Source organism: Grampus griseus (assembly GCF_964374135.1).
Source record: "Grampus griseus genome assembly, chromosome: 5".
NCBI lineage: Eukaryota > Metazoa > Chordata > Mammalia > Artiodactyla > Delphinidae > Grampus > Grampus griseus.
In genome coordinates this window covers 39,270,238-39,554,556 of record NC_138998.1, presented here as the reverse complement: position 1 = coordinate 39,554,556, position 284,319 = coordinate 39,270,238, and the positions used below count along the sequence as shown (strand labels likewise).

The following is a 284,319-nucleotide window of genomic DNA, read 5'->3' as shown; positions in this document are numbered from 1 at the left end:
TCTGTTCTTTCTTTAGCTGTAGGAGCCTTTTGTGAAAGGAAATCTCACCTGGAACCTGCATTGGTAAAGCGTTCAGAAGTGGAGCTGCTCTGCTAGGGGGTTTCTGGGGGCTGATGAGGGGTCATCGAGGCACCCTGCTGGACCCCTGACCCACTCGTGTCGGGGGCAGCGTGGGAACCAGCTGATAAGATGACTGCTTGGGTCTCTGGGAGCTGTCGTCCAGGAGTTTGTATCTACGATGTCTGCAACAGGAGGTAAACCCCTTTCCAGTTCACCAGTGACGGATGTTTGGGCGGCACCTTGCTCCTGAAGGGATCACGTAATGCCAAACCATAGACATGTAAATTATTTAAGTCAACAGGCTTGTGGAGACCTTCCAGCCTTCCTTTCCCTCTGCAATGATGACAGCAGATGACAGCTGATGCTCCATCAGCCTGTGTTCCAGAAGAGAACCGTGAGAGCAGAGCCCCCAGCTGATAAGCAATGAGCATGTACCTCCAGCAAGAAATAAACCTTTGTTTTAGGCCAAAAAACCAAAAACAATGAATGAATTGTTAATGAATGTTGGGTTTTCCCCCATTCTAAGCATGTATAATGGTTTTGAGCCGAGCAAGCACGTGCATTTTACAATTTTTAACTTTATTTTTGTAATTGGGAATAATTTGATTTTTAAAGACTAAAGGCTTTCTTATGTATTCCTAGATTAGGAAAAGAAATGAGAAACGTGTGGAAACCCATGAAGATTTGCCTTTCTCTACCATCTTTGAGTGCTGGGCCCTGAGTACACAAATACTTGAATAACATGACATCTGTACTTGAAGCTCTCACAGTGTAGTGAGGGAGAGGGGAGAAGCATAAGGAACTATGATGCTGTCTGCATGGTTACGATGAGTTACTGTGTGACCTTAATATGAGAAGCAAAGGATACTGGGGTTGTGTGCATAGGCCAGAGCCAGGCCGCCTGGGCTCAGATCCCAGCATCTGCCACTTACCCTGTAAGTGTCTATGGCCTCTTGGTTTAGTTTCCTCAGCTATAAAAAGGGGAAGGTAATAGCACCTCCTCCTAGGGATTTTGGGAGGATTCTGTGCATTTGTGGTAAACACTTGTAGAAACATGCCTGGCACTTAGGAAGCACGGAGTAAGCGTTTGTTCCTATTGCTTCTGAAAAAGGTTACGTGAGTGTATTGTCTCTGATGTTACATTGATGTCATAATTTATACTCATAATTTTAATATACTCAATGATACATACATGCAACTAAAGTTTTTGACTTGTTCTGACCAAATACATTTCAACCGAAAAGTTGATACAATTCAGTTTTTGGAAAATTGTCATGGGGTTTTTTCTTTTTTTTTTAACATCTTTATTGGAGTAAAATTGCTTTACAATGGTGTGTTAGTTTCTGCTTTATAACAAAGTGAATCAGCTATACGTATACATATATCCCCATATCTCCTACCTCTTGTGTCTCCCCCCATCCCACCCTCCCTATCCCACCCCTCTAGGTGGTCACAAAGCACCGAGCTGATCTCCCTGTGCTATGCGGCTGCTTCCCACTAGCTAGCTATTTTACGTTTGGTAGTGTATATATGTCCATGCCTCTCTCTCACTTTGTCACAGCTTACCCTTCCCCCTCCCCATATCCTCAAGTCCATTCTCTAGTAGGTCTGTGTCTTTATTCCCATCTTGCCCCTTGGTTCTTCAGGACCTTTTTTTTTTTTTTTCTTAGATTCCATATATATGTGTTAGCATACAGTATTTGTTTTTCTCTTTCTGACTTACTTAAAAGTTTTCTCAGCTCAGACTACTACAACAAAAAACTGCAGACTGGGCGGCTTAAACAACAGACGTGTGTTTCTCACAGTTCTTGAAGTTGGGAGGTCCAAGATGAGGGTGCTGGTGGATTTGGTGTCTGGTGAGAGCTATCCCTGGTTTGCAGCAGGCCACCTGTCACTGTGTCGTCACATGGAGGTTGGGGGGAGATCTCTCCAAGTCTCTTATAAGGGCACTAATCCCACTATGAGGGCTCCATGCTTATGACCTAACCTCCTAAAGGCCCTGTCTCCTAATACCATCACACTGGGGATCAGGGCTTCAACATACGAATTTTAAGGGAACACAAATGTTCAGTCCACAGCGATATTGTAGGTGCACTCTGCCTTAAACTAGGAAGCCACAGTTACGCTAGCTAAAACCAAATGTTTTGTCCTTAAACAAGGACAACAACCGCATGGCCCAGGGTGACATGGCCAGTGGGACTCACGGTCTCTGTCTGTGCTGGCTTCAGACAAAGCTGGTTTTCTCCCCTCCCATGTTTTCTTTCCTCCTTAAGGTGTCTAAGGCCCTTGTGCATCTCTTGAGTTTTCCCAAACCCACCTTTGGATGTCTGGCCAGACCACTCCCCAGAACTGACCCCTTTCCCCAAAGCTCTTGGCTCTCAGTAGGGCAGCTGTCAGCTGTTTTTTATGTTAATTCTCTGATTCAGTCATTTTTACGTGTGAGAAACACTTAAACTGTTTATTTTCTTTTTTAAAAAGTAATTTGTTATCAAATGTCTCTAGTAGTCTAGGTCTGGGGCCTGTTTTTAGGGGGGACCTCGGTCTCACCAAGTTACTTTGCTCACACCCTCTGTTCTGGAAAGGCAGGACCCTGCTTTTTTTGCTGTCGTGTCTTGCACCAGATGGCCTCCTCTGCTGAATGCCCCGGATAGCTGAGTGCCCTGGAGGGACAGGGCGTCACTGAGGTCTTCAAGCAAACAGTCTAACAATTTTAAAAAATTGGTGTTCGGCACTGACTAGATGCCAGCACTGTACTGAGTGATTCAGTCCTCACAAGAGCGCTGTGAAATAGGGGCTACAGTTTTCTGAATTTCACAGATAAGAAAATAGTAGCAAAGAGGCTTTAACCAATTTGGCCCGGTCACCAAACCCAGAGGCTAATAAACATTGTCAGCGATGGCTCACGTTTATTGTGTACAGATTATGTGCCAGGTGCAACGCTAGTGCTTTGTAGGAGTTGCTCCATTTAACCCCTGATCAATCAGATCAAGGTTCTAGGAGTATCTTCACTTTTTTTGTTGTTTTTGGCCCGGCCGCGTGGCTTGCGGGATCTTAGTTCCCTGACCAGGGATCGAACCCGTGCCTGCTGCAGTGGTAGTGCAGAGACCTAACCACTGGACTGCCAGGGAAGTCCCTATCTTCACTTAGAAGAGGAAACGGGTAGGGTGAGGGCAAAACAACATGGCCACAGCATACAAGTTATAAACGGCAGACCCAGGCTTAAAACAAAAAAACCCAGAAAACTGACCGTGTAGTGAAGAATGGAATTAGTTGTGAAGTTGTTTCTTGGGCCAGTCATGTTTCTGAAGCATATGTCATGGCAATTTCTAGAACGAAAGTGACCCTTTGTGTGCCACTTTGTCCCTTTGTATAAACCCAGTCTGTAGCACAGTCAACAGGCTTTCCTCTCCTTGTTTCTGGGCACAGACAACCGGCCAGACAACAGACAAGTCGCCATTCAATGGGTGGGCGGGGGGAGGAAGGAGAGGAAAGCAGGTTCGGGGCGGGGATGGCAGCAACTCTACAGTGCCAGCTTCATCAAAGCCATGAGTTCTCGCCACAATCGAAGCTGCGTCCCCAAAACCGATACTTAAAGGCAAGAAGCTCCCACCTGTGAATCACCTGCCCGTCATCCAGGCTTGGGGAGGAATTCCTCAAGAAAAGAAGGTATGTGATGGGATGCAGCTTGATGATTTCTATCTCATTGTACATCAAGTAGGGTGAGACTCTGAAAAACGCGTAAGTTTCCCCACAAGTGAGGACCTGGGGTGGCCATACACATTCCCCTCCCTGTTTACAGGGATAAGAATTGATCTCTGGAGGGGAGGATTCACATGAGGAAAGGTAGGGGGGACAGGACGGACTCTGAATCGTTCCTTTCTTGTGACCTTTTCATATTAAGGAGGAATGTGATTGTCAGAGTTTGAAAATTACATGGTATTCCATCAGGTAAATCTTCTAAAATTCTCATGGTTTAAAGAATTAAAAAGCACATCTCTTAAGCCAGAGGAAGGCAGTTATCCATGTGGTTCAGGCAGAAGTTCTATCTAATTTAAAGCAAAGGGAGAGTTTTTCTAGTTGTAATTTAGAAGCAACTTCCCCCTGAGAGCCCAAGGGTCACAAAAATTAGAATAATTTGACTAGAAGACCTCTTAATGATGCTTTTCCCAGTTGGTGGATATTATTGTGTATTTGTTTAATGCACAGTATGTTATGGGGCTGTGGTTAATAGGGAAAAACATTTTTATGTATTTTATATTTAGATTCAGATGTTGAACAAAAGTAATAAAGTATATTCTCAAAAACTCACTCACTCAATGGCCTCAGTATTAAGTCAGATCTAGCCTTATGAGGTTCCCTTTAAAACGTGAGACTAAAGGAACTAGGAAATGAGTAAGAATATCATGGCATTCTTTCTAAGGTGACTTTGTTCAAATTTCATCAGAGTTTTCAGTTTTCCCATGATGTGTATTTTAACACTCAAATATTCCAATCACGTTAGAAAAATATGAGAATGACTTTAATTCAGTCATTTTATTTTAAAACAACATAAGGTATATCTCAAATTCACTTGACAATAAATATCTTAATAAATATAACATAAATAAATATAAGTTCACATGCTTTCATGAACACAAAATTATATAAATAAATATTTTAAAATAAATTATGCTTGAGTGTTTGTTCCTACAAACTCTTTGGTACTGAAATAGCTTATAAATTCTTGCTCTTCTATTAAAGGGAAAAAAAGAAAAACACGTTCTGGGAGGACATTTCCCCTCATCAATTTGCTCATGAAAACTTAAAAATAACTTATCCCTAGTAAATATGAAATAGACTTGATCAAAGGAATCATGTGGACAGAACAGTCACATCCTGCAAATCTGGAGTAATGACTAATGTAAACAAGCATGAGAATTCCTGTACCAGCTTAAGTAGGAACAGGTCAAGCCACCCCCGCCCCAGTTCTTAACCCATGCCCTATTACAATTTCTTTGGTTCCAATATTTATAAAAATGACTTTAGGAGAGACCTCAGCTTTTTAGGAAGAACTCAGATAGCTCATCATTCTGTCGATGGTCACCACACGAATTCTGAAGGCATGAAGAAGTATGCAGAGCTTGACTTTAGTCTTATAAAAATCCAGTTCTTCCAGGGAGGGTTTCTGTGACACAATCTTGCTGTGGGAATTCAGGGCCTAGGAGAATAAATATTGAGCATGACATAGACAGTATTCCAAAATTAAAACGTTCATCCGTAAAGATGGGTGAAGCCAATACACGTCTCAGAGCCTGCAACCCACTTCCTCACTGCATCTCCTAAACCAAATCAAATCTACTCCCAGCCAGATGGGCAGGCAGAACCTGAGAGAAGAAATGCTCATTATCCAGGCACGTGGATCTTCAGGGAGCTCTGAAAAGACCCTGAGAGCTATTTAGAAAATCATCAGTGGGAGTTGTATTTTAGCAAGGAACAATTCTGTTAAGATGACATCTGCTGTGATATGTAATTAATTTTTATATGTTACATTAAGAAGCGGCATCCTTTTCAGAACGGGGAGGTGATGGGTTGCTATTGATTGGAAACTCTCAGTCAGTATCAGACCTGTTGACTAAAGACACTTATTCGTGTGAGATAAATAAACCTGACAGTTTGAGCCCTTTAATTTGATAACACAATGCAAGACCATATATTTGCACAATGATCAGCAATTTTGCTTGTACTTCCTCACAAAAAGCCTAAAAGAAAGGTAGGGTGGGTAAAGTCATCCCATTTTACAGAAGAAGAAACTGAGGCACAGAGGGACAAAAGGTCTGGGCATAGTTGTCTGATTACTGGTAGAACTGATTCGACTCTTGGTCCTGAAAATGAAATATCATCTACAACTCTCTAGATGGTAACATTCTTTGATACTTGCACGGTGTTCACTGCCTTTCAAACCAGTAATCTGGTACCCCCCCCAAAAAAAAATTAAAAAAGGGTGAATGAAATAAATTTCTTTTCAGACAATCATTTCTGATGCCGTATTTTTATCCCATGCCCTGGCCAACATGGCACTCACCCTGCTCTTTCTTAAGTGGATAATTCTGTGTTTTATGTTAGCATCATGTGCTATGGTGATTCAGAAAGTTACAAAGCATGTTCTTGTCTATGAGTAACTGTGGCTGTCCCCAGGTGATAGGTCATTCTTTTCTTTCATTCACATTTTGGTTCAGCACGCATCATATCCAGGCACCAGCCCCGCTTGTCTTCTCTAGCAGTATTTGCAGATATGCATGCCAGCCCCTTGCATGTACATCCCAGAGGCTTTAGAGATGCATGAGAAGATGAGTGCAGTGGAATCCCTTTGATGGGGGTTTAAATCCTGCCTCTGCCGCTTCCAAGCTGTGTGACCTCAGACCAGTGGCTAACCCTCTAAGCATTGGTCTCCTCATTTGCACAGACCCCAAGTGGTTGCCAAGGGGACAGCATAAGGAAATGTATGCACCTTTGCCCAGAGCCTGGTGCGTACCGCATGGTCCACAAGCAGGAGGCTGCTTTCCTTAATGTGACCTGCTTACGTTGCCCTCTCTCTAGAGGGTGCCCCCAAGGCTGTCTCCCCCAGTATGTAGCTGGCTTCAGAAGGGGGCATTTCAGGCCTCCCCCAACCCAGGAAGGGCTGATGGTATACCCCTTCATCAGGGACCCTGGCTGGCGGTCTCAGCATGAAGAAGGCCTTACCTGCATCAGCTCAGCAATAGCCGCCAGCATGTCCTGATCCACAAAGATCTGCCTCTTAGGATCCATCAGGAGCTTTGCGTTCATGGCCTGGAACTCCATGTGGTACATCTTCAAGTCCTCATAGATACTGCTAAGGCACAGGGTCTGCATAATACGACAAAGAGGGGAAGGGACTACTGAGATGGGCTAAAAACGTACCTCCCCTTCCCCTGCCGTTGCATTTGAGGAAAGAATTTTGTGTCTTACCGTCATAAAAGAGCTCCTTCTGGAAGACAGGCAACTCCCATTCTAGAAGAAAAAATAATCAGGTATCAATGACATGAATTCATAACATGAGCTAAAACCTTCAATTTTCTGACTTACAGTTATTAAAGAGGTCTCTCTGGAAGCCAGGCAACTCTCATTCTAGAGCCAAAAAAAAAAAAAAATACATCAAAGACATTAATTATTAATTCTTAATGTAAATTTTTCTGACTTTTGTTCTCAAACATCTTTTTTTTTTTTTACTGTGGTAAAAAATACATGTAAAATTTACCATTTTAACTATTTTTAAGTGTACGGTTCAGTACTGTTAAGTATATCTCACACTGTTGTGAAAAACCACGTTTTTATAAATTTTTTTTCCAAATTGAACTTCTACAATGGGACCTGTTAAAGTCCCATGGTGATGGACCCCAGAAACATGCACATTTTTGGAAGAAGACGAGGTCTGATGCACAGCTCTTAACTGTATTACAAACTTTGGGAGGAAACCCCTCTATACCGTGGCTAATTCCAGTGGTAAGCAGGCCTCCACTGTGCTGGTTCTATCTTTGGTGATATCTTCATGATCAATCTCTTCAGAAGTGCAGGAGTAAAATTCTAGGGTTTGTCTGGCCTGTAAAACATAAAGAGAAACCCAGTTTACAAGATTAATAAGGCACCCAGCTCCCCATGGCACTGGCACCAAAGCTAGAGCTGGCTGCCCTTGACCTCCACCTCTGATCTGTGGGAATTTTAGGGTCTTCATAAGACAAAAGGAAACAGATCATTTACACTCTCTCTCCATCCCTTCTCCCCTTTTGCTTAGGACACGTTTCTCTGGATGATATGTTTTTCCATTACGTAAACACTATAAATCATTTCAACAGGCTGTGCTAATCAGCCTCTACACCACGCTGTGACACTTGCTTCTGGTGAAAACGTTGTTTTCCTTTTGTCAGCATGGCTGTGTTTTATGAATATCTTTTTCAAGAAGAGCTTCTAAAGGGGGACTGTTAGGTCACTACATGATGAACATAACAAACATGCAACCTTAAAGACAAGCGGAGATTTAATATGTGGTGTACACACACGCATGTGCGCGCACACACACACACACATGTCATCTTACAGGCATGTTAACTATAATTATGATATTGAGAAGTCGATGACTTTTTGATTGAAGAGCGAGATCATTGTTCCATTTAACAAGCCTGATGTGTGCCAGGCACTGTGCTAGGTACAAAGGAAGGTGACAAAGAAGGGGACTATGTTATGTCCCCAGAATTCCAAGTTCAGCTGTGGAGTCAGGCAAGTGCCCAAATGACCAGGAGACATGCTGGCAAGTGAGAAGGGCTGAGAAGGGTCAGAAGGCTCTGGGAAGGGGGTGGAAAGGAAGCAAAGTCTTCCCCAGAGATGGGGCATCTACAGAGGAGGGGGAATTTCAGGCTGAGGGAACAGCGTGAGCCATGAATCAAAGCTTGAGAGTACAGAACATGCTGGGGTACAAGTAGTAAAACTCCTGTCTGTGGTAAGCAGAATAATGCCCCTGCCAAAGATAGCCACCTCCCAATCCCTGGAACCACAGACTAGGTTATGTTACGTAGCAAAGGCGAATTAAGGTCACAGATGAATTTAAGGTTGCGAATCAGCTGACTCTAAAATAGAGAGGTTATCCTGGAGTGTCTGGGTTGGTCCAGTGTAATCACTGGGTCCTTATAAGCAGAAGAGAGAGGCAAGAGAGTCAAGCTCAGAGTGATGCAGCATGATTAAGTCTCATTTGTTGGCTTTGAGGATGGAAGGGGCCCACCAAGGAATGTGGGCTGCTTTTAGAAGCTGGAAAAGGCAAGAAAATTGGATTCTCCCCTAGAGTCTCCAGAAAGGGATACAGCTCTGTTGACACCTTAATTTTACTCCAGTGAGACCCATTTTGGATTTCTGAACTCCAGGGCTGTAAGATAATAAATTTGTGTTGTTTAAAGCCACTAAATTTGTGGTAATCTGTTACAGCAGCAATAGAAAATGAATACACTGTTCCTGGAGGTGGTCAAGCAGATCGAGGCAGCTGCTATCCCGAGCAGGTTCTAGAAGGTTAGATTTGCAATTATACTTCAATGAGAAAAAAAAATCTCCAAATAACACAATAGTTTTATTTCCGTGATAATTGCTTTCCTTTATTCCAAAATGAAAACGGCGACTATCTCTCTATTACTATTGCATGGTTAAAAAAGAGGACCTTCAAGAATCTATAAAATAGTGCCTGGCATACAGTAGGCACTCAATAAGTACTTGTTGAATGAAAAAAATGAATAAATAGAGCCAAAAAAAATTAGACTTGAAAATGTGGGCCCACTGCTATAGTTTTTCAGATCTTTTCAGGAGAAGCTGGAAATTTGGATCCTTATATGGGAGGTCTACTTTTTCAGTGGCATGAAACTCAAAAATCAGAATGAAATAAAAAAGACATGGCTAAACTCTACAGATCTGTGGACTAGATATGGCCTGTGAGTCACATGCATTTGCCACCTCTATTTTCTCTGCAAGTAGCCAGCTGATTTGTTCTGGCAAAACTGATGCAGGAATCATATTAAAAAATCAAATTGAGTTCGGCAATCTTTCACCTTTGGTGCTGCATCTGGGAGTAGAAGAGTCAGCTTTTTCACATAAAGCATCTATTTAAATAGGAGCTCCTAAATTTTACCCACATGGAACCTTTCTTTAGGAATCAAAGCACCTATCTCTGCAGTTTTCACTTGGTGAGCTGCCTTTTTAATTAAGATGGATTGAACTGTAAGGAAAAACTGGCAGCAAGTTATGAAAGATTAGAAGGGGAAAAAAAGAGTTCTTTAAGAAGGACTCGTGGCATTGAGCTTCCTTTAAGATATTCATAAAGCAACAAGCTAGAAATCTTCAAGGAAGATTTACTAGAGAGCAAGAAGGCGAAAGGACATCTTTTAAAACATCAGTCTTAGGCCGTTGCAGCAAAAGCAATAGATGTTGGAGTGCTTTTAAAGGAAGAAAAAAAAAATTTTTTTACATTAAAATATGAAAGCTAAAAAGATGACTGAAGCTGTAAATAAAATTAGATAACTCTCTCCCCAGAAAATGAAGCCTGGATGTGCACTGTCACGAGCTCCCTGAAACGTGATGCTCTAGCAACAAGCCGAGTCACCAGGCTGGAAGCTGGAGAGGAGCATTAGACACAAGGCTAATTCATCTTCGCAAGCCCTGGAGCACACAGGCCGCCCCTAATAGCGGTTTCCTGGATTGATAAGTATGTCAGAGGAACAGTGTGGGCCTGACACAATTCCATCTCTGTTGGCAGGCTACAAGGAACACTGTAAGTATCCACTTTCCTCTGTGTAGACACAGCCCAAACGAATGCCATTATAATTTATTACCCCTCCTGCTTTCTCTGGAGACAGTTTCATTGCAACTCTTTAGCTAATAGTTGGGCCATGTGTAAAGTTCCCTCTTCTTCTCTCTCTTTTTTTTGGGGGGGTACGCGGGCCTCTCACTGTTGGGGCCTCTCCCGTTGCGGAGCACAGGCTCTGGACGCGCAGGCTCAGCGGCCATCGCTCACGGACCCAGCCACTCTGCGGCATGTGGGATCTTCCCGGACCGTGGCACAAACCCGCGTCCCCTGCATCGGCAGGCGGACTCTTAACCACTGCGCCACCAGGGAAGGCCCCTCTTCTTCTCTTGACAGCTCCTGATTAACTTCCACAATTTTCCTGCAGTTCCTTCAGGTGACCAGGGGTTCGGAGATGCCCCTTCACTACAGAGGCTGCTAAGTGGGAACCAGGACATTGAAAAGCTCACCTTCTCAAGGGTGTTGCTGACGGCTCTCAGCAGGTTTTGGGAGTGGTTGAGGCACTGGAACATTCCGGGGCCCGCTGTGGTGGCGGGTAGGCTCCTGGCCAAACTAAAGTGGTCCAGGTGGTGGAGGAGGACCAGGGTGGCCACAAGGAGGAGTCCTGAAAGGGAACGGAGGGGCAGGATGAGCTGGCCTACCTCCATCTTCCATCTCTTCTGGCCATCTCCACCCATCCACTTCTTCTGGGCACCTGCCTCCCTCCACCCGTTTCCAGTCTTCCTTCAACAACTGAAAGATGAATCGGGTTCTTGCAAGACAGCGCTCTGTGCTAGCGTTAGAAACCTACTCGCTGTCACGGCCACCTTGTGAGTTCAGATAGGGGTGTGGACAGAGTTCACCCAGAGAAAGTCTCCATTTCAGGAGGAGGGAAAGTGAGGCCAGGTGGTGAAGCGACCCAGTATTTTGTAAGCAGTGGGGTGACAAAGCCTCGCTTTGAAGCCGGCTGGGATCTGCCCTCTTAGAGCTGTAGCCTAGGACCCTGGGCAAGAAACCATCCCGTGGGGCCTCCGTTTCTCATCAGTGAAGTGGGCATAATACTTAGCTCACAGGGCTCTTTCAAGGTTAAAAGAGACGATATCCTATCGAGCGCAGGGTAAGTCCGCAATGCCTTTCCTCCTTTCGTTCTCCTCTGCCCGAAGTTTGCTGACTGCTTTCCAGGCTCCGCGGAGCCTGTCCCAAGTTTCTGCCTCCTCTTCCCGGCCGCCACCCCTCCCCACCCCAGCGCCGAGCGCTAGTCTCGGGCTGGTTACTTACTGCGAGGCGGGCACATGCTGAGCGGCGCTGCGGGGGCACCGAACCGAGCGGGCAGCTGGACGCAGACGGGTGCACGCGGCAGGTGAGGGTGGTGGCTGGAAGGCCGACCCGGGGGGTCACATTTTTATAATTGCCCGAGGCGCGGCAGGACTTTCCCGGGACTCTGGTCTCTTGCTTTCTTTCTCTCTCTGTCTCCTCTCTACATCAGCTTCTCGGTGACACGTGGAGTCTGGCCCGCGGGGCTTGCGGCGCTTTCGGATTAACTCCCAGTGCGCCCGGCCGCAGTCGTTCCGGGACGGCCCCGCCGCCTCCGGCCTGGCCCAAAACGAAAGAGAAATTCGCGCAGAGTCGCGGCGCGGGGTCCCCGGGCAAGCCCGACCCCTGGCCCTCACCCTCGGACGGCCCCCGCCCCCAGGTACCCACCCCTGGCCCCGCCTCCTGCAGCGCCCCCTCCCGACGGAGCGCCGAGTAGGGCCACCCGCTCTCCATCTATATCCAGGATGAGCCCTGACCTCCGGCCTGGTTCTGGAGGGGGGTGGGCAAATCATTCATTTATCATTCCTTTATTCAGATAGTCCACGGTGTGCCAGGTGCGGGGCACCCAGCAGTGAACAGGTCACTTTGGGGGCACTCCCACACGAAATCTGACTCAACGTGTTTTGTTCCTGGGTACCCTCTTAAACACGGAAAGGGATGAAAATCAGACTGGCTATGCAGTAACTACTCTCCTAGAGAATCCAGTTTTTTTACAGTGTCCAGGAGAGAATCGTTACAATTTAGTGGGATGGATGTGCAAGGTCTTGGCAGGAGAGGCCAGAGAGAGGGCACGTCAGCAGGAGCAACGGGGGTGAGGGGGCAGCAAAAGCTCCCAGAAGCAGGGGGCTGCGACCTGAATGTTGAAGGGTGAGTAGGCATTAGACCGCTTCCAGTGGGATGGGATGCAGGTTCTAGGTTGAGGGAACAGGGATCGGAAGTACAGTCAAGGAAGGTAGAGGGAGGTGGCGATCTAGCGGTCCTATACAGGGTGTGAGGTTGGCGACGGTGATGGGGCTGTGCCGTGAGGGTAGTAGATGCCGTGCTAAGGAGTGTACATTCTGGTGAGGGTGGTGGGGAGCCTTCTAGGGTTTTAGGCAGGAGACATGGTTGGATTTGCATGATGGGAAGATCTTTCAGCGGTAGTATGGAGGATGGATACCAGGGGTCAGGAGTGGGAGGGCGTGGCCAAGGCCCTATTCAGAATGGAGGGTGGGCAAGAGGGATACTTAGGGTGGGGAGGGACCAAGACTTGGTAACTCCTCAGGTGAGAGGGATAGGAAGGTGCTGAGAATGGCTGAATGGAGGTTGTTCCAGTTCCTGCACAGGGGTTACTGTGAGAGGGGAGTGAGTTTGGAGGAGACACTGAGAAGTTCCACTTTGGATGTGTTGGGTTTGAGGTTCCTGTGGGACTTTTCAGTTCACTCATTTGTACCACGAGCATTAGTCACCCTGGGTATGTGTGAAAGGGAGGGGTGTGTTTGGTCACCCACTCAGCATCTCTGATGGATCTGACTGCACTAAAGTCCCAGGACTTCACAATGGAGCTGCCAGTGCCCACCTTTGTGCAGATGCACTAAACTTGGATAGGGATAAGCCTTTTGGAATACAGGAGAGAAGAGAGGGTGCTTCCTCTAGGTCCCTGTTGAAGTCGGGAAGGATGAGGTAAGCCTTGGGATGTTACCATGAACACTCGGCAGGGCCAAACTTTACTGAAGATGGAGTGATGAAGCCAACTAGGAGAAAGGAGAAAACTGTGTTAACCCCTTGTCTGATTCAAACTCTCTCTGTTGTTGGCATCAGTCCCCCTAGCAGATCATCTGCTCAAGGGTGATGAGGTACCCACCATAGGGACTTGTAGATCTGTGTAAAATGGGAGCAATAGTTGATCTCCAAAGCTCCTTCCAATGCTGCAGTCTGTGAATTACCCCTTGGGAATAGAGAGCAATGCATCGTCAGAAACAATTGCATCTAGCAGACTGTGTGAAGCAAATGACAGGTGCTGAGCTGTGTTGTTGCCATAGGAGTTTAGGATCGAGTTAAATGTACTTAAGTCAGATGAAGTCAAGTTTATCACAGCTGAGCTATTTCTCCCTTGGAAGGGCCACCTCCTATGGAAAAGTAATTTCTGCAGCATAAATGAGCATAGGGCCTCTGCTCAGAATGGATTCTTGGCCACCAGACACAGTTTTTGCCTATACTTTTGTGAAAGTTCTCTGATGTGCTGCACATCCTTTAGCCAAGATAGAACAACAGCCTTCTTCTGGGATAACATTACTTTTCTATAAGAGACATTCTTTGCCCATGATTACTACTACATGATATCTAGCATTGTACTGGCAGTCTTGGCCAATGCCATAAGGAAAGAAAAAGAAATGAGAGATTTAAAAACCAGCACATAAAAGACAAAAGTGTCACTATTAACAACAGAAACAACAGATCAAATACTAGAACTAATAAGAGAATTCAGCGTCTTCACTGGATACAAATACCTACTTTCAAAAATCAACCAAATTTCTCTACATCTGCAACAACGAATTAGAAAATATAATAACAAATAATATACCAGATAATAAATAGACAGTAATAAAAAGAAAATACCATTCACAGTAGCAGCCAAACTATAAAGCAACTGCCTGTAGATGGAGAGGCAGTACAGTGGTTAAGAATATGGACTCTAAACTATTTGAATCCAGGTTCTGTTAGTTACTTGCTGTGTGTTCTTGGGCAAGTTACTTATCTCTGTGGGCTCAGTTTCCTCGTCTGGAAAATGATGATAATAAAAGTACCATAGGTTTGTTGTGATTATTACATGGGTTAGTAGAAACATAAAATAGTCTTCGGAGAAAATTTAATCGAGAACATAGAGTGATTTAATTTAAATGGGAAACACATACCCTTGGGTGGAAGATCTTGAGATGTAAATAGCTCAAGTCTCTTCTAGTTAATTCACATATTCAATGCAATTGCAATACAAATTACAAATAACTTTTCTGAAGAACTTAATAATAAGCCTACTCTAAAATATATGAGAATAAAAGCCCATGAATATCTAAGTTAAGCTTGCAAAGGAATAATAAAGATGGGGGAGTAAACCGACCAGATATAAAGACATAGTTCAGAGCAATAATAAGAAAAATAGTGTTTGGCAAAAGGACAGCCAAATGGACCTTTGAAACAAAATAGAAAATTACAGACAGATTCATATATATGCATATTTAGTATAAAGATACAATAGCACCCAGGACGATCAGGGAAGCATGGATTGTTTACTAGAAAATTCTCACTGTAAGGTGAAAAATAAAACTGGACTCCAACCTAAAACAACATACAGAAGTGAAGCCACTTGGAAGTAGGTTAAAGACTAAATGTGAAAAGTAAAGTTATTACAATAGTAGAAGAAAATGTAGGAGGCTATCTTTGTCACTCAAGAGTGGGAAGGATTTCTTAAAAACATCAAAGCCCCAAGCCATAAGTGAAATATTTGTAAATTTGATTATATAAAAATTAAGAATTTCTGTAGTATAATTTCCTGTTAACCATCGACAAAGTTAACAGATAGCTGACAGACTGGGAGAAGATATTTTGCAATGTCTAAAACCAATAGGAGAGTATACAAGGAACTCCTACAAGTCAGCAAGAAAAAGAAACCCCAATGAAAATGGGCAGAACTTAGGAACAGGCAGTATACAAAGAGGAAACCCCAAAGGCTAACCAGCATCATGGGATGCTCAGATATATTATAATCTGAAATATGTCAAAGAAAATAAGAATAAGGTATAAAATGCCAAAGAAAATAAGAATAAGTTATCACTTTGTACTTTTTAGACTGGCAAAAATGAGTACATTGGATATTGACAAATGTTGGTGAAATGTAGGATTCTAGGATCTTTTCTATAATGCAAGTAGATTGATGCAGCTATACTAGAGGGCATTCCGGCGTCTAGCTTTGGTCAGATTAAGTATATGCATACCTGATGACCCAGCATTCTATCTTGGCATGTACATCCCAAAGAGATTCTTATACAGGTCCATAAAGCCTGTATATGAAGGTGTTCTTTAAGTCACTGTTCGTAGTGGTGGGAGTTGAAGGCAATCTAGTTGCCCACCAGTGGGTAAATGAGTAGGTGAAATGTGAGGGATCCACTTCATGGAGTATTCTGCAGCAGTTAGAATTAATGGACTATATGTACATGCATCAATATGGGTAGGTCTTTAAAACATAATACTGGGTAAAAACATAAAGATAAAAACAGGGTAAGATCTGTATATAACACTAGAGGTAGACAATTAAACCTCTTGGAGTCAGATTTGTTTGGGAATACAAAAAAATTTGGATTTTAGAAAGTGAAAAGGTAACATCTCATGATTGAACACAATATTTCTGCAGCAAAATGTAGGAATGGTTACATTAGGTGGATGAAGGCTACAAATAACCTCACATCCCATGAGTCATATTTTGCTGCTAAGTGAGCTTAAGAAAAATAAACCTTTGGTGTCCAAAGCTGGGAGGTTTCAGAATTGTAAGTGATTGTGGACTTCCATATACTTTAATGAGAAGAATGTATTCAAAATTGTACACATTACACAAGGACACCTGCAAACAAAAAGATACATGTTAAACATATTAGGATAGATCCCATTGAGGAGTGATGGGAATGAGAATAAGGAATGGAGATAAATAAAATATATAAATATAAGTATACACACATATAAAAGAAGGGACCTGTGATGTCATGAATTGAAGAATACGATCAACTTAATCCTCTTCATCTGAAGTCCTTATTCTGCCCAAAACGTTGATAAGTAAAGACACCCTTTCTAAGCAGATAACTTGATAGTTGTTTGCAAACTTTAATTGTAGTTTAGTATATTCAGGTAGTTTTTCTATTAGTCATTCCTTTCCCTTTCAGTTTGAGCAGTGGGCCAACCTGAGATCTCACCTAATAGATCCATCACTGGGAATCAAAGATCTTTTCAGGAATTTGGCAGAACGTATTAAGGCTCTGTATCAGAGTTTCTCAACTGGAGGCAATCTTGTTCCCCAGGGGACATTTGGTAATGTCTGGAGAAATTTTTGGTTATCATAATGGGGTAAGGGGGTTGTTACTGGCATCTAGTGGGTAGAGAATTGATGCAACATGTTGCTAAACATCCTACAGTACACAGGATGGCTCCTCGCTTCCCCAAACTAAAAGAAGTTATACCATCCAAATTATCAGTAGTGCTGGATACCTGCAATAGTACTAAATATCAGTAGTAGCTCAGGCTGCCTGCTTTCATCATTATTCTTCTCCATGAGTAGACATGTTCATAGTCATAGGCTCTGAACAATAGACTTGGGACTGTATCTCTGGTGCCATAATTTAGAGTGGCAGCCCATTCTTGGAAGAAGTGAGATTCCAAAGAGACTTGTGATCAGTTGAAACTGTAAATGTGAATCTGTAGGTAGGTATTGTAAACACTAGCGTCCTTCACAATATAGCAAGGACTCTACTGTCAGATTTCCTGCAGTTCTATTCTATAGGGGCTACTGAATTTGAGCATAAATCAGCTGGTGTTCGCAAGCCATCTGACAGTGTGGGGTCCAGTACAGCTCTGCTCTTAAAAGGTGACCTGGGCTTCCCTGGTGGCGCAGTGGTTGAGAGTCCGCCTGCCGATACAGGGGATGGGGGTTCGTGCCCCGGTCCGGGAGGATCCCACATGCCGCGGAGCGGCTGGGCCCGTGAGCCATGGCCGCTGAGCCTGCGCGTCCGGAGCCTGTGCTCCGCAGCGGGAGAGGCCACAACAGTGAGAGGCCCGCGTACCGCAAAAAAAAAAAGGTGACCTGTTGGCTAAGAGGCAGAGCCTTATGTTCCTTGCTGCATATACCAACCTCAAACATGACATGCTGATGAGGCTGGTTCCATGGAGCAATTTCTTCTTTGGTGGTGAGGTGTTTCAGCAGCAGGGAGAAGAGTAGTGAGCTGAGCCAGAGAGGCTACGGTAGAGTCTAAAGTAACTTTGCATCTATGATCAAAAGACTTAGGTTCTAGGCCCCTTCTGCGACTTGGTAACCATGTAAGCTTAGACAAGCCACTGCCTTTCCTAATTTTCATATCTGCAAAATGGAGATGGTAATCCCTGATTGTCTAGCCTTGTCATATGAATCAGATTATATAATGACCAGGTAAGACTTTTGTACAGTGGTAGAGTGTCATCGCTATGAGATATCACTATACAAGGAGAGGTGCAGTTATTATTTTTGGATTAAGGCACACACTCACCAGTTTCTTCCACAATTGACTCTTTGCACTCTTTTAAATGTTAAGTGGCAACTTCCCAATGGGGGGGAAGGAGAGTCCTAAATATTCATAGTACTGTTTCTACAGGCAACATCCATATGTTATCATGCTGTCTTGAAGAACCTCAAAAGTATTAACAGTGGTCTTCAAGAAAAGATTCCAGGAAAGGTGTTGTTATTGCTTACTGATGCTCCAGAATAAAGATTTTTATGGATATTGTTGCAAACTTTTCTGCATCTTGAGACAGTTAAACAAACAAAAATGATACAGCTCCTGGGCATTGCAGCGTCATGCCTTATGCTATCACCTGATGCTTAGACATTAAAAAGAAAAGAAATGATGGATTTGACTATATAAAGAACAAACATCTCTACGAGAAAAAGATACCATAGATAACATTTAAAGACAAATGATAACCTCAAAAATAAAATTTGCAACGGCGTATGACAGATCAAGGGCTGATCTCCTTAGTATATGAATATGAATATTAAAAAGAAAAAAGTGGGCTTCCCTGGTGGCACAGTGGTTGAGAGTCCGCCTGCCGATGCAGGGGACGTGGGTTTGTGCCCCAGTCCGGGAAGATACCACGTGCCGTGGAGCAGCTGGGCCCGTGAGCCATGGCCGCTGAGCCTGCGCGTCTGGAGCCTGTGCTCCGCAATGGGAGAGGCCACACAATGAGAGGCCCACGTACCGCAAAAAAAAAAAAAAAAAAAAAAAAAAAGCCAACAATCCAATAAAAAATGGGCAAAGGTTATGAATAGACAGTTTAAAGAAAGAAAAATACAAATTACTTAGAAACATATGACAAATACTCGGCTGCACTCAAAATTAAAGAAATGCAAATTAAAATTATGAGATATGATTTTTAACCTATAATTTGCAAAACTAGAAAGTTTGATGACTTATGGGTATGTGGAAATAGGTTTCAATATTCTGTTGGAGGGAGTATAATCCAGTGCAATATACTTGGAGGGTTAGTTGGCAATAGCTATTAAAATAAAAAATATATGTATACTTTTGCTCAGCAATTCCACTTCCAAGTATTTATCCTGTAAACTATTTGCACGTATACATAAAGACTGATTTCCATTAAAAGTATTATTTTTAATATCAAAAGACTCGAAACATTCTAAATGCCCATTAATAGAGAATTGTTTCAATAAAGCCTAATTCATCTTTTCAATGAATTTTTCAATGTAGCTATTAAAAAGATTGAATTAGATTTATACGTGTGTTAGAAACAATCTTCATTATGTGAAAAGTCATGTGAAAAATCAAGGTTCACAACAGTGTGTAATATGCTTCCATTTGTGCAAGGAAAAATGTATATATATATATATATATATATACACATACACATAGATATAGGTACAGTATCAACATAGATCTACACTCCTTAGAGCATAGAAAATCAATGACCATTTCCTCTGGAGAAGGAGATTGAATCTTTGAAGTAGTGGGAAAACCTGCTTTTTATTTAATATCCTCTGTACTGTTTGAATTATTTAACATGCAAATATATTGCAGTTTTTTTTTTTTTTTTTTGCTTTGTTTTATTTGTATTCTGAAAGATCACCTAATGGCAGGTGAAGTGAACTGCTAAGAGAGCTGCTGGGCACATTCTGACAGCTTTTTTTTTTTAATTTTTATTGAAAAATAGTTGATTTACAATGTTGTGTTAGTTTCAGGTGTACAGCAAGGTGATTCAGAGACATATATATATATATATATTCTTTTTTAGTTTCTTTTCCAGTATATGTTATTATAAGATACTGGGTATAGTTCCCTGTGCTATACAGTAGGTCCTGTTGGTTATCTATTTTTTTTAATTAATTAATTAATTTACTTTTGGCTGCGTTGGGTCTTCATTGCTGTGCGTGGGCTTTCTCTAGTTGCGGCGAGCGGGGGCTACTCTTCTTTGTGGTGTGCATGCTTCTCATTGCGGTGGCTTCTCTTGTTGCGGAGCACGGGCTCTAAACGCGGGGTCTTCAGTAATTGTGGCTCATGGGCTCAGTAGTTGTGGCTCATGGGCTCTAGAGCGCAGACTCAGTAGTTGTGGTGCACAGGCTTAGTTGCTCTGCGACATGTGGGATCTTCCCGGACCAGGGATCGAACCCATGTCCCCTGCATTGGCAGGAGGATTCTTAACCACTGCGCCACCAGGGAAGTCCCTGGTTATCTATTTTATATATAGTAGTATGTATATTTTAATCCCAAACTCCTAATTGATTCCTGCTCCCCTTTCCCACTTGGTAACCATAAGTTTGTTTTCTATGTCAGTGAGTCGATTTCTGTTTTGTACATAAGTTCATTTGTTTCATTTTTTTTTAGATTCCACATATCAGTGATATCAAATGATATTTGTCTTTCTCTGTTTGACTTACTTCACTTAGTATGATAATCCCTAGGTCCAACCATGTTGCTGCAGCTTTTGAACAGAGAATTTCCTCTAAGTTTCTGCATTTTTGCTTGATTTATTATGTAAACATTGAATCTGTCAGTGGATTAACCATCTACTGCTGAGGCAGGGGCTTTTGTGTCTGACTCCATCCATCCATCCATCCATCCATCCTTCCATCTTCTCACTCTTATTTTGAAGAATATTCTACATGTGTGCTACGCACATTTAGATCTTCTCTTTTAACTATTATGTGCACTCACATTAGTTTACTGCCTGGAGCCTTTCTAGCCTCTGGCCTGGTAGAGTGGAAAGACCATGGGCTTTGTTTGCAGTACTGGGTTAAAATCCAGCCCCCGTCACTTTCTAACTGTGCAATTTGGGGCAATTTCATGAACTTTTCTGAACTTCTATACAATAGGGAGAAAAACACCTACCTGGTGGGGTTGTTGGGGCAACTTATTGGGATAATGTACACACAGTGAGACAATGGGTGGAGCCCTGTAACACAGCAGCATTACCCTTAGCATGTTGCTATTTCCTTTTGTGACATTGGCTTCTAAACAGTGACTAATGCTTTAAATAATCCCTCAAGGGCCCATCACATGCCTTATTCTTCAGTGAGTAGAAGGGTCGGGGTTAGCACGTGATGCTGTAAGGCTCCTAATGTGGAAGGAAATGGAATATTCCTAGTTAAGATGATCCTTTTTCGCTTCTTAAAAAACAATGAACATTTCTGAACATTTCTGAAAAGTAGGTTGGTTACTACTAGCTTTTTACAGTCCCCAAACAGCCATTTTTATAGTTTCATATAGTCATTATTTATTTGTTTAGTTTCTAGCATTTTTCATTCCTCCACATTTGTATGGTCTTCTATCAGAGATAATGTTCCTTCTGCCTGAAGAGCTCTTTTTACACTTCTTTTTTTTAAAAAAGCACAGGTCTGCTGGCAACAAATTCTCTCAACTTTCGTTTGTCTTAAATGTCTTTATTTTGGCTCAATATTTGGAATACATTGTTGTTTGGCAGTTATTTTCTTTCAGCATTTTGAAGATGTTATTGCAGTGTCTTCCGGCTGCCACTGTTTCTGTTTCTAAGTTGCTGTTTAATTGTTGCTTCTTTGAAGGTAATTTGGGCAGATAGTCTGGCTGCTTTTAGGATTTTCCTTTTTGTTTTGTTTCGTTTTCCCAGAAACTTGGTTATGAACATTCCTAGATGTCTGTGTGTGTGTGTATGTGTGTGTGTGTGTTTGTGTGTTTGTATTTATCCTGCTTGAGGTTTGTAGTACTTCTTTTTCTTTTTTTTTTTTTGCAGTACGCAGGCCTCTCACTGTTGTGGCCTCTGCTGTTTAGGAGCACAGGCTCCGGACGCGCAGGCTCAGCGGCCATGGCTCACGGGCCCAGCCGCTCCGCGGCATGTGGGATCTTCCCGGACGGGGCACGAACCCGCGTCCCCTGCATCGGCAGGCGGACTCTCAACCACTGCGCCACCAGGGAAGTCCTGTAATACTTCTTGATTCTATACCTTGATCCCTTTAAATCAGTTTTGAACAATTCTTAGTCATTACCTTTTCAAGTATTGCTCCTATTGCTCTCAACTCAGTTTCACTCTGGAACTCCAATTACATATATGTTCGACCTTTTCACAATGTCTTACACGCTTTTCTTTGCGATTTTCCACCTTTTTTTCTTCTTTTTTGGTTTGGATGCTTCCATCTGGATATTTTCTGCCAACCAATCTTCCAGGTTGCTAATGCATTCTTCATCTGTCTAAACTGTTTTTGAACTCATTTGTTGAATTTTTCAGTTTTAGAATTTATATTTGGCTTTTTTGTAATACATAGATTTCAGTTCTCTGATGAAATTCTCCATCTTGTCATCTATTTTCTTGAACATGTCAATCACGGTTATTTTACATTCTGTGTCTGATAATTCCAATATCTGGATCATCTCTGTGTCTGTTTCTATTGTGTATTTTTTCTCTTGTCCCTGTCTCTTTGTATGCCTGGTAATTTTTGATTGAATGCCAGACATTGCATATGAAAAACTGTAAAGTCTCTCAATGATGTTAACTCCGGCAGACAGATTAAAAGCAGAATACCTTAAACCAATCAGGGAATAAGCTTACTTGAGGCTGGGTTTTAAGCCTTTACAAAGGTTGATCTATATCTATTTACCCTTATTTCTAGGATGTAGTCCCATCAGTTCCAACTGAAAGCAGAAGGTGTTTACCATGGCCAGTCTGCTTTGGTAGGCTCTGAATGCTAATGTTTATTTATCCAGCACTGTGGTACTGTCATTAGCTCTGTTTAGTTTCTCAGTCTCTTAACTGCCACTTTTTGTTCTGCCTCTCTAACTCTTAGCCTGTTCTGCTTACTAACTGGCAAATACATAGAGGCAAAAAACAGATAATTCTATTTACTTATTATTTTTTAATGTTTTTTAAAATTTATTTTTGGCTGCATTGGGTCTTCTTTGCTGTGCACAGGCTTTCTTTAGTTGTGGTGAGCAGGGGCTACTCTTCGTTGCGGTGCATGGGCTTCTCATTGCGGTGGCTTCTCTTGTTGTGGAGCATGGGCTCTAGGCACGTGGGCTCAGTAGTTGTGGCTCGTGGGCTCTAGAGCGCAGGCTCAGTAGTTGTGACGCACAGGCTTAGTTGCTCCACAGCATGTGGGATCTTCCCAGACCAGGGCTCAAACCTGTGTCCCCTGCATTGACAGGCAGATTCTTAACCAGTGTGCCACCAGGGAAGTCCCAAAGCAGATAATTCTATTTAAATCAGTTCTCTGCACTTTCTTTCCCTCCAAAATCTTGGCATCTCAAGTCCTGGTTCCTTTGGTGGCCCTGAGCTCCCATATTTGTCTCTCCAGTGACTCTGCCAAAGCTTCTGTTCAGCTTCTCTGCCCTCTATCCATTGTAAAGATGAGTCAGCAGATGACTCAGTGGGGATTGTAGAATGTCAGGCTTATGTCAGTGAGTTTGCCTTCTTTCAAGCATCTTGACCCTTCAAGCCCGGGCTGCCTTGGTGGCTCTTCAATGTTTGCAGACATTACAATTTTTAAAAAATTTAACTCTTCTAGGTGTTCTCATGGGAGGATTTTCTTTCTACAAGCTGCCTGCCATGGCTAGAAATAGAAACCAAATAACCATTTTAAATACAGGGTCTCCTCTTTGTGCTTTGCGCAGGCGTTCTCTCGGTTCCGGGTGGGTGGGGGTGGGGTGGGGGTGGGCGCCGGGCGAGCCGGAAGGGGCGGGACCAGGTTGGTTGCGCGCGCAGAAAGCGAGTGTACGGGGGAGTTCAAGATGGCGGCCACCATGTTTCGGGCTGTGCAGCGAGGCTGGAGGACCGGTGTCCCGCTGGGCTGCGGGCTGCGCGACTGACCCAGGGGCCTCCTGATTACCCCAGCTTCGTGGAGTCTGTGGATGAATACCGTTTTGTGGAGCGCCTGTTACCCCCCACCAGCATCCCAAAGCCCCCAAAGCATGAACAGTATCCCACTTCTAGTGGCTGGCAGCCCCCCAGAGACCCCCCCACCCAACCTGCCCTACTTTGTGTGACGCTCTCGTTTGCACAACATCCCAGTCTACAAGGACATCACGCATGGAAACCGTCAGATGACTGTGATCCGGAAGGTGGAGGGGGACATTTGGGCCCTGCAGAAGGATGTGGAAGATTTTCTGAGCCCGCTGCTGGGGAAGACACCTATCACCCAGGTCAATGAGGTGACAGGTACCCTTCGGGTCAAGGGCTACTTTGATCAGCAGCTCAAAGCCTGGCTTCTGGAGAAGGGCTTCTGAAGCCCAGCTGAGCAGCCTGCACGACCAGCGTCCCCCTGCGACTGGAGTGCCGGGGATCTCAGGAGGAGGGGAGTGGCTGTTGAGGCAGCTAGGGGAAAGGGGCACAGAAACCAGGGCTGAGGGCCTTGGAGCAGGCCTTGTTTGCATAAAGGAGGAAATGGGACTGTATAGGTGCCAGCACGTGGGGAGGGCTGTCTAATATTGGAGACCCACCAGGAACGGCCAAGCTAGGGGGGAGCATTAATTCCTCCGCCCCCCCACTTTGGCATGTCCTGCTTTCCCTTCATTGGAGCTCCTTGGACTCAGCTATTCAAGCTGTAGAGGTGATTGACTGCCCCTTTGTTGGAAGCAGTAGCCCAGCCCAGTTTACAGGAGGGTAGCACAGGGCAGACCCATTGGGCACATTCCTTCCTTGGCCCGCAGACCCTCACTGCGGCAGAAAAATCCCTGAGCCCTTGCTCTAGGTCATACCTGACTTGGTAGAGGCTACAGAGAACACAACACGACTCAGACGTGGGTCCTGGAGGTCTTCAGTTCCAAGTGTAGTGCACGTCAGCCCCTTGGCTCATTCCTTTTACCCATGGAGAGGCAAAAAGGCCAGTTACCTCTATTCCATTCCATATTAAGAGTTGGGTCTGACTGGGTTTCCAGCTCCAGCAAATTAAGTGATTAGCTTTAGCTGGTCTGCCCACAAGGGGCTCCTTGAGAGCTCCTAGCAGCCCAGCACAGGGCCATCCTTCCCAGGTTGCTGACCTAGTTATCAAGGCTGGACAGGGGGTTTGCAGGCAGGAAGATGCTGACCTTTTGTCCCTGCCATCCCATCCCACCCCAGCCAAGGAACCTTCACACCTGCCCCATCCTTGGGAGTCACAAGGGCCAAAAGCCAGAGTTCCCACCCCATCTCAGCAGCAAGCTGGCTTAAGACAGGGTTCAGAGCCTGGCTCCCCTACTTGCTCTGACCTAAGGCAGGGTACTTAACCTTTCTGGGGTTCGGTTTCTTCATATGTAAAATGGGTATATCTTTCTAATACCTTAATATTCAACATTGTGCCCAAGAACAGTGCTGGCTTGTGTAAGTAAACCCTCACTCCTGGAGATTCCAGGCCACTCTCGAGTCTACGGCCTGAGTTAAGAAAAAGGAGCATGGCACACTGATCCTATCACACCAGTTCCACCAGTCATTAATGCAAGTTTTTATTTGGCTGTATATACAATTTAAGCTATTAAAATTTGTACAATATTTACAAATTAAATAATCATCTGAAAAAAAAAATACAGTGTCTGCTCAGAGTTCCAAAGTTGAAGTTTAAATTCAGAGTGATTATGACAACTGACAGTGTTCTCCTTTTTAAAAATAATATACTGTCCTTGGTACTAGAAGAACTGTGACGGACACAGAATAATAGTAATGACCTATAACATAAGTCATTACTATTATCATCCCCATTTTTATAGATGAGAAAACTGAGGAACGGGGCATCTCAGTCAGTCACTGAAAGTCATATAGCTAGCAAGTAGCAGGGCTGGGATTTGAATCCATGTGGTCTGACTTTTGAGGTCACTCTTAACAGAAGCATAGGACATTAAACAAGTTCTTATTATTGAGAATGTAGTATGATACTCTTCTCTCTCCCTTCCCCCAGATCTATAACAAGCGATAACAAATATACAGAGAGACCTTTATACCATAGCATCCTTCAGGAACTCACTGGATTTTTCTTTTCCATTTGTATCCCCTGCAGGCCTTTCACAGAGCTGGGCCCATGCAGATCCACAATAAAACATTTTGATTTCCAGTGTAAAGCTGAGGTCTGAAGTTATATTTTATCATTTGTCCTGTTGCTTTTCTTGTGTTACCGTTAAGAATTCAGCAAAACATATTGCATTTATGAAAATGAAATTTAGGGATACACAGTACGATTGTGCAGCCCAAAGAGATAGTTTAGGGCAAAATCTATCCTGTGCTTTGCTTGTCGAGCTAAGGGATACCCACTGCAGCAGGGAGGAAAGGGTACCTTTTTCTCATTCAGGTTCTGGACAACTCTAAGTTAGAATTTTTCTCTAATCTGTCTCACAGGAGGAATTACCCATCTTTTCTAGCCAAAGCAGTTGAACAGGAAGATGTCTAAACCCAACTGTTTGTAATCATATACTTCTGTTTATTTGGGACCCACTGCATGGGAAATTTACAGGGTCTGATAACACTGATCTCAGAGTAGGGAGAAGGAAAATAGGACAGGAAAGCATTGGGCATATTTGTACTTCAGAAAGGGAAGAGTTGAATCAGTTTTCTGTTCTCACATGCTATCTTTGGTGTCAGACCAAAGCTTTTTGTTTAGTAAATTTCCAGAGAAGAAACTCCAAGGGAAAGTAGCAGCCAGGGCCTTTTCTGATATCCTACAATTTCATTTCCTGTGTTGTTTTCACAGCATGAAATGCCCCAGTGTTTCTCTCCTAACCAGTGGCATAAGTTTACCCAATGTCAAGGAACTCCAGAGACCTTAGAGCACATTCTGTATATTTATCCGGCTGGTAGTAATATCCTTTTAGACAATGGACACAGAACAGTGTTGAGTGGTTTCTCCAGAAGCTGAGAACTAATGTTCCCACACCCAGTAAATATTTAACTCTATAAAAAGGTTAAGCAAATATATTCTCATAAAGCACGTGAAATTGATCTATTTTGTATTTAAATAGAGCTAAACCAATTTCATGCAACAATTTTAGGGCATCTATCTAATAAACAACTTTCTACAGGTGATTTTATTTATCTTGGGATCATCTCAACCAAAAATTCTGGGAATAGGCAAACAAAAAACTCACTGAATTCTAAGCAAAATTCCACTAGACCTTTCACATTAATTGGAATAACTTTTTCTTTGTTAAGTTGCTCAGGGACTTTTTTTAAAAAAAATGTTGATCTCTTTTGAGAGGCTCTGGCCAAAATGTAGTAGATTGATGCTTATGAGATCTGTTTATGATGATGAATTACAAGGCTGTTTATGTTGATTCCTTCTCTTGCTGGAAAAAAAAATCCAAATTTGAGCCATTGGCCCTTAAATAAATGTTTCCCTTGAAATAATAAAGAAAAGCATACCATTGTTAAAATAATGTATAAAGGGCAGAAAACACCTTTCAGAAGACTGTCTTTGCTTCCTGGTGGAAACCAAATAGGCTAGTATTTTTAGAATGCTGAGGCTTTGTGTATGGATACAATAATTGAGTGACTTCAGCTACTTAAACAGTCTTGTTAAACAGGGAAGCTTGGTACTTTTTCTGACTGTGTTTAGGGGATTTTGTACCCAAATATTACTCTGGAATGATCAGGGGAAGGGTGATTTTACTGGTTACTGGTAATAGTTGCTAACATTGACTACATGATATGTTCTAGGGACCGTACTAAGCAATTTTATATTATTTAATTTATTTATTTATTTATTTATTTTTTATATATATTATTTAATTTAATCCTCACAACAACCCTATGAGCTAGATACTGTTACTATCCCCGATTTACAGGGAAACTGAGCTTTAGTGAGGTTAAATAACTTTCCTAAGACAGTAGAGCTGGAATTTGAACCCAGCATAACTTTGCTACTCTCTTAAAATACAGTGGCATGAGGGGGATGGTTTAGAGTAGTGGGAGGGGAGTGTAAGTTAATATAAACTTTTTGGAAAGCAGTTTTGAAATACTTATCAAAAGCCTTTAAAAAATACCATATAGGGCTTCCCTTGTGGCGCAGTGGTTGAGAGTCCACCTGCCGATGCAGGGGATACGGGTTCGTGCCCCGGTCCGGGAAGATCCCACATGCCGCAGAGCGGCTGGGCCCGTGAGCCATGGCCGTTGAGCCTTTGCGTCCGGAGCCTGTGCTCCGCAGCGGGAGAAGCCCCAACAGTGAGAGGCCCGCGTACCGCAAAAAAAAAGAAAAACAAAACAAAACAAAAAAATCATATATTTTGACCAAATAATTACACTTCTGAGGGTCTAGTTTAGGGCATTGTTCAGAGATTTAGACAATGATTATGTAGAATAATGTTCACTGCAACATTATTTATAAGAGTTTATAATATAGGTTGAAAACTAATGGTCTCTACTAATTATAATAGGCACATAACATAAATTATGACAAAGGCATAGTTGGAACATTGTGCATCTTTTATTAATAACATTAAAAAACGTATTTTGGGGAAAATGTTCAGAATTTGTTGTCAGGTGAAAAAGAGATATAAAACCATAGATGTATAGTATGATCATAATGGTGTTTAAAGTGGAAGGAAATCCAACAGAATGTCAACAATGCCTATCTGCAGATAATGGATTATGAGTAATTTTTATTTTCTCCTTTATGCTTTTTGACATTTTAAATTTTGTCTAGAATGAGTACGAAGTACTTTTATAACCAGAAGAAAACGCTATTATTAATTTTGTTTCAACTGAAGAACAGTAAATTAACCAACATTGCAATTTCCATTGTCAGCAAATCACCTTTTGCTTTTAATTAAAAAAATTTGTTTTGCTCTAACTTAGTCCTTCTTCGCTGTGCAATTTCTAGAATATCACTGTAGAAGAAATCATCATCACAGCAGATATCTTGGAGCACAGTGAAGCCCTGAGTTTACTCAAGGCTTGCCCTAAGCATTGTCTATAAGTGCTCTCCTTAGGCACATTTAAATCCCCTGGACCTTCCCAGCAGATGGTAAGGAGACACTCAAAGGCAGGGCTTAGGGAGCTGTAATCAAAGTGCATCAAAACATGGAGAACATGGTCAGAATGTATCCTCTGAAACTGATGCTAATCAAAGTAGTAGAATAGAGCTCCTACAAAGTAAAGACGCCTTCAGAGAAAAATTGTGAATACATTCTTTTGTTTATCCAGCAAATATTTATAGACCACCTTCCATGTTAAAAATTCTGTGTTAGGAGGGCTTGGGTAAGTTAGTATAAGTCAGCCATGATAAGCCCACGAGGCTGCCTGAGTTTTTGTTAGGGTGACAGAGGGTCTCCAATCAGGGGAGCAGAGAATCTCTCAGCGTAGTTAAGAGGCTGGCAAAAGGAGTTTTCAAATCTGATTGAAGTTGGGAGGTATTGTGAGGTAAGACCTGCATAATGAACATAAGGGAAGCTTAAATCACCTCTCAGGTATGAAGTCCTACCTGGGTTCTCTCCTTGCCGGAACTGTTTATACGTGGGAAAGATGCCGTTTATAAGTGGGAAAGCGGGCTTAGGTGGGCAGTGGTGAGGGAGAAAGAGTGCAGATGTCCACTAAGCAGGGTCTAATGAATAGAAGACTGAGAAGCGGTAAGACACAACTAAAGCAGACCCAGTTCCTTCTTTCTCCTTCTCCTTTTAAAAGTCTCAGACTAGAATCTCAGATTCCTTCGGCCAATATCATAATCAGTTAGAACACCTCTACAAGTGCTCATCCCTAATTCTCTGCTCTGACCTGGCCACCTCTCCACCGGCATCTCCCACAACTCTCCCTCTTGTTCGAGTTGCTCCAGAGACACTGGCTTTTTGGCCATGAAACACGCCAGGCATGTTCCCACGTCAGATGTTTTGCCCTTCCTGTTCCTTCTCTGCACCACTGTCCCCATGGTCATTCACACATTGGATCCCATATCTCTTTCTCATAGTCTCTTCCCTGCCATCTTATGTAAAACACTCTCTTCCCTCCCCCTGCCCCCTGGGACTCTCCAGCCCCCTACTCAGTTTTATTTTGCTTTCCTAGCACTTACCACTATTTGACAATATATTATATGTTTAATTGTTTGTTTATTGCTTATTGTCCTGCATTAGAATGTATACTCCATGAGGGCAGGGACTTTGTCCATTTTATTCACTATTGTATTCCCAGCATATAGAACAATGTTTGGTACATAGTAGGTGCTCAAAAAATAGTTATTGAGTAACTAAATAAATGAATGTACTTTTCTGGAGGGTTTTGTATCCCATATGGTTTGGGAATATGTATCAAAACATAAAATGATACATACCTTTGACCTAGCCAATCCAACTTCTTAGATTTGCATTAGGAGATAATCATACAGTTGAAAAATAATATACATAATAAGGTTAATCACAGGATTGTTTAAGTAACACACAGAGTGAGAATCTAAATATCCATTAGTGGAACATTGTGATATAGGCAAACAAATTGACATTGTTATATGTAAGTCAATATTGATCAACATGGAAAAATGTTTACAACATGTTAGGGGTAAGGAAAATTGATTCAGGAACAGCATATATGGAATGATTGCATCTTAATCAGATTCTTTCGTACTTTGTATGTATCTGTGCATAGAAGAATGTGAGGAAAGGTATTCACTAAAATAATAGCAGTAATCTTGGTGGGTGGGAGTGGGATTTGGGGTACATTTTATTGTTTCTGTATACTTTGTGTATTTTTTAAAATAAATGACCTTGTGTATTTCCGAAAAAAATGTAAACAAAGCTAATAGAGCTGTTTTATAAAAAGTTTTTTTCTACTCTAGAGCTGATTTTAGTCCACCCTGTGTCAAAGCAGCCCACGGTTGACTGACTCACCAGCTGAAATTCCAGGAAGAGGTATTGCGGGTTTACCTCTTGGCTCCCACAGGGGACGTTCGCTGTCCTCGATGTTGTCATTCCTCTTCTCCATTGCCCCGCCACTGCCCTAATTGAGACTCTTTCGTGGTCACGTGGACCAGATAGCGGTTGCCCCCTAACTGGTCTCCCTGCCCTGTGACCCACAGCAGACTCCAAGCTCTCAGCCAGCCATCTCGAGCCTTCCACACACAGCCCCAGTTCTTGCCCTATCAACTTTTTCATTCTGTGCCCTAGAGAATGACCTTCCAGGAAAGCTACAGTACTTAAAACCTGTACTAATCCTTTGCTTCTTAGGAAATTGGTTTCTTTTAATTTAAGTAATGTGTATGTATGACTGGTAAACTCTTTGAAGGCAGGAAGTATTTCTTACGTTTTCTTGCATTATGCACTGAATCTATTTGTTTATTCATTCAGCAGATATTTGTTGAGCACCTGCTGTGTACATGACCCTGTGCTCGGTTCTTTTTTTTTGCGGTACGCGGGCCTCTCACTGTTGTGGCCTCTCCCGCTGCGGAGCACAGGCTCCGGACGCTCAGGCTCAGCGGCCATGGCTCACGCGCCCAGCTGCTCCGCGGCATGTGGGATCCTCCCGGACCAGGGCATGAACCCGTGTCCCCTGCACCGGCAGGCGGACTCTCCACCACTGCGCCACCAGGGAAGCCCTTTTTTTTTTCTTTTTTTTTCGTGTGCTAGGTTCTTGAACAGAGCAATGAACGCTCGGAAGCCACTGTGAAGGGCCTTTACTCATTTGAGATCTCTTGAGTGATAGTCTCCTTCCAAACTGCACACCTACCAGTAATATTTGCTCTGTCCCTTCAACAAGGGAATGATTTGTAAGGAAGAGGGACCAGTAACTAACACTCGATTCGCTCTATTGTCAATAAGGACTAACAAAAGGGCTTTGAAAGGAAATAGTCTCTTCTCTTTGTCCTTCAGGAACCACAAACCCTAGACTCTATAGAAGGAAACCTTCATCAGATTTCTTGATGAACAAAGTCTATTGAACCAGGCAAGCTTCCTGCTGAAGAGACAGGACAGTCATAATGCTGAGAGGTGAGATTCTGAACGTTCCCAGACATTGTGAACTGTCAAATAGATCATTCTAGGATCCAATTTCCATTGTGAACTGCAGCAATTATGTAATATCATACCATATACTTCCCAAGTTTTTCATGGATATTAGAAACCATGAGGTTAAATCTAAGAATGCTAAGAGACTACTTTTTTAAAAAAAATACAAAATATGAAGTTATTGTCATCAATAAGTTTGAAAAGTTCCATAAATATGAATAAGTAATCAAAGCTCTCAGTGGCTAAATTAACGAAATGCACACATTTCAGTACTTACTCTAGGTGTTTTAGGGGGATTCTGGGCCAATAATTCCCCTCGCTTTGCCAGACGATAAATTAAGTAGTTACTTATTTTTATTGAGAAGTGAATGAAAGATTCAGAACTCTGAGAGACAAACATAATTCAAAGGGCTTTTTCAATAGAATCCCTTTTGCTATCTACTCAAGGTAACATTAAATAATAATCAGTAATGTTTTTCTTTTGTCCCAAAAGTCCAAATGCTTATAGTCTAACCCCTTTCTTATAACCAAGATGATTCTCAGTAGACATCCAATTATAACATTTCCTTTCTCATTTAGACACTGAAAGGTCAACTTTATTTTTTAATAGAAATATCCCAAAGTAGCAAGTATCCATAATTTTTCAAGACACAGAGCAAGACATAAAATTTTTGCAAAATGTCTTTTGCTTGCATTAATTCCTTTGTGGTAACATATTATCCTTTGGAAATGAGATATTGTGCACCGACAGCCCATATCATTCTCTTCTGGAGGTAGGTTCCAGATGATAGAAGGATTGTCACATGGTGTATAGCCAAGAGTTTTGGTCTATGAGTAGGATTTTTCAAAGGTACCTTTATCTTTTTTTTTTCTTTCTATTGGGAAAAATGGCCATAAAGATGGCCATGCATTGTATTATTAAGGAGATAAGTATTGGTGTTATTTTAGAGACAAAGTTTAATAAAATAGACATTTCTCTAGATCACTTTCCTAACAATGTGGGTAGAAGCAGCCAGGGTGGGTCTGGTGGCTACGTGGAGTTAGGGATCCGGCTTCTTTGATCTTCTTACTACACTTAACATGCAGCTTCTACTTTGTGGGCCACCGTGACTGTTCTGGCTCCAGCCAGCACATCTGCATTTCAGCTGTTGGGAAGGGGAGAGATGGAAAGGGAGAGCTCACAGCTTTCTCTCAAGGGTATGGTCGCAAAGTTGCAAACCTCATTCTACTTACATCCCACTGGCCAGAACTTAGTCAAATGGCTACACCAAGCCACAAAGGGGGCTAAGAAATGTCAGCTTTACTTAGGTGGCCTTATGACAAGCTAGAGACTCTATTCACGTGTAAGAAGATGAGAATGGAAATGAGGGGACAACTGGCAGCCCCATCCCCATGTACAAACAAGGAGGGAGAATAAAGAATTGGAGAAGTTAAGAAAGAGGGAGAAAGAGAATGGGAGAAGGAAAAGGCAAAGGTTGTCTTGATAAACGTAGACTATATATGGTGTTTTCTTTTTTCTCTTGGTCAGTTGACTCTAGATGTCTGAATTTATTTCTTATCACTGCAGTTTGCAGTGCAATAAACCTCCGTTTATCTCTTCTCAGTAGCCCTTATTTACTCAACTCCATTCAAAGAATAAATACTTGTGGGTGCTTTCTGCAAACCTGAAACTGTGGTAGGTGTCAGACATACAGTGGAGAAAAAGAAAGATTAGTCCCTGCCTTCAAAGAATGATATGAAAGCGTGAGGTGGGGAAACAGATACTAATCAAGTAATTGAAAAATGATGAGTGATATAAAATGAGGGGTACAGGGAGCTATAGTGGCATAGAGGTGAGCACCCAGCTCACCTACATTGGGGAGAGAATAATTTCTATTAAATGCCCTTCTGAATAAAACACCCACAGAAGCTTATTAAAAGGAGAAAATTATTTTTCTAGATTGGTTTGATCCCAAGAAGTTATACCAGAGGCTATAGAGTCAAGTCCATTTAACTGAATCTAATGAAACAACCATGTCTTCAGTATCTACTGTGTCTGAGGTACTGGGCCAGGAACTGCAGAGGCTACAAAAGAGAACGAGAATGGGTCTCACGTCTTAAGTAGCTCATGCTGTAGTGAAGGAGACAACAGTGCAACTCAAGGCATCGCGATCAAGAGCTACAGTAGAAATGTCCACAAGGCCTCGGGGGAAAGGGAGATGAATGCTAACTCTGTGTGGTCTCAGTCTTCATGGTGTCTCAGCTGAGCCTTGAATCCTGTGATTGCGTAGAAGGGTCTTTTAGGAGGACACAGCTGGAACAAAAGGCACAAAATACAGGGTATGTTTAAGGACTGACTTTTAGTCCAGTGTAGCTGGTGGAGTGTTGGGGGGTAGAGGGGTGTCGTGTGACCCTAGGCATAGAAGTTAGGGCAGATGCGGGGAGGCCTTGATCACAGTGCTGAGGACTTTCTTCTGTAGGCCAGGGGGGTTTGATGATCAGTTCCTCTCTGCTTTTAGAAGCTAACCACAGAGAAGGGAAATCTGAAGCAGGAAAGGAGAGCTTTAAAATGTGGCTAGGGGACTTCTCTGGTGGCCCAGCGGTTAAGACTCTGTGCTTCCAGTGCAGGAGGTGTGGGTTTGATCCCTGGTCGGGGAACTAAAATCCCACATGCCACAGGGTACGGCCAAAATTTTTTTTTTAAATTAAAATTAAAATGTGGCTAGACAGGATCAAAGAGAGAGGCCTTGATGAGGAGGCATGTTTAGGCTGAGCATCTGCCTGGATGTTTACAGGATGGGGAGGAGAAGCACAGAGGGGAAGAAAACTCTGAGGTTTTAAGCTTGGGTGATTGGGAGGGTGGTGCTGACATTTAGTGGTTTAGGGAAGAAAAGGAGGAAAGAAGCACTGGCTAAACACTACTGGTTGTCTACCCAACGGCCATGTCTCTGTTCTTCACAGAGCCCAGTTTTGTCAAATGTCAATCATCCTCAGTTCCTTAGGAGTGTCCTAATTGGTGTAAGCCATCAGCTCAAGGAGACGCCCCTGCTGACTGTTACTGGTCCAGGGGTGGACATGGCACTTAATTGACCCTACCATATCGAGTGCATAGTCCATGTCTGGGAATGTACACTCCATGTTGTAGGAAGTGGACAGCAGAATCAGGTAGCTAAACACCCAGACTGAAAAGGGAAGCCCCACGGAACTGAAAAGATAAGATGATCATGGGGAGAGAAGAGTTCAGGAAATCAACCTCATCAAGTTGTTTATGAATCCCTGTGCTCACCCTTGGCCTGTACATGTATAGACATGGCCCTAAATAGATTGCCAAAGACTATGAGAACTGAAGTATGGGACAGGCCACCATGCTGATCCCACACTGGTCACTGGATGGCACATACAGGGCACAGATCCCAATAGCCTGCAAAGACTCGGAAAACCGAACTGTCGTTAGAACTGCAACCCATAGAAGGCGGGTCAGAACTTGTGACCTGAACCCAACCAGATCGATTGCCTGCTAAGACAGAAATATCAAAATTCTCCATAGGATATAAACAAGAACCTGAGTCTCATTACACAACAATCAGAGTATCAAAGGTACAATCCAAAATTACTCATCATACAAAGAACCAGGGAAATGTCAACTCACAGGGGACAAGATAAGTGACAGCAGCCAACAGATTTTGGAATTATCACTTTTAAGTAGCTATTATAGAAATGCTCCAAGAAGTAAAGGTAAGCAGTCTTGAAATGAATGGAAAGATAGAAAGTCTCAGCAAAGAAATAGAAGATATAAAAAGAACCAGATACAATATTGAACTAAAAAGATACAATAACCAAAATAAAAAGTCCCCAGATGGACTGAATAGCAGAATGGATATAACAGAAGAAAAAGTCAGTACATGCGAAGACAAATCAATGAAAATTATCCAATCTGAACAACAGAGAAAATAACAAAAGATTTGGTGACGGTAGGAAGAGCATAGCCCCTCTCTCTCCTGTGGGAGCATACCAAAAGAGCTAACATTCATGCCATTAGAGTCCCAGAAAGAGAGTAGAAAGAGGAAACTTCCGAAAAAATATTTGAAAGAATAATGAGTGAAAATTTCCCTAATTTTTTTTTTTTTTTTTGGCCGCACCACGTGGCTTGTGGGATTTTAGCTCCCCGACCAGGGATTGAAGCCGGGCCCTCGGCAGTGGGAGCTTGGAGTCCGAACCACTGGGCCACCAGGGAATTCCCGAAAATTTCCCTAACTTTGGAAACAAGCCACAGAGATACAGGATAAGATTAAAGAACAAGGCAAACAAAATTTTATAGAAGACAACAAGGGATTGAAAAGATTTTGGACGTATGAATGCCCAATACTACCCCTTACTTACTGTGAGACCTAGGGGAATTTTGCTTATGTTTCTGAGTCTCAGTTTCCTCATCTGTAAAATGGGTAGAGTAAGGCTTATCTAGAGTAAGCCTTATCTAAAATAAGGCTAACGTGAAGATTGAATTCAGTAATCTAAATAAAGCACTTAGCACAATTCCTGAATCACAAGAAATGCTGAATAAATGATAGCTTTTAAAAATGGGGAAAGAGGGTGGTCAGCAAAGAAGCCAAGGATGATGAGGACTGAAAAGAGACCATAGCGTTTTGCACAAAGGAGATGATCATCTGAGATGATTTTGGTAGCATGGCCAGAGCAGGAGCCAGACTATTGTAAACTGAGGAGTAAATGAGGGCAGAGGGAGGAGGAGAAGTCAGCATAAACATTTTTTGACAAAGTTTGGTGATGAACAGAAGGTGAGAGCTAAAATACTTGCTTGAGAATGCAAAGCTGATGGAATATTCCTTCCTTTTTCAGATGGAGAATTTGTCCTATTTTTTAAGCTGAAGGGAAGGTGCCCAGGAGAGGAAGAGATTAATGGTTCAGGAGAAAAATGGGATGCCTGATGGCACAGGAAGTGATTGGATCAAACCCACAGTTGGTTTTTTTGTGTGTTTTTTCTTTTTTTGTGTGGACGTGTTTGTTGTTGCAATGGCTTAAAGCAGAGATAACAAGTCTATTACAAAAGAAAGTGCATGACTATCATGGTTTGCAGATGATATGTTTACCGTTCTAAAACAGAGATTCTCAGCCCTTTTCCACACACGGCCCTTGAAGAAAATGACAGTATCTATAAGGTATATTGGAGTAAGCCATAGGGGATTTGCAGGCAATTATCTGTGGCTTGGTGAAAATATTTTAGTGTGTTTTTATATTATATAATTATGGTAATAAAAATAAAACATAATGTATTCCAAAAGATATTCAATATTGAATTTATATAAAACTTCCATGTAAAATATTCTCAGATTATTTACCTAGATACTTAGGTTTACTTCTCTGGATGTAACTTTAATATAAGATTATATGCCTAAATCTTTAATATGAGATTAATATAAGATTATATAAGGGGTCATCAGCATTTCTTGGTGTTGACTTTTTAATGATCATCTCTTGCTAGTCAACATGAATGAGAAACTTTGTTCATATAAATTGCTAATTTAAAATATTTAATTTAATTTAAAAAATTTATAATAGTTGCCAGGAAAATCTAACAGTTTTTTCATTCTTTTTTCTTTTTTTTAACATCTTTATTGGAGTATAATTGCTTTACAATGGTGTGTTAGTTTCTGCTTTATAGACAGATGTGATATTGCAATTTGTTGTGATGATGCAAATAGATTTTTCAAAACAATATAGCTTTTTCATATCATGTACTTCAAAGTAGTGACGAAGCTCTAATGTGAGGAAAAGACAGGTGTTATTAGAGCAGTCACCTTGCAAGTAGCTTGAATGTCACTAAGAGAATCCATTGGCACAAATACGTGGCAGCATCTCCTGTGTCACGACCAAGATTCCAAGCTGCCACCTGTGAAGTGCCTGCCCTGAGCCCCCTTGGGCTGTGATCTGGGCACCATGGGCACCTGGTACCCAAACCCCTCCAGCAGTTCCATGGTCTTAGGGCCACAAGGCAGAGATGTGCTCTGCAGCTGGCACAGAGGGGGCATCCTGGCTGGAGGGCACCCTTGAGCTTGTTTAACAGGTTGCCGCAAAGCGAGGTGTGCGGGATGTGGCCGGTTCTGCTCATTGCTAATAGTGATCTCACACAATCAGAGCTCCTCTGCTTAGGGCTCTCTCTCGAGCCTCCAAGGAGCTTCTTGCATGTAGGTGATTAGTTACAAGTGGCCGCACCAGACCCTCCCTGACTGCTGGGCAGTCAGTGTCTTATAGAGCACCCGAGTCCCCCTCTCGGCACAGCAGTGGACCCCATGCAGCGTACCAACTGGAAAGCTCCCGTCTGGAAAGCCAAAGGAAGAAAGTATTGACATGAATAAAAGAGTGAGAAGAATGACTTAATATATGAAAGATACATGCATATATGTTAAGATAAATATCTGAAAATTACCGGATTTTCTATTTACTAACTATAATGAGTGAGGAAACATAACAGAAAAAAAGATTGCACTCCCAATAGCAACAAAAGAGATGAAATACCTAGGAATACCTTAACAAGAAATATGAGAGATTTATATGAATAAATGACAAGATTTTACTACAAAGTATAAAAGAAGACTTCAGTAAATAGAACCATACTGTGTTCTTGGATGGGAGAACTGAATATTATAAAGATGTATTAATTTATAGTTATAACTCCAATCAAAATCCCAATAGAGGGCTTCCCTGGTGGCGCAGTGGTTGAGAGTCCACCTGCCGATGCAGGGGACACGGGTTCGTGCCCCGATCTGGGAAGATCCCACATACCGCGGGCCATCTGGGCCCGTGAGCCATGGCCGCTGAGCCTGCGTGTCCAGAGCCTGTGCTCCGCAACAGGAGAGGCCACAATAGTGAGAGGCCTGCATACCGCAAAAAAAAAAAAAAAAAAAAAAAAATCCCAATAGAGTTATTTCTGGAATATGACAAAATCATTCTAAAGTGCAGCTAGAGGACAACCAGCAAAAGTAACTAATACATTTTTAAAAATAAATTTATTTATTTTATTTTTCTATGTTTGGCTGTGTTTGGCTGTGTTGCTGTGTGTGGGCTTTTCTCTAGTTGCAGCGAGCAGGGACTACTCTTCATTGCAATGAGCGTGCTTCTCGTCACGGTGGCTTCTCGTGTTGGGGAGCATGGGCTCTAGGTGCGCGGGCTCAGTAGTTGTGGCACAGGGGCAACTAATACATTTTGAGAAAAAAAAAAATGTGGATGGTGGAGAGGGATTCGTTTTCCCAGAAAGTAAAAGACAACAGAAAGGAACAATAATGTTTTCAGTTTATTTCTACTGCTAGTATAGTTTAGGGAAACAGAATAGATAGGCCAGAAATAGCCCATAGAATATATATGATGATGATAAAGATGGTACACAGCACAGGACGGAAGTGGGGGATTCTCCAATGAATGGTCCTAGATATTTATTGGTGGGGGTAGGAGGAAGGATTGGAGGGAAAGTGTTGCTAAGTGTGTGTTTCTGTGCACGGGTCTTCAACTAGAGTCCCACATCCCACTTCTCTCCCAAGCCGTCACTTTCTATTCCCTAGGGTAGGAGGAGGAAAACACCTCACTGATGAGTTTAGAAGAAATAGAGTGTGAGTGGCTCAGACCCGTCCTCTCTTGGATCTGCTGGGCTGCAGAGAAGCTGAGTGCTGTTCTGCCCTCTGCTCTGTGGCCCCTTATTGAGGAAGTTCCTGTTTCTGCCCTTTGGGGATTCACTGTGGTCTAGCAGGGCCTTGGTTCAGGTGGCCCAGGCAGCTTAATCCAGGGGTGAGGTGTATTAACAGACTATTTTGGCAGTTTAATCTTAAATTACGTATTCTAATCAGCTTTATCCAGAAATTAAGGAGACAACATCAGCCTGCATTGTCTTTATCTCTTAATTGGTTTCTAACTCATGAAGGGGAAAGGCTATTATTTGTTGGTCCAGTTAAAACTCCAAAACTGGACCAAGTGGTTGGCTAGTTGGGGAAAAAATTTATATCATAATGCATGCCAGTATATGAAGAATAACTTTTATAAATGTCAAACTACTAAAAATTAAAACTGGAAGACAATTTCAAATTTCTGGATCAGAGAAGACTCTCCAAGGTTAAAAACAAATGCAAAGACCCCAAAGGCAAAGATACATAGCTCTAACAAGATTTAAAAACAGTGTGTACATATAAAGAAGCAAAAGAGAACAAAAAGAATAAAACGACAATTATCAAGCTGGAAAATTATTTCTAGTAAACATTACACAAAATTACTGCCATAAATTTCTCAAGTAAACAGATAAAATGACCAAGAACATGAATACCTCAACAGATGAATGGGGAAAAATATTTAATAGACAATTCACAAAAAGAAAAGTACATATAGTTAATGAATATGTGAAAAATGTCATATTCACAAATGTCCAAAGAGATGCAGTTAAAATGAAACATTCTGTGTCTATCCAGTTGGAAAAAAAATGATAAAACAAGAATGCTAGTACTGGTGAGGGTATAATGAAATGATCACTGTGACTGGTAGGAACATAAATCAGTACCATTTTTCTGAAAAGAAATTTGGCAACATTTATCATGAGTCTTAAAATGCTTATACCTTTTGACTCCAATAAATCTAGGAATCTACCATAAGGAATTTGCAGAAATGCAAAATAAAGATTTATGTGCCTAGGTTTTTATGATAAAATAAATGGAATAATATGTGTATGTCCAACACTAGTAAAGGCAAGTACATTATCATATATTAGAATATGACATGGCCATCAAAATTAAGCTACAAAAAGCTTTAAAATCATCTAAGAACATTAAAAAAATCAACAACAACAAACTTATAACCCTCTCTGTTAAAACAAAATGACCTAAGGCAGCTTGTGAGTAGATTTAAAGTTCAGCAAGATTGCCTAGGTTAGAAGTAGGTGAGGGAAAGAGGCCAACAAGAATAGAGAAAAAATAAGAGCTGGAAAGAACCTGTTACAAAAATGAAAACAATTGCTCAAGCCTGAACATTGGCTATGGTTGGGCCACAAGTCTGACTCTTTGCAAATTCGAAAAGGAAAGATGTCTTAGAACATCACAGTGTGGAATTTGCTAGGGAAGCAACGTGAGATACATACAAAGATTGTTAGGCACGATTAAAGGCACATACGAGGTTCAGCAATATGATTTTTGTGGTGGATCCACTTGGCAGACATCTGTGATTTTCTCCAGCAGCTCTCAGCAGCCTGAAAATAGCAGAAGCCACAGCATCAGAGGCTGAGAAAATAGGTGTTGGGTAAATTCAAGTTTGGAAATCGACACAATGAAGGTGGGAGAAAACCAGGGTGGTAAAAGTATCTAGGGTGCTGCTTTGAGCAATCACTTATTCTCTCAGCAAGACTTATACTTTTTGACACAGACTGTGTACCAGGCACTGTCCTAGTTATTCTTGGATACATCAGTGAACAATAACTAAGATCCCTAAATGTGAGAGTGGGGTGGGGAGGGGACACAGCATAAGGGATAATCACAATAATGTGTGTAATGAGGAACAAAAGAAATGATTGTGCAGGGTGGAGGGAATTGGGAGTGTGGACCAGGAGTGGGTGAGGATGTGTGGCTGGGCAGTGAGACTTCAAGGAAGTGAGTCAGGAAGATACCTGGACCACCGGGATCTAGAACGGGCAGTGAAGGAGGAGAGGTGACGCAAGGACCTGGGTCTTAGATGGGGAGAGTGAGAGGGTCTGGGCACAGTTCGTGCGGGAAAGAAAGAGCAATCAGGAAGCTGTCCCAAGAGTGGGGAATTCCTGAGCTTGGAAACTTAGAGATTCACAACTTTTATCTTAAACTCACTCCCTTTCCTCACAGAACTATTTTAAGATTTTCCAGTTACACATGTCCCCAGAGGTGCAGCCTTTTCCCTGCCTTGATTTCAGAGCAAGTGCTGTGTGGGCAGAGTGAAAATTAGGATTTTATAGGAGAAAACGCCGTGATAAAAAAATTTTTTAAAGGACTGAGTGACTCACACCTTCCAAAGTGCCTTCTTTAGAGGTTTCAAAATAAAGGTAGGATTGTAGGGCACACAATTGTACAAACAAGCTGATCACAACTTTGTCAGATAACAGCACTGTCCAAAATCATATGCATAGAAAGAAAAGAAAAGGAGGATGGAAGAAAACACCAAAATATCCACTGTGGCTGGCTGTCTTTGGGGTGGGACTACCTAAGCTCTTTTCTTCCTTTGTTTCTTCTTGTTTTACTTTTATAATGGTTGAAGAATCTTTTACTTAAACATAGGCTAGGTTTTTTCCCCTCAGTTTTAAATATAGACCTGCTAGAAAGGAAGAGAATGCAATGGACAAAGGATACAGGAGATAACTAACCTAGGAAATAAAGATAGTAAAGGTAGTATGAAAAGATAGGCTACATCACTAGGAACCACAGAAATGAAAATTGAGCCTTTTAAAATTTATTTTTTTTTGCTCATTACATTGGCAATTAAAAAAAAGATTCATCAGGTGGAACTGGAAAAAAACAGGCAAAGAAATCATCGAGGAAATGGTTCAACAAAATTTCCTAGAACTAAAGGAAATAAAGCTGACTGAGTGACCATCAACATAGATGAAAATAGACTCAAGTCAACACATAGTCTCAAGACATTTCACAGCACAGAGGACACGGGTAAGATCTTACAAGTTTCTACAGGGGAAAGAAAACAGCCTGTGCAAAAGAGAGTCATGAATCAGAATAGTTCTGGATTTTTCAACAGCAAAACTGGGAACTAAAAGAAAGTAGAGAAATGTCCCCCAAAATATCAGAAGCAAAATGATTTCCAGCCTGTAATTTTATACCCACCAAACTATCAATCAAATGAAGATAAGACAGAGACATTGTCAAGATCTCATAAATTTACCTCTGATCCACTCCTTTTTAGGGAGGTGACTGAAGGGTGTGCACCACAAAAACTAAGGAGCAAACCAAGAAAGAAAACTGCTGAAAGAAGAGACAGGGAAAGAGAACATCTAGGTTGATGTTAAAGAAAGATCCCCAAATGGCAGCCAGCCCAGATCAGAACAAGTCAGAAGTTTCCAAAAGAAAATTCCTCAGGAATATGATTTGATAGATAGCCAATGTCTCCAAACATCTTGAGAGGAATTTAGAGGATTAATGGAGAATTTGCAGTCAAATTGCTAGGAAGTACATTGAAAAATAAGCAAATAAAAATAGGTAATTGTTAATTCTAGGGGATACACAAAGTTGTAGAGGAAAGGGAATATAAATCATAGTACAACTTCTGACTCAGTTTGAATAAAGTCCAAATAGTCATCAGAATGTAAACACTGACTATCTCTCTAATCAAAGTTGTGATGTGACTCTGATGGGAGGATGGGGGACTAGGAAGGGGCATTATATGGTGCGGAGAAGAAAGCTAAATCCTTTTCTTTCATAGAAAAAAGTTTAAAAAAGGATGCATAGGGCTTCCCTGGTGGCTCAGTGGTTGGGAGTCCGCCTGCCGATGCAGGGGACGCGGGTTCGTGCCCCAGTCCGGGAGGATCCCGCGTGCCGCGGAGCAGCTGGGCCTGTGGGCCGTGGCCGCTGGGCCTGCGCGTCCGGAGCCTGTGCTCCGCAGCGGGAGGGGCCACAGCCGTGAGAGGCCCGCGTACCGCAAAAAAAAAAAAAAAAAAAAGCGTAAGCCAGACACCTCTTCTCCCTTCGGACACTCTTAGGCCTGCTTGGGAAGTTATGAGAAAGGCAGACAGCCTGAGGATAAAGGTGACACACTGGAAATAGCAGAATGGAAAGATAGAATCTGGGTCCTTGGTGATCTAGCACTGAATTAACCAATCCTGGAATCTACGGAGATCGACTTGGTGTGCAAAGACCTCAGTGATGACGCTGTGAACATCGGTGGCTTCCATATTCAAGTTCTTGGTACAACTAACCCCACAAGGTGGCACATCCATTGAAGATTCTCTAAAACACTCTAAAAGCAAAGAAGAAGTCAGTATTAATGATAAGATACATTATTATTAAACATTAACAATGTGTTATGTCCTTCAGGCTACCTGAAGATTGATAGCCCTTTCAGACTATGAATTTTACTGCCTCTGGTCTTAAATCTTTGCACACACAGAATTATTGAAAGAAGAAAATGACTTTACCTAAAATGGGCTCTAATATTTTATAGAAGTTTATGCTTTTAAGATATAATTTCAACACATGACAAGTTACTGTTCTAAAGAAACACTATTATGTGCTAGCTACTTCAGAAATGTTAAACTAAAGAAACGAGTAAGATTATGATAATTTCTACAAGGACTTTCAAATATATAGAATTACAAAAAAAAAAAGTATCCTTAACAGAACAAAAATAAATAAAAATAAAGACAATGATAGGTGGAATTTTTAAAAACTCATGAAACTCACTTTTAAAATAAACATATTATAGGGCTTCCCAGGTGGCGCAGTGGTTGAGAGTCCGCCTGCCGATGCAGGGGACACGGGTTCGTGCCCCGGTCCGGGAAGATCCCACATGCCGCGGAGCGGCTGGGCCCGTGTGCCGTGGCCGCTGAGCCTGCGCGTCCGGAGCCTGTGCTCCGCAACGGGAGAGGCCACAACAGTGAGAGGCCTGCGTACCGCAAAAAAAATAAATAAATAAAAAATAAACATATTATAATCACAGTGTTGGAATTAATGTTATCAGTATGTTTGCTGGTATTGCTGGAGATTCAAGGAAACTGATTCAATCTCTAACCATTTATCTCAAGTAGCCAAAAAAAGAAATTCACCTATAAGCTAATATATGATGACGATTGCTTATAATTTTTAAGTTCTCTGGATGTGCTAGGCATTATAGTCAGTACTTTATGTGCATATTTTCATTTAATTTTTACAGTTACCTTAGGAAGGGAGGTATTGTTATTATTCCCATTTGGCTTGAGAAAAGTATAGTTCAGGGAAGTAGGATCTGAGCCTGGATATGTTTGGGTCCAGAGCCTGGGCTTTTGGATCCAAAGCCTGGGCTTTAACTGCTGTGCTGTATGCACTCTCATTAAAGGTGAAGAAAGCTGGTATCAGATATGAGGATGATGTCTCAACCATTTCTATACTAGACATTCAGTGTAGGTATGTTAATGGGGCCCAAGTGCTCTCTGAATGCAGGTACACACACCTGGTATTTCTCCCAGCTCCGATCTCTCTTTATGCTCAGACGTACTTGACCCTGGACTGGCTGCGCCATGTAAATACTGCTTTCCTATTTGTGTGGGGTTTTAGTATTCTATCTGTAGGTCTTCCACTTAGCATATGGTGATGTCTGGTTTTGACTGCATGCTCCCATCGACCAAGGAGCATGTCTGTCTCGCCTGCTTGTTACAGAGTTCCATCCCAGTCCTAAGTTCTGCCCATCATTCACGCAAACTGCAAGTAGGAAAAATGAGTGGGCAGGAGGGGTTCAGAGGGGGAGGCAATGATCAAACCACACACACACAAAGAGGGGAGCCATCTGAGCCAAGTGTAAAGGGGAGCATGGGCCCTCTTGGCACCAAACAGAGAATCACAGTCTGATTCTCCTGATCTGGCCACCATTGGCCTGCCACCCTCCAAAGAGATTTCATTTGCTTGCCAAGGAATTGGTCCAAAATGGCTTGTGAAAAATGTCCCAGCAGGCTCTTGACAAACCCTGAAATGAGATGGGAAAGTGTTAAACAGGATTGGATTGTCAATAAATGATATGTAAGAACATCAGCTTAAAAAGCTTTTATGAAAAAATAAAAAAGCTTTTATGTCTGTCTCAACTATTCAATCTCTGACAGTTCAGAAGTGCATCTTCCCTGCCCTGGTGTTAATAAACACTGACATTTGAAGTGAAGCGAGCTGTTTCAATATCCTTTGGAAATGGAAATGGAGGTGTTGAGAGTGTGCAGATGAACTCAGCTGTTTTTAGTTGTTTCCAGCAGGAAGTTGTTCCAAATAACCACGATATTACCAGAAATAGGAGGCGTTGGAAGTTTCTTTACATGGAGTGAGGATTCCAGAGGGAATGATCAGAAGTTTTCTTAGGAAAAAAACATCATAATGGCAGGAGATGGAGAAAGATATTCTAAGGAATACAGAATTAAGAATATGCGAGATACCAGAAACTGAGAGAGGCTTGCCTTTTGGACTATGGTTTAGGGATATAAAGAATTATGGGATGAACTGGCCTCTAGTTTCCAGAGAGTAAAGGCAAAGACCCCAGTGACATCAGTCCAATAACTGGTCGTACTTAGAGACTGGGGCTATGGGCATCACCTTTGCTGGGAATACAGCAAAGCTGTGAAGAATCCATTGTTCTGGTGATCCTGGAGACTCCTCTTCCTGGAAGGTTGGGAAGGGTACAGTTTCGTTCCAAGAATGCTCACCTCTTGAAAAATTAGCAGTGGTGCTCAGTGGCTTGGAATCCTCTGTGCGTTCGTTGTAATTTGGGATGCTGTCTATGGTAGGAATTATTCATTTTATAATTTTAAGTAGTTATAGAAGTTTAGAGTTGTTGCTATGTTTTATGGCACATCATTTGTGGCCCCTGTGATGTATGAAATGAGGAAATCCGGACAGAAGACAACCCCAATTATGAACTTTCCTATGGGAAAATAGACCATGTTTCTCAATGTTGTAATTACAGGTATATTCACATATGTACAGAAAAAAAATTCCTAAGACATCAAATATTGACAGTGAATTTTTAATTCTTCATTCAGATGTTTCTTTGATTTCTGAAATGTATATAATAAGCATATATTATTTTATAATAAAAAATAACAGGTTATTTTGGAACAGAAACACAGTACTGTCTACTCCACAGCTGAATCGGAACAATCCCCAAATCCTCTGTAATGGGGGATAAGAATGCAGTTACACCATAATTTAAAAATAGGAAATACTGAAGAGTAAGTACTGGGCATATACGAGAAGGTGTCTTCAGTTCTCAGGTGTTGGAAATAAGGTCAAAAGCCAGTTAGTTGTTCACAGGGAAATGTGGCTGCTGTCTTTCTACAGGAATTCTGTTAGTCTAGGAGTCATCACGCATTAGTTTGAAGCCAGCCCAGGACTGTGTATGAAATCCAGAAAGAACTGTGATGGCTTCACTCAGTCCATCTGGAAGATTCTCCTAGACAGGAGCCCTGACCGGGTCTCCGTACTGAAAGCCTAGGACACACACACACACACACACACACACACACACACACACACACACACACACACACACAGAAAGAGAGAGAGAGAGAGAGGGCGCATAACTTGCTTCTTGATCAGTCTTGCTTTATAGCTGCACTTGAAGGAAACATCTGTTTGTCAGGTAAAGGGTAAATATGTTAAATACTCATGGGTCAGACCCTGTCACTGCTTTTGGAAGTGAAAATTTCAAAGTCCCATTCGGCAAGATAGAGGGTCCCACTTTGGTTCCCTCCAGCAATTCAGTGAACAGCAGTTATGTCAGGACCTTTGTCGTAGAAAGACTTTGCTAGACCTTTGCTTTGACTCGGCTCTGTATCATCCCAATGACTCTGGGAAAATCTACTACTGACATCTGGTCACTTGCCTTCCAGATAACCCCCAATAATTCCTTCCTCTTCCTATTTATACTCTTGTGTAGTCCCCTCTCACCCTGTATGAGGTAAATAAATGGGAACAAGTATTTTTATTTATATTGTATATACAAGAAACTGAGATTCAAAGGAGTTAAGTAACTTGATTAGTATAATGGGCTATAGGGACAAGAATTTTGTGTCACCTGATATCAAATCCAAGACTTTGTTCACCTTCTCATGATGCTGTTCCTTGGAAGGAGAGGAAATGAAATGAGTGAAATCAGTTATTTTCCATTTATTCAAATAGTTTGCTCACAGGGTTAAACAGTGCCCTCACACCCAGAGGCAATGTACAAACACATATTTACCCTGCAAAATTCTTTTCAGTTAAATACATTAATAAATGATGAGTAACATCAAGAGGCATGTGTACCCCCCTTTCCTCCTCTCAACCCACCCCCTCTTCTGTTGGTGCAGAGATAGATTTACATAATATCCTGGTTGCCATGGCTGATATTGTCCTCTGTTAGTTAACTCTTAAAGGAAGGAGTCGTGTAAAAGCCTGTAAATGACCGCATGAATTATGCATAAGGGCTCGACTCAAGTCATGCATATAAAATGGGCATTAAGAACACAACCTTGACTCTCTTATTCTTTTATAAAGGGTTCCCACACAGGGCTTCCTAGCCTGGTCTGAAGCTCTCTCGTAGAATGAAATGGAGTTTGATTTATTGGTTTGAACTAATTTACAAAATGGAGACCAGTAACCAAGAAAATCAAGTTATATAAACACAGTTGGCATCTGGTAAATGATAATAATATGCTTTTTAAAGTTTCTGTGTACCTTGTAGAACATTATATAATACTCTGTGCACACAGTGAGTGATGAAATCTGATCCTTTCTTCTGCCCAGCCAAGAAGAACCAGTGAATGATATGCTGAAAAGCTCAGAAGGTACCAGAGGAGATTCATATTCAAGTCCCATCTCGTGTTCTCCAAACTGATTCTCGATGATGCCTTTCGAGATCAAACTGAGTCTCCGTGAAATCATCTTACACCAGAGGGACAGACCATTGCTACTGTAGGAAGATGGCGATGCAGGGGTATCCCCTGCTCTTTACCACGGCAGCCAACCTCCTTTCCACATCAGCTGTCCAAGACCCAGTCCAGTTAGTTCAAACCCATCTTCTCACCAAATTCCTAGGCTCCTAAAGATTCATGGACACCTCAACAGCGGTGTCTGGTCTGTCCTTTTGTCTGAGACTCTAACTGAACTCTAGTATGGCCTGTTGGAAAAAAGCATCCCTATATGGTTTGATTGAATCTTATTTGGGAGAATTTGTTTTTGTTTTTCAACCACACACAAGTACAGCTTGTTGATGCTTTCCAATGGGCAATGGAAAAGTCAAGATTTGGGTCAGCTGGCATGCATGCTAGTCCAAGCCATGGCCATCCCCGCCAGGCTTCTGGCCACTGATGTGGTCTCCCTGCCCCCGCTGCTCACTCCACACAGCACCTGAAATCACTGATGGCTTCTCATCACACGTAGATAAAGTCCAAGCCCCTAACCCCGGCCTACGAGGCCTCCATGATGTGGCCCTGCCTGGCTTTCCTAACTAATTTTGTACCACCCTCCCCTTGCCCATCACTTTCCAGCCCTCGTTTCCTTTCGGTTTTTTGAACATATTAAGCTTACTTCTACCTTCAGTCTTGTTCTTTTTTGCTTGGAATGACCCCAACGCCCTCTCATTGCCTTTCCAACTCCTTCTTGTCATTTCCATTTCTTATTAAAAATCACTTCTCGCAAAAATCCTTCCCTGACCACCCAATCTGAATCAGTAGCTTGAGCACATAACTTGGTTTTACTTTCATCTTATTACTTCCTGATAGTTCCTTGTTTATTCAATCTGTTTTACTGTCTGGCTTTCCCCTACCAAACTGTAAGCTCCAAAGGCAGGAACCTTATACGTAGAACACTGGCTGGTACTAACAGGCACTCAATGTTTGTTGAATGAGGAAATGAATGAATAAATGCCTTTGCTTTCATTGGGATCAGTCATTTTAGAAAAATATGTTGGTTTCTTTCCATCTGAATTGATTCAGTCATTTTGTAAAAACAAATCTTTCCCAGTTAAAATCAATTCATAGTTTAATAAAAATTTGCTATGTGAGCCAACTCAAGTTTCTGTAAGTTAGTGAGCTATACCCCTCATATATACAATTCAGATCTGTGAGTCAGACACCTGAAAACGTCATTTGAGTTACAATCACTAGTCCTGAGACTGCCTTACTTTGCCTTTTTTCTGGGCTTCAAGGACCCAACACAAGTCCTATGTTTTCTTTATGTTTCTTTGACCAACAGAATTGCTCTCCTCCTTAGCTCCCCCCTCCTTTTATGGCACTGAGTATTCCACTCAGCAGCCCTTGGGGAGAGGTGGCTATTAGATAATCTCTGCTCTACTGGGGGGAATTTGCATGTGGTTGTTAACTCTTTGAAGGCAGCATAGGAATCTGTGTCCCTTTATTTCTCCTGGGCTTCTGTCTTGGACCCTTTCACGCTGTGTTTGTCCTGTGGATATTCTGTTGACCTGCAGACCCAACTCCAGTGGCTTTTTCTCCAGTTTTGTTTATTTTTAAATGAGTGTCAACTCTTTGCAGTGGTGGGGTCCCAGGAGAGTGTGCCTCTAATTTTGGCCATGATCAGTGGCAGTGGGCAGGGCAGAGTTCAAAGCAGGGGCTCTTTCCAAGATGCTGAAATAGTAGAGTGTTTCCCCTTTTCCTTGTGGTTGAGATCCCGTGAAGTCATTCTTAGCCAGAAATGGGTTCTAAAAAGGCAACAACTAGATCCCTTTATCTCCCATAATAGCTTTTCCCAAAAAAGGGAGATCTTTCCAGCTGAGATAAAGCCTAATTTTAGTTGATGCTGCTGGGCATCAGCTGGGCATCCTGGACCATGACAGTCCCCCCTCCATGGCCAGGGACCCATTAGCATCCATTGCAGATAAATGATGATGCATGAGCAACCGACTCCAGACATCTTCCCCTGGAAAGGGGTTTGAATCTTGGAAGAAATCATGTCCTTAGTGTAAAGACATGGTGAAAAAAATCTTGCTTTTCTTCACAGCAGACAAACCCTTCCCCTCGCCAAACTGTTACTCCTAGGTGATTCTTTTGCTAAGACACTTGGCATGAGGGTGGGACATTGGAGTTACAATCTTAGGTCCTGGGACCGAGGAAGGTACATTCCAATGACTGAAAAGTGCAAGGAAAATTCCTGCCCCCAATTCTCTCTCACTGGCAAGGAGTTTCTTCTTCCCCACAAATCAATTCTTTTGTGTTGAAAGCTTTTCTGCTTTTCAGTACTTTTATTAAAACATAACTCTCCCTGACAGAGATGGACTCTAAGACACTCATCAGGGGGTGGGTTATGGACCCTCAGGCACACCGCTATAATACACTGTTACAATACACGTAACCTTGTTATAATAATGTAACGATCCTATAGTGTAGAGTTTACCACATTGCTTTATTCTTGATTGTCACCCCACCAAGTAGACAGGGACCCTAGAGAGCAGACAATTTATCATACCCATCTTTTCACCTGCAGGGTCATGATGGGTCCTTAAGAAATATTTCTGAATGAATGACCGACATTGCTAGATGCTTCCAAGTCTAGAAGACAGCTGAGCCGAGGAATAAAACACAGATGCTGGTCCAAGAGTAGTGGGGAGGGGGGTCTCCACAAAGAAAGGGAAGAGGATCCCAAGACTTCTGAATCCTTCACTCTTAGTGACACCCAACACATGGTGACAAGGAAAGCTGCTTCAGTGGGGAGAAAGTGAAAGTTCTCGGGAGATGCCATGTACATTTCTGAAACACTTTCTCTGTCCTACTGACAAGCCAAGGCCCCTCCTTCTGTGACTGTGACGACTGAGCGAAGCCATTTCATCTCCTCACTCATCCGTAACATTCTTCCCTTGCTATAGCATTTGGAGTGTGAATTCTAAAGATAACCCTGGGAACTGCTCCTTCACGAAACCGAGGGAGTTACTGCGGGCTTCAGGGTGGGCTGTGACCGAGATGATGGCAGCTTGATTTTCTGAGGTCACATCTCCCCCTGAAAGGAGAAAGCAGCGTTGCTCTACTGACCACAGGCTGGGGGCTGAGGCGTGGTGTGGCTGCACGGCTGCGGGACGGTCCGCGCTGCGCGTACGGTGATAGACGGGCGGTGATAGACGGGCGGTGATAGACTGGCGGGTCCGATACTGCGCAGCCCCCCTGCTGCTTTCCACACATAGTGAGGCAGGATCCTGGGGGCTTGACCGGATGTACCATTCCCTAAAGCAGAGGGCAGTCAGCTCAGCAGAATGCTTTCAGAAAGAGTTTCTAGCATGCTGTCAAGATGTGTATTTGTCACCAAGTGATGTGTGTATTCCTCCGGCACTTTCTAGGAGCTGTTGATGCTTCCGTCCAAGTTTCACGACAACGGCAACAACTAATCCTTATTAACCACTTATTTTGTGCAAGGCATAGTTCTAAGTGATCGTGCATGTACGAATTCACCTAATCCTCATAGCATCCCTGTGAGGCAAGGACAATTTAGCATCCCCATTTCACAGATAGGAACCGGATAAAGACAGGCACAGTTTCAGGGCTGCACCTTAGGGGTCCTCTTCCCATTTGAGAGCGAAGTTTTGTAACAAGGTCTGGGCTTTCGGTTTCCCGTCTCAGAGAGGCTCTGTCTTGCTGGTTCTGCCTCCCGATCGGCCGCCCTCTTGGGGGCCCCTCACCCTAATCCTTCATTTCCACTGTGTTTCTGGCAGTCAGTTCTGACCTCTGTCTGTCTGAGTGCCCTGGGCTCGTACCCACAGCCCACAAGCCAGCCCCGCCTTACCCCAGCATCCAGCTGGCCTCTGGAACCCTTGCCTGGGGTCAGAGTGGGTAGTTCCACAGGCTGCCGGGCTCTGGGAGTAAAGCACAGGGTGGGGCGGGAACACCAGGTCCTCTTGTGAAAGCAGATTTAGCATCTCCATGTGCCATCCCCACTCAGCAGCAGGCAGGGCTCCCTGTGGAGGCAGAGGGAGCCCATCCAAGTTCCATTTTCACCATCGGGAGCGCTCTCCATCTTCCGAGACTTTGGAGGAAACATCAAGTCCATAGACTTAGAGTTGCTTCTTTGAAAATCCCAAAACATCACCCAGAATCCAGCTCCTCTAAGATAACCTTCACTCGAATCCCCACCAAATAGCCACTCTTCCCACCCAGTTCTTTACCTTTGATCTTATCTTCTGTGCATTGCATCATTTAAGCCCCACTTCAGCCACTTCTCATCCCCCACCTTACTAGCCAGTCCACACCTGACCTCACTGCCTTGCATTTCAGCAACCAATACCATCCCGCGTTGTATTCGTTGCTCTTGCTTGCTCTCCTTTCTGTGTGTTATACTGTTCCCTTAAGTAGAATGTAGATCTGGGAAGTCATCTACTGTACTCCCAGGATCCAGCCCAAGGCTGGGCAGGAAACAAATAGCTCAGAAATAGCCTCTGCTGTTGATGAGATGCCATACTGACTCCTCATTACAGGGGCATCAAGAATTCTGCTGCTGGATGGAGGCCTTCCTTAAAACTGTGGGCTTCTCCACTGCTGTCTGCCTCTCTTCTATACAATCTATGAATCTAGACTCACCTCCTACTTGTTATTTAGATGTTATTTTTTAGGTCTTCATAGACTTTTTCAAAGAGCAATCTTAGATTCACAGCAAAATCGAGTAGAAAGTACAGAAGTTTCCCCTCTACCCTGTGTCCACACAAATGCCCTTGTTTCCTCTACTATCAACATCCTGCACCAGCGTGATACATGTGTTACGATCAGTGAGCCTAGATCAACACATCATGATCACCCAGAGGCTGTAGTTTACATTCGGGTTCACTCTTGGTGCTGTACAGCTTATGGGTTTGGACAAGTACATGATGACATGTATCTGTCAGTACAGTATTGTACAGAGTAGTTCCTCTGCCCTAAATATCCTCTGTGCCCTGCCTATTTATCCCTCCCTTGCCCTTAACCTTTGGCAACCACTGATCTTTTTATGGTCTCCATAGTTTTGCCTTTTCCAGAATGTCATAGCATTTAGAATGATTCGGTGTGTAGCCTTTTCAGATTCCACCTTCTACTTTTCATCTTTCAATTACTTCCTTTGTAGGACCCTTTTCAAATTCAGGGTTTGGGTCCCTGGATGTCATGGGTAGTCACACAGTGAGCATAGCCTGTAGGGTATCCACGTAAAGAGAAAGACTAGGGAGCACTATGAGTACAGCTCTAGGGATCTTCAAGGGCCAGAAATTCCCCTCCCACTCTACCTTATGCTGAGACTGCCCTTTAGCTTAAGATGTTGAAGTTCCCTGTTAAAATACAGACATAGTTTCTGGAAGGGATGATTATTAGTAAATTATTAAATATTAATGTACTGACTCAGATGAATAGAATAGCTAAAGGATAATAAGAATCTGGGTGAATGTGCCCAAAAGGTAGGGCTTCTGGGAGCCAAGGAACTGAATGAGGAGTTTCTTGGGTTGTAGGTACTTCACTGTCTGGAAACCTGGAAAAGTGGAGTAAGATAGGAAAATGCATGGTATAGTGGAAAGAACACATTCTTGGGACTCAAGGAACAGAATAAAGTATTCCCTAATATCTTAGTTATCTATTTCTGTGTAGCAAATTACCCCCAAAACTTAGTGGTATGAAGCCATAAATATTTGTTCTCTCACAATTTCTATGTGCCTTGAACTTGAAAGTGGCTTAGCTGGGTGATTCTGCCTCATAGTCTTTCACGAGCCTGTAGTCAAGATGTCAGCTGCAGTCATGTGAATACCTGACTGGGACCACATCCTTTTCCAAGGTGGCTCACTCACAAGGCTGTTGGCAGGAGCCTCAGTTCTTTGCTAGCTGTTGGAAGGGGGCCTTAGTTCTCTCCGTAGGGCTGCTTGAGTGCCCTTACAACATGGCCACTGGCTTCTCCCAGATGAGTTATCCAAGAGAGAGCAGGGAGAAGGCCACAATGCTTTTTATGAACTTGCCATGACACGGTCATTTCTACCATATTCTATTTGTTAGATGACAGTCACTAAGTCCAGTCTATGCTGAAAGGGAGATGAATGAGTATGCTCTACTGTTTTTTGTTTTTTTTTTTGTGGTACACGGGCCTTTCACTGTTGTGGCCTCTCCCGTTGCGGAGCACAGGCTCCGGACGCGCAAGCTCAGCAGCCATGGCTCACGGGCGCAGCCGCTCCACAGCATGTGGGATCTTCCCAGACCGGGGCACGAACCCATGTCCCCTGCATCGGCAGGCGGACTCTCAACCACTGCGCCACCAAGGAAGTCCTGTTCTACTGTTTTAAGAAGGAGTTTTGAAGAATTCTGTGGACATATTTTAAAACCACTATATCTGTGCTGTATGTATTTACACAGTCTGGACTACTGAAAAAGTGGAGAGAGAGAGAGAGAAATGTGGTGTCGTGGAAAGAATAATCTATTTGGGATCGAAGACCTGGCTTGAGTTCTGGCTTTTCCATTCACCAGCTGGTGACTCCTAGAAAATCACAAGTGCTCTGAAACTTAGTTTCCATTATCAGAATTAAATGGACAGTATGCCTTCCCTACAAGCTGCAGAAGATCTTATAGAGGGCTAAGGGTGATGTGTGTGAAAACCTATTTGTATATCGCAAAATGCTATGCAGACGTACACTGCTTTTTTATTCAGGCTGGCTTTACATGTGGTTGAGGGAAACATCCACAGCAAAATTTACCCTGTTCCTCTGCGGGCAGAACACAAACCTCTGCCCCTTTCTCACCTGCTGGTCGCAGAGTTTCTACCCAGTTTTATTTCAGGATCAGGCTTTTAGATTTCAGGGAGTTCATGGGGTTAGGCCTTCTTGCTATGTATCCTTTCCCGAGTTCCTCTGGAGGCCTGGGTGGAACATTCTATACAGGCTGTAGTCCTATTTCTTGTAGAAACAAGTTGAAGGCATGTCTAACTAAGATCAGAGAGACTCCACTTCAGAAACAGATGTTGCATTTTTGTGCCAACAGAACATTTTATTCGCAGCCCTTTCTCCCTATTGCTAAGCCATACTTGATTTTCTGTTTTATTTCGTTACATGGTGGCAACTTTTCATCAAAATGATGTAAAGACAGATTTGTGTATTGGGGATGCTATGATTTTCTTTCTTTTAAACTCACTTCTGTTGTTTATGGCATTCCAGGTCCCTTCTTTAAAGAATTCTTTGTGTGTGAGTCATCAAGCACTGAAACATGTAAACCTTAGAGGCTTGTCATGAGATCAAATGATGTATTTGTTCCAAGGGACCCTGTGATTTCCACCTTCACCTCCCTAAAAGCTTTCCATGTTGGGAAGGATTTTTGGAAATGTAGAAGACAGTAGACATTCAGAGTTTAGAGAGTAATCAGTGAAATCAGTTTCAGCAGTGTAGTTATCCGAGCAGCCATCATCTGAAATATTCTCTAGATGTACACTTAAGAGGAAAGGAAATACACCTTGAAAACTGGAAATGGGCTCCTTCAAAGTTCACTGTAACATTTATTTCTCAGTCACGCCAGAACCACCAGCCAACCATGTGAGGCTTTCTCTGGTGTGATGCCTGAATAGGACACCATTTTTTTAGGTTCTTGGTTCACCCAGCATTTCCACTCTTTTGGAGCACGATGGACCATAGTAGATCGAGCCCAGATTACCTTCGGGGCAGATCTCCCCTTGCAACACAGCCAGGGGATTCCTAGTGTCTCAAGGTGTTCAAAACTCTTACAGTAAAGTCAGTTTAAATCCTCTACAAAACATTTACTAATAGATGATAAATAATTCTTTTAAGCCAGAAGATTGGGGAAAGTAGGGGGAGACAGGGATTAGTATAGCTCCAAATTCGAAATCACTTTTCCTACCCACTCCCCTTTATTTTCTATGGCAGAGATTGAGAGTTGTCCCAATGTCAGATCTTTCCTTTTACTCCCTAGAATATACAGAAATATGGCTCTAGTTTTTAACTGGACACAAGGTCACCCAACATCACTTGCTGCTAGGTACACCATGTACCTAAGTTCTGGATGGTGGTACGTTAAACAGAAATAGGGTCTGCACCTCCCAGGAAATTTTCTTGAAAGGAGCAGTGCGTGCTTCTCTCTTCTTTCCTTCTTCCTAATGCCTGGAATGCAGATGTGATGGCAAGAATTGGAGCTGCCATCTTGGATTGGGAGATGATGTTGGAAATGGGAACCACAGAGCCACAGGATAAAAAGAGCTTGGCCCATCCTTCAACTCCATGCATCCACCGAAAGATTGTCCAGCTGGCATCTTTGCCCTACTATGTTGCCTCTTGGTGTTGTGGCCACAGGATCAGTGTCACCGGGTGGTTAAGAATGTCAGCTTTCAAAGTCAGGTGATTTGCGGTAGAAATCCTGGTTTCACCACTTACTAGCTGTGTGACCTTGGGCAAATTGTTTAACCTTTCTGTTAGGATCATGTACTGCCATGTAACAAATTCCTCCCATTTGGCATACTCATACATTTTAGGTCAGAAATTTAGACAGGGCACAGCAGGACAGTTGGTCTCTGCTCCCTGATGTCTGGGGCCTTAGCTGGAAACTCACAGGCTGGGGGCTGAAATCACCTGAAGGCTCCTTCATTCACACGTCTAGCTATTGAGGCTGGCTGTCAGCTGGGACCTCAGCCGAGACTGTCAGCCAGAGTGCCTGCACACAGCCTCTTCATGTGGCCAGGGCTTCTTCTCCATGGTGGTTGTATTCCTCCAATGAGTGTCCGGAGAAAGCCAAGTGGAAACTGGATCACCTTTGCTGACCTAGCCCTAGAAGTCACACAGCATTGCTTCTGCCACGTTCTGTTCATTGAGACAGCCACACAGGCCCACCCAGTTTCTAGGGAAGGGGAGATAGATACCAGCTCTTGATGGGGAAGTGACAAGGTTCTTGAAGAGCATGTGTGCTTGGAAATATCGTTGGAGCTAATTTTGGAAAAGAGAGTCTGCCATACTGTCTAAAGCTTCCCGATCTTCATCTGCAAATGAGGATAACGATATGCACCTTATAAGGCAGGGGAGACACTGAAAATATTTAATCAGGAGTGCAGCCTAGACACTGCCCAATCACAACAGTCACCAGCATTAACACTTTAGTCTAGAGAACAACAGTCCTGGAGGTCCCCAGAGGAGAGAAAGGATAGACAGCACGCTGTGTACGTGGGGAGGGTGGGAGCTGCCATACAGGGGTCCCAGGGCAGTGAATGTTTTACCAACCAGTAAGGAGATATTTCAGTAGCTTATAAACCTACTGTTGCACACGGGCTGAATGTCAGCTCTGCTCCTTGGGTTGTTTTGAGGATTAAATAACACACTGCATAGACAGTGTTTGGCATATGGTAAATACAGAATAAACAACAGCTATTACTGTTGCAGCTGGTTTTGGTAGCTTTCCAATCGAACGTGCAATGTAGAAATTTACATCTTAAAAGCATGAGACACCCCTCAGCCCACCAATGTTTTCTCCCTCCTTTAACATGAGGACACACTGTCTCCACCTCAAGAGCTTATAGGGCACGCGAGCCCCCAAGGTCTTTAACAAAACAAGTGGATGACATTTCAATGGATAGACTTTTCTTAAGAAATAAGGAACCTGTTTTTTTTCCCTCTTACTGGAAACCGTGAGTCAATGACAGTATTCCTCTGTATAAGTCTCTTCAACAGTTGTACAAAGCTTGAAAATTTCCTAGATGTTTTGGTACATGTTGTCCTGTGAATTGATGTGATAATGGAATAGAAACAAAAGAGTATTGCCTGGCTGTAATTTCAGAAGGGATTTCTGTGGCTTCGTAGAGAAGTGTGCTTTGCACAATGGAACCCCGTATCCTAAATTTAGAATACTCTGAGAGAGACAGAGTCCAGATCTGTAGTTCCTCATAGGATAGGAACCTTCTTTAATAATGAAATTAGGCTCCCAGGGTCTGACTCACTAGCACATTTCCTGGACATGAATGAGCTCCCCAGAGCTGGGTTGACAGATATCTGAATTCTTTGGAAAAAGGCTGATTGATGCTGGAGGATTTTCCACAGTGCTGTGTAGCCCTATTTTCTGCCAGGCCACATCAGCTGAGAAGGGTCAGATGAAGGGCTGGCTAATAATGGTGACAGGAAGGGAAGCTGGCTTTAGCGCTGAGCAGCTACCCAACAGCCTGGGCCAGAGCACACAGGATTCTCCTTTCCTCAGTCTCTGAGCAACTCCATAGTTCTCCGCGATGCCTTTCAGAGTATTTCTGCTATGGGCGTAGGCTTCACGCTGTCATGCTGGGAGTCTGACCAGGAGCCTCAGCAGCTCTGGTCTCTCACCCTGAGGCAATCTCTGTGATGCCATTACTGTTGGGATTTCACTCTGGGTGGACTGAGGTGGGAGACAGTCGCTCCGCCCTAGTGACACAGCTCCTGAATTAGCCCAGAAAGGGTGCTATATGGTCTAATGTTTCAGAGCCCTCTCTCTCAACGACTGACACTAAACTCCCTTGGGGCAAAGTTGGGGGACATCTGAGAGGCATCATGTGTGTGGCACCCAGAAGTGTCTCTTCCCACCAGTCCTCACTGGTTTCCAGTGTGACACCCAGCATCTTCTCTGGCCTCTGGGTGAATTCCTTATCCACCAGGGTTCTCCCTGTGAGGCTGAGTCTGCCTTTTCTCCTCTCTCCTTTGTTCACCTGTCTGTCTCCCAAACGCAGAAGCATTTTTCCTCTTTCAGATATTATTTATTTGCTTTCTTAGGCAAATAACTGGTCTCCTGGCAATGCTCGCCAGGGCCACCATTTATGAGATGGGAACACGCATCTCCTAGATCCTTTACTGTAATTTGGAGACCTTCACTTAACCCTGTTAATGAGAGGAAGATGAATTTTAATTGGGTTCAAAGCCAGACACTGACTAGGCAAGCAAATTTCATTAACCTCTTGGTCAATGAAAGGCCTTAACAAAGCTAAATGTACTTCACCTAGCTGATCTTTACTGATAGCAGATTCACTCCTTTTTTTTTTTATTCACCAAACATTTATGGAGTGCCTATTGCATACAGCACACTGAATTGTGGGGATGCAGAGAGAGTAAATAGTTCTAAGCACAAGGCATCCCAATTTGGTGAGAGACAAAGGAAAAGATGAGATGGGAGCACAGTGGGGTCACTCACTCAGCCTGGGCTCATTGGGGGTCTGCATCCTACACTCAGTGCCCAGCCCAAGAAATGCTCAGAAACTTGACAGTTTGAAACCTTTTTAGGTGGCTAGGAAAAAGCGTTCGGGAAATAGTCACTCATGTGTTTTCTTAGCTCCCAAGGATGGAGGATAGGGAGGGAATCTTGTGGACATGTTAAACAAACGTGAAATGTTCTCAAACGTCTCCAGCGAGCTAAGCTAGGTGGGAAGGGAGGAAACTTTTGGAAGGGTTTCCATTTAGTCCAGTCATTGTGGAAGTTCAATAGTCTGTATTTTGAAGAAACTTTTTACTTCAAGGATCAAAGCCACTGTTTCTCATGTGTTTTTAGACTATGATTTCTACATCATGTTCCAGTAAACCTATATATTTAAAAAATGATTTCCAACAAAACAATACTTAAACTGTGTGAAATGCACTCCATTTTCTCTCTTTTTTCCCCTTCCCCATCCTTCTTCTCCTCTCCCTCTCTCCCTCCCTCCCTCCACCTTTCTTTCTTTCTTTCTTTTCTTTCTTTCTTTCTTTCTTTCTTTTTTCTTTTTTCTTTCTTTCTTTCTTTTCTTTCTTTTTCTTTCTTTCTTTCTTTCTTTTCTCTCTCTCTCTCTCTCTCTCTCTCTCTCTCTCTCTCTCTTTCTTTCTTTCTTTCTTTCTTCCTCCCCCACCCCCATTTCTCTCTCTCTTATGCTGGTAACTACCCACTACAATGATTTAACAGACAACCAATGTATTTTACATCTTTATTGGAGTATAATTGCTTTACAATGTAGTGTTAGTTTCTGCTGTATAACAAAGTGAATCAGCTATATGTATACATATATCCCCATATCCCCTCCCTCTTAAGCCTCCCTCCCACCCTCCCTATCCCACCCCTCTAGGTGGTCACAAAGCACTGAGCTGATCTTCAAAAAACTAAAAATAGGACTACCATATGACCCAGCAATCCCATTACTGGGCATATACCCTGAGAAAACCATAATTCAAAAAGAGACATGTACCACAACCAATGCATTTTAGAAGCTGAGCTCCAGAACACTGCACTAAAACTCTTGAATCATCCCCTCCCAGCAGCTGAGTGACTTGTAATCAACGGCTATTGTCATATCTTTGGCCCTGCCCATCACGTCTACAATAAAGGCAATTAGAGGTCAAGGTGGGATCCCTAGCTGGGTCAGGAAGGGTCACCTGCAGCACCATTCTGCTCTTGTGCAGTCGAGTGAGTTTATATTTTTGTCTGTGTTTAGTGAAGCTTTCAGGACTGGCCAGAGCGGGCAGCTGGTCTTGCTGCGTCATATAACAACCTTTTTCTATAACCCTCAGAGCTTTCTGGACCCAATAAATCTAAACACTTGGAAATTACTTCAAATTATGTTTGGAGCCATTTTAGAAGCCTCAACTTCAGAATCAGCTCATGCTCATAAAGAATACTCAGCTCATGTTTAACATTTTTATTTCTTGGACTCGAGCCTAAGTAGTTATTAGAAAACCCCACTCAGTGTGGTGTAGTGGCTGGGCTGATGCTGGAATTCAGGCATGCCGTTAGATAGACAGAGCCCCAGTTTGTTCACCTGTTAAATGGGGGCAATCATAGTCCCGCTTTCATGGGAGTGTTGTGAGGATTGAAGGATAGTGTGCCTGTCACGTTCTTCGCAGAACACCCGGCTTATGGCAGATGCAGAGCGGCCGCTGAGCTTACTGGTGCTGCCGTCCTGCTCAACTCCAAACTTGTCACCTTGCTCAGGTCAGCAGTCCCTGCCCGTGGCTCCAGGAGACAGTTCTGCTGACGGTAGGTACTTGACATATTGAGATTTCCTTGTTTAGATCCTGCTTAATCCCTCCCAGGAGACCTCCTTCACTTGTTGAAAGACAGGAGAGAACTTTACTACAATAAGGAAGTGAAACTCTCCACTGCTCTTCAGGAGGACACATAAATGAGGGTGTCAGGTTCAAACTTCCCATAACTATGTTTATTTGAATTTTCATGGGGTTGTCCTCCCTTAAGGGAGAGATGCAGACAAGACTCTTAAATGTGCCCGAATTTGGATTAAAGAGTGACAACCATGATCTGTGATTTGGGAAAGGGGAGAATGGGGAGAGATGGGGGTCCCATGAACAACTGAAATCTGGGAAGTATTTAATACAAGACATTTTTTATGCACCTACTGTTCACATTACCCTGTACCAAAAAACACAAACTCAGACCTCCAGGAACTTGCTAATTGAGAGTTAAAAAATATTTAAAGTGAACATTCAAAAATGACACACAAGAGCTCATGGGACCTTGGATAAGGACGCTCCATGCCTATTACGATGTGTTATGAGTTCCAGGAATTTTCCAAACAGGCCCCGTGGAGGAGGCCAGACTGAAGCTGAGTCCTCCTAGGGATAAACTCTAGGTGAGTGAATAGGATGGAGAAGAAGTCCATATTGTGGAGGGGAGTGATTTGGGGAGAAACTGAGGGTCCCAGTGGAAGTGGAATGGAGCACAGGGGTGGGTACATGTAAGAAAAAAGACTGAGCAGTTAGACCAGAGCCAGATTGGACTTGATACCCAAGGTGCCTCTTTTTATCCAGATGTTTCATGTTCCCACAACAAGCCTTTCACCACAGTTGCTAACAAGTAATGGAAGGAGCAGGGCTAGATTAAGGTCAATTGATGCCCTGAACACAGACCAACAATGCTGCCTCCTTTGCTGGTCCATCACCTCAAATACAGGTCTGTTACACAAATCAGCTGATGCGTTAAATGCTAGTCAGACCCAGTCCTTGTGTTTACACTGAATGGAAGTGAAACTCTCACACCATGAGGTGGAAACAAATGAGATATCTGACGACACCTTCAAATCAAACTTAAAATTTAGTCAGTGAGTCAAAGAAAACTGTTTTTAACAATGCTGATTAGAATTGAACATAAGCGGATAATGACAATTACAAAACAATTCCGCTCAGGTCTATCTAGAGTAGCAGCGAAAGTTAAGGGCCTGAGGTAGGGGAAAATGCTAAGGTGTCCCTTCCCCTTGAACAAGTAAGCACGTGCTTATTTTGCTTAATATTTAATGCAGGACTAGAAAGAACAAGGAAAAGATGAAAGGGCATGGATACTTCCCAGGCTTATGTAAGGTGAACTGGGAGGGGTTGGCTGTGAGCTCCTTGAGGAAAGGTGCTTGTATTTTTTTATTTTTTATTTTTTTGGCTGCGTTGGGTCTTCGTTGCGGTGTGCAGGCTTCTCATTGCTGTGGCTTCTCTTGTGGAGCGCAGACTCCAGGTGCGTGGGCTTCAGTAGTTGCAGCCAGCATGCAGGCTCAGTAGTTGCAACACACGGGCTCTAGAGTGCAGGCTCAGTAGTCGTGGCCCAGGGGCTTAGTTGCTCCGCGGCATGTGGGATCTTCCTGGACCGGGGATTGAACCCGTGTCCCCTGCATTGGCAGGTGGATTCTTAACCACTGTGCCACCAGGGAAGTCCCCAGGTCCTTGTCTTGATCATCTTTTTATTGCCATGCCTGACCCTGGATCTGTCACATAGAATTCAAGTGAACAAACGTTTATTGACTGTCTCCTATGTGCCAGTATTTGGAACTAGGAATTAAAAAATGATCAAGATTGGGCCCTGCCTTGAAGGTACTCATAGCCTGGTGAGGGAGGCAGGCAGTGAGCAGGTGAAATATAGTGTGGTAAATGCAATGAGCAATTCTTCACAAAGAAGGTGGCCCCAAGGAGGTGGTATGTGGCTTGGCTCTGGAGGAGAGAAGGCAAAGGGTCTTTGTTTTTAAAAAAAGCATTTTAGTCAAATCTGACTCCTTGAAGAAGATCAATACATCCTTGATGAATGAATGAGTGATTAAAGAACATGTACCCAGGTATAGAGCAGCGCACGAACATAGGGGAACAGACATACAATCCAGAGAGAGAGAGTTTATCATTTGCAGTAAGTTTTGTCCACAGGGAAACACTAAGAAAGCCAGTCTTGACCTAAGATGCTCTATGGCTGGAGAAGTTGCTGCAAGCGGGCTGTGTTGTTTCCATGTACACTGTCCTGGTAGATAACTAGTTAGACATTTTGGTTGGCCCATCAATAGAAAGACATCAAAGGAGCTGTAGAAGTGGTGGTCCCCAACCTTTTTGGCACCAGGGACCAGTTTCGTGGAAGACAATTTTTCTATGGCAGGCGGTGGGGGGGGATGGTTCACGCAGTAATGCGAGCAATGGGGAGCAGTGGGGAGTGATGGGGAGTGATGGGGAGTGGTGGGGAGGGATGGGGAGCGGTGGGGAGCGGTGGGGAGTGGTGGGGAACGATGGGGAGCGGTGGGAAGCGGTGGGGAACGGTGGGGAGCGGTGGGGAGCGGTGGGGAGCGGCAGATGAAGCTTTGTGGGCTTGCCCGCTGCTCACCTCCTGCTGTGTGGCCCAGTTCCTAACAGGTCGAGGACCGGTACCAGTCCGCGGCCTGGGGGTTGGGGACCCCTGGCTTATAGCACTCCAGAATGCCATGACCACATCATTTAGGAATCTCTGCCTTTGCAACTTGAACATCATAGGTGCTAAATGCATTTTTATGGAATTAATTTACCTAAGCGTATAACTCTGTTTATATTTTCAACCTCTCTTGAGTAACAATACCATGGTTTTGCTACCTGTAGAATGAACTATTTTACTTACGAATTCTTTCAACCAAAAAAGAGGATTTCCCCCTTGTTAGAGTGACCAGAGATTTAGAGAACAAGCCTTTATTTACCCAGTGATTTGCCTCCTGAAGCCCATTAGCTCCAGCTACTGGAAGACCAATTTTCATATTTTAACTGTTAATATCTGGGCCAGTCTTGGGCGTTTTTACTTTTAGATCCATTCTTCAACATTTACAGCTCTGCCCTGTATCATAGGAGGGCTGATCCCGGGCTGTGGCCCGGGGTTGGGGACCTCTGATAGAAGGACAGTGATTCTAATGAAAGTCCATGATTCCAGTGAAAGGACTGGCTGGATACCGATACAAACTCCAGATTTTATATGTTTATATCTATATCTTATACACATGTCATATATATATTATATGTGTATATATCTTATGTAGAAATACTTTTTTTTAGGAGCAATATACGCAACCATATAAAAGCTCCTTATCCTGCCCCATCCTTCCCAAGGTGGATTGTTTCAGAGTTGAGAGGTCAGCCAGACTTACAGGGATGAAGCAGTTGTCCCAGGAAAGGATTGGTATTAACATGGCCAGGCTCATAAGAATGCGTACACATTGCATTCTTCTATTGCCATCTATTTTACTTTACTTTCTCTCCGCAGACGGTGGTCAGAAGGGAACAGAGTTCTAGGACCACAAGAAGCAGAAAAGGAGAGGTTGAGTCTCTCTCTCTCATCCTGCCAGGGTCAGGATGGAGGCCTTTCTGCAGCTTAAGGAGTAGGTGGGCAAGGCCTTCAGGGGCTTCCTGAGAGTCTTTTCCCCCATCTCCTGACCACATTTATCGTGGTACCTGGCTGGAATCCCCACCCCACTGGTAATAATATGCCTTGTATTTTTATAGCCCCTCTCAAAGCACTAGCATGCATATCATCCATTTGAAACTGACAGAAACCCTCGTTCTGTGCTTTCTTTTTACAGATGAGACACGTGCAGCCCAGATCGCCACACTATAAAAGGCCTCTGCGCTGAACCAACCTGTTTGACTTGGCCAGGAAGCCAGAGGGAGACACATATGCCTACACGCATAGAAATGGGCTCCTTTTTCTTTTTCTTTTTTCATAAAGAAAACAGTTTTCATTTTTTCCTAGTGCCATAGAAACTAAAATGCTTGAGCCTGTTTTTATATGTAGAAATATTCCCATAGCAGAGAGAAATAAAGTTAATTCAAGAAGCAAATATGTCTACCTACAGGTATCTGAAACAAAGGTGGCCATGTAACCCAGATTTCAAAGAAAATTCCAACTTCTAATGTTTAATAATTGTATAGCTGATTACATATAGATGTAAATAGCTGAATTTATTTCTGTCTTTGCTTCAATAATGATAATGTATCAAATGTGCCACTAAATGTGAGACACAAGTCGGAAAATTATTTGTCATCAGATTTTGTCCTAATTTTTGTTTTTGAAAATGGAGTCATCATTTTTAAAGGAAACAAATATCAGCCTTCAAATTAGAGTGTCCTAAAGTAGACTGGCCCCAAACTGACTTCATCGGGAACCAGATTGGTATAAGGCAGGGATATACCTTCAGAACACGGCAGAACTCAGTGATGGACAGCTGGGGTACTGCTGTCAGAGCAGGGCTCTAAAACCAGTGTGGTGCTGAGCTACCAAAGAACTGGTGGCTCCTTATTCTTCCTGGGCCTCCCAAGGAGGATTGCTTCCGGATGTGAGACATCAGCCAGACTTACAGATGTAAAGAGACAGAACCCACAGCCATCAAAATGAAAGGGATGCCAGGACAAGGGGTTAAACAGATCACTGCAGTAAGGTCATTTGTCCATCAGGCTGAAGAGCTCCAGGCTTGGTTTTTTTGTTTTTTTTTTAACTTCTCAGAAACTTGTTTGTTCTTAAAGTTTTCAACTAGTTCTTAAACTTGTTAGCATTATGTGTGAGATAAAAATAAGTTAGCTCTTGGGCTTCCCTGGTGGCGCAGTGGTTGAGAGTCCGCCTGCCGATGCAGGGGACACGGGTTCGTGCCCCGGTCCGGGAAGATCCCACATGCCGCGGAGCGGCTGCACCCATGAGCCATGGCCGCTGAGCCTGCGCGTCCGGAGCCTGTGCTCCGAAACGGGAGAGGCCACAACAGTGAGAGGCCTGCGTACCACAAAAAAAAAAAAAAAAAACTTAGCTCTCATAAAAAAGAATGAAATTTTGCTATTTGCAGCAACACGGATGGACTTGGAGGGCATTATGCTAAGTGAAATCAGTCAGACAGAGAAAGACACTGTATGATATCACTTATATGTGGAATCTGAAAAATACAGCAAATTAGTGAATATAACAAAAAAAGAAGCAGACTCACAGATATAGAGAACAAACTAGTGGTAGCCAGTGGGGTGGGGGCATATAGGGGTGGGGAAGTGGGAGGTACAAACTATTGGGTGTAAGATAGGCTCAAGGATATATTATTGTACAACATGGGGAATATAGCCAATATTTTATAATAACTGTAAATGAAATGTATCCTTTAAAAATTGTATTAAAATGTTTAAAATTTCTTTTAATTTTTAAAAATTGAGAAGTTGTCCAAGTGATTAAAAAAAAGAAAAGTTGGCTCTGAGTGAAAATATGAGAATCACTACAGGGAGGAAGGTGTATAAACTTCAGGGCAAAACCATGAAATAGTTGTTTCTTTTGGCCACTTTGAGACCATTCCAACTTCATAATTTCTGTCTGCTCCTGATAAATAATTGCATGGTAGATAAATGTTATAATTAATTGTGAATACATACAAAGCACAGATGTATGAAAAGTTGTAGATTCTTTACATCTATTGGCTCAGGCATTTATTTATTACTATTATTTTGTTTTTATTTTTTATTTATTTATTTATTTTTTTTGCGTTACATGGGCCTCTCACTGCTGTGGCCTCTCCCGTTGCAGAGCACAGGCTCCAGATGTGCAGGCTCAGTGGCCATGGCTCACGGGCCCAGCTGCTCCGCGGCATGTGGGATCTTCCCGGACCGGGGCACGAACCCATGTCCCCTGCATCGGCAGGTGGACTCTCAACCACTGCACCACCAGGGAAGCCCAGGCATTTATATATATATATATCTTTTCAGGTGTACAGCGTTATAATTTGACATCTGTATACACTAAAAAGTGATTCCCACACTAGACCACAAGTCTAGTTACCATCTGTCATCAAACAGTTGACCCCCTTCATCCATTTCACCTACTCCCAATCCCCTTCCCCTCTGGTAACCACTAATCTGATCTCTGATCTATGAGTTTTTGTCTTGTTTGTTCTTTGTTTTTAGGTTCCACATATGAGTGAAATCATACGGTATTTGTCTTTCTCTGACTTATTTCACTTAGCGTACCTTCAAGGTCCATCCATGTTGTTACAAATGGCAGGATTTCATTCTTTTTTATGGCTAAGTAGTATTCCACTGTGTATGTGTACTACATCTTCTTTATTCATTCATCCATTGATGGACACTTAAGTTGTTTCCATATTTGGCTACTGTAAATAATGCTGCAGTGAACATAGGAGTGTATATATCTTTTAAACTTAATGTTTTCTTGTTCTCCAGATAAATACCCAGAAGTGGAATAGCCAGGCTATATGATAGTTCTGTTTTAATTTTTTGAGGGATCTGTTTTCTATAGTGGCTGCACCAATTTTCAGTCCTACCAACCATAGATGAGGCTTCCCTTTTCTCCACATCCTCTCTAACATTTATTATTTCTTGTCTTTTCAGTAATAGCCATTCTAACAGGTGTGATGTGATATCTCATTGTGGTTTTGGTTTGCATTTCCCTAATAATTAGTGACGTTGAACATCTTTTCATGTGCCCGTTGGCCATCGGTATGTCTTCTTTGAAAAAATAAAATCTATTCAGATCCACTGCCTAGTTTTTAATTGGATTGTTTGGGTTTTTTGTTGTTGAGTTTATGGGTGACTCAGGCATTTTCTTAGCATCCATAGAAGGCAGGAGGAGGAGGATGTCTCATGAATCAGGAGAAACTGAGGCACAGCTACATTAAATGCTATCTGGCACTCAAACTTCTAGGAAAAATGACCTTTAATTTAAAGCTACTGCGTGAAAACCATGCTGATATTAAAACTTTACCTAAGTTTATTTGAATCAGGTATTTTTGGCCAGAAAATAACAATAGCACATCACCAAATAGCCTCTATTTCTTGGGATTCAACCAGTCACTCAAGATCCTTAACGCATATGGCTCCTCTAAAGGGCCAGTCATTCTCTCCTGTGCTGCTACTTTGGGGAACTACATAAAAAACGGATTCCACAGCTAGGAAACTCTCTTTTGCAGTTTGGAGGAAAATATGCATTATAAAAAATAGTTATTTATTTTTAGGTAGCTTTGGCTTCAAAGATATGACTATCTAAAACAGTAGATAAATCACATTGGAGGGGGAAAAGAAACTAGGTCAGCATTTCCCAAACTGAGTTCCTCAGTATAATCGTGTCCCATGAGATGTTAATTGGTATTTGGTGAAAAATAAGAGAGGGATCCCTTGAGGAAGTTTTGAGCAAATTGTCACCCTCCTGGAGGATTATAATGCACACCAGCACTTTAAAGCTTTTGAGAAGTCCTATTGATAGGTATTTAATTCACATATTCAATCAACAACTCTTGCATATTTATTGTGTGTCAGGTACTGTTCTAGGCACTGGGATAGAGTGATAAACTTAAGCCCAGCATTCCCCCCACTTATCTGACTCTGCAATCCTGATGTTAGCATGGCTTGTTCCAAAGAATGCCATTTGTGAGATGTTGGCTGGGTCTTCCTGAGCTTATGTTAACCTTCCAGCCAACAGGACTTGTAGGCTCCTCCCTCTAGAGAATAGGAGCCTTCCTCAGGGAGCTGAACTGTGGAGCTGACCAATAACGTTGGGTGGGATTTGCCCATAGACTGTAAACTACAAAACCGAAGATGAGACCGTAAATGAAGTTGGGCTGAAACAAAAAACAAAACCAATGTTTCAGGACAACTGAGTCATCCATCCAGAGGCCCTGTGGAGACTCCAGGTTTGCGGCAACAGAATGGTATCTTAGGAAACCAGATTAAAGTGAGAGGGCTTGAATCCAAATGTGAGAGAAGCCAAGAGTTCTCGAAATTTTTAAAGCCTCTTTATCATTATTTTTATGAGGCGCCTATGACTTTGGCCATGAGTAAGGAGGGGACTGTTAAGGACAGAAGTGATAGCTGAGATAGTGTGCTTACTCATATGAAATCTTGTATTTTACTAACGATCTCATATTCTGTCAAACAGTGCTCCATAGTTATTTGGAAGCTACTTTGAAAAATGATAGCTGCAGAGATAAAGCCATAGGTTGAGTGAAGAGTATATGTGGTCTTGAAACACACACAAACTCCCGGGTTCTCTAAATAGCTTTTGGAGCAGAGGATAGTAGTTGGGGGGAGGGAGTGTGCAAACTGGGTTAGAGGACTGAGCGGCTAGTTAAGTGCATTTTCTCATTTTTCCCCACTGCATTTGAAAAGACCTTACTCACATCTTACACATAGCTTTTGATATATCTAATGACTGTTATCAAGTGCTCTGCTCCCCAAGCCCCGCCGGTTCCCCAGGCTTTTCTTCTTCAACCTATTTCTTCAGACTAAAAAAAAGACCTCAATTTCTGTAGCCTTCCCACATAATGGTCACTTTTCCAGCCCATTTGTCATTTTCATTGATCACCAAGGAGTCCCCCGGTTTCCGAACTTACTTAGAAGCCAGACTTACTCAAAGCTGGTCCATGCGAGTCTCACCTGAATCAAGAAACACTCTCGGGAGGGTGGGAGGGAGGGAGACACAAGCGGGAAGAGATATGGGAACATATGTATATGTATAACTGATTCATTTTGTTGTGAAGCAGAAACTAACACACCATTGTAAAGCAATTATACTCCAATAAAGATGTTAAAAAAAAAAAAAGAAACACTCTCCTCTCAGAGCCCAGAGCCTGGGTGGACCTTAAGCACCACTTGAGATGTGGTGTTAGAGATAGAAAGACGTGTTTCCAGGGGGCGATATTTATTTTATACACATCTGTAAAAATAGCGGCTAGTTTCTTGCTTGAGAAGTTCTCTTCACTCAGCACAGCGTTAATATTTACATTTGTCGAGTTTTCGTCAGGCTTTTCACAATGGCCTTTCAAGAGAAAAGACTGATGGGAACTTTTGAGCACTAGGACCTCATTTCTTCCTGAGGGTCTTCCGAGGATGGAGCCCAGGCAGACACAGAGCGCTGTGCTTTCTGTCTTGGAGACCTGCCTCATGAAACCCTCCTTCCTGAACAGCAGGAGGAAATTCCGCTCACCCTGGTTCCACTCGCATTTGTGGTTTCATTTCCCTCTTTTGGAGGTGACCAGCTGTCTTCCAACGCACTCTGTGTTTGTGCCTCTTCTTTATTTTGGTTTCTCAGGTGGGTGCGGGTCCTGCCCTTGCAGAGGGTCCCCCTCTCACCCCATGAGCTCACAGGTCTCCTCTTCTCTCACTTCTCTCAGCGTTGCTGCTAAGCCCTGTGGGGTTTTTAAACCCTTAGAGCTGAGTAATGAGACTCCTGTCAGGGTGGTTTGTTGTGAGAGAAAAGGCTCAATATTTTGGTTTTGCAATTCATACCTACCTGAGGCCAAGAGAAAATGAAAGTTCCTGTTTACCCTTTTATGAGAAACGCCCACATTCTCCTCACACCTCTTCCTCAAAGGCCCGGCTTTGGTTCCCTCTGGCGTTCACTGTCTCGAGGGATTCCCTGACCTTGTGGAACTGGTTTCAGGGAAGAGCTTCTACCCTTTGTCTATAAGTTGGGAGGCTTTAGTTTTCCAAGAGCTGTGGCTGACTGAGATCTTTGAATCCCTCTTTAGGATTCAGCCCAGCCAGGTCTCATAGCTTCTCAGTCACAGACGAGCTCAGTCAAAATGTCCAACCTTCACTCAAGCCAGAGCTCTGACCCTCCTCCTTTTGCAAGCTAGATGCTCAAGGACAGCCCTTTTGTGGAACTGACATGAGCTGAAGGGCCAGGTCACTTAAATTATGGCAAGAGGAATGATGAGTGGTCAGCCAGACACACTCTTGCTTACATAAAACCCAATAATGGCCTTGATTATCTTCATAAATCTAACTTCTACCTTGGTCTATAGCCCTTTGTAACCACTCCAGCCTTTCTCCACATTCCATGACCTTTCTGCCCTTCACGTTCTTCACAACATTCATTTCTTGAAAGCCAAGTGTTTCCTCTCATGAAGACCTCTGCATATGTTCCTTTCTCTGCCTCAAGTCCTTTTTCACCCAGTTCTCCTTCCTCTTACTTCTGCTTAGTTAAGCCTAATTCTTCAGATCTTAGATTAGATATCTCTTCTTCCAGGAAGCCTTCCCTGACCACCCAGACAATGGCTACATTCCTCTTGTCCTGTGCTTGTTAGTCCTTGTCGTGATTGCCTTTGTCCCCACTGGACTGTAAGTTCCTTAAAGGCAGGGATCATATTTGCCTTATTTACTACTTGATCTCTGGCATGGAGCACAATGGCTGGCACATAGTAGATGCTCAATAAGTATGGGACAAATGATGGCTTGAAAGCAATTGTGAGACCCTGAAACCAGCCAGAGCCTGGGGTGTTTTCAGACCAGGCTCCTTGTATTGCAGGGGTATGAGAGGGGTTGATGCTGACAACAGCTGGGACCTGGAAACAACAGCGCAGAGGAGACCAGTCTGTTCTTCTCTGGCAGCAGGAAGGAGCTGCAAAAATGTACTGGGCAAGGAAGAGAGTGTCTCTGCAGCCAAGACTCGGGGCTGGCAGGCTTGAGGTCTCTGTCTAGATTCTGCGGGTCTGCTCTGCCCAGGGCCAGCTGGAGCACTTTGCCTGGGAGCCCCCGGAGGGGCTTTTGATGCCACATTTCATGAACTGCCTGGATCCAATCAGCAGATCTCTCTCAACACATCTATTGATGTTCCTCCACTCAAATGTCAGCCCTAATGGGAGGCTGATGATTTGTCCTTTCAAAGTCAGGTCAGGGCAAAGGAGGCTGCAGGATTTGGGAGAGAAGAGTGAAGAAGGCTTAGCTGGAAGGGTGGGTGGGGGCCGCTGTTTGCTCCGTCTCCATTGTGTCTTGGGGGCTTTTCTCTGTGACTGGAAAGGCTGGGAAACTAACCACTCCAGGCTGACTAAAGGCTGGAAAAAAATAGCAGAGAACAAGCTCGTCTCTTGTTTGTTCTCAGGGTTGTCACTGATGGCATCTCTGCTCTCTGACTCAAGACTGGATCGGGTCTGGCCTGCCAGATGCTTGGGGGTGCCTCCGGACACGTGGGGGGGGGGGAAGGGCTGGCAACCCGGCAGAGGGGCCGGCATCCTACTCCTCCCTCAGTAAAGCAGGTTGAGAGTGTGAATGCGGAAGCTCGATTCTCTGGGTTTGAAGCCCAGCTCTGCCGTTTATTCCTGGCTATGTGACCTTAGGCAAGTTACTTAAAAGTTCTTTGCCTTCATTTTTTCTTTTGTACCTATTTCACATTTTTAAAGTCCTTAGCATACTGCCTGGCACCTAGTAACTATGGAAGCAGCGTTTTCATCTGTAAAATGGGAGGACTGGATCCAGTGAACTCTGAGAACGCTTTCCATATAAAATTCATAACCACGAATGTTGTAAATCAACTATACTCAATAGAAAATAAAAATTAAAAAAGATAAAACTCATAACCTGCCTGGGTTCACATCCTAACTCCATCATCTGGGGGTTCTCAAGGTCAGGGACTGACTCTACCTGGGTCAAATCTGTCCCCCCACAAAGGGCCTGGGACAGTGCCTAACACATTGTAGATATTCAAGACGTTTTAAATGTGTGCATGAATTGCTTGGTGAGGGTCCTATGAAGGGGAGTAAAGACTTGTTATGAAGCAATAAGTGCTGTTCTAACAGCTGTACTAACAGCTAGACCTCACCCCAGGGACCAAGGCCTTCAGGAAGAGGAAGAGGTCTGTTCTGTCTTAACAGATGGATTTGTGGTCTTGAGGAGTACTGAAGCCATGAAGAAAAGGGGGACAACCAGAATTTGGGTGACCTAAGTAGAGGAATATGTGAGGAAACTCGCTGTACACTATGGTCTGGCCCCCTGAGCACGGAGGCTGGCTCCCAGCTGACCTGGAACCCAGCTGCCCAGCCGAATGGAAAAACTAGTGGACTCAGAACCCAGGGACCTGAGCTTGACCCCAGCCCTGCTTTACTCTATCATGTGCCTTGGGGCAGAGCACATACTATGTCAGACAATCAATTTTAATAAACTTGGCAATGAATGTTAAAGCACTTCTCACCATACTGAGAGAATGGTTGGCTGGAAGCATCACTAAATTCAATATTCTCTCTTCCTCTTTCAGGATGTCAAATTATATAACTTCTTCCTGGAAATGTTTAGTTATCCAAGTGCTTTTAACATACCTTCCGGTATGCAGAACACCCATGCAGGGCAGAAACCTTCCTTCTGCCCGTTTTGGAGATTTGATTCAGAGTGGTTGCTAAGACCACCTAACTAGTTGAACCCAGATTTGCAGACTGCGAACCTTGCTGCTTTTCTTTCTTCCTGTGCCTCCCAGCCAGTGGTGCAAATCTCCACACTAACAGGAGATCTTTTGGATGGTTGAATAAGGAAGAAATGGAGAGCTTATATGTGGGGTGCATGTGATTATGGCTCCAACTTTCAAGCTGGTGCTGCCACTACTGGTTACTAGAGACAGAGCACGAGGACCCATAAGCTGGCTGGCACAGCTGTGAACACTGGGGGGTGTTCAGCTCACCCACGTGCGAGGCACCCAAGAGGGTGCTGGTTACTGAGACAAAGTAGATACTGAACTCACAGTAGGGAAATTCTTCTAAAGAAAGGAAAGCACTGGTTCTTTGACCTGTTGCAAGATCTTGATGCTTAATGCCCTAATAAAGAAAAACAGATGACTATATCACAAATTTGTTTTTCGAATGTATTTCCCAGATGTATTTCAATATAAATAATTTCTTTTGTAATGCTCTGTGTTTTATTTTATGCATTTAAAAATGTAGAAGAGGCCTGTACTTTTACCAGGCTATCAAATGGCACAAAATAGGTTAAGAGCTCTTAAGCTAGAAGCAGATTTATGTGAAGCTAATAGAGTTTCAGCTTCAAGGTCCCTCACTTTACCATGCTTTTCCGGACTCTGTTCCTAAACTTGTATTTTTTACTTTATGTTATTTCTCTTAAAAGATCCCAGCATTTGTACATGTTTCACACCCCATAATATAAAACTTTGATCCATCAAGACATTCAGCTTGGTAGTGGGCACATAGTAGGCTTTCAATAATTAATTTTCAGTCAATAGGTTCTGGGAAATTTAAATGATCCTTGAAGTGTATCTGGAAATCTTGCAGACCACCGCTTGACCTCCTCCGCTCCCGATGAGGGCTGGGGTATTGGCAGTTGGGGTAAGGATTGGCTCTACAGAGGTGAGCCTGGAGGGCTGGGATGAGAAAAAAAGTCACAGGGGAGAGAAAGCACTGGAGGAAAATGAGTGCAACCACTTCTCATCTGGGGCCCTTTAGTAGTGCAGACATAGATGTCTCTGGAGTGTATCCTCTCAGTTTAGAAGGAAGATTTAAGAACTTGGTTTGAGGATTCGAAGCCTAGCATGAACAGTGAGGTCTATTACACCTCTTCACCAGATCTTCACCAGGCAACTCCGTACTCTGTGCCAAGGATTGTCCCAGGCGCTTCGGGGGTACGGAGTTGATCCAGGTGTATTCCCTGACGTTGAGGAACTCCCAGCTGCTGGGTAGATTTGAACCCAGGCCCTCTGACTCCCTGTTCCTATGTTCTAAATTAATACTATGTTGCCCAGTTAGAAAACAGGCAAGTCCGCCTGGAGCAATCAAGGAAGGCTTCTTAGAAGAGGCATCACTTTTGAGCTGAGTTGAGTTCAGCAAGTGAATGAAGAAGGAAGCCTATTCTAGGGAAACCAAACAATAAGTCCAAAGGCTAAAAGGTGTGAGGAGAGAAAGGCATATTCAAGCAACTGCAAATTATGTGGAATGGCAAAAATAATAATAATGAAGAAAAGAGGGTAGAAAATGTAAAACCGATAGCTAGTGGGTAGCAGCCGCATAGCAAGCACAGGGAGATCAGCTCGGTGCTTTGTGACCACCTAGAGGGGCGGGATAGGGAGGGTGGGAGGGAGACGCAAGAGGGAGGGGATATGGGGAAATATGTATATGTATAGCTGATTCACTTTGTGATAGAGCAGAAACTAACACACCATTGTAAAGCAATTATACCCCAATAAAGATGTTAAAAAAAAAAAGAAAGAAAAGAGGGTAGAATGTGTGTAGCAAGTGGAAGCAGAGGAAGCTGGCAAATAAAGTTGATGAAATAAAGTTGAGCCCAAACCATAAAGCGTTTTCGACTCCTTGCTACTTCGCAATGTGTCTCAATGGCATTGAGAAGTTGTTGGCATGTTTCAGGCAAGGCCGTGGTATGATCAACACTGTGACGTGGGACATTGTGGGATCTTCCAGGACAGTGTTTCCCAAGCCCAGTCACTTACTTACTAATGTAACCATTTTTTCTTCTTTGAACCCACTTTTTCCCTAGCCTTCCCCACTGTGGTAAATGGTACTCACAAATGTCTGTGCCTCAGGTCAAATATCTATTGGTCATCCTTTATTCCTCTCTTTCCTGCATCACCTACACCCAACCCATCAACAGTTCTCTCTGTTCTGCCTCTAAGACGTATCCCAAGTCCATTCATTGCTCTCCGTAGCCGTCTCTCTGGCCTGGATGATTGCTATCTGTTTTGTAATGAGCTTCCTGCCTTCCTGCAATCGAATCTCCATGCGGCAGCCAGAGGGATCTTTGAAAAAATTCAGATAATGTCAAGCCCTTCCTTATATCCCCTTAAAAGCAGCTCCCCACTGCCCTTGAAACAAAATCCAAACTCCTCATGGTGGCTATCGGAGTCCCAGCACATCTCCAGTAATCTCAGACTCGGTTTACTCACTCTCTTGTTAGCAGGCTCTGGCCAACTGGGCCTCTGATGGTTTCTAGGACTTGCTAAGCTCTTTCTGATTCAGTTCTTTGGACTTCTATGTCCTCTTCCTATAACACCCTTCCCTGAGCCGTTCCTGCCACCGACTCCTCCTCCAACTTCCAGCTTATCATGTTATATCATTATATCATTTTTAAAGGGGCCTCTGCACAACTCCTAAAGTTACTTTATCACAGCACATTGTGCCTTCTTTCATAGCTCATAAAAAATAATAATAAAATTTAAAAATATATCATCTTGGGACTTCCCTGGCAGGCCAGTGGTTGAGATTTCACCTTCCAGTGCAGCGGGTGCGGGTTTGATCCCTGGCTGGGGAGTTTTAAGATCCCACGTGCTTTGTGGCCAAAAAACCAAAAACATAAAACAGAAGCAATATTGTAACAAATTCAATAAAGACTTTAAAAATGGTCCACATCAAAAAATCTTTAAAAAAAAAAAAATCTGTATTACCTAAATTTGGTTTATTATGCTTACTTATTTGAGGTCTGTCCCATCCTGGGAGCACGTGAGCTTCCTGAGGGCAGGAGCACGCCTGTCCTTCACCGTGGTGCCCCGCAGCCTCACACAGGGCCTGGAGCCTGGAGGACTCAATAAATACTTGTTGAGTGAGTGACTGAATGGATAAATGAGTGTAATTTACTCTCCCAGAGAAAGACTTTTTCTTAAGTTGTCTCTTTCCTTCTAATAAGGGAAGGGTTGCTGAGTGGAAAACCAAAACATACCAGATTATTCCTGCTGGTCTTGTCTTTCTCCTTGGCCAGTCTTCACTTACTGGTTATGAAGATGAATTTCTGACATGTTTTTTTCTTTTTCCCCAAGACGTTCGTTCAGTGTGCTGACTGTTGAGGCCTGTGGTGACAGCTTTTCATCAAGTCTAGGAGGTACAGCTTCTTCCTGCCGGTCAGAAAACAACGCAGTGTCAGAGCAGGAGAGCAACAATGAAGTCGGCCCATCGTTCTGTGCAAGTTGCGGAGTAGAAGGGACGGGAGAGAATATCTCAGGCTCAACCCCTTTGTTGTATAAATGAGAAAGCTGATCCTGTCCTGTTTTTCCTGACTGTCCCCCCACCTGCTCCTAATGAGAGAGAGGATCTGCACGACATCATCGCCCTGTGGGCCATTCCTCGAAGGGTCTGTTCTGCTGGGGACATGGCGGGCTGTGTTGTCAACAGCCTGCTTGTCCTTCTTGAGCAGTTAGGGATGTGCCTGACATCTCGGGGTGTCCTCCATAATTTCAAATTTGGTTCTGTTTCCATGAATTTAATGAGACTTGACTTTTATTCTCAACCCAAATCATACCCTGGGGGGTTAATGAGGTTTCTAACTTGATGACTTATAATGTAGGAGTAAAACTTTTCTTCATGAATCTTTCATTTACTTCTTGCAAGATCTAAGGCAGGGCCACCACAGGCAACTTGAGAGTCTCCTGTGACTTGAGTGTCTCATGGCCCTGCAGGTGTGCCCTGTTGAACCCCCATGACTAACTTGAATTAGTTGCCAAGATTAAAAATTGGGCAGTTTTATAGAATAATCTGAGATGATGGCCTCTCTTGGAAGATACCAATATCCGGCAGTTCTGGACCACAGTTCTTCGTGGGCTAGTTGGCTGGAACTGAGTCAAGGTCGCCTTATGCAGACCTGCGGACACTCCCCAGTCGTCCCCACTCTCAGCTGCCTTACATGCAGCTGGCTCTACTCATTTATTTCACCTGCTCAGCTGTTAATTTTTTTTTTTTTTTTTTAGTTTGTAAGCCCAGAAATAGCCTTCCCAAAGCATTCTGGACACTGAGGTCTATGATCACAGCCATGATCTTGTAGACATTCAGCACAGCATGTCTCAGCCTTGGTCTTCCCAGTGTGAAGCCAGCTTCTGGGTCTCGGGCTGGTGCTCTCCACTGGGGCATGGTTATCAGGCGCTTTCACCAGAACAACTGTGAAATCTACAGCAAAAATTAGTCCAGAGGGATTTGGTGGAAGGATGCAGGAGAAACTCAAGATAAGGTGTAACTATTGAATATTTTAGGTGAGGAAGGGGGCAGATTCAGGTTCAGAGAATCCCCACAAACATTCACTTAAGGAATGTCTGTTGAGGTCCTACTATACTCCAGGCACAAAGGGCTAAAAATGTAAGTTATTTCCATCCACTTTCTACCATTGTCATCTGCTTCTGCTCCTCCCACAATTCTGAAGCAGCTCTTGCAAAGGGCATTAACAATCTCTGCCACGGACTCAATTGTGTCCCCTCCCAACCCCCCAAATTTACATTTTGAAGCCTTAACCTCCAATGTGATGGTATTTAGAGATGAAGTCTTTGGGAGGTAATTACGTTTAGATGGGGTCCTGAGGGTGGGCCATCACGATGAGCTTGGTGAGTTTATTAGAAGAGATGCTAGGGAGCCCTCTCTTTCTCTCTCTCTCTGCCATGTGAGGACACAGGGAGGATGTAGCCATCTGCAAGCCAGGAAGAGAGCTCTCACCAGAAGCCCACCATGCTGGCACCCTGACCTTGGACTTCAAGCCTTCAAAATTGAGAGAAGATAAAGTTCTGTTGCCTAAACCACTCAATCTATGGTTATGGCAGCCCAAGCAGACTGAGTAAGGGGACAGGTCCATTCTTGATCTTATCCCTTCTTGCTCTGGTGCTTTTTTCCTGGGAAATTTCATCTTTTTCCAGTGGTTTCAAACTTTTTCCTGAGCTCCAAACCCACATCTCACTTACAGGCATGTAAACCAATAGGACTCAAATAAGCCACTGCACTTTTGCCTATAAATTAATTCCCCCTCCCATGTTTTTGCTTATTCGTGTCACCATTGAATCTATCTTCCAACCTAGAAACTGGGAATCATACGTGATTTATTCATTAGACGGTTGTTTTCTGAGCACTTACCATATGCCAGGAATTTGTGTAAATGCCAAGGATACAGCAAGGTATAAAAATTCCCTGTCCTTGTAGGGCTGCCATTCTGGAGGACTGTTCCTTCCCCTTCGCCTCCATGTCTAGTTGGTCTCCGTGTCCTCAATGCTTAAAACCTCTCCAATCTGTCCCCTCTCCCCCATCCCCACTGCTTTCCTCATGCTCTCATCACCTCTTACCTAGACGGCTTCATGGTTTCCTAACTGGCCTGATACCAGTCCGCTTCCACCGCCACCAGAGTGGGCTAGAAAAAATCAAATCTGCTCCACAGCTGAAGACTTTCTCTATCTCCCTTTTCACCAAGGAACACTTTTGTTTGGTTTAAGGCAAATTTTCCTTTTTGATCTGGCTTCTTCTGACTCTCTAGCTTTTTTCCTATGAAGTATATAATACGTACGGAATAGCGCCCGCAGTGTAAGTAATCCGAGTGCACTTTGTACCCTTCCCCAAATATGTCAGGTTCTTTCCTGATACTTCCTTATCTTTGCACTCACTGTTCCCTCGACCTGCACGGACCTCCCCACCTCTTCTTGGTCTGAAGTTTGTAGAGCCCGTTCTGGTGCTATCTCCTTTCTGAAACTTTCTTAATTTTTCAAGGTAGTTTTCAAGGCTAGTTGCACCTACCCTCTTCCCTACCAAATTCCCACGGAACTCATTACCATTGAGATACTTACTGAATTCTACTGTTATTACCTGTCTGGCTGATTTGAAGACAGGATCTATGTCTATGTCTATTTATTTTAAAATCTCTAGCACCTGTACTTGACACATCATTCCTAAAGATGTGTTCTCCAATCTCAGAGAACTTTTGCTCTGATAGGGAAGCCAGACCTGGGTGCATACAGGAAGTCCATGATGAGTGCTGTATAGTGTGAGATCTGTTCCTAAGTATCTTGAAGTGTTTATTGCTTTGTGATTAGGAACTTTTGTTCATTATACCTTTTAATTCGTTTCTTCTGGTGGGTGCTATAGGACTGTGCATTAGTTTCCCATGGCTGCCGTAAAAATTTCTAAAAGCTTGATGACTAAAAACGACAGAAATCTATTCTTTCACAGTTCAGGAGGCCAGAAGCACAAAGAAATACCACTGGGCCGAGGTCAAGCTGTTGGAAGGGCTGCTCTCCCTCTAGAGGTTCCAGGGAAGAATCCATTCCTCACCTTTTCCATCTTCTGGTGGTTGCTGGTGTTCCTTGGTTTGTGGCAGCATCATTCAATCTTCAAGGTCGGTCTTAAAACCCTTCTCTGCTCTGTCTTCATATTGCCTTCTCCAGTGTTTGTGTGTTTGTGTGTGTGTGTGTGTGTGTGTGTTTGTGAAATCTCCCTCCTATGATACATATGATTGCATTTAAGATCTACCTGGAGAGATTGGTTCAAGATGGCAGAGTAGAAGGACATGGTCTCACTCCCTCTTTCAAGAACACTGGAAACACAAATAACTGCTGAACAATCATCGACAGGAAGACACTGGAACTCACCAAAAGAGATACCCCACATGCAGAGACAAAGGAGAAGCTGCAAGGAGATGGTAGGAGGGGCACTATCACAATAAAATCAAATCCCATAACCTCTGGGTGGGTGACTCACAAACTGGAGAACACTTACACCACAGAAGTCCACCCACTGGAGTGAAGGTTCTGAGCCATACGTCAGGCTTCCCAACCTGGGGGCCTGGCAATGGGAGGAGGAATTAATAGAGAATCAGACTTTGAAGGCTAGCGGGATTTGATTGCAGGACTCTGGCAGGACTGGGGGAAACAGAGACTCCACTCTTGGAGGGCACACACAAAGTAGTGTGTGCATCGGGACCCATGGGGAAGGAGCAGTGACCCCTTAGGAGACTGAACCTGACCTACCTGTTAGTGTTGGAGGGTCTCCTGCAGAGGTGGGGGCAGCTGTGGCTCACCAAGGGACAAGGACACTGGCAGCAGAAGTTCTGGGAAGTACTCCTTGGTGTGAGCCCTCCCAGAGTCCACCATTAGCCCCACCAAAGAGCCCAGTAGGCTCCAGTGTTGGGTTGCCTCAGGTCAAACCACCAACAGGGAGGGAACCCAGCCCCACACATCAGCAGACAAGCAAATTAAAGTTTCACTGAGCTCTGCCTACCACAGCAACAGCCAGCTCTACCCACCACCAGTCCCTCCCATTAGGAAACTTCCACAAGCCTCTTAGATAGCCTAATCCACCAGAGGGCAGACAGCAGAAGCAAGAAGAACTACAATCCTGCAGCCTGTGGAGCAAAAACCACATTCACAGAAAGATAGACAAGATGAAAAGGCAGAGGGCTATGTACCAGAAGAAGGAACAAGTTAAAACCACAGAAAAACAACTAAATGAAATGGAGATAGGCAACCTTCCAGGAAAAGATTTCAGAATAATGATAGTGAAGATGATCCAGGACCTCAGAAAAAGAATGGAGGCAAAGATCAAGAAGATGCAAGAAATGTTTAACAAAGATCTAGAAGAATAAAAGAACAAACAAACAGAGATGAACAATACAATAACTGAAATGAAAAATACACTAGAAGGAATCAATAGCAGAATAACTGAGGCAGAAGAATGGATAAGTGACCTGGAAGACAGAATGGTGGAATTCACTGCTGTGGAATAAAATAAAGAAAAAAGAATGAAAAGAGATGAAGACAGCCTAAGAGACCTCTGGGACAACATTAAATGCAACAACATTTGCATTTTAGAGGGAGAAGAGAGAGAAAAAGGACCAGAGAAAATATTTGAAGAGATTATAGTCGAAAACTTCCCTAACATGGGAAAGGAAATAGCCACCCAAGTTCAGGAAGCACAGAGAGTCCCATACAGGATAAAACCAAGGAGAAACACACCGAGACACATAGTAATCAAATTGGCAAAAATTAAAGACAAAGAAAAATTATTGAAAGCAGCAAGGGAAAAACGACAAATAACATACAAGGGAACTCCAATAAGGTTAAGAGCTGATTTCTCAGGAGAAACTCTACAAGCCAGAAGGGAGTGGATGATATACTTAAAGTGATGAAAGGGAAGAACCTACAACCAAGATTAGTCTAGCCGGCAAGGATCTCATTCAGATTCGATGGAGAAATCAAAAGCTTTACAGACAAGTAAAAGCTAAGAGAATTCAGCACCACCAAACCAGCCCCACAACAAATGCTAAAGGAATGTCTCTAAGTGGCAAACACAAGAGAAGAAAAGCATCGAAAAAAACAAACCCAAAACAATTAAGAAAATGGTAATAGGAACATACATATCGATAATTACCCTAAACATGAATGGATTAAATGCTCCAACCAAAAGACACAGGCTTGCTGAATGGATACAAAAACAAGACCCATATATATGCTGTCTACAAGAGACCCACTTCAGACCTAGGGGCACATACAGATTGAAAGTGGTGGATGGAAAAAGATATTTAATGCAGATGGAAATCAAAAGAAAGATGGAGTAGCAATACTCATATCAGAAAAAATAGACTTTAAAATAAAGAATGTTATGAGATACAAGGAAGGACACTATGTAAGGATCAAGGGATCAATCCAAGAAGAAGATATAACAATTATAAATATATATGCACCCAACATAGGAGCACCTCAATGCATAAGGCAACTGCAAACAGCTCTAAAAGAGGAAATCGACAGTAACACAATAATAGTGGGGGACTCTGACACCTCAATTACACCAATGGACAGATCATCCAAACAGAAAATTAATAAGGAAACACAAGCTTTAAATGACACAATAGACCAGATAGATTTAATTGATATTTACAGGACATTCCATCCAAAAACAGCAGATTACAGTTTCTTCTCAAGTGCACACGGAACATTCTCCAGGATAGATCACATCTTGGGTCACAAATCAAGCCTCAGTAAATTTAAGAAAATTGAAATCATATGACGCATCTTTCTGACCACAACGCTATGAGATTAGAAATGAATTACAGGGAAAAAAACTTAAAAACACAAACACATGGAGGCTAAGAAGTATGTTACTAAATAACCAAGAGATCACTGAAGAAATCAAAGAGGAAATCAAAAAATACCTAGAAACAAATGACAATGAAAGCACGATGATCCAAAACCTATGGGATGCAGCAAAAGCGGTTCTAAGAGGGAAGTTTATAGCAATACAAGCCTACCTCAAGAAACAAGAAAAGTCTCAAACATTCTAACCTTACACCAAAAGGAACTAGAGAAAAAAGAACAAACAAAACCCAAAGGAAGCAGAAGGAAAGAAATTATAAAGATCAAAGCAGAAATAAATAAAATAGAAACAAAGAAAACATTAGCAAAGATCCATAAAACTAAAAGCTGGTTCTTTGAGAAGCTAAACAAAATTGATAAACCATTAGCCAGACTCATCAAGAAAAAGAGGGAGAGGACTCAAATAAATAAAATTAGAAATGAAAAAGAAGTTACAGCAGACACCGCAGAAATACAAAGCATCCTTAGAGACTAGTACAAGCAACTCTATGCCAATAAAATGGACAACCTGGAAGAAAAGGACAAATTCTTAGAAAGGTATAACCTTCCAAGACTGAACCAGGAAGAAATAGAAAATATGAACAGACCAATCACAAGTAATGAAATTGAAACTGTGATTAAAAATCTTCCAACAAACCAAAGTCCAGGACCAGATGGCTTCACAGGTGAATTCTATCAAACATTTAGAGAAGCGCTAACACGCATGCTTCCCAAACTCTTCCAAAAAATTGCAGAGGAAGGAACACTCCCAAACTCATTCTATGAGGCCACCATCACCCTGATGCTAAAACCAGACAAAGATACTACAAAAAAAGAAAACTACAGACCACTATCACTGATGAATATAGATGCAAAAATCCTAAACAAAATACTAACAAACAGAATACAACATCACATTAAAAGGATCATACTCCATGATCAAGTGGGATTTATCCGAGAGATGCAAGGATCCTTCAATATACACAAATCAATCAATGTGATACACCATATTAACAAATTGAAAATAAAAACCATATGATCATCTCAATAGATGCAGAAAAAGCTTTTGACAAAATTCGACACTGATGTATGATAAACACTCTCCAGAAAGTGGGCATAGAGGGAAACTACTTCAACATAATAAAGGCCATATACGACAAACCCACAGCAAATTTCATTCTCAATGGTGAAAAACTGAAAGCATTTCCTCTAAGATCAGGAATAAGACAAGGATGTCCACTCTCACCACTATTATCCAACATAGTTTTGGATGCCCTATCCATGGCAATCAGAGAAGAAAAAGAAATACAAATTGGAAAAGAAGAAGTAAAACTGTCACTGTTTGCAGATAACATGATACTATACATAGAGAACCCAAAAGATGCCACCAGAAAACTACTAGAGCTAATCAATGAATCTGGTAAAGTAGCAGGATACAAAATTAATGCACAGAAATCTCTTGCATTCCTATACACTAATGATGAAAAATCTGAAAGAGAAATTAAGGAAACACTCCCATTTACCATTGCAACAAAAAGAATAAAATACCTGGGAATAAACCTACATAGATAAAAGACCTGTACACAGAAGACTATAAGACACTGATGCAAGAAATTAATGATGATACAAACAGATGGAGAGATATACCATGTTCTCGGATTGGAGGAATCAGTATTGTGAAAATGACTATACTACCCAAAGCAATCTACAGATTCATTGCAATCCCTATTAAATTACTAATCGCATTTTTTTAAGGAACTAGAACAAATCATCTTAAAATTTGTATAGAGACAAAAAAGATCCCGAATAGCCAAAGCAGTCTTGAGGGAAAAAAACGGAGCTGGAGCAATCAGACTCCCTGAATTCAGACTCCCTGACTACAAAGCTACAGTAATCAAGGCAATATGGTACTGGTAGAAAAACAGAAATATAGATCAATGGAATGGAATAGAAAGCCCAGAGATAAACTCATGCACCTATGGTCAACTAATCTATGACATAGGAGGCAAGGATATACAATGGAGAAAAGACAGTTTCTTCAATAAGTGGTGCTGGGAAAACTGGACAGCTACATGTAAAAGAATGAAATTAGAACACTCCCTAACAGCATATACAAAAAATAAACTCAAAATGGATTTGAGACCTAAATGTAAGACCGGGCACTATAAAACTCTTGGAGGAAAACATAGGAAGAGGATTCTGACGTATATCACAGCAAAATATTTTTTGATCCACCTCCTAGGGTAATGGAAATAAAAACAAAAATAAACAAATGGGACCTAATGAAACTTAAAAGTTTTTGCACAGCAAAGGAAACCATAAACAAGACAAAAAGACAACCCTCAGAATGGGAGAAAATATTTGCAAATGAATCATCGGAAAAAGGATCAATCTCCAAAATATATAAACAGCTCAATATTTAAAAAACAGACAACCCAATCCAAAAACGGGCAGAAGACCTAAATAGACATTCCTCCAAAGAAGACATACAGATGGCTAAGAAGCACATGAAAAGCTGCTCAACTCACTAATTATTAGAGAAATGCAAATCAAAACTACAAGAGGTATCACCTCACACCAGTTAGAATGGGCATCATCAGAAAAGCTACAAACAACAAATGCTGGAGAGGGTGTGGAGAAAAGGGAATCCTCTTGCACTCTTGGTGGGAATGTAAATTGATACAGCTACTATGGAGAACAGTATGGGGGTTCTTTAAAGAACTAAAAACAGAATTACCATATGACCCAGCAATCCCACTACTGGGCATATACCCAGAGAAAATCATAATTCAAAAAGACACATGCACCCCAATGTTCATTGCAGCACTATTTACAATAGCCAGGACATGGAAGCAACCTATATGCCCATCAACAGACGAATGGATAAAGAAGATGTGGTACATATATATAATGGAATATTACTCAGCCATAAAAAGGAACGAAACTGGGTCATTTGTAGGGATGTGGATGTACCTAGAGACTGTCATACAGAGTGAAGTAAGTCAGAAAGAGCAAAACAAATATCGTATGTTAACGCATATATGTGGAACCTAGAAAATGATAGAGATGAACCTGTTTGGAGAGCAGAAATTGAGACACAAAAGTAGAGAAAAAACGTATGGACACCAAGGGGGGAAAGTGGCAGAAAGTGGGGGTTGTGGTGTGATGAATTGGGCAATTGGGATTGACATGTATACACTGATGTGTACAAAATGATGACTAATAAGAAAAAATAAATAAAAAATAAACATAGCCGCCGCTCACCGCAGCCCCCTCCTGGCGACCCGCAAGTCTTCTCAGACTGTGCGTAACTTAGTGGTTTGTGCATCGTTGCGGTAGCCAAGCTAAAATTCCCAGTGGCCTTGTCTGCTTGATCTACTCATTCCCTACTCTGAAACCAAGAGAAGACTGTGTCACAAGAGTCCTCCAGAAATTGCTACAATGTCTGTATCTAATTTATCATGGTGCATAACAGAATAAACATTTCTGAGTTTTTTCACCTAGCAGTTAAATTCATCTATAAAAGTAATTCCACAGAAATTAGTTTTTTGCTTACAGGATTCGTCTGTCATCCACCAACTGTTCCTGTGCAAACGTAAAAGTAATTTTAGGAGTGGGGAGAAAAACAATGTCACCAAACTTTTTTTTTAAAGAACAAGTTTAGAAGAGTAAGACACGGAGATCACCTTCCTCCCCACAGATACACCAGAAATACATCTACGCGTGGAACAACTCCTACGGAGCACCTACTGAACGCTGGCAGAAGACGTCAGACCTCTCAAAAGGCAAGGAACCCCCCACGTACCTGGTTAGGGCAAAAGAAAAAACTAAACAGAGACAAAAGGATAGGGACGGGTCCTGCACCAGCGGGAGAGAGCTGTGAAGGAGGAAAAGTGTCCACACACTAGGAAGCCCCTTCGCGGGTGGAGACTTCGGGAGGCGGAGTGGGGGAGCTTGGGAGCCGCGGAGGAGAGCACAGCAACAGGGGTGAGGAGGGCAAAGCGGACAGATTCCAGCGCAGAGGATCGGGCCGACCGGAACTCGCCAGCCGAGAGGCTTGTCTGCTCGCCCGCCGGGCGGGCGGGACTGGGAGCTGAGGCTCCGGCTTTTGTCGGAGCGCCGGGAGAGGACTGAGGTTGGCGGCGTGAACACAGCCTGCAGGGCGTTAGTGCACCGCGGCTAGCCGGGAGAGAGTCCGGGGAAAAGTCTGGACCTGCCGAAGAGGCAAGAGACTTTTTCTTCCCTCTTTGTTTCCTGGTGCACGAGGAGAGGGGATTAAGAACGCTGCTTGAGAGAGCTCCAGGGACGGGCGCGAGCCGCGGCTAAAAGTGCGGAGCCCAGAGACAGACATGAGACGCTAAGGCCGCTGCTGCCGCCACCAGGAGGCCTGTGTGCGAACACAGGTCACTAGCCACACGCCCTTCCGGGGAGCCTGTGCAGCCTGCCACTGCCAGGGTCCCGGGATCCAGGGACAACTCCCCCGGGAGAACGCACGGCGCGCCTCAGGCTGCAACGTCACGCCGGGCTCTGCCGCCGCAGGCCCGCCCCACACTCCGTGACCCTCCCTACCCCCCGGCCTGAGTGAGCCAGAGCCTCCGAATCAGCGGCTCCTTTAACCCCGTCCTGTCTGAGCAAAGAACAGACGCCCTCCGGCGACCTACACGCACAGGCGGGGCCAAATCCAAAGCTGAGCCCCTGGGAGCTGTGAGAACAAAGAAGAGAAAGGGAAATCTCTCCCAGCAGCCTCAGAAGCAGCGGATTAAAGCTCCACAATCAACTTGATATACCCTGCATCTGTGGAATACCTGAATAGACAACCAATCATCCCAAATTAAGGAGCCCTGTGGATGAAAGGCTCTTGGTGCTGCAGCCAGGAGTCAGTGCTGTGCCTCTGAGGTGGGAGAGCCAACTTCAGGACACTGGTCCACAAGAGGCCTCCCAGCTGCACATAATATCAAACAGCAAAAATCTCCGAGAGATCTCCATCTCAAAGCCAGCACCCAGCTTCACTCAACGACCAGCAAGCTACAGTGCTGGACATCCTATGCCAAACAACTAGCAAGACAGGAACACAACCCCACCCATTAGCAGAGAGGCTGCCCAAAATCATAAAAAGTCTACAGACACCCCAAAACACACCACCAGACGTGGACCTGCCCACCAGAAAGACAAGATCCAGCCTCATCCACCAGAACACAGGCACTAGTACCCTCCACCAGGAAGCCTACACAACCCACTGAACCAACCTTAGCCACTGGGGACAGACACAAAAAACAACAGGAACTACGAACCTTCAGCCTGCAAAAAAGGAGACCTCAAATACAGTAAGATAAGCAAAATGAAAAGACAGAAAAACACACAGCAGATGAAGGAGCAAGATAAAAACCCACCAGACCTAACAAATGAAGAGGAAATAGGCAGTCTACCTGAAAAAGAATTCAGAATAATGCTAGTAAGGTTGATCAGAAATCTTGGAGATAGAATGGACAAAATGCAAGAATCAGTTAACAAGGACCTAGAAGAACTAAAGATGAAACAAGCAACGATGAACAACACAATAAATGAAATTAAAAGTACTCTAGATGGGATCAATAGCAGAATAACTGAGGCAGAAGAACGGATAAGTGACCTGGAAGATAAAATAGTGGAAATAACTACTGCAGAGCAGAATAAAGAAAAAAGAATGAAAAGAACTGAGGACAGTCTCAGAGACCTCTGGGACAACATTAAACGCACCAACATTCGAATTATAGGGGTTCCAGAAGAAGAAGAGAAAAAGAAAGGGACTGAGAAAATATTTGAAGAGATTATAGTTGAAAACTTCCCTAATATGGGAAAGGAAATAGTTAATCAAGTCCAGGAAGCACAGAGAGTCCCATACAGGATAAATCCAAGGAGAAATACGCCAAGACACATATTAATCAAACTGTCAAAAATTAAATACAAAGAAAACATATTAAAAGCAGCAAGGGAAAAACAACAAATAACACACAAGGGAATCCCCATAAGGTTAACAGCTGATCTTTCAGCAGAAACTCTGCAAGCCAGAAGGGAGTGGCAGGACATATTGAAAGTGTTGAAGGAGAAAAACCTGCAACCAAGATTACTCTACCCAGCAAGGATCTCATTCAGATTTGATGGAGAAATTAAAACCTTTGCAGACAAGCAAAAGCTGAGAGAGTTCAGCACCACCAAACCAGCTCTACAACAACTGCTAAAGGAACTTCTCTAGGCAAGAAACACAAAAGGAGGAAAAGACCTACAATAACGAACCCAAAACAATTAAGAAAATGGGAATGGGAACACACATATTGATAATTACCTTAAATGTAAATGGACTAAATGCTCCCACCAAAAGACACAGATTGGCTGAATGGATACAAAAACAAGACCCATATATTTGCTGTCTACAAGAGACCCACTTCAGACCTAGAGACACATACAGACTGAAAGTAAGGGGATGGAAAAAGGTATTTCATGCAAATGGAAACCAAAAGAAAGCTGGAGTAGCAATTCTCATATCAGACAAAATAGACTTTAAAACAAAGACTATTAGAAGAGACAAAGAAGGACACTACATAATGATCAAGGGATCGATCCAAGAGGAAGATATAACAATTGTAAATATTTATGCACCCAACATAGGTGCACCTCAATACATAAGGCAAATACTGACAACCATAAAAGGGGAAATCGACAGTAACACATTCATAGTAGGGGACTTTAACACCCCACTTTCACCAATGGACAGATCATCCAAAATGAAAATAAATAAGGAAACACAAGCTTTAAATGATACATTAAACGAGATGGAGTTAATTGATATTTATAGGACATTCCATCCAAAAACAACAGAATACACATTTTTCTCAGGTGCTCATGGAACATTCTCCAGGATAGATCATATCTTGGGTCACAAATCAAGCCTTGGTAAATTTAAGAAAATTGAAATCGTATCAAGTATCTTTTCCGACCACAACGCCATGAGACTCGATATCAATTACAGGAGAAGATCTGTAAAAAATACAAACACATGGAGGCTAAACAATACACTACTTAATAACGAAGTGATCACTGAAGAAATCAAAGAGGAAATCAAAAAATACCTAGAAACAAATGACAATGGAGACACGATGACTCAAAATCTATGGGATGCAGCAAAAGCAGTTCTAAGAGGGAAGTTTATAGCAATACAATCTTACTTTAAGAAACAGGAAACATCTCGAATAAACAACCTAACCTTGCACCTAAAGCAATTAGAGAAAGAAGAACAAAAAAACCCCAAAGTTAGCAGGAGGAAAGAAATCATAAAAATCAGATCAGAAATAAATGAAAAAGAAATGAAGGAAACAATAGCAAAGATCAATAAAACTAAAAGCTGGTTCTTTGAAAGGATAAACAAAATTGATAAACCATTAGCCAGACTCATCAAGAAAAAAAGGGAGAAGACTCAAATCAATAGAGTTAGAAATGAAAAAGGAGAAGTAACAACTGACACTGCAGAAATACAAAAGATCATGAGAGATTACTACGAGCAACTCTATGCCAATAAAATGGACAACCTGGAAGAAATGGACAAATTCTTAGAAAGGCACAACCTGGCAAGACTGAATCAGGAAGAAATAGAAAATATGAACAGACCAATCACAAGCACTGAAATTGAAACTGTGATTAAAAATCTTCCAACAAGAAAAAGCCCAGGACCAGATGGCTTCACAGGCGAATTCTATCTAACATTTAGAGAAGAGCTATCACCTATCCTTCTCAGACTCTTCCAAAATATAGCAGAGGGAGGAACACTCCCGAACTCATTCTACGAGGCCACCATCACCCTGATACCAAAACCAGACAAGGATGTCACAAAGAAAGAAAACTACAGGCCAATATCACTGATGAACATAGATGCAAAGATCCTCAACAAAATACTAGCAAACAGAATCCAACAGCACATTAAACGGATCATACACCATGATCAAGTGGGGTTTATTCCAGGAATGCAAGGATTCTTCAATATACGCAAATCAATCAACGTGATACACCATATTAACAAATTGAAGGAGAAAAACCATATGATCATCTCAATAGATGCAGAGAAAGCTTTTGACAAAATTCAACACCCATTTATGATAAAAACCCTGCAGAAAGTAGGCATAGAGGGAACTTTCCTCAACATAATAAAGGCCATATATGACAAACCCACAGCCAACATCGTCCTCAATGGTGAAAAACTGAAAGCATTTCCACTAAGATCAGGAACAAGACAAGGTTGCCCACTCTCACCACTCTTATTCAACATAGTTTTGGAAGTTTTAGCCACAGCAATCAGAGAAGAAAAGGAAATAAAAGGAATCCAAATCGGAAAAGAAGAAGTAAAGCTGGCACTGTTTGCAGATGACATGATACTATACATAGAGAATCCTAAAGATGCTACCAGAAAACTACTAGAGCTAATCAATGAATTTGGTAAAGTAGCAGGATACAAAATTAATGCACAGAAATCTCTGGCATTCCTATACACTAAGGATGAAAAATCTGAAAGTGAAATCAAGAAAACACTCCCATTTACCATTGCAACAAAAAGAATAAAATACCTAGGAATAAACCTACCTAAGGAGACAAAAGACCTGTATGTAGAAAATTATAAGACACTGATGAAAGAAATTAAAGATGATACAAATAGATGGAGAGATATACCATGTTCTTGGATTGGAAGAATCAACATTGTGAAAATGATTCTACTACCCAAAGCAATCTACAGATTCAATGCAATCCCTATGAAACTACCACTGGCATTTTTCACAGAACTAGAACAAAAAATTTCACAATTTGTATGGAAACACAAAAGACCCCGAATAGCCAAAGCAATCTTGAGAACGAAAAATGGAGCTGGAGGAATCAGGCTTCCTGACTTCAGACTATACTACAAAGCTACAGTAATCAAGACAGTATGGTACTGGCACAAAAACTGAAATATAGATCAATGGAACAGGATAGAAAGCCCAGAGATAAACCCACGCACATATGGTCACCTTATCTTTGACAAAGGAGGCAGAAATGTACAGTGGAGAAAGGACAGCCTATTCAATAAGTGGTGCTGGGAAAACTGGACAGCTACATGTAAAAGTATGAGATTAGATCACTCCCTAACACCATACACAAAAATAAGCTCAAAATGGATTAGAGACCTAAATGTAAGGCCAGAAACTATCAAACTCTTAGAGGAAAACATAGGCAGAACACTCTATGACATAAATCACAGCAAGGTCCTTTTTGACCCACCTCCTAGAAAAATGGAAATAAAAACAAAAGTAAACAAATGGGACCTAATGAAACTTAAAAGCTTTTGCACAGCAAAGGAAACCATAAAGAAGACCAAAAGACAACCCTCAGAATGGGAGAAAATATTTGCAAATGAAGCAACTGACAAAGGATTAATCTCCAAAATTTATAAGCAGCTCATGCAGCTTAATAACAAAAAAACAAACAACCCAATCCAAAAACGGGCAGAAGACCTAAATAGACATTTCTCCAAAGAAGATATACAGAGTGCCAACAAACACATGAAAGAATGCTCAACATCACTAATCATTAGAGAAATGCAAATCAAAACTACAATGAGATATCATCTCACACCAGTCAGAATGGCCATCATCAAAAAATCTAGAAACAATAAATGCTGGAGAGGGTGTGGAGAAAAGGGAACCCTCTTACACTGTTGGTGGGAATGTAAATTGATACAGCCACTGTGGAGAACAGTATGGAGGTTCCTTAAAAAGCTACAAATAGAACTACCATATGACCCAGCAATCCCACTACTGGGCATATACCCTGAGAAAACCATAATTCAAAAAGAGTCATGTACCAAAATGTTCATTGCAGCTCTATTTACAATAGCCCAGAGATGGAAACAACCTAAGTGTACATCATCGGATGAATGGATAAAGAAGATGTGGCACATATATACAATGGAATATTACTCAGCCATAAAAAGAGACGAAATTGAGCTATTTGTAATGAGGTGGATAGACCTAGAGTCTGTCATACAGAGTGAAGTAAGTCAGAAAGAGAGAGACAAATACCGTATGTGAACACATATATATGGAATTTAAGAAAAAAAAATGTCATGAAAAACCTAGGGGTGAAACAGGAATAAAGACACAGACTTACTAGAGAATGGACTTGAGGATATGGGGAGGGGGAAGGGTAAACGGTGACAAAGCGATAAAGACGCATGGACATATATACGCTACCAAACGTAAGGTAGATAGCTAGTGGGAAGCAGCCGCATAGCACAGGGAGATCAGCTCGGTGCTTTGTGACCGCCTGGAGGGGTGGGATAGGGAGGGTGGGAGGGAGGGAGACGCAAGCGGGAAGAGATATGGGAATATATGTATATATATAACTGATTCATTTTGTTGTGAAGCTGAAACTAACATACCATTGTAAAGCAATTATACTCCAATAAAGATGTTAAAAAAAATAAATAAAGAACAACAACAACAAAAAAAAAACATAAAAAAGATCCACCTGGATAATTCAGGATCGTCTCCTCATCACAAGATGCTTAACTTAATCGCATCTGCAAAGATCCTTTTTTCAAATAAGGCAACATGTATTAGATTCCAGGGATTAGGACCTGATATAACTGAGAGCCATTAACAAGCCTGCTACAGACTGCTATTGATTTTGGTGTATTAACCTTGGATTCAGCAACATTTAAAGGGTTTGTCTGAAGAGTCAACTTTTAAATATATACAATTATATCACAAGAAATTAACAATTTTGTATTTACCTACTGATTCAAAGAAATTTTATTCTTCTTTTTCACTACGTCTCCCTCTCCCTGTGCACCACCTTCTTTGCATTCTTCTTCTTTTTCTCTTTCTTCTCTTTATTACTTTGGTCTTATTTTCTTATTTTTAAATATTGTGAATAATTTTCAAATAATTCTTTTCCTTTTGTGTTTTTTAAAAAATTTGTTTATTTATTTTTAATATCTTTATTGGAGTATAATTGCTTTACAATGGTGTGTTAGCTTCTGCTGTATAACAAAGTGAATCAGCTATACATATACATATATCCAATATGCCCTCCCTTTTGCGTCTCCCTCCCACCCTCCCTATCCCACCTCTCTAGGTGGACATAAAGCACCAAGCTGACCTCCCTGTGCTGTGCTGCTGCTTCCCACTAGCTATCTACTTTACGTTTGGTAGTGTATATATATGTCCATGCTTCTCTCTCGCTTTGTCACAGCTTACCCTTCCCCCTCCCCATATCCTCAGGTCCATTCTCTAGTAAGTCTGTGTCTTTATTCCTGTTTTACCCCTAGGTTCTTCATGACATTTTTTTCCCTTAAATTCCATATATATGTGTTCGCATACGGTATTTGTCTCTCTCTTTCTGACTTACTTCACTCTGTATGACAGACTCTAGGTCTATCCACCTCATTACAAATAGGTCAATTTCGTTTCTTTTTATGGCTGAGTAATATTCCATTGTATATATGTGCCAGAGCTTCTTTATCCATTCATCCGATGATGGACACTTAGGTTGTTTCCATCTCCGGGCTATTGTAAATAGAGCTGCAATGAATATTTTGGTACATGACTCTTTGAATTATGGTTTTCTCAGGGTATATGCCCAGGAGTGGGATTGCTGGGTCATATGGTAGTTCTATTTGTAGTTTTTTAAGGAACCTCCATACTGTTCTCCACAATGACTGTATCAACTTACATTCCCACCAACAGTGCAAGAGGGTTCCTTTTTCTCCACACCCTCTCCAGCATTTATTGTTTCTAGATTTTTTGATGATGGCCATTCTGACTGGTATGAGATGATATCTCATTGTAGTTTTGATTTGCATTTCTCTAATGATTAGTGATGTTGAGCATTCTTTCATGTGTTTGCTGGCAGTCTGTATATCTTCTTTGGAGAAATGTCTATTTAGGTCTTCTGCCCGTTTTTGGATTGGGCTGTTTGTTTTTTTGTTATTAAGCTGCATGAACTCTTTATAAATTTTGGAGATTAATCCTTTGTCAATTGTTTCATTTGCAAATATTTTCTCCCATTCTAAGGGTTGTCTTTTCATCTTTTTTATGGTTTCTTTTGCTGTGCAAAAGCTTTTAAGTTTCATTAGGTCCCATTTGTTTATTTTTGTTTTTATTTCCCTTTCTCTAGGAGGTGGGTCAAAAAGGATCTTGCTGTGATTTATGTCATAGAGTGTTCTACTTATGTTTTCCTCTAAGAGTTTTATAGTGTCTGGGATTACATTTAGGTCTTTCATCCATTTTGAGCTTATTTTTGTGTATGGTGTTCTAATTTCATTCTTTTACATGTAGCTGTCCAGTTTTCCCAGCACCACTTATTGAAGAGGCTGTCTTTTCTCCCCTGTATATTCTTACCTCTTTTATCAAAGATAAGGTGACCATAAGTGCTTGGGTTTATCTCTAGGCTTTCTATCCTGTTCCATTGATCTATATTTCTGTTTTTGTGCCAGTACCATACTGCCTTGATTACCATAGCTTTGTAGTATAGTCTGAAGTCAGGGAGCCTGATTTCACCAGCTCTGTTTTTCTTTCTCAAGATTGCTGTGGCTATTCGGGGTCTTTTGTGTTTACATACACATTGTGAAATTTTTTGTTCTAATTCTGTTAAAAATGCCATTGGTAGTTTGATAAGGATTGCATTGAATCTGTAGATTGCTTTGGGTAGTATAATCATTTTCACAATGTTGATTCGTCCAATCCAAGACCATGGCATATCTCTCCAACTGTTTGTATCATTTTTAATTCCTTTCATTAGTGTCTTATGGTTTTCTGCATACAGGTTTTATGTCTCCTTAGGTAGGTGTATTCCTAGGTATTTTATTCTTTTTGTTGCAACGATAAATGGGAGTGTTTCCTTCATTTCTCTTTCAGATTTTTCATCATTAGTATATAGGAATGCAAGAGATTTCTGTGCATTAATTTTGTATCCTGCTACTTTACCAAATTCATTGATTAGCTCTAGTAGTTTTCTGGTAGCATCTTTAGGATTCTCTATGTATAGTATCATGTCATCTACAAATAGTGACAGCTTTAGTTCTTCTTTTCAGATTTGGATTCCTTTTATTTCTTTTTTGTCTCTGATTGCTGTGGCCAAAATTTCCAAAAGTATGTTGAATAATAGTGGTGAAGTTTGGCAACGTTGTCTTGTTCCTGATCATAGTGGAAATGGTTTTTGTTTTTCACCATTGGGAATGATGTTGGCTGTGGGTTTGTCATATATGGCCTTTATTATGTTGAGATAAGTTCCGTCTATGCCTACTTTCTGGAGGGTTTTTATCATACATCGGTGTTGAATTTTGTCAAAAGCTTTTTCTGCATCTATTGAGATGATTATTTGGTTTTTCTCCTTCAATTTGTTACTATGGTTTAACACATTGATTGATTTGCATATATTGACGAATCCTTGCATTGCTGGGATAAACTCCACTTGATCATGGTGTATGATCCTTTTCATGTGCCGTTGGATTCTGTTTGCTAGTATTTTGTTGAGGATTTTTGCATCTATGCTCATCAGTTGTATTGGCCTGTAGTTTTCTTTTTTTGTGACATCTTTTTCTGGTTTTGATATCAGGGTGATGGTGGCCTCGTAGAATGTGTTTGGGAGTGTTCCTCCCTCTGCTATATTTTGGAAGAGTTTGAGAAGGATAGGTGTTAGCTCTTCTCTAAATGTTTGATAGAATTCACCTGTGAAGCCATCTGGTCCTGGGCTTTTGTTTGTTGGAAGATTTTTAATCACATTTTCAATTTCAGTGCTTGTGATTTTTCTGTTTATATTTTCTGTTTCTTCCTTGTTCAGTCTCAGAAGGTTGTGCTTTTCTAAGAATTTGTCCATTTGTTCCAGGTTGTCCAGTTTATTGGCCTAGAGTTGCTTGTAGTAATCTCTTATGATCCTTTGTATTTCTGCAGTGTCAGTTTTTACTTCTTTTTCATTTCTAATTCTATTGATTTGAGTCTTCTCCCTTTTTTCTTTCTTTTTTTAAAAATTGTTTTCTCTTTATTTTATTTTATTATTATTATTATTTTGCAGTATGCAGGCCTCTCACTGTTGTGGCCTCTGCTGTTTAGGAGCACAGGCTCCAGACGCACAGGCTCAGTAGTCATGGCTCACGGGCCCAGCCGCTCCGCGGCATGTGGGATCTTCCCGGACCAGGGCATGAACCCATGTCCCCTGCATTGGCTGGCAGACTCTCAGCCACTGCACCATCAGGGAAGCCCTCCCCCTTTCTTTCTTGATGAATCTGGCTAATGGTTTATCAATTTTGTTTATCTTCTCAAAGAACCAACTTTTAGTTTTATTGATCTTTGCTATCGTTTCCTTCATTTCTTTTTCATTTATTTCTGATCTGATTTTTATGATTTCTTTCCTTCTCCTAACTTTGGGGTTTTTTTTTCCTTCTTTCTCTAATTGCTTTAGGTGTAAGGTTAGGTTGTTTATTTGAGATTTTTCTTGTTTCTGGAGGTAGGATTATATTGCTATAAACTTCCCTCTTAGAACTACTTTTGCTGTATCCCATAGGTTTGGGTCGTCATGTTTTCATTGTCATTTGTTTCTAGGTAGTTTTTGATTTCCTCTTTGATTTCTTCAGTGATCTCTTGGTTATTTAGTAGTTGTATTGGTTAGCCTCCATATGTTTATATTTTTTACTTTTTTTCCGTGTAATTGATGTCTAGTCTTATAGCATTGTGTTTGGAAATGATTCTTGATATGATTTCTGTTTTCTTAAATTTACCAAGGTTTGATTTGTGACCCAAGATATGATCTATCCTGGATAATGTTCCATGAGCACTTGAGAAGAAAGTGTATTCTGTTGCTTTTGGATGGAATGTCCTATAAATATCAATTAAGTCCATCTTTTTAAATTTGTCATTTAAAGCTTGTGTTTCCTTATTTATTTTCATTTTGGATGATCTGTCCATTGGTGAAAGTGGGATGTTAAAGTCCCCTACTATTATTTTGTTACTGTCGATTTCCCCTTTCATGGCTGTTAGCGTTTTCCTTACGTATTGAGGTGCGCCTCTGTTGGGTGCATAAATATTTACAGTTCTTATATCTTATTCTTGGATTGATCCCTTGATCATTATGTAGCGTCCTTCTTTGTCTCTTGTAACAGTCTTTATTTTAAAGTCTATTTTGTGTGATATATATGAGAATTGCTACTCCATCTTTCTTTTGATTTCCATTTACATGGAATATCTTTTTCCATCCCCTCACTTTCAGTCTGTATGTGTCCCTAGGTCTGAAGTGGGTCTCTTTTAGACAGCATATATACAGGTCTTGTTTTTGTATTCATTCAGCCAGTCTATGTCTTTTGGTTGGAGCATTTAAACCATTTACATTTAAAGTAATTATCAAAATGTATGTTCTTATCACCATATTCTTAATTGTTTTCAGTTTGTTATTGTAGGTCTTTTCCTTCTCTTGTGTTTCCTGCCTAGAGATGTTCCTTTAGCATTTGTTGTAAAGCTGGTTTGGTGGTGCTGAATTCTCTTAGTTTTGCTTCTCTGTAAAGGTTTTAATTTCTCTGTTGAATCTGAATGAGATCCCTGCTGGGTAGAGTAATCTTTGTTGTAGGTTTTTCCCCTTCATCACTTTAAATATGTCCTGCCACACCCTCTGGCTTGCAGAGTTTCTGCTGAAAGATCAGCTGTTAATCTTATGGGGATTCCCTTGTATGTTATTTGTTGCTTTTCCCTTGCTGTTTTCAACATTTTTTCTTTGTATTTAATTTTTGATAGTTTGATTAATATGTGTCTTGGAGCATTTCTCCTTGGATTTATTCTGTATGGGACTCTCTGTGCTTCCTGGACTTGACTGACTATTTCCTTTCCCATATTAGGGAAGTTTTCAACTATAATCTCTTCAAATATTTTCTCAGTCTCTTTCTTTTTACCTTCTTCTTCTGGAATCCCTATAATTCAAATGTTGGTGTGTTTAATGTTGTCCAAGATGTCTCTGAGACTGTCCTCAATTGTTTTCATTCTTTTTCTTTATTTTTCTCTGTGGTAGTTATTTCCACTATTTTATCTTCTAGGGCACTTATCTGTTCTTCTGCCTCCGTTATTCTGCTATTGATTCCTTCTAGAGAATTTTAAATTTCATGTATTGTGTTGTTCATCATTGTTTGCTCTTTAGTTCTTCTAGGTCCTTGTTAAATGTTTCTTGTATTTTCTCCATTCTATTTCCAAGATTTTGGATCTTTAGTATCATTACTCTGAATTCTTTTTCAGGTAGACTGCCTATTTCCTCTTCATTTGTTTGGTCTGGTGGGTTTTTACCTTGCTCCTTCATCTGCCGTGTATTTCTCTGTCTTCCCATTTTGCTTAACTCACTGTGTTTTGCGTCTTCTTTTCACAGGCTGCTAGTTCCTAATTCCCGTTGTTTTTGGTGTTTGCCCCCAGTGGGTAATGTTGGTTTAGTGGGTTGTGTAGGCTTCCTGGTGGGGAGGAATGGTGCCTGTGTTCTTGTGTATGAGACTGGATCTTGTCTTTCTGGTGGGCAGGACCATGTCTGGTGGTGTGTTTTTGTGTGTCTGTGAACTTATTATGATTTTAGGCAGTCTCTCTGCTAACGGGTGGAGTTCTGTTCCTGTCCTGCTAGTTGTTTGGCATGGAGTGACCAGCACTGGAGCTTTCTGGTCATTGAGTGGAGCTGGGTCTTAACGTTGAGACAGAGATCTCTGGGAGAGCTCTCTCTGATATTATAAGGGGCTGTGAGGTCTCTGGTGGACCAATGTCCTGAACTTGGCTCTCCCAGCTCAGAGGCTCAGGCCTGACACCCAGCTGGAGCACCAAGATCCTGTCAGCCACACGGCTCAGAAGAAAAGGGAGAAAAGAGAAAAAAAGGAAAGGAAAAAAATGTTATTAAAATAAAAAAATATTTAAATAAAATTAAAAAATAATTTAAAAAAAGAGAGAGAAACCAAACCAATAAACAAATTCACCAATGATAACAAGTGCTAAAAACTATATTAAAAAAAACTGGACAGACAGATCCCTAGGACAAATTGTAAAAGCAAACCTATACAGACAAAATCACACAACGAAGCATACACATACACACTCACAAAAAGAGAAAAAGGAAAATATATATATATATATATTAAAAAAAAAAGGAAGAGAGCAGCCAAGTCAATAAAGAAATCTAGCAGTGATAATAAGCTCTAAATACTAAACTAAGATAAACATAAAACCAGAAGTAAAGTAGATGTAGAAAGCAAACCCCAAGTCTACAGTTGCTCCCAAAGTCCACCGGCTCAGTTTTGGGATGATTCGTTGTCTATTCATGTATTCCACATACAGGGTACATCAAGTTGATTGTGGAGATTTAATCTGCTGCTCCTGAGGCTGCTGGGAGAGATTTCCCTTTCTCTTCTCTGTTCTCACAGCTCCCAGGGACTCAGCTTTGGATTTGGCCCCACCTCTACATGTAGGTCAACTGAGGGCAACTGTTCTTCACCCAGACAGGAGGGGGTTAAAGGAGCGGCTGATTAGGGGGCTCTGGCTCACTCAGGCATGGGGGAGGGAGGGGTATGGTAGTTATAACTGGAATGCGGGGTTAGCCTGCAGTGGCCAAGGCAGGTGTGACGTTGCAACAGCCTGATGCGCGCCATGTGTTCTCCCGGGGAAGTTGTCCCTGGATCATGGGACCCTGGCAGTGGCGGGCTGCACAGGCTCCCAGGAGGGGAGGTGTGGGCAGTGACCTGTGCTTGCACACAGGCTTCTTGGTGGCTGTAGCAGCAGCCTTAGAATTTCATGCCCATCTCTGGTGCCCACACTGATAGCCACAGCTCATGCCCATCTCTGGAGCTCGTTTAGGCAGCGCTCTGAATCCCTTCTCCTCATGCGCCCCAAAACAATGATCTCTTGCCTCTTAGGCAGGTCCAGTGTTTTGCCCAGACTCCCTCCCAGCTAGCTATGGTGCACTAGCCCCCTTCAGGCTGTGTTCATGCAGCCAACCCCAGTCCTCTCCCTAGGATCTGAGCTCCGAAGCCCGAGCCTCAGCTCCCAGCCCCAACTTGCCCCGGCGGGTGAGCAGACAAGCTTCTCAGGCTGGTAAGTGCTGGTCAGCACTGATCCTCTGTGTGGGAATCTCTCTGCTTCGTCCTCCGCACCCCTGTTGCTGCGTTCTCCTCCATGGCTCTGAAGCTTCCCCCACACCCACCCACTGTGTCCACCAGTGAAGGTGCTTCCTAGTGTGTGGAAACTTTTCCTCCTTCACAGCTCCCTCCCAGAGGTGCAGGTCCCATCCCTATTCTTTTGTCTCTGTTTTTTCTTTTGCCCTACCCATGTATGTGGGGAGTTTCTTGCCTTTTGGGAAGTCTGAGGTTTTCTGCCAGTGTTCAGTAGGTGTTCTGTAGGAGTTGTTCCACATGTAGATGTATTTTTTGATGCATTTGTGGGGAGGAAGGTGATCTACACGTCTTACTCCTCCGCAATCTAGAAGGTCAGTCCCCTTTTGTTTTTGTAACAGCTTTATTAAGACATAATTCACATACAATTTACCCATTTCAATTGTAAAATTCAATGGCTTTTAGTATATTTACAGTTATGTAACTATCATTACAATCAATTTTAGGACATTTTTCCTCACCCCTTGTAAAAAACTGCTTATCCTTAGGACTTCTCTGGTGGTAAAGAATCCACCTTCCAATGCAGGGGACATGAGTTCGATCCCTGGTCGGGGGACTAAGATCCTATATGCTGCGAGGCAACTAAGCCAGTGCACCACAACTACTGAGCCGGCGCGCCTCAATGAGAGAGCCCGCATGCCGAAAACTATAGAGCCCACGTGCCCTGGAGCCCGCAAGCCACAGCCAGAGAGAGAAAACCCGCACACCGCAATGAAGAGACCACGCACTGTAACGAAAGATCCTGCAGGCCTCAACGAAGAGCCTGTGTGCCACAACTAAGACCTGACGCAGCCAAAAAAAAAAAAAAAAAAAAAAGGAAAAAAAATAAAATACTGTCTCTAAAAAAAAAAACCCAAAAAAACCAAAATACCCTGCTTATCCTTGAGCCATCAATCCTCAATCCATCCCTCCCCTGAAGCCGACTCAAAGATGCATCCTGGGCTTCCCTGGTGGCACAGTGGTTGAGAATCTGCCTGCTAATGCAGGGGACACGGGTTCGAGCCCTGGTCTGGGAGGATCCCATATGCCGCGGAGCAGCTGGGCCCGTGAGCCACAGCTGCTGAGCCTGCGCGTCTGGAGCCTGTGCTCCGCAACAAGAGAGGCCGCGATAGTGAGAGGTCCGCGCACCGCGATGAAGAGTGGCCCCCACTTGCCACAACTAGAGAAAGCCCTCACACAGAAACGACCCAACACAGCGAAAATTAATTAATTAATTAAACTCCTACCCCCAACATCTTCTTTAAAAAAAAAAAAAAAAGATGCATCCTTACATAAACCTTTTTCCTTTCTTGCTTCAACCTTCTATCTCTCACTTTTGCTTCCTGAGATCCCATTTCAAATAAACTACTTACATGTAAGCCTGTATCTCAGGCTCTGTTTTCAGAGAAACCCAGGTGAAGACAGTTTTGTCTTAGAAAATAAGTTGGTAGCTTGCTTTCTCTTTAAAATTTGTTTGCTGAGATTGTTGCATTGGATAGCAATAATCTGTTGAATGGTGTTAAAACCTGCCTATGAAACCACATTGTGCCATTTGTGAGAGGACGAGGGGAACTTTTCTCCCCTGGAACTTACTTAAGTTCTTAAATAGTTGTTGGCTTATTCAACTCTTCTGTTTTGCTTTAAATTTATTTATATGATTATATTTTTCAAATTTATAATGTTCTCTTATAGTTTTAACAATTTCTACTGCATCTGTATTTATGTCTTCCCCTTTCTAATGCCATGCCGAATTCATGGCTTCTCTCATTTTTCTTGGTCACTGTAGTCAGGAATTTATTTATTGTCTCTTCAAAGAACTGGCTTTTATTTTTATTGATCATCATTAATTTCTGCTTTTGTATTTATTTCTTTTTTCCTGCTTTCTTTGAGTTTACTTTGAGTCAAACGCTTCCTGAGTTAACTCCTTTATTTTTCTTCAAAAGTTTTAATATATGAGATATCCTGAACACCCAGAAAACCAAAAACCAAACTCCCCACCCCCCAGTTAATATGTATGTAATAGACACCAATGTAACTAAAACCCAGGAACAATTCTCCACCCAATTCGAATGTGTGGGAAACTGGGAGGAGGGTTTCCCATGGCACCAGGCAATTCTCTGACACCAACTGGGTGTCTAGCAATTCAATACAATTCCGACACTGTCTACCTGGAAATGGCATCAGATTCCACAGGTTAAGGGCTCAGTCTCACAAGAGTACCTCCCCCTTCACTTCAGATGCCACCTGTGCTTCTGGTGGGAGGTTCCCAAAACCCCCTCTTTGGGTTTGATTAATTTGCTAGAGAAGATCACAGAAGTCAGAGAAACATTTCACTTACTAGCTCACCAATTTATCTTCAAAGGATATAACTCAGGAGAAGCCAGACGGAGAAGATGCATAGGGCAAGGTATGGGAAAGGGTTCAGAGCTTCCTTACCCTCTCCAGGCACACCACTGTCTCCCAGTCTCCAGGGGCTCACTAACCTTGAAGCTCTCTGAACCCTGTCCTTCGAGTCTTTACAGAGGGTTCATTAAGTAGTTATGAGTGATTAAGTCATTGGCCACTGAAGATTTATTCAACCTTCAGCCCCCTCTCCGTCTTGGAGATGGGGCGTGGGGACTGAAAGTTCCAACCCTTTAATCCCTTGGTTGTTTCCTCCGGTACCAATCCCCATCCTCAGATGACCCAGGGGCTCTCCAAAAGCCACCTCATTAACATAACAAAAGACACCTTTATAGCTCTCAACGCTTAGGAAGTTCTGAGGGTTTGGGAGCTCTGTGCCAGAAATCTGAAAGACCAAATATATATTTCTTCCTATAAATCACAATATCATACCCAGATTTTTAAAATCTTATTTACTAAATATTTCTTGTATTTCTTAATAAAAGCAGTTAAGACTGCACATTTCCATACAAATACAACGTTCGTTGCATCTTGATTTTTTAGAGCTTTATCTTTTAGTTACCAATAGTTTGAAATTTTCTTGCAATTTCTTCTTGTACCCATACATTATTAGAATGATGTCTTTAAAATTCCAAATGTATTTTTCTCTTTCTTCTCACATTGATCTCACACTGATTGATCTTATTGCTCTGTGGACAAAGGATATTAAATCTATTCTTTGAGATCAGTTGATACTTCTTTTATTGATTTGGAAAGATGCTTATGACATATTGTTGAGAGAAAACATCATGTTAACAATGATTGCACTGGGGAGAGCAAGTGTCTGCATGCCTGCAGGGAGAAAAGATGAAGGGGATGTAAGCCCAAATAGTTATCTGCCAGATAGTTATAACCAAAGTGAAAAGACTGTGGACTTTTTTTTTTTTTTAATTAGTTTTGTTTGTTGAATTTTCAATAATTTCTCCAGTGAACATTAAAAAATTAAAAATCATTTTACTGTTTTTGTTTTTTTAATTTGTATTTATTTATTTATTTATTGGCTGTGTTGGGTCTTCATTGCTGTGTGAGGGCTTTCTCTAGTTGCAGAGAGAGAGGGCTACTCTTCATTGTGGTGTGCGAGCTTCTCATTGTGGTGGCTTCTCTTGTTGCAGAGCACGGGCTCTAGGCATGCAGGGTTCAGTAGTTGTGGTGTACTGAATTAGTTGCTCCGTGGCATGTGGGATCTTCCCGGACTGGGGATCAAACCCATGTCCCCTGCATTGGCAGGCGGGTTCTCAATGACTGCGTCACCAGGGAAGTCCCAGTTTACTGTTTTTAAAAAGTATTGATCTCTGCCTATTCAAAAAACTTAAAAAATCTTAGTTATGTTTAGAGTCATGCAGAATGCACTGAATTCTTCCAACCACAGATTGGGACAACATGTATGAAATGCTGTCTACCAGGGAAGCTCATTAAGACTCAGGGACTTCCCTGGTGGCGCAGTGGTTAAGAATCCACATGCCAATTAAGGGGACCCGGGTTCACTCCCTGGTCCGGGAAGATCCCACATGCCACAGAGCAACTAAGCCCGTGCGCCACAACTACTGAGCCCGTGTGCTGCGACTACCGAAGCCCATGCACCTAGAGCCCATCCTCTGCAACAAGTCACTGCAATGAGAAGCCCACGCACCGCAATGAAGAGTAGCCCCCACTCTCCACAACTAGAGAAAACCCGTGTGCAGCAACGAAGACCCAACGCAGCCAAAAAAAAAAATAGACTCAGTGACCAGGGTTCTTACTGGGAGCTGGTCATGTAGGCACACTCTTCCTAGTACATATCAGAATTCCAGACTCTTAAAAGGAAGGCAAGTACTCAGCATAAGCCATACTGCTTGCACATTTTAGGCACAATGAAACATTCTCGTTAAAATAACTATTTTCTAATTATTTTCGTGCTGTTATTGATGCTGAGTGTGTCCTGGGACAGTCACTAATCTACCGCATCTATAATTTACACCCTAATGAGAGAGCGTAGCAGGCTCTTTCTAAGCGCTTATTCTAGCAGCGTGTCCCTGCACTGGCTTAGTGCGATTGGTAAAATATAAACATTCTCCTCAGCAGACTGTTAAATCTTTGAAAGCATAGACTATATTCTTCTTAACATTTTCAAGAAAAAGAGTAAAACATTTGAATAATAATTTTTCCTTTATTTTATCACTGAAAGTACAAATTGCATTGAACACATTGACTATATGTCATTTACCTTATTGATTATGAGTCATGTGAGTTTTTGGTCTTAAAAACTAAGTCCATTTAGTGGTAGGTTTTTGTGGCCTCTTTGAGTTCCCTGGACCAGCAATTAGGAAATGCTGATTTATCTGGCCAGTAAATAATAGGATAAGAATTAGAATAAATAATGAACATCTAACATTTATAAGCATCAACAATGTGTCAGGCACTGTCCTAAGTGTGCTACACACATTACATACTTTATTTCTTAAAATAACCCCGTGGGGCAGGTACTGTGATTATCCCTGTCCTCCAGATGAAGGAGCAGGTGCAGGAAGGTCAATCAGCTTGGCCAAGCTCACGTGGCTACTTGGGGAAGAGTGTATGAACGCAGGCAGGCTGTGCTCACTGGCTACCCTTGAATCCACTACACAGGCTGCCTCCTTAGTGCTTTGTTTTGTTTTATTTTGTTTTGATTTGGTTGTCTTCACCTTTATTTTTTTCACTTAAACCCATATGGTGTAGATCTGAGTTTTATGTTAATATGGCATGAAAGTGGGAATTCAATGTAAAGACTCTTAGCGTGTTTAATACTGAGCTCTCCAAATAGCACTGGCCTATATTTCTAAGAGATTAAGAATCACTGAAAATATTCTATGGTGTTTCATGTAGCCCTAAGGAAGAACTGAAGTAAGATTTTGGAATATTTGTAATTTTGACCCATATGCAGAATACGGCATATATATATACACACACATACGTATGTGTATATATATATATATATATATACACACACACATACGTATGTGTATATATGTTTTATATATATACACATATGCATGTGTATATATATATGTTTCATATATACACACATACATATGTGTATATGTTTCACATATACACACATACATATGTGTATATGCTTCATATATACACACACATATGTGTATATATATATATATTTCATATATATATCTATTTCACTTAGTTTGTCTTTACCAGTCTGGTGGCTTGTTACTTCAGATGATCAGAAAGACAGATACCTGCTGTCCTGGCAGGGTTATGGGGCTCCCAAGTGTCACCTTAGGGTATGTTAGCCATTGCCTGGAGCCAGGCCGAGCTAGCAGGCTGATCTGGGCAGGGCAGGCTGCCAGGGCCCTGGCCACAGGAGCCGAAGGGAAGAGCAAGGAATCCGGGTGAAGGGACCTTTGCCTCTTGGATGCACAGCTTGGGGAAAGTGGTGCTGGGCAGTAGGGGTGTGGCCCAGGCACCGTGGAGGCATGGTGGCCCAGGGGCTGGAGGTGGACTGGTCCCAAGGAGCCTCAGAACACGAGTCTGAGGAATGTGGTGGCCAATGGGTCATTCTGACTGGATTCAGTGCCGTTTTGTTGGGCACAATTCTTCATCTGAAAGCAGCACTATTCTCAAGCACCTGCTCTCATTCCCAGGCTCTATCCCAGGGCTGGTAAGGAGATTTCACGGCCAATAGCCTCTCATGTGACCTATACTGGGGAACCCTAGAAATGATGATGTTTAAAAATATTAATAAGAACTAACATCTACTGAGCTCAAGTGATGGGTCAGGAAGGATTCTAAGAACTTCCACATGTACCAGGCCTCTGAGGCTGGTATTGTTTATATCATCTTCTTCCCATTTTATAGATGTGGCAGGTGAGGCCAAGGGAGCTTATGAAAATTGTCCAAGGTCACACTGCAATAAAAGAGGCAGGCAGAAAGGGGGAATGGGTTCAAGCTGAGGGAGTTTGGCTCCAGACTCTGCATATCAACTATTATGCTATATGCCTTCTTGGTATATTAGTAAAGGGATTCCTCTCTCTGGATATAAGAGGAGCCCTGAATTTGCTACACTGCATAGAATAAAATATGTCAGTCCCAAAACAACAACTTCTTTCAGCCCTACAGCCCTCTCCTAGAATTCTAATTGTGTGCAGTCCTGTACGGGGTTGTCATTTGTCCAAAGGTCTTCGCCTCTGGATTTTCTATGCTGGGGAAGGGTTCAGTTCTCAGCTTTTAAACCACAGAGGAGATTTTATTACTCTCTGAATAGTTAGTACATCTTTTTACTGCTGCTTTCTTGTCCTATTGTGCTCCTTTTGCCCATCAAGTTGCTCCTGAAGAGCCAAGACAATCTGTGTATGCTGAGTGATGTCCAGCCACCTCCTGACTGACAGGTCTGGCATGGTGACGTTGAGTCTTGACTCGCCTTCTGAAGGCATCATCACTTATAGGAGAAATGTCCACTGAGGCGAAGGATCAAAGCTGCTGGAACACTGAGAAGCCAAATAGAAGAAAACTACTCGTCTTAAAAACCCAAGTTCCAGACTTCCAATAGGTCAGAGTAAGCAAGTCAGCAAATTATCTCCTTAGAAAATAATGATAAAATGAGACAACATTGTCAACCACATCCATTTCAGGGCTCTGGAAATTGACCAAAGGCAAACAACAAACTGAGAAGTGTTGTTTTTTTTTCATAAAGAACTGCTGCATTTCATTAAGAATAGTGGGAATCTGTGGCATTCTTGCCTGGACTGCTCCCAGCCCGGTGCCAGCTCAGTCAGTGAGAAGGTTCTAGAAGGATGGGACAAACCGATAAAGCCCGCAGCTTCAGTGCTGGAGGGAGTGCAACTGAGTTTTAGCAGAAGGCAGAAAACCTACCCCCGGTTGTGTGGTCAGTTAAAGGAATGATCCTGGTGCCAAGCGAATGGGGAAAGCCAGCACTTTGTTCCCCTGAGGCTGCAGTCCAGGTTGGGGAAAGCAGTATTATGGTTGACAAGCTAGGAATTTAATTAGGAGATCCTAGAAATGAGACAACTACGGAGCAGCTTGAACAACTACCCCACACCCACTGGCTGCCTTCTGAACACGTGCTGGGAGGGGTGGGGACCAGAGATGATCCAAGCTCTTCACTCATCCCTGGCTAACCGATGCCATGAACTTGCAGAGATGTGAATGGGCATTTGGGAATCTTACTGGGTTGATAGAAATGTTCTAAAACTGGATTCTGGTGATGTTTGCCCAACTCTGTAAATTTATCCCAAATCACTAATTTTATACTCAAAACAGATAGATTTTAAGGTATGTAAATTATACATCAACAACTCTGTTAAAAACATTCAAGTTCTAATAAATAGCTCTAAGAAATGTTGTTTTAATTTTTCTTTTGTTATATTATGGCACTCCAAAACCAACTTTTGTCAGAACAATAATTAACTATTTTTGGTGATAGATATTGATCATCTACAATGAGTCCTTCAGCACTTTCTGTCCTGCAAAAGAACTTAGAAGACTTTAAATACCCAAGATCATCAATAAGCAAGACTCACTTGAAAACCATATACTTAAAAAAAAGATGTGAGCTCATGATGTGTCAACGTTTATTGAGCACAGAAGTTTGCCACAGAAGCTAGGAGGCATGCTGTTTAAATTTGACTACCCTCAAGGAATGTACACTGTTACGGTTGTAAGTTAACATACAATAGTATGTTAAAGTTAAATATTATATTGGTATTACTGGGATGGGGCTGGGAAAAAAAGATGCAGCCAACCACACCTGATGATTTATAAAAGATCTACTGCATTCACTATTGCATTTAATCCTCATAACAACCTGGTGGGTTTTGCCAAAAGGAGGGAAACTGAGGCTCAGAGTTGTTCAGCAACTTGTTCAAGGTCACATACATCAAGCAGAAGCTGATATTTGAATCCATGTGGCTGATTCTCAAACAAATGTTGGCAAGGATCTGGGGTAACTGGCACTCATACCTGGTAAGTAGGGTGTAAGCTGGTAAAGTTTCCGTGGAAGATAACGTGGCCATACCTATCACATGACAGCTGCATATATTCTTTGTTTTTGGAATTTCACTTCTAGGATGTTTGTAGTATAGTAGAAATAGCCATCAATAAGGAATTAGTTATATTAGGCTCAATTCATAAAATGGAATCCTATGTAGCCATTAAGAAAGAGATGCATCTGACTATAGATATATGAGTAGAATGGTCTGCAAGATAATTATTAAGCTAAAATTAAGCTGTTCCCCACACTTTCTGTGTGTTGTTTGAAAAGGGACTGGCTGCCTAAAGAAATGGGGAATTGTGGATACGATCATGAAGCCAATTACACAATTTTTAACTGAGGTCTGTGGTTAATTTTTAACTGGTGTCTGTGGTTTCCATATTTGCAATTAGCAAAATAGTGAGCTGTTGACTAGGATATGGGACTACCTTGTGATGAAGTGAGTGTTTTCATGGTATTAGTGTTGTTGAATGCAAGCTCGTGTGCCCAGCACAGTGAGGGCAAACAAATCGAAATGTCGGAGTCTGGAGCAGAGAAAGGTCTATTGAAGGTCCGAGCAGGGAGAGCAGGTGGCTTGTGCTCCAAAGACCTGAACTCCTGCCTGAGTTTCAGGGAAGAAGTTTTTATGGGCAAAATTCGGGGGGAGGGCTGCAGAATGTGTAACCTTCCTCTGATTGGTTAGTGGTGAGGTAGCTAGGTGGTGTTCCAGGAATCTCAGTCATCAGCCTTCTGGTTCCGATCTGTCTGGGGTCCACATACTTGTGCTCAGCCTGAAGCTACCATTCTCCACCTGGGTGGAGGCCTTAGTTTCCGTAGAAGAATTCAGAGATATAAATCGGATTGTTCTCCCCCAATCCCTCACCCCACCCCAGGAGGAACCAGGACCTTGTCCCATTGCGGTACTATTGTTTCTTTCTGCCTTCCTTCACTCCCCTAATGAGTACCTGTTTGAATCTGTCCTTTGGAAATCAGGGAAGGTCTAAGAGGCTGAAGGCTTTTTCCTACAAACAATGAACAGGGGACATGGAAAGGCTATTGTGCCCAGGGTTTTATTAGTTTGAAGGAATTCTTCCTAACCTTTCTTCTTATATTCTGGAAGCTCTTCTTTTTTCTGACTTGGCCCACCTACATCTTCAGAGTTAGAAGGAAACTTAGAAATCACGTAGCTCAGTATTTAACAGCAGGTTTCAGCCTCCTAGTGAGTCCTGTCATCAGTTTTGTAGGTCACAACTAGCATTACTTCAATCATTAAAAATTTAAAAATTAAATAATATGGATAAAAAGTATCAGAGTACATTGTACCTAGAAAGACTACATTTCATATTGGGGAACTTTGTGTTTTACAATATGATTTGTGTGTACATATGTGTATTTGTGTGTAGCAGGTGAGTTCGTGTGTGTATACGTGTGGTCTGCATGCGCATATATGTGTTTTTTGTGTGTGCATTTTTGTGTGTGTTGTGTGTTTATGCATAAGTGTCTCTGTGTGTGATGGTTTAAATGTATTTCTTACTGTTGACCCTGGACTAAAAAGTTTAAATCTATTGTCCTAGTTCAAAATACCTTATATTATGGGTAAGGAAATGGAGGCTCATACAGGACAAGTGACTCGCCCAAGATGAGTAGCAGGGATAGAATTCCTGCTCACGCATCCTGACTTATAGGTTTCCTCCTTGTTTCATATTTCATAGATGCCTCTGTGGCCAGAGCCACTGAAGGACTTTGCAGAGTGGAAAGGTAGGTAATTGGATTTGCTTTTCTGAAAAAGCATGAGGAATGATGTGGTGGATGGATTGGAGGGAACTTCGTGGAGGCTGGGACTCTGGGGAGGAGGTTTTCATAGCAGCCCTGGTAAGAACTGGTGACTCACTCCAGTGAGGCATTGGCCCTAGGCCTGCTGAGGACGAGCAAGGTGTGAAATTTATTTAGAAGGCAGCCATGACAGGACCTGATGATGAATTTGAATTTGAAGTGGTTTCAGAGAAAGAGTCAAGAAGAAGTTCCAAGTTTCAGACTGGGGTACCTGGATAAATGGTAGGGCTGTTTTCTGAACAAGAGAAAATAGGAGAAGGAGCAGTTTCAGGGGCAAAGATAATGAAGATAATTTGCCTGGATTGAAGGTTTCTAGAGATTTTCCCACTGGACACAAATACAGCGTCTGTCACCGACTAGATTCGTGACCTTGAGAAGTTGCTTCACTTTTCCAGGCTTAAATTTTCTTCTTGAAGAAAAGGCAAAATGGTCTTTCTGTGCTAGTCAGAGAGGGGTCCATATGAGATGTTTTGGGAACCTTCAAATAAAGACTTCCAGAGGGGAGTGAGAAATCCAGCTTAGGACACGAAAGAGAGCATGGGGATGGAGCTCATTACCTGAGAGTCATCAGTGGAGGTTGAAGGATAGCTATGAAGTGATCTCTTCTTTGGGTTTCATTGGTCCCTACCCTTGAGTGTGGTTTCCAGGGTTTCTTATTGGAAAGCCAGGGGCAGAAACTTCTCACAGTATATCACTTCAATCAAATGCCACAGAAATGCAAAGTGAAACCACTGGGGACACACCCAGAAACCAAACCCACAACTTCTTCTCTCAGAAACTCTTCCTTTATTTACTTGCTTGGTTTCCATTTTGTGCCAGGGTAATAAAACAACTCTTTCTTTCTTTTACTTGGAACCTCTTTATTCAGCTACCAGGGACTTCCCTCTAGTAGGGGCAGCACCCACCCCAAGGACTTACCCCAGAGGCTTCAGAACAGAAGCAACTGCATTTCCACTTGAACTGTTATTTCTCTGTCTAAGGAATCTTCCTGACCAATAATCCTGCTAACCCTTTATGGGAAATTTGGCCTTGGGGCTCCATTTACAGATATTAAATTCACAGTGAAACTGTACAAGACTCCCATTCATTAGAAGATCCATTCATACTCTCCAAGCTAAAAACCAGGAACCACATTTTGGGTTGTAGAAGTAGCCACTCTAAATGACCCAACTGACCAATTGTTTCTGTTATGATATATATATATTTTTTTGTGAATTCCAAGGGAATTCATGAAATAAAGGGAGAAACATTTTCTTATTTCACTTTTTATATAGACACTAAGGTTTCGTTGGGAGGTTACATGCGTATGGGGCAGGGACATTTCTCAGTGGCAACTATCAAACTGGGGCAACGTTAAAGGAAACTGGATGCAGAATTTGCCTGGATTGAAGGTATCCAGAAAATTTCCACTGGCCACAAATACAGCATCTGTCACTGACTAGATTCATGACCTTGACAAGTTGCTTCCCCTTTCCAGGCTTACATTTTCTTCTTCAAGGAAAGGCAAAATAGTCTTTCCACACTAGCCAGAGAGGGGTCCATATGGCGGCGTTGTTCTGGGCTCCCCCTTGTAACTTACAGGGAAAATTTCACAATAACCGGAGCCCTTGTTGTCCTGCAAATGAAGGAGGAGCGTGTCCTCAAATCCCTCACAGCGGAGCCCACTTAGGCGGCACCAACCTGGCTTCCAAATGGAACAGGACATCTACAAAAGGAAAAGTGATGGCGTTACCTCATAAATCTGAAGAGAACCCGGGAGAAGCTTCTGCCAGCAGCTCGTGCCATTGTCGACATTGAAAACCCAGCAGACGCCAGTGTCATACCCTCCAGGAATGCGGGCCAGCGATCTGTGCTGAAGTTTGCTGCTGCCACGGGAGCCTCTCTATTGCAGGTGCTCCATCCACTCCTGGCAGCTTCACTAACCGGATCCAGGCAGCCTTCCGCTGTGTGTTGTGCGGTTATCAGGGGTGACCACCAGCCTCACAGAGGCGTCTTATGGTCCCTGCGCTGTGTGGACGCTGCCATCCCTTCAGCACGAGGGGAGCTCCCGGCGGGTCTGATGTGGTGGTGCTGGCCTGGGGATTGTGCGCCTGCGTGGCTCCATCTCTGGCGCGCGCTCATGGGAAGTCAGGTCGTGTCTCTGCTTCTACAGGGATCGTGAAGAGACTGAAAAGGAAGAGCAGGCGGCTGCTGAAAAGGCTGAGACCCCGGAGGAATTTCGGAGTGAATGAGTCGCTCCAGGTCCCGAACTTATTGCTACTCAACCCGAAGTTGCAGACGGGTCTGAAGGCGCAGGTGGCCTCAGCACCTTCTAGCAGCTCCTCCGGAAGGACCGCGGCGCGCAGCCAGCCTCTGAAGGCCGGTCTGCCGCCGCTGCTCAGACCACTAAATGGGGAGAAACAGCCAGAGTGGTCTCAAAGCTGCTCTTAAACAGAAGATGGAAATAAGGTCGATGGAAAATAAACAATTTCTTAAAAAAAAAAAAAGAAAAGGAGAAATGGGATCAGGTGGTTACTGAGTTTCCTTTTGGATCTAAAAATGCTTTGATTTTAGGAATGGTTCTACAGTATTCTTCCTTTAAAGGACAATTGTGTCAGACACTTTGGAAAGATAAATACAATTTCTTTGACTTGCAACTTCACTCAATTAATTAGACAAATTTGTATGAAGGAGCCTATTATGTGGCTGGCATTTTGCTTCGTGCTGGGGAAACTTAGGACAAAGGTCACAGTATCCCCTGCCCTTGCAGGCTACAAAGGAGACAAGACAGCTGTGTTCCAAGATCAGCTTTCTATTTCTGGCTCTGCCATGCATGTCCATGTCATTGTCACACTCAGTGTAAAATGGAGTCAAACTCATAATTTGTTGTCTGTCTCCTCATCTAGCATGGAAGGCAGGAATTTTGTCTCTTTTATTGATTGTTGTATGTCCAGTAACTGGAAGAATGCCCAACATATTATTGGTGATTGAAATACAAGGTGTAAGGATGGGTCACAAGTTTGAAGGATATTTTAAAAGATGATAGACGCTAACACAGTGGTCTTCAAACTGCAGTATGCCTATCCAAACAGAGGTTACAAAGACTTTCCAAGAGATGGATGGGATGGATAGCTTTAGGGGAATCAATTTCCAGATCCTCAACTTCTGTATGAGTTATTCCTCAAAGCTGACCTGCCTGAGAATGCACTGAGAAACCTGTCCTGCTGCTTTCTTTTCCATCTTCCGTTTTACAATCCTTCTTCTCTTACTCCACAAATGAACGGCTTTTCTCTCCAGTCGTACTGAGATGCATTCCCCCAGGTGGTAAAAAAAAACACCTGTGAAGAAACTCTGGGCGGTCTAGGGACAGGTATGAGACAGTAAATGGCTCTAATGACTAGTTAATATATTTTTGCAAGTCAAGTGGTTTCCAATACTTTGCTGTCACAAAATTCAAGAACTAATGGAGTTGTCATCTGAAAGATGACTAAAAATAATTTTTGATGGTAGATCACAACATGTTTTTGGCATATAATTCAAAGGGAACTCAAAGAATTGATTGATGTCACTGTACAAGGGTCTTTCCATTCCCACCTACTTAATTATGAACAGGATTTTTCCAAGATTTACATCTATAAATACAATAATGGGAATAGAAATGATGGAGAACTCTGTCTCATTCTGTCAATAAGTAATATTCATTGACAGATACATGAATGAATTGGGGGAAAAAACCCTCCTCTCAATAAAAGGTGCATTTCCAGTACAATTTCCTTTTTTATTCTATAATTGTCCATCAAAGTTTATAATATATGTATGTTGTTTTAGTTAAATGATTAATTATAGTAACTGTAACAAATATAGAAGACTTTTTTACTTAGAACCTTATGGTCACAGGAAACTTAAAAATTTAAATTGATATATATATATATATACACTTATGTGTAAAGAAGTTTGATAGGATGATCAATAAACCATTTTGAAAAACTAAAATTACATTAGTACTAAATTTTGAGGGGGAAGTAGAATAGAATAAGAATAAATAAATTAAAGAAGAGCTCACTCATTTATTTTTTTTAACAGGATATGATAGGGAATTCCCTGGCAGTCCAGTGGTTAGGGCTCCACACTCTCAATGTTAAGTGCCTGGGTTCGATCCCTGGCTGGGGAACTAAAATCCCACAAGCTGCGTGGTGGCGGCCAAAAAAAAAAAAAAAAAAAAGGATATGGTACTCAAATTGGTTTGGTATTTAAGTTCTATTGGACATTTTTTTAATTTATTTTTTAAAAATTAATTAATTAATTAATTATTGTTTTGGCTGTGTTGGGTCTTCATTGCTGCACGTGGGCTTTCTCTAGTTGCAGTGAGTGGTTTCTTTAGTTTCTCTTCGTTGCAGTGCACAGGCTTCTCATTGTGGTGGCTTCTCTTGTTGCACAGCACGGGCTCTAGGCGCGTAGGCTTCAGTTGTTGTGCCACGTGAGCTCAGTGTTGTGGCGCATGGGCTTAGTTGCTCCATGGCACGTGGGATCTTCCCGGACCAGGGATCGAACCGGTGTCCCCTGCATTGGTAGGTGGATTCTTAACCACTGCGTTACCAGGGAAGTCCTCTATCGGACATTTAAAAGATGCGTTCCATTGGACACATCAGATATATTTTTAAATGTTTATATTTAGAAAGTTCTGGAAATGATATTTTTTGCAGTTCTTTAAATATAGGATGGACAAATTTTGAAGTCACCTTAGAAATGTATGAGGAGTGCAGAGTTTTGAACATTTTTCTGGGGGCTATGCCAACAAAAAGTCTGAAGACCACTGGGCTAATACTACAAGTGTGGCATTCTAATCCTGGCTGCACAGTTACTGTCAAGCCTTGGGAAATGCCCTTCTTAATCCCTGTGTGTCCATTTCTCTTTCTGCAAAATAAAAAACACACCTGCTTGCTTTCCCTTATTCTCAGGAATGTTCTGAGATCATACGAGATAATGAACTAATGTGAAAAGTCTAGATTATTTCCTGGGGGCAAGTTGGACACCTCTGGGAAGTTTCAATAACTTTTTCAGGTTAACAGGTTAGTTCTCCAGAAAGTATAAATGAAAGGTATTCTTATTACTACCTCTACTTTACTATGGTCTCCCCTTTCCCCCAGTTTCGATTCAGTGTTGGGAACTTCATGGGAGAGATCTAATATCATAGGGTTAGTTTCTGTGTCACTGCATCACAGGGTTAGCAAGGAGGGACCTAACTCTATTTCAGGGCTCAGTCCAAGGTTCTACTCTGATGGTCAGCAAGAGAAATCACAGACCACACAACAGGAAAGCCAACAAGACTAAACTTTCTTCCCAAATGTTTCTTAGCCCAGAGAACATAGACTCAGCCAGAGAACATAGTATTGTCATTATTAATGCCTATTCAGGTAACTGAGGGTGGTCAGTCCACATAATAAGCCTTGAACATCATGCAGAGAGTTTCTATTTTATCCTGTGGGTGACAGGTTTTAGTATATTGAGCAGGGACATGTCAAGATCAGATGTTTCTTAGAAATGTTACAAGATCACTTAGCTGTGTGGAGGGTGGGTTGAGGTGACAGGGACAAGGCCATAACATCAGAGACAGAGTACAATCAGGACTCTTTCAGTCTTGACCGAAACTTGGCTGAACTAGTGTGAACAAAATGGGATATTATTGGCTGCTATAACAAAATGTCCAGGGGAGGATCTGGCTTCAGACTAAATCCAAATTCTAGGATGTCATCAAGGTTTTCTCTTTCTCCCCCACCATCTCTTAGCTTCTGATGCAAACTCTCTCTCCACGTAGTATACAAGAGGGCTGCCAGGCTCTTATTTTCTCAGTTGAGCAAGTCCAGTATCTGTATACCAATTCCAGGGAAGCTTCTGATTGGTGCTGCTGGGGTCACATGCACATTAATGAACCAATTATTAATGGAGGGTGGGGGGAATGGGTATTCCATTTGGGGTGACTGCCTGGGTCACTCCTGTGATAGACAGGGTAGGCAGCAAGTCTCCCAGCCCCAGCAGAACCACACAGAGTTGGAAAGAGATCCCCAAAGAAGCCAGAAGAATGGTAACATGCACTGAGAATACAAAGACAATAGCAATCACTGATCACAAGAGCAGAATCTGATTACAGCATGATAGTGGAAATATGGAAGAGAGGACAGACAAAAGAGATTTGGGATGGGGTATTGTTGACATCAGGACTTGTTTTTATTTTCTTGATCTTCTAAAACAAAAGAGATTTCTGTCTTTGGCAGCTACCTGGAGATTCTGCCAGTGTGAGAAGTTTCCAGGTGTTGGTAGCCAGAGAGGGCTAAATAAATATATAGAGATAAATATATAGATAAAATGTAAATAAATAAATATAGAGAGATATTTATTTGCTTATGACACCTTTCTCAGTTCCTCAAAAGAATCTGAGGCAACTTATAGGGATAATACAGTCACTTAACAGTTACATCATCCCAAGCTCTTAACTAATTTGTCATAGGTGCGCTGCAAATTTAGTTCTTTGCTTCCTGGAAACCAAAGCAAAGAGGGCAACATTATCAGTCAAAAAATTTACAGTGATCATCAGATAAACTTGACTAATATTGGTGTTGACACCTGAAAGGAATATCTCCCCAGGCCCTCATAAAGTTGTCATGGTGTAATGTTGTAATAAGATCTTTCTGTCAGTAAACATAATACTATGTTTTGTGGGTCTCTTTCTTAGAATGACTTTCAATGGTGGCTAATAATGTCGTATAGCTAAAACATTAGTTAGTAGAGGTGATGTACTCTGCAACGAATCCAGGATATTTTTAAATCCTAGAAAAGTTTTGCAGAAGCCGGGTCAGCTCAACAGTTATGTGTGTAGCTAGCATTTATTTAGCTGTGAATCCCTTTAGCCAGGGTATGTATGTGCTCTCCATCATTCCTTTTTGTTTTATACTCAACTTGTTTCAGTTACTTCCATTACCAATCTGGCTCCTAAATACGTCTGCACGTGTGACCTCTGGAAGAGATGTACATAACCAGTGGTCCAACTCCTTGCCCCTCTACACAGCTCAACGTACATGTTAGTGTACCTCAGTGTCTTCTTTCCCCCTTCCCAGCTGCCTCTAATACTGGTTTTATCAAATACCTCTTCCATTCTTTGGACAAATCCTCGCGGTCAACCCTCTTGTGCTCTTGGCTTCAGGACTTGGAAGGTAAAGCTACCATTTTCATAAAGACCTGGCCGCCCACCCCCCCTTGCAGTTGTTGTGAGACTGGTCTATGTTTTGGATGGTTTACATGACTGGCCTGGAAAGTGAAGCCAAAGGAATTCCCAATGAAAATGCTTTCACCTTGAGCCAAGAAGCCTGAGTAACTTTGAGTTGGGAATGACCATAAGTACTTGTCTCAGAAATCTGCAGTAGCCCTAAGATTTGGTTTTCACTTTCTGGTGTGATGTGAAAGCAATGCTGCTTGCCCAATTAATTGGTGGTAGAGGAAAATCCATGCAAACACCTGAAATGAAAGTCATTTGTATGTGAACTTCCTGCTTTCTTTGAAATTCAAAATTCTGAGGATGAATGAGTATATTTGGCCCCAACTTGTATGTACAGAGGCTCTTAAGATATGAAGGCAACTGCGATGTTTTAAAGGAGCAGTTAACTGTCTCAGATAAAAACAACTCTTGGATGATTTTATAGTCCAAAATTCTTGACAATGAGTGTCATTTAGGAAGTGATACACATGTGTGTACTTTTGAAAAGAGGAAGTGGGCATTGAGACTTTTTAGTTTAGTGGATTGGGGAGGGCATTGTTGGTACTACATTGGCACAGCAGTTATGCAAATCGGGGGACTGGGCTGATTATAGTAGAAACAAGAGACCAAGAAAATAAGACTTGAGATACACTTTAGATTTCAAGACAACGGTTTATCTAGGACTCTTTCTTGTAAGGGGCAAATGGACAACACATTTCAAGTGTGGCCAAAAGGGGCATAATTCTAAACTTTTATGTTTTATTTTTTATTATTGGATTTACCCCTTCCCTCTAAGGCCCATTAATTTGCATTTCCTGAGTGATTCTTGCCTGAGTGTTTTGGGGAGAGAGCCTTCAGATCAGCTTGGGAAGTAGAGGAAACTCAAATGAGGTTTTTAATTGTTTACATATTGCTTGCAAAACTCATAAAACCTCAGTTGTTCAGCCCTTTCAAGGCTGCCTTTGCCAAACCCCTTCTAGGCCTCAGACCTCCTGGGGGCGGGCCTGCCTCAGAACTTCACCGGGTCCCACTGGGGACAGCAGAACATAACATCCTCATGGGAAACTGCAAGTCCCTGAAAGGCACACTGGGGGTTCTCTACCTCTGACTCTCACAGAGGCGATAGCACCAGGAGCTGCTTGGCAAACGGGTTCCAGGCACCAAAATGCCATCGTGGAGGATGTGGCCATCGTGGGAAGGCCTGCAGCAGAGGCGCCCTGGTCTGCAGATGCTGCCTGGTTTCCTGGGCCGTTCATTGAAACGTCCACGTCCCCAGTCCGCACGTTCGCCTCTCCGGCTCTTGGCCTCGGGTCCGGGAAGTGAAAACTGCTGTCTCCCTAAAGACCCAGCACCCCGACTTGCAGTGCGGTCAGACTGTTTGGGAACTCCGAAAAGGCCCGTGTTCTGTTTTCCTCCCACTCTTAGTTTAGCCAGAACTGCAGGGAGATGGATTTATTCCTCCCATACGAAATATCCCCACACCGAATTATTGCTCCTGAGGCATTTATTACTTCCCTTAAAAAAATTACTTAGCCTGACAGAGTCGCCTGGAGTTCCATTTTCAACCTGATTTGCATCGGAGACAATGACACATCTTAAAATCAGCCTTCTTAAGCAGCAGGGACGGGAGTCCTTCACATCACTGGAAAGAGGAAGCGGATGCTTTGTGATAAACAGGAAAGTCCTCCCTTGCTGTTGCCTGTAAGAGTCCACACCGTTTTCACCTTGAACCCTCACATCTGAATTGCTCCCAAGGTGAACCCCTGGTTGTCTTTCAAATGCCATTTCTAATACATGGGGAGTGCTCTGTGACCTAAAAAGCCCCCTCATAAGGTGAGAGAACACGTCATTACAGACTGTAATTTCTACTGAGAACTAACAGACATCTGGAAGGAAGTAACCTTATGAGGCAGAAAATTAAAGAACTCACTTCCAGCCTTGTCTGTGCATTACCAGAGTCAGGATACACGCCACTATTTTCTGCAAAGCCAGAAAGCAAATAAGGTATTGATTGAATATAAAAGAAGAGAGACTGTTGTAGTAAATAATCATGAAGGAAGTTTGAATGGCTAGTCTAGAGGGTGAAAATAAAACTGCCTTTCACTAAGTATCGCTTTTCTACCTTGTGCTCTTGTACAGTGCGTGAGGAAGTGGATTCAGTAGCCTGAAAAACAAGGGCCGTGTTACAAACATAGGCAGAGCTTTGTTATAGAATAGGGGGATGGACGGAGAGAAGGACGCTTGGGCAAAGCATTTCTTATGGCCAATTAATTCGTCCTGGTGAATCATTTCCTACCAAGGCTACTAAATGAAAGACCTTTTGGACTCTGAGAAATTAGGAGTGAGACGTTCTTGTCATTCTGCACAGCTGGACCATAATTCATAAATTATTTAATATAATACTAATTTATACCAACCACTGACTATAAGCCTCAATTAAAATATCCTGAAAAACTCATTACCCATCAACCTACTTCATAAGAATGTGTCATATCCTATTTAGAAAAAATAAATGAACGTCAGTGCAAAAGGTAATCGTGTTTCTAAGCATCAGAATTCAGCTGGGGTGGTAATAGTCAAAGCCTGGTCCTGAGGATTGCAGATACCCAAGGCTCTTCCAGTTGGACACCAAAGTGGTCTCCTGTAGTCACTTGATAAATATTTGTGTTTCTGACATTATAGTAAAATCCAAGTTCTTGTTTCTGGAATGAATTGATTGTTTGCTCATGACAAATCTTATTTTGACCTTATCCAGTTTCTGCCTCAGTGGCTAAAGGAAGATATAGACTGGGGGTTAGGATTTAAACTAAACTGAAGAGGTCCATGAAGTGAAAAAGGGTGAGTCACTGACCTAGAGAAGATTTTCTAGAGGGAAGAGGCACAGCCTCTAGCAATGTGGGTTGGTGGTTAAGAACACAGGGTTTGTCTTCAGAGACCTGGGTTTGTGTTCCAGCTCTTTCTTAAAGGACTATGGCTGTCCTTGTTAAGGACTTGCATTAGTTATGGTAATGCTAGCTATGGTAACAAAGAGATTCAATGCAGTATAATGGCTCAAACATAATCAGAGTTTTTCTCACTTCTGCAACCGTATGGGGCAAACCCTACTGGACAGCAGGCAGCTCTCTTCATGCAGTGGACTCAGGGACCCAAACTCCTTCCATATTGTGGCTCTGCCTTCCGCTAGGTCCTTGTGATAGCAGCTGGTGCAAGGAGAAAAAGAAACCATGGAGAAGGCAGACCCCTTCTTCAAAGCCTTGGCTAGAATTAAGACACATCACACTCACTCTGTTGGTGAAAATCGGTCATGGGTCACATCTAAATGCAAATGGATGGTGGGTGGGAAATGTAGTCCCTGTTTGTTTAGCCACTTCCCAGGGACAACTATGTAACTAAGAACATGGTGGAGAGGGATGAATTTCAGTAGATGGCTAGCTATACCCGCCATAGGGCTGTCTGTCAGAGACAGCAGAGATGACATTCTGTGGAAGGAAAGTCTCCAGGATCATAGATCAAAAATTTTGAGAGGGGAGGGACTTAAGAAGCGTCAGCCAGTCATGGGGTTTCAAGCTTGAAAACGATGAGATTAAACCTGAGTGAAAATCAGGCTGAGGGGCTCCTCCGGCAGCTGAGAGGTGTCAGGCATCAGGAAGAGTAGGGTCCACCAGCTAGTGGAAGTGTCAAAAGGGTGGGTCCCAGGCTTCCCTGGTGGCGCAGTGGTTGAGAGTCCGCCTGCCGATGCGGGGGGCACGGGTTCGTGCCCCGGTCCGGGAAGATCCCACATGCCGCGGAGCGGCTGGGCCCGTGAGCCATGGCCGCTGAGCCTGCGCGTCCGGAGCCTGTGCTCCGCAGCGGGAGAGGCCACAACAGCGAGAGGCCTGCGTACCGCAAAGAAAAAGGGTGGGTCCCAATGATCAGGGTTTCTCTTCGAGAGAAAACTCTGCGTTCTGTGCTGAGGGCTATCATTACAAAGATGGTTGAGGTTTGCCTCTACCCTCAAACAGGAAATAGAGAAAAATCTGTATTCAGGAAGCAGATGACAATCCTTGGAGGCTAAGTTGCACGTGCGTGCGTGTGTGTGTGTGTGTGTGTGTGTGTGTGTGTGTTAATAGAGAGAAACAGTTGCATCAAGGAAGTAACACCTGTGCTCTAGAAATGAGTTGGTGTTAGTCAGATAAGGGGAGTTGGTCTAATTTTAAGAAACTAAACTTCTCTTCAGTAGACTCACCTGGTCTTCCCTACCTTAATTAGCTCTCTGTAGTTTGAAGTATCTAAACAAATACCAAGTAATGTTTAAAGAAAAAAATGAGGTCATCACAGAATTAAAGCCCACGGAGATGTAAGTACAAGCATGTTTATTGCATCGCTGTTTTTAGTGGCAGAGATCTGGGAAGATCCTTCATGTCCATCAGTAAAGGGAATGACTAATAAAAGTATGTTCCAGCATACTGGGCATTACTATACAGCTGTTAAAAAGAATGGCTTAGGTCTGTATGTACTGACCTGGAAGGGTGTCCACGGACAAAGCAGGTTGCAAAGCACTGAGTTTTCTGTGCTCCCACCTTTGCATAAACAAATTGAAACACAAAACCTGTATGTGTGTATCTGTATAAGTGTGGAGAAAGGTGTGTGAGAATACACTCTAAGTATTAACATCAGTATTTGGAGGAGGGAGGGGGGCTTGAAGATTGAAGTGAACTTTTCCCTTAAGCATCTGTTTTGTAAGTTAATGATTAATAAACAAGAAAAAGCCTACAAGGATGTGTTAAACCTCAGAAACTGGTAAAACACAGAATGCCTCCTCTACCCAAACTGTGCTCATTTACTTCTCCTGTCAACAATTATCGGGTATCTACTGGGTGCCAGTGCTTTCACGGACACTGTTTCATTCAATCTTTAGAATAATCCCAAGAGATCTTATCTGCAGAAGGTAAAATAACGTAGAGCTTTAGTAACTTGCTTAAGGTCAAATCACTAGGAAGATGGTAGAGTCAGCATTGTGCCCAGTCCCTTCTGGCTCCAAAGCCTGTGCGTTCTTGCTTACACCTCTCTCTTAAAATTGGGAGGATAGGTGGCCCTATTTTTTAACTCAGGAATTCTAGCATCTAACTCAGCCAGGTAAACTAGTGAGGGTGCTAATTAATGTATGGAAGGGTGATCTACAGCAGATAAGAATCCTGTTGGGAATAATCCCAGTCCTTGCTGAAAAAGCTAATCAAAGGGGCTGGAAAGACCCAATTTTGAAAGAATCCCCTTGGAGGTGAGTCACTTGGTGACATCTCTACCAGAGGCAGGGAAGTGTGAAAGGAACATGGGTACACTGGTGTAATCTCCTTTGATGGTCTTGGGGTGGTGGGAAGAACTGCTCTTCTTTCAGCTGGCTTTGCCCCCAGAAGTGTTTTGAGGGGCGCTTGTGGGTGTAATCTCACTTCCTTCCTTCTCGAGTTAGGGCCCTTCACTTATGATTATGGGTTTCAGACAACTGAAGCATTTCGAGGCCATGGATTTCTTCAGAACATATTTCAAGCCAGAGAGGCAGCATTGCTTAAGACAAAGAGAAAACTCATTTCTAAATTCTTATTGGAGTTGGCAGTTCTGGCAAGGATTTAAAAAATGAAGATCATCTTTCTTGGTGGGCTGAGTTTTAGCGTCAGGATTTCAGGTTACAGATGTCACTGTAGGAGGTTTCGGTCACGTTACCACTCTCACTCGGGCTCAGGCATTTTCGTGGCACTCTTCCTAGGTTGGCTTTCCCCCAAAGTTCCAAATTAATAGGAATATATTTCAATTAGAAAAAAAAAGATACTAAAAAATGATTTAAGAAAAGCTAAAAAAGAAGGAAGTCCAAGGTAGTGGTTCTTTACATTAGTGTCACCAAGGGACCTTTAAAAAATCCTGGACCAATTAAATCAGTGTCTATGGGGGTGGGACCCAGGCCCCCGTGGTTTCTAAAGTTCCCCAAGTGATTCCACTGTGTCGCTGAAGATGAGAACCGCTGGCTTAGTGACCAATATTCTCACCCAGCTGAAGCAACAAAGCTCCACTAGCTGTGCCTAGATTTTCAGGGCTGGGGTCACCCCAGGGGAGCACTGACAGCTGGTGCAGGACTTCGGGGCTCAGTTAGAGACCTTGGTGCAAAGAGGACTTCGGGTTCCACCCTTCAGCCCAGTGGCGAGCAACCTGTCCTGTTCCGTAGCCAACTGTCGAAAACCAAAATATATTTATGGGCTGCATTATTTTTCTATTCCGAATGAAAATAACTTGATTGAAGCCCATAAAGAAATGATGAGTGTTTCAATGTAAGACGGACTATTTTACTAAAAGAAGAAGGCTATGAAAATTGGCAACTCTGAATTACTTAAAATATCTATCTGGGTATTTTTAAAAAAGGAAACTGACTAATCTTCTATCTTCAAATTACATCATGGACCTTATAGTGAAACCAGGTGGTCTGTGGGTGGTTCTGGAATGTTGATTGCTCATCTCAGCTTTAGTTTAAGGTTCTCTAATACCTGCGTGGACATTCGCTAATTACGTCGATTTTCTGAAACTCTCTACCTATTGAGGAACAGTCTGTAACCTGCTTTAGACTTGGCATTTTTCTTCATGAGACCAATAGAAGTGGTTAAAATGTGAAAAACGGCACCAACTGGCCTTGGGAAAAGTGTAAAAGCAGGCGTCATCTGTTCACGTGGCAAATTTGGGAAACGCAGTTCGGATGCAGTCATTGGCTCTGACAAAACCAGCAGCTATTAAATAATAAAGTATTGAAATTCCAGACTGATAACTTTCAGCAGTAACAATGCTGGCTCTGATGTGCCTGATGTTGTCATCTTTGGATCTCTCACACACACACACACACACACACACACACACACACTCTCCCATACTCTCCACGATCTTCTTGGCGATTCCCTGCATTTCTTGTTCTCCGGAGCCCTTTGTTTCTTCGCTGATAAAAGCTTCCCGCTGGGGATTTCAGTTGAGGAAGAGTGAAGAGGGAAGAAGTACAGCCAGTGTAGGGCTTGCTAGTGAGCAAAAAGACATATCCTATGAAACAAAGTTTTAATTTTTATTTTACATATTTATACATAAAACTTTTAAGGAACCCTCTGAATCCAACAGAATGTTAATAGCACATCTAAAAATGAACTTCAGGTAGTCAACATTCACAAAATGTTGAAAACTGATTAAAATATACATATTACAGAGACCTACAACTTCACTACGAGGCAGGCATGTATTTTTTGACTTGGATAGCACCGTCATTTACAGTTCTTCTTTAAAACTACAGTGAAGAATGAAAGCAGTCAAATGGTAAAATACTGCTCCAACTCAGAATCTCTAAACAAATAAAAATAAAGTTAAAACTACCCTCTTTGATTAACCATGATTTGGGATGGTGTAAGTACTGTACATTTTTTGTAACAATATTTTATTAAAATGCCTGATATTTAGTGGCACAGTAAAAAAATTAAAATAAATTAAGAAGCAAAGGCCAATCACTGGACGTTAAGCTTCAGACATTATCGATGACTAACACTGATATTTGTTTGTTTCTATGCCACCTTTAGCAACAGCATTTTTACAACCACAGAAGCAAAATAAATTCTAGCTTGTCCTCTGGTTGGATGGCTTCTTTTCACTTTGCAGGCATTTTCTCGGCCATGTGCTTCTGCTGACTCTCAGCGTGTCTGTAAAATGAATAATACAATTATTTAGTGCTAAGGAGAAAGCCAAACTGCTTTCCCATCAACAGCTAAGACATCCTCCAAACGGAGGCTCGGAGTTACTCATAGTGAAATCAAGAGACTCAAGAAACGGTACTTCGTTCAAATGGATTCGCCCTCTTCCAAGTTTTATATTCTATGTACGATTCCTTTTAGTTAGTAAGCCACGGGATTAACCTGAGACATGTAGAGGTCACATTCCTTTGAGAAGAAAAGTGCCGTGTTTAAAAATGAAAAGAGAAAAGTAACTAGGATAATTTATTCAACACATGTTTAATATGTGCCTTCTCTGTGCTCCGGGAGCTGGGGATTCGGTGGTGAGCAGTGATCTTTGTTCTCATGGAGTATATATTGTAATGGAAAGAGACGAGCAAGGAACAGACAGCAAGCAAGGAGAGAGCAGATAGAAGATTAAGTGCTAAGCAAAAAGTCAAAACAAGGTGTTGTGACAGAAAGTAACTGCATGACTACTTTATCCAAACACGCACATAGATGCAAATCTAAGTATTAACAGGGCTCTTGTTAATAATACAATAGTTCAGTTTTATTCTTACAAAGGCTAATGTCTTCCAAACAAACGGTAGGCCTTTGTGGTTGTCAAGATTTCCCACATTTGCATATTGTTTCCCCCTCAGTTAGTCCCAAGGGCATGATCACGGCAGTGAGCGGGCCACAGGGTGGGGTGAGTCTTACTCATCAAGCCCTATTACGGCCTGTGAGACCAAAGTTGGGCTAACCAGCAGCTGGCCAGTGGAGATGAAGTGGGAGGAATGGCTAAGCTGCTTACATCACTCGATCGGGCACTAAGTAAACGTCTTCCCAGGGAGTGGCAGGGTCTGCAGGCTGCAAGAAACAAATGTTTTGAAGGAGGATCTTAGGAAATTATAAATCTGGCAAGAGAAAAGCATCTAAGGGTGTGGTTTTCAGCTGTCATCAAAGGTCCAGGGGCAGTTTCTGGGTGCTGCCTAGCCTTGGGTGGTCAGTGACATCAAGTTTAAACTCACTGGCATTATGCAGAATGTCTCCCATCTGTGTTACAGGGCAAATACATTCAGAAACAGAGAAGTGACAGCAGCGTCCCTGCCACATGCAGCAGCCCACAAAGAATATTCTGATATTCATTTACCAACAAAGGGACTCAGGAAAAAGACATCAATAGCACCCTATTCCTAAAAAAGAAATTATGCCTTCTAGCAGACCATCTTTTTTTTTTTTTAACATTTTCATAAAGTAGCTCATGGGCCTCACTTGAACAAATTCAGCTCAAGAAATATTTTGATGCCCAGTGACTAAGATTCCGTGGTAGCTAATTAAAGTGTAGTTCTTAGAGCAGTTTTAAAATATGTATCTCTGTGTGTGTGTGTGTGTGTGCATGCATACAAACAACAAGGGGTTTTCTGAGACAGTAGGAAAGAACAGGCAGGCAAGAGCTTCAGAAAATATTGAAAGCTGGGTGTTATTCTGAGACATACATACAAGGGTGAATTTCATTAAAATTGTAAACAAAGGAGGGAAAGGGTTTCCGATCATAAAACCAAAAGGTTCTCGTCAACTATTTATAAAGTCTTTACTAGGATTTATTTCACTCAAGCTCCACAAGGACTTCTTTTTATCAACAATCCCTATTGAGGACCTACTACGTACTTGGCAGGCCCTGTATTAGGTTCTGAGGACACAGCAATGAATGAAAATAGTGTTGTCTCTGCTTTCAGGGGGCTTACAGCCAGGTTGGTTGTAAACCATATAACACAATAGGATTAGCCTCTACTTGGGAGGGATGCCATGCTGCCAGGAGCACAGAGGGCCCTACATCAGTCTTGGGGGATCAGGGAGCACTTCTCCAAAGAGGTATCTAAACCCAGGGTTTTCAAATTAGGCTGTGCGTTGGAATCATCTGGAAAGATTTAAAAACTCCTAATGCACAGGCTACTTCACAGAATAATTAAATCAGAATCTCTGGGAGTGAGACCCAGACATCAGTATTTTAAAAACTCCCCAGGTGGTTCCAATGTGCAGCCAAAATGGAGAACCACCGATCTGAACTGACACCTGAATGGTAGGAGCTGCACAGGTAAAGGGAATAGGTGAACAGGGCTTCCCAGCGGCCAAGCGCTTGGCCTTCTGGGATCTGGCTGCAAAACTCTGGCACTGCAACCTTTAGGGAAGTTTAAGTATCCTTAGATCCCTCCATGAGCAAAATTCTATTTCTGCAGCCAGGAATGGGCATAGAAACTTCTCCCCACCTGCTCTAATTTAAAGGGTTCCTCCAGTACCTTTAAATTAGTGACTCCTCTCCTTTGAACCCCATGGTTCTGCCCACCCTGTCTCCCATGATCACACCATCTGAAGGGATAAGCAAAATTCACTGCAAACCTAAGTAATAGCCTAACATTCTGAGAGAAGGGAGGAGCCTCTGAATGTCATCTTAGCAACGAGGGGTGCCAACGCTGCTCTGAGGGGCAGAGAAACGGTCTCTGTTATCATAGGCAAGCCACAGAATTGACGAAAGAGTCTATATATTTTTCAGAAGATGCATGTCCTGGTTGTATATTTCACTACTGATTTCCCATAATCTTAATCCCTATATGCAAAGCTGTTCGCGTAACAAAAAGGCAGGTGTCTTACAATTGTTGGTGCAGTGCCCGAATACGGCTGTAGGGGGCAATAATAGTATTTGAGTGTTACTATATTTCACATGCAGGCAAATATGCTAAGACGGTATGAGAAGACCTTCTGGGTTTTTGGTTTTCGTTTTTTTGTTAGGGGTGAGGCAATATAACATCCAAAGCGTACAAAACAGAGTGCTGCCCATAGGTCTTTAAAAACTAACTTAAACATAGTTCTGCAGCATTTATTTTGCTACCCGAGCTATTTTTATAACACTGCATTTAGAAAAATATTTTACCCAGTGTTACACACTGAGAAGTGGTCCCTGTGGTGAGTGCTGAGAGCATTTTCACTACATATGTTTTCAAACTTCTCCTGGATGGTTCTGGATCATGTGGTTAATTCCTTATGTTACCGTGACAAGCAGTTTTCTTTCTCTCCTTGGGAGCTTCTACTCTCTGAATACCATTTTTGGGATTAATAGTAACTGTTGCCTTGTGGTTTAAAGACTTCCTATAAACCGTCTCAGACAAGGCGGCATCGTAAATACAGCACAGGATCATAGGAATGCTCACGGTATTTCATATACTTTATATATTTATGGTGAGAGGCCTTTCCACAAGGAAAACTATGAAGAAATGCAAGATCTTGACCAGCATTAGCCTAGTTTCCCTATGCCCCAGGGAAGGAAGCATTCTTTACCTCTTTACAGACAGGCGCTCGGAACCAGGCCCAGCTAGAAACTCAAGTCTTGGAGTCTCCCCATGGTGAGAGCAATCTGGTGGCGCTGGTGCTGTGGAAAGATGCCAGTGTCCTTGCCTTCCGGGCATGGCAGATGCGATCAAGAGTCAGGTCATATAACACCAAGTGCCACTTGGTGGTACCCACCACGTGCTGGAATCGTGCCAGCATGGAATGGCTTAGGGACGACTCTCAAGGGGACAGTCCTTCAGGATAATGTCCTTAGGCCAGAATTGCTGACCTGATTTAAGTGGGGGTGGATGCAGTTCTAATGCACTTACAATCCATCACTAGGGGAGGATGGTTGTGAAGAAGCCATGCATTTGGATGGGAGCAGTTTTGGCCGCTTCCCCTCCATCTAAACAGCTGACACCAGCAGAGATTAGGCGAGTTACTGATGGAAGTAAGGAAAGAAGTTCTCTAGAGCTCGCTCTTGCCTTAATTCTTAGACTTCCAACCATCCCAGGCTTCCTTCCTTCTTTGCAAAGATGAGGCACCACTGACCTGGTCAGGTCCTCGATGTCCACCAGCATGGCGTCTTGCTCTGTGTGCAGCTCATCTCGTATGAGGAGCAGCTGGACCAACTCTTCATTCAAGCCTGGGGCAAAGAAACGAAAGCATTTAGAAACAGGTAAAATTGCACCTAAGTCAGGACGTGAAACCACTTATGCACCATTACGTACGTACGATAGACACAAACATACACACAAACAGTTAAACATAGCAGGAGACTATTTTTGCTAAAATGTAGAGTTCTTACATTAGCTTCTCATAAGCCCAGGAGAGGTCACCAATCTGAGAGCACGACTAGCTTGCATACTTATAGAAGTGTTGACAGAAAAGGAGTACAAAGTATATCCAATTACATTCACATGAGAGTGGGAAAAGAAATTGTTAGCCGTTAGGAAAACAGCTTGTTAGAAGAAGCGGGATTTTGTTTTCAAGAAATGTGAACGCGGAAGTCTGGGGCACGTTAAGTTTTCCACCGTTCATCTTCAGGGTGCTCCTGCCACACGGAGAGCTGGGGGGGCCACTGCACCCGACAAGAGCCCCATCAGACCCCCCCAGCTGGGGAGGAAGGCGCCTTGAGGATGCTCAAAGGCTCCTCGGGGTCGAGGCGAGGAGCCTACGTGCAGGTTGTTCTAGGAAACAGTAATATCTAAAGCTGTGTGAGAACCAGATGTGTAAGACCTGAAGAAACAACCCCTGAGTTCTCTGGACAATGGGTGCTGAGCAAAGTATTCTTTAGGATTTCTACCGGGCATAAAATAGATGGAAACATAACTAGTCTTCCTGAAATCAGTGTACTGGGTTTAATTTGGCTTCTGCCATTGAAAAATATAAACAAGCAGGGAGCTCTCTCTTGCTTTTCCCCCCTCACATCAGCTAAGAGTGAAAGCTTCTAGGTCTGGACATGTGGACACATGAGGGATAGCATTCATTTAGCAAGAGCTCTGGGCCCAGAAATCAAAGAAAGGAAGGGGGTATTCAGCGAGGTCCTCCTTGGAAATGTTTTCAGAGATCCTGACCTCAAACGATGCATTTAGTCTGCCTTTAGTTCAGATTAGTTTTCAATTTAGAAAAGGACCAAAAAAGTCATACAAAGAGGTCTAAAACTCCATCTACTCCTGAAAAGGACTAGCTGGCAATGTTATTATTTAAAGTCTAAGAAGGATGTTTCAGTGGTAAAAGATCAGACAGCCTTTTAAGTCCTTAATTCCTAGTAATTTATGCTCAACTAAAATTAAAATGTAGTAGAATTTTTTAAAAGCCTGTGAATCTATGGTTTCCTAATTAAAATGTTAAATCCTTTCTCTTGATTTTAAAATGCTGAAGGTATTAACTTGTCACTGAATACATCCAATTTTATTTTTTCTAGTGGGTTCTTAGGGTAGCTTTTTATACTAGTACTCAGTAGGGTGCCTGCATAGTGTGTGGGAATGTCTTTTCTGTATGAAGTTTTAAATTTTTTATTATGGACATCTTCAAAGAGATACAAAAGGAAAGAGAATTGTTTAAGGAATCCCCCTGCCCCATGCATCCAGCCAGCTTCAACAGTTATCAACTCATGGCCAGTCTTGAACTCATCTATCTCCCCTTCTCCCACTAGATCATTTGAAAGAGAATTTCAGACATCATATTATTTCATCTGTAAATGCTTCAGTATGTGTCTCTAAAGACAGGTCTCTTTTTAAAAAAAATTTAACATAACCACAATACCTTTATTGTACCTGAATAGGTAAATACATCTAGTTGGTTTGCATTTGGTTGGCATGTCTCTTAGGTGGTTTTAATCTATCAGCCTACGGACTTTATGGACTTGTATGTTCCAGAGGCTGGAGGGCTCGTGAGTTCACCTGGGCTAAGCATGCTGTCCCAGTGAGCGAGCTCTCTCATTGGTCCAGCACCTGCCCTTCCCTGCGTAACCAATCACTTCGAGTGAATGCCACTCACTGACCACCGGCCCTGCACACTTCCTGTGGAGGCCCTTCTTCATTCTGGGGGAAAAAGGCCCACGCCTTCTCACCCTATAATTTTCACATATCGGTCACATATACTTTCACCACCTGGAGTCCCACAGCATAAGTCGAATAGAATTTGATGACCTAAAATGAATGTACGTGCAAGTAAAGCTGAGCGTATAACTGTATAATAAATGACTTGTAACTACGAAATTATATTCTACAAACAGGCGTTGGGAGCCAACTATATGCCAGGCACTGTGCTGGGAGCTGGGGATTTCAGGCGAATAAAAAGGATCCCTAACCTCTGTGAACCTTGAAAAAGTCTTAAAGTTTCTCAACATTTTACAGTAAAAAAAACCAAAAACAGAAAGAGAGCGTTGTGATTCTCTTCTTTTCCTTGCAAGTACACAGGAGGACCCCAATGAAACGTACCAAGGAGCTGAACCCAGGAAATAGTACTATCCATCCCATGGTATTTTACACTTAATATCCCATTTTCCAGAGCATCTTACACTTACTTTCTATCTGGGAATGGAGATCATTGACTATCACTTGTAGCTGCCCAATAGTCATGTCTCTCAGGTCAGTGGGCTTTAAACTTCTTTTCATCAAGCATTCACTTATATGAGGCATGTGTGGCAGCTGAAGACAGAAAGGGAAGAAATGGAGGGGTGAGCTGTAAGCGCACTGAACGTACGACCCAGTTTTCTCCTAAAAGACCCACCTTCATTCACCCACTTCAGGTTCCTTGCTTAAAAGCTTTCCCCATCTGACTTTCCCAATGCGAGGCCCTCCATATATGCACATCATCTGAAACATTATTGGCATCAGAATGGGACACTACTCAAATCAAAAGCTTTTGGACTGGTCTACGACTGAGAGTCAATTATTATATCCACAAATGAATTACCAGGGAGCTCAAGTAATGTCAATGACATGGATAAAATTAATAATATCAGCTACTTATTAACTTATAGCATGGTACAAGCACTGTGCTAAGTGCTTTGACTACTTTTTCCACAATCGTGCTCTGACACAGCTATTATTATTATACCCATTTTATAGATGAGAAAACTGAGACGTGTCCAGAGCCCCACAGTAGGTCAATGGCAGAGCTAGTCTTAAGCTCCAAAGCCCAGGGCTCTCATCCACTCTGCCATACTGTCTTCATTGAAAAGGGGGGAACATGAGCTAAAGCAATAGTGAGTTTGCCATAGCAATGGGTTCTTAAACTGAGAGTGCTTTAAAGGAATTAAAATATTCCCATGACAGATAATACTGCCCCTAAGAAACACAGTAGATATGAATCAAGAGCAAAGTTTACTTTTGTGAGTGAAATCTGTTGCGTGTGTATCCTTCAGTGATACAGTAGGAAGGAAAAAGAAACAGACTTAAATGTTTCTCAATGACAGTACGTTTTACACACTGCCTTGTAAAAACCCAAGTTTGCATAACTCTGGGAAAGGACTGGGACAGCCTCAACCATTTGCAGCCACCAAACCCTCGTTTGCATTTCAGCGTTCGCTGCTTACAAGATCAGCGACGGGAGACTTCTTCCTGTTCTGTTTTTCCACTTCTACTTGCATTTTGGCCATTGGTTTGGCCATGGCAAGGGCCATTTTGGCTTCGGCTTGCAATTTCTTTTGCCTTGTGAGGAAATCCATGTCATCCAGGGATTCGGATTCCTCTTCAGTAGTGTCTCTATCGGAATAGGAAGAACTCTGTTTGCTCTGTGAAGGGAAAAAGAGCAGCCCTGAGCTTTGCGTACCGGGTACCATCTTTGGAGCTGAGCTTACAGTCTTCCCTGAGCCCTCTCTCAAAGCAGCCAAGGGTTCCCTCCACCAAGGGACTCAACTCTTGATGTGATTTGTACCCATCGCAAGTAACGTTTTAAAAGCTACTTTATTTCCTCAGTCAGTGATAGACTCTGATTTTAGCATAAAAAGTAACATCATTAATAATAGGGAGAATATATATTTGCAACAAACTTGAGACATTTCTTGGATTCTTACTCTCAAACCTTTCTTGAAGTGAACAGACACAGCAAAATATTTAACCCAGAGCTAAGGCGGTGCGTTGCTCCCTGGAGCGGACAGGATCTCAGATATCCTATGAAGTTCTGACGCGGCATTGCACTCAACAACCAACACGGTTTCCTATTAGTTAGTCTTTGGTAAGAAAGGCGATAGACCTCCCAGAGAAGAAAGAAATCCAGCAACAAGCACCCAGGATCATCAAGCCATCTTTTGTAATACGTGTGCAAGGAATAGTAACCAATGTTTAACCCACATTACCTTGCTGGCTTCTCTGAGCAACAGCTATGTGCTACCATTCCCACCCCTGCCTGGACCCCATCCCCTGCCTTTTAAAATGTGTCCCATTGTTAGTCTGCACTCATATTTCTAAGCCCAGTGGGGAAGGATTGGTATATAGTGTATTTTCTTTTATAATTTTTAGGGCCTATGTGATTTCTCTTACGATTTAGTATGAAAGTCGTCTCTAACTTTAACAGAGCTTACGTATCCTTCTTGGATCACAGTTTTGCTTTTTCAATCACTGTCACATTTTAGGAGCATGCCATGTCAAGAAATGTCAGGAGACACCGCTTTTTTAACCTCTGACATGTTTGTTTCTGACTAACAACAGAAAAGAAGCTAAACGACCAGGAGAGCACACGCTGAGCCTCAGTGGCCGCTTCGGGACTCACCATGGGAGACAAGGGGGTGTCCAAGCTCGTTTCGGTCTTGCTGTCATCGGCATCGCTGTCCTTATCGCTGCCGCTGTCGTTGACAAAGCATATCTGCAGGTTCATCCCACTCTGCAGGCTGGGCAGAAGGAAACAGGACACGAATTCCATTCAGCTGTTTGTCATCTGGTAGCAACCGAAAGAACTGCCTGATTTTGCTAAAGAAAGTAGTTTAATGTGTTCTTCACAGGGAGCAATGGGTGAGCAAATATTACTCCCAACTCATAAATGATAACTTTTACTAGAAGATAAGAAAGATAACTTGATAAGCTGATAAATGATAAGATGATAACTTTTAACTCATACTGTATTCGTTTTTTTTTCCACACACAAATCCACGCTGGGAGAAAAGTAATTTCAGGCCACACTGTAGCACCCAGCACAACATCAAACACATAGTTGGTACACAATAAGAACGCGTTGAGACACTGAGTTTACATTTTTTGTCGATGAAGAGGAATGGGTCCTCAGCCAAATAAGGCTGCTTGGTGTCAGCCAGTGTCCTGCCCCACGGGGACAATCCAGTTATGCTCATTAGATACAGCATCCCGGGGCCAGAGCTCGCCGAAGAAAGACTCCTTTTTATTCCCAAATAAGGTCGTCTGAAGGAAAATTTTATTTGAGGCGGTTGTCAAAAGCCAGCCAAGGGAGCCCATTTATGTCATTAAGAAAAAAACACACCAGAGGTTCACCCTCGAGAAACTTAAGGGAACGTCCAGCTTAGTCAGAAAAGCAGAATGTTGGAGCCCAAGGCTCTACAGACTGCCTTGCGTACAGAGCCTCAGAGGCAGAGATGTCTTGGGAGCTCATTATGCTTGTGCTGAATCTGGGAAGCTCCAGAGAGATGTTGCCGGAAATGTGGTCACAAAGGGCCAGCCGGCTGTGTATCTGCTATACACGCAACCAGGCTGTGGATCCAACTCTGTGTCCTAACCTTCATCTGAAGTCGAACACATTTCATTGTTGTTTGACAACAAAGTGTTTTTCAAGAAGCACTTTCTTAGCATCCCTAGTAGCCCCAGTCTGTAGGTTTAGAGAAAGAAAAGGCAGAAGGAAAACTCCTAAGCAGCAAGGGGTCATAAGGAGGCTCCTGTAAGCCAGGTTTAGGACAGGGGACACCAAATCTGCTCTGGCGTCATTATTGTCCCAGTGAGAAATGCAAAGAGCAACTCGTCTGATAGCTGACATTCCCATTTGCTTTTTTTTTTATTATTCAAATGGATGCTCTGCATAAATTGCTCAAATGACTCATTTAAAGCACTTTGATTGAAAACAATACAGAACTCAGAAAAAGAAAATGTACTGATTTAACACAGGCACCATCACTGTTATGGGTATGTACCGCCACCTATTGTTAACTTCTCTAATGACTGAAAGTCCCAACTTATTTTCCCCAGGAGAGAAACGCAGCCTTTCCCTCTGTAGGTCCAGTTCCATTCCCCCACTACCCTCCGGTGCAGGCAAGCAGATCCAGGCCTAGGGTGGGCCGCAGAAAGCGACAGGTTCTGCTGTGATCAGCTCAGGGTGCTTGGAATCAGTAGGACTTAGGTCTGAATCCTTACTTCTTTCCCAAGGCACATTACTTTATGAACCTCAGTTTCCTCATCTGTAAAATAGGGTGAATAATTCAGTGGTTTGTAGAAAGGATGAAAAGAGCTCAGAGATGGGCACAGGGCAGGTGCTCTGTACCTGTTCATTATCCTCCTTTCTCTACTTCCTGAAAGCCTAGACAAAAACACCCACAGAATTTTAAAGGTGATGTGACTTTGTAAAGGGACCCCTGCAGTCACCTACTTGAATACCTGGCCTGGTCACAGCAATTCCTGATGCACAACTGACTCACTGGGGGCGTCCCGAGCTGACTTTCACTGTTAGGCAGCTTGAATATTTATTGAGCTGGAATTTGTCTCCTTTTAACTTTCTATCATTAGAATATATATATATTTTTTTCCTGGAGAAATATAATATGTTCAGGTTACCCTTTGATCCCATATAAATTAAGTTTTAAAATTTATTGTCTGTAGTTGGTAAAAAAAAACCCAAATCAACCCATTTTTAACAATAAAACTCAAGATACATGGATCGGACAACAGTGGAAATTAAAAAAGTGCAAATTAAAAACAGACATTTTAAAGTCATATTTTAAAATAAAAAAGACATTTTAAATTAAACCTAATTCGAATCAAGGATTATGTAGTATTTCCTATTTATTGAATAACTAAAGTCTTGAAAAGAAGACACTATATACACAGATTATAAAAATATAAAATAACACATGATACCACTGCAAAATAAGGTTTAAAGCATCTAAAGATACATATTTTCATTATGAAGAAAGTCTGATCGTAAATTCTGTTGTTCTGCCCCCAAATTGACCTTTGTGCTAAGGATCAACTCAGACCTAAATCAACTATCCCATGCAGTGTTTCTAACTCAGGAAAGGCCAAGAAAAAAGAAAAGGGAAGGATTTAGTAGTCGGAGTGAAATGAAAAAACACCTCAGGTAGAAATTCAGAAAATCGCCTTAGTAACACATTATCGCCGTGGGAAACTGAGCAGAGCTTCTTACAGGGTGAGCCTTATAATTCCTTATAGCGGTAATCACCAAGAGGGTTACTCTCAGGAAAAGGAAATTATATGATATTACAGCTAATAGTTCAGCGGGGATTTTCGTACAGACATCTTAAAACGGACTCAGGTTTCAAGAAGGATTTGTTTGCCTTTAGCCTTTAAGAGGGTTTAAGATGAAGGCGGCCTTGGGGAAACTCGACCACAGCTCCCAAGCAGCGGCCAGTGCTGAGGGCCTCTGTGCCACTGGGTCCAGGAACGATAACCCCTGTTCCTGGCCCCTTCCCATCCCGAGGAGGCATGGCTGTTCTGAGGCTCTCCCTCCAGCCACTCGGAGCCCCGGTCCCTCACACTGCGGTGTCTCGCCTATAACCAGGCTATGCAGTCTGGCGAAATCCCAGCAGCCGGGGGCTAATTTGCTTGGAGCTCTCAAGCACCGTCTGAGGTGAAAACAAAACACTAACCTCTTCCTGTTAATTAGTGATATAATTTAAGGTACCCAATTCAGGGTCACTTGATGTTTGGAATGGCGTTCGGCAGAGGGCTATGAGCAAAAGGCTGCTTGATGTCTGCCTTGCCTGTGGATTTGATTATTGGAAGGTCTACGTCCTGGTCACCCCGGAAACCTCTTCTCCTTATGCCATGAAAAACCACACTGCAGCCCAGAGTTACTGACAGGGAGCCGAGGGTATGAGGAGGGGGCTGTCATGGATGGAGAAGGCTCAGAAACGTGAAGAGATAGAGACCAAGTGTGCTTCCTGGACATCTCAGTGTGAGCGAACGTGGCTTTCTGAGTGACAGTTCCTGTTGGCCAGGATCGGGAAAGCATTTAATTGATAGGCTGTTCAGCACCAGTGTCCACTTGGCATTTACAGTGAGGAAAACTTACTTAGAAAACACATGTGCTGACCTCCAACTACTGTCAGCAGGGATATTATGAAGATATGCTCGGAATTGAGAGAATGATGGAGATGGCAAGATCTTAACTACTAAGAGGATATCTCAAAGACCTAGCTACCTGGTGATATGATTTGGTATAAAGACAATACCTTTTTCAAAATACAGGGACAAGACCAGTTTACTCTGTGGGAAAAGTGATGCGATGGTCTTAAAGTTTTCTGTGACCTCTAGTGGGGCAGCAGCATTGGGAATCTGGCCTTTGTCCTTGGCCTTGGGTTGCAGTGACTGGGAGTGGCCTGGTCTGACGGCCAGCTCCGAATCCCAGAACCATTTGGTGTTTTCTGATTTTAAAAACAGGAATCTCCCAGCACTAGCTTAGACCGCCAACATCTACAGAGGAATGCTGAAGATTCTTTGGTTCTATCCCCTGCATCACGCCTTAGTTAATTTCACTTGAACGGTTACAGTGAATTTGAGTTTAAAAGTGTGTTCACTTCATTCTCTCCTTGGGCTGTATAACCACCTGTGGATTCCAGGCAAGGCAGCGGTTACTCAAGTCAGATAACTTGCCCCAGATCTGTGACAGCCTGATTATTAAAATGTTCCCAATTCTTCCCGTCTCTCTGTCTGGTCCCCCTATAATAAGACTGCGGGTTCTCCGTCAAGAGATGGAGTCTATTTCCGGACCCCTGGGCTGGCCTCCTGACTTGCCTTGGCCAACAGAATGCAGAGGAAGTGACAGTATTCCGGTTCCGAGCGCCTCCATCCGCCCACCCCCCCACTCCCCGCTGCCCCAGGGAACCGTGCCGCTGCCCGCAGAACAAGTCCAGCTCAGCCTGCTGGCAGAGGAGGGACTTCGTAGCACGGAACTCAATCGGCCGTTGTCCCAACTGAAGCCCCAGGCGCCTGACGGAGCTCAGCCAAGAGCAAGCCGTAGCGGTACCTCGCCAACCCGTAGCCAATCGATCATAGACACACGAGTAAGCCCCGTGGGAAGCCAGCTCTGATCAGCAGCAGAAATCAGTGCTTATCATCGGATGCCACCGATGTGGGTGGGTTTTTATTACACATCACCACCATGGCAACAGATAAATGGTACAAGATCACGAAGCAAGAGACTATAGGCTGGGCCTCTGGTGTTTGAATCCAGTGGCCTTTGCCCCATACTGCACTGCACTTAACCTTTGGTTTGGATATATTAGGTCTTGCCTGTGATGGCAATATAATTTTAAGCACATAATGCCTCCTGTAGTTGCTTATAATTTCAAGGCAATCGTATGGTTTCCTTAAGAAACAGAGAGGAAACTCTGAAATGCCTATGGATTTCAAACATGCATTGCTCATCTTCTGTCCAAAACCAGTGTGGCCGTGAGAGCCTCTGGCCCTGCCATGCCATTCATTACTCAGTATTCCCAACTAGTTTGTGGCTGGGCTGTTAAAATATATTATTTCTATTTATTTTAATGAATCTCCGATGCATTATTCAAAGGCTTTCTACATAATGAATATTATCACCCATTATCTTTTCCTGTTTCATGAGAATTTCAAAGGGGACGGAATATAAAATGTGCATTGTAATTACCCAAGGGTAGCTGTAAACACATTTCATTTTTCTAAGGATTTGTCGTGAAGAAAGAACGTGGAAGCAGTTGAGGTTTGGGTAAGTTCTAGATGTACTGCGTGTGTGATGGTGTGTCTACAGAATGTGCTGAGGTGGGTTAAAATGAGGTGCTGCTATTCCTTAATAAATTGTGAAATACCTTTCCCATTTCCCAAACCTTGCTCCTTACTCTTCTTTTCCCTACTGACTGTTTTGTATTGACATTTACCATGAAAGCTACAGAATTACTATTGAAAAAAAAAAAAGGAAAGGCAAAGTTTCTACTTCTCAATATTTGTTATTGTGAAAATATACTGCTATTTCTTATTTTACTTTAGTGGGATTGTGTTAACTTTCTTTTGCGTTGAGTGTGCAACGCTCAAAAGTCAAATGATAATTTGACTTTTTAAAAATTTAAAAAATTTTAAATTTGAAGTATAGTTGCTGTACAATGTTGTATAAGTTACAGGTGTACAATACGGTAATTCTCAATTTTTAAAGATTATACTCCATTTATAGTTATTATAAAATATTGGCTCTATTCCCTGTGTTGTACAATATATCCTTGTAGCTTATTTTATACCTAATAGTTTGTAACTCTTACTCCACTACTCCTATGTTGCCCCTCCTGCTTCCGTTTCCCCACAGCCATCTCTCCTAGGTGCCAAAGGTGGTAACCACTAGTTTCTTCTCTATATCTATGAGTCTGCTTCTTTTTTGTTATATTCACTAGTTTGCTGTATTTTTTAAGATTCCACATATAAGTGATATCATACAGTATTTGTCTTTCTCTGACTTATTTCACGTAGCATAATGTCCTCCAAGTCCATCCATGTTGCTGCAAATGGCAAAATTTCATTCCTTTTTATGGCTGAGCTGACTTTTTTAAAAAGAGTGATAGGGCTTCCCTGGTGGCGCAGTGGTTGAGAGTCCGCCTGCCGATGCGGGGGACACGGGTTCGTGCCCCGGTCCGGAAGGATCCCACGTGCCGCGGAGCGGCTGGGCCCGTGAGCCATGGACGCTGGGCCTGCGCATCCGGAGCCTGTGCTCCGCAACGGGAGAGGCCACAGCAGTGAGAGGCCCGCGTACCGCAAAAAAAAAAAAAAAAAAAAGAGTGATATTCACATAGGTGCAAACACTGCTGGTCTAACATATATGATCATACACACAGAAGTATTATAAATGATTTTTACAACTATATTAGAAAGAAAGGGGATGTTTAACTGTTCATTTGATGATCAGGCAATAACATCTCTGCAAACCCCACGGCACCGACTGGCCAGTGCTGAGCTGATGCCTCCCCTTTGGCCAGGGCACACACTTTCTAGTTCACTACAGTCCCATCTATTGCCTTTTATCTGGGCTACTTCATTCCTTTATGTTTCTTGCTGGCCCCTGAAGGCATGTTACAGTTCACGGCCCCTATATTAAGTGGATACATAGTAGTAGTTGATCCAGGGACAGAAATCAGGTCTTCTAACAGGTACCAAATGCTTGGATCATTAAATCACAATATACAAATAGAAATGTGGACTCTATAGAGCGTTGGAAGGGAACTCAAAAAAATACTTACTAGACACTCCCTATCTTATAGATGAGCAAGGAAACACTTTCACTTACCTGGACATTAATTAGTAAGTAAGGTGTTAACCAAGAAGAGTGAATGAGCGGGGAACTAACTGCAGTAGAAAAGTGGTCTGCGGGATGGGGGAAGCAAATGCAGAAGAGGGATGGAAAGCCGGCTCTCCCGCTGTTATGTGCCCAGAGCAGTTAAGGGCAGTTTCAAACTCTGTGCTAGAGATAGGGCTGGGGGAAAGGGAGGCACCATGTCTCTTCATGTCCTGTCCTCACCCCACATCTTACAGGACTCAGGCTTTTGGCTTCCTCAGCGAAAGCCACGGAAGGTAGCTCCGAAGGCGGCTGGAGTGTGAATGGCCCTCTCTGGGTTTTCTTCTCCCGATCCTGCGCATACTTTTTCTCTGCTCCCTTTTCTAAGGCTCATTAGCTCTGGCCCTTCCATCTGTATGTGTTTGCATGAGGGCTGGTGGGCATCCGACTCCACGTGGCCACAGAATCTTCTCACTACTTAAGGAACGGATGGAGAAGTGGACTAGCGTTCACCAGCTTTGCTATGGTGAAGCAGCAGCCCCTGTGGCCTAACCCGATTCTCTAGGGAGCTATAAATACTTGCATTCCTCAGACAGCTGCTGATTCTAATTCCACATCAGTGTCTAGTTCCTTCAATAATGACCACGTCTATGTAATTCAATTTGGAATTATAGGATCTTAATGTTAAAAAATGCATTTTCACCAGAAATGTTTTCTGCACGCATTGAAGACCAGAAAGGGTACTCTTCTGATACTGCAATAATAATGGAATAAAACAGCCATCTCTCCTAGGTGCCAAATGTGGTCTGCTTTCCCTTAATCAAAGCCAAATGATTTCTCAGCAATCTACTTCCCGAAATAAAAAGAATGACCACTTTTGAGCATCTACTATATTGTAGGCACTTCATATATATTACCTCTAATCCTCAGATACACCTAAAACAAGTATTATGATCTCCATTTTGCATATGAGAAAACTAAGGCTCAGAGGTTAAATTATACAGGGTCACAAAGCTGGCATTTTATTCTAGGAGAGTGTGGTGAGAAGCCAGGGCACTATAAGAAGGCTAGAATAAATTCATGAATGGAAGAATAAAAGAGAAGATGAAAAAAGAAAGCAAAACAAAAAATTGGAAACAACTTCAGTGTCTAACAATAAGAGATTAAGTATATTATGGATTGACAATTATACATTGATATGTATAACACAGATAACTAATGAGAACCTGCTGTATAGCACAGGGAACTCTGCTTACTGCTCTGTGGTGACCTAAATGGGAAGGAAATCCAAAAAAGAGGGGATAGGGCTTCCCTGGTGGCGCAGTGGTTGAGAGTCCGCCTGCCGATGCAGGGGACGTGGGTTCGTGCCCGGGTCCGGGAAGATCCCACATGCCGTGGAGCGGCTGGGCCCGTGAGCCATGGCCGCTGAGCCTGCGCGTCCGGAGCCTGTGCTCCGCAACGGGAGAGGCCACAACAGTCAGAGGCCCGCATACCGCAAAAACAAACAAACAAACAAAAAAATAAAAATAAAAAGGGGATATATGATACATATGGCTGATTCACTTCGCTGTACAGTAGAAACTAACACAACATTGTAAAACAACTATACCCCAATTTTAAAAAAGATTGATAGAACTACAAAAAAAAGTATATTATGGTGAAATATATGACGGGCCATTATGCAGCTAGTAAAAATATATATAATGGAACAGTTATGAATATGGGCAAATATTCCTGATGTATTAAGTCAAAAACAGAAACAAAAACCAAGCTCTAAAACAACAGGTACACTATGATTCCAAGTTTGTAAACAAAAATGTGGAGCTCTCTGTACAGAAAAAGTGGCAGGAAATATACCTAGATATTTTTTCGTGGAAGAAATTCAGTTGACTTCAAATTTTTCTCTTTTGAGTGCCTCTGAGCTGCTATGTGTGGCCTTTAGCAGGAATTTAAAAAAGGAAAAGGAGAGAAAATGGGTGAGTTGATTAGCACTGTGTGTTGGAGAAAGGTGAGTAGGATTAAATATTTGACAGCTGGAAGAGGATGGCTGCGTGTCTGACTCAGATGGTGTCTATGCAGGGACCATGACTCACGTATGAGTCAGCCTGGGCTTTTGTTTTTGGCAGGGTGCTGGGGGTAGGAGATCCTGCCCCCAGCAGGGGGGAGGGCAGTAAGAAACAAATGTTCTTATAAGTGAACATTTCTGTGGATGGACTCTTTGACTCAACTGTTGCCATCCCTCCCCAACCCAGTCTCAATCCCATTCTCCTTTCTGGATCTGCATAGACGATAGACTCTCAAGTAAAGGATATACATTTCACTCCTTGTATGTTTAAAGCCAGCCTGCCTATTTACTCTGCTCAGCCCAGACAGAATTTAAACTTGTATCTGCCGGACCTGCTGATGAGTTTCAGCTGCTGGAGCTGAAGTTAGGCTCATCCCCTCCCGGACCGGTGTTTACCTCTGTGAGGCTGGGGTAAAGATACGGCAGTTGAAGAGTCAGTGCCTGTGGATGTTTTTGAGGGCTATGGTTAGATTTGGTGAAAATCTTAATTGCAAATTCTTTTACTGTCTTGAACACTGAATCACTGCTTTCACCACTTCTTATGTTTATGTTTAAAATAATGTTGGGGCTGCCATTTAGGCTTGGTCCCATCGTAAGCTTCATCTCAAAGACCTTCTGTTTCATGACTTAATTTGTGGTCGTTTGATTCTATTCAGTCATTAAAAAGAATGCAGTAGATTTACTGAATTGCATTAATTCTATGACGCACGGTTATTCATCTTTGGCCATCTTCAACGTCGGGGTATGTCTCACGATCTCAGCCACCCATGCAGCTGGTGGCATGACTGCTCTACTGAGCTGTAACTCTGTCAGCCAACAAACCATACAAGGACCACTGAAGAAGAGGTGGGCTCTGGTAGTTGACCATTCATGCCTTCTGATAATAAAAAAGTGCCAGCATCAAAACCTGCAGAATGGGGGACAGTGGCTTGGAAGGTGAGGCACAGCACCTCCTGATGGCACAAAGGGTGACACTGTGGGGAAAAGCAAAGATGGACAACTCTAAGGGAAAGTGGTTAAATGGAGAATTGAATTGTGAATGTGAAAAGGGTGTAGGACTACCTTAACCAATTTCACTTTTTCTTATTTTTTTTATGCACAAAAGACACATGTGATAAAAATATATACCCAAATAAACCTGAAAGGACTTTTCAATAGCTAAAACAAAAATTCTGGAATTCCCTGGTGGTCCAGTGGTTAGGGCTCCACGCTTCCACTGTAGACCCCGAATAGCCAAAGCAATCTTGAGAACAAAAAACGGAGCTGGAGGAATCAGGCTCCCTGACTTCAGACTCTACTACAAAGCTACAGTAATCAAGACAGTATGGTACTGGCACAAAAACAGAAAGATAGATCAATGGAACAGGATAGAAAGCCCAGAGATAAACCCACACACATATGGTCACCTTATCTTTGATAAAGGAGGCAGGAATGTACAGTGGAGAAAGGACAGCCTCTTCAATAAGTGGTGCTGGGAAAACTGGACAGGTACATGTAAAAGTATGAGAGCAGGGGGAGCAAGTTTGATTCCTGGTTGGGGAACTAAGATTCCCGCATGCCGCAAGGCACATCACCAAAACAAAAAACAAAAAAAAATTCTAAGTGTTAAGGAGGCATGTGTCACCATTTAATTGGCAGTGGTTTTCTGAAATATCTTCCATGGGTTTTTAATGCATGTGATAATCTGAATGAGAATAATCTGAGGGGAACAGAAAATTTTACAAAAATACTGAACAAAAGGATTGTGTTAAAACTCCAGATGACAGAGCTCACATGCAGTCAGTGAGGCTGTTTTCTCATAGCAGTGAGTGCTTACGTAAACTCTCGAAGGAGCTGGTCTTCATATGGGCTGTGTGTGTCCAGACACATGTGAGGGACCACTGTCTAAAGGGAGTGCAAATTTCAGTAATAAAGTCATGATAACTTGTCAAAGATGATGCACCAATGAAAAATCATTTCTAGAAGTTCTCTTAATTAAACATTTGGTTGTCCACTGGAGCCATTTTTAAATATAAAATGCAGCCCCTGTGGCCTTTTTCTCCTTGTCTCCCACTCTTTTGCAGCAGCTCTGACAACTGAATTCTCACTGGCGATAATAATAAAGTTCATAAGACAGAGTACAGCTGGATATGCCTCTAGCAAGATGTCAAATTTCGCTTGCACAAAATTAATTGCACCTAATTAAACTGGGGTCATTGGCATTATTGTAAAGTGAGGCTATTTATTAGACAAAGAAAATTTCACAAATGCCAATTTGCTTTTCTTTCAGGTTTGTAAAAGAGAAGAATTGCTTACATGATTAAATTTGTTTTGCCATTTTAATCTTATTACTCTTCAAAAGATCCACTTCAAATTTTGCTTCCCTTTAAAAATTGTGTAATGTTTTAGAATACTGCAGATAATTCTTGGAGGAGGGCATAAAAATGGTAGGTTTTCTGTAGATTACCTGATGAATTTTCAAAGAGTATAAAAGAGAATTTGCAAACTACCATTTGCAATGACAGGTACTGTGGAATTACTCATATGAAGGATTTTCTAAGCAAATTAATAGTACACATGTATGAGATTAATATGAAGTTCAAAAGGTATGTTGCATGTTACAAATAGGTTGTTGTAGTATGTACCTATTACTTCAGGAAAGCAAATTTCATTGTGTTGAAACAGGACAACCTCTTCTCACTCATGCTGGGTATATATGACCACTGTGCTTACTTCTTCCAGGAAATTATGCAAAAATTATTACTATCAGAGACAAAAGGATGATTTACTTTCCTGGCAAAATGAGGCTGGTTTGACCTGTGATCTGTGGCAGATTATATATTCAGATTCTCAGTTCCTCACATTCGAAGCTCCTATGAATCCAATTTCTTTAAAGCCTCTCTAGATCACTGCTATCTGTCCTATCGAGACAACTCCCTGGGCTATGGTGCCTCCCCGCCCCCTCCCCTCCACGCAGCCCAAACACAAGAGGAGGTGGTGGGTAACTATTACTGGTCTTATCTCAGCCATTCGCCAATAAACCTATAAGAACAAGAAAGAAATGAGTTTTGATCTGGGGATGTTGGAATGGCTGAGATAAGTAAACAGTAATCATTATTCAAACGAGCGTCTCAAAAGCTCTCTGGGGCATTTCTGTTTTTCATAATCTTCACAACGCATGGAGAGAAAGGTATATAGCCTTTTCCAGGTTACAATATTACATTGCATACTTTGTGAATAGACTGTATTATGTTGTATTTATATTTATGTGCATGTAAATAAAATCTATCTTGGGGTGAGGGAAGAAGAGAAGTCGGGGGGTCAGGTTCATTTTGTGTTACTCTGAGAAAAGGAGAATGGAGATGGCAGGAAAAGTTTTCTCCATGATGTCAAATCAGCTTGTAATGTTTGAAAAATGAAAGACTTCCTAGATGTCTGTTACTAATGACCACTCTGTCCTGTGTTTTCACAGCAGCCAAGCCAGTTTCCATTCCTTTAATAACACTAAGCTATATAAACTCAAAATCCGAAATATAATGCTGATTCAAGATTAATTTGGTCAATGAAAAAATATTTTATAGCAAAGTATTATACTAGTCATAAGAGAAAAGGAATATTTAATTTTTCTAAGAACATGAGTAAATCTAACATTTCTTAGAAACTTCTTTCAAAAATAGGTCATTCATTTCTCTCATTTCCTTTTAAGCTTTTAGCTGGAACATTTTTAAACAGAGAAAACGGACAAAGGTCATACGATCTCAGTTTGAAAAGGCTGATTTATGTGTGGATTAGCACATTTTGAAGAAAAATATGGCGCTTCCTATACTGGCCACATTTCAGTATAAGTCAAATTTAATTAGTTGAGTTATGAAGCAATATCAAAAATTCTTTTGCTGCAGTACTGGGCATGAAATGTCTTTATGGGATTATCGTAAGTCTAGCTTACATTTAATAGCTTGTCATTCTCTTAAAAAGTACTTTAGGAGATAGCACTAATTAGAAAAATTCAGTGGGGCTGAAACCCAAAGGCCAACAGAGAAGGACTTACTCTCACAGGAGCAGCTTAAACTTGTCTTCCCAAAGGACCCTCCCACTACTTCACAATTTCTCACATAATATGAAGTGAATTTTTACAGGTAAACACCCTTTAAAATGCATAAATAGAAGTCCACTATTTTGCCAAACGATCCTACTTACCTGGGTAGGCCCTGCCTTAAAAGTAAGCTTAGCACTTCAGAACCCATTGCTTGGGCAATTAATTGTAAGTCCTCAGCCTCATTTAAAATTGAGTCCTGAGCTCCTTAAAGCAGTAAAGTCAGCTAATATTTACCTGGTTTTGATTATTTAACTAGTTCAACAGGTGCGCTTTGGAGCATTCTGGAGTGCCACATCAGTGACCTCAAATTTCTAACATCCCTCAAGTACTTTTGTAAGAAAGAGGTAAGGTACTTCTAGCTCAATGAAGAATTTCAGGAATTGTAACACATCAGAGAAACACTAATTCTAATAGGGATGGAGAATATGGGTTACACAATTGCAACTGAACATTTCCTAAGGCTTTTCTCCTACATTATTCCTGAGGAAGGAGAATGGCAGTCAGTCTTTGCAGACTTTAAATTTACAGGGAAAAAGTGACATTTCTTAGGAACGTTAAGTCTCATTATTAACCATCATCCTAAGGGGGATCCAAAAAGTCATCGTGTTCTCAGAGAGGATGATCTCATCCCAGAATGTGGAGAGGACAACATATGAACGAACAGGATATAAATAATCTTCCTTATGGCGAGTCAACAAGTGTAGCTTGTTATGAGCTACTGTGAAATACGTATGTGTTTAGATAGCTGTGTCTCCAAAGAGGGTAGATGACTAAGTGATTCTCAAATTCTGCTCTGCCAGAAGAGTTTCAGGTGGGCTTTGAGGGTTTATAGGGGAGGGACGGTGAGGGGCACTGAGCGCGAAGTAGAGCGGCATTGAAGGGAAATGGTGGCAGATGGCATGTTCTGGGCAGGGGTATCCCAACCCCTCTCCTTCAGTCCTCCTGGACCAGAGGTCTGCTTTGTTTTACATACATGGTTTCTGCACAGGATTTTACATTTCTGCTATTAAAAATAACAAAAACCTTCATGAGACTTCTAGTTACACATGGCATATCGAACACAGGAATTTATCTTCTCTCTCTTCTGAAATCCTACTAAAATAATATTAAAGGAAGAAATAAGGTATGAACTTACATGGACAAAGGAAATGGAAAAGGAGACAGTGGCACACAAGAGAGTTTTTTTTTTTTGCGGTACGCGGGCCTCTCACCGCTGTGGCCCCTCCCGTTGTGGAGCACAGGCTCCGGACACGCAGGCCCAGCGGCCATGGCTCACGGGCCCAGCCACTCCGCGGCATGCGGGATCCTCCTGGACCAGGGCACGAACCCGCGTCCCCTGCATCGGCAGGCGGACCCCCAACCACTGTGCCACCAGGGAAGCCCCCACAAGAGAGTTTGAAAATATTTTGAAAGACAAAATGCAGATGGATGAGGGGTATTTGACTTAACTACTTCAATTTGCTAGGTGTCTGCAGGGGTGGCTGGTGGAGAAGGCACATGCATTTTCACTTCGGGATCCTGGAAATACTCAGGTGCATCCAAAGGCAGGGGAGTGGGGTAAGGCTGCGTACAAACCAAACTGATTAAACAACTGAAAGGAAAACCTAGATCTTCTAACGTGCCCTGACTACGTGTGGTCTGGCAGGATGAGAAAGTTTACTATCTAGAGAGGCTGCATCAGGGGAGCTCTGGGCTAGGGCTCCCTCAGGCACAGCTGAGGTGGCAGTGAAGCGCCTTACTGAAATCAAAGGAATTAAGTGAAATTCTACGTGCTGAATGGTCAACCATTCCCCTGCTAGAGTCTTACACTGGCAGCCAGGCTTAAAATTCCTTAGGATGAAGTTGAAGAGTTCTTCCCTGTGACAACTTACAGCCCAAGAGCTTTGAGCACTTTTAATTGGATGCACCCTTACAAATAGCTGTGTTTTATTTGACCATTCTAAAGTGAAGTTCACCATTCATTAATGCAACAACTATTCAGTGACTATGTATTAGACACTGTGTAAGCAATAGTTATGGTGGTGAACAAAACAGACAAAGGCCTGCTCTCTTGGGGTTAATTATTTTCGTACTAGAGAAAGACAAGGAACAGATTAAAAATATATATAATACAACATCAGGTAATGATAAGGACCACAAAGAAAAACAAATCAGGGTAAGAGGATAAGCAGGGTAAGAGAAGAGAAAGTGGTAGGTAGGTTGGGAGTTTACCTTTTAATTGGGTAGTCAGGGAAGGTCTCTCTGAGAAGACAATATACGTCTCCAAGCCCCAACCAGAAACTTTACAACAGCTTTTAGTGTTTTACACTTAATTATTAATAGAAATCAAAATGAACAAAAAAACAAACTCAGAAAAAATCATGGACAATGTAGAAATCAGAAGGAAACATTTTGAACAATTTAACTAAAATTAATGCCCTCAGTGAAATGAGAAAGCATGATGGGAAAAATTTTGAAAACATAAACAAAATGGACAAATTCTTAGAAAATACAACTCATCAGAACTGACTCAAGAAGAAATCAAAAGTGTGTACAATCTTAAAACCACTTAAAAAACAGAAGCTGTTAAAATCAAACATACAAAGTAGACACTGGGCCCAGATGGTTATACTGGTAAGAAACAGCTCATTCCAATATTATGTAGACTTTTCTTAGACAATATGAAAGGGGGAATAGTAGCTAATTCATTTACACCAGCATAAACTTATACTAAAACCAGAAAAAAAAGTTACAAGAAAAGAATACAACAGACCCATGTGACTCATGAATGTAAGTATAACAACCCTAAATAAAATATTATGTATAAAATCCAATACTGTTCAAAAAAAGATAATACCCCCAACCAATTTTGGTTTATAATAGGTATGCAAAGATTGTTCAATATTTTGAAAATCTATAAATGTAATTCATTAATAGATTAATAGAGAAAGTCATACAATCATCTCAACAGATGCAGAAAAAGCACATGATAACATCAAATACCCATTCATGATAAAAATGTTTTTAAAATTATGAATATAAGGGAACAATGTTAATCTCATAAAGAGTAAAATTAAAGAAAACATAAAATTAACATCATCCTAAATGGAAACATTAGAAGCATTCCATTTAATATGAGAAATGAGCTAAGGATTCCAACTACTACCATTTTTAATCCTCAGTGTACTAGGGTACCTATCCAGTGCAGTAAAACAAAGAAAGAAACCAGAAGTAGGAGGACAGAAAGTAATTTTAAAAGCTGCTATTTTTTGTAGATGATATTGTTTTAAACATCCAAAGAATGTACAGACAACTTTACTGGAAATAATAGGAGAGTAGAGAAATACTAGGTATAATAATAACGAAATGGCTGGATACACGACTAGTGTACAAAGTAAGCTGCAGCAAACAAGAAAGCATTATCTAAGAGAATTTAAGATAATATCAGAATATCAAATATAATATAACAAAAGATATGCAGTATCTCTAAATGGAAAACAGGGATAGGAAAATTTAATACTGTGAAAATGTAATTCTCCCCTAAATTATTGGGTTGGCCAAAAAGTTCGTTTGGTTTTTCCCGTAAGGTCGTTTTCCGTAAGTTCGTTCGGGTTTTTCCATAACATCTTATGGAAAAACCAGAACGGACTTTTTGGCCAACCCAATATTTCCAGATTCAGTGCAATTCTAGTCAAAAATCCCAAGACAGTATTTTGCTGAACTTGATTTGATGATTTAAAATTTATATGGAAGAATAAAAAACCAAGAATAGGCAGTAAAAGAGTAAAGAGTCCAGATATCAGGACTTATTTTGAAGCTATAGTAATTAAAACTGTATGGTACTGGTGCAGGGATAGAAACACTAACCAATGAAATAGAATGTATTCCCATTAATGTATAGTCATACATAAGTGGTCTGTTAGATCAGTCAGTAAAAGAGAATTGTTACTAATAAATATGATGGAAAAAATGGTCATGTATATGGAAAAAGATGAAATTAGACTTCTCCATTCCAAATCAGGAAACCAACCCCTGATTGCTTACAGACTTAAAAAAAAAAAACACTTTAAACTCTGAACAGGAAATCTAGGTTAACGCCTTTTGGACCTTAGGGTAGAAGAAGATTTTTTATAGAAGCCTCAGAAAGCACTGACTCTAAAAGAAAAGTTAGATAAAAATTACCATTAAAATTAAAATTAAGAACTTCTGGTCATAAAGACACATTGAGTGAAAAGACAAGTTACAACCTGGGAGAAGATATTTGCCATACATACAGCATATTAAGGATTAGAATCATAACTAAAGGACTTCCATAAATCGATGAAAAAAGCATAAAGAATCCAATAGAAATTTGGACATGAGGCCCAAAAAGACATTTCACAGAAGGGGAAACAGAGATGGCTAATAAACATAATGAAATATCATTTAATACCCACATTCAGTTAACAAAAGTGTGAAAGAAGTTGACAATATTGAGTGTTAGAAAGGCTATATAGATCCGCAGGATCTCTGAAGCATTGCTGGTACGAGTGTAACTTGTGCAACTATTTTGAACAGTTTGGCATTATCTTCTAAATAGGAACATTCATGTATTTTCCTAGGAATACCAGTCCAAGGTACACACCAGAGAGAAACTCTTGCACACAGACAGCAGAAGACACATACAAGGATGTTTATAAGCAGCACTGTTTATAAGAGCAGAACCTCTGAAACAACCCAATGCCTATCGTCAGAAGAGATACATTCACATGGTGGAATATAATACAGCAGTCAAATCAGGGACTGGCAAAGGGGAAAATGGGGCAATTTACATTTCAGAACAAACAATAAAATTTCTCAAGTAATCATAGTTTACTACATGGTTCAAGGTGAATACTATATGAACTTAATAATGTAAAATTGAACAGTTATTTGACCCCAAATTATAAAGTAATTATATTAGGAGGATGGGGAGGGATATATAGATATGTCTGTGGGAGGGCTGTAAAAGAGAGTTAAATCCCAACCTTCCGTATTTAGCAGTCAGTAAATGGTTTAAAAGTAAAAGGTAAGAAGATAAGCATTTTACTCAGAGATATAAATACCAGCTTAAACAACTAAGGAGTTAAAAGTTATTGTTTCTGGAGAGTGAGATGAGGATAGAGAGGGACGGGACCAGGGACTGTTACTTTTATGTTGTTATTATATACTCTGTAGTTAATTCTACTTTACTTTCAAAGTCATATAATACACACACACACACACACACACACACACACACACACACAACTTCGATTTTAAAAACCACAGCTCCCGTTTGGACCAGATGGATAGGACATGGCTGAGCAAAGAGATGGGGTTTCTAGAAGAAAACTTTTTGGTGCTCTGGGGACTACTAGAGGGCAGTAGCAGAGATCTATAAGGCTATGGGGTCCAATCTACTCATTTTACAAAAATGAGGAAACTGAGGCATGGTAAAAACTAAGTAAATTGCTCAAGTCTCAGAATTAGAAGCTGACTGGGACTAACCCTCAGGTGTCCAGGTCCCTAGGCCTGAGGTCCTCCTGCCACATCCCACTAGGAGGAGAAAGAGGTGCTTCCATGGCAAAGGGGAAGGCTGACCTTCCAACTCTGGAATGACATATGCTGAGAGCGAGGGAATCCTCTGAGCCTGAGCTGGCCCACACCCAGCTGAGGAGGACACGCATAAACACTGCATGGCCAGGCCACAGCTCCTGTCTCCAGGCACTAACCCATCAGGAGTGACTCCTAAATACGCCCATATATGCGTGTGTGTGTGCTTTCTGATTTTTGCTGATTTAGATGAATCTGTAAGATCAGACAGAAGCATGAGGCTTACTGAAAGCTTGATAAAATCGATACTAAAGTGTCTAATTCTGGGCCTTATATGAAGGAAAGAGTGGAAATCCGTTGGCTGAATGAATGCATGAATGCTATCATTTGTCTCCCACACCTGGTTTAACATGGTAAGTATACCTAGTATTTATACAGGGAATATTTGCTCTTAGAGAGCCCAAAGGAAGAGCCAGACATTCTGACACGAAATGGGTATTTGGGGAGGGATCGAGAGAATGCTGATGGGTCTTCAGTTACTACCATCTTTATTAAAACAATGTTTTATGTGCTTTAATCGCTTGGAATACCTGTACTCATAACAGTTAATTTTGCAGATTGTCTATACCCTCCCTAATCAAAGTGTGACCTATGGACTGGCAGCATGAACATCAGCTGGGAGCTTGTTAGAAATACAGAATCTTGGGACTTCCCTGGTGGTGAAGTGGTTAGAATCCACCTGCCAGTGCAGGGGACATGGGTTCGAGCCCTGGTCCGGGAAGATCCCACATGCCGCGGAGCAACTAAGCCTGTGTGCCACTGAGCCTGTGCTCTAGAGCTTGCGAGCCACAACTACCGAGGCTGTGTGCTGCAACTACTGAAGCCTGTGTACCTAGAGCCCACGCTCTGCAACGAGAAGCCACCGCAATGAGAAGCCCACACACCGCAATGAAGAGTAGGCCCTGCTCACCGCAACTAGAGAAAGCCTGAGTGCAGCAACGAAGACCCAACGCTGCCAAAAATAAATAAATTAATTAATTAAAAAGAAAAAAAAATACAGAACCTTAAATCCCACCCCAACCTACTAAATCAGAATCAGCATTTTAACACGATTCCCAGGCGATACATACGCACATTAAAGTTTGAGAAGCTCTGGCCTACAATCCTATTTTCTAGATAGAATCATAATTTTAATATATTTTAATTGGAATTAGAAGTTATGCAAATGACCAATGATACCCTGAAATCAATTAAGGTAAAAAAAAAAAAAAAAACACCTGCAGGACAGGTTAAGCTCTGTAGTAAACATTCAATGATCAAAGTGGGAATTGTATTTCTCAGTTACCAGTATTCATTGCAATCAAATGCATCGGGGGGTTAGGCTGGATGCTTTGGGACTGCTTAATGGGAAATCTGGTGGTCTGCCACACTTCTCCAAGCATCAGTCAGCTTGCTTAAGAGTGTAGCTTGATTCCCCCTTCACAATGCAAAATCAGAATTGTGTCTAGAAAAAAAACGAAATATAGAAATCTGACCTCAAATGGCTGGGCAAATGGGCCAAAAAATCCCCAAAACTAAAACCCAAAAAACAAACCCAACAAACAGGTGGAGAGGGATCTGTCTAGCACGCAAATAAAGGTGGCAGTATTATGGGGAAAAAATCCTCAAGGATTTAAAGGATATCTCTTATTAGACATACATAGTCAGATGACAAAATCCATTAGGTACATATCAGAAAATCAAAACACTCACCGGGAGGAAAGGCTTGGCTTCCCACTTCTGCTACAGCTGGTATAAATTCCCGGGCCATCGTCAAAGAAGCTTCCAAGTGCCAACTTCTGTCGGATAGATTCTCTTTCATTTTTCTGTGCCTAAAATTTCAGGAAAATAAAACATGCCGATGAGCAGGCAGATACGTCACAACCAGAGGCGATCTAACGGCTAAGTCTCTTAGAACTATAATATCAGACAAAAAGTAAACAAGCCAAAACACAAGAGCATTTGAATTATTAAGACTGAAATTCAACCAGTCTTTCCTGATTCCACGTCTGTGAGCATTTTCAGTGCTTTGGAGTCCTTTATGATCACTAGTCTCGGAAAGCACCATCCCGGTAGTAAATGATCATCATCAAGACAGAACCACAGTTGACCCCTGAACAACACGGGTTTGAACTGCTCAGGTGCACTTACAGCAGATTTTTCTCAACAGTAAATACTACAGTGCTACACCACCCACAGTTGGTTGAATCTGCGTATGCGGAACCACACAGACGGAGGGCTAACTATAAATTATAGGCAGATTTTTCACTGCGTGGAGGGTCGGCGCTCCTATCCCCAGGGGTTGTTAAAGGGTCACCTGTAGGTTATTTGGCACTATAATCTTTCTTCTTCTTACCTGCTAAATATAACAGAGTAAAGTCATGGAGGGCAAGCACTTTGTCCTAAATCAAATCACTTTTGTCTCAAATGTGGCCCCTCCCTGGATCTTTTCCCTTCTTTACATGGTCCCTTCAGTCCACTTTCTCTATGGCAAGAACATTAATTCGTTCAACCAACAGGTACCAAGCCTCTCTGAGAGGCAGGAGCCACGCTGTGACGCTAGAAGACGGCCCAGGACGGATAGACACAGCCCCTGCCTCCACCCATTACAGTCTTGATGGGGACTCTTGTTTCCATTCAAGCTCATCTCACCAGGTTTAGATTGTGAGAAATCCTAACCTAGTGCCTGGAATAGCTGGAGGACTCTCACTGGACCCATCTGTTTCATATTTTGAAGGGAAGTCAGGTCGGTGTGCATAGGAAAAGGATTTGGTAAACTACACTACTGAGATAACTTGGATACGTTTACAACACTTGGCTTCGCATAAAAGTCCCATAAAAACTCACCATGCTGAACTTTTAAACCCTTTAAACAACAGAAGATGAGACATGATTTCCTTAGCTAAAAATAAAACAACTACAAAAAACAAATAATGAGTTAGACATCCTGGGGTGAGAATGAGATTTTGGTTTTCTGTTTCGTGGGATGAGGGAGGCTGTGAGAAGCACCATTTTATGTTCTGAGCAGGGGGCTGAAGACTCTGCAGAACAAATTATATAACGAAACCCAGCTCACGTGAGTGGGTGTGGTTACGGGACGCACGACCGCCTTGACTCTCTCAGTAGGAGGTTCTGGAGCCACATTTGCTGCTACCAGTATCCAGAAGTGACGGTGAAAGCTCTGAGCCATCATCTGAGCATCACTGTGTCACAGGAATGAAATGTACAACCTATGGGAAGGACAGGCTGAAAAATGGCTTCATTTCATCCCCAAGTGAAGGGCAATATACTACAGGTTAAGGCTGCTGTTTAATATGATAGTTAATAGTCACGTGTAACTATTTACACTCAAATTAAAAATTAATTAATTAAAATAAAAAAGTCAGTCCCTCAGTCATACTAGCTGCATTTCAAGAGCTCCAGAGCCACAGGTGGCTAGTAGATATCATATGGGAAGCACAGAATAAAATATACGACAGCGCAGCACCGCTAAGACAGCATCAGCTTCAACCATCTGCATCAGAACTTCCTGTAGAGACTTTAAAATGCACATTCCCATTGCTTCTGTGCCTTTGGGCTAAGATCAAGTGTAAAGTACACATCCCTAGACTCTAGCACTGGGTATTTAGTTTCAATGGGTTTGAGAACTTCTGGTCGAAGGAAAGCTTATCTTTATTCTCCTTTTCTCTAACATTTTAAAATTCTTGGACACTACAAGCATTCTTTCAACTTTCATACTTAGCAATTATATTTAAATCTATCTGACTATATAGATATCCCTCCCCCCCATTTTGTCATGTACCAGTGGAACTGTGTCATACTAGGAGCTCCTGTATTTGTGTGTATCTGTTAATACAGCCACAAGGTGAAAGACTACTTTTTTTTTTTTAATTAATTAATTTATTTTTGGCTGCATTGGGTCTTCCTTGCTGCATGCGGGCTCTCTCTAGTTGCAGTGACCGGGAGCTACTCTTCGTTGGTGTGCGTGGGCTTCTCATTGCAGTGGCTTCTCTTGTTGCGGAGCACGGGCTCTAGGCACACAGGCTTCAGTAGTTGTGGCACTCAGGCTCAGTAGTTGTGGCTCGCAGGCTTAGTTGCTCCGCAGCATGTGGGATCTTCCCAGACCAGGGCTCAAACCCGTGTCCCCTGCATTGGCAGGCGGATTCTTAACCACTGTGCCACCAGGGAAGTCCCAAGACTACTTTTTTTTTTTTGCGGTACGCAGGCCTCTCACTGTTGTGGCCTCTCCCGCTGTGGAGCACAGGTTCCGGATGTGCAGGCTCAGCGGCCACGGCTCACGGGCCCAGCCGCTCCGCGGCATGTGGGATCTTCCCGGACCGGGGCACGAACCCGTGTCCCCTGCATCGGCAGGCGGACTCTCAACCACTGCGCCACCAGGGGAGCCCCCAAGACTACTTTTATACAGTTACAGATGTGATGCTGATCTCATATTGTTACTGGGCTAGCACAGCACTGAGCCCTGAGAAAGTAAACATGAAGTCGTAAAGGGAAGTAAGAATGCTTTTAATTTCACTAACTACTTGCAACTGTACTGCTGGGAACCTTAATTAAAGCAACCCACCCTTCCAAATATGTAAGGCTGGTACTGATGATGGTCCTGCCAAAACAGAACCACAACACTTGACATCTTTATTTAAAACAAATTCATTTCAAAATCCCCAAATCTGCCACACAGATTCAATGTAGTCAGTGAACCTATTTCTCAATCCATATAACAGCCAAAAGAGAATCTCACTCAATGTCCTCTACAGTCAGAAAACTGTTGAGTGGAATGAAATATTCAAATATAAAATCGGTAGATCACAACATGAGTGTTAATGACTAATGTTGTCCAACACCAGCCTGGGGTCTGGAAGAGGTTTTATTTAAAGAAAACACCTTTCCCAGGTCTGAGGCGTGAACACACACTTGATCTCCTGTCTATCTTTCCTGATTTACTTTGTATGCTAAAGCTACAGATAGTGGAGAAGGTCTTAAAGATATTTCTATTTACACTAATTACTAGTTTTATACGGAATACTTCCTTAACAGTTTAAAGGCAAATGTTTTGTAATACACAAACTTTCTCCCCTTCTCCTCTTCTCTCTCTGGATCCCACTGAACAAATGAAGAAAAGTATAAAGCATATAAAAGCCACCATAATCCCGCCACTGAGACACAGATCGCTGCTAACATTTTGGTATATTTTCTTCTAGTTTTTTTTACCTTATATGTGTATTTTTCTCTTTTTTATAAAATTGAGATCATAATGTTTATATTATGAGAATTTCCCTCCTTCAATCAAAATTCTTAAAAAATACAATTGTAAATGGCTGCATATCATTCTCTCCTCTGGAGTTATCTTCTATTGTCACCCATTTGGGTTGTATCCAATTACAAATTACAGAGAAGTTAGCATTTTACATAAATTCCTGCCCACATGTCTGATTATTTCCTCAGGATAAGTTCCTGCAAGTGGAATTACCAGATCAGCTGAGTGTGAACACTTGTTGAGGCTCCTGACACATTCTGTCACACCGCTCGAGAGAAAATCTGTTCTGATGTACATGCCCACCAGCAACGGAAAGGGTGCAGCTTTCACTATATCCTGGCTAACACTGAGTATTTTCACTTAAAAAAAATGCCAGTGTTTTTAATTTGATAGGCAAAAAGTGCTATTCTTTTTATTTTAATTTCTTTGATTACCAGTGAGATTAAATATTTAATTTTTTTCAGTTAATGTACTTGCTTTTCTCTAAACTACTTACTCCTAGCTTTGCTTATTTTTCTATAAAGGTCTGAGAGTTCTGAACATTTTAGAGTAAGCATATGATTAGTCCTTCTGAGTTTGGCATGTAAATGTTATACAGCTAAGTCAATAGCTCACTCCCTCTTAAGTGTCTGCTGGCTCTGTGCTTGGAAAGCCCTTCCCAGTCCAGAGGTAAAGGATCCCACTTGATGTTGGAGGATTAAATGAGAAAATTTAGGTAAATTGCTTAGTAGCAGTACCTGCCCTATGGTAATATAAATCTGCAATAAACAGTAGCTATTATGATAGCTCATCTGAAGATGAGGAAACAGAGGGTGAAGGAAGGTTACCCTACTGTTAGATAGAAGAGCTAGGATTCAAGTCCATCCTTCTGGTGCCAGATCTTCCACATCTCTTCTCTACATCGATCGGTAAGGTGTCCACGTGGACACCATGTTGAAGATAAGAGGCGGGACTTATTCGATTCAGATCGACTTCTTTCCTGAGACGGATGTGATGCTTTCTCAGAAAAGGAGAACACACCTGACTGCAAAACATACACACCACATGCCTAATCATAACCGCAAATACTTACAATACAAATATCTTGTTATCAGAGCCACTCTTTGGACACCACTGCTCAATCTTCCTTTTGGAACAAACCGCCCTAACCTTTCAAGTAACTATGATTCAACTGACTAGTAAAACACTTTTTCTCTTAAAATTCAACAAGTGGAACCTGATTTCCTCCTTGTTGCCCACATGTGTAAAGTATGAGAGAGTATGTGTGTGTGTGTGTGTGTGTGTGTGTGTGTATGTATGTGTAGTTTCAAACTTTTTTTGTTCTCTAAGGAATTACACCTGCAGGGCAATTATGTCCTCCAAACCCCCAAAGCCCAAACATGCCCCAGGGCGAGGAACAGTGAAGTGCACGGGAAAAGGGAGAAGCGGACTCAAAACTACACTCGCCAAGTGTGTTTATGGCAAGCGGAGCCATGTCCCCTCCTAAAATGGCCTTGGGAAATACTGTCATAAAACAAAAGTGAAACGTCTAAAATGGATATTGCAGGCAAAAAGCAAGACGGCACCTGAGGAGGAACGGCTCATCCCTATGAGACAGAAAGACTATCGAGACCATTATCAAGAGTGAAAATGTGCTCACAAACTCACCACTGACCAGCCACAGGCAGTGTTTTGTCCTTGCCTGTCGACGAATTCCCTGCTGCCACCCCCTGTGCCTGGGCAGATAAGGCTCACCATGGCTTTTGAGGGAATCCTGTGAGCCAAGATCTCAGAACACAGACCATGAGCCCTTTCAGACCCCGAACGCCGGTGCTCAGCCTTTCCCATTGTGCCACCGTTCTGCTGCAATTCCCCAAAGTCGACGAGAAGAAAGAGGGGGGATTTGGTAAAAGAAAGAAAAAGCAAACGGCCCAAGCTAATGTTCTGCTTGGGTAAATATCGGCTATCTCCAAATCTGGTCCGTCCCCAAGTCCTTTCCATACTTTCTTCGGGACACAGCTGCACCCGGCCCTTACACACCGGTTACCCGAGCCCCTCCTTGGGTCCCGCCTTCATCCCTCTGGCACCCCGTTCACCTTGCTCGAAGCATCCTTGTGTCTCTGAAGCAGGGGCCACCTAGTCTTTCACATGCCGGTCTTATAAATGGATAAGCAGAAGACTGTGTGTCTTGTGCATTTCTAAAATTTAATTGGCAAACTGCATGTTCTTGGGGGCAGCTGCGGGCCCACTGAGGTTCTCAGAAACACACTTTAGAACATAACATCCCGAGCCTAAACTGAAAGCCAGCTGCTGCTCAGGACACTGCCAGCAGTGGGTCCTGCACAGATGCTGATTCCAGATAGCTGGAAAGGAGAGGGCCTGTCTGACCCAGAGGAAGGGGTTCCTCAAACTCCCCAAAGGAGGAAGATATTTAAGGAAGCTTGGCTTAGAGAGTCAGGGGGCGCAGTTGATGCGAATGGCACAGCAGTGCTCTAGGAACAAAAGCAGATGTTAAGCTTGGAAGCAGGGACAACCGGGGCCTGGATGGGATTCAGTTGTGGGGAAGGGAAGTGGGAGAAAGGAAAATGTTTCCCCCCAGGTTTCCTGTCTTCCATCTCTTCCCTGGATTGATCTTCCCCTCCTTCCCAGCTCCACGGTTTCTTACTTTTACCTGGGCACCATGGGAACTGAAATAGCTTGTTATATCATCGGGTGTGCTTATTTTATAATGCTGCCTCAGTACAATTCACTACAAATCCAGGAAGATACCACTTCTAGCAGCCTCCTCTCTGCCTTGCTAAAGCTGTTACCTCTGTCAGTGCTTCTTACACTTCAGGGTGCATACAAATCCCCTGGGGATCTGATTAAAATGCAGATTCTGATTCAGGGGCTGGGCCTGAGACCCTGCATTTCTAACAAGCCCCAGAAGTTGCGAGGGGTTAGCTATTTCACAAGAAGTTTCTCTAAGTTGCAGAAGCCTCCAGGCCTTGAATTTTCTTTCTCCATCTTCTACCTGGGTGTCCCACGCAGGCCTCATGTCTGTTAAAGCAATAACGAATGGGAAAAAGGAAAGCAATGTACCATAGAGAAAAAACTTCCTAAGGGCTGGGGGCTGCATTATTCTAGAAGCTGATGAATGATACCCTGGTCCCCCAAGGCCCAGGAAGAAACTCTGGATGCAGGGAGGTTGCTGTGCCGTCGGTGTGCCAAGTGGAGAATCGCCTGGGTGGGTACACGCACAACGTGGCCCTCTCTCTCTCTGGTCACAAATTTCTTGAAGCCAGTAGTGCTCAAACTTGATTATGCATGAGAATCACCTGGAAGGCTTGCAAAACCAGAGACTATTTTTCTGATTCAGAAGCTCTGAGGTGGGGCTGAGAAAGTGCATTTCTAACAAGTGCCCAGATGCTGCTGGCTCAAACATCCTGAGAACCATGGCTTTAAACACCTGAACAGATCGAGGAGCTACATGCAACACAGAGTTGCTTCTTCTTTAATTGAGCACAGATCTGTTGCCTGGGGAATGTCCGGACTCTGGATCCAGGTGCATTGCATTTGCAGCCGTCTGGCCTCTGCCAAAGGCCTTGCCAGGATGCCTGTTTTGAAGCAATTAATGATCCCGTTGCTTCAGCGCAATGTATTGCCTAGTGATATCTGGCATCATTGCCATTAGCGGCATCCCCCAGGGAACGCAACTGGGATTCTGGAGCTCCCGGTGGAAAAGAACTCTTCCTTTAGTAAAATAATAGTCACTCTTATTTCTCTCCTCGGCTTAAGAAAGAAAGTTTTACTCTAAATTTATAGGCAGCATTCCAGTGTGGAGGAGTCTGAGACTTTTAAACATTAGGAATCAGAAGGACAGAACTTATTCGTTAATCAGGCAAATTTTATTAATTTTCTTTAAAACAAAAAAATAAAAGAAAACCCAAATATACTGATAGTCCTTTCTAATTATTTTCTCACTATGGGTTTATCGCAAGATCAAAATACGAAAACAGCATTCTGTAAAAATATGGATTGTATGCTTTTGAATGTCAAGGGCAAAAATACTTGCTCTGTGCAGGTTATTTCAAGTTCTTGCATCTTACTTCAAGACACAAGCTTCCTGGGAAGAGCTTTTCAATTATTAGTGGAAGTGAAAGTTAAATATCCTAGTACCTTTCCATTGTATCACCGAATGGATATAAGTCTGGTTATTCTGTTTTCAGTTTGTTTTTCTGACATTTCCTATTTCAGATACTTACACTAAACAATCCAGAAAGGTCTCCTGAAATGCTGTTGAAATCTCTTATCTGTGTATCCTCGCACCTATCTACCTAAACAAGTCCTCTGGACTAGATGTCAGGCCGGGCTGTTGGGCAATGTCGAGACCTGAGTTTGACTTTCTCAGCATCAGACTCATGGGAGAGCTGCCTTTAGATACCTGAAGTCCAGGACGGGCATCCAGGGAGGGTCCAGGGGCCTTCTGACATGTGTTTTACTTAAGGATTTGCCAGCATCAAAAGGGTTGGGATGCCAGTTCAGAGGATGGAGATGTTTGTTTACAATTAGTTAACCCTGAGGATGGTTTGGCCTATCGACTGCATTCCTTCTCCTCACACTATAGGGAGAGGAGATAAACATGAGCAGGCAGACAGAAGTGCCGTCCTGGGCTTCCCTGGTGGCGCAGTGGTTGAGAACCTGCCTGCCGATGCAGGGGACACGGGTTCGAGCCCTGGTCTGGGAGGATCCCACGTGCCGTGGAGCAACTAGGCCCATGAGCCACAACTACTGAGCCTGCGCGTCTGGAGCCTGTGCTCCGCAACAAGAGAGGCTGTGACAGTGAGAGGCCCGCGCACGGCGATGAAGAGTGGCCCCTGCTCGTAACAACTAGAGAAAGCCCTCGCACAGAAACGAAGACCCAACACAGCCAAAAATAAATAAAATAAATTAATAAACTCCTACCTCCAACATCTTCTTTTAAAAAAAAAAAAGGTGCTGTCCTGCAGAGTCCCTAACACTTGAACATCTAATTGTTAAGGACTGGAGCAAAAGTATTTAACAAACCCCTAGGGTTGAAGTTCAGTCGCCATTTCCGGCTGCATGGGAACTCTGGTGGAAGTAAAGGAGCCCAGGGTGCAATCTACAAGGATGACTTATGTAGTGGGAGTGTTTCAATGTCAAATCCTAAAGGGACACAGTTGAAAATTTTCCTCACCTCTGAGCAGCATATCCAAAACATGAACTGCTGGGTGCATCTTGAGCTCTCCCGGGTTCTCAAATGATTGCCTTCAGAGACTACTTTTAACACAGGACAGTGTTATCTGGGGACTCTATTTTTAACAGGTGCCATTTTACAAGTCTGTAAAACCACCTCAGTCATTCAGTATCACTGTCAGAACACAACAGTCCAAAACACCTACTGCAAGGTTATGCAACAGCCGAACCACAATCAACCACCAGGAAGCTGGTGTCCCCCGCCTCCCAGGTCAAGGTGGGCTGAGGATCTGGGGTAGCCGAACACAGGTGTGTGACCAGGAGGGAGAGCAGGAGCCCGGCGCAGGGCAATCGGGACCAAGAAGACCCAAGTTAACCTCTTCACTCTGACACTTACTACTGCAAGTTACGGAAACACTTTAAGCCCCAGTGTCTTTTTCTGAAAAAAGGGATAAAGATACCTTATTTTTTAGGTTGTATTAAGGATTAAATGAGGGGCTTCCCTGGTGGTGCAGTGGTTGAGAGTCTGCCTGCCGATGCAGGGGACACGGGTTCGAGCCCCGGTCTGGGAAGATCCCACATGCCGCGGAGCGGTTGGGCCCGTGAGCCATGGCCGCTGAGCCTGTGCGTCCGGAGCCCGTGCTCCGCAACATGAGAGGCCACAACAGTGAGAGGCCCGCGTACCATAAAAAATAAATAAATTAAAATAATAATAATTAAAAAAAGGATTAAATGAAATACTATATAGAAAGTACTTGGCACAGTGTCTGATCCAGAGAGAAATTCATTAAATGGTCTTGTTGCTAATATTAAAGGTAGGGGTGGGGTAACCTGCTGAGAAGAGTGGAGAAAAGGATAAAAGAGATCCAGAAATGTCCAGAACAGACAAATCCAGAAAGACAGAGAGTACACTGATGATTGTGGTGGGGAGGTGGGAATTAGGAGTAATTGCTAATGGGGACAGGCTTTTCCTGGGGGGTGCTGATGCAAATATCCTGGACTTAGATACTAGTGGTTTGTAGAACCTTATGAAATACTAAAAACCATCAAACTATACACTTGGACACGTCAATCTTATGGTATGTGAATTATATCTCAATTAAAAAATAAACCGTACCCTCCGCCCAAAATGTGTGTGTGTTTATTTTTTAAATTGAGGTATAATTCACATATCATGTATCTGGAAAATCTCGTTATCTGAAAGAACCCACTCCCTACCACGCTGGCTTACCGAGGTGCGCCAACAGGGTGATAGGATGCAAAGAAGCCTGAACTAGGAGTTACGAGCCTTCTTATTTACAAGACCTAAAACCAACCGGGCCTGTTCCTCCCTTGAAAGAAAAGGAGACCCTGGCCCAGAAAGTGGAAGAGACTGTCCCGGGGGGCTGAGGTAGGGCTGGGCTCCGGGGTTCAGTAACTTAACGGGGTTCCTCAAGCATATTCAGCCCTTCCAGACAGGAAGACGGGAGGGTTCATGGAGGTCGACGGCTGCTTTTCCTCCGTAATTGTGTGGGGAGGGCAGAGCTCTTGTCTGGAATGGCAGCTGGCATCCTGCGTTCCTGTTTATTACAGTTTATCTCAAGCAGTCATTTCCATTCACCTTTTTAAAAAAACATGAGGCGCAGCTGTGGCTTCACTTTAAATATTGTTCCTTCCAGCCTTTTAATTTGTTCACGGGCTCCTCCCTAATCTTTCACCATAATTGGATGCACCGCACTAGAGACAGCACCCCGGAGAAACAAAGCCAGGCAAAGTCGGCTTGCCCATCCTCCGACCACACACGGCCCTGCCCGCAGCTCCTTCTGCCCGAAGTGGCCTGGGGACAGAAGGTAAGGCCAGCCTGCCGGTGTTTGCTCTGCTCTGGGACAAAGTGGGAGCCAGTCCTCTACCGTGCTTCATGGTACATTTCCTTGATTTCCTCTCTCTCTCCACGGGTATAATTTGGATCTATCCCCAGCCCTGAGATGGTGCAGGCTGTGCGTTTTCTAGGTCCACACTGACCATCTGAAGGTCCACATCCTTCCAGGTGGCATCAATTTCCACGGCAGCTTATTTGTTTGTACGCCTCCCCATTTGGACTGTGAGCTCCTTGAGGGAAAGCCCAGCCTCCCTTTCGGGATCCTGGCCCCGCACACAATGCCAGGGACACAGGAAGGCTCTTGGTGAGTAACGGCTGACGGGATCAGGACATCGACTGGCAGGCTATGTGCCTCTGTGTCCTCAAGACAATGGGCTGTGGGACCCAGCGGGTCAGAGGCTGCTCAGAAAAAGGCAGGGCCGTGATAGACCAGACTTTCACACCTAGGATTCTGCCAAGGTGCAGGCTTTCCTTCCTAGACACTAAGATGTGTTTTCTGTTGAGAACAGTCTTACTACTATTACTGAACAAACCAGAGGTCCTTAATGAAACATCAGGACCTTCCTCAAGGAACTGGAACATATGTGTACTCTTTTCCTTCCTTTGCCTGGGTGGAATCTAATTTTAGTCATCATAAAGTGACCTTTCCCCTGAAGACTGTTTGCCTGACTTTGAAACAACCTTGTAAAATAATCCCTATATACATGCGGTATTTATCAGTGCAACTGGTATAAAAAATTCTACTGTACCCAGGCAGGGATATACCGATTTTCCAAGTGTTTTGGACAACTGACCTCAGAGTGACAGGAGATGAAAGAAGAAATTATTAAAACTTTTATTTTTATTTACGTTTTAAACATCTTATTCTTAAAAAGATCTATTTGTATACGGTCAGCCCTCCATGTCTCTGGGTTCTGCGTCTGCAGATTTAACCAACCAGAGATCAAAAATATTTGGGAAAATGCCAGAAAGTTCCAAAAAGCAAGACATGAATTTGCCATGTACCCAGCAACTATTTACATAGCATAGCATTTACACTGTATTAGGTACTATAACTAATCTAAAGATGATTTAAAGTGTACAGGAGGATGTGTGTGAGTTATATGCAAATACCGTGCCATTTCATAAAAGGGACTTGAGTATCCTGGGATTTTGGTATCTGTGGAGATACTGGAACCAATCCCCTGTGGATACCAAGGGACGACTGTATATGTTTTATACATAAAAGATGTATTTTTACAGTGGTATATATGTGTAATTTATGAATAGAATATATGTATACTAAAGGCTTGGGCTCAAAAACATTTTACTGATGAATACAAGGTGAAAAAACCCTACAGACCACTGCTTTATGGCATCTAAATTAATTTTCTAGTTAGTCAGCCAAACAGCAAAAACCAAACAGAGAAAAAAAACTTAGAAAAGAAAGATTCTAATTAGGAAAAGTGATTTTTATATTAGCTAATTATTTTCTATCCTTTGTATTTTAAAGAAAGCATATGTTGCCCTGTTTCACTAGAAGTTCTTAATGAAATGATCAGTAGTGGTTTTTTAAAAAGGAAGCCTTTGTAGTTATCATGATATGCATACATTTGAAAGCACTTTGCCTGAGAAAAATAGTTAAAAGCTGAAATGACAACAGAACGACTTCCATGTTTAGGGTCCACAACAATATATACTGATCTCTGGGCGTCCTCTGCATCTACAAGTTTCATCTAGTGGTCTTTTGTACTAACCTCTCAGATACTATTTCTCTTGAAGTCACATGTGGTGTTCTACTGCCTTAGTGAGATTAAGGGTTATACAATTCAGCTCTGTTTTGTTGTTGTTGATGTTTTAAAGCTACTTGAGCCTTACATGTTTGTCACTTTAGTCAACGCTGTATCAGGTTGCCTGCATACCATGGCTCGGTCATTCCAGGCATCTGGGCTCTCTGTTTCTACGTAGGATGAAACTACAGTGGTCATTACTTTATTGTTATTGCATTAGCAGTGGTATGTCTTTCATTTTCCTAAGTGCAAACTGACCTACACGTTCCTAGCTGAGAAACGCTGTGACAAAGAAAACCGTGACTAGTCCTTTGGAACTGAAAATAGAGGCAATATGAGAACTGTGCACTTGTTCTACTGGGTTGGGTAAGTGCCCGACTCTGATTGCTGAGTGTCCCAAGTATCTTTTGCACACCCACTTCCGGCAGGAGGGGACATCGGAGAGGTGTCAGGGTTTCAAGACTCTATGAGCACTTATCCCCTTGGGCCCTCACTTCCTTCTTGGGGATCACAAAACACACAGGACAAAAAGGACAAAAAACACACAGATCAACAAGGCAGGTCATTTAAACCTATTTAAGTTTCAGCTCCTGGAGAAGTATGTCCTTAAAACAGGCCTCATACTCACACACAGTTATGTATGTAAGATTTAAATTACTATATTTTACATTATTATACATAAAGATCTATCAAGACAGAAGCTTCTATCTCAATCTAGGGGAAAAAAGTTAGTGATGTATTTGATCAAATTAAAAATTTAGGAGCAAGTTTTACTGTTTTAGGATATTTGCCTTTGAGGGAAAACAGGTCTTTCTTTCCAGGTCCATGATGGAAGGGCCCTGATTCTTCATACTGGGCTGTTTTGTGACCTACACTTGACTTATGGGAAATAATAAGGGGGAAGGACATAGTGTTTAGCCTTCTGTGGACAGACAAGCATATGCTGGTAGTTTAATTTCCTTACCTCACCCATATAACTAAAGCTATTTTTACTTGGGGCTGTTATTACCAGACAATTACCATAAAAAAACATACCAAAAATATATTTACTGACTTTCAAAAGAAAAGGCAAGCAAAGAATTAGCAGATACTGTATCAGTTTTTTTTTAAAACCTCACACTTCTCTTAGTAAAACTTTATATTTTTCATTGTTTAAAAAAGCCAAACTCAGAAAGATAGATTACACATGCTAGTAATTATTTCTTGCAGGTGAACTGTCAACATGTCAGTAATTTAAAAAATTATTCCTTCACATAAAAAGCCTGCCTAGAAACTATATGCATAATAGAATGTTTTTCAACTTCAGAAAAACAACATGTGTATTCCAGTTACTGCTATAATATATTAATGAATACAAACTGGGAAATACAGAAAGAAGAACTCTCCCAGCTTAATGCATTCGATTCTGAGCATTTAGCCTTCCTGAATAGATTGTGGCAATGGCCACTGAGTGTGGAATTTGGCCACTCCTCAAGGGTGATCTTTCTCCCAGTTAGAAAAATGGTCCGATTGTTTACAAACAAAAGAGCTCTCCCCCCTTACCTTTTTATAATCCCCCTCCATGTCCAATGGGGATTCTTGACTGATGATGTCATCCATTCCATCACTGTCCAAATTCATCCTTTAACTCTTTAGAATTTCACTTAAGAAATAACCTCCCATGAATTCTGATAGGCTGACGTGCAGTTGCCCAGGACCCTGGTTACTGCTCATGCTGACATGGAGAGCCAGCTAAGAGTCTGTGTCCGGCTGTACGTAACCTTGCCCCCCTCTATCTCAGAGACACCGCCCCACCTGGCCTCCCCGGTCTGTCCTGCGCTCCAGCACGGGGGCAGCTGCTGTTCTCCGAGACTAACTCTGCCCTGACACTCAGCTGGTTGAGTCCAGTCTTCCCACGTCTGCCGTCACCTTACCCTGGATGATCCTGCCTGGATTCCTCTCCCCAGCACCTTTTCTACCCCAAGTCGAGGAAAAGCTGATTCAACTCCCCAACTCCCCGCTTCAGGACTGAATGTGGATAGGAGTTCTGTAAGGAATCCAGCAACCTTTTACTGAACCAGGGGTAGAGTGTATGGGATAAAAATAGATGCAAAGCCCAGCCTCGCAGACTTCACTGGTGAGTTAAAAGCCGGGTCTTCCGTGCCAAAACCAAACAGTATAATTTAAAAGTTAACCTGTAAGACAGATGCTTGCCTTTTTTTCCCTTTTTCCCGTAACCAATCGTTCCTTAAAATCAGATGTAAAAGTCTCACCTTCAGGGAGAAACCCCAGCACAAGAATTAAATTCATTTCCAACACATTTCCAAATTCATTTCTGCTCCAGGATCGCTGCTTTGTTCTATTAATACAGGCAAGAGAAGAAGATTCATCAACTTTTCTTTAAAAGCCGGTGGCAGCCTTTTTCACAAAGGAGGACGTTCCTTTCTGCTGCTCCCTTTACCCTTTTCCCATGGCTTTTGGTTTTGTTTACTAGCTTTACATACAGAGAAGGAAAAGGCCCACAGCTGGAGGATGTTTTGATGCAAGAAGCCGATAAACAGAAGTGCACACACAAACACACACTCCTCGTTATCGAATTACTACTGCCACAAACTAAAACTTATATCCAGTATTTTTTAAAAGTTACTGTGTGCAGGAGAAATGGGCCAAAGAAGAATTCAAAGGCCAAGGATCTGTTCAGCAGCACAGTCTTATAGTCTGACGTGCTTAGACAGGAAGCAGCAAATGGACCAGTCAATACTTCTTCCAGTGTGAACTCCTGACCAACCTCAATGCTGTTAAGGACAGAGTTCTAAAGCAAAAGTGCTGTTCAAGATAGCGCTTGGCATCTGAACCTTTGCTGACATGCTCACATTCACTTGTCTACCCTCCCTCTCCACAAATTAAAAAAAATTCAATTCGTGGTAGACTTGTAGCATCAAGGTGTCTCACTGTAGTAGCCCTACTTCCTTAAAGCAAATATTTTCCCTGCAACCCATGACCCATATCCAAACACCCCTTTAACTCCATTCACCCTCATCCTCCACCTCAGTTCCCAAGAGAATCTTGTACCTTTGTCAGACAGTTTGACGGAAGTTGTATCTCCCGAGCCACACTTGCTTTTGGGAAGGGCTTCTCTCTAGCAGAGATCTCCCTTGTCCTTGGAACGTTGTCCACAGAAGGAAACATTAATAGTTCATATGAGTGCTTTTCAACCGAAATCTTCTGTGGAAACCACATACATTTAGAAGGTGAACATGGGTCTGCTCAGGTTGAAGAAGGGGGCCTACCGTGAAGTTCAGTGATTTCAGTCTCTTACCTAGGTTAGCATCCTAGCCCACTTAGCAGTCTATACTCAAGAGCTAACATGGATGCAGCTATAAAAATTTATTAATTTATTTGGCTGGGCCACGCGGCTTGCAAGATCTTAGTTCCCCGACCAGGGATTGAACCCAGGCCACCGCAGTGAAAGCGCTGAGTCCTAACCACTGGACCGCCAGGGAATTCCCAATGAAAACTTAGAGAGTACGAGACTTAGTAAAGTACATAAAACTATAAGCCTAATTACTAACACCTTTTGACTTTAATTTTAACAGGGTGGCCTTAAATATATAGTTAAAATGACTGAACCCTCACTATTAACGATGTATATACATATTCAAATTAATTTACATACACCAATAATACATTGACCACATACATAAATATACATGCATATGCATATACATTAATAATATATTACCTTTTGGAGAAGGGCACCTCAAAACCTCAAAAAGATGGAAATTCTCCAGCCATATAACAGCAGCAAGGATTAGTACTAAGAAAGTACTAAAGATCATTCCCCTCCTCTACCCCCTACATCTTTTCTTGGCATAAGTGATTCTCTCATAAGTACTATATAGAGACAAGTGATAAATCATGTCCTCTTGAAACTTGGTCCCCAGTGGTGATGAATTTTTTTTGCACCCTCCCTAAAGAAGTGCTCCGCACATAGACTTGTAGTCCAGACCCTTTCCAGAAGGAGCTGTACCACCGCTATCTGGATGGCTTAGGCCGGCTTAAAGTATCTGCTGCTTTCCTAACATGTGAACGGATCTTCGATGTTTTCTAGAGCTTTGCTACTCAAAGTGTGTCCTCCGACCAGAGCATCCACATCACCTGGGAGCGGACTGCAAATGCAAATGCTCAGCTCTCACCCCAGACCTACTGAATCAAAAAAGGCACTTTTAAAAGAGCGCTAGGAGTTTTTGAGTGTGCTTTAAATTTTAGAAGAACAGCTCTAGACCTTGAAAAAATTCATTATAAGAGATTATATTACTTTAGATCATATTTCTAGGCATGGTGGCAACATCTTGACTTTAGATGCCTGGGATCAACGCTGTAATTAATTTCACTTCCAAGAGGTCCAAATGAATGCAGGAAAGGAAAAAACAAAACAAAACACGACCTCAAAAGGCTTGAGCTGAACATAATGTTTGGTGGTTTTGTAGCAGCTACGCACAAACAAGGGGATAACAGTCACTCATGTCTTTCCTACAGAGAATTCTTCCTGGTTCCTTCCTCTACTGCTGCCCTCTCTAAAATGAACTGTGCTGGCAAAACATGGGTCCAGATACTAATGCTTCCCCTTAGAAAATGTACACAGAGCCACTTACAGTCCCTGAGGTTGAAAGGGCCTCTGCTCACCCCCCTGCCCTGAAATTCAAGGACTAGAACCGAGAGCTTCAGTTTCCTGTCAAGCCCTGATCTGAACTGCAAGGTGCATTGCTCACGTGAGCTAATGCTTTTAAATGATCATTATCGGTCACTGGTGGAAATTATTGACTGTGAGAACACCGACCGCATTACTGGGAAATCACTTATGCATTGTCAAAAGATTTTCCTATTCCTATTGATGGAAACTATTTCATCCTGATTAACCCTTCAGCATCCTACCGCCTTTTCTTCCACCTTAATATCCGAATTCCATGTGCTATACAAACTGACACCTGACTTATAACCTCTTTTCAAATAAACTATTTTCTTCTGTGCAATGTTCGTCTAAATTTGCTTTGCTTTTCAATTAAGGTATACCGATAGCTAGATAAACCACGAACATATGCGTGCAATTTTGCAATGGACTTTTCAGTGTAGGTTTCAAAAGTTAAACTAATGGCATTGGGAGCATGGAGTGGAGGAGGTGAAAGTGTTGGGAGGAGACAGAGTGCCAGTCGTTGACCCACATCAGAAAAACTGAGGACCACAGACATGAAGCCTTCTGCCCAGCTGAAGACCTGAGTACAAGAGACTCAACTGCAGTCGCTTGGATGACGGCGGCACGGCTTCCGAGGGAGACCAGGATTAATGCCCTCATTATGTTTTTCTGTGTTCTTAGCATTCTTTCCCCCTTAATGGCTCTCCTACGCTGATTGTCACTAGGCCTTCGGATGGCTGTTTTCTTCTGAATTCAAGCAATTTTGTCAAAGTACTTTCTATTTCAGGAAGCTTGGTAATTTCTGATGCTTCTAGATAGTGCCCAGGGGAATACTAAGTACACCAAGATTTCCAATTTTCCCTTGGTATAGAGAATAGAAATAAATAATAGAATACGGCGCTATGGATGTCGAGCTTCTGCATGTGAAATCTTAGTTTAAGATCGTGTGTGTGCGCGCGTGTGTGTGTGCGAAGGTGGGGTCTCTACTCTCCAAAAATCATGCATGCGCTGACATATATCATAGTGATGTTTCCATTTCCTTCCTCTCCTCTATCCCCAGCCCCTTTCCAAGAGAAAATACTAGACTTTTGGCTTAAAATATGCATATGCACATTTATTTCTTAAAATCGCTTGATGTCTAAAACGTGATGTTTGAGGCCCCCAGTGCTACTTTAAATAGGAATGATGTGCTTGTGCTAAATTTCTATTTCAGATCAGGCCCATGCTGAAATCCTGTTAAGATGATTTTTCCCCGCCATTTGGGCACCTATCACTGTGCTCCTTTTGTGGTAAAAAATATACAACATTAGATTTTCAGATATACAGCCTAAAAACAAGTGCAGACGAGTTTACATCCAGAACTATTTTTCTTAATTTTTAAGGTGATGGATATGTTACTCTCTCCTCAGACAAACACACTGTATCTCAACAAGGCAAAACACAACTATACCCCAACCAGGCAAAACAATGAAAACAAAGAATTCTTCAGCACTTAACTATGGGGAAAAAAATTTCCCAATCAAATAAAAATCTATAGAACAAGATGGAAAAATAACTTCATTGAACTTTAACTTTATTTATTTATTTTTCATTGAACTTATATTTAAAAGCCTATATCAAACAGTGCACTAAATGCTTTGAAATTCCCCTCTCCATTAGGTCAATATATTTTTTCCCTGCTCTGGATGAAACCAGGCTTAAATTGAGTGGAATCTTAAATGCAGTCAAATTTGATACCTTGTTTTCTCATTCACAGGAAGAGGGACTTGGGAAATGAGCCCTCCCTTGCCCTGGTGTCAACAGGGACAGACTATATTTCCTTTCTTTTGTTAACCATGAAATAACCCACTAGAATCTGGGCATGAAGGGCTGTTTACTACTTTCTCCAGCAAGAATTTTTAATGTACTATTTAAACTGATGTAACCCCTAGTTTTATCATTTGAGGCCAATATAGGACATCTTTTATTTTATGTGCTGGGTATGACACTTCAATTGGGCTGAAACATTTTGTCCAAGAGGTATTTGGTGTTTCAGGAGCCAGTAAAATCATCCCTCTATATGGTAAAAAGATTTCTGAAAACTTTGCAAAATTCAATATATTAAGAAAGGTGGCTTGAGGATGAGTATTTGCCTCAACTGACCACAGGTATTTTGAAAAAGTACTTGGGGATGGACCATGAGGTTCACCTTGGAAACATTCTCTTGGTGAAGGAGAGGTAGGTATGGAGGTGTGTTCTTAATGCATTGTCTCTGGGAAGCGGGGGTGTCTGTCTCTTTCATTTTCTTCTTTGCACTGTGTCTCCCATCTCGGCAGATGGGTTGCTGGCAACTGGGCAAGAGGCTCGTAAGCCAGCTATAAGGAATACCAGGATCAGCTTCCCCAACTCCCCGTTGCAGTGCACAGATCTGAGCTTCTCTCTGGTATTATGATGCAAAATCCTCGTCCTGGGGACTCGGAACAGCACCAACTGCAGAAGATGCGATTCAGTCCAACACACGTTTATTGAACACATACTCCGTTTGCAGGGCAGGAAATGAAAATCAGGTCTTTGTTCTCAAGAAGCCTGTTGTCTAATGGGGGAGACAGACTTATATGTCACTAGCTGTAAATGGGTTCTAACAGAAGTAAAAGCAAAATGCACTGAGAAGGAGAAAGCTTCCTGAAGGAGGTGACATTTGAGCCTCAGAGTACATCAGCTTGCAACAGGTAGAAGCAGGTGTGTGTGTGGCAGACTTTGTAGGCTGAGGCATCACAGCAGAGAAAAAGGACTGATGGCAATTTGGGGGCAGGAGTATAGGGCTTGGAGGGAGGAGTGTTTCTGCCCAGGGTTCTGATCATGGTTAGGCCTGGACTGCCATACAAAGGGGTTGGAAATTTATCCTAAAGAAAATGCGGAAGCGTCAAAGATTTCTCCTCTGCTTTTTCAAGACCAGGTGTGTATTTGAAGAAGAGTTTCTTTATGCTCCCAAGGGAGGAAAAGGACGAGAGTCATTCACGTACCATTTTACTTTCTTTCTCCTCCATTCCTATTGTAGCTAAGAACGTGAGGGTGTGGTTTATATCTGGGGTGGTGATAAGGGAACTTAAGCAATGGAAAGAAAGGGATAAAAGCGTGTCACTGGCTTTCCATTCACATCAATCTCCAAAATTAACTGCAGGGAGAGAGGAGAAAATATTTGGGAGTTTTTAAGCAAAATGGACCCTTTGACCTAAGCGTGTACTTTCAAGTTAATGATATTTCAAAGCTTTCTATCAGAGATCGTTTAGAAGAGTCTGGCCTCTCGAAGGCTGCCAGGCCTGAAGCTGTGGGCAAGGCTCTTTCCTGAAGAGACTGGCTTCCTCCCAAGACTGGAAAATGGAGGTTGATAGCTCTATCCTTTAACACGGCTACGACTGAAAATGACAACACATGCCTCAGTAACCTCTGTGCTAATGTAAACCCTTGGAGGGAGGAAAGTACACGAAGATGATGACAATGTGAGAACCTTTAAAAACAAAACAACCATGAAAAATTCTGCCTGAGAATTTCTCTCTGATCATCCCTCCTTGGATTAAGTCGTTCACAGCACAGTGCATCCACCCACCTCAAGCAGTGGTTTTCAAGCTCTTGGAAGCAGTGAAACTCTTTTTTTTCAAAACAGTCATCTATTTGGAAAAGCAATACATGAGAATCAGCTATACTTCTACATATTAGTAATAAATAATTGGGAAGTGAAGTGATGCATGGTTTTCCTGGGCCCTTTATGTGCATGGGAGAGCCCTTTATGTGCATGGGAGAAGATGGCTCTTAATTCATGGTAACTGACTTGCTTATGCAGAAAGGTGGCCTCTGGCAGGGACCTGCCAACTCTCATGCCAGGATGTTAACTAGGAAAAATCCCATTTCACAGATGAGAAAAGTAACAAGAATTAAGGGGATAATCGGACCCACAATCACTGAAACCGGGGCAGATTAATGGTAGGAGGTTAGAATAGGAATAGGATTGAAAGTCACCCCAATGGCCATCAAAATGTAACAAACCACAATGCTATAGAATGTTTACAGTGTCTTTCTTCTTAGTCAATTTTATATACAGTAGGCACACCCATCCATTTTATTTGAGAGCTTGTTCTTAGCACTGGGAGAGCAGATTGACACAAACCTAAAAATCCCTGCCCTCATGGAGCTTCCATGGAGAGAGGGAGACAGAAAATAGACAAATGAGTAAAAGTCTGATGGCTGGTAATGAATGCCAAATATAAAAATAAAGTGTAATAGAAATATTGGGATAGAACTGGGGAGTTGGAAGTTGACATAGTAAGTCCAGAGAAGGCCTTCACAAGAAGGTGACATTTGAGCAAAGATCTGAAGAAAGTGAGAGAGAAAGCCATGGAGGTTACCCACAGGACAAATATAGGATGCCCGCATGAATCTGAATTTCACGTAAACAGTGAACAATTTTTTAATATAAACATGCCCCAAACACTGCAGATCATTTGCTAAATCTGCAACCCTACACAGGGTACCCGGAGGAAGCACATGTCAGGCAGGAGGGGCAGCAAGTGCAGGGCCAGGCCAGCATGGGGGGAGGGGAGGAAGGGACGGAGGGAGGGGGACGTGGGAGAGGACTCTGAAAGGCATCAGGGGTGAGGTGATGTGGGGCCCTGGGAGGACATGGGCTTTTATGTCGAGGAGGAGAATTTTGAGATGGGTGACAGGCTCTGACTTAGGTCTTAAAAGATCATTTTGGATACTTGTTGAAAACAGACTATGGAATGGGGGCAAGGGCAGAAGCAGCCCCAGTTAGGAGGCCGTTACTGCTGCTGATGCCCAAGTAAGTTTGAGGGGAATGGCCTCCGAAGCCCCCTTCCTGGGCTCTCCATTAAGAAACCTTGGTACACATCGATGGAGGAAAGAAATCAGCCCTACAAATAAATTCCTTCTACTAAGATGCTAACCTTGAGGAATTTGCTTTAACCACTGCATTATCATCCTTAAGAATAAGTAAATAAATAAATAAAGCCTTCATCAGAAAAGGGGAAGTTTCTGAAAAACATCAAACTGTCGATATCACCAGTGACCGTGACAACATCAAGCCAAGAACTTAGAGACACCGCCCTTGCTGAATCCAAACGCACACGGTGCCCAGTGGGTTCTAAAACTAAGGTTTCTAAGTAGGATTGAGACATGGCTTCAAGGTTAATGTTTTTGTTTATGCTGAGTTATGAATAAAGGGAGAGCATTTCAAAAGAACATACACATGAAGATAGTCCTATAAAACTCCATGGAGACGCAGAATCTACTGCCTATTATTATCTGCCGAATGCATGTAATTTTATTGTGAAAATAAGCAATAAATACTTCAAAACTATAGAACACATAATGACTGTTATATGTTGTAGTTCATAGAAAATAAAATCAATGTGTCTTCCTCTGGAAGCAGTAGGCTAAAAAATCTCTCCTCTCCAGAGGAAATTGCTGATATGTGACCAATTTTTGACTTGTAAAACCAGTGATTCCACATTCAACCTAATGAAAAGATATAGGGAATAATCTTATAGTATCTTGCCTTTCAAAAATTAAATTACATAGCATCTCTGAAAACTGAGCAGAAAAATGATCTTAATTATTATAGTAATTTAATCACCTGTAGCCATGCCATAAGTAGGTTAGGCTCTCCCTGGATGTTGACACTACGCTCCCAAACTGTATTCTGTGTAAGTTTTGGTTGTTTCCTCAGATCATGACCCTTTTCTCTTGGAAAGAATTCCTACGAAGTACCATCTTGATATTTAGGATCTATGGCCCTAAATGTACTATAAAATAAAAATACTATAAGACAAGTCTACAGTTACAACATTCCAATTATTAAGCAGAGCAAAAGTGGATAAATACACTTTCTAGGCACACATTACTTAGCTGAGAAACGACTGCCTTGAGTCTTGTGAGATGTACTCTCCTGCCTGCATATAGTCACCACTGTGAAACCCGACCTTATGAGAAACACCTGCTGGTCTCAGGTAACCTACCTCACACAAGGAAGAGGCATTGTTAGACTAGAGAAATGGTCCCTTAGAGCTTCTAAACTCGGTCAGTTGAGTGATACCCTGATATTAACTATCCAGGACTTGGACTAGACATGCTTGCTGCTGCAAAGAGCAATTTCTCTGAGAACATTCTCGTTGTCTGTTGACAACGAGGATACTTTCAATGTTGCCTCCACAGTCCAGTCACGCTCTAGAACTGGTCTTCTGAAATCATCTGTGTTTACTTCAACACTCCAGAGAGCAAATTAGCACACAGATGAGTATGTATTACTAGAAATGTTCTATTTGGAGTTTTTTATGCATGTTGGTACCTTAATTCTTATTTACTAGTCATTTAAAACAACACACTAGTAAAAATAAGTTTGGAGAGACATACAAGAGCAACTTTAAACGTCAAGTGCATGCCAGCTAATTTTTGAAAATTCTTAGATCATCAATTATTACTTCCTATTTATATAATTTCCTTCAAGACAATCCTAAAAACTGTATGTGAAGCAAGTCGCAACCCTATGCAATGAGCAAAAATCGTATTTTTCATTGTTATCTACGTGAAATTCCAGATAGATTTTCCTTCTCCAAAGCGCCTGAAATTCAATTACAGTTCAAAGCAGTTCGTCTCATTTGCACAGACATACAGAATGTGCAAAGCACAGATCACCTCAGTGGATTTCACATATGCTTTAAAGGCCAAAGAAGCAGTGTTTTCTGCCCCATTACTCCCCAGAAAATCTAATTACAATTCAGATACTGTATGCGATGAAGGCCAGCAGTGGAGGATAGCAAAATCCCTTGAAAATCCGGAAAGAGGCAACCTGCTGCTTTGGAAGAGGAAGGCCTCCTCTCCCAAAGGATGCCGGCCTCACAATCAGGCTTTAAATCTTACCTGATACGAACAGTTCTCCTGATGTACCATCTCAGTGCATCCTAGGGCGCAGACCCCAAACAGGACTGCTCAGCGAAGCTGCGGAGGGAAAGCGTGGAGCATCCACTGGCGGAGAGCAAGCCCTGGGAAGGCAGGGGCTCCCCGCAGATTAAAATGGATGCTGTTTCGCTGATCAACCTGCGCAGTGGCACTGCCTGTGCCGGGAAGCGCGCAGCGAGCCGAGCTGCTCTCCTCGGAAAGCAGCAGTGAGGCTTACAAACATGGAGCTAGGACCGGGCTGGGGGAGGGGGCGCGCTCATCACTGGCACAATCAGCCAATTATATTATAGGCACAAAGGAAAGGATCAGTCTGGGGCTGGTGTGACCTTCTGGTGCTTTATGAAGGCAGTTAACTGATGTGGAAACATTCTAGTCCTCATTAAAGGGAAAAAGGCCGGCGAGAGAGAAAGAGAGAGACAGACACAAATCAATGTTGCAGTTGAACATTTCTAACCTCCGGCATCATCCTTCCTGCCCACAGATGCTGCCTGCATGGTGCTTATGAAACGAGAGGCCTTAAGGATCATTTCATAACTTTTAACAGGCGAAAGGGAAAACAATCCATTCTGAATATTGACACTGAAGGGATGTTCTCTGTGTTGAGTGTCTGAAATGTTTGTCAACTTTATGACTAAAAGGAGGGCCTTCACTCTTTAAAAAAAATATATTATTGTGTAATTCTTTTGATTTCCCACTTCTTTTGGGCTCTTATCAGCATGCTTTTTAAGCCAAACAGAAATAAGATGAAATAATTTTCCTATAATTTTTTAGGGAGGGAGCTTATTAAAGTATTAAAGTCAGTATAATTAATTCATTTCATGAAAATGAAACTAAACTGCAAGTTTTTTTTTGACTGTAAGGCCATATATGTATATGGCCCAATGCTGTGACTTGAATATATAGACACCCCCAATATATCACAATATGATTGTAGAGACTGACCATTTCACCTAAGAGACAGTAATGGAAAGGATTCTGGGCTTTCAGATAGTAATCGAAGGACATACAAGTTGGACCATACATGTCTCTGGTAAAAAGAGTAGCCGATTTCTAAAATACTTCAGGGTGGTTCTAGGATTTTAGGATATATAAAGAGGAACAACTAGGCTTATAAATTCGTGAAGCTAATTTAATGACAGATAATTTAAAAACTAAACACAATAAAATTTTCTTATCTATATTTCTTAGTCGCCATAGGGCAACTCATCTTGCTATTTCTTAATAAGATGGCTCTGAGCAAATCAATGATATTCAATAAAATCTTGACTGAATTTAAACCATCAAATAAAAAAATCAATAGAGATATTATTCTTAAGCTATTTTGGTATAGCTATATCTATCTATCTTCTTAAATAATCTTACTAATAACTGCAAAGTCTTCATTATGCTATTACTCGAGAAAAACAAGTACTTTTTGCCCGACGAATGGAATCAACATGTTTGACAAGTTTTCATATCAAGCTCGATCTTAAGGAATGCTCAGAGTTTGTGTTAGGAATATTTGGTGATATATTTTTAATTTTATAACATCTCTGCTTCTCGGAAAGAAACAAACCTATTTTTCGAAATATTCTTAATTTTCATGATTTGAGATTCTGACATGAGAAAAGTTGGCCCTCTGAGTTCAACCCGAGACACGCTCACAAGCCTGGCTTCAGCTTCCTGTTTAGGACAGTGGAGAGGTGGCAGGAAAGGGCCCAGATGATGATCTCACAGGCTGGCATTTCAGCACTGGCCCAATGGGTTCAAAGGAAAAAGCACTCTGGACGTGCACCCTGCAAAGCTCACAGGCCTTCTCCCTGGAATCTAGGAGAGAGCTAGGCCACCTAACATGTGCAAGACTTTTGAGGCCTGTTCGTTGGAGGGTGGCACAATGAGAGCTTGATGAACAAAGCAGAAGCCTGAGCTAGATTATGAGTCTTCTTAAAAAGATGATGAAGAAAGGAGGACAGAAACTCTTCAGTGAAAGGAAATAACATGCAACATATCCCCATCCAAAATTTCATCCCTCCTTATTGAGTAATCCCTACAGGACAGAGACAGAGACAGACTTCGCTGTGGAGTGCCTTGCTGTACAACTGCCCAGATGAAGGCTCTGGAATCCGAAGTATGTGCAAGGAAAAGTAAGCCGCAGTAAAAGTTCCTTTTGCAAGGTAGCAAATAAGATCAGATGGAAATTTTATGCCGAACATAAAACACAATCCCAACGTTCCAAGACAGAACAGCTTTACTTGAAAGGCTGTTAAAACTTTATCCAAGTTACTACTTTGACAATCTATGACCTTAAGGCTTGGGAACATGATTTCAAGCTATACAAAGGTCTAAGAAGTTGCTTCCCGGACTCTGTTCTCTTCTGAAAACTGAAGGCTCTGGGATATATTACATAAACTCCTAAAGACATTTATCATGTGTTGTTTTTTTTTAAAAAAAAAAAGTCTAAACATGATCCCACTCTTCACAGTTGCTGTTCCATAAATAGTGGAAGTGACTCAGAGGTGGCTCTGGGGAGAACAGATTTCTGACAATTGTATCCTAAATCCTGTCAAAAAACCTCTCAAGAGGTATAAACAAGATAAGAAAAAAAAAAAAAGGAATATGTCAAGCAAGCTTCCCTTTATAGTCATTCATTGGAAAGGACTTTGTGTTATAATTTAAACTATGATTTGCTAGTACAAAAAACTTTAAACAGAAACCAGCTGTTCCAAGAACATTTAAGCTAGAATTACTTACCAAGCTACAGTGACATTTGTTATTTTTGGACTAAAAAATATTGATGAACTGTTTAAGTGTGATCTATGTAGCATAGAGATTATTTTTTCTTCTCAGGTCTTCACAGCTTCTCTTCCCATAAAAAGTATTGGATTTCAGATTTACATGGGACCTCAAGAGATAAACTGTTATTTTCCAGATATGGAAACTGAGGCCTAAGAGACTTGTGACATGCCCAAGAACATAAATCCTCCAACAGCAGCAAAAAGGCCTCAAAGTAAGAGGAAAAAAGAAAAACAAACCCTCCACATTTTCTTTGTGAGTGTGTTCATATAAAAAATGCTAAATTGAGGGCCACTAGACTTGGAGAAATAAACCCCCTTTGACTGAGCCAATGTAGGCTGGCCTTGAAATCAAAATCCATCATAAGGTAAGAGGGAGGTTGCAGTGTGGTTCTACCTGAATCCGAATCCAAGGTATGTTTTCAAAGAAGAAATATTAGAGCATTTCCTCATTAAGCTAATGATCCTGTTTCTGCCACCAAGCAAACTATTATGTCTTTAAATCCAGAAAAACATTTTTGCATTTGTGGCAATTAATAGCAACAGAATGAAGATGGCCAACAGACACATGAAAAGATGCTCAACATCACTAATCATCAGGGAAATGCAAATCAAAACCATAATGAGATACCAGCTCACATCCATCAGAATGGCTGTCATCAAAAAGACAACACATAACAAGTGTTGGAGAGGATGTAGAGAAAAGGGAATCTTTGTGCACTGTTGGTGGGAATGTAGATTGGTGCAGCCACTATGGAAAACAGTATGGAGATTCCTCAAAAAAATTAAAAATAGAACTACCATATGATCCAGCAATTCCACTTCTGGGTATTTTCCCCAAGAAAACAAAAACACTAATTCGAAAAGATATATGCACCCCTATGTTCATTGCAGTATTATAATAGCCAAGATACAGAAGCAACCTAAGTGTCCACAAACAGATGAATGGATAAAGGAAATGTGGCATATATATATTACTCAGCCTAAAAAAAAGACGGCACTCTTGCCATTTGCGACAACATGTTTAGACCTAGAGGGTATTATGTTAAGTGAAGTAAGTCAGACAGAGAAAGACAAATACTGCATGATTTCCACTGCAGTATTCCACCGTGGAATACTGCATAAATTCCACTTATATGTGGAATTTAAAAAACAAAACAAAGAACAAACATAACGAAACAGAAACAGACTCATAGATACAGAGAACAAACAGGTGGTTGCCAGGGAGAGGGGGCGAGGGGTAAAAAGAAAAAAAGGTAACTATGTGAGGTAATGAATGCTAATTAGCTTGACTGTGGTGATCACTTCACAATGTATATTAATGTGAAACCATCACACTGTACACCTTAAACATACAAATTTTGCCAATTATACCTCAAAAATGCTGAAAAAAAAGATTAAAATAAATGAAATTTTGAAATAGCAACAGAATGAAGGGTTTTTTTGCGGGGGGTAGTAAATACAGTGGTTAAAAAGTCACATCTGCAGGTCATCTGAGAATACAGTTTCAAAAATGAATTACTGGGATCAGGGACTGACTTGGGAAGGGCCTAGGGAACTTTCTGGCACAAGCTGTATGACTTGAAAGGGCCTGGTTTACAGAGGAGTATATACATTTGTCAAAACTCATTGAATAATACATTTAAGATTTGTGCATTTCATTGTATGTAAAATTTACCTCAAAAGAATAAAAAAAGATCCAGTTAATGATATGCAGCTGAAGTATTTAGGGGATGTCTTAGGGATGTCTGCAACTCACTTTAAATGCATCAAATAAATGAGATGAATTGATGGATGGATAGATGGAAAGCTGTTGACAAAGGGAGTTTAGTAAAACAGTAATTGCAGAATCTGTATGGTACATAAATGGAGATTCGCCTAAAAACTTTTCAGTCTGAAACAGTTTGTAATGAAATATTGGGGAAAAATGAAGTTATTGGGGGTGAGGAAGATGAGCAAGAAAGTCATTGTTTTAAGCAATAACTTTTAAGCTTTTCCTTAGGAATTTGTGGAAAGCAGGTAGACATTTTATATGGTGTTATGCTGTGCTTCTTTACCAGGCAAGGGAGGAAAAGGAATTATGAGGAAAATTAATCCTGTTCACATCAAAGGGAATCGGGTCCTTGAATAACCTGCCCAAAGAAGACCACAGTCTGCGTCACCAATGACGACAAACCTTAGAAAATGGCTTTACAGTTTACAAAGTACTTTCCCCAACATCTCCTTTTACTCTTACAACCTTGTGGTTGAAAGAAATTCCTATTATGTGCCACGTGAGGAAGTGTTTCTGCCCCCAAGGAGTTTGGTAAGGGAAATAAGGCAGTATACAAATGACGAATGAGTAAAGTGCTACCAAAGAGATTTTTTTTTCTTTTTTTTTTTTTCTTTTTTGCGGTACGCGGGCCTCTCACCGCTGTGGCCTCTCCCGTTGCGGAGCACAGGCTCCAGACGCGCAGGCTCAGCGGCCATGGTTCATGGGCCCAGCCGCTCTGCGGCATGTGGGATCTTCCCGGACGGGGGCACGAACCCGTGTCCCCTGCATCGGCAGGCGGACCCTCAATCACTGCGCCACCAGGGAAGCCCTACCAAAGAGATTTTGTTGCTTGCTCACTAGGAATTCAGGAGAGCAAGAGAACTCTTAGCTAGGTTAGCCAGGAGTCGGCAATAATCTTGTTCATTTGGTTGTTTACTTCTTGAATGTCTGTCTTTTCTATTTCTAGATTAATGTAAATTTCCTTAGAACTTGGATCGTGGTTGGTTAACTCACCGCTATTATCCCCAACATTTGAAATAATACCTGGCATATAATAGGCTCTCAATATTTTTAAATGAACGAATACATGATTATGACTTTCAGAAAGTTACTTCATTGTGCTTAGCCTCAGTTTCCTCATCTATAAACTAAGGATGTTAATTCCTGGTTTATTGGGTTGATGACAGGATAAAATGAGAATAACATGTAAAACAGCTCTTAGGTGCCCTGGAAAGGAACAGAAATGGATTTTTTCCCCCTTCTCCTAGTTAAAAGCAATATCAACAGTCCGAGGAATAAAGAGAGGCCTGAAGGTTGGAGATGATAGTGGGAATGGAAGGTTAAAGACAGAGGAATGTATTCCATGAGACTGTGAAAAATAAACTGACAGCACCTAGCCAGTGATCTGGCCTGGAAGAGTGAACAGGACACGGGGTCATGAGGTTTCGAGACCACTGCCAGAGTAAACTTGGTGCTGTAAAAAGAAACAGGAGGTTAGAAGGAGGAACTGATTCTGAGGGATTGGGTTGCAGTAATGAGGTCTTTTATTTTACCCCATAAAGTTTTGAGGTGAAGGTGCAGGAGGCAACTGAGGCTCAAAAGAGAAGTCAGATCAACAGATAGAACGTGGGGGTCTTTTGCGGGGAGAGGATAGTTGCAGAAATGGATGAGATGAAGGGAGAGATTGTAGAGAAAGGACTGATCGGAAACAAAGACATCACTGTGGTGGGTACATCGATCCCCACGGCGGCTGGGGGTATGGGAGGGGAATTAGGCTTGCTAATCAGCTGACCTTGAGATGAGGAGATTATCCTGGGTTATCCAGGTGGGCCCAATGTTATCACGAGCAGCAGAGGAAGAACCAGAGAGATGGCAGCGTGAGCAAGACTCTGCCCAGCGTTGTTGGCTTTGAAGACACAGGAAGGATCACAAGCCCAGGAATGTGGGCGGCCTCTAGAAAAGGGAAAAGGCAAGAAAGTGGATTTTCCCTTAGAGCCTCCAGAAGGATTGCAGCCCTGCTGACACCCTGATTTTAGTTTGTGAGATTCATTAGGGATTTCTGACCTCCAGAACTATAGCTATAGGATGATAAATGTATATTGACTTAAGTCACTAAGTTTGGGGTGATCTTTTATAGCTGCAATAGAAAACGACAATCCCCTTGGGTGAAAGCCAGCATTCAGAGGGCAAGAGGAAGCAAAGGGGGTGTGGCCGACAAGGTGAGAGGAGAAGGAAAACCAACAGAGTGAGGGATCAAGGGGAGGGTGCTCCATGGCTTCAAATACCTCAGGGAAGCAGAAAAGACCAACAGGTGGAAAGGGAAACACAACCAAAAGCCGTAGTTTTGACAATGAGGAAGTCATCAGTTTCCCTTGAGAGAATACTAGTGTGTTAGGGGTGGAAGCCGAGTTACAAGTGGTTAAGAAGTTGAGGGACTGTGTAGAGAGCAGTCTGTAAAGAAGGTTGTGGATGAATTAGAGCATTGGGGTGGTAGCTTGAGTGTATAATGGAAGCAGAGAGGTGGTTGGTCTTTAAGATAAGGAGATCCAAACGTCTGTGTGGGCATCAGGGAAGGAGCCAGCAAGAAGGGAGAAATTGACTATGGTGGGTGGGAAATAACTGGAAAGGCCAGGTCCTGGACAAGTTAGATCAGGATCACGTAACAGGGCTTCATTCAGCCTTGGAAATGAAGATATGGGCAGTGAAATTACAAAGGAATGTTGAGTAAAGAGGAGATTGTAGTGGAGATGGGGAAAGATGCAGGAGCACACATGGGTGAGTGAGAGGGGACATAGGTTCCATCCCTGGTCCAGAAAGATCCCACGTGCTGCGGAGCAACTAAGCCCTGTGGGCCACAACTGCTGAGCCTCTGTGCTAGAGCCCGCGAGCCACAACTACTGAGCCTGTGTGCCACAACTACTGAGCCTGTGAGCCACCACTACTGAGCCCATGTGCCACAACTACCGAAGCCTGCGTGCCTAGAGCCCATGCTCCGCGACAAGAGAAGCCACTGCAATGAGAAGCCTGCGCGCTGCAATGAACAGTAGCCTCCGCTCGCCGCAACTAGAGAAAGCCCGCGTGCAGCAACGAAGACCCAATGTAGCCAAAAATAAATAAATAAAATAAAAATAAAAAAAAAAAGAAGTTATTTAAATGGATGTGTTAGACCTAGATCAAGCTGAGCATAGAAAGGGATGGAAAGACTAAAGAAGCTTCTAATATTCATGACACACTAAATAACCCCTAGGCACTCAATATTCATTAGATGGTACACTGACTGCCCATTGGTGACACCCATTCTGGCCCTATGTGTTCTCTGCCCAAGAAATACAATTCCATAGCTGCTCATCAGGTGAGGGGGTAAGCTACAGAGGGAGCCTGAGGGACTTGCCCCTGTGTCTCTGATAAAGCAGGTTGTGTGTCATTGGCAGACACCTTCTATCTAATTGGGCTTCCCTTCTACAACCTCAAGACTGACTTGTAACCATATCATCAACAGGGAAGGTGGCTGTGGCAGAAAGGCTGGACATGTAAATACTGCATAACCCAAGACTCAGGTAGTGCGGTCCTTCACATTCCTGGACCATATCCCAAGTAGGATTCTGGCACCAATTCCAATTCATGTGGAGGTGGGGTTTTCCCTACATGAAAACACAGGTTCTTGGATACCAACTGGGTGTCCTACAATTCAGCTCAGTTCTGACACTCTCTACCTGGAGATAACATCAGATTCCACAGGTTGAGGACTCCCCACTTCACACGCCAACTGCGAGTCCAGGTTGTTACCTGTGCTCCTGACCAACAGGCTATAGATGGGAGGTTCCAACGAACCCCTCCTTGGGTTCCATTAATTTGCTAGAGCAGCTCACAGAACTCAAAGAAACATTTTGTTTATTAGATTACTGGTTTATTTTAAAAGGACATAACTCAGGAACAGCCAGATGGGAGAGATGCACAGTGCAAAGTATGGGGAAAGGCAAAGAGCTTTCATGCCCTCTCCCCGAGCATTCCACTCTCCCTAAAAGTGCAAGTGCTCACCAACCTGGAAGCTCTCTGAACCCTATCCTTTTTGGATTTTTATGAAGGCTTCATTTCATAGGCGTGACTGATTAAATCACAGGCCACTGGCGACTGATTCAACCTCTAGCCCCTCTCTGAGGTCAGGGCGGTGGGACTGAAAACGCCAACTCTCTAATCCCTTGGTTGGCCCTTCAGGCAACTGGTCCCCATCCTGAGGTATGTTCAAAAGTCACCTGACTAACATAGCAAGAGACACCTTTATGGCACACTTAGGAAATTCCAAGCGTTTTAGGAGCTCTGCGCCAGAAGCAGAGATGAAGACCACATCACAATATCACACTAAGTATGGCAGCTAATCCCATCTCTTTCCCTTGCCTCTGATACAGATTTTAAATTGATTTAATCAGCTGTGATTTGAGTATCTTAATTTGTTCTGAGACTTCTTGGAGGAGTGCCTGGTAGTGGCCTTGGAGGCTACCATTGCACCCAGGTCATTTCCCACAGAAAAGGATGCTTGGTATTTGTATTGTCCCACAGCTTCTTCCCACATAATCTGAGCCCCAGAGATGGGAAGAGAGAGGAGGGTAAAAATAGGTTGTAATTTTTTATCTTTATAACAAAATTACCTGAGAATCTTACAAGTGTATGTGTCAACTAATTTACTCAGAAGTTTTGACCATTCTGCGGACGGTTAAACCTGTGTGTGTCCTTTCAGATATTAAAAAACAGTTGCCCGAGTCAACTGTGAGTCAATGGCTGTCACTTTTTAAGTATTAGACTCTGCTTTTCAAGTGAAAACTAATGTACGAAACAATCAAAATTGTTTTTAATCAAAATAAAATTATTTTTCATTCCAATTGATATTATTTACTTATTAAATCCCTCCCAGGGAACATGAGGCTGTTTTGTTATACACAAACAATTGAAAACAGAATTTATAGAAGTCAGTTACAGTCTTATTCCGACTGTATTTTTACATTTATGTCTTTATTTTGTTTGTGCCACACCAAGAGAATCCTGTTTCGCACAGATAAGTGGTTGCAAATGGTAACAGTCCTTTATAATAGCTTACGCTGCAATCTCCGGATATTCTTCATTAAACATGTCCGGGAGCTTGAAAGCAAAGTCACAAGAAATTTATTTCAAAATTGGTTTACGAATAACATACGGCAACTGCTTACATTTCTTATTAAAAACAAGATAAGAAAAGACAGACTACCCAAACTGACAATACGTCATCAACCAGGAACCAGACCTCATTTGATACGTTGGGCGTTCGCTTGTGATTTGCACAATCCACCTGTTAGGCTTGATGTGGAATGTGCCAAACAGATGTGCCGCCCCTAACCTGGCACTGAACCCAGCTGGGCCTCTTGGACAGCCCAGATCATTTTTCCCACCTGGACATGCACAGGCACGAACTTTCAGCAAGACCAGTACAGAGCCACCACCTCCACGGTCAATGACACATTTACAAGTTCAGTTTTGAGAACTGTAAAAGACTACTTAACCTGGCAGGACAAATTAATATGCTGATGTCGGAAAAGGGGGCAGAGAGAAGTTCTTTGCATAGATATGAGGGAATGAACCCCTACCATTTGGGCTGAAATGTTGTTATATGCTCCTCCCCACGGCTTTACAGGACAACTCTTCTCCAAATGCCCAGGGCCTCACAATCTTATTTGCATCTCTATTCTGAATTGCTTTCACATCTCAGAACTCTTTAATTTCCAATTTGATTTTTTAGGGGCTGAGGTGTTTAGCAGTTCATATAATAGGTGCAAAGGAACCTCTAAAAATACCTCCAGCAGCTCTGGGTTTCTACACATAGTTTGAAACCTGATGCATCAGGCAGTGCTGTAGCCGTGGCCTCCCTCTCCCTCTAGAATATTGAGATGGTTTATATTTCAACAGAATCTGCCAAAGTGCTTGTTTATTGGACACGGTCTTGGTCCTCTCCACATAGTACTCTCTGGCCAGCCCAGTCCTCTCCACATAGTACTCTCTGGCCAGCCCAGTCCTCTCCACATAGTACTCTCTGGCCAGCCCTGACTGAAATTCACACACTGCAGAAAAATAGTAACTGACTCACAGATAAATTTGGGTGAAGTCCACATGGTTTCATCCCCAATTGTGCCAATGTTTAAGGACCATTTCTTTTAGTCTCCATTTAGTCTCTGGCTTTGTAGTCGGAGAAAGCAATGGCAGAAAAAGTGAAAGGTAGTATAAACCTTCCAGGGCTAACACAAGAGTTTCCAAAGAAACATAAGTTGGTCTGTCAAGAGGGGCCAAGCCAGACCTCACACAATGTGTGTGTGTGTGTGTGCGCGTGCGCGCGTGCGTGCGCGCGCGCGTAGCGGAAGAAGGGAGCACACCTCCCCTTCATCCCCACTGAGAGCCTTACCTACCAATATAAGTGCATTTAGCTAAAGCAACACATGAAATCCCTGACCACAAAAAAGGCTGTTTATCTCTCTCAGGTGGTGGTTGATTTAAAACCAGACTCAAGAGTATTAGGGAAGGGAACTGACCCTCATCTTGAAGAAAGGTGACCTCTAGTGGACAACTGTGTTTTGCAATCAGTTCAAACTATGAATAGGATTAGAGAACAAAAATAATGTTAAAAATATGCTCCATTGTCCTACTGACATTTCAATGATATTTTTAATACCAGTTATAAATATAAATACATAAGTCTTCATTAATAAAAGAGTATAAAAGTCACACTAATGCTAATATATCCAAAATTACAATCTAGGCCATCTTTGATGGTTCCGAAATGGATGGAGCCTTGAACCAGGATTCATAGGCCTGGGTTCTGGGCTCGACTGTGCCTCTGACTAGATGTATTCTCTTGAGCAACTTCATATGGAAGAGCCTCTATTTCCTAATCTATAAAATGGGTTTATTCACAAACTATCATCTCCTTGTAACCCCCACTCTGCCCCCCTCTTTCAGGCTACCATATGGTTGTCCTTTAAAATCAAGTTTATTTTACATGATGAGGCTTCCAAATCAGCAACAACATCAACCACAAAACAAAATTAATACCACATTATATATCAGCACTTGGTAGGTCCACAGAAACTATCTGCTTTCAACTTAAGGTCTTTCCTAATATAAATGTAATGAAAGGCAATGATTTTCAACTTTTCTTTTTACATTGACTGTGGGAAAAAGTATTTCAAAACTTAAACACATAGATTATGAGTTTATTATGAAATTTTAGTTTATTATGAAAGTTAGAGCTACTATTTTCAAAAATTTATTTCATAGAAAACAAAAATAATGAAAAGAAGGGAAACATAATAATTCACGAGTATATATCTCTTCTGAAAACTACCTGTTCACCAACTGACATATATTCCTACTTTATCATTGAACACAGGTCAGAGGCATAATAATTAAGGATTAAACTCAACATAATCTCTAAGGAACTATTAAAATTCTTTAGTGCTCTTTAAATCTTTTTTTCCCCCTCAATACAAGAGTAGTGTTGAAATGCAACTAGTTATAATGGGACTTAGTACTTAAGAGCTTCCTCAGGTAAATTCTCTAACCAGCTTTCCCAGGGCCAGTTAAACAGCAATCTGGAATGGTTTTATAATCTTTCTCATTCTCGCACCTCAAAACAGGTGATTTTAGTTGCTAAAAGGCAGGAGAAAAAACACTATTCTAAAAAGTATTTTGAAGTATAATAAAAACGTCAGAATGATATCATTGACTTGCTTTATCTTAAAGCTACTGAATTAAGAAAGTTTCTCATCTTCTAGAAATAAATTCTTTCACAATATAAAGGTTAGGGTTAGGAAATTGTGCTACTCCAAACAGTGGACAAGGCGCGAACTCATTAAGGGTTAAGATCAGTTATGGGCTCAGAGAAAGACAAATATCATATGATATCACTTATATGTGGAATCTAAAAAAAAAGATATAAATGAACTTATTTCCAAAACAGATCACAGACATAGAAAACAAACTTATGATTACCAAAGGGGTGGGAGAGGGATAAATTAGGAGTTTGGGATTAACGGATACACACTACTATATATAAAATAGATAAACAACAAGGTCCTACTGTATAGCACAGGGAACTCTTCTCAATATCTTATAATAACCTATAATGGAAGAGAATGTAAAAAAGAATATATATTTATATATATATGTATAACTGAATCACTTTACTGTACACTTGAAATTAACACAACATTGTAAATCAACTATATTTTATTTATTTATTTATTTACTTTTTGGCTGTGTTGGGTCTTCGTTTCTGTGTGAGGGCTTTCTCTAGTTGTGGCAAGCGGGGGCCACACTTCATCGCGGTGCAAGGGCCTCTCACTATCGCGGCCTCTCTTGTTGAGCACAGGCTCCAGACGCGCAGGCTCAGTAGTTGTGGCTCACGGGCCTAGTTGCTCCGCGTCATGTGGGATCTTCCCAGACCAGGGCTCGAACCCGTGTCCCCTGCATTAGCAGGCAGATTCTCAACCACTGCGCCACCAGGGAAGCCCAATTAACTATATTTTAATAACTTTTTTTTTAAAAAGATCAGTCGTGGGTTATTCATAAGCAGTAAAGTTAATCTGCACATTAATCCCAAGTGTTCTAAAACTCCCTAATTTAACCAGTTTTCCTTTGGGAATAGCAAAGAGAGCCTCTTTCAGACACATAAGCTGGGTCAACAAAACATCCGCTGCTTGTAAGTGCTGGGGCTTTCTCCTTATTTACTAAGAAAGCCAAGAGAGAAATTAGCAGTCCTTCTGCTGTCTGGTGCCTCCTAGGATACCTGTTTACCTCACTCCTCTCCCCTCTCTCCCCTCATCAGAGATGACGCTATAGGAAGGTAGAGGTCACTTGCTCTCATTCCTCCCATTCAGTCAAAGAGCGGGAAGAAAAGGAAAATAAACACGATCCATTTTTGCCTAGACGCCCATGCTTCCTCTCCTCCTCTCATGGCCTCTGACCCCCAGTGTAACTTGAGGAATAGCAGCCCGCTGAAAAGGCTCACGTCTGCTTTGCAGACAGTGGCGGACGTTTATACGGATGGTTTAAGCTACTTAGGTCTTGTTTTGAGGGCTTTAAAATCGAATTCGTTTTCCAAAGGATGAAGTGATTTCTTCAGCACAGCTGTCACTACAACTGAGGCGATCAGACCTATGACCCTAATGTTAGATGGCATACATTTAGAAAACGTCACTTTAAAAGAAATTTAGCCTCGTTCACTCACGCAGCTGCCCCTGATTTGATAGTCTCCGTAGCTGCGTGCTTTCTCGATCTAGTTCCCAAGTTGTTATACAAAATTAAGCGCTGGCAGGCTTCCCTTCTGTGAATGAAAAATACTTCTAGAAACATAAGTCAGATTATGTCACATCTTGGCTTAAAACTCCTCAGTGGTTTCCCACAACATTTAGGCTGAAATCCTAAATCCCTAACGTTGCTTCTGCTCTACCCTCTAGCCTTCCTTTGTGCCTCTCACATTATTGCTTACCTAGCTCTGGGCACACTAGCTGCCTTTCAGTTTCCTAGAAAAGCCAAGATCGCTGCTGCCTCAGGGACTTCTTACAAGGTGTTTCTCAACCTGGACGCCCCTCTCTGAGTAACATCTCTGGCTTCAAGTTGGAGGCCTTTCCTTAGCCCCCAGGCTAAATAAGGACCTGCTTCAGGTTCACTTAGCTCGCTATGTTTTCTTTTCTTAGCGCTTACCACAATGTGTATCTGTTAATTTGTGGGATGTATAATGTTGATTTGCTCCACTAGACAGTATGCTTCATCCATCATGTCTACTGTTGTCCATCCAGCATCTAGCACAGTGCCAGGCATAGAGATGGTGTCCAACAAATATTTGAAGAAATGAATGAATGAAATCTTTGAAGTTCTTTCATATCAGGCCTTGGGGCCCAGGGCAGGACAGTGCCTGCAATCAGCGGCTCTTAGTTCATCACTGTGGCAAAGCCGGTCAAGTAGCCACTTCCTCATCTCAAGAGAGCAGGGGAAGCCTCACCTGGACAGCTAAGTGGGTGACGGCCAGTCTGTCAGCCGGGTGAGCCCTTCTGGCTGCACTTCCCTCCTCACTATGAACAGGCTCTGGCAGGCTCAGAGGGGCCCCTCACCTTGTAGATTTGCCTCAGGGACAGGACTGACTGTCAGCTGGACCTGAGGGCAAAAATAATCATTTATAGCTCCCCATGTAAGGTTAACGCACACTAAAGTGCATTCACTAGACTGGCGCCTCCAAATGAATCCAAAATTGTAAGAAAAAAGAAGGAAACAGCCTAGTGGGGTTTTTTCCTCCCTTCTTAATTTACCACCGGCAACTTGTACACCCCCAAACAAAGGATATTGATAAGAGTACGAAGTCAGAATTCTTTTTTTTTTTTAATTTTTTTTTTTTGCAGTACGTGGGCCTCTCACTGTTGTGGCCTCTCCCGTCGCGGAGCACAGGCTCCGGACGCGCAGGCCCAGCGGCCATGGCTCACGGGCCCAGCCGCTCCGCGGCATGTGGGATCTTCCCGGACCGGGGCATGAACCCGCGTCCCCTGCATCGGCAGGTGGACTCTCGACCACTGCGTCACCAGGGAAGCCCCAGAATTCTTCTATTTAAGGATGATAAAGAGTCCCAACTAGTTTTCTAACCAAAAGAATAAGATGCAAAATGACCAGTAGGAAGATGAACTGGGTTTGTGAAAGGTCGACATTTAAATATCTGCCTGCCTTCCATGGAGATTCAGGTTGGGAAAAAAAGGCATTAAAAAGAAAAAAATTAGCACATGTATTTTCTTAGAGGAAAACAAACAAAAATGACAGCTTAGAAACAAGCAATAAGCTACAATCTAGGCTGTGGTTTTCCAGAAAGTGTTCTACTGTTTGAAGAAGAAATGCTGGACGTGGTGGCTTGAGTCTCTCTAATCCTCATGCGTGATCTCCATAGAAAATACTTACTGTTCTACAGCACAGCCCCATCACTGATGGCGATCTCCACAGTAAAGGAGCTACCTAAGTTTTAGGACTCCCGGCACTCGCTTGCCTTGTCTCGATGATAAATTAATCATGAATCTGGTCAAAGGATGCAAAGAGCACAGGTCTGGCACTGCTGAATCTGGGAAACTTGAGGGGTCTCTTCATTTAGCACAAGTCACCCTAATCCAGGATTAATGCCTTAATCTGTGTAGGGACTCTGCTTTTCCCAGACAGTGAGAGAATGTGGCAGGTATGGCGTCTATCCCCAGATAAATAACTGGTATGCATACCTGCCCTGCACCGTATCTCTTTCCTTCCCCGAAGGCTACTGCTCTTGACTGTACACACTATAGGAAATGGATGTCTCCTGTAAAGACAAGAGAGTTCCTACAAGCAAGTATGAAAGGCTCCAAGGGAAGGATTCAACGCTCTGTTTGGCCTGATAATAATTCAGTCATGCTTCACTTGGAGTTAAGAATAAGTTTCAGATTTTTAATGTATTAATACATGGGGGTAATGACAATAAATGAAGAATCCTTCTGAAAGTGATGCTGGTTCTTAACGTTGAAAAAAATAGATGATTAAAAATTGGGCGTTCATAAGATTTCAGATGCACTTAATTATTTTCTTATTTACAAATGATATGGTTAGGGTGTTTTCATTATTTGCAAATGACTCTTCATCACTGAAATGTTGACATGTGGACGGGATGATAAATCCAATGGCCTGACCCCTCCATGGTCATTTTTACCTGTTATTTGTTCTTTTAGGGGTTGGAATAAGTACAGGGCCAGCGACATACTCTGCAGGGCCCTGCGGAAAAAATGGGGACCCTTTGTTCAAAAATTATTAAGAGTTTCAGGATGGCAGCAGCAGAGCGTGAAGCCAAGAGCTGGTCCCCTTGAAGTCCAGGGCCCTTTGCTAACTGCAGAGGTTACATGCCCACGACACCCTGGGTGGCAGATGGGGGAGGAGAGAGAACCAGACATACAGACATTTCCTTTGAGAACTACATGGGTTCTCAGATACAAAGAAAAAGTATCTTTGATTTTGGCATGCGAATATCAATGGAAAGATGTAACTTGCCTCAGTAGGAGAGGAAATGGAATTTCAGAGGCTGCTGAGGAGAAGAGGAAAATGACCTTTACCAAGCACCCACCACATGCCAGCTGCTGGGCCCCGAGCTGGCCCTGACACTGGTGCTATTCTTTCTTGCGCCAGCGTGGGATTAAGTCCACACTGCAGAAGCAGAAGCTAACTGAGGTCAATGATGAGTTTAAGCTTAATCGCATTAAGTTTAGAAAGAGTGGGGTAAGGGATGCAGACACCACAGGACAGCTGGGGCTGTACTGTAATTCTGGAGGGGATTTCTCTCCTGACCCACATCCTCCGCTTAAGACCACTCATCCTCCACTGCTATCAGCCCAAAGACCCCAGAGGTCTGTGTGCTCTGGGCGAGAACCCTCCCCCTGCTTCCAACACTAGCAGCGTTCCCCTCACTGTCTGTCTTGGAGACACATTATCAACCTTGCCGCGAGGTCTTTTCACTCCTAGCTACGCTCCCTCAATGGCTCTGTAAACCCCCCTCCGGCTCCCAAAGACCTCCACAGCGTTTCCAGGGGCCCCGCTTCACTGTCTTGCTCTAACAGTCCCTGAAGGCACTGTCTCCCCTACAGCTCTTTCAAGTGGCGGCTCTTTTCCTTCCCACCTCCCTCTTGCTAAAGGGCCTGTTGGATGGGAGGTGTCTCCCTGCTCATCTCCTGCTTCCAGACCACTGTTGCTCTCCCTAACACCCTGCTCTGACTCTCCCACCATCAGAGTCCGCAGTCACCCCTAGCTAGCCCTCCTAGCTACAGTCACCTATTCCTCCCCAGGTTACTCTGCCTCATGCCTTGAGGAGTCCCTCTCCGATGTGAGACCTGTTATAATTCCAAGGAGTTTCCATGTTGGCTAGACAATCCCTCTCATATCTTGGCCTGTAAATTCCTTGACTCCTTCTTCTTCCACTCTATCTCAGTTATACCTGCTCCCATGCTCTCATCCTGACCTTGCCATCACTGACCAAGCCTCCTATTCTCCATCAATCTCGCTTTATCACTCCGGCTAACTCTCCCTAGTATTCTAATTCCAACAATTCTTCAACTGCACTGGGCTCTATACCCCATTTCCTGCCCACCTTTCTACCACCCCCCTCTCCCATCACGTCCTCCCTTCTCTCTCTACAACATCGAAGACTCCACGGCCCGCTGCAGCCACCAACTCTCTCTCTGCTTCTCACTTGCCCCTCTCACTTCACACTCCTCTGGTTAAGGTCCAACTGTGGATAATTCAGCTCTTTGCTACTCCGTGCCTGTTCCCAGGCTGATATGCTCGGCTGGAGAAAAATACACAACCATACTAACTGATCTCACTTTAAATTCATGACCACTGACCCCAAGGGCGCCCTCAGCGCTGCCTGGTCTCCTCTATATCTCTCCATCCATTCACTCCCACACTCTCCTAGACAACCACAACACTCCTTCGGAGAGCTGTCCAGACTCACTGTCTACAATTTCTCTCTGCCCTTTATTCTCTATTGAACACCCTCCAGTGAGGAGGCTTTTGTCTCCCCCGTGCCATTGAAATGGCTACACCTTCCTAAATCCCAAGAACAAGTCCCAGTCTTTCTCATACTAGATCTGTGAATAACAGTCAACACTGTCAGCTGCCTAGACAACATTCTCTCCTGGTTCTTTTCCTACATTAAAGGCCTGTCCTCTGCAGCTCCCTCCTCATTTCTTCCACTTGAACCTACTGGAGCTGCACTGTCCAATATGGTAGCCACTAGCTATGTGTGGCAATTTAAACTTGAATTAAATTAAATTACAGTTTTAGTTCCTTAGTTCCTAAGTGCTCGATAGCCACATCTAGTGGCTACTGTACTGGACAGAGTAGATAGAGAACATTTCCATCATCACAGAATGTTCTATTGGGCAGTGCTGCACTAGAATACCCAAGGCTCAGTCCTTGGGTTTCTCCTCTATCTGAACTCACTCTCTTGGAAATGTCAACCAGTCTCTTGGCTGGTGACTCCAAAACTTACACCTCTGGCCTGGACCATTTCCTGAACTCCAGACCCCTTTATCTGACTGCCCACTCGCCATTTCCACTTGCACGTTTCATAAGTATCTTACGTTTATCAATCCTAAAACGAACTCCTGATCTCTGCCAGCCCTGAACTCCTGCAACTCTTCCACCTGTTCTTTCCCATTTTAGTAACTGACAGCTCCATGCTTCTAGTTCATCAGGCCTAAACTCTGGGGATCATCCTTGATTCTTCCCTGCCCCTCACATCCCACCACCCACCAGCAAATCCTCTTTGGCTGGACCTTCAAATATATCCACTATCTGCCCACTTCTCGCCACCTCCATTCCTACCATTCTTCTGTGAACCATCCCCATCTCCCACCTGGATCGTTACAAAGGTCTTCTACTCAAATGTTCTGCTTCTGTCCTTCCAATGTCTTCCACCTTGGTCTACCCTCCACAAAATAGACAGAGTTCATTCTTCTAACAGATAATTTGACTGCATCACTTTTCAGGTCTGCTCAAAACCCTCTCATAGCCTCCATCTTAGTCAGAGTAGAAACCAAATCCCTGCTCGGAGCCCACAAAGATCTCTCATCGGCCTCCCAGCACTCGTGGACCTGTTCTTTCCTTTACTCACTCAGTTCCTGCCACAAAGCCCTCTTCATTAGCCCTTGATCAAGTTAAGCACTCTGCTTCTCATGCTTGGAACTCTCTTGCCCCACACAGCCTGTGACCTGCTCCCACACTTTCTCCAGATCTCCCCTCAAATGCTGCCTTAGCAGCGAGGCCTTCCCTGACCACCCTGTCTGAAGTCGTGGTAATCCCACCTCGATGCCTCTCCTTGCCCCCGCCCCCCGCACTCCCCACCCCCTAGCTCTGCTTTATTTTCCTCCATAGGAAATTTTACCACATTGAAAATACTATATATGTGCTTATTTGTTTATTGTTTAACTCCTGGTATCATTTCAGCTTTAGGGCCGCAGGGACTGTTTTGTTTACAGCTGTCTCCAGCATCTAGAAAACTGCCTCACACAGAGCAGTCACCTCAATAAACATTTCTTGAATGAATGATCCAACAGAGGCGCACACCTTCCTTCTTTTCTTACTTTTCTTCAGGTTTCAGTTACCTTGCTCTAGTAACTGCCTGTACCGCTTTAGGGTAAGATTCATTTAATTTCAGACAGAATGAAAGCTAAAGATTTTAAAATAGGCTATACTCTACTGATAAATTCATTTGAAAATATATATACATATACATGTTTCTTTAAGAATAACTTGTCTGTAATTATAATTTTAAGAAATTTTAATCATTTCCCCTCACAGGAAGAAATCATAATTTCAAGTGTTTAGTCTTGGTGTCTGATTTACCTTTAAGTGGCAGAAGTTCCTAATACTTATTCTGATGAAGGTAGATGCAGAGGGGAAAGGTAAAAACAACTTGATTCTAGAACTGGTTCCGCTCTCTTACTCTGAGAACATCACTTTAAAATACAGAATTAACCTTGGGGTTTCCCTCCTAGAACCACTGAAGCCTTTTTATGGAATGTCCACCTGGACTCTGGGCAGAGAGCTGGGAATGGCCATCGGCAGAGCTGTCCAGGTCGTCTGGCGTGTGACCCTGGTAACCAACACAGCCTTCATTCAAACCTGGAAATAACCGACCAATCGCAACTAAGACCAACTGGCCCAGAGAGAGATGGTTCCCAGGACCTGATGACCTGAGCCATCTGTCCTGAGGGTGGGGGGGGTACCAGGTCATGGGGTGGGGGCGTGGCTAAGCCCCACCCTGAGCCCCAGGCCTCACCTAGGAGACAGGAAGAGAAAGTCATGTGGGGAATAATCTGTGGGGTGCCCCAGGCACCAGCTCAGCCCCCCTTACGCCACTGGCCTGCAGGACAAAGAGTGGGAGACAGATGTGAGATAGCCCCCAAAGTCAGGGCTTAATCAAGAGGATAAGCTGTATCTCTGTATCTCCCAGTCCTTATAAGTTCCTTGGAAAAGTAAAGATTTCTCTGCTATGGAAACAGCCATTTCCTTAGATAGCAGTTTAGGGATGGGAAACTGGAGGCACTGGGTGGTCAGAACATGCAAGACAAAGTTAAACAGATAAAGAGCAAAGCAATTTGCTTTTTTAGTGGTCGAGGTTTCTTCTGTTTTGCTTGCCTTAAAAGATGTACGGATGTGGGTTAGAGAGAGTGGGGTGGTTTAAAATACGTCCACAAATTGTCTGATACTCTCCCTTTGAAGAGGTGGAGCCTCATTCTGTTTCCCTTGAGTGTGGGCTGAACTTAGTAACTTTCTAGTATAGAATAGAAAGAAAAAGAAAAAAAGCAGAAGTGACACACCAGCTACTTCAGAGACTAGGTTCAAAAAGATACATTTGCTTTCTCTCTCTCTCTCTCTCTTCTCTCTCCCCATTCACTTGCACTGGGGGAACTTAGCAGCCAAGTTGCAAGAACACCCAGGCAGCCTATGGGGAGGGCAACGTGGTGAGGAACTGAGGCCTCCAGCCTCCAGCCATGTGAGTGAGCCATCTGGGAAGAGGACTCTCCAGCCTCAGTCAAGCCTTTGGATGACTACAGCCCCACGGACATTCTGACTGAACCTCACAAGAGACCCTGAGCCAGAACCTCCCAGCTAAGCAGCTCCCAAATTTCCGACCATCAGAAACTGTGAGATAATAAATGTTTGTTGTTTTAAACTATTAAATTTTATAGTAAACGGTTACAAAGCAATAGATAACTAAGACAGGTAAGGACATGTAAGGACCACACAATTAAACATTTTTCATGTTTAAATTATGAGCCTATAACATATAATTTTGTTAATGTAAAAAAAGTCTTCAGTTGCCAGGAAGGAAAAGGATCTATGATGTTAGCACAGACCAGAGCAGGCCTCTGGGCCAGCCATGCCTGATTCTCTCTCTGTGTCCTTGGGCAGGTAGCGTGGCCCCTCCAAGCCTCAGTGCCTCCTTGCAGTGCGGTTATGAGGGCTGCACAAGATCACAAGTACCAAGCACCTGGCACAGCTCCTGGCGCTGAGGACGCTGATGGTGGTGGCAGTGATTTCCCCACCGCAGGCTGCCCTAGGGACACACAAAGGCCCAGCAGACTCCCAGACAGTGCTCTGCCCACGGCGCCATGCTGCCCCTTCCTGGGGAAGAGGACACAAACCTGAGGTGATTAGGAACAAGAGGGGAGCAGGGAGAGATGCTGATGACAAAATGTTCAGGAGGCGTAACAGTGATCAGACTTGCTGCACTATTTGCACACTCTGTCCACTTTTTTTTTTTTTCGGTATGCGGGCCTCTCACTGTTGTGGCCTCTCCCGTTGGGGAGCACAGGCTCTGGACGCGCAGCCTCAGCGGTCATGGCTCACGAGCCTAGCCGCTCCACAGCATGTGGGATCTTCCCGGACCAGGGCACCCGTGTCCCCTGCATCGGCAGGCGGACTCTCAACCTCTGCACCACCAGGGAAGCCCCTGTCCACTTTGATTTTGAATCTCACAGTGTTATTGTTCCCAGTTGAAAGTATCCCCAGCTATTGTTTACAGCTTTTCAATTGCTTTTCATCCCTAGAACTTTAGCACGAGACACAGTGCTCTGCCTGGGGGCCACGTGATAAGAGCACTGAAACTATTACCTTTGTGTAAAGTGTTTTTTTCATTCAGCATCATTTGAGGATGAGTGAAATTGCCGCACAATTGTAGCTTACCTCTTTATGCACTCCTGTCCTACTTGAGTGTGACATATACGACTTTGTAAACCCTCTTTTGCTGCTGACCATTCAGTGGGTTTTCTGAGTTTAGGATGTGTGTCTAGGCTTCAGTCGACCACAGTTGCTGAGGGTCTCACCATCAGACGAGTGTGAGGGGACTGCACGTTTATTTTAAATTCGAGTTCCTGGACTGTGGCCTATTGCGGGTGTATGCGTATAAAAAGGAAAATCAAAACAAATGAGGGCGCTAGAGAGAGTCTGGAAGTCCATATTCCCGGAGCCATTCAAAAATCGAGGCTTAGAGGCTGTCACTGGCAGAAGTCCTGGCCATAGGAAAGATACAGTGACAGAACTACAATGAGGAATTTAACCAGAAGGTGACAGGCTACACCCAATTCCTCCTCTGTTGTCATAAAAAATGCTTTAGTTGAAAACACGTTTTAATCCACTCGGTCATTCACCATAGGGTCACACGAGTTAACTTCAATCTGATCTCATCAGTAGTAAGAAGGTGTTCTTTTTATAGTAATCCACGAGAAAAATGAGCTGAATTGTAGGCATTTTTAAAAAGTCAGCCACGAAGTACAGATAGGGTCCAACACCAAAATGGCCATACGCAAGTGGGAAAATTACTGTAAACCCGGCTAAGCACTTCTCAGAGTGACTTTCTTTCCCTGGAAACCAGATGCAATTGTGTCCACGTTGCTTTATGTGACGCTTAAGGTATTAGACTCTTCTACTCTCACTCATGAAACCCATCGCTTGCTTTCCTCTCTCAAACCTCACCACCCAGGCATGGCAATGGTTCTTAATCCACAAAGAAAATTTTTTACCTGAGTATGGGTTGTATTTTTGATGTGCATGGGCTGCTGTTAGCTTAGTTTTATTCATCAAAGATATTTAATTCCTTCACTTGGTCCACACATTATCTATTGAATGTTTCAGATAAAGCAGTCATGTTAACAGGTGCAAGGAACAGAGATGAAATAACACAAACCCCATTTTCAAAGTGCAGACAGACACATAAACAGACAATCATACTATACATTACAGATTTATGCTATTTATACATAATAGACGTCACAGGTTAGGGTTAGGGCACCTAACCAAGTCTGGAGGAAGGAGAGGTCAGGAAAGGTTTTCTGTAGTTAGCGATGGCTGAGCTGAGTTTCAGCGATGAGTAGGAATGAACTGGGCAAGTAAAGGGCAGAGTGAACAGGGTGGAGGAAACATTTCAGGCAGAGGGTACTGCAGACGCAAAGGCATGGAAGCTAGAAACAAGGTGAATCAGGCAGGTCAGAGAGATTGCTCTCTTAGAGCATCAGACAGAAGCATGAAATGAGACCAGGGAAGGACCCAGATATGGGAGGCCTCTACTGCCACATTTAGGTTAGGCTTTACCCTGAGGAAGTCATTAAAGGATTTGAGAAGGAGACCCACCTGAACAGGTAGACAGGTAGATTGGGGGGAGGATTTAAAGGGTACAGGGCTGGAGGCAGGGAGACCGGATGGAAGAAGCTGTAGCAGTTGGGGTGAGAGATAATAGCATTTGTAGGATTAGGGCAGTAGCTGCAATGGGGAGGGGAATGGTTTGAGACACATTTAGAAGGTAAAATTGACAAGACTTGGTGACTGATTGATTCTAGGAAAGGAAGAGCAGGGAGGAATCACGTGTACCTTGGTGGCGGTCGTTGCCGTTAGCTGAGATGAAAGGTACTGGCACTGACTCGAGTAAGAGGAGAAGATGATGATGAGTTGGTTTTGAACATGCCACACTTGAGATAGTTTGTATACTTTATTCTCCCACTGTCTTCAAAAAGTAAAGGGATGTGTAAGTTAAATTTAACTATGGTCTGAAATAAAGGTAACTAAGGCTGTGACAACAGATGACATCACTAATCCGTCAGAGCATCCTTGCTCACACAGCCCAGACACAGCTCCAGCATCCTTCTCAACACATTGCTCTGTCCCCACGAGGCAGCCGCCATATGTTTCAGCACATCATGGTGGCCACTGCCAGTCCAATGGAGAGTGCATGCATTGGAAACCCATGAATCCCCCTAATCTAAAGGCTTGAGAGAGTATCATTCTTTAAAAGATACATGTCATGATTTGGAGGTACCCTTGAAGTGAATTATACCTTACCAAATCTAAATAAGCAAGACCACATTGGTCTTGAGTACCAGAGTCCCTGAGAAGTCTTAACATAGTCCTGAGAGATTCCTGACTTAGTTTAAGGCCAAGGCAGGGCAGACTATGGTGATCGATAGAATCCAGTTTATCCTTTATTAACTGCCTACTCTGTGACGGGCCAGTTTCTCAATATGACTTCAGTAGGACACAAGCCTATTAGATGCTCCCTGGAAAGTGTCAGGAGTGGGGAAAGATCTTTCTGTTAAGTTAAGGTAAGATGATTTGAATTTCATCCCCCTCTCTGAGGTCACAAGGCACAGCAGCATATTCAAGACTGAGAAATCCTACAGTAAAGAAACCCATCGAACGAAGTTTAGCCTAGCATCACCCAGTTATTTTGGCCAGGGAAGCCTCCTGTCACATGACCCCAATGAAATGCCAGTGAAATTAGGAATATTTCAATCCTCACAGCATATCCATTTTCCAAATGAGGAACAGAAGCTCTAAAATCACACAGGTAGAGAGCTGGCAAGGGGGATCTTAAATTCAGATCTTCCCTCTCCAGCTTCAGGGCCCGATTCACAGGATCACTGAGGGATTAGCGCTTATTGCCCCAAGGCCAGGGCTGATGTGTCTGGGTTACGCATTCACTTTTCAAAAGGAATGTCAGTAGTGGGATTGCTGGGTCATATGGTAGTTCTATTTGTAGTTTTTTAAGGAACCTCCATACTGTTCTCCATAGTGCCTGTACCAATTCACATTCCCACCAGCAGTGCAAGAGGGTTCTCTTTTCTCCACACCCTCTCCAGCATTGATTGTTTCTAGATTTTTTGATAATGGCCATTCTGACTGGTGTGAGATGATACTCACTTTGTTATAAAGCAGAAACGAACACACCATTGTAAAGCAATTATACTCTAATAAAGATGTAAAAAAAAAAAAAAAAAGGAATGTCAGGGTGAGCTCCAACGTTCTCACGGAGCATCATCTATAGCGGGTGGGTCGGCCAGGCTCTCTGGAGCGTTCTCTATCAAGGCTGACACTTCACCGTGTTTTTCAAAGTCCTCCACCATCTGGTCATTTTTTTCTAGGCTTTTAAAAACACTATTCCATTTTCTCTCTGCTACATCCTCGAGAGGAATTGCAGCCTCTAGGCCTCTGTTCATGTTGTTTCTGCTGCCTGGAAACCTCAAGAGATCATTTGATGCAGGTCGGTTCCCCAGGAAGCGGACTCTGAGGTGATCACCAGCAAGAAGGACCTTTACTGAGGAACACCCTGGGGATCGACCCCTGTGAAGGAATAAAGGCAGCAACACAGGGCAGAAGGAGAGGCTGAATTCTGACACAGCTGCAGCAAAGGCCTCACTGATCCTGTAAGGGAGCTCGGAGCCAGGCTGGCCCTTGACAGTTGACCCAAGCTGGGAGAATCAGGTCTCAGCTTCAACCAGACATTGGATATGGGCTGCCCTAAGGAAGGTATGACCTTGGGCAAGGCAGCTCTCTTCCGCCAAAGGCACCTAGGGCAGTCCTCAAAGAGGGTCTCTGATGAGATCTGTCAGCTGCCAACATTCCCAGCAGTGTCGGGGGTGGGCAGGGAGTGACTGCTTCACTATTTTTTTTTGTTGTTTTGCGGTACGCGGGCCTCTCACTGTTGTGGCCTCTCCCGCCGCGGAGCACAGGCTCCGGACGTGCAGGCTCAGCGGCCATGGCTCACGGGCCCAGCCGCTCCGCGGCATGTGGGATCTTCCCGCCGGGGCACGAACCTGTGTCCCCTGCATCGGCAGGCGGACTCCCAACCACTGCGCCACCAGGGAAGCCCACTGCTTCACTTTTGAAGGGGGTGGGTGGCGTCATGGATCTGGGTTGCCTGAAGGTATCCTCTGCATTGTTCCTACTCAATTATTCAGGTCCATGCACCTGTCTGCATTCTGTAGCTGCCAAAAGAACTTTGTGTCTGCGCTCTGTTATACTAACTTTACTTTTAGCATGTTTCATGGGTTTTATCTCCCTCCCTACCTAAATTTTATATTTCTCTTGTATCCTTGGCAGGGTTTAAGAAAGTGATCAATAATCAATGATGTGTGTAGCGAAAAGAGTAAGGGATTTGGAGCCTGAAATGCTAATTTTAAATCCCGGAATTGCCACGTATAGATGTATAAAATTAAACATATCACTTAATTTCTGTGAATCTTAGTTTAGTCATTTATAATGTGGGATACTAAGAATCCTTATTTTACCCAAGCTCCAGAGTTGCTGTGAGAACAGTAAGATGGTGAACTGAAAATGCTTTGTACACTAATAAACTAAAACCAGTGCTTTCCAGTGTTGAATACTAGATACTTATTGAAGGGAAAAAAATATTGGGCCAATAAATGTAAAACTAGGTATAAATTTTTTATGCTGCTAACACATAAAATACAAACAAATTTATAAACAAATATAAATTAAAATGATATACAATCAATTTCAATGAACAAATACAGAGTTGTGACAGGTGATGTTGCTTTATTGGCTTTTATACATACAATACTAACTTTAAGGCAAAGGTTCATTTGGATTGGAGATGCCATGCAATAATTGGAGGTGCCAGGTAATAATTCCATTTTCTCAACACTTGTCTCCATTTTATCCACTGTGAAACCGTCATTTATACAATGAACCACGACATCATTTGACCTTCACATAAAAATATCATTTATGTATGTTAAGTCCACTTCTATTCCTTTAATTTTCTATTTTATTTGGCCATTAGAATATACAGCAGGATTTCAATTTAGCAGAAGAAAGTCCATAAAACAATGACCTTAAGATTTAAGGGACAAAGGAAGTATGAGATTTATTCACTGAAAACTACAAAATATTGTTGAGAGAAATTAAAGAACCCTAAATAAATGGAGAGACATTCTATATTCATGGGTTGGAATGGCAATTCTCCTCAAATTGATCTATAGATTCAACACAATTCTTATTAAAATTTCAATAGGATTTTGGCAGAAATTGACAAGCTGCTCCAAAAACTTATATGGGAAAGCGAAGGATCCAGAAACACCAAAGTGATCTGGACAAAGAGCAAAGTTGGAAAACTTACACTTCCCAATTTCAAAGCTTAACTACAGAGGTACATTAATCAAGATAGTGTGGCACTGCCATAAGGATGGACATGTAGATAAATGGAACAGAATTGAGAATCTAATCATCTCACACCAGTCAGAATGGCCATCATCAAAAAATCTAGAAACAATAAATGCTGGAGAGGGTGTGGAGAAAAGGGAACCCTCTTGCACTGCTGTTGGGAATGTGAATTGGTACAGCCACTATGGAGAACAGTATGGAGGTTCCTTAAAAAGCTACAAATAGAACTACCATATGACCCAGCAATCCCACTACTGGGCATATACCCTGAGAAAACCATAATTCAAAAAGAGTCATGTACCAAAATGTTCATTGCAGCTCTATTTACAATAGCCCGGAGATGGAAACAACCTAAGTGTCCATCATCGGATGAATGGATAAAGAAGATGTGGCACATATATACAATGGAATATTACTCAGCCATAAAAAGAAACGAAATTGAGCTATTTGTAATGAGGTGGATGGACCTAGAGTCTGTCGTGAGGAGTAAAGTAAGTCAGAGAGAGAAAGACAAATACCGTATGCTAACACATATATATGGAATTTAAGAAAAAAAATGTCATGAAGAACCTAGGGGTAAGACAGGAATAAAGACACAGACCTACTGGAGAACGGACTTAAGGATATGGGGAGGGGGAAGGGTGAGCTGTGACAGGGCGAGAGGGAGTCATGGACATATATACACTAACAAACGTAAGGTAGATAGCTAGTGGGAAGCAACCGCATAGCACAGGGAGATCAGCTCGGTGCTTTGTGACCGCCTGGAGGGGTGGGATAGGGAGGGTGGGAGGGAGGGAGACGTAAGAGGGAAGAGATATGGGAACATATGTGTATGTATAACTGATTCACTTTGTTATAAAGCAGAAACTAACACACCATTGTAAAGCAATTATACCCCAATAAAGATGTTTAAAAAAAAAAAAAAGAATTGAGAATCTAGAAATAAACTCTTTAATTAATTAATTATTTATTTTGAAGTATAGTTGATTTACAATGTTCTGTTAGTTTCTGGTGCACAGAGAAGTGATTCAGTTATACATATACATACATATATTCAGTTATACATATATATATATATATATATTCTTTTTCAGATTGTTTTCTATTATAGTTTATTACAAGATATTGAATATAGTTCCCTGAGCTATACAGTAGGATCTTGTTGTCTATCTATTTTATATATAGTAGTGTGTATCTGCTAATCCCAAACTCCTAATTTATCCCTCCCCCCAGTTCCCCTTTGGTAACCAAAAGTTTGTTTTCTATGTCTGTGAGTCTGCTTCTGTTTTGTTTATAAGTTCATTTGTAGCATTTTTTAGATTCCACATATAAGTGATATCATATGATATTTGTCTTAAACCCTTACATTTATGGCCCACCGATTTTTGACAAAGGTACCAAGGTAACCCAATAGGGGAAACTGCAGTCTTTCAACAAATGGTGCTGGGACAACTGGATATCTGCATGCAAAAAGATGAATTTACACACTTACCTCACTCATATACAAAAATGAACTCAAAATGGATCACAGACCAATGTAGGGGCTAAAACTATAAAACTCCTAGGAGAAAATATAGAAGATCTTTTGTGGCTTGGGTTAGGCAGAGTTCTTAAACACAACACCAAAAGCATGATCCGTAAAAGAAAAAAAAAAAAAAAGAAAAAATAGACTTCACCAAGATTAAAATTGTTGTGCTTTGGGACTTCCCTGGTGGTCCAGTGGGTAGGACTTCGCGCTCCCAACGCAGGGGGCCTGTGTTCCATCCCTCATCGGGGAACTAGATCCCACATGCATGCCGCAACTAAAAGCCCGCATGCCACAACGAAGATCCCATGTGCCGCAACTAAGACCCAGAGCAGCCAAAATAAACAAACAAGCAAATAAATAAATATTTTTTAAAATTGTTGTGCTTAAAAAATTACCAATAATAAAAAAGATAAGCCACGGTCTGAGAGAAAATATGTTCAAATATTATTTCTGATATCCAGAATATATAAAGATCTCTTACAAGTCAACAAGAAGACAAACAAACCAATTTAAAAATGGGCTAATAAGCACATGAAAAGAGGTTCAGCATCATTAGTCATTAAGAAAATGAAAATTAAAACAACAATGAGATACCGATTCATGCCCAATAGAATGGGTAGAATCAAAAAGATAAAATAATTATTGGTGAGGATATGGAAAAACTAGAATGCCCATACTTTGCTGATGGGAATGTAAGATGGTGCAAACACTATGAAAAAGTTTGGCAGTTTCTTAAAAGAAAATTAAACGTAAATTTACCCTATGACCCTGCAATCCCATTCCTAAGTACCTACCCAGGAGCCATAAAAACATGTATCTCACAAAAGACCTGTAGGTGCTCATAGCAGCATTATTCATTATATCAGAAGAATGGAAACAAGCACATATCCGTCAACTGGTGAATAGATAAACGAAACATGGGACGGCCATACAATGGAATCTTATTCAGCAATAAGAAGGGATGAACTACTGATACATGGACGAATCTCAAAAACAATAAGCTAAGTGAAAGAAACCAGATGCAAAAGATTGCATATTGTATGGTCCCATTTATATGAAATGTCCAACTTATAGGGACAGGAAGCAGATCAGTAGTTGCCAGGCGTTGGGCGTGGGACTGGGAATTGACCGTCAATGGGCAGGCAGGATCGTTTGAGGGTGATGGAAATGTTCTAAATTTGGATTGTGGTGATATTTGCACAACTCTGAAAATTTATTAAAATTCATTGAATTGTACATTTAAAAGAGGTAAATCTTATGGTATGTAAATTATATCTCAATAAAGCTACTTTAAAAATTAGGGAGCTAGTGTTCCCATATAATGAGGTGTCTGTAGATAGCCAAGTCCAGGGCTGTTAGGATGTTTCTTGTAGTCATTAGAGACCCAGCCTTTTCCATCTGCAGCCATCCCTAGCATGTGTTCTCGCCCTCTTGGTCATAGCTTGACTTTCGTCCAAGCTACAAAAGGAGAAAGAACAGAGTGTAAAAGGCATTAGCCTGCTAAGTCGGCCCCCTTTAAGGAATCTTCTGGGAAGCCCCACCCAATAACTCTCTTGCATATTATTGGCTAGAACAGTGTCATGTGACCATTCTTGATTTCAAGGAAGGCTGGGAAATGTATTGTCAAATCAGGGTCCTGTTAGTAAGGAAGAAAGAAAGAGTGGATATTGGGTAAAGCAGCTAGCAATCTCTAGGGTGGAGAAACACTTCTTGGGGTCAGTGGAAACACAAATAAAACCAGCACTGCTTACGTAACAGAGGATTACTCTGCTATAAAGGGATGATCCAGATGTTCCAGAGTATGCTGTAAAAAATTTGGCAATTTTTTTCTTGCCAAAACTAAACAGCTGCCTTAGAGTTCTTCAGCATGGTTTCCCCATATTTCCCAGGCTGAAAATTTTTCTCAAGAGAATTCCTAATTAAATATCATCTATTCAAACAATCAAAAACAATCAAATTTTCAGTGAAAACATAAGGGCTCCAGAGAAACTGTCTGTTACTCTGTTGAGAAACACTAAAGCTGAACAAATGTTTGTTGTTATTTGTATTTTTATTTCTAAGACAAAAATCTGAGAGCTGAGCCACTTGGAATAGTAGAAAGAACAGAGCTCTTGAGTTGGCAAATGCAAGGATTCACTTCGCCACACCCTTTAGCGCCTAGCCTTGGGCAAATCCCATAATTTATCTAAGCCTCAATTTCCTCACCTGTACAAGTAGAATGATAATACCTGCTTCAAAGGGCTACTGGGAGGATGTAAGGAGACTGCAGGTGGAAAGCACTTCCTGTGCACTAGCCTCTCTCCTCACAGATCACACTGCAGAGTGGCACAAAGGTGCCTCACACACCCGATAAAGAAGATTAAGACCTAATTTTTTTCTTGCCAAAACTAAACAGCTGCCTTAGAGTTCTTCAGCCATGGTTTCCCCATATTTCTCAGGCTGAAAATTTTTCTCAAGAGAATTCCTAATTAGATATCATCTATTCAAACACACACACACACACACACACACACACACACACACACATATAATTGTAACTGCAGGGCGTGGGGGGGGTGGGAAAGGGAGGGGAAGAGCAAAAAAACAAAAAACCACACACATAAAACAAATGAAAACAAAACCAAAGAAAACACCCTGGAGACAAAAGTTAACCTGTAGAGAACAAATTTCTAAAAATACTTCTCTTTTCCTACCCAAAGTGTTGCAACCTTCCTAACAGAATTAGGAATGTAATTCATACAGAATCAGAGCCAGCACTTAGAAGAACACACCACCTAAATTTATGTACTTGGCACATTAAAAAGTGTGGGACCATGTGAAGTGCTTTGGAAAGCAGGTGTACAAGTGGCTCTGCAGGCATGAACCCCGGTCATCCATTGCTTGTCCACTATTCATACATCGGTTTGACAAAGCCAACATGGACGCTTTTCCATTACTTTCTCCCTGAAGCACAAATACGGTGTAAAATAGGAGACTGTTCAAACTAGCTGATTGGGATCAATTTGCAACTTTAGTGGCTTTTTAGAAGTCAGTTAAACACTGACTGAATAACACCCATATTTCTGTAAGAACACCAAGTATCTATCTCAAAGGAGAAGAATGAATCCAAAGCGGAATGGTGAAATTTGTCAACTGAACACCAGAATAAATATTTAGTACCTATCTTCATTCTCTCCAAAATACCAAATTGTATTAATGGTAACAGTCTTGACAATGAACAGCATTTCCCTTACTTAATTAAGAGATAAGAGCAGGCTAGCAAAACGGATATAATACTTTAAGGACACAATGATATAGGTCAGTTTTCCCAGTCACTTTGTATCAGTGATTTAATTTTCCCCATCCCATAACCCATTTTCCCATTTTGTTTCTCCGTGTGAAAAGGGGAAGGAAGAGAAGGACAGTGTGGGACTCCTCTCCCGGAGGGGACCTCGCAGGCTGTGTGTCAGGAGAGGGCCTCGGACTGGGCCAGCACAGCTCCTTCCCTGCACAGCAGCTAGTCCTGACAAACAGAACCGAACCGCGGGTAGGGCTTCTACAGCTGTGGCTGCCACCATTTCCCAGAACTCGCTCCCTGAACTCCGACTGAGAAATCCCATCTGCCCTTCGGTGCCCTCCACGGCTTAGTGGCAGTTCATTCTACTCACGGGTTTGTGCAAAATTTCTCTTATCTTGAGAGCTGTCACATTTACGCTTGAATTAGAAGTCAATTAAAAGCAAAACAAAACAAAACCTTATTCTATCGTCTTGAAAGCCATCCTATATTATCATTACCATGTTCTTGCTTTTCCTTTCCACCCTTTATCCCAAAGCATGGAATGCCGGAAAAGTCCTGTTACCCCAAATGCACAGACCAAAGAAGGACCCCATCTAACACGGCTTGTCTACAGATCAAAGGAGAGCTGACAGCAGTGGTGCTTGCTGAATTGCACAGAAGTCAAATCAGTCTTGTCTGCTATCCTACCATCACAAAGCACGTGTATTTTGGGTTGTTGGCATATTTTCATATTTATACGTACATATTCCAAACACAATTGGTTGCTTATTTATTTATTTACTTTTTATTATTGTGAGTACAATTAGGCTGATCTATTTGATCTTTATAAGTGAACGTAGTAGCTGGGAAAGGGGCTAGGAGAGCTGAGCAACATCTGGGCTCTTCATTTACTTATACAAGTTTTCACTAAGTCTTGAGGCTTGGGTGCTCAAGGCTGGGGGCTTCACAGCCAGGTCTGACCTCAGAGAGCACAGCCTCCATCTAGGGAGGAAGAAATACTTGGGATGACTATTCACAGGTGTGACAAGGGTTCCAGAGTGTGCTCTGAAAGGTGCAGGTCTGCAAGGTCAGGGAAGGCCTGTGTACTGGGTCTCGAAGGTCTTTGGAAAGGTTCTAACTAAAATCACATATTGATTAAATTACTTCTAGGAGTTTCACTTTGCTAACACCCTCACTGTGCGCGAAGGGGAGCGGGTGACACAGCTACTGTGATTCTCATTTTGCAGCTTAACTCAATCTCTGGATTCTCCCTCGCCAATGCTCTACTCCAAACACTAGGGGTCAGCAGCCTTCCAAAAGTCGAGAGTCAGCTAAGAGCCCCAGTTCCTGGGGTGCTGCTAGGGGTGGGTGGGGGATGATTCTCACAACAGGGAGAGTCTAAAAGACACCGTGGATGCTTTCCCAAACCCCACTCCCAGTCTTTTAATAACAGCCTTAACTTTTATTTGGCTACTCTCAGCTGCTCTTGCAAAAGTCCAGGTTCTTGGGGGAAGTTGATCTGGGAGTGGGATTTGTGGCTCCGCCTAAGTTAATTTGCATTATCCTACCCCCCCCCCACTCCACAGTATTGGCTCAGAGATAAACAGGTGACCCTATGTGGGCCAATAGAGATTGAGAAGAAATTTTCTGAGGATGGCAGCCAGTAGTTTCCTTGTTCTTCTGGGAGAGCTTCTGTAAATCTCGCTCTCTCTCCCTCTCCCTCTCCCTCTCTCTCCAAGGATTAGGATGAAAAAACCCAAAGCTCTAGAGATATACACAGTCATCTGGCAACCACCAGGTGTGGAGGAACAGCTATTAGACGAAGGTGACTGGAAAAAAAAAAGAGTACAGTGGTGAAAGCATACATTTGAAAAGCAAAAAAATGGGGACAGAGCCCCAGCTCTTTGATATTGACCTTCTCACCTGCTCAGCCCTAAGCAATCTATACCCTCACAGCTCTAAAACAGTGGCATTTTCCACAGTTGACTGTATTGAGGTTTTACCTATAGTCCATTGGTTCAGTAAAGAACCAATGAGAGGGTCGAGGGAGCCTTAACACAACTCCGGGGATCAGGAAAAGTTGACTGCACGTCCCTACTTCCCTTAGGCTGTTACACACACACACAAAAAAGACATTGAAGGGGTCCTTGTTCCTTTTTGGTGATAAAGGGTATAGATTTTGGAGTCCATCAGACCCAAATTCAAATCTCAGTAACTCCCCATACTAGTTATGTGACTCTGAGCCTCTATGTCTGTAACGTGAGAATGAATAAAACCCTACCTTTCAGAGTTGCTTTGAAGTTTAAGTGTAGTAACATGTAATGGGTTTGGCATTCAAAGAATAGTTACTAGCATTATTATTTCAATATTCCTTTAGAGGAAAGGAGAACTCTGGCAGAAAAGCGGCCAGCTCCCTTAACATTCTTCTCAGTGTATCTACAGTCAGCCCTCCACATCCATGGGGTCCGCATCCTCGTACCTTGTATTATGTTTATGATTCACTGTAAATGGCTACGGCACTTGAGCATCTGCAGAGTTTGGTATTCGTGGCAGGTCCTGGGTACCAAGCCCCCACAGATAAGGAGGAACAACTGTATTTACTTCCCACCCGTGGTGAGATTCCCCTGGGTGAATGTTTACTGATGAGAGCAGTTGGCCAAGAACTTTTGAAATCCCTTGTACACAGTCTGTATCTGTGTCAGGCAGCAGAGACTTTGAAATGGAAGTCGAAAGCTTCGGATAGCCACTGTAGGTTTGGAGCTAGTGATTCATTAATGATGTAATTCCCCAGGCAGATCTTCTTTGTGGTGAAGCAGTGTGCGAAGGAGCTACTAAAAAAATACAGATTATTGTCATCTTTGATTCTTTTTTTAAGACACGGGCTCCTAAAGATTTCTATCATTCCTTCAAAGAGGACAAGTTTAGGACCCACATCTGCACATCTGTTCTAGGATTCCTGTCCTAAGGCAAGTGCACATAAGGTATTCTAGAATGGAGGCTGGATCAGAGTCAATCTTTCTCTATATCTCTTTTCCATTCTTTCTGTGGCAGACTTTACTAGTCCCCCAATATCTGTTCTCTCCCTACTCCTGATTGATAACATATGTCCCCGCACCCCCCTGCCCCCCCCCCCGAAAAGACCACATTTTCCAGCCTCCCTTGCAACCTCCCTTGTGTGCGTTCACAACCATGGGACTACATTCTGGCTAAATGGATCGAAGCAAAGATGTCATGTATGACTTCTGGAAAGTGTCCTTAAAGGTAGGGAGACGTGCCCTTCTTCATTCCCACTGGCCAGATTATGACATGGTAGTAGGTGTTTAAGCAGCCAGCCTGGACCACAAGGCAGAAAGCCTTGTACTGAGGATTAAGGATGGATAGAGCAGCAAAACAGAAAACAGTCTTCAGTCATCTTGAAACTGCCTGAGATTCCTGACCTCCACACTTCTTTTACATGCATGAGAAACAAAATTCTATCTTATTTGAGGCACTGGCATCTTTTTGTTTTGTTTTGTTACTCACTGCAAAACCTAATCTGAATGGATACTTCCCTATATCCACTGTCTATGTTTTCTCCATGCATCTGTGGTATCAGAATGGCACTGTTTTTAACGTGACAAGCCACTTACTAATGGGATATGGATTCATCAGTTATTTCCGTCATACTCCCCAAATCCCACTCACGTCCTACAGAATGAATTCTATCCACAGTATAACATCGGAAAGGCCATCTCCCAGACAGGGAAAAAAATAAAGATTTCTTTAAAAAAAAGAAAAAGAAAACAAGAACAAAACCTTTTCGTTTATTTTACAGAAAACCCTGTCTATTCAAGATGACTGCTTTCTCCTGCTTTAGCTGGCGATTTTATGAAATGAAGACTGTTTTCCTAGTGACACAAATGCTTACTATCAGTTAAAAAGAAAATACTTGTTACTTGCAAGCGTCAATTAGATACAATGTTAGTAAGAGACAGCGAGCTCTGGAAGGTAGTCAGGGGCCTTGGCTTCAGACCTAGGAGCACTTTTTGGCTTTGTCACTTACTTGCAATGTGACCTTGGTAAGTAATTTAACCCCTTACTAGCTCCAGTGTCTTTATCTATAAAATGAAATCTCAAACAGTTCCTGCAAAAAAAAAAAAAAAAAAAAAAAATCAAACCAACGAATACGTGCAACACACCCAGGACATAAATAGGTGCTCTAGTAACAAAAGCTTCTTTTCATTTGTTCTTTAGTTTTTATTTGTTATAAATGAAAGTCTATAAAGTTTAGATCAGTAGAACCATACCTTAATAAGTTTAGTCTCTAAAACTCACTAGTTTTATAACCCTAGTGGACTTGTTACTTAAGACTCAGTTTCTTCAACTGTCAATCAGGCTTATAACAAGAGGGATAATATTAATCGTAGCAATAACAACGGTTGGCATGTTGCATGATTATCGAGTGTTAGGCACTGCACTAAACCTTTTATTTTTATTATTTCAGTGAAACCTGTTTTTCTTCCTCCTAGAGATGTTTTTAAGGATGTGAATAAAAGTGAGAAGGTGATTATAAAGATATTGTGTATGAAAGAAATTTATAAAATTGTAAGGTGCACACAAATACAGTAGTAGTATTGATCAAATGGATTATTTCTTTTAGAAGAAAATACCTTAATTTTAGAAAGAAAAAGATTTCAATCATAAAAGGAGGCGCAAAACATCTGGTCCTTCCTAAAACATGAATTTAATTTTAAAAATAATCTAAAGCTACGTAAGGCCAGAATAGAGGCACCTATTCACCTAACTGTTCACCATAAAAGTGATAAAATATCCATACAGAATATATATACTTTTTTTTTTTTTTTGCGGTACGCGGGCCTCTCACTGCCGTGGCCTCTCCTGTCGCGGAGCACAGGACGCGCAGGCTCAGCGGCCATGGCTCACGGGCCCAGCCAATCCGCGGCATGTGGGATCTTCCCGGACCGGGGCACGAACCCATGACTCTCAACCACTGCGCCACCAGGGAAGCCCCATACAGAATATATTGATTTTCTTTCTTTTTTACTTTAAGTAGGCCTTTGATTCAGGAAAAAGTATCTGACAATTCCTAAGAAAAATGTATTATGTACTTACATGTAGTGTGTGTTAATATATATTTAATACATCTGCATGCACTTTCTCTCTTTTATTTATAAATAAATGTTTGTGTTCCATGTGTTTGTAAGTTGACTAGAATTCAGAAATTTCTCCCCTTAGAGAAACAACATTTACAACATTACAACCTAACTTCCCCCAACTGAAAATTCCTTCTTATATAAAATCCTTGTATACACAAACTTCTTTTTGTATATAACTTTTGTATAAATGCAAGAACATTTTGGCCAATTTTGGGTCACTCCTATTGGACATAATGAGGGACTAAAGGACTCAGTGGGGAGTGAAAAGGGTAGAAAAGTAGCTGCCAGAAGTGAAGGGTTTTGCACGGCAGCCTCGGAAAAGATTAAGGGAGTATCCAGCCCACAGATGATTACAAATTGCATGCTTAAAAAATGGACTCAGTTACCAACATTTTAAAAATAAGGATTTTCTTCAAGACACTTATTTTATATTCTGAAAAAAATAAAAATAAAAATGAGCATTTTCACATAAAAATCCCATGACTGGCATTTCTACACAGCCACACACAGTTGGCCGTGTACAGCGCTATCTGGGCCCCCTTAGATGAAGTCTACTCTCTCAGCACCTGTGGGGAGTTTTCCTTAGTTAGAGACCTGCCTGGCCTGTATTGAAGATGTATGAATTTGCACATATGACTTAAGGTGTCTGGGTCTGCACATGCACCTCTGCCCTGTGTGAAAATGGAACGTCATGCAGCTGTAGGTCATGGGCCAAGAGCAACAAAAGAAAGATCTGGCATGTTCAGTTCTCCGTCTGTCACTGGGACCCTCTTGGCGCACCAGTCGTTGAAGACCACACGTGGGGAACCACTGCCTTACAGCCTCACAGCAGCAATAACTATGGCGGTCTGTGCTCCTTAGATCCAACGGGCTCGTTGCAAAGTTCACCTTCTAGCACCAGACACCATCTGTGTAACAAAGGGCCAATAATGATATTCTGCTCCGAAGGCATTTGAGTTTGTGACCCTGGCATTGAGTAGCTTTGAATTGGTCCCTTTTCTGTATCTGTTACTGGGGGAGGGGCAGCTGCAAGGGGGGGTCCCGGAGGAGATCAGAAAACTCTGGCTCTTGGGACTCAGGTGTGCCATTCTCTTGGTCAGAGATGAGCACTAATCCTGTGCCCCGGGAGGCTGGCCTGAAACATGCTCAGCTCTACTTGACCTCTCCTTCTTAAAGTGGGATCGGGGAGGTGGGTATCAACTTGGTCATAAAATCAGAGTGTTACATGCGTTTCATTTATATTCACTTGTGTTATGTGCTGAATGCAGCTCCATGAGCAAGGGACTTTGTTCACTACAGTATCCTAGGCAGTTAGAACAGTGCATGGTACATAATAGATGCTCGATTAATACGTGTGGGGTAAGTGACTGAAAGAAAGCACCACTTTTTTCTCCCTGGAAGCCTCCTCTTTCCGAGACCAGGCCTCCATCGTTTCTCACCTAAAAGACCTCGCATGCCTCTCAACTGAACTGGACTCCAGACCTCAGCACAGCTCCCCCTCAAATCCAATCTCAAACTTGAGTTATCTTTCTAGAATCCAAATCTCTGGTATCACTTCTCCACTTAAAACCCTGCAGTAGCTTTCTCATTATTCTTAGGATAAAGTCCAAATTTTTAAATGAGACCCCACCCGTCCCACCCCTCTGGCCCTGGCTAGCTTTATTGAACTTCTCTGTGTGCCCAGCACTTTCCTGCACACCCTTCCTTCCCATCTCCCACCAGGTTGGGTGGCACACTCCCAACTCATCCATCAGGTCTCAGTTTCTGTCTTCCATGTGTTCTCACCACCATCCTTTATTCCCTCACAGTGCTTACTATGGCCCTCTGTTGGACAGTCTGTCTGCTGGCCAGTTAACACTGTCAGGCTGTCTGTCTTGTGACCTGGGTCATCTGTGTCCCTGGCACCTGGCTCAAGGAGAGCCTGGCACAAAGGAGGCAGTGAGGAGACTTTCACTGGATAAATATGCTTTATTTTGTGCCAGGTTCGGTGCCATGCTCTTGGTAATCCTTCATTTCATGATCTCATGGATGAGAAAGCTGAGGCTCAGAGAGGCTAAGTCATTGCCCAGGGTTAGGGTTCAAGTGCAAGTCTGTGGCCCCGAACCTGCTTCCTTTGCACTGTGCCATGTGGTGGCACCTGGCACCTCCTTTTCCTGGAGAGCAGCCCAGGCAGCTCACCTGTGTCTGAGCACCCCACCACTTTGCTTGCATCTATTACCTCAGCAAGAAAGAATGCTGCCCGCAGAAGATGGAATGTTTGCTGTTACTCAAGACTGTGAATAAAGCCTCTTGAACACCAGAGCAAAGGGATGTAGGTCAAATAATTGCCCTGCCCAGCGTCTCCCTCTATTACCCAACTTTTCTCATTGCATATGTGAAGCCACAAGTGGAAGATAGCTAAATGGAAAATTCCAGGAGCTTTGTGACTATCATTAAAAACAAAGGCTCATGAAATCAAGGAAAGATTTTAAAATCACTTTCTGTTTCATCTCATGATCATTCTAATTCAAAAGTTCAGATTCATTCATTTGTTAAGTGCCAACCAGGCATAGAAAACTGCAGTAGGTCCCTGGAAAAATATGTCCTGTTTAGCTATTATGAAAGTGGAGTAAATGATGGTGATAAAGAAAAATAACTAACCTTAATTATGGGTCAGGTATACACATCACAAATTAATCCTCTAACAGCCCTGAAGTTAGGTACTATCAATACCCCCATTTTACAGATGCATAAGTCAAAGCACAGAGAGGTCAAGTGATTTGCTCAAGGTCACACAGCTAGATGGGACAGAAAGGATTAGACCCAGCGCAGCTGCCTCCAAAACTTGTTCTAGGAAATACCAACTTTCTAGTTTCTGTAATACTAATATAAATTACACTTTCTAATACTTAGTTTTACCTTTTTAAGAACAATGTAGTACAGAATTACTTTTAAAACACTTCAATACTAATTTGTATCTTATAAATGTGTTGTCTACAATAAGAAACTTCGCAAAGTTGATATAATGCTTAATTTTTTTTAAGGTAACAATGGAAGGGAAGAAAGAGGAAAATCCCTTGGAGGAAAAGTCTGAAGGAAGGTCTTAAGAAATAAGGGGAAAACAAAATACTTGAAAAATTCAAAAAACAAACAAACAAAAAAAGAAATAAGGGGCTGTAGGACTCCACATTTTAACCTAAGAGAAATTTAAGGACATCTCATAAAATCAAGTTTTATAATGACCTGCTGGAAATTGTTACCAACAGGGGCAAAATAAATATCCAGGGTCAAAAGCATGCAATGACCTTACCACTTATCAATTCCATGCTGTAGAAGTGGGTGGTAGCATTGCCTCCCACCAATTTAGAGGAATTAAACAATAGCCATTCATGTCAATAATTTCGAAGGATATGAGTTTAGACTAGTATATGTGGATCTCCCGAGGAGCAGAAATACAAGCACCAAACACAACGGGAGAAGCCAGTTAGTCATGGAAAAATAGATAATCCGGTCACTGGTCCTTTAAGTCCTTGTTCTAACTGAATGACATCATCTGGAAGAAAAACACAGTGGTGTGCTTGTCCAGAAACTTTCAGTCATTCTCCCTCCCTGACATAGAGAGTGCATAGTTTTGGTTTTTAATCTCCCTTTCATGATTTCATGGCCTTGGTATGCTCTCAGAGTGATTCTTTTCCACGGTCAACGTTAAGGCTTCTTTGTCACCAAAGTATTTCTCTAGATCAGCACTTTGCTTTAGCACAATGACTCTCAACTATTTGCATCACAACTTCTATCCCGAATCAAAACTGCAAGTCTCCTTTACTATGGTTATCATTACCTACAAGTGTCACACAGAGGAAGGACGGTGGTTACACAAATGACTTTCTCCCTGTTACCTCCAGATGCTGTCACCTGGTCATGCTCTGTTTCCATCTCTGCTTTCCTCTGGGGAATCTGGGGAGGATGGGTGCATGACACTCAACCCTGGCAGGTCTCTTTTGCAAGAAGTAGTACATCAAAGACTCAGTGCATTCCAAGCACCAACAATCCAGACTCCTCTCTGATACCCCCACCACCTCTCCCGTCCGCCTCCACACAGAGACCACCTCTCACTACGTTCTGATGATGCTCCACGCTTTATATGGATCCTATTTCTGCCCTTTTCTCTTCCGCTGCCATCCGCTATCTTAGTTCAGGAGTGTTTTCACTTAGGACCACTATCCCCCTGCTAGAATGCACTCCCGCCACACCAGATGCCACCCCCCTGCAAAGCGCTTACCTTCCTCTTCTACACTGTGTTCAGATTGATCTTCCTAAAAATCCAAATTTGACCTGCAGTGGCTCTGCCCGAGTCCAAACACCTCAGATGACACAGAAGACCCTCTATGACTTATCTTTCCCCTACATCCTTGTGTGTGGTTCACCAAACTTTAGTCTTCTTAGATGCATAGGACATGCTTCATTTAAAATGCAGATGGCCAGGCTCTAACCTCAGTGATTTTGATTCATTATTCCCGAGAGAGGCCCGGATTCTGCATATCCAGTGCTTCTAATATATATACCTGATGCAGCACAACCCTGGAGAAACCCTGCTCCACAGCACCCCTTATTGCTGCTGGCTTCCCTCCATCTATCCTACTCCATGGCCAAATGCCCCCCAACACAGCCTCTCTTCCATGTGTCCATAATTTTCCATGTGCTGTTCCCTTACCTGGAATGCCTTCTCCCACATCCTCTGGTAAATCCAGGAGGATTCATTTGTTTCAAGACACAGCTAAAGATTCTTTTCCTCTAACCTACTCAAATGAAGTGAATCCTTTCTCTGGGCCACCACTGTGCCTAGTGCATCCTTTTATCACACTGACTACCCTATTTGTGAGGCATCTCTATTTGGGAATCAAAGATACGGTCTCCAATTCCAGCTCTGTCCCTTTGCTAGCTATCTTAGCCCGTTCGGGCTGTTACAACTACCATAAGAATGGGTGACTTAAACAACAGACATTTATTTCTCATAATCCTGGAGGCTGGGAAGGCCAAGATCAAGGTGCCAGCAGATTTGATTCTTTGAAGGGCCCTCTTCCTGGCTTTTTGCCATGTCCTCATATGGCAGAGAAAGGAGCTCTGGTCTCTATTACTCCTCTTATAAGGGCACTAATCCCATCACTGGGGCTTCATCCTTATTTAAACCTAATTAGCTCCCCGAAGCCCCACTTCCTAATATCATCACATTGGGAGTTAGGGCTTGAACATATGAATTTTTAGGAGACACAAACATTCAGGCCATAACAGCAGCCATGATCTCTTGGACGAGTTACTTAATATCTCGCAGTTTCATCTGTTAAATAGAGCCAATAAAAGTACCTACCCCACTCAGCTGTTGGTAACTATCCTAGGAAGTTATTATTAGTGAGGAAACTGAGGTAAGGAGATTAAGTAAATTTCCAAAGATCGCAGAGCTATTTAAGTGGAGGAGTTGGGATTAGCCTCCAAGCAGTCTGGCTCATGCCCACATTCTTAACTCCTGGAAACCCGTCTTCCCTACAAGGAAATGAGCTGGCTAACAGTGGGGAACAGAGGATTGTTGAGCTGCCAAGTGTCTAAGTTTGGTTCTGTCTTGCTCCAAGGTCACAGAGTCTTCAGCAGACAGTGTTTGGCAGAAGAATTGGGCCATGCAGCGGGGTGGCGGGTGGGTGGCGGGATGAGCTAATGGACTTACTGGCCGTGTCCACATCTCAGTTCTATGGAACAGTTAACAGAGCCTTTACCCTTGACTTCTACCACACTCTCCAGGTCTCCCCGTTCTGCTTCGCTTCTACAAGACCGAACTCAACATCACTTCTGTGTAAGATGTTGGAGCCTTCTCTGGAAGTCAGAATCTCTGTTGGTGGGTCCCAGGCACTGGTATTTTTAAGTAGCACCACCCACCCACCTTCTGACCGTCATCCCAATAAGCAGCTAGAGTTGAAACCCACTTCCAGGAGCTTCCCCCTCCCTTGGGCAGCTTCCTGTGTCTCATGATCATCTTTTTGGTGAGAACTACCATTCCAGTAGAATCCCATTTGTTGGCCTCTCATAGGAGCTAATCATTTTTATGTCAAGAGGAACCCTTTGGCACTCTGGCGAAGCCTGTGGACCCCCTCTCAGAACAATGTTTTTCACATGCGTATAGTAAAAAAAAAAAAAAAAACCACAGGATTACAAAGAAATCAATTATATTAAAATACAAAAATATTAACTACCTGGGGTGACTTCTTTGACTCTGACTTTGAGGTCAGGAATGCAGTCTTCTTGTGTCTAGAGATCCCACACACTTGGGGCTCAATAATTGCTCGTTGGAGGAATAAGTTCAAGAATAAGTTGAGAATCACTGTTTTAGCAACAGAAAAGTACCCCACCTGAGGGCTACATTAGCAATGCACCATTTCAGAGCTGATGAAATTCAAATGTTATGCAATCTATTTCTGAAACAATTCCTAAGGCAACTGAAAATTTAAAAATTGGTAGCCTTCTAAAAAATCAATGAGATCGAATTTTTGAACATGGTGTCATCTCTTCCAGCCTCTGCAAAGTGTTCTTTTCCTGCCTAGCAAAACTGTAGAGAAGGCAAGCTGTGGCTAACTCAGAGATTTCTGTACTCAAGGAAAATGGGGGGATTTGAATTCTTTTCCTGCTGTGGTAGGCAGAATAATGGTCTCTCCCGATATGTCCATGTCCTAATAGAAATTTCCTTACATGCCAAAGAGACTTCGTAGATGTGATTAAGTTAAGGTCTTGGGATAGGGAGAGTACCCTGGACTATCCAGGTGGTCCCAATGTAATTACAAGGTCCCTTATAAGAGAGAGGCAGGTAGAGTCGGAGAATGAGATGTAATGACAGAAGCAGAGGGAGGAATGATGTCCAAGGAGTGCAGGCAGTCTCGAGAAGCTGGAAAAGGCAAGGAAACAGATTTTCCTCTAGAGCCTGCGGAAGGAATTAGCCTTGCCAACAAGGTGATTTTAGCCCTGTAAGGCCATTTCCAACTCTGGCCTCCAGAACTGTAAGATCGTAGATACGTGTTGTTTTAAGCCACCAAGTTTTTGGTAATTTATCACAACAGCAGGAGGAAACTAATGCATCTGCCCATATGCAATAAGCAATGAAATGGCCAATAGATACAACACAAGAGAAAGAACCAAGCACATAGGTTGGCTTGATCCTTTATACCAGTGTTTCTCAAGGCTGGTGGCATGTCAGAACCTCCTTAGATAGATAGATAGATAGATAGGTAGATAGATAGGTGATAGATAAATAGATAATAGATAGATAGATAGACCACACACACACACACACACACACACGCTAATGCTAGGGTCCCAAGTGAATCAGAATCTTAGGGTAGGGTGGGTGATGCCTTGGATCTGAATATATTGAAGGCTCTAAGGGAGTTGATACTCCGGGAGAGCTAAGAACCTTGCCCCATACCAACAAAAGAAGGGTAAGATATAGTTTGTACACAGCCCTTTTCATCCAAGGTAAATATATGCTATATGCTATTTACAAACATTCTCATTAATTCTTTTTTGTTTGTTTGTTTGTTTGTTTGAGGTACACGGGTCTCTCACTGTCGTGGCCTCTCCCGTTGCGGAGCACAGGCTCCAGACGCGCAGGCTCAGTGGCCATGGCTCACGGGCCCAGCCGCTCCGCGGCATGTGGGATCTTCCCGGACCGGGGCACGAACCCGTGTCCCCTGCATCGGCAGGCGGACTCTCAACCACTGCGCCACCAGGGAAGCCCTCTCATTAATTCTTATAAGACCACTGTGAATCAAGAAGATGGCAAATACAAAATGAAAACAAGCAGAGAGAATAAAATAGTTGGCCTGCAGTTATGGGCAAATCTCTGACATGGTTAAAAATAGAATCCAAGTTCTTTCTAAAATTTCAATTCAGTGCTCTAGTCACTGGAATAGAATACATCTCCCCACCCAAGTCCACATCAAATCTCCATTCTGATTAACAAACTGTCAACCTGTAAGTAAGTATGAAAGCCAAAGACCTAAAAAACGATTTAAGCATGTGAGTTATTTATTTTTAATTCTCTTATTAAAACCTTATAAATGACAAGCCAGCCTCCTAAAATCCTTTCTGGAGGTAGGAAAGTGAGTTGTATAAATCCTAAACAAACTTATGAGTTTAAAGGTTTTAAAATTTTAAAAGAAAAATTCCCTTCTAGGCCAATAACAGCTAAAATGCTGATTAACTGTACAGATGAAACACAAATATCTAAGCAATGAAAAATTTACTATGAAATTTCATAATGTCTACAAAGCCTACCCAAACTATGAATTATTGCCAATAATAATAATAACAATAAAAACATGTTACCATTTATAGAACACTTACTATGTCCCAGACATGATGTCAAGTGCTTTGTCATATATAATCCTTTAACAGCCCTGCAACACTAGTGTTTATCCTCATATCATAGATGAGGAAACTGAGCTTGACAGGGTAAGAAACTTCAGTGGTTGAGCTGGAACTCAAAGCCAAGTCTGTCCTAAGCCCAAAGCCATGCTCTCCCCCTTGCCTTCGGGGCACAGCCGGGCATTGGACAAGCCCTTCAAAAGGCTCCTTGAACTGAGCTGAATCCAGTACAAGGAGGGCATTATCATTGCCAACTCCATCATCTCTGATATGAACAAACGAAGGAATTGTAGCAAAAAGTGATGCTCATGAAAGTCTAATCTTTAGGAGAAAAATGAATCAATTTTTCTAGATGCAAGATAGGCATGCACATAAGAATGGTTATTATGAGGACGTACTTTTATCCCCAAATAAAAACAAGACTTAAAATCTCAAAAGTGAAATGATAATATTACACAGTCATTCAAGTCTCTGGGAAACTTAAATATAATGTTAAAAATAAGCTGAAATTTTTCTTTCCCTCATTAACATAGAAGTATTTCCTAATAACGACCGGGGAAGCATCTGTAGGATTACCTGAATGGATTAATAGATCTCCTCTTTTGTTCTTAGAGATCCCTTTATCACTGACATTACCCTCACTTGAGATACTAAGTTTTTTATAGAAATAAGTGAATAAAACTGAGAGTAAAAACCAACATAGGAAGGAAGGAAAATGAAGAAAGCCAAGGAAGTCTCTGCTCTACGATGCCAAGGCTGGGACTCTGCAAACCGCACTCAGGCTCCTTTGCCACCTGGCTCCTCGCTAGATCCTGTCCATGGGAAGCACCAGTGGGAGACTGGCCGGTGGAGGGGAGAGGCATGTGCTCTGTGAGGTCCATTCCTTCAGCAGCTGCAGAGAGTGCCAGCCCTGGGGTGACCCTTCTGTGACCTGACTGTGGCTGCCAGACGGCCAACCCCCAGGATGCTCCCCAAGCTTTGCCATGTCCTCCAGGGGCTGTGCCCTAAGCACACGAGGCACCTCCCAGGAAGATTCTGGTCATATCATCTCTTCCCATTTGTTGCCTCAGTTCTAGGGGTGGCGGCTGCTTCTTGCAGTTACATGTCTCTAGGTTAACTCCGTGTCCACTTTTTTGCTCGTTCAGCCTCCCTTCATTCGTGTAACAAGTTCCCTATATTAAATCAGCTCCCTGAAATTCCTAGAATGGCTTCTGTTTGCTGACTGGACCCTGGGCTGGTAGGACAATGAGACTGGAAGGTTAAGCGTGAGAATGCACCTCGCTTTGCTGTGTCACTGCGACTGCTGTAGATCTACTGCTTTTTTTTTTTTTTCTTTTTTTCGGTACGCGGGCCTCTCACTGTTGTGGCCTCTCCCGTTGCGGAGCACAGACTCCGTACGCGCAGGCTCAGCGGCCATGGCTCACGGGCCCAGCTGCTCCGTGGCATGTGGGATCTTCCCGGACCGGGGCACAAACCCGTGTCCCCTGCATCGGCAGGGGGACTCTCAACCACTACGTCACCAGGGAAGCCCTAGATCTACTTCTTATCGGTACTGAGGTCCGGGTACAGTAACCCAGGGGCAGCTCCATGGCGACCTATCCCTCTGTCCGAAGGCTATTTATTCAATTGTCTTTCACAAGAAATTCAAGGCAGGCCGGGTGGGAGGGGTGATGGAGACAGCCCACAGATTTCTCAGAACCAGTTTTAAGGGTCTATCTTTACTCAAAAGGCCAAACTTTTCACACTGAGGAAGGCAACTGCAGGATTCTTAAAAAAAGAACGCTGAAACAAATAATATAACTTTTTTGCAACACAATTTGGTTCAAAGGTCTGTATTAAGAATCCCATTCTTAATGTAAAAATCTAAAAATAGCACAATGGAGGCAGAAAGCCAAAACTCAGAGAAAAATGGCTTCTAAACGGACATGGAAAATTTTGAAAATATGAAACGTATAACTTTTTTTCAAAGCCAAATCCCCTTAATGTACAAAGAAAGATGAAAACAGCCTTTGAAGGGGAGATTATAAATTCACTCAAACTACAACCAAGAAAGGATACCCAGCATATAAAGGGCACACACTGACAAATTCTAATGCTGCCCAATCTCCGCTTTCATAAAAACGGTATGTGTTACACCTAATGAAAAGTTACTATAAAAACTAAATTTTTAATGATTCACTGAAAGTATTTCCAAACTCTGTGGACTTTGAGCCCCACTGCTGAGTAGAGTTTGCAGTGCAGAGAGAAGCATTCTTTCAGACCAGTACAAACAAGTTGTCCACTTAGAGCATCCACTCCCCAAACAATAGCCCTGTCTTAATCCATGTACAAAGTCCAAGGAGAGAGGGCCTTGGCCAGGGGCCCCTGAGAACAGGCCCGACCTTGTGGTGTGGTAGTTGCAGAAGACGGTCAACCATCCCCATTCCCTGGCTCTGATGCTCCAGCTGCTTCTGCTCGTTGCTCAGCGTTCCATGGAGCGGCCCTAGGGGAGACGATCCCTCCCAAGCTGATACGATTATTCTGCTCACTGTGGTAGTTTTAGTTCTTAATATAAATCTATAAATTTGCATTGATGTTTTACACAGCAGCTTTGTAAACTTGGTTTGTTTGCGTCCATCCCTGAGAAATAAAACCACCTTTCTTACGATCACAAAATCAGTTTCTGAGCCGTGAGGCTAAGGGACAGCTCCTGGATCACACAGACCAGGGGTTCTCAAGGTGTGGTCCCTGCGTCGGCAGCATCAGCATCACCTGGGACTTGTTAGAACTGCAAATTCTCGGGCCCAATCCCAGGCCTCCCGAGTCAAGGGAACAGGAGCCAGCATTCTGTTTTAACAAGCACTCCAGGGGTTTCTGATACCTGCTTAAGTTTGAGAGCCATTAAATTGAAATGACATAGTTATTTGGGGGTGGTGGTAGGGGATTGACGGTTAATTTTATGTGTCAACTTGGCAAGGCCATGATGCCCAGTTGCTTGGTCAAATGCCAGTCTAGATGTTGCTCTGAAGATATTTTTTTTAGATGTGACTAAGATTTTACATAGGCTTTATGTAAAGCAGATTACCCTCCACAGTGTGGGTCAGTCTCATCTAATCAGCTGAAGGCCTTAAGAGAAAAAAAACGGAGGTCCTGGGCTTCCCTGGTGGTGCAGTGGTTGAGAGTCCGCCTGCCGGTGCAGGGGACATGGGTTCGTGCCCCGGTCCGGGAGGATCCCACATGCCGCGGAGCGGCTGGGCCCGTGAGCCATGGCCGCTGAGCCTGCGCGTCAGGAGCCTGTGCTCCGCAACGGGAGAGGCCACAGCAGTGAGAGGCCCGCGTACCGCAAAAAAACCAAACCAAAACAAAAAAAACCCGGAAAACAAAAAACAGGTGCCCTAACTTGGAAGGAACTCTGTCTCCAGACTGCCTTTGGACTTAAAGTTGAAGCGTCAACTCCTGGTGGCCTGCCCTGTAGATTTCAGACTTGCCATCCTGGACAAGAGTTATTTCCTTAAAATAAATCTCTCTCAATAGATAGATAGACAGACAGACAGACAGGCAAACACAAACACATCCTATTGGTTTTGATTCTCTGGAGAACCGTCAATAACACAGGTGGGTTCATAGGTTTAATGTATATGTCTATGTAAGGAGGAGGATTCTACCGGTTTCTTCCGGTACTGTATGCTCAGTGCCCAGGATACAATAGGCTCTCTCTCTATTTTTGATAAATGTATGATCTGCAGTAAACTCCCTGAGAAAGGGAAGTGGATAATTTGGCCCTGAGAGGGGGCTCTTGGAAAACAGTCAACACTGTTGGAGGACACTTGCACTGAATTCCTGAGAGCAATAAAGCTCTCCTCAGGAATCTTCTAGAGTATATAGATGAACCAACAGGAAGTCACATCAAGGAATTGTGTTTAGCGTTTCTGAATTTAATTTCTTACAAGTGAAGGCACGCTCAGCACTCAGCAGGCCATTCTTAAGATTCTGTGCTATCCACAGGACCCACTGGTTTAAGTGTCATGAGCATGGTGACTGCATCTCGTCACTTCTGTTATCAGTACATCGCTTTTCTGGCAAGAGTGAAATTGAAAACTCAGTCTCAAACATTGTCTATTTTAATGTCTACCCCAATACGGTAAAAAAATCTAAAATAATGTGCTTTCCTGGGTGACAGAAACAGAACTCAGGGGCAAGGGCGCTCCCCTTCCCTTCCGTGTTAGCCACTCAGTGGGGCAGCTAACGAAGAACAAAGGCAGGGCTTGGTCTCCAGGTGGAGGGGACTGCTCGGAGCATGGCTCAAGTCATCTTCATTCAGCTATTTTGAAACCTCAGGGATGGTCATTCTATCTGCCACACGAAATCGGAAAAAGTAAACATTCCTCGGCTAACCTTCTCCATTCCACCTACTGAAGCCCATGTCAAGTTTCATGGAAACCAGAGCCGATCTTCTGTGCTGGCTGACCGGCTCAGGCAGGGCTGAGGGGAGCTGGTCCCAGTGCCGTGTAGGGGCAGAGGCCGGCAGAAAGGAGGACTCAAGGCTGACAGCTGACCTCTCCAACACAGTAGTCAATCCTTGGGTTGGATCTCTGAAACGCCCAGTTCAACCACAAAGGTGTTTTTTCGGAGGGGAAAAACACTAAGAATTAGTCTGTTGGATTTGCTCTCCACTCACCTTAAAAACAGAATTTGAGGAAGGGGATTCATCATTTCGCCATGAATCCATTCCGCACACTCAGTACTCAGCTAGGGGCAGACTCTGGGGCACGGCCCTGGCAGGCACTGTCATTCAGCTTCCGGAGTCGGAACGTACAGGCCTCGGCCAAGTGGGTGTGAATGTGTGAGGGATGAACGGGGATTGCAAAACTAGAGGAAGGTGCCTCAGCAACTTCTAGTGCTTAAAAGACAACCCAAACCCAACCCAAAACAAACAAAACGGGTTGGAGGTTAGGCTGAAGCTCGTATTCTACCTTCAGCCTGGACAGGAGCTATTTTGAAACAAATTCCAGGTATCTGCTGCAGCGTTTAAAAGTCTTAGACTAAAAATAATTAGATATACAATGAACCTTATTAACAGAAGGATGGAACGAAAACTATTTTCTTTCAGAAACCCAGCAGAACATTGCATTTCCCCTCCCCTCCCCCCATAGGAGAGAAACAGCTAATTGTGTGTGTTAAATGGTCAGACTGCTTAAAACAACAATAAATAAGAAAACATACACACAAGAAAACTACAGACGATGTATTGAAATTTCCTAATCAAGTGAGTATCACAGAAATAAATCTGATGATTTCAACCAGTCTGTTTCATAGAAACCAAGTAATCACTGTCTGTGAAAGAATAAGCCGTTCCAGTGACCGACAGCTCTTTTGTTTCTGCAAACAGCAGTGTTCAGTGGATACCCTGGATGTTCTGTTAAAATTTCTGACCAGCATCCTCTTTATTTTTCAGATTGATTAGGAAAATGTCTTTTTCTTTTGACAGAGTTGGGTTGCTTTTTAAGGAACTACTTGTTTCAAATTGCATCTTTCTATTGAGCGCTCGAATTCTGACACCGCATGGCGTGCATAACTCACCACTTGCTGCTCCCCACTTCCCAACAGAAGACTGTGGCCCTGCTGGGGATGGCTCCGTATTTACATTCAGCCTCACACATCAGCATCTACCAGTGTGAGGCCGAGGGCTGTCAGCTCCTGGCTCTTAGTCAATATTTAATCACTGTGCAGTTATGTAGGGAGAAGGAAACATTCCATCTCCAAATAACATGCCTTTAATATGAAAAAGTTCTCATTACAGTTACGGATGCACGGTTACGCTTTTCAGAAAAGCTATCAAATTGAGAAGTTGCACAGCCGCTCTGATATGGCATTTTAAGTGTATTGCCTTTGGTAGGTAGATGTCCCGAATGATACAGAGTTGTGATTTTTTAAAAAAGTAATACAGACCTTAGAGTTCACCCTAAAGCCTTTCTTCTTTTTTAACGGGTAACGGTGTTGGGAAAAAAAAACACCAAAACATGCAATACTTGTCTAGTTCATAACCTCTAGGCCCTAGTTCAGTCTCTAGGTTATAAAGCCAAGGAGCCATACTAAGGAGAAAATTCCGATTGGTTTTTTGACTTTTACTTAGTATTTTGCAGTTTTGTTTTTGATAGAGATGTATAAACCATTTTCTCAGACCCAGCACAAGGCTATGAAGCCGTTTATTTTTCCATTTAGTCTATAGGATAACTGAAAGAACAAAAAATCATTGGTTAAAGGAATATAGTCATGGAAACAAACGGGAGGTACCCACGTTACAGGGAATCCTTAGGCTCCAACCTGAGAAAAATATTTCCCGTTTCTGGTGTAGCAAATGGGCCTGAGCTGGAGACGTTTTTACCATTTAAATGAGATCTGCACTGTTCCATAGGGAAGGCCGATGCATTACTTATAATGTCAAGATGAAAGGAAAACTGCAGTGAAGGTGAATGGTAGAAAGTGAATCAGAGTAATACGTATTTAAAATGCCTTAGCTCAAAGGCACGCAGTTCTTCTCTTTCATTCCTTCTACTAACCAACGACCAGACCAACAGGTGTGGACTTGTTCAACTCGATGCTATGTGGCAGGAAACGTCTTCACTTCAAAGTTGCAAACCCTCTTTGACGTTCAACAGCTTTTCATCGTGGGTGGGTAGAAGACAGGATTAAGCTTTACCTCAGCTCATACAATTCACTGGTCCTGCTCTGACCCAGAAATTACCCTTTAGCTCCTAACCAAGACTTCAGATCCAATCATCTCGAATTGGATGGATGCGGGAGGTGAGGGGTTTCTCTAACCTCCCTGGACCTGCCCACAGAGCATTGTGGGTGTTTCTGAAAGGAAGTCCCGGGACGGAATGCTCACATGGCCGGCATCAGAATGCCTGACGTTCTGTCCCCAATCCTGTCAGCATCTGGCATTTCGACATCTCTGCCCCATCCTAGGTTAGTGTGTCTAAAGCACAACTAGCTCATTAGGAAAAAGGCTGGGCCTTCTGTTTCTAACATATTCCCAGCCCACAGCATCCAGGAGACCTGAGCAGAAAACCCCACGAATACGCCAACTCCTTTAAACCAAAACACTCAAGAACTTCCTGGAGCCTGAGAAGTTTAACATGAATTCACTTCTGAATTCAAATAGCTTCTTCCCTCTTATTTTCCTAAAAGGCTCTATTCCCCCACTGTACCCCAATTCTCTGGGTACAAGGAAACGGCATTTCAAGCATTGCCTCTATTATTAAACTCCTTGCAGCATAAACATTTTTAAAATTTACTATAGGAAAATTGCAAGGTGGTTTTATTGCGAAAAAGATGGCTTAAGAGTGGTGGTAGAAAGTTCCAAAAGTGAAGTACAGACTCAAATGCCTGGGATGTGTGTGCTGAGAAAGAGTGATTTTGGTCAGGGATGCCCTGGCTGATTTCCACAAACTTTTCCAAACTCCCTCCTGCCCCACGGCCCTTCCGCCCCAGGAAACTCTTGCCATCCCATCTCACGCCGGGCCCCCTCCTCTCCAGATCTCCATGCCGCTGTCCTCCCCCTGCTGCCTCTGCCTCCTAGAACTCTCCTTCACAGCACTTACCTCGGGCATTCAATAAATAACCGAGGAAGCTGTTTAATGTCCACCTCCCTCACCAGAATAACTAGGCCCTTTGGGCAAGATCACAGCTATCTTGTCTCCTTAGTGTCTAGCACAGTGCAGCTACTGAGTGAATGACTATTAAGTAAGTACATGAATGGGCAAAATAAAAATAAAAATCACAGAAGGCAGTGGGTTCAGCTGCAGCTTGAGGCCCTCTGCTTCACCCTACCCAAACCTGTCCCTCTTCCTGGTCCCTCAGGTGACAGTCTCTTTTGTTAGACCTACTGGCACAGATGAAGCCATTGCTGAATGTGGTCCCAGGACTTTTGGGGGGAATGCTCTCTGAGTGCATTGCCCACCGGATGGTAAGGGTTCCCGAGGCATGCTCCAGCCATTCAGGGCTGCCTGGAACCTCAGGGACCCATTGTCCCATTCTACGCACACAACAGTTTACGAGGTGCAGCCAGCTCCGGACTGGGCGTCAAGGGAGTGAGAATGCACAGTTTTATCTCCACGTGCCTCCACCCAACCAGAGGATCATTATGTACCCTTCAAGCCAATACGTAGGGTGAGTTTTTGACTGAGCCTTAACAACTGGATAGATTTGATGATTAAAAGTAAGCACAGGGGTGGTGATGGGGACCTCCAGAACAGAGAACACAAACAGAAAGCCACGCCTTTATGGTCAAATGAATTTCTAATTATTAATTAATGTTTCTGTTTATGAAAAATTCTCAGATAGAAGCACGTGGGTGTAAGTGGATATTACATATCAAGAGATCACAGATATTCAGATGTGGCCACAGCCACCAGCAAAAAGAAGCAGTTATTGTGTGATGAAAAGTCAGAGGGGCTAAATTCCAAATAGTTGGTGTAGTGGTTTCTAGTAGAAGTAGAAAGCACATGGCCCTTGGAGCCAGAGGGACTGCACTAGCTCTGTGATCCCACCACACACTTCAGTTTTTTTGTCTATACAATGGGGGTAACAGCATTCAACTTGCCCCGTCGTGCATTAGGCAAATAAATGAAACGCCGCCGGATCGGTGTGTGCCCAGTAGGCGCTCAATACGCAGCAGCTTGTTTCTCTCATTAAAACAGGTTTAGGGCATGTCTCTGCAGTTCTCACAGCATCATGGCCTTCTTCGGCAGCACCTGCCACATTTGTGTCCTTATATGATTCATGTGAGTCTCCCCTGCTTGACTGCAAGCTCCATGAGGGCAAGGAGCCCCACGACATGACAGCCGCACGCGAGCTTCTGCTCATCCTTATCCGCCATACCTAACACATAGCAGATATGCGAATATATAGTCACTGACTGAATAAAGCTAAGAAGAAAAAATAATGACATATATTAAGGAAAGTCTTGGCAGACATCATGCAGACATCATATTGCAGACTTTTCACTTTGCTGAAAAGTTTCACATAAGCAATTTTAAAAATATAGCTTTTGCTCCAAAATGAATTCAGAAAATTTACCCTCTCGAAGCTCGGAGACTTGCTACATTTACAACATAAAAGCACAATTTCTATAAAATAAGGGATGTCTAGAAGACAATCTTTAATCCACATTAAAAATCCATGAGATTTATACCATAATATTGGTTGTTTTTATGCCCCTAATCGTAAGGATGCTACTACTGCTATTTGGGGCCAGGTCTACCTGATTCCAGAGCCTGCTGATAATCACTTCCTCATACAAAGTCTGAGCTGCATCAAGAGGACACGTCTGGACTGGCATCAGAGGGCACCTTTCAGCTCAGTGTTTGAATATTGGTTATAACACCACCAGCCATAGGTTGAAGTCCTATGTGGTCCAGTTACCTTTGCTCCTTTCCAAGGCCACTGATCGTCTCCAAGGCCACAGATAGCTGTCTTGACTTCTGGCCAGTCACCCTATAAATGGGTACCATGGCTCACAGGGTCAGGGAAGTAGAAGGAGGGTGTGAGGTCAAGATGCCCTGGGCAGATGAGATCTCAGCATAGGATGTCAACGCGGCATGTTCTGTTTATGACACCTTGAAAGTCACTTTCACTTTGTGTGGTTATTTCCTCACCTATAAAAAAGAAGGGGACTGCACCCAGCATGAGTTACCCTTCTAGCTCTAAGGTCCATTCCACCTTTTTTTTTTTTTTTTAATAAATTTATTTATTTATGGCTGCGTTGGGTCTCCATTGCTGCGTGTGGGCTTTCTCTAGTTGTGGCGAGCAGGGGCTACTCTTTGTTGCGGTGTGCGGGCTTCTCATTGCGGTGGCTTCTCTTGTTGCGGAGCACGGGCTCTAGAGCGCAGGTTCAGTACTTGTGACTCACGGGCTTAGTTGCTCCGCGCCAGGTGGGATCTTCCAGGACCAGGGATCAAACCCGTGTCCCCTGCATTGCCGGGCGGATTCTTAACCACTGCGCCACCAGGGAAGTCCCCATTCCACCTCTGATATTCAATGATTCTGTGAAAGACTCGAAAAATCTTAAAGGCCTCTACTTAGTGCTATTGGGCCCACAACTGTCATGTTTGAATCTGAGCCATAAGTCGAGAGACTGCCTGCTGTTAGTTAGGGTTCCTGATTTGAAAGCAATAAAACCAACCCTGGCTGATTTAAGCTCAGAGAATCAACAGGAGGTGGGCACTGAGAAACCAGGGGAGGCAGGGAAGGTTGGGAAGCAGAAGCCACGGCCGTGTTCCCCTCATGGGAAGGGTTCAGCATTAGTCACCACCGCGATGAGGCCTCCCATTGCTACTGAGGGCCTCACAGGGAACACTCTAGACCCAAAGTCCCAGGGGAGCTCTTCCACCTGTGGGAGAATCAGGGGAGGGAGAACCTAGGCTAAGGTTGCCGCAACAGGAGTCAGCCACTTGCAATTGCCCTCCCACCAAAATTGCACACAGCAGAAAAGAGGTAATTCCCTAGAAAGAACCTGGGTGCTGTTAGGAAAGGTAAACCCATGCTGGGCAGAAACCCCACATCCACAACTCACATCCACCGCAGGAGGAAGAACCTAAGAATATAGATGTCAGTGATGTACATACGTCCCATCCTCGAGCATAGCCTCTAGTGAATTTCAAAGGAGTATATAAATTGAAGCAGCTAGTCAAAACATTTGGTCTGCAATATCCTGTGAGAAACCATAATGGAAAAAGAATATGAAAAAAAGAATGTCTAAATGTGTATAACTGAGTCACTTTGCTGCACAGCAGAGATGGGCACAGCATTGTCAATCAACTACACTTCAATACAAAAAGAAGAAAAAAAACATTTTGGTCTGGAGAACACACAGTTTTCAACCTGATTATATGGGTTTTACTGAAAGAAACGTTTACTTAGTAGTATCATAATCCACAATACATTGAACATGTAATTAGCAAAAGAATTCTGGGAAATTTGAAGAAGTCCTAAGAGGAAATCACTGATCCCGCCAGCCAAACCAGGCCACCCAAAGGCAGGGAATGAGTAACCGGAACGTTCCTTATGAGAAGTCACTGAGTCACGGGGACATCCTCCTATTGCTGATAAAACTATGCCTGGAGCCCACAGCCAGTTTAGTTTTGAAAATTCGGATTATTCAATCAGTCAGCAAATACTGAACATTCATGCCAAGTTCCTTTCCTTTTCCATTTTCACGAGTCTCAAACCTCTTTCCTCACCATTTCTAGGCTGCGAAGTCTCCCAAATGTGTTCCTCATGACTTAGCCCTCATTTCACAGCCTGAGTGGGCTTTGTCCCCCAGGCCACTTACACCTCTTTCTAGTCAGCTGTGACTTACTCCCTTCTGCGGGAATTTTCACGCCACAGGCTCACAGAGCTTTCGCAATTCCACCAGACCCTTAACTTTAAAGAAGGAGACTCCCAGGCCAAAATACTTCTTCCTCATTAAAAAACAAATAAACATATGGTATTTATTTTTCTCTTTCTGATGGTTCTGAAGAAACTAGGGGCAGGGCAGGAATAAAGATGCAGATGTAGAGAATGGACTTGAGGACACGGGGAGGGGGGAGGGTAAGCTGGGACGAAGTGAGAGAGTGGCATGGACATATACTCACTCCCAAATGTAAAATAGATAGCTCGTGGGAAGCAGCCGCAAAGCACAGGGAGATCAGCTCGGTGCTTTGTGACCACCTAGAGGGGTGGGATAGGGAGGGTGGGAGGGAGACGCAAGAGGGAGGGGATATGGGGATATATGTATACGTATAACTGATTCACTTTGTTATAAAGCAGAAACGAACACACCATTGTAAAGCAATGATACTCCAAAAGAGATGTTAAAAAATCATTAAAAAACAAATAAACAAACGATTCAGATGTTGGCGAGCCAAATACCCTTCCAAAGGACAGTGACAATTTGTGGCTGGCCGCAGCCCGTGAAAGCAGACGATGGCTCACAACACAGCCCCCTGACTCCTGCCTTGCTGCTTGGAGGAGCCTGCCCTCCACAGGGCTGTAGAGTTTCTCTCTTCACCTGCCTCTCCTGATTCTTCACAACACATGCTTCCTCCTGCAGCGGAGAGACTGAGGGAAGCCAACCTCATCGGAAGAGGAGGTAGGAGTCTTCAAAATGCATTTACAAAGCAAACACACTAGCAGAATCTCTGTTCCGGTTTCAAGTTCGCTTGGGGTGACTTTGTGGGAGCCGAGAGACAATACAAAGGATCCAACTCTCCCCTCTCTCCTCAAGCCACAGCCTGTATGTTATTTATTACCTTTGTTGGGTAGTTTTAATACAAACTTCTTAATTTTAAAAGCTACTATAAATCCAATTAAAGCCTCCAGCTTAGGTAATAATACTGTGCCAACGTTCATTTCTTAGTTTTGACAAGTGTACCACAGTTATATATACCACACACACACTGACATATACTCAAACTGTTTATTATATTTGAAGAAATATCAGAAAACAAGTATATTTCTCTTAATAATTATATATGTGTACATTATATATAATATACATATTATATACAATGTTAACATCAGGGGAGGTTGGTAAAGGATATTCAGAAACTTTCTGTACTATCTTTGTAACACCTCTGTAAATCTTGTTATTCCCAGATAAAAAGTTTTTTTTTAAAAAAGCTAAGCGAACATTTCCCATTTTTCCAAAGGAAAGTGAATTAACACCCCAAACTTGTCTCATTTGTTTGAAATCTGTTGACTTTGGACTTAGAGCCAATAGTTCTAAAGAAGAAGAAAAAAACTTCCCCATCTCTATACTTTCAGTAAGTCCTCCTAAATACTACATATTTAGTTAAATAAAAACAATACAATTCATCAATATTAAAGTTTCATTAGATTCTGTATAACAATAAATTTTATTAGAACTCACCCCTACCACCACCCCTTGGAATTAAATGGTCTCAGATGAGTTTCCAGCAGATAAAAGAACTGAGGCCACATATCCTGCGTTGTATGTATGTGTGTGTGTGTGTCTGTGTGCACACGCATGTTTATGTGTAAGACAATCTGTTCTTAAAGAGGCTTTCCCTTTTCGTCCTTCATAAATAACGAAATACCCCACATCCAAATAACAAATCAATTTTTGAACTGCTTTGAAGATGAAAGAGAAAACTAAATTCTAAGTCATGGACTGTATATAAAAATAAAGTGAAATAGAGGAAGGTGTGTACCTAAGGCATCTCTTATTGTTTTCCTCTGGATGTTATTGTCTCAAATTACTTTAAGCATTGAAAGGGGGAAAAATGTTACGCTGGTGTCAGTAAATAAGACCTACACTCCTTCAGGAGTTTTCCTCCCTGAGATCTCTCATTTCTAGACTCTTACCAAACCTCTTAGCAAGTCATCCCCACCTCATCCCCACTTCAGGTAAGTCATCTAACATCTTTGGGTCTCAGTTTTCTTACCTGTAAAATGAAGGGGTTGGGTTAAGTGTGGGATGGAAAACTGGTAGCCCAAGGCCATCTTCTGAACCACAGACCTGTTTCTTAGCTCCACAAAATTGTATTTATTTAAAGTTATTTGCGGTGCATTTAGTATTCAAGATACTTCTCATAAAAACCTGGGTCTTGGGCTTCTCCTGACATATCATAACTCTGAGGCTCTGACACAGCAACAAGTCAGCAGTATGAAAGAACAGCTGTCTTCTGGCCCTGGGACCTGTCCTCCACTCCTCTCATTAGTTTCCTCTGTGGCCTCTGGAAGCATCTGAGTTTGCCACCCTTGCTATGCAGTGCCTTCCAGCTCTAATATTCACATTCTCAGTGTGATTGTTTACTAGTAAAAGAGAATTTTAATTTGCTTCCAGTGCACTGGACTTCCTGCAGAGGTCTTACATGTTAGTTTAAGCACAACCATTGTACGTTTGCTTTGTTGAAAGTTCCCATACGAAACAAAAGAAAAATACATCTAATACTGAAATCACCATACCATAGTAGAGCCAGTATTCAGAAAAAATTAAAATTACTGCTGCCTAAAGTTGTTCTTCTAGAACAAGATCTTACTTTAAGGGCTATTTGGGTCAGACGGCGGGATCACTGTTGGCCGGATAACAACTCTTAACAGGAGATCATTGATTACATAATTTACATAATTTAAGAATTCAAAAATAAAATCCCAGTGGTCTTGTCTTACTCCTCACAGAAGCAATTTTAGAGTGGAAAAAAAAGGACAGAGCACTTAAGATGTTGGTGCTTATAATAAAATGTCAGACCCGGTCAAAATGGACCAAAATTATGTAAGACTGCACAAAGAAAAAAATTGTAATTTTTGAAAGTGGCATAATTTTTAGCCACTGGTGCCATGAGGAGAAAAACAGAAGGCTAAGTTGGTTTTGAAACTATTTGAAATCATGTTATTTTTATAGGAGTGGAGATTAGGCTTTACGTTCTTTGCTAAGAAGACACTGTGCCAGGTTCCCAGAGGTCCAGACCCTTCTTATTTTAGAAAGAAGTTTAACACTACTCTTTCTTTGGATGGAGAAAATGGGGGTACAAGCTATCATGCTGATGGACTTGACATTTAAAATGCCCTAGCATTTCGTAACACAGCAACTTTTCTGTTTTTATTGCTCTAACCTCAAATCTAAATTTAAAACACGGCTGGAGATCTCAGGAATTACGAGGAAATTACCTCATTCCCTTTAAACTTTTTTAGACAGCGAAGTTCTTTCCATATATGGCAAACCAAGAAGGAAACAGAATCAAGTTACAGAACCAAATAGCTGTCTAGACTTACCTGTTGTTTTGTTTGGGGCACGTCTACAGCCTATTAGTGAGCAAGACGGTCCCTGGCCACAGCTAGTTGGCCTCGGAGAGTGCCCGTCCTCAGCTCTCCATCACTAAGAGGTCCATGAGGGAGCCTGGCCAGGGGCTCTGGCCACCAGAGGTGCCCAGTACTAGAGAAGCCACTTTCTTACGGACTTTGTATTGGTTCTCTGCACAGACAGGTCACCCACACAGGAGAGAGATGGGAAACAGAGGCAGGCTGTGGATCACAGTGGGGGGATCCAAGAGGAGGAAGCAATGGGTATGTGCTGCCACGGGGACATCGACCTACCAGCCTGGCTGGTGTGTGTCCAGAAGGCGCCAGTAGAAAATCTGCCTGTTGGAGGCCCGACTGTGAGGCTTAGAGATGCTGCTTTGTTCTCTGCTCTTCCTCAAGCACCGTGAAAACAACCCCATCCACCTGGGCAAATGGAGCATCACCCGGAAAAGCCCCCAACCCCACGCCAGCACCACTTTCTCGATAGAAGCTTTTTGTAACATTTAAACAAAACAAAACAAAACAAAACAGAAAATTCATGAATCACTAAGACATTTATTTCTACAAGGAAGAGTTTTGAAGAATCAATCATCTCTATTAGGACATGGGTAATAAAACTCTTGAATCGATGAATCTGCAGAAATCAGCTGCTGACTAATGCAGTGCTCCTTGTAATCCATAAAAATTGAAATTTTTATGGATTTTATGGGCTTCCCTGGTGGCGCAGTGGTTGAGAGTCTGCCTGCCGATGCATGGGACAAGGGTTCGTGCCCCGGTCTGGGAGGATCCCACATGCCGCGGAGCGGCTGGGCCCGTGAGCCATGGCCGCTGAGCCTGCTCATCCGGAGCCTGTGCTCCGCGGCGGGAGAGGCCACAGCAGTGAGAGGCCCGCGTCCCACAAAAAAAAAAAAAAAAAAAAAATTGAAATTTCTTTTTTGGTATACTATGCTAACATCCCAAGGAAGATTCACAACCACTTCCATGAGCCACCAATATTAAGGAGAGACTTTGAGAAATGAAAGGAAAAAAAGAGAGAGAAAGGTGACATGATAGTGCTGATCATGGATACACCAAAAAGGTCACTCAATTACAAGTAAATATAAAATATTTGGATGGAGATACAGAGGTATCAGTAAAATGTACAGATAGAAGAGGCAATTATTAGGAAATCTGATATACAAAGCTAGACTGAAGAAAACTAGTAACTTTTTCACTTCCAGTAAGCTTTGCTTTAAGTATAACCTCATGTCAGTAAAACATAACCAAAAAATATTTTACAAGTACTTTAAAAACCATCAACCTCGTAGTGAACAAGCAGTGGTCGAGTTCATTCCTATCACCTGGGTGTTTCCTAGCCTAAACCATCACCCTTTTTTCTCTTTTTTTTTTTTTGGTTCTGCCACACAGTTCTCAGGATCTTAGTTCCCTGACCAGGGATCAAACCCGGGCCCTGGCAGTGAAAACGCAGAGTCCTAACCAGTGGACGGCCAGGGAATTCTCAACCGTCACCTTTGAATCGCATATATTGATACTTTATAGAGAAAATGCCACGAAAGTAGGCAAAAATGGGAATAACCTATAATAACACAAATACTGAAAAACAGGTCAGGTGGAGAGATAGAACATGATAGAACATGCTTGACATAATTATTTAACAAATATATAAGGAAAATAACGGAATCATTCACAAAAGTGAATAGTAGTAACCAAACCAAAACAAAACAAAGCAAACACACCAAGAACATCTGAACCAATGCGTGCTCTCATGGATTTCATAGGACTTGGTAAGTGAAGGAGAGGGATTATTACAACTCTCCTGGACATGACAAGAAGAAAGAGTGATGATTCACTTCTACAGATTTAACTGGGAAACTCAGAAATGTCATAACGTAAAAACCCAAACACATCTCCCTTCCCCGACGTCCATTTTTCTGTTCCTAGTTTTCATCCCTATTCTAACAAAGCCAGTGTCCTAACAGAGACTACTTCTTGGGCCTCTCCTGAACTCCACAAATGCCTTTCTTTCTAGTCCCTTCTTGGTTTCGTTATTTTGCTCCTTTTTGAGCTTATAATAAACGATTCACTTAAAACTCTGTCTAGTTAGAACAAAATGTTTCCACTTGTGCGGTGAGCCACGTGGAAATCTTCTTCGTCCTGTCTTTCTGAACCTGGGCACCGCCTCATAGCCTGACAGTCAGTCAATGGACAGATTGTAAATGGAAGTGACATGCACAACGGTCAGCCCTCATCCTCGCTGCTGAAGGTAGCTGAAGGGGGCCGAGTTCATTAAAAGTGGGAATTGTGAGTCAGGTGACTTGAGGCTGGGTCAGGCCCGGGCTAAGGAAGGTGGGCAAGGACATTTAATCTTCATAAGCCTGCTTCCTCCTTTGAAAGTGGCGAGGGTTTGATGAGATGACCTCTCAGATCCTTTCTGTCTTTAAAATCCTATTACTTTTCTATGAAAAATGCTCAGTTTCATAACTGGCACTTGAATTTCTACAAAAGCTGTGTGCAAAATAATCTCCCAGTCACTGACAGTATAAAGCAGCAACAGTATGAAGTGTCATCTGTCCCAACAGCTCAGGGGACATAAAGCAGCTAAAGAAAAGCATTGCAAAGGTCCTTGTTGTTAAAAAAAAATAACAACTTAGGACTGAGTTTCAGAGGTAAGAAAACAAAACCATTCATGTTTTCAGAGGCAAAGGTCCAGGAGTAAAAACAAATTTCTATTTTAAAATGCAAATGTAATGTCACAGAGTCCAGATAAACTTTTAAGGAAGGATCTGTAATTACTATTATTAGCATTAATAAAGTTCGTAGTATACCGGCTTTGAGCAAATTTAAAAACTAAACAGAAAGGTGGTACAAAATACATTAACCAGGTAACAAGCATTCATCAAATGTCCAGTCCTCAGGAAATGCCCGAGCCTGTTAATGTATGTGTTTGAAGGGGAGGAGGGATTTAAAATAGTTGGACAGATAAGAGACATACCCACAAAAAGAGAATGCAGGGCTTCCCTGGTGGCGCAGCGGTTGAGAGTCCGCCTGACAATGCAGGGGACACGGGTTCGTGCCACGCTTCAGGAAAATCCCACATGCCGCGGAGCGGCTGGGCCCGTGAGCCATGGCCGCTGAGCCTGCGCGTCTGGAGCTTGTGCTCCGCAACGGGAGAGGCCACACCATGGAGAGGCCCGAGTACCGCAAAAAAAAAAAAGAGAATGCAAACAATGTCACTGAAAGAGCCTGGAACCAGAGACTGACAGGTCTGGTTTGAGTTTTGTCAGGGATGAGCCTTTTAAAACCTAAGAATGAGGAAGTGGAACACAAGTGGAGTAAGAAGTTTGGAAGAGAGGTTGCTTAGGAGCCGAGATGATCAGGTACAGCTTCCCAAAGAAGCTGAATCAGAGCACGCCTTGGGGAAGACATTGCTGGGTGGTTTGGTGGACCAGCTACAGAGCAAAGGGCTCGTGCTGGGCCTTCCTGGGAGTGAAGTCACAAGGAATGCCAGGCAAAGGTTCTAGAGTTGAAAGTGCATTCTGAGCTAGAAAGGGATGGAGGAAGGTGACGTGATGTCGGTGGTGAGATGTTCAAACAGCTCAATGAACGTGTGATGAGAATATCTGTATCTGTTTTTCAGATCTGCGCCACGACAGTGATCCTTAGAACGTTCTAAAGGACCACTATGTGCAAACCAGTTGGTGGGCAAAGATTTCCTTTAATCCAACTACAATATTTTCAAAAGGCTCTGCTGCAGTAGGATGAACTATCTGATGGTAGCTGAAATACACAAACAGAGCATCAGAACCTGTGGCTTCCCTGCAACCTAAGTTTTTGGAAAACCCAACCGTATTTCTTTAAAGTCTTGAGTACATGCTAATGCACAGAGCAGCCTTTGCAGCTCTTAAACAGAAATCAACATAAATTAGAAAAGCAGACAATGATGACACTAAACATTTCAAGGTAAAGGTTGAAGCAAAGAATATAGCTAGCCCGGTAATTTCCGGTTATGGTAAAAAAAAAGTGATTTTAACACTGTCATGTCGTGCTCTCTAAGAGGGATAAGTGGTAACTACAAACCACTCAGAATGCTTTCACTGTGGTACCCCAGGCAGAGGAATCACATAACTTATTCAACTTATAAACTTTACTATATTTTTCAGGAATAATAAAGCCCTCTTAATTCAGTCTGTAAAAATGGGAATTCATGCAATTTAAACATAGCCTGAGTAACTAAGGAAACAAACGACCCAGTCATTCAAGCTACTTTAGCAGTGTCATTGACTGAGAAGGAATAACTAGGCTGTAATTCTTTCAGAATAATACATTGAAAATAACCTGTAATTAGTACCATTCTCGGAAGAAATGTAGGTTATTTAAAGTTTGCTACTAGTTAATAGTACAAACAAATAAAAAGACAAATTGCTTCCAAGTACTTTGGAAATAACTTCATCAGAATTTGCTTCCAATTAACATGTTAATTAAAATTATTCTTATCTTCTCATTAATGGAGGAAAATGCATCTGTCACAGGCAGTAAAAAATAATAAAACTGCAATGAAAATGTGTCAGGTCTACAACTAGAACTCCTCTTTAATTTAAAAAAGAGTCCTTTCCTTTTTTTGAACAATGGGTGTAATGACTTTGGTTGGCTCTAAAATGTGATCCTGGTACCTTGCTGTTGTTTGCTCTTAAGAGATAGGGGATCAGTCACCCCAGTCACCTGAAGAGAGATGTCCTGCAAATCCCCAAGGACACAGATGGAATACACCAACAGGTGGGAGAGGAAACCAACACCAAATGGTGCAAATTCTTTGGAAAACAGGCAACTTCTCAAACAGTTAAACACACAGCTCCCATAGGATCCAGCCATTCCACTCTTTGGTATTTTCCCAAGAGAAATGAAAGGATATGTCCGTACAAAGACTTGTACGTGAATGTTCACAGCACTTTTTATTTGTCATAGACAAAAACTAGAAACCACCCAAAGGTCCATTCACCAGGGAGTAGGGTATATCCATAAAATGGAACTCTACTCAGCCGTAAAAAGGAATGAGCTATTGACATACACGATAACACAGGTGAATCACACAATACTTATATGCTGACTGAAAGATGCCAGACAAAATTGAGTACACATTACATGATTCCTTTTACAGTAGTTTTAGTAAATGCAAGCTAACTTATAGTGATAGAAATAAGATCAGTGGTTGCCAAGGAACAGAATGGGAAGGATTGCAAAGCAGCAAGAGGATACTTTTGCGGGTGAGAGATAGATGCATCACCTTGACTTTAAATGTGCAGTTAATTGGATGTCAATTCTACCTCAATGGAGCTATTTTTTAAAATCTAAAGAATCAAAAGGAGGGAGAAGTAGGAGGGAGAAAAAGGGGGTGAGTTTCCAGAAGCAGAACAGGCTCAGCATGGAGGATCACAGACTCTGAGGGAAAGAAAACCTCACAGAAGGACCATGGAGAAAAAGGGGTGAAGTTATACTCCACTTAGGAAGAGGAGGAGGTTGAGGCAGTGGGCAACCCCCTTCTACTTGGTGATGGGGAGGCAGAAGAATGGTACTGTGACACACTAAGGTCCTGGAGAAGCAGGAGAAAGACAGAGGCTTGGAAGAGGGAAACGGGAAGAGAAGCTCCAGGTTTCCCTCAGGACTGTCGCTCAGGACTGTCCACGCCAGTTCCCACAGAGCGGGCAGGGAGAAGGGAATTGAGGATGAACGCGAACAGATGGGGGCAGGACTCATGTGACTTGGCACCCTGGTTCTAAATCTCACTCCTGGGTCGTGTGTGGCCCTTGAGTTTACCGGGGGGCGTTCACACACCTGCAGGCCCAGGGCAGGACCATGAGAAACGCAGGGACACAGGATGGGGGCGGGGAGGGGTCTGGCCAACTGGAGGGGGCACTTCCAGGAGTAGTTCTGGTTGTTGGGTGAAACCTCTCCCCTCCCCCTCCGCCCCCACCCCTCCCCCAAAGAGTGCTTCAGGCACAAGGGAGCTCCTGGGGACAAGGCAGTGGAATAAAGTGACCTCACTGCCCTCAGGGCTCGGATGTCAAGGTGAGGGCTTGGGACATTGAGGAGGGGGTGGGCTGCGTGAGGCAAGGCAGGTTTGTGATGGAGCAGCCCTGAGAAGACAGCAGGAAGTCAGGCCACCAGAGCTTCCTTCAAGACTGCCCAGGCACCTCCTGCTCTGACACCAAAGGTGGTTCCCAGGAGCCTCCAAGCTCATCCGCCTCCACTAGCACCAAGGGAGAGATGAGTTGCTCACAACTTCACAAGGTAAAGGTCAGCCCTAGGTTTTAAGTCCTACCCAAACGTTGTGTGTTTTTAAGTGTGCCTCTAAATCTTCCCTGGACTAGAGACAGCTGATCGTCAACACATCCTTGCAATCTCAGGCTTTCGTGCAGAGTGTATCACTGTAGCCAAGAGGAAGACAGGGGCGTTGGACAGGGATGGGGAGGCTGTCGCTGCTTTGCTGGGCAGAGCTCAACGTGTTTCCGTTCAAACCAAACCAAACCAAACCCTGTCTGTGCGAAGAGACTCGTAAAGTCATGGGGTTTTATTTCCTCGTTTACTTCTGTCCTTAACATTAAGGAAATCCAAGAGAGGACCTGTCATTAGGAAACCCTTTAAGTTATTTCAGGAAGGTGGAAGCTCTTTCCTTTCCTTTTGTTTCAACTAATTTTGAGCATCAAAAGGAAAAAACCTAGTGTGGCATCACAAGGAAGGACAAAAGCCCTTTCGTAGTTTTCTTACTGGGATCTTCAGCAAATCTCTTAACCTCTCTAGGCCTCAGTTTTCTCAACTGTACAATAAGGGGGCTGGCTTAGGTCTGGGCCGTGTGAGTCTTATAAACACTTCATTTATTCAGTATTTGAGAACCTACTACTTCTCAGACACTATCGCAGGCACTAGGTTCCAGCAATTAAACGACGCAGGCAAGACCCCTGCACTCCAATTCGATTCTAGAGAACCAAAAATGAAGGAGAACTGAACATGATAATGTCAGGCAGTGAGAAGCACTAAGAAAATACACGAGGAGTGCCTTGGTAGGTGGTGGAGTGCCTTACTCTGTATTAGGGAGGGGGGCCAGGGACAGCCTCTCTCAGGAGGTGAGTTGAGCACGGTCTGGGTTGATGAGGAGGAACCAGCCACTGGATTCCAAGCAGAGGTAACAGCACAAGCAAAAGTCATGTGGTGGTGGGCTTCCCTGGTGGCGCAGTGGTTGGGAGTCCGCCTGCCAATTCGGGGACGCGGGTTCGTGCCCCGGTCCGGGAGGATCCCACATGCCGCGGAGCGGCTGGGCCCGTGAGCCATGGCCGCTGAGCCTAAGCGTCTGGAGCCTGTGCTCCGCAACAGGAGAGGCCACAGCAGTGAGAAGCCTGTGTACCGCAAAAAAAAAAAAAAAAAAAAAAAAAAAGTCATGTGGTGGGAATAACTTACTTGGGTCTCTTCACAGGTGAAGGAGCTGTACCTGCCTTTTTCATTTTATACCCCTCCTCCCAGTACTATGTACTAATTTCACTTACATGTATTTACACACAGCTTTTTAAGGAGGAGCAAAAATATCACTCGATTTGAGCAACTCCTTCAGGACAGACTTCTTCTTTTGCACCAACTCCTTTGTTACTCTCAAACTTCTGTCCTCAGGGTTATTCTTGCACTTATTCCAGGTAGGAGTAAACAAGATTTTAACCAGTGTTTTCCAAACTTTTATGACAGCGACCCACAGTGGGAAAGAAATCTTACACTGTAACCCAATGTCTACATAAAACTGAAACAAAACTTTCTAAAAAAAACAATCTTACTGTGACTACCTGCAACACACTGCAGTGCATTCTATCTTATTTTTTAAAAAGTGATAAGGTGATTTCATGGGGAACTTGCAGTTTGAAAAACACTATTCTAAACTAACAGCAGCTAGTAATTTTGTTCCAATACAAACCAAAATACGGAAAATTTCAATATTAAACAACCTCACAGGCTACTTCCTTCTGCTGTTTTTTTTTGTACATATACTTACTTTGAATCAATGGAACCCAAATTTCGGTGTGACTTGTGCAGGAAATGCCCAGGGGGGAGATTTTCAGGAGGGCGAGGGAAGGAGAAGGGAGGAACCCACAATGCAAACTGTTCGCTAGGTGAGGAGACAAGACACCCTCAGGTTTCAAAGATGGCCCAAGAAGGAAAGATTCAGTCTCTACAACAATAAGGAAGAAGATGTGTGTGTGTGTTTTGGGGTAGGCTGGTCTGTTAGGTTAGCCATTAACTTATAAGTTTCTGGGGGCGGGGGGTGGGGAGTCAATCTGCATCCCTACCTCGCTCACCGTAATTCCAGGCCCACGTGGTCAGATGTGTAACTGCAGCGCTGAGAATCACACCTTGAATTTAGCACAGAACACATGGGTGCTCAAGAACTTTTTGAATAACGCAACTCATTGTCATCATCAAACCCTAACTTTGCATGTATACCCAATTATTACATTTTCCTGGAATGTAAAAATGTCAGGCCATAGTAAAGGAATCTTATGTATCTTCAAGTCATTGTTTAAGTCCAGGGAGCTTAATCAGGTATTTTTCTCAGCATTAGGTGGGAAAAGCATGTTTTGAATTGCAAGGTACAAGACAGAGTACTGGCTGTAATGGAAAGATTCCGTGTCTGCGAGTGGCCGTGGTAAACAGCTGGTATTAAAATGAGTGTGTTAATTTAATAGGTAGTTTCTCAAGGGACACTAACCAGTGGGCTCTGTCAGGCAAGGGCTCTCTCTGATAGAAACCGTGCCAATTAACTGTCCTTACCCTTTAAGTCAGAAGTGCATGCACCCAATTTCCAGTAGCCCCAGGGCCCTGGAGCCGAAAAATTACACCTGCAAGCAAGCATTCTCCCACACTGCCACGCGCAGAAAGCAGCTCATTTAAACTGTATGCCCTTCAGCCCCATTTAGGATCCGTTCATTAATGATTTCAAATTACAACTGTTGCTTTATCTCAAAACAGTGATAAATAGGGGAGCTACATTCATGATGCTTTTCTTTTAAGTCATTTATCTGCTCTCCTCTCAGGGGCAAAAAAGATGTTGAGACAAGTGTGGACCTGCCAGAGCTTCTTATTATAGATGTATCCCTCCTTCCCTCTCTCTCTCTTTTCCACTCCAGCACCCTTCCCTCTCTCGGTTTCCTGAACTGAGGCACAAGCCTCCGGTAAGGAACTGCTTATCAAAACTAGGAGGGATTCAGCGGAGAGGGGGTGAGTCAGCCCACAGAGGAAAGAACCACTCCCTCATCCCAGCAGGTCAATTCACCCGTTCCCTCAGGTCAACAATAGATCGGGTTTCAGAAAGGAAAAAATCTCAGAGGAGGGCGGTCAACCCGTTACAATTCAGGAGCATCCGCTCAAACGCCAAGAGGGAACAATCCCCGCTGCCTCACCGGAGGTGTGGGCAGGCGAATGCGTGCTTGTGCGCAGGGACAGCCTGTATATGGACGAGACATTAGTGGCAACGAAGGGACACCCACCACGGCTGACAAAGCCACAACTATTACGACCTGAAATATCACCCACACACAGGCCACCGACTTCGGTGCCAAAATCTCCCCGGATTTATTTTCAGGCAAGTGACTCACAACCTCGTCTCCATAAGTAATTCCATTAAAATGAGTCTCTGGTTCCACTAACCCGACTTTCCGCTGCCCTCTGGCTACCCCTCCCTCCTCTCCGCCCATCCTGCAAACCCAGACAGCTCAGAGACTGAGCAACGGTACCCCAGGGGAGCATAAGTCAGGTTCTCCTGCCCGGCACCCACCCTCGGGGCAGGATGAATGGGGCCGCCGCTGGGCGGGAGCGCGGGTAGGGCGCGTGCGGGCTGTGCGCGGGGTGTGTACGTGTGTGCGCGCGTGGGCACGCACCCCGGGCAACTTACCGAGGTGGAGTTGGTCCTCGCCTGGCCCTGGTTCCGCACCTCCTGCTCCCGGAACTGCAGCCCAGCCAGATGCTTCTCCAGAGCCTCCCAGTCCATAGGGGGCACCGGGGGCTCCTCCGGGACGCACGTCCCGCTGTCCGTGGGCTGAAGACAGAGGCTCCCGGCCGCCGGGCCCCGGCCACCGCGCCGGCCCCCAGCCGGCTGAGGCTTCTGGACCGCCCGGCGGGGGCCCCGGGAGCCGCTCGGCCGGCTGGCCACCACCACGTTGCCATTGTGCCTGAGGTCCTGGGGGTCGTGCGGGTGGAGGTTGCCGTTGGGCACGGGGGGCGGCATGGCGGTGGTGGCGGCCCTGCCGCCGCCGCTGCGGGTCCTGGCGCTCACGTCCCCCGGCTCCTGGGCAGGACAGCGGTCATCCCGGTACCCTCGCTCGCTGCGCTCCTCCTCGTCTTCCTTCTCCGCGTCCTCCTCCGGCGCCCACTCATCAATCACCTTCTTCTGGTAGACCGGGAAGGGCTCCTCATAGCCCTCTAGGGCAGACACCAAGTCCAGGCTGCCCCCCGGCGACGGCGAGGATTTGCACTCGGAGCAAGGGGTCACTTTGGTGGAGTTGGACTGCGAACTGGCGCGGCTACTGCTGCTGCTGCTGCCGGCGTCACTGCCTAGATCCATCCCATCCTCTCGGTAATCCTGGGGGGAGGAGGCAGAAAGAGTGAGCCGCCGGGCCGAGCCTGCTCCGGCCGCCGCCCGCCGCCCGCCGCGAACGCCCCGGCCCAGAGCCCCGCGCTCGCCTGGCTGGAGGTGCGCCCCCCAAAGAGGCCTGCGGCGGGGGAGCCGGCACCAGCCTGAGGCTTTCCTCATCCCATCCCCTCCCCTGCGACAAGGCAGACTTCCTCCGGGTAACTAACCCTCAAATCAGCAAAGGGGGTGCCCAGCCACCGGCACGTAGACTTTCCATAAGAGGGACCCCGGGGCGCGCATGGACTTTGTTTTAACCATTTTGCGCCGGGCGCGCCCCCGCACCCCGCCCCAGGGATTCTCCGAGAACCAGACACTTTCCCAGAGAATTATAATTCCCTGGGGGCGGGGACCGAGAAGAGGGTGGGCGGCTACTAAATTCGCACCTCGCGCAGGGCGCCGAGACCACCCCCTACCCGGCCCCGCCCCGCCCCCGCCGGCGGCCGGGAGCCCGGCTCCGCTGGCGAGCCGAGCTTTACTTTCTAAGGAACCGCAGGCAGCTCGGAGGTCTCACTCCCGCCTCCGCGCCTCCCCAGCCGGCCCCTTCTCGGCTCGCCGGAAGGCTCGGGGTGGGGGCCGCTCTCGGCTCCCGCCGGGCAGGGTGGCCCCCGCGGCCCCCAAAGGTGTGCGGGGCCGGGGCGCGGCGGCCGTAGCTGCAGGCGCCGCCGCCGCCCTGGGGGAGGGAGGACGCGCCCTGCCGGCACGGAGCCGGTCCCGCCACCGAGCATGCCCAGAGGCTGCCGGGCGCGGCGCAGTCCGCTCTCCCGGCTTTCTCGGAAGCAGGCTGGGGTGGGAGGCCGGGCGGGGATCGCGTTGGAGGGGCCGGGAAAAGGCCCGAGGGAAGGGGACTCGGGGCTTTAGGGGCGCAGACAGGACCACTTAGTAGGGGCGGCGCCCTGGGGAGGGTGGTGAATTTTAACCCCCAGACACACTCATATTTCCTGGGAGAGCCTCAAGCCCTCTCTGCGGGGCTCATTACCCCGCCTAAACCCCCGCACATCCCAAAGCGCAGGCCCGGTGCCTCCCAAACCCGCGCGGAAGTCCCCAAGTGACCCCTTGCAGGACCTCCCTCCCGCTACATGCGCACATACACAAGCCCATGTGGGAGTCCGAGTGACGTGTGCTTGGTGGTCATGCACCATCATTTCCCTTCCACCTTCCTCCTCGCCGCTTCCTCTCCCTCCACCGCCCAGCTCCAGTCGCCTGGCCGTCTTCCCTTGTAAGTTCAGGTTGTGGGTGGAACCTGTTGCGTTAGCTCACGTTTTCTTTCCCCTCCCGGCTGCACGCCGAGGATGACCTATGAGAGGTGTGTGTATGAGGAATGGAGGAGTGTGAGATGGGATTGCTGTCTGGCATGGAGGTGGGGAATCTGAGCTAAAGGTTTGGGCGAGCCTCCAAAGTCCCCTTTGGCCACCTCCAATCAAGGGGACATTAAAGGAGGGGAAGAGGTGGGTGTCAGGTCACAGGCTTCTGGCACAGACGCTGGCTTGGCTTCCTAAATTTTTCAGGGAACCGAGTCGAAAAAAACCTCTGCTGGATTTTTCAAAACACAGCGCCGGCCTTAGTTTGGCAGCTCGTCCTCTTTAGGAACAAGGTTCCATGACGGGAAAGATAACCAACGCTTGGAAAACGGATATGGGTCACAGAGCACCTTTTAAGGATTAAGACTTTACTGTGAAGAAACTGTTACCCAACCCTGGGGAAGTAGGAAATGCCCTCTTCTCTGATTATGAAAAACAGCACTTAGAAGTTAAATGTCCTCCCACAGGCAAAAAAAGATAAATATGTGTGGTGATGGATGTAACTAGATGGGGGGAATCCTTCCACAACATATGTGTGTGTGTGTGTGTGTGTGTGTGTGTGTGTGTGTGTATATACGTGTGTATGTATATATATTTTTTCACCATAGTGGACACTTTAAATATCTTACAATTTTATATGTCAATTATATTTCAATAAAGCCAAAAAAATTTTTTTAAGAAAAAGAAGAAAAAAAATCTGCTTAATTTTACTACAGATTGGGGAAAACCAGTTTCCTTGAACTTCCAGATTTGGGCCTGTTACTGATTATTCCCAGTGAATTCTAGTCTGGACCAGGCCACCACCCTGGCTTGGCACCCTCCAGATGGAGGAATGGGGGAATGCTTGGAATTGTTTAGTAGGGAGTGGCTGCCACCCTGACATTTCTTCTAGGTCCTAAATGGGAGAGACCCTTTGTTTAAGTGATTTCTGTGAAGTGCGACCCTTTCCTCTCTTAGGTAGGCTTGAGCCAGGGAAAATAAACTAATCTTTTAACTTGTCTGGAAGCAGCTATCTTATGAGTAACAGGAAAGGAGGCCTTCTGGTCTGGCCCCTTTACAGCCCTTCTATAAAACAGGACCGATTATAACTTAAAATATCTTTTATGGTGACATCTGTAAACAGCCTGCCCCGTGCTCCAAATATGGTTTGATTTTGAGGTTGCTGTGGAGCCCTGGGTCAGCTGGCTGCCCCCCTGTGGAGTAGAGGTGGCCCTGTGAGTGTTCAGAGATATGGGAAGAAAGCATTGGGTGCGTCCTGGGAACTAGATAGCTGCTTTTCAAGTCACCATGTGACTTGGCAAGGCTTAGGTCAGAAAAAGCTCCCTGCTCTGTGGCAGGACAGAGGTAGACAGACAAGTATTGATCAGCTGGGGTGATAAGGGAGAGTTGTGGTCTCCGTCCAATTTTCAAGTATCAGTACCTCCTCAGCCAGCCACCCAGACTCCCTCCTGGGCTCTGGTTCAGCCCTTTGCTGCCCAGATGGTCTGTGTTCAGGGAATGCAAAATGACGCCTTAGAAAAACATTTGGCAAGGTAAATCCACTGCCAAAAATGCATGGCATTTCAAAGCCAAATAGAAACATCTTTGAGTTATCTGTCCTTTTAAATGATTTTCTGACCAGATATTCTGGATCAGATGGGAGAGTGCCAGGTTTCCTTTCTTTTCTTTTCTCTTTATGCAAGGTGCCTGGCTAGCCCAGTTTGCGTTCTGTTTCCAGCTTTCCATCTCCTGCCAAGAACCGTCCCACTTTGGAACAGGAAGCCCTGCCAACTGCTAGGCCAGCAACAGTCTACAGATATGTCCAGCGGGATGGAGAGATGATTTGCAAAGTGATTGAAAGGCCCTGTCTTCCTGTTTACAGGAACAGGTCCTCAAGTCAGGGGCTTGGGGCTTACAGACTTAGATGTGTCCCCTGCAAACTCTGTAAATTAGATGTCAGACGTGTGAGTCAGATGGGTGTCATCCCAGACTAGCACCTTTCCCCATCAATCACCAGGGTCCTGTCCCTCTCAATACCCACTGTCCCCACCCTAGTCTAGACCACCACTGTGTCCTGAAATTACTAAACAGTCTCCCTACTCTCTCTGCCCATTCTCTGCAAGCAGCCAGAGTGCCTTTCTAAAATGCAAATCTGAGCAAGTCTCCCCTTCCTTCCTTAACCAACCGCCACCCCACGCCTCCTCCCACACCAGGGCTCCTCACTGCCCTTAAAGGAACTTCTTCCTGCCCAACCTCCCCCAACTTCTTTTGGTTAATTTCTACTCATCCTTTAAGTCTCAGCTTCAATGCCACCTCCTCCTGGAAGGCTTCCCTGATTCTTCGTACCCACACAAAGGGGATCATGTGACTTTCCTGTGTTCCCATGACACTCACTGAACTTATCACATATGCTGAATCCAGGTTGCCTTTAATTTCTTATCTTCTTTACTAGACTCAAGAAATCCATTTTATATCAAGACCCAGGTCACACATACATATAAAAATATTTTAAAAGTTTCCTAAAACTCTTATTTTGTAAAATTCTATCCTAAGTCATTGAAAACAAAATGTGGTCACACTTCACCACTGACTTCACAAGCCTTAAATGGGTCAGGGTTCCTAGTATGAAAAAGTACTCTAAATTCCATGAAGGAAGGGGCCATGTCTATCTTGTTCATGGTAATTGGAACGGAATAGGAACTTCCGTTTAATCCTCAAAAAACCCTATATAAAAAAAAATAGTATCTCCATCAATAGGTAAGGAAGCTGAAGACAGTAAGGTTAAGTAACTAATGTCAAAGGCGGGTGGCAGAGCCAGGATTTGAACCAGGTAGATGGGCTTCAGTATCCTTGCTCTCAGGCATTGAGCTAAGAGCTCAGCATCCCTTGGTCCAGATGCATACAGATGTACTGACTAAGCAAAAATATCAGACAGGGTCTCCTTGCAGCAACCTCAATGAGTTCTCTGTCTCCTGCCCTGCAGAGCCTCCTTGGGCAGTATTTATGTCTATGCAGAGGAAAAGGCAGCTGGCAAGAGCAGCTGTTCCCCTCTGCTCATAGGTTCTCCAGTCAACCTCCTCAACTGTCAACAAGTTCAGCAATAATCAGCAAGTTGAGGGATTTCATTGTCTAAAGGAAGAGTATAGACACCTCAGAAAATGAATTTCACATTGTTATGAATTAGATGCCTTAAGTTCCCCGCAAAACAAATCCTTTAAGAAGGTAGCCACCCTGAGATTGGGGTATTCATTTTGACATGGAAAGGAAACTGTCTGGAATAACAGCCTAAAGGTATGGATGAGATCATCTTCCTTAGGGGTCAGTGCTATTTATAGGATTTTAATCTGTAAAGGCAACATTTGAGAAAAGGCATGAATGAAATATTTATATCATAAAGAGTAAGAAGAAGTGGGGAAAAGATTTATTATATTTGCTGAAGGAAACAATAGCAAAGATCAATAAAACTAAAAGCTGGTTCTTTGAGAAGATAAACAAAATTGATAAACCATTAGCCAGACTCATCAAGAAAAAAAGGGAGAAGACTCAAACCAATAGAATTAGAAATGAAAAAGGAGAAGTAACAACTGACACTGCAGAAATAAAAAAGATCATGAGAGATTACTACAAGCAACTCTATGCCAATAAAATGGACAACCTGGAAGAAATGGACAAATTCTTAGAAAAGCACAACCTTCTGAGACTGAACCTGGAAGTAACAGAAAATATGAACAGACCAATCACAAGCACTGAAATTGAAACTGTGATTAAAAATCTTCCAACAAACAAAAGCCCAGGACCAGATGGCTTCACAGGCGAATACTATCAAACATTTAGAGAAGAGCTAACACCTATCCTTCTCAAACTCTTCCAAAATATAGCAGAGGGAGGAACACTCCCAAACTCATCCTACGAGGCCACCATCACCTTGATACCAAAACCAGACAAGGATGTCACAAAGAAAGAATACTACAGGCCAATATCAGTGATGAACATAGATGCAAAAATCCTCAACAAAATACTAGCAAACAGAATCCAACAGCACATTAAAAGGATCATACACCATGATTAAGTGAAGTTTATCCCAGGAATGCAAGGATTCTTCAATATATGCAAATCAATCAGTGTGATAAACCATATTAACAAATTGAAGGAGAAAAATCATGTGATCATCTCAATAGATGCAGAAAAAGCTTTTGACAAAATTCAACACCCGTTTATGATAAAAACCCTCCAGAAGTAGGCATAGAAGGAACTTACCTCAACATAATAAAGGCCATATATGACAAAGCCACAGCCAACATCCTTCTCAATGGTGAAAAACTGAAACCATTTCCACTAAGATCAGGAAAAAGACAAGGTTGTCCACTCTCACCACTATTATTCAACATAGTTTTGGAAGTTTTAGTCACAGCAATCAGAGAAGAAAAAGAAGTGAAAGGAATCCAAATCGGAAAAGAACAAGTAAAGCTGTCACTGTTTGCAGATGACATGATACTATACATAGAGAATCCTAAAGATGCTACCAGAAAACTACTAGAGCTGATCAATGAATTTGGTAAAGTAGCAGGATACAAAATTAAGAGAAATCTCTTGCATTCCTATACACTAATGATGAAAAATCTGAAAGAGAAATTAAGGAAACACTCCCATTTACCATTGCAACAAAAAGAATAAAATACCTAGGAATAAACCTACCAAAGGAGACAAAAGACCAGTAGGCAGAAAACTATAAGACACTGATGAAAGAAATTAAAGATGATACCAACAGATGGAGAGATATACCATGTTTTTGGATTGGAAGAATCAACATTGTGAAAATGACTGTACTACCCAAAGCAATCTACAGATTCAATGCAATCCCTATCAAACTACCAATGGCATTTTTCACAGCACTAGAACAAAAAATTTCACAATTTGTATGGAAACACAAAAGACCCCGAATAGCCAAAGCAATCTTGAGAAAGAAAAATGGAGCTGGAGGAATCTGGCTCCCTGACTTCAGACTATACTACAAAGCTACAGTAATCAAGACAGTATGGTACTGGAATCAAACAAAAACAGAAATATAGATCATTGGAACAGGATAGAAAGCCTAGAGATAAACTGACGCACATATGGTCACCTTATTTTTTGATAAAGGAGGCAAGAATATACAATGGAGAAAAGACAGCCTGTTCAATAAGTGGTGCTGGGAAAACTGGACAGCTACATGTAAAAGAATGAAATAACAACACCCCCTAACACCATACACAAAAATAAACTCCAAATGGATTAAAGACCTAAATGTAAGGCCAGACACTATCAAACTCTTAGAGGAAAACACAGGCAGAACACTCTATGACATAAATCACAGCAAGATCCTTTTTGACCCACCTCCTAGAGAAATGGAAATAAAAACAAAAATAAACAAATGGGACCTAATGAAACTTAAAACTTTTGCACAGCGAAGGAAACCATAAACAAGACGAAAAGACAACCCTCAGAACGGGAGAAAATATTTGCACATGAAGCAACTGACAAAGGATTAATCTCCAAAATTTACAAGCAGCTCATGCAGCTCAATATCAAAAAACCAAACAACCCAATCCAAAAGTGGGCAAAAGACCTAAATAGACATTTCTCCAAAGAAGATATACAGACTGCCAACAAACACATGAAAGGATGCTCAACATCACTAATTATTAGAGAAATGTCAATCAAAACTACAATGAGGTATCACCTCACACCAGTCAGAATGGCCATCATCAAAAAATCTACAAACAATAAATGCTAGAGAGGGTGTGGAGAAAAGGGAACCCACTCGCACTGTTGGTGGGAATGTAAATTGATACAGCCACTATGGAGAACGGTATGGAGGTTCCTTAAAGAACTAAAAATAGAACTACCATACGACCCAGCAATCCCTCTACTAGGCATATACCCTGAGAAAACCATAATTCAAACAGAGTCATGTACCACAATGTTCAGTGCAGCTCTATTTACAAGAGCCAGGGCATGGAAGCAACCTACGTGTCCATCAACAGATGAATGGATAAGGAAGATGTGGCACATATATACAATGAAATATTACTCAGCCATAAAAAGAAATGAAACTTATTTATTTGTAGTGTGGTGGATGGACCTAGAGTCTGTCATACAGAGTGAAGTAAGTCAGAAAGAGAAAAACAAATACCATATGCTGACACACATATATGGAATCTAAAAAAAAACTAAAAAAGGTTCTGAAGTACCTAGCGGCAGGACAGGAATAAAGACGCAGACGTAGAGAATGGACTTGAGGACATGGGGAGGGGGAAGGGCAAGCTGGGACGAAGTGAGAGAGTGGCATGGACATATATACACTACCAAATGTAAAATAGATAGCTAGTGGGAAGCAGCGCATAGCACAGGGAGATCAGCTCGGTGCTTTGTGACCACCTAGAAGGCTGGGATAGGGAGGGGGGGAGGGAGATGCAAGAGGGAGGAGATATGGGAATATATGTATATGTATAGCTGATTCACTTTGTTATACAGCAGAAACTAACACACCATTGTAAAGCAATTATACTCCAATAAAGATGTTAAAAAAAAAAAAAAGATTTACTATATTTGCAAAATTCCCAAATGAATTCTGAAGATATTAGCCCTAACGCTGAACCTTTTTTTGTGGCATTTAGAGTAATAAAGAAATGGCTCGCAGAGGGGTTTGTATTTTATCTTTATTACATGAATTACATGCAAGTCACACGCAGTACACAGATGCTCTCCTATTTCATCACCTGAGTGTAACTACATGGGAATATTTAATAGCACTATGGGGTGAAGTGTCCCTGATATAGAACATCTGGGCTTTCTTTCCAGCCCTGTCTCTAACCGCCTTTGTGACCTCAGTTTCCTCATGAAGGGGCTGGATTTCATCATCAGGGTGTTAAGCAAACAGTAAGAATTAATTGAATGAATGAATAAGTGAATGCACTGAGAGGCTTCTTCTAGCTTAAAAACCCTTTGGAAATGTCTCTGTGTCATTTTATCACTTTCTTTCTTGGGAGATGCAAAGTTGGTTCCTGTACTAGTTCAAAACCAAGGTCTATCTCCCTTAGGCAGGTTGAGTACATCGTGTTTCTCCTTTATTTCTGTAGAGCAAATGGGTTGATCTTAACTTATTAGTCTGTATGTGTAGATATTTTGGAGATGGATCCTACACACACCTAAAATAATTTTTTTTCTTTCTTCCTTTTATAGAGCTATATTTTAGTGAAAACAAACTTTAAAAAACATTAACATCTGAACTGTTTTGATTCTCTAGCAAACCATGAGATTGCATTTATTTCCTACGTTTTCCTCAATAAAGATGAAATAGCAAAATGTGGGCAAAACTCAGCCCTTAAAAGAGAGCTCCAATGACCTATTTTCTAAACCTGAAACCAGGACACTTGGCTTGACAAATACTACAGCACTTACAGAAACTAGGTGAATGCATGTTTGAAATGAAGATTACCCTGAAAAATCTGTAGGCATTGGTGAAGAAAGCAACTCTAACTGTGACAAAGGGACAGCATCTTTATCAGAGAAAAGTCACACAGAGCATGTCAGTCAGGACCTTAGCATACGGTCACACAGAATGTGCCCTGTACAGTGCCAGGAGGATTGTGAACTGCACCACGGGTCCTTGCCAGGAGGGGCCACTTGGCACCATTCGCATAGATGGCAATGTAAGTGACGCCCCCTGGAGTTGTTCAGTGCACAGCAGTACACGTAGGCTCTATTAGGACCTCCACTGATAGGAAATTTGTTCTCTGTTGACAAGATTGGAAGAGGAAGGCTGCTGTTCTTTTCCTAATCAAGTCATACCTCAGATTGGATGGCACTGACACAAATTCAACTTGTCTAAACCCTCCATCTTTTTCCAGAAGTTTTCTGTCATCAGGTGCTACTTTCCGTAAGTTCCTCGCAATTCTTGAAAATGCAAGTCTGCAAGCAACTCTGAATTTATTTTTTGAGCTTTATTGAAGGGTATAAATTACACAAAAAGACGTTTAGGAAAAGCCGGGAAAGTTTGTAGACGCACTGCATGAGCTCAGGGAAGTGTTACAAGTGATGGGAACTGAAGCGCACGCGCACATTACCCGACACGGGACGAAGTGCTCAGAAACTGCGTGCCTTGTACTTTGATGTACAAGAGGAACATCCTCGCAGGGTGCTCTAGGAAGTGAAAACTCTGTTCTGGTCACTTCTTGACATAACTTTGGAAGCACTCTAAGTGAAGAAGGAGGCGGTGAGGTGCGATAGGAGAGAACTCTTCCAAGAGACTTGGCTTTGCCTCTGACCAGCTCTGCATTTATGGGCAAGGTGGCCCCTGTAGCTCTTTGGGCCACTGGCCTCATCACGAAAGGAGAGTTGTATGAAATTATCAGATGCCTCCAAGGGTCAGGTAGGTGAGGTAAATGAGCGAAGTTGGCAGCAGGGACAACAGGAAGTCACAGGGTGAGCCACTGAATCACTGAACAGCACAGCACAGGGCCATCTGGGTTAAAATCCAGAACAAAAAGCAGGTTTATCCTCAGTTTACCCCTGGATCACCACTTGGACCTCTGCTCTGAGCCCTACATCCTTAGAGTTCTAAGTCTATATGAAAATGAGTTAGGGAGACCAAACATCTTGGCTTGTACAGGACAGTCCTGCTTTATACCTGTTGTCTTGGCATAATTATTAATGGCACCCTCCCTCACTCTCAAAAGCGTCCCAGTTTCCATGATAAATTACATGAGCATCCCAGGTAAGGGGAAATCATCAATGACTAAACATAAACCTTGTGGAGGAGTATTTCCTAGATCTGTCCAGACCTTCAGATGAAGGTAAGCAGGTTTGGTGGCACTGTTTATTGTAACAAAAATGGTTCAATAAAAGCATTATATCATGAATTTTAAAAATCACAGAAAATATATGAGAGGCTATCAATTTGTGTAACGTGTTCAACTTCACTAGTAATCAAAGAAAGGCCATTTCAATCATAATGAGGTAAAATTTTGCCTGTAAAAATGTTTAAAAATTATTTAGAACTACAACACTCGGTGTCAGGATGGGTGTGATCGCAGGAACACTCATATACTGTTGGTGGGCTTATAAATTGGTTCATACAAACTTTCTGAAATACTATGTGATAATATCTTTTAAATGTCTTTACGAAGTTCATACTCCATGGTCTGTTAATTCAACAAATGTTTATTGAGCACCTATTACGTGCCAGGCACTGGGAGATATAGAGGTGAAAGAGACAAATACTATTTGCCCCAAAATGGAACTTCATTGTAGGGGAGAAAAAGACATTACATAGGAAAAAAATATAGAACAATTTAGATTACAATTTATAATAAGTACCAAAAAGTAGACAGATATGACACCGAGAGGCACATGGAGGTAGTGTTGTGTGTTGTGGAAGGGTCAGGAGATGGACTGGTCAGCTGAAGAGGGAGGGAAGGGTCTTACAGGCAGAAGGAACATCTTGGACAAAGGTTTTGAGGCTGAAAAAAGCTTAGCACAATTGAGTAACTGAAAGGAAACCACTAGGTTGGAGCAAAAGAGTTCAGGGAAAGTGGCAAAATGAAGGTGGGAAGGTGAGGAGAGGTTGCCATGAAGATCTTCATCCTACCAGCTACTTAGACTGACATTTTAGAAACTTTCTCCATGGTGGAGAATTGCGTGGGGAAAGGCTAGAGCAGGACAAGAGTGGATGCAGAGAGACTGATCAGGAAGCAAATATAGTGGTCCAGGAAAGAGATGGCTGTGGCTTAGGTGAGAGTTGGGGAGATGGAGTGAAATAGAAATATTAAAGATATATTTAGATTGTAGACTCAGCAGGGCCTGGTGACTGAATAGATGGGGGTGGTGAGGGAGAGAGAGATGTCACTGATGGTTTCCAGATTGTTATTGTAGGGAACTTCGTGGAAAGGTGATGTCTCTCTACTGAATTGGGCAATTAGGAGGAGGGAGTTTGGGCAGGGGAGCAGAAGGAAGGGAAGTATCGACTCCTTCTTGGACATTTTCTGTTTGAGGTGGTATAAGACATACAAGTGGAGATGACATGAAGGTATTTGGATATATAGGTCTGGAGCTTAGAAGAATGATCTGGGGCTGGTGATGTAAACATGGAAGTCTCAGCACGTAGATGGTATTTGAAAGCTTGGGTATAGGTGACATCCTCTGGAGACAGATAGAGTGAGAAGAGAAGGCCACATCTCTAGCCCTGAGGAGCCCTATCATGTACAGATCTAGGAGGAAGAAGAATGTGTTTATAAGGAAGACAAGGAACAGAATGGGAAGAGAGACAATAGTTACTCTTTTAAAAATGTAGCGTAAGGACACAGAAATGAGATCTAGATTTATGCATAAAGATGCTCATTGTGGAATTTACAATAGTGAGAAATTAGCTTCAACCTAAATGTCAAAAAATGGGAAGGCATTTAAATAAATTGTGACATATTCAGTCTGTGGAATAAATGCAGTCAAATAAGATACTTCTGAAAGTTATAACATTAAATGAATTAAAGAGGGTATATTATTAGACATACATTGTGATCCATATTTTAAAAATTAAATGGTTATATGCCTAGAAAAAGATGTAGCCAAATGTTAACAGTGATTAACTCTGGATGGCAAAATTACAGGTGATTTTTTAACCTTTGTATCTATTTGTGTTTTTCAATTTCTTTACGATCATCACAAAACAGGTGGGAATATTTTATAAAACAGAGAACAAATTATGCATATTTATTTTACTTAAAATGAATGATTCTAAATTTGTTAAAGAAGTCCATTAAGATAATTTTTCACATGGGCTAGAATGTATATATATTCTGTGATGAATCCTTTTATAAAACAAATAATTTTATGGTTCCATTAATCACTTATTAAAGTTTCTGAATATCAAATTTTCCTTTAAAATATAGATTGAGTCAGCAAACTTCTGAAAAAAGTTTGAGGTCCTAATGAATGGGAAGTAGGTGCCGGCAAACTTTTTTTGTGAATGGCTAAGTAGTAACTGTTTTTGACTTTGTGAGTCATACAGTCATGTTGAATATACTTTTTTTTTTTTTTCCTAAGTAACCCTTTAAAAATGTAAAAACTTTTAGTTCTCTGGCCATACAAAACGAGATTGCAGGCTGGATGTGGCCCACAGACCATAGTTTGATGACCTCTGGGGTAAAGGATGAATACATAAGAACAACACATAACTACTTTTTCATTAAAAGCTAACATAATACTGGGATTGAACCTAGGTGAATCTTCAATTATTAGAGTCCTAGAACCGGTTGGGATCTATTTTCAACAGGAAGCAGAATAAATGGAAAAGGTCTAAAAGAACAAACATTTTTTTAAAGTTTATGTATTTTTTAATGGAAAACTGATTTTATGCAAATATGTCAAGAAGTTGTTATTTTTACCTAGAAAGTAAAAGCTAAAGGAAAATTTATTTACTTGTAAAATGAAGAATCTTTTCACAATTCTATAATCTTAGATTTTTGGTACTCTGAGGGGAGTGTTGCTGTTATATACAAGAATCTATTCACTTGTTCAAGCCACAAACCTGGGAGCCATCTTTGTCCCTCCCCACCTGGGCCTTGCCTCCAGTCACCAGATGATGTATTTACTGCTGTTAGTACTCCAAGCAGATCCTTGTTCCTGGCCACTACACCCACCCCCCAGCTGCTGTGAATATTTGCTTATGAAGGCTCACAGCTATCCTCTACAGTGCAATTTATCCCTCCACCTTCATCAGGCCATGGAGAGACCATCTGATTTGCATCCTACTTGACATTTCTCCTGTCCCATCCTGCTGCTCTCACTTCCTTACAGGTCTATCACTTAATAAACCACCTGCACCCAAATCCCTGTCTCAGGCTCTGCTTCTAGGGAACCTGACCCAAGACACCAAATCCCAGTGAGTCTACTTTCTAAATATATTTGGCTTTCTGACCACTACATCTGCTTGGAGAAAGGATACAGGACTGGGTTATTCTTAAAATTTAATTCTAATTTCAAAAATTAGAATAAATTTCAAAATTTACTGTATGATGTCAGTAACTTTTATGAATACCAGGAAGTAGTTCTTATAAAATGTGCAGCAATGATCTGATAAACAAAAACACCCATAAGGATAAACAAAGAACTTGGAAGAGATTTAACTTTCAATTGACATTACTATATAGAATTATTGCTAGTATTATTTGTGCTAGTGAGTAGAAACAGCTGCATCTCCAATATTATCAATTTTACTCATTGTTTCGGATTACATTTTAAAAATTATACTAATAACCAATAGGCTATAAATAATCTTTTATTATAAGACTTTCCCATTTTATTATACTGTAATGGGTTCATTGATGCTTACTATGATGTGATTATTTGCTGACTCGGAAGAATACCTTTATTAGAATAGGCATATGTATTCAATTTATCTTCTCAATTACACCTACATTAAAAACTTCAAAATCAAGTTTGTAAAAACAGGCAAGCAGTAGCACCTATATGGTTTGTGACCTCGTGCACTATTGCATCTGGTTAATGATTCATAATAACCTTCAAAAATAAGCACTGAGTAAATCATAGGGTTCTTTCTGTGCATAGCTCTCAGAGAAATGTGCACAGCAGTCCAAGGACTGGATCTAGCAGAGTGAGAGCTGGAAGCATGATGAACACGAATCCCCTGCAACAGCCAGGTAGATGCTGTACAAAGCATAGAGTTTCCCCAATGGAAACTTAACCATTTTTCCCTCCTCCCTCTAAAGTGATTTCTCTTCACTTTTCCTATTCTGAAATAAGGAAATCAGCTACTTCTCTACTCTCTCAATGAAATACATTTTGCTTCAAGTTATTCATAGTTATTCTCAACTGATAAATCTATTATGAAGAACCAAGATGACCATTCTTTCGTTTGATAATCACTGAAACTGAGTGTTTAGGGTTTAGGTAGCCGTTATCAGTGAATAAATTGCCCAGCAACAGAGACTAAAGTGCCTTTTTCCCCTCCTTACTTATTTCTTGGGTTCAAAAGAAAACAAAACAGAAACCTCCAAGTATGCTGTTATTTAAATAGAGGCAAGTCCACATTATTCCAGTACCTATAATGAGTCTACTTCCCAGGAATTTCTTTTCACTCTCCTAAAATACCTTCAATGAATGATAGCCATATTCCTCAACCTGAGCGTAGGGATCACCTCAAACTCCTCTCCCATTCTCAGTGGAGGACCCAGGCTCTCCCTCAGGTGGATCTGGGCACAGTGCTGGAGGGTGGTCGGGTTGGCCTGAGCTGGCAGGTAGGGCAAGGGGCAGTATCTGGGTCTAGGCTTTCTGTCCAAGTCGCAGTCACTTGGCTACCACCTCCAGGATTTTGCCATACTGTATATCGCCTCTACTCCTATTTACATAATATTTTTCTTTAAATCAATTGTTTTTAAATTAAATTCATTTGAAGGGGAAGCTTTATATCACTATGATAAATGGAATATAAGTACTATCTGCTAAAATAGAAGTGAAGTGTACACAAACTACATTTTATCAATTTTAAAAATAATTTAACACCTCTGAAATTTGGATGTGTCTTAGAATCAATGGCATCTTGCAATGGTAATTGGCATCATCATATTTTAGTAGCACATAACATAATGATGTGTTTTACTTATCAGTGGTATATTAGATTTGATGAAATATAGTAAATTCTATAAAAAAACAAAGTTATTAAACTTTTAAAAAGGACAAATGAAAAATATAATAAATCAAAATGTATAAAATGTATGGCTGACTATAAGTTTCTGGTTGATGACAATGGAACTTTTGGATCAAAATAGCTAGAAATCCTAATTGATAACTTCAGACAAAGATGAGGATCTATATCAATGAGACAAATCTGTCAGTTTCGATATTAACCCACTAAAAAGCTGAACTCCCATGAGGATATAGTTAGACAGCTCAAAAGATATTTACTGTTTTATCTGTATTATTTAAATGTATGTATACATACTCAGCAACTTCAGGAAGTGATATTTCAACATTTCACTGAATAAAACACAGAGGTGCCTGTAGAATTCAGTGAACGGGAGTTCTTCCCTATTGGTGTGAGTCCTGGCTGTCTGTGCTTCTAATGGTTCAGTTATTGAGGGCTTGGAACACTTATGATTATACCTGAGCATCCCACCCCTGGTTTATGAGGTCCAGGTAAGGTTGATTACCATGGCACTTACTACATTTGTCTCATCCTGAGCAATATTCTCTATGAAATTACAGGGTTTATGTGCTCATTTCCTGCTGCCAAATATATGAATGTAAATACAAGACTGTCAAAATACATTTGTCTGAGTATCACCTAAAAATTATTGTGTATCACACTTTGGGCAACACTTGTCTAGATGGAGCACAAAGTATGAAGGACTCTGTAGAGAAAGGGACAGTTGGGTTACAGCTAGAACCAGGTGGGTCAGGTAGGTTGAAGAAGGCAGTTAGGAGACAAAGCCTGAAGGGGCTTCCCAGGACCCAGAGCATTGACCCAGACCTCTGGAGAAGGCCCTTGGGTAGGGAGGTGCTACCTCAAGAAGACAACAGCATTCATTTTTCCATTCCTCTGTTCATTCAGTTACTCATTCATTGAAATACCTGTACCAGGCACTGGATTGGGCTTTGGAAAGAAAGAGTTGGAAGAGGTCAAAGAGCTCACAGTCTAGAAAGGAAAAGAAGAACATCAGTGATTACAGTTGGGTTTCAGAGTATTAGGGTGGGCGTAGTCAAAGAGTGTAATGGAAAAAGGTATTGGAGGGGGCATTTAACTCAATGTGGACAGCTCAGGGAAGTCTTCCAAAAGGAGTGATGCTTGAATTGAGTCTTAAGGTATAAACAAAAGTTGCTGAAGTCCTCCAGAGGCCAAATGACAGGAGGACATCTGAATCTCAGAGAACAGTATGGTCAAAGTTTAGAGAGGCTAAGAAAGCATGATCCGTTACCCACAAATGAGACACTTTAATATAACTGGAAAAGAGAGTGAATATTGGAGGATGGTCGAGAAAGAGGCTGGAAATGGTAGGAAAGCATGAACTGGATGTGAACGTTACTGGTCTTGAATTTGAAGTTCAGAGAGAGACCTGAAAGATTTTAAGCCAGAAATGGCTGGATTATACATGTGTTTTATGTGTTGACTGATGTTGAGAAAAAGTAAATTCTGTATCAAAACATAACCTGAAGGCCTTAGCCAAAGTGCTAGACGGTCAGCAGATAGAGATTTGCATCATGTAAAAAACGATTTAAATCAAGGGATAGGATAGTGGGCTGCTGAAAGGGTGTGAAGGTGCAGATTAGCATTGCAGATGCGAGGTGTTGGAAGAGCCACACACCAGCACAAGGAAATCTCCCAGGTGAGAACAAGAGTTTGGAAAGAAAAGAAGGGGAGGAGCAAGTGCTAAACTTCACAATGAATGCAGAGGATTGGCTGAACTTCCAGTAGGTAACAATGACAGGGAAGGTTGGAGAATGATGGAGGCATTCCCTCTCTCTGTATCTTAAGATAATCCATTGGATCAACTTTTATTTATATATCTATATTTTTCTTTTTTAAAAAACTTTTTATTGTGGGAACACTTCAAACATTTACATAACTGAATAGTACAATGAACCCCACGTATCCATCACCCAGCTCGGCCAACTCTCAACCCACGGTAATCTTGTTTTACCTGTAATCCTTCTACTAGATTATTCTGAAGCAAATCCCAGACACCATATCATTTTAAGACAATGATCTTTACTCTTAACCCAAACCTGTGTCAGAATCACAGGATATGATGAATTTGTGCTGTGGCCAATTAGAAAAACACTGAAAAGTCATACATATGTAAGCAGAGTCTATTTTCTAATAAAGAGGAATTAATAAGACAATATGAACGTGATTTTCAGTTATTTAGAGAAATGGGTAAAACAATAATTTAGAAATAATGCTAATCTGGTAAACAAAGTTACTTGCAAAACCCTACGACATGAATTAAACTAATGAGGTTAAATAGATGAGCATGAAACAAAAGAAAATTGAATTTAAAAATGTGTCAACCAAAGCATCAAGGAAGTAAGGTATGAAATAACTGTTAGGCTGGAAAGAAAACCCTGAGAGCAGAAAGAAGCCTGGTCTGAGGGTGGCATGGGGCAACAGGTTAAGTGTAAGTTGGAACGTAGGCTAGCTCATTTAAAAGAGATCCTGATTAATTCCTCCACTCAGTAATTACTGAGCAATTGCCACGTGCAGGGCACTGTGGTGTCTCTGGAATGTCACATGCCTTTAGTAAACCATCTTCGCTGCTTAAGGAGAAAGCAGCACGTGACCTGGGGGCAAGCAGCTGCGTACACCCGATTGTGCCTGAGCTTTATCCAGATTCTTTATTAAACACCTGGCTTCTTGAGAAATAGAGGGAACTGGAAGGGGCTCAGAGGAGTGGAACAGAAAATAATTTGATCAGAAAGATCAAAGAAACCATATAAGGAATTCGGCTAAGCCAGGGCTCAGCAGAAAAATAAAAGAGCTATTCTAGGCATGTAAAGAGTGAAGCAAAATAAGAAATATTGAGCTGGTGCACAGAGCGTAATGGAGAGCCTCGGACAAACCCAGGAAAAGGCAGCCACCGAGGGCAGGACAGCGCGACAGCCCAGCTGAACACACTCTGACGTCAAGCGGGCTTCTGTCCAATGGCTTCCAGAGGGTGGGCATTATTTTTAACCTTTCAACTTTGGAAAAGAACGTGTGCTGAATCAATCCTGCCCTGACAAGCAGGATGGGAAGGGAGGGGAAAAAGTATTTTCTCTCAAATGTAATTCATAGATAACTTCTAATGCTTCTCGCTCCCACAGAGATTTTTCCAGTCAGCAAAAATTTTACCAGTGAAGGCACAGAGAGAGAGAGAGAGAGAGAGAGAGAGAGAGATTAAATTTTCTCTTAAGGTCTTAGTGGCCTTATTTTGGCAACTTTTTTTAGTTCTTGATCAGTTGCTTTCATTCAGACTCTGGGTCTTTAGTTTTGGGGAGGGAATTAAATGCCTTTTTATTTTAAAATATATCATACATACAAATCAGGGTATAAAAACATAAATGCACAGTTTAAAGAATAATAATCAAATGAACACCAGCATTTCCCACCTCTCCATTTAAAGTCAGATTATTCTGGTACCTTTGAAGCCCTCTGGGTGTCTCGCCCTAATCACATTTCTCCCTCTGTTTCTCCTTCTGATTCCTCAACATTATCCTAAAATTTAGCTTAAGCCCTTGCCTTTCCTTAAAGTTTTACAATCAGGTAGGGTCGAGAGTTTAGCTAAGCTGCTCCGTGGTATTGCTGCTTCAGCATCCAATGTGTTTGGCCAAGAGGGGTGGCCAAACTGTGGGGTACTTAAACTGATGCCAGCCCCTCATGTTATCGGGCACATGCCCTAGATAACAGCCTGCGGAGTCACAGCAAACGTGAGCTCCTGATATAACTCCTCCGGCAGCCCTGCGATAAATAGTCCCTCCCACCTCCCAGGGCCTTCCCCTTGTGCACCCCTTAGATAAGACCCCTGGGAGCCTACCAAAACCCTGCTCTTTTTGGTTTGAATAAGGTTTATTATTGTCAGTACAGCTCTAGTTGTATCATGGTCTCATGGTAGGCTTTTCTCCACTCTCAGGACAGTACTCATGAGGGCCAAAGGGACTCACTTCTTTACACAGAACAGAAAAACTAAAAATAATTGAGTTCATGACATTGGCTTCTCAAGTGGCTTAGACAAATGGATGGATGAACCAGACATCGCACATCACCACACTGAAGTTGGAGATGTGCTTTGTTCTTGCTTGTGGGCAATGTTCTGGAAGAAACCCTCACTCAGTATCCCTCAGGGACACCACTGGCGAATCCACACTTCTGGGGGCAGCATCTTCCTGCCCCCCGCCCTGCGGAAGCATCCGTTCAGCAGCAGGCCCGGTACAAGGAAGAGGCACAATCAACCGTGTTTCCCTTTTCCTTTTGACCCCTTTCCTGAGGCTGGAATCACTCGTGCGTGGTCCTCCCTGATGAGGCTAACGCTCATCAAACAGTTGGCCGCTGGCCAAAGGTTTTGACGCTGCACTGGATCTCAGTCCCCTCAAATCCACACTCCTGGAACTGGACCAGCTTGGGTCTGTCATGCTCTGGGCCACCTCTGCTGGCAGCCTCAACGCCCCCTCCTTTCCTCCCAGCACCGTATCAGCAAGGGTTCACCATTTCTGGTGACTTGGCTAGACAGACTAGGGGGTTCATCCCTCATGGCCTTCCCTAAGTACTTTAGCACTTCTAATTATTAGGACAGCATGGTTATGAATTTTAAATAAGTGAAAGGATCAAAGTTTATGAAGACAAGACGTAGGCAGTTTTAAACTTTCTGATTTTTTTTTTTTCTCCCCGAGAACAGCTTAAAGAGGCATGAAGTCAGGAAGTAAGGGATCTGGAAATTCCTACTCAGCAATTTTATACTAGCCTTTTACAAATAGAAGACATTCCATAAAGCCTAGGTAAAACTCTAGTATTTCTAAAATCCTGTGAAATTGGCATATCTCAGTGGAGACATAGGGTATTAGAAACTGTGAGGTCTGAAAATTATTGCTATAATTTCTAAAATTCTCTCTTCTCTCTTTTTAATTCCAAGGAGTCCAGGATCTTACGGGCAGAATATATGGCTCAGCTGGCTCCTGAGCTTTGAATTGGCTCAGGCTCGTTCTTCTCTATTTTTACATCCTCCCTTTCCATTCATTCAACAACAAACATTTATTGAACATCTAGTAAGTGACTGTCAGGTATAGCGTTAAACCCTGGAGATTCAAAGAAAAGACCTGACATTGGTACCTCCCTTTGAGGGTGGGGCGTTGAAGAGCTAGTGGAGAGAGAGAGATGCAAAGAAAGAAAGAAAGAGAAGCAGTAGTGTTCTAGGTGTGCTAACAGGAGAGTTCTCAGGACCCAACGGGGGCAGCATGAGAACAGTTACTAATTCAGACAGAGAGAGAAATAGGAGTTGGGCGAGCTGAGGTTTGTTTTGCAAGAGGCTTTAGGGGAACCATGGAGACCTTGAGCTGAATTATGAATTACAGCCTCAAAGCACATCAGAGTCTGAAAGAGCTTTTGATCAACTCTATTTTGGAAGCCCAAGAAGGTGACCTTGTCCAAATCCACATGGCTACTTGGTAGCTGGGACAGGATCTGCTAATGCGAAACATTTGCTCCTTCCCTTCCAATACGTGGTCCTGGTTTCCCCCTTTGCGGTCAGCAGTGAGGTGGCCCACCTCTTGCTGGGCCACACCTGTGCCCAGAGGTGAAGGCGGAGCTTCCTCTTCCTTGGTTTTTACAGTTCAGTGAGACCACTTGCTTTTTTAATTCCTGGGAGCTTGGCTTATGTAGATTAGGTGATGGGTTTCAATAATTTGTTTTGGGGGGGATGGTCCTATCCACTTTCTGTTTCTCTTCTTCAGCTTATCTAGAAACTGGAAGGCAGGATGTCGGTGGGTGCGTACCTGGCTCCACCAGCTCTAGCTGGAAGCTGTGGTGTGTTGTTTTGCCTGCCTGCATCCAGTCCCCAGTGTTTCTCTGGTGACTACCCCACCTCCGCTCTCAGGACGCAAGGTTCTGGTGGGAAGACCCACCTCTTGACTTCCACACTCAGTGGGACCATTCACCCATGCGCAGTGGCCTGAAACCAGCTGTCTCCTCTCTCTTCATCTCCTGCCACCCCCGCATCTCAGCCTGGGGGCCAGGAGGCTTCTCCCCCCAGATGTCTGAGAAGTGGGTTCTTCTGCAGGTGAGCTAATAGCTTCCCACATTGTTGCTTTATGGATCTCTGCATTTGCAGGGACACTCCGAGGACAGTGTAGGGGCACTTCCGTGGGGGGACAGGAAGAAGAGATGGCTATGAGGAGAGAGGAAGATAGCAGCAAGGAGGATTCTCTAAAATTGTGGAAGCTGAATTGCCTTTGTTGGGGAGTAGCTGATGCACCTGAAAACTATTGACAAGGCTTTAATGCCCGAGTAAAATTAGTGCTGAGATGCCTGCAATCTCTTCAAGAGATTTTAATGTTCACTTAATGTTCCTCTTTCAGCAGAAAAAATGTGGACTTGGTCCCTCTTATTCATGTGATTAGGAACCGGTTTCCTAAAATGATATATGTAGGCTAATTCCTATTGACCCTTCAGAGAGAGAAATCACATATTGTTATTCAAGAAGCGCATGTAATTTTCTCTCTTTTTACAAGCCCAAATCAAACAGATTACCTTCCCGAGCTACGAACAACTTGAAATGCACACAGATCCGTGAGGGTGAAGGGCAAGAGGATAAGGACTTGCATTTGAAAGGGCGAGGTCTGTAATTCGGTGCCGCAAAGATTCTCTTAAACGGCTACAGAGGAAACCAGTGGATTCCCAAACTGTAAAGTCTTTAAAGGAAAACAAACGATAACAAAAGGTGTCATGAGAAATGGCATTTTATATTTATTTAAGCAGTCTTCTTCTTGAAGGTAGAAATACTTCTCAAAACCTTCACCATGACCCCCCTGCCCAGGCCACCATCGTCTCTACTCTGGATTACTGAAACAGCTGCCTGTTGAATTTCCCTGCTTTCACCCTTGTCTCTTCCAGTTCACTCTCCACTCAGTAGCCAAAATGATCTTTTAAAGATCATCTTTTAAAGCTTACAACTCTCCAAGAGCTTCTCACTGTACACAGGATAAAATTCAAACTTCTCACCCTGGCCTTAGAGATTCTTCAGGATTTCTCAACAGAGACAATATCTTCAGGACAGTATGAGCGGCACAAGTCTTCTCATGTGCCTTCATCCAAAGCAGTATAAGATGTTTAGCATCCCTGGTCCTGCCCACAAAAGCCAATAGTGCTCTGTCCTCGATTGCATATTTTGCACCCAAATCACCAGCTGCACATCTTCAAACACCACCTAGGTAGGGGAAGGAGGGTTGCATCACCCCCGGCTGAAAATCCCTACTAGCCTACTTGATCTGGCCCTTACCTACCTTCAACCTCAGGATCTTTGCATGGGTTCTTTTCTCTGCCTGGAAAAGAAGCACTCCCAGACCACCCAGTTTGGCTCCTTTTCCACATTCAAGTCTTAGCTTAAATGTCACCACCTCAGAAAGACCTTCCCTGGACCACCCCATCTAAAATAGCAATACATACACACATACACGCATACACACAGAGTCACTCTCACTGTGTATACTTATCACGATACACAATTTTCTTCTTTGTTTACTTGTATATTGTCTGTCTCCCTTCTCCAGAATGTAAGTTCCATGAGAGCAGTCTGTTTGTTTGCTGCTATATCCCCAGAGCCTGGGGATAAATTTTTATAAATATTTGTTGATTGAATAATAGATGCCATAAAGTTATTTTTTCATTTAATCGTGTACATAATACATATTAGGAAGAAGCAGAAAAGCATTATGAAACTCATTTTTTAGATAAAGCACTAAGACACTAAAAACAACAAATCTCACACTGAATATTAGTGACGGAGGGAGAAATAAAACCAGAAATGTCATTGCCTCCTTATTAAGTCACAGTGGATTATTTCAGCATAAGGCAATCTATTAGGTCACACTGAAAGACATATAACATACAGAGACATACATAATTAATAAGTTCTCTCGTCCCCGTCACTTTAAGGCTAAATGTCCACGGTGGCTCCTACTATCTATATACTAGCTGCATTTCATTTTACTTTACAAGTTATTATACCTTTTCAAATCTAGCCTCAAAAATTTAGATTCAGGGGCTTCCCTGGTGGTGCAGTGGTTAAGAATCCACCTGCCAATGCAGGGAACACGGTTTCCATCCCTGGTCTGGGAAGATCCCACATGAACTAAGCCCATGTGCCACAACTACTGAGCCTACGCTCTAGAGCCTGCGAGCCACAACTACTGAGCCCGTGTGCCACAACTACTGAAGCCCGCGTGCCTAAAGCCCGTGCTCTGCAACAAAAGAAGCCACTGCAATGAGAAGCCTGCGCACCGCAACGAAGAGTAGCTCCCACTTGCCACAACTAGAGAAAGCCTGCGCGCAGCAACGAAGACCCAACACAGCCAAAACTAAATAAATAAAATTAATTAATTAAAAAAGAAATTTAGATTCACCCTTTAGAGAATGGGATGAAAAAGGAAATAAGTTTTACTGTTCTCTGTGGAACAAATTTGAATACCCATCTCTCATCTGATTTTAGTAGCTGACAAAATTGATTCCCGAACAAGGCATCGTGTGGGGATGGCAAATACACAGCACATGGGTTCTCATTCTCCACTCCTGCATCTCGGCGGGTACAGCTCACCAATCCTAGTACTTCCTCTTGCTGAGCACCCATTCCACATGGGACTCCCAACACAGTGCTCCAGGCAGCAGCTACCAGTGAATTGGAGTTGACACAAAAGTTAAACATCTATTTGCCAGACCTGGAATAGTGGAAAGAGCAAATCTTTCCAGATCAGTCTGAGTTTGAACACCACATCTGCTCTTTGTCACTGGTGAGATCTTGGTTTCTCACACTCTTTCCGTTTGTCTCATAACATCAAACTTGTAGGGTTATTGGGAAAGTGCAAATAATGTCTGTAAAGTATTTAGTACCATGCTTGTTACAATCAGAATTCACTAACTAGTCGCACAGAACAGTGGTAAGGAGAAGGCTCTATTTCACACCTCCATCCCCGCCCCCAAGAACAGAGAGGAGGTATTATCTTGGTATGTAGGAGGCGATGCAAGTTACTGGAAACACCAGAGTGAGACTGAGTGTTGGATGAGTGGTTCCCAAAGTGTGGTTCCGAGACCACCTGTGAGCTTATTACAACTTGCAAGTACTCAGGCCCCAGCACAGACCTACAGATCAGAAACACTGGGGATGGGTCCCAGCATTGTGTGTGTTAACAAGCTTTCCTGATGCACCCTCTCTCTAGTTTGGGAAGCACTGCAGTAGGGAGAGGGAAGGTGGAGGGGGAATAGATGTGATAACGTCAAGGCAGAAGCATGTCTGCTCACCTGCTCATTAATCAGAGAGGAAACAAGAAGTGCTGCCCCTCGCAGAGGCTGTGACCATGAGCATGCCCCACCCTAGTGGCCGCTTCCACAGGCAGGATAGCAATTTGCTGCAACAAAGGACAGACCCAGAGCTCGCTGGGAGAAAATGGGCTTGTAGCACAAGGCATAAGGATAACTTCCCAAATGCAGCCCCAGTGCAGGTAGACAACAGATGGGACTTGAAAAGCTCCTTCCCTGAGCAGAGGTAGGTGGCCCTTGTTCTTGGTTGTTTCAAGAGCAGCTCTGACTGAAGGCAAGAAGCCGACTAGACACTTTTTCAAGCTTCCCCAGCTTGCTGAATTCATGAAAGAATCGCATCTGACAAGCTCAAGGTGCATGGGGTCAGTGGGGAGGAGGGGGCATCAAAGATGTGTCAAGAGATTCAGCTCCACCAGGATTTCTCTACTCTACCTGCTCAATCTAGACCATCGTGTTCCCCCATTCTGACTCTTTCTTCCAGTGTACCAGACACAGAAGTACCTCCCACGGGGTCAAAAATTATAAAATATTTTTAAAGAATGTAATCAATCCAAAGTCCTGTGTGACCCAGCAGATTTTAAACCTGTTTCCAAAGTTAACCCCTGCAGCACGATGTAGAACAGCCTCAGCCCCTACTTTTCTTTGCTTCCACCTAACTTGAAACTTAACTTTTATTAAAAGTTTAAGTCACACATTCTTGGACACATACTCATACTTGCAGTTGGTCTAAAGGGTGTAGACAAGGTCTATGGCCAGTGTCTTATTAGTAAAGAACAAGGACCTTATTAGAGACCATCAGGCGTTTGGATCCAACATAACTACTGAGCTCTGCACTGCCAATTCTCCTGTCTTTCCCATAACCACATACGTGGATATGTTATCATTCCCATGAGGCAGACCATAGAACTGAGGCTCAGACATGTAAAGGAACTAACCCAGGTCCCACAGCTACTTTAAGTGGCCAAGAGTGGGTCCTAAACACCAGTCTCCTGACAGAGGCGGTGTTATTCCACCACTAGAAGATTGGCTACAGGGGTGACCTACCCTTAGGCCATTGTCATTGAGTTAAAAATGACAGCTCTCAACTCCCAGCTGATGCATGTGCTGTGATATGTGCTTCCAATGGAATGTTTCTGCTGCTGAAATTTATCACCACCTTTCTAAGCTGGAGAATGTTTTCAGTTTAAAAATGTGTCCTACACATAGCCCCATTGCAGGTATGGCAACCCTGCTCTTACAATGGCCTGAAGTGAACGATGAAAATTCTGAGAGTAGCACTAACCATGTTCTTAAAGATGGCTGTGTGAACATGTTAGGAGATTTTACAGAAAGGTAGCGATTAGTTATTATTGAACCACTGGTAAGAGGTGGCTTCCAATAACAACAAAAAAAAGTTCCTTTAAAAATGCTGTTTAAACTTGCTTTTGGATAGACCACCTTTATTGAGATTCTGAGGTGGCTTACCTTGTCTTTCACGCATATGGAATAACTATACCCTGGGAAGAAAACCAACAATTCTTTGTATTTCTGAACACAAAATAGGTAGAAGTGGGTTTGCTTTAAGAAGGACTTCTGATCAATGAGCCTGGTTAATAACTAGGAATGGATTTCCAAGGCAGTTGGGCATCCTTTTTGGAAGGAGGGTGGGGAGAAGGGGGTGAACTAGCAGTGGTTCTAAAGTTGTGCTACAGAACTGGTTTCCACTCTCAAAACTCATTTCTTCCCCCAAGGAACAATATAGTTTCCTAAGTCATAAAGAAAAAGAAGGAACTGTAAAATAATATTTTTGGAAACTCTACTGGATTCTAAAGTTCCTTTAATAATTTTTCTTCTTTCTTTATTTGTTTTTTTATTTTTGATCCATGACTTTGTTTTTAATTATCTTCAGCCTTAGGATCACATAATTTACAAATTTGTGCTGATGGTATATCTCATCTAATCTTTCTAACGAGTTGGCAGAAGCACCATAGCCAATCATGCATATACGGTAATGCTACAGTTGCATGTGTTTTTGAATAGCTGTTTAAAAGACAATCCTGAATTATAACTTAGTTTGACTTGGTAAAGAATTCATAAGCAAAGTTTGCTGCGATGCTAAATTTTAAAAGCATTTGATCTTATAGATCACCTATGAAATGTGAGAAGTATTAAATATTCTTTATTTGATATTATACATAAACCACACTAAAATGCCTTTCATTAAGTAAAAGACAACATTTTAGATACAGGGACTTTTAATTTAATTGGCATAGTTAAGACCAAAAAGATAAAGTGGACATTGCCAGCTTGTCTTCAGCCCTTGCCTTTAGCAGGCTAATGAACACAACGTGAAATGCAGGTGAGTCTTACTGTTCTATGAGACAGTGAAGGGATATCCTCTGTATTTAAATATATTAATATAACCAGTTCTATAAATTTAAATATAAAACCAATTTCCTGTAGGTTTTGAGATGGCGTTCACCATCTCTATGAAGAGTTGAACAAGTCCAATCATATCTTTAGAAGGGGAAAACAGGGATAGTACTTCCTGAGCTGGAATTAGTGTCAAAATTCAAAAAGCTGATCATATTAATTTAACTAGGAGTCAATCTATATAAATCAGGGCCGTCCAAAAGAAATATCCTACCAGCCATTCATGATTGGAATTCTGGTGTATGAGGCTGATTTAAATACGGTACACATAAAACAAAAGCCATGAGACACTTCTGTTTTGTAATAAGACAATGGCCAACTATTACTCATTAGAAGCTTTTTTGAGATAAGCTATCAAGTCAGCCCCTTCTAATGCCTGTGAAAATCATTTTTGTTCCAGGGATGTACTTCTTGGGATTCTCCATATACCCCATCAGTGTCTCCTCTCCCCAAGAGATGCCTTTGTTCTTGCTGGCATCTGTGTAAGAAAATCCGGGGGCCTGACCTGTCTTTTGCCCAAACAGACCATGGAGATTTGGCCCAGTCTTGTGCTTGCCTCTCTTTTCCATGGTATGGCACTAGGTCCGCTTCTGAACTAAAATCTTCTTGCCCTTCTCAACATCACCCATTTTTATTTTTTATTTATTTATTTATTTTTTTAAATTTATTTATTTATTTATTGTATTCATTTATTTTTGGCTGCGTTGGGTCTTCGTTGCTGTGTGCGGGCTTTCTCTAGTTGTGGCGAGCAGGGGCTACTCTTTGTTGTGGTGTGCAGGCTTCTCATTGCCATGGCTCCTTTTGTTGCGGGGCACGTGATCTAGGCATGCGGGCTTCAGTAGTTGTGGCATGCGGGCTTCAGCAGTTGTGGCTAGCAGGCTCCAGAGCACAGGCTCAGTAGTTGTGGCCCACGGGCTTCGTTGCTACGCGGCATGTGGGATCTTCCCGGGCCAGGGCTTGAACCCGTGTCCCCTGTATTTGTAGGCAGATTCTTAACCACTACGCCACCAGGGAAATCCCAAAATCACCCATTTTTAGACCGTCCATTTTTCATGCAAGATACAAAGGTTCCTGCTTGGGAGCAGGACATCCTGCTCTCCAAGTCCAAGGACCCGCAGGCCTGAGCCTGTGTACTGGTAGGTTCCTCTAATTCTAATGACATTGTTAATTATTTACTCTCTTTACAAATAAGGAAACCGAGGTTCAGACTGGCTGTGTAACTTGTCTAAGGTTATGGAATAAATGAAGGGACTGGAAATTTAACCCAGATTTGCTCAATTCCAGCTCCAATGGATCTTTCCACTTCGTTGGAAAGTCCCTCCCAACAATGCACGGTTCACTGGTGAGGAATCTGAGGCACAGATAAAATAAATAGCTTAAGAGATGCTGTGCAGTCAGTATGTGATTGAGGGTCACCATGTGAAATGTTCAGGAAGCCACATCTTTTTTCCTTTTAAACACTTTGATTTAGCTTATGAAAGGTCACAGTCTGTTACTTTTAGAGATTTTCCGGCTTTGGGGATTGGATTTTATTTTTCTTGGCAGCGTTCATATTTGAAAGCAGTATATTTGACACCGCTTTCTGGATTTAACTTGAAACAAAGGAAGCAACATTATACCCACGCACCCTGTTCCCTTCCAAATTATGAACTCAAAAGTTAACTTTCTGCTCAGGACATCAGCGTTTCTGAATGGGTAAGGCCCAAGTAGAGCCCTTTGCTGTTTTTAGAGTCAAGAACAGATCTTCCTATTCAGCAAGCTATAATCCCCACTTGGCCCAGCCATCAGAAGTGAGAAAAGGGGAACCCTTGCGCTAACAAATCCCTGTTGATAAAACAAATCTTTTTTCATGAACATTCTGTCTTTAGAAAACAAGTAGATAGAGCACTTGTTAGTTAATAATAAAACGAATTCTTCAGTGACTACCCAGATGAATGAATATTTTTGAAAGGCATGGGGTATGTAAGGAATTTTAATCCAGCCTCCGTGTTCACTCCCCACACAACTGTAGAGAAACCACTGGCCTCTGAATGATGAATGGCCCCAGACTCAACCAGGAGGGAAAACAAGCCCAGTCCTACAATGTGGCATCTCTCTCTTTAAATTCTTGGGTGGACTTCTATTTTGGTTGTAGCTGATGCGTGGGCTCAGTTAAAGGGCTTTGCTAGCTCATCTTTAGCCTTTAAAAAGTTCTATTCGTTAATTCCAAATTAATATTTTAGGAGGCTCCAGGCCACAGGCTAAAAGAAGTCAGGAAACTGAATTAGTAAATGACAGAGCAGTAATCAGCTTAAATGAGACTTCTTCTTCCAGTTCTTTGCTTGTGGATGACACAGAATTTCTGAGCTTAGAAAAATCTCTTTTCTCTGCAGGCGGTACTGTGGGGATACCAGAGATGCGGTTCCACGATCATAGTCTTATCCATTTATTTTAGTCTTCTACCACAATACTCCACGCAGGCATCCCCACCCTCACCCTGTGCTCTGTGCTGTCAAACCCTACTTGCTAATCAGCCAGGTTGAACGAAGGGTTAAGGCTGCAGCCTTCCATTCCAGTAGATGCTGCAAACATACGCGTTCACTTTCTCTTCTGCAGTCAGCCCTGTAGCTCTGCAAAGCCTTCAGCATTTGCAGAAGAATTATTTCCTCCCACCTATGTCTGGTTTAAACTTGCAGCTGACCAGAATTCCAAACTTAGCCCTGTGGGGTCTTACCTAGCATCTGTCCCTCTTCCGCTGCTGAACTTGTTTCCCCTGCCCTGTCCTGAAAAGCCTCAGGGCCTCTTGTAACCTGGATGCTTCCGCCCCACTGGAAGTTAGAAGCATCCTCACTGGCTGCATCGCTGCACATTTCCCTAGTAAACTTTTTCTTTCCCTTCAACTCAAACTTCTCCAAACAACACCATCTCTACTGACCCTGAATTTCTCTAGCCCTCTGTAACAGCATTTCCAACCAGCCACGCCAGGAGAGAGACTGCAGAGGGCAAATTGGGGAAAGAAGGTTTGGGAACTCACCTGCACAGCTGCGAGGCTCAGATACAGGATGGGGCTGCCCGCAAACTTCCCAGGGACCCTCTGCAGCCAAGTCTCTTGGCCTTAAAGCGACAGGGCACTTTTCACCATATAAGGAAGACAGTTTCACTTGTCTGCTTGGGGACCTGTTTGGGCAAAGCATCTCCTTCTCTGGACATTGCAGAGGCTTAAGCCTTCTGGGGGCATCTGGTACCTGTCAGTTTGAGAGGATCTGTACATAGTAGGCAGTTTGATAACTGCTGGATAAGGCACAACAATGGTGTTTGGCAGGCCATTTTCAAAGACCGGAAAACCCTTTATACGGGGCTTGCCCCCTACGGAAAGGGTTTACAATGATTGGGAAGTCTTCCTCAATGATAAGAAAAGGCTCTGCTTCTATTTCAGGTTTGACTTCCTGGAAATCAGTGAGCTTGCTCATCTCAAAGAGGAGAGGCAGTTGGACCCCCTTCCTTGGACATTGAGACAAAAGAGAGAGGACAGCGGAGTGGTGGTGGGAGATTTTGGTTGTTCCAGACACGTTAGCATTGCTCCCTAAAAACAGGCAAGATAGAGATGATTTTGTTATTTCAGCTAGCAGAGGCCCTTCCTAAACAGACACACACACCCCCAGTTCTCCACCAAAGCCATCTCCACTCCTGAGCACCCCTTTTGGACCCCTTGGCTAAAGCCCACAGTTGAAGTCTGAGGAGTGCTTTTATCTTAACTGGCAGGGATAAGAATGTGTTTTAGCAAGAGCAAACAGTTTCTGTGCATGATTTCAAATGCAGGTCTGGCCTGTTGATTTGAGGTGTATTGAAAGCAATTATAAAATGTTAGATTCTGAGAAAAAAAGTAGAGCTCAATTTAGTTATCACTTGGATGGTCACACACTTTTCTCTTTCTTTTTTTTTCCCTTTGTATATTTAATCAATGAACTAATTTTTTATTGAAGCATAGCTTATTTACAATGTTGTGTTAGTTTTCGGTGTACAACACAGAGATTCAGAGAGAGATATATATATATATTCTTTTTCAGATTCTTTTCCCTTATAGGTTATTACAAAATATTGAGTAGAGTCCCCTGTGCTATATAGTAGGTCCTTGTTGGTTATCTGTTTTATATATAGTAGTGAGTATATGTTAATCCCATCTTCCTAATTTATCATACCCCACCCCTTCCCCTTTGGTAACCGTAAGTTTGTTTTCTATGTCTGTGGGTCTATTTCTGTTTTGTATACAAGTTCATCTGTATCATTGCCCCTCTCTCCCACACGCACTTTTTTCTTCACCAGAAACTGAATATTATCTCTTTATTGCCAGCTGACTATGCCTAATATTTGGTGTCTGTACCACAGATTTTGGATGAAAAAAAAAGTAATTTGGCCCCTGATTCTATAGTCTCATACTACCTTCATATCTTACCTTCTTACATAGATTTTGACTCTTTAAGGACAAAGGCCACTTCATAGCCTTCCATACTCTGCTTAATGCCTAGCATGGAACAAGCATAGAGCAGACTGGGAAATACTTATTGGATTAAATCAGTTGAATGGAACCCAGGCTCTTTGTATAAGGTCTACCTACCCAGTTTTATGAATAAAATGGGGTTTTACTAAATTACTGTTATAAATAAAGCCATGATTTCCCTTCCTGATCATCTCTTTTATATCAACTAGTATTTGTTTTCCATGCCATCACATTTTCTTCAAGGGCAAAAGTTCAAGGAATTTCTTTAAAAGTAATCACTGTGATAAATTCTTTGACCCAGCAATCTGATTCCTAGAAATTTAATCTGAGGAAATAATTATACAGAAGCGAAACATCTGATAAGTAGAGATGTTCATTGCACTGCTGTCTGTAATAGCAAAGGCAAGAGATGACTTGAAGGCTCGAAAGTCATTTATACATCAATAATAATAGTTCACATTTATTGACTGCTCACCACGTACCAGGCACCATTCTAAGCACTTTATGCAAATGAATTCATTTAATCATGACAAACCGGTGTGGTTGGAATTGTCATCAACCTCATTTTAAAGACCAGAAAACTAAGGCACAGAGGTTGCTAAACTTACATTTGAACCGGGGTGTTTTGGCACTAGCACTTAGACTAGCACCATCCTATGTTCTCATCAGGAGCATTATAACGGGCACTGGAATAGACAGAGTAATAAAATTAATCAAATGGCCTTCATGCAGCCATTAAAAATAATAATTATGAAAGCTCTATACAAACATGGAACCATGCTTGTGATATAAAGCTGACTGAGAGAAACAGAAGATAAAATACCCATGATTGTAACTAGCTAACTATCTATAAGAAATGGAAGGCCATATGCAAAACTGAAAATAGCTGTATAGTTCATAGTGTTGGACTACGACATGATTTCTCTAAGACTGTCTTAAATGTTATTTACCATTTTCATTTTTAAATTACTAAAAATTAATTCTTGCTACAAAAACACTGACCTTGGCATTCTTTTGGCTCTTAGCTTGTCTAAATGACGCTATCAGCCTAGATTAGTGAGTGTCAAGAGGTTCTCTTGATGGTGCCATTATCCCAGGGGAGCGCTCTGCCGGCTGAGTGACTCACTGCACCTGGGGGTGGGGCCTGCATGAGTCACACGCCACACACCTGCGCTACCATTCAGTCGCCCTTGAACTGACTGTACGTCAAAGTGATATCCTACAATGTCCATTTTCACTGAATATCTTATGATTTGTGGATCTCGTAAGGATAAAGCATTATGTGATACTGATGGTCAGGAAAGATGTCTCACAAACATGTTTCCTTATGTGGGAAGACTTTCAGCGAGAGAGTCTCTGATGATGTTTATCAGTAAACAAACAGATATGTCTCAGAAGATGGGCCTATTTTAGGAATAAAGAGGGAAACTTTGGCGTACATTAACTAGCAGTTAAAAAATTACATGTATTGCTTAAAGCTGTTGAGGCTTGTATTAAATGAATACATTTATACCTTATAAGGTATTGCAAAATCAAAGAAGTTAAGCTGAAAAAGCAAACTGAAAACTTGCATCAGGAGGCATTAATATTTTTGTAGCTTTTGACTCAGTAATCAAATTTTCTTTTCCAAAATTATTTCAGAGAATTTCTGTCATGGGAGAAGGGAAAAGAAAGGGAGAGGAGACCATGTGATTCCAAATGAATGTGTAAATACATCAAGACTTAATAAAATGCTTAAAGGAAAGTAACAGATTTTTCTCCTAATAAAATGTTAATAATGTAAACTAAAATTTATCTAGTAAACATGTAGATTGATCAAACTTATTTAATATTCTTTTTAACTAAATACAAATCAAGTAATAGTATATTACCCATTTTGGAAAGGAAAAAATGAGTATAACAAAAACCAAACAAACAAAATAAACAGGTTGAGTAGGGTGGTTATTAATCCTCTTGTGGTCACAAATCCTTTGCTCATGATGGTGAGAAGCATCAGTAAAGATATATCATTTTACGTGTGTTATTTTTATGTTCAAGCTTAAGGTTAAGCTTATTCTTAGGAATGTCAAAGTTTTTTTTGCAATTTACATTTGTTTTACAGTTTTATAAACTGTCTTTCCGAAAATCCATGGACGCCGATTGTAAAAAGTGAAAAGGGAAAGTTCCCTCTAGAGACGCCTGGAGGTATGTCTTAGGGGTTATGGTGGAGCCACAGGAACACGTCAACCCCATCATTCCCCCCTCATGCAAAATCCCCGAGGAGCCAATACACACAAGGAGCTGCAGATTAGGAACAAGAGTATAACGCTGCTGGTGGCTGTAAGAGAGCTCTGCACCCCACTAAAGAGTTGCTGAAGGCCAGATTGGAGCCAGGACTACATCAGCGACCCAGCTCACCAGGATTCACAGCCCAGACCAGAAACCTCTTACTCTCTCAGGAAGCAGCTTGGAAGGAAATAAGGAGGAGCAGGCTTGGCTAGGAGAAAGTGGATAAAATACTGTTTTACTCAGGCATCTACTATTTATGGTTTGATATATTTCCTTCCATACACTTCTTATGCTTACACAAAAAAATTACT

The 284,319-nt window shown here is 42.7% G+C and overlaps 2 protein-coding genes and 2 pseudogenes across 10 annotated transcripts; 1 reads left to right on the top strand and 3 right to left on the bottom strand.

Moving 5' to 3' along the window:
- Positions 1 to 4,700: 4,700 nt before the first annotated feature.
- On the bottom strand, positions 4,701 to 12,013 carry IL12A (interleukin 12A; the record flags this gene model as incomplete). 2 transcript variants are annotated; one of them, XM_082654861.1, is made up of 7 exons in its annotated part: positions 4,701 to 5,257; positions 6,781 to 6,924; positions 7,027 to 7,068; positions 7,144 to 7,185; positions 7,544 to 7,657; positions 10,843 to 10,997; positions 11,651 to 12,013. In XM_082654861.1, the coding sequence occupies 7 exons, from the start codon at positions 11,664 to 11,666 to the stop codon at positions 5,102 to 5,104; spliced, it is 669 nt and encodes a 222-aa protein (XP_082510987.1). In that variant the 3' UTR covers positions 4,701 to 5,101. The 2 variants fall into 2 exon arrangements, with proteins under 2 accessions (XP_082510987.1, XP_082510986.1); XM_082654860.1 differs by lacking the exon at positions 11,651 to 12,013 and having other exon boundaries at positions 10,843 to 11,070.
- An 11,654-nt stretch (positions 12,014 to 23,667) lies between these two features.
- LOC309822949 (large ribosomal subunit protein mL49-like) lies at positions 23,668 to 24,178 on the top strand (annotated as a pseudogene). The gene has a single exon. The product of its transcript is annotated as a large ribosomal subunit protein mL49-like (transcript).
- Positions 24,179 to 125,885: 101,707 nt separating this feature from the next.
- Positions 125,886 to 251,162, bottom strand: SCHIP1 (schwannomin interacting protein 1). 6 transcript variants are annotated; one of them, XM_082655562.1, is made up of 8 exons: positions 251,001 to 251,162; positions 249,787 to 250,473; positions 155,217 to 155,335; positions 135,079 to 135,196; positions 133,904 to 134,101; positions 132,890 to 133,013; positions 130,411 to 130,504; positions 125,886 to 126,522 (listed from the first exon to the last, which is right to left on the bottom strand). In XM_082655562.1, exons 2-8 carry the CDS (start codon positions 250,453 to 250,455, stop codon positions 126,471 to 126,473), a joined length of 1,374 nt encoding a protein of 457 aa, XP_082511688.1. In that variant the 5' UTR covers positions 250,456 to 250,473; positions 251,001 to 251,162; the 3' UTR covers positions 125,886 to 126,470. The 6 variants fall into 6 exon arrangements, with proteins under 6 accessions (XP_082511688.1, XP_082511689.1, XP_082511691.1 ...); XM_082655563.1 differs by lacking the exon at positions 251,001 to 251,162 and adding an exon at positions 250,692 to 250,800; XM_082655565.1 differs by lacking the exon at positions 251,001 to 251,162 and adding an exon at positions 129,868 to 129,984 and having other exon boundaries at positions 249,787 to 250,475.
- Positions 251,163 to 277,622: 26,460 nt separating this feature from the next.
- On the bottom strand, positions 277,623 to 277,892 carry LOC309822765 (cytochrome c-like; annotated as a pseudogene). The gene has a single exon. The product of its transcript is annotated as a cytochrome c-like (transcript).
- Positions 277,893 to 284,319: the final 6,427 nt, after the last annotated feature.

Bases quoted from the DNA above. Each gene is read 5' to 3' on its own strand.
- SCHIP1 (XM_082655565.1), bottom strand. From the start codon at position 250,455: ATGGATCTAGGCAGTGACGCCGGCAGCAGCAGCAGCAGTAGCCGCGCC. The intron at 134,102-135,078 runs GTGAGTCCCGAA...TTCCCTTCACAG, and splicing joins ACACCCCCTTGTCTCCCATG to AGCAAACAGAGTTCTTCCTA. The intron at 133,014-133,903 runs GTAAGCAGCGAA...TTCTGTCTTCAG, and splicing joins AGTCTCCCGTCGCTGATCTT to CTGCCACACATGCCTCATAT.